General features: G+C 40.5%; 5 protein-coding genes and 1 long non-coding RNA gene across 16 annotated transcripts in view; 3 read left to right on the forward strand and 3 right to left on the reverse strand.

Moving 5' to 3' along the window:
* Positions 1-9,636: 9,636 nt before the first annotated feature.
* On the forward strand, positions 9,637-225,607 carry Trpgamma (Transient receptor potential cation channel gamma). 7 transcript variants are annotated; one of them, XM_076520200.1, is made up of 21 exons: positions 9,637-10,145; positions 54,706-54,759; positions 88,860-88,912; positions 164,571-164,866; positions 179,795-179,925; positions 184,835-185,069; positions 188,087-188,235; positions 189,949-190,144; positions 199,460-199,630; positions 200,938-201,172; positions 207,907-208,027; positions 210,648-210,932; positions 212,208-212,341; positions 212,436-212,565; positions 213,603-213,798; positions 213,893-214,087; positions 214,175-214,192; positions 216,252-216,477; positions 218,733-219,095; positions 219,602-220,003; positions 221,154-225,607. In XM_076520200.1, the coding sequence occupies exons 2-21, from the start codon at positions 54,734-54,736 to the stop codon at positions 221,318-221,320; spliced, it is 3,729 nt and encodes a 1,242-aa protein (XP_076376315.1). In that variant the 5' UTR covers positions 9,637-10,145; positions 54,706-54,733; the 3' UTR covers positions 221,321-225,607. The 7 variants fall into 7 exon arrangements, with proteins under 7 accessions (XP_076376315.1, XP_033334162.1, XP_033334161.1 ...); XM_033478270.2 differs by having other exon boundaries at positions 9,638-10,142; positions 218,760-219,095; XM_033478271.2 differs by lacking the exon at positions 214,175-214,192 and having other exon boundaries at positions 9,637-10,142; positions 216,267-216,477.
* Positions 154,863-163,528, reverse strand: LOC117225003 (uncharacterized). Its single transcript, XR_004491391.2, has 2 exons — positions 163,204-163,528; positions 154,863-159,548 (listed from the first exon to the last, which is right to left on the reverse strand). It is a non-coding gene; the product is annotated as an uncharacterized LOC117225003 (long non-coding RNA).
* A 3,997-nt stretch (positions 225,608-229,604) lies between the features above and the next one.
* Positions 229,605-248,351, reverse strand: fat-spondin (extracellular matrix protein f-spondin). 3 transcript variants are annotated; one of them, XM_033478338.2, is made up of 13 exons: positions 248,195-248,351; positions 247,947-248,029; positions 238,216-238,404; positions 237,830-238,014; positions 236,659-236,850; positions 235,263-235,549; positions 234,060-234,463; positions 233,706-233,877; positions 232,790-233,039; positions 232,506-232,680; positions 231,633-231,796; positions 231,406-231,567; positions 229,605-230,580 (listed from the first exon to the last, which is right to left on the reverse strand). In XM_033478338.2, the coding sequence occupies exons 1-13, from the start codon at positions 248,260-248,262 to the stop codon at positions 230,500-230,502; spliced, it is 2,412 nt and encodes an 803-aa protein (XP_033334229.2). In that variant the 5' UTR covers positions 248,263-248,351; the 3' UTR covers positions 229,605-230,499. The 3 variants fall into 3 exon arrangements, with proteins under 3 accessions (XP_033334229.2, XP_033334228.2, XP_033334230.2); XM_033478337.2 differs by having other exon boundaries at positions 247,947-248,047; positions 248,195-248,343; XM_033478339.2 differs by lacking the exons at positions 247,947-248,029; positions 248,195-248,351 and adding an exon at positions 246,624-246,771.
* Positions 248,352-253,070: 4,719 nt separating this feature from the next.
* LOC117225037 (uncharacterized protein KIAA0930 homolog) lies at positions 253,071-276,862 on the forward strand. Of its 3 annotated transcripts, XM_033478340.2 has the most exons (9): positions 253,071-253,598; positions 263,763-264,082; positions 265,282-265,545; positions 265,647-265,746; positions 267,157-267,462; positions 269,716-269,883; positions 270,986-271,561; positions 275,328-275,477; positions 276,674-276,862. In XM_033478340.2, exons 1-9 carry the CDS (start codon positions 253,478-253,480, stop codon positions 276,712-276,714), a joined length of 2,046 nt encoding a protein of 681 aa, XP_033334231.1. In that variant the 5' UTR covers positions 253,071-253,477; the 3' UTR covers positions 276,715-276,862. The 3 variants fall into 3 exon arrangements, with proteins under 3 accessions (XP_033334231.1, XP_033334232.1, XP_033334233.1); XM_033478341.2 differs by lacking the exons at positions 269,716-269,883; positions 270,986-271,561 and having other exon boundaries at positions 253,076-253,598; XM_033478342.2 differs by lacking the exons at positions 253,071-253,598; positions 263,763-264,082; positions 265,647-265,746 and having other exon boundaries at positions 265,408-265,545.
* Positions 276,863-277,326: 464 nt separating this feature from the next.
* Positions 277,327-281,216, forward strand: LOC117225041 (uncharacterized). The gene is made up of 4 exons (XM_033478346.2): positions 277,327-278,569; positions 279,432-279,708; positions 280,508-280,720; positions 280,810-281,216. Exons 1-4 carry the CDS (start codon positions 278,437-278,439, stop codon positions 280,826-280,828), a joined length of 642 nt encoding a protein of 213 aa, XP_033334237.2. The 5' UTR covers positions 277,327-278,436; the 3' UTR covers positions 280,829-281,216.
* A 150-nt stretch (positions 281,217-281,366) lies between these two features.
* The window catches only part of LOC117225040 (arylsulfatase B), an 8,564-nt gene continuing 1,572 nt past the window's right edge, over positions 281,367-288,358 (reverse strand). Inside the window, exons 2-8 of the mRNA XM_033478345.2 lie at positions 288,240-288,358; positions 285,786-285,998; positions 285,007-285,256; positions 284,092-284,271; positions 283,736-284,008; positions 282,315-282,588; positions 281,367-281,625 (exon numbers count right to left, since the gene is read on the reverse strand). The exon at positions 288,240-288,358 is cut by the window's right edge and continues 55 nt beyond it. Of these exons, the coding sequence (XP_033334236.2) occupies positions 281,448-281,625; positions 282,315-282,588; positions 283,736-284,008; positions 284,092-284,271; positions 285,007-285,256; positions 285,786-285,998; positions 288,240-288,358 (1,487 nt within the window). The 3' untranslated portion in view covers positions 281,367-281,447. The remainder of the gene's footprint in view (positions 281,626-282,314; positions 282,589-283,735; positions 284,009-284,091; positions 284,272-285,006; positions 285,257-285,785; positions 285,999-288,239) is intronic.

Genomic DNA, 288,358 nt, shown 5'->3' on the forward strand with positions numbered 1-288,358 from the left:
GCGAATTCCGGCTTCGTTCTGACTCCCTTTCGGGTCTCTAAAGCAGCAACCTCCTCGCGGTGAGACTCGGGCAATCGGTATCATCCTCGGTTCAGAAAGTCTTGCGAATTGCAATGAATTTCTGGGTCGAGGACGATACCGAGCAAATAGCTGCAAACTTTATATTGTAAAATAGTGTGTATTGTAAAAGTGTGTGAATTTATACTTCAAGTTAGGGCTCGAAATAATGTTTCGTTCGTAAATTGTTGAAATTGGTGTTCCTCCGATCGGAGGTCCCTCAGGGGCTCGCTTGCGGGTGGGGCCCGTGGGCGAGTACGGGGGGTAGCGTCCCCGAGGTACCCGAGGCGCTTGTAGGTTGTTAGGGTTGTTAATTTAAGTTTGCTGAATTTCGTTTCCTCCATTCTCTCAAAATATGCACTCGTGTGCTGGTTTGTGTGGCACTCGTGTGCGGGTTAGCTTGGCACCCCTGTGCTGGTCTTAGGTTTTCTATTTCGACTTGAATTCAGACTAACTTTAATTCAATCTTTTCAGGTTTATTACAGATATTATCATCCACCGTGGGATTATCATCCGCCGTGGGATTATCATCCGCCGTGGGATTATCATCCGTCGTGGGATACGTCTTAATTAATAAGTGCGTGCGACTTAGTTATTAAGTGCGTGCGGCTTAGTTATTAAGTGCGTGCGAGTTAGTTAATAAGTGTATGTGAGTTAGTTTAAGATTCTTAACCTCTTGCCGTACTGTAACGGGTCCAGCTTTTAATAAAGATTTCTCTTTAGAATGAATGTTATTTTGCTCTTACAACTTTATCTAAATTTCTCTTCTTTTCACCACAATATTTAATTGCTCAAGAAGTGTAGTCTCACAGTAAACTCAAATTTTTTTTCTCCTTCTGAGAAATAATTACAATCGAGAAATTTCTAGTCATCATAAATTTAAAGAGAATGGTATGGCAAGGGGTTTAGTTCCCTCAGGGGCCCCCGACCCACGGGAGCGTCCGTGGGAGGCACGGGGGGTAGCGTCCCCGAGATACCCGAGTCGCTAAGTTCGCATATGTCGAGTAGTATTGCCTTAGCATTACTTTTTCGCGTCTCGTTTTTGACTCCGCCACAGCAGAAAGCTGTGGTGGCCTTGCTTGCGCAAACTCTTGGGTAAGTCCGGACACGTCTCGTTGTTCGACGAGTGACCATGCGGCATGGTGATTCGAACGCGGACCCTCCTGCTGGGGAGGCTCTCGCTTCGCGTATTCGCAATGTAAGACGTCCTTAGCTCTCTTTTGGGGGCGGGGCGCAGGGCGATCCGACTCATTGTAGGATGATCCAACTTTGGATCATTATTCCTCATGTGAAAACGGCGAGCATCGAGATCTGCGAGGCTCCTGATTTGTGCGAGCATTGTACGCGTCGCGTCACCCTCGAGCATTGCCTTCTGCACTGACTCGCACTTGTTTCTTACTTTGAAAGAATCACTGCCTTCTGCACTGATTCATTTTGGTCCCCGTGGATCGGAGACTTCTTCTTTGATCCACTTTGGTCCGCGATAGTACTTGACATATGCGAACGAGTGAGTGTGTGGGAATGTGTGATAGCTAGCTAGCGAGCGTATTAGTTTATAAGTCGTCGTTGTTAGAAAGGGAGCCATAGCGAATTCCGTCTTCGTTCTGACTTCCTTTCGGGTCTCTAAAGCAGCAACCTCCACGTGGTGAGACCCGGGCAATCGGTATCATCCTCGGTTCAGGAAATGTTGAGAATTGCAATGAATTTCTGGGTCGAGGATGATACCGAGCAAATAGCTGCAAACTTTATATTGTAGAATAGTGTGTATTGTAAAAGTGTGTGAATTTATACTTCAAGTTAGGGCTCGAAATAATGTTTCGTTCGTAAATTGTTGAAATTGGTGTTCCTCCGATCGGAGGTCCCTCAGGGGCTCGCTTGCGGGTGGGGCCCGTGGGCGAGTACGGGGGGTAGCGTCCCCGAGGTACCCGAGGCGCTTGTAGGTTGTTAGGGTTCTTAATTTAAGTTTGTTAAATTTTGTTTCATCCATTCTCTCAAAAATTGCACTCGTGTGCGGGTTAGTTTGGCACTCGTGTGCTGGTTAGTGTGGCACTCGCGTGCTGGTCAGTGTGGCACTCGTGTGCTGGTTAGCGTGGCACTCGTGTGCTGGTTAGCGTGGCACTCGTGTGCTGGTCTTAGGTTTCCTAATTCAACTTGTCACCTATTTTGTATTCACACTAACTAGAATTGATTTATTTCAGGTTCATTACAGATATTATCATTCGCCGTGGGATGCGTCTTAGTTTCCATAATTTTCACAATATTTGCACTCGTGTGCGGGTTAGCTTGGCACTCGTGTGCTGGTCTTAGCTTTCCTAATTCGACTTGTCACCTATTTTGTATTCACACTAACTAGAATTCAATTATTTCAGGTTCATTACAGATATTATCATCCGCCGTGGGATTTTCATCCGCCGTGGGATTATCATCCGCCGAGGGATTCGTCTTAGTTATTAAGTGCGTGCGAGTTAGTTGATATGTGTATGTGTGGTTAATTTAAGATTCTTAACCTCTTGCCGTACTTTAACGGGACTAGCTTTGAATAAAGATTTTTCTTAAGAATGAACATTATTTTATTCTTTCAATTTCGTCTAAATTTCTCTTGTTTTCACTACAATATTTACTTGTTCAATGAAACGTAGTCTTACAATAATTAGAAATTTTGTTCTCCTTCTGAGAAATAATTACAATCGGGAAACTTCCAGTCATAATAAATTTAGAGAGAATGGTACGGCAAGGGATTAAGTTTCCTCAGGGGCTCCCGACCCACGGGAGCGCCCGTGGGGGGCACGGGGGGTAGCGTTCCCGAGGTACCCGAGTCGCTAATTTCGCATATGTCCAGTAGTATTGCCTTAGCATTACTTTTTCGCGTCTCGTTTTTGACTCCGCCACAGCAGAAAGCTGTGGTGGCCTTGCTTGCGCAAACTCTTGGGTAAGTCCGGACACGTCTCGTTGTTTGACGAGTGACCATGCGGCATGGTGATTCGAACGCGGACCCTCCTGCTGGGGAGGCTCTCGCTTCGCGTATTCGCAATGTAAGACGTCCTTAGCTCTCTTTTGGGGGCGGGGCGCAGGGCGATCCAACTCATTGTGGGATGATCCAACTTTGGATCATTATTCCTCATGTGAAAACGGCGAGCATCGAGATCTGCGAGGCTCCTGATTTGTGCAAGCATTGTACGCGTCGCGTCACCCTCGACTCAGTGTCTTCTGCACTGACTCGCAGTTGTTTCTCACTTTGAAAGAATCACTGCCTTCTGCACTGATTCATTTTGGTCCCCGTGGATCGGAGACTTCTTCTTTGATCCACTTTGGTCCGCGATAGTACTTGACATATGCGAACGAGTGAGTGTGTGGAAATGTGTGATAGCTAGCTAGCGAGCGTATTAGTTTATAAGTCGTCGTTGTTAGAAAGGGAGCCATAGCGAATTCCGGCTTCGTTCTGACTTCCTTTCGGGTCTCTAAAGCAGCAACCTCCACGTGGTGAGACCCGGGCAATCGGTATCATTCTCGGATCAGAAAATCATGCGAATTGCAATGAATTTCTGGATCGAGGATGATACCGAGCTAATAGCTGCAAAGTTTGAATTCTCTTGGGTATTGATATTTTCTAATCATAGATGATGTTATTATGCAACGTTCATTGATAATTAATTTGTAGGAATTTAATTGTCCCCCTTATACTTCTTCTACATCAGTTCACGATAGTTCTTCTACTTAGTCGCCACCTTATAAACCCCAGTATAACTAAACTTGTCAAATGTTTTGTTCTATATTGTCAACATCATGAATTTTGATGCCAAAAAGGTATGGGTTTACAGAGTTATACTTAATTCCCTTAAATCAGCATCTTTTTCGATATTTATTGGTATCATTCGAAAGAAAAGGATTCAGTGCAGTGCGTGGATGTCAGATTTTCATCGACAAAAGTCATTCAATCCTCGCTAGGATGTCTAGCCTCTTAAACTCGCGCTTATATATAATTTAATTTAACTTTGAATATTTCTAATAAATAAATAAATAATTCTCTCTTTTTTACTCTTTGAAGGTTTATTGTGAACTGTTTTTATCGAATGAAATTCGTTGGTTATGTAACATTAAAAAGATGAACTTATATCGTCGCGTTGGCAAAAACTAAATTAATGTAATTTAATAACCGATCAACATTAAATACCGTCGACAAAATAGAAGTTGATAAAAGAGAAAATTGAATAATCCACATCCGAAAATCACTCGAAAATCAACTGTCGGTAGTTTGACCAGCAGCTTGTAAGTTTTGCCACTACACCAATCGGCGCTGTTTCCGATTCGTGCTTCAGTTTTTCTCCACTAGAGGCGCCACGCAGGAGATGCATGCAATTTCAATTACTTTTCTTTTGTATTGCTGCGTGCTTTGCATCGTGTAGAATATTTTCTTGCAGAAAACGAAATCTTATCTCTCAATACTGTCAAGATAACACATTTCAAGTAAAATGGAAGGGCTGAATAGTCACATAAAATGTGAATCTACGGCGGAAATTAACATCGCGCGGAATACTGTAAGTTTGAAGTTCATCTGTTACGTGTTTATCCTTAACCCAGGACCATCGTGAAATGTGTACTTCTGTTTCGCTATTTCTTTCCACCACGGAGCACAAAGAACAATCAAACAAATTGAAACTGTTCCATGCAACTGGACAGATTTCGCGCCGCTTAGTATTCTTTCCAGGCAAACGCAATTAGGAGAGATCTACCATTAGCCTCTCTTTTTAGTAGAGAACATACACTGATCAGTTCATTCGAGGTAGCTGTTTTTTTCTCTTGTTAGAACGTTGCTTGTAGATGATTCGTTTCTATAAGAACGACAACTAGAAAATCAACGAGAGTAAGCAATACTATTGTCCGGTACGTCCTTTTTATTATTTCGTTCTTGTCTTCCTACTAATCTCCAAGAGAGACAAAACTTGGTAACAGGAGCACATGTTTGCGTGCAAAAGACATGTTTTCCTACACGTTTTCCCCAAAAATGCCTCCGCCACTGAAAAACCAGGGTCATCAAAAATTCCATTCACATGGAAGGAAGCTAGAGATGAACATTTCCAAGAAAGGCCAGTTCTTATTCATGCTTGCAGCCAGCGGAAACAGGAAGCAATAGACCATTTTTATTAGTTGCATATACTTCTTTCACATCTCTGCGCGCCTTGTCGCTGCGGCCAGTCGCGGAGAGACCAAACTGGCGCACTGAAAACTTGTCCGAAACACCGTTCTTCCTACCTTCTTTCGGAAAAAACGTCAACAGCGAGTTAGAAAGAGTCGCCTCGGAGACACGAGCGGCAACAAACAAGTTTTTCGAAGTGCCCCGGCCATCGAGAACCAGTCCAGCATCCGAGCATATAGTTTGACTGCCTCAAAGGCAGAGCCGAAAGCATCGGGGGACGATTAAATTCGTCTCGACGAGCGACTACGCGTTTCGGACCGTTCCCGTCTCGAGGAGGGAAGTTCGGAGCTTGAACAAGGAAACTTGGGCGACCCCATCTCGGGGTGATCCGCTACGGTCAACGAGCGTGCACTTCGCCGGGAACTGTGCCGGCGCAATTACCATTTTTGCAAGAACAATTAGTCGCCGCGCAAAGGATAAAGGACGGTCTTAAAAATCGCCGCTTAATATGCATGCGCATAATCTGCTCCGGGCCGATATCGTGGCGAATTTAAATCGAAGCTCGGCGTTCCGACCGCGATTCCTCCTGGTCGAAATGTCCCCAACAGTCAACCCCTGAGTTATTATATTATTATTAACCTTTTGAGCTCTGAATACTCCTGGCCGAAACGGTTCGTAGAGACGGAGCGCGGCTATCGCTGACCATCGCTGGGGGCGGAATACTTTTTTGCCACACTGAAGTGACTATCCAAGGCGCAAACACTAATAAATTATAGTGATTCTTTTGCAGAAGGTTAAATAATTAAAGACTGTTATATTTTAGCATTAAAATTGTGTATTATAAACATTAACAATTTAAAACATTAAATTTTACAATCAACTAAAAAACTTAATTTGATATTTACAACAGGAATTAATAATTTAATTGTGTGTGAAAGATTTCAAAACAATTATCAATACATAGACCGATACGAGTGTCCCTGTATTAATTTTACACGAAAATAACTGCATATTGATTGAAAAAATCGACAAACGCATATATGCGCCCTTAGTCCAGGCCGATGACTTAGAGAAAACACATAAATGCGGCCTTAGGCTACACGGATGACTTTCGCCGAACGCATATATGCGTCCATAGAGCTCTAAGGATTAATAAGCCCACAAGGAATCGGACGATGCAACCGAGGAATTCTTCGTTGATGAAATTGTTGCTGCTTCGCAACAACTTATCAACGCTTTGCCTACAAGTGCTAACTGTTCAACAGTTTTCTTACAATCGAAGATACCTTTGAGAATATTAATTTTGTTCGCATCATTTGGTAATTTCTCCCTAATTGACGCTCAGATTGTGCACAAAAATGGACATTCGAGAAGAAGATTAAGGCTCGAATAATCGTACCTACTCTTCCAAAATTGTCCATTTCTGTCAATTAAGAAGAATTTACCGAATCGGTGTATGTCGAAACAAATTATACATGAAATTATTATATCAAATTGGAATTGTTCGTCATCGAGTGGCATTCTTCATCTAAAAACGGCCAACGACTTACGCCTCCTTATAATACAATCTGAACAAGTTTTCCGTATCTTAAGAAAATTGTTCAGCTCCGTAGGAAAAGTTGCGGACCTTTAAGAACTAAAAAACCATCGCCGTCCCGCCAAGTTCTTAACGATCGATCAATCACGAGCCGGGACCTCGGTTAACAATTCCCGCGAACATTTCCGCGAAGCGTTCGCCGGGCGATCGCCGACGTTTGCATATTTGTCTTATTCATTACTTCCCGATTTTCATTAACGTAAACGATGACGCAGCTGGGACAGATACTCGGAATCGCTTCTAGCCGAGGTTTGCGCAGACACGTAGACAAATAAACGTATGTTTTGGGTCGAGTGGCCAGAAACAAGTAGAACAGAGGCGGAGGGCATCTCGAGGGTTCCCTTTATCGTTAGAAATAACCGGCTCGGCGAAGATCCGTGCCGCGGCGAAAGAATTTCAGCGACGCGAGAGAACAATACGGCGCGTGTTTAATTAGCCCGCGGTAGCTGAGCGAACGGTGCAGAGCTGGAAACAGTTTGCGCTCCGCTGTCGGCGAACTTGCCCGCCGCGATCATCTTCCAATTACTCTCCGCAGTTCATAAGTTTCGCGATGCAACTGCCGGTTTCGCGATTATCTCGATCCGGGTTTCGTCGGTCGATCGAATGCTGCGTCGACCTGTAATTATTTTTCTGCCACGTGTCGCCGGCTAAGTTTCCACGTTCCAGCAATCGCCGATTGAAAGCGCGTCTTTAATTAGCACGGCGGCAGAGCCGACGACGGTGTAATCGAACTCTTTGGGAACACTTTGTGCTCTGCCTCCGCGATCTCTTAATTACTCCTCGGCGATGTCTAAGCTTCGTAAAACGTTTGTCGGCCGCGATCGAAAAGCCTTTATCAAGCGCGAACGACGTAACAGCTGCGGATTCTTATCAGCCGCCGTTAAGGGAATCGTGGGCTATCGTCTTGATCGGGCTTTCACCGAGGAATCGACGGCCGCATCGATTCGCAATTATTTTTCCGAATGTTTCCGCCGTCTTCGCGGTGTTTCGCGAAACACGGTTCCGGCGTTGGCATCGATTTCTATTTTTATCGCGGCCCGATGCCGCTAAAGGGCTTAACGAACCAACGGGCAAGAATAAGCTTCATTAGGAGCCTCGGCGTCTGCTCGGGGAGAATCGAAGGAGACCGTGCGGTGGAACGGGAAATTTCAATACCCCGCGATTCGCGCGGATTGCCCGAGAATTTATATCTGTTAACCAGCAGGTTTGCGGGGATGAATTATAATCTTCCCGCCGGGCCGGAGAGCTGGATCATGCACTGGACTAGCCGGACGTATTTCTAAACAATTGCCTGCTTGAGAGACTCTAGCCGAGTCACTCGAGGATCTCGCTCCACCGCAAATCAGTTCATCCCCTTCTACAATAATTCACCGTTGCTGCACATAATTAACCCTCGGTTAGCGGAGCCCCTCCATTGTAGTCGACCATACTTAGGACCATTATTTGCGAATTTGTTGGCGCGGAGGCTTGGGGCACTTCTTCTAGACACGGTCTCTATTCTTAGTATTCTAATAATTACATATCTCTCTCTCTCTCTCTCTCTCTCTCTATATATATATATATATATATATATATATATATATATATATATATATTTATAATAATTATATATATTCTCTCTCTCTCTCTCTCTCTCTACATATAGAGAGAGATTTAATAATAATTAAATAATAATTAATAAGAGATTTAATAATTATATATATATATATATATTTATATTTATATAATATAATATTATTATATATACTATTACATTACATATATTAATATATGTATATTCTACCTATTCTAATATTAATTCGAGTTAACGTACGAATTGTGCGCAAATTATTTCGCCAACTAACTTTTTTAACAACGAAAAGATTTTTCTTTCATGAAAAAAATGTCGGACTGAAAGCTCCGTATCCAATTCCCTTCGACATCATGTACACGAACTGCAGTAAAAATTTCAGCTCGAAAACTTTACCATTGCTCTAGTTCGATCAATTTTAGTTATAATTATATTGGCATTGCGCAATGTGTAGACCAACGAATACAATTTCATTCCACACCATCGTTTAAACATCCGATCGAATGAAAACTACGAACGGCATTTCTTAAATTTTCGTTATAGACTCGGATAAAAGAAGTTCACTTGTCTCCTTATTTCAATTCACAGCAACATTAAGAACAATATTTTAGTCATTGTCCGGTAGACTAGTCTTATCATCTAAAAAAGAAACTAACTGTTTTAAAACAGTTATACCGTTTCGAAAGATGCCCGAACTGAATCGGACCTGCCGTGCAATAAAAATTCTGATAAAAAATCTGGCGAAAGAGCGATACCGATGAAACGAAATCCGCGGAAAGTCGCGAACTTGCAAAATCTGTCTGCTCACGAACTGTACACGTTTTTCACGACAGCACAATAATCCTCTACCGGAGCGAGCCACCGTTTGGCCGGAACGGGTCCCAACGCGTCGGTCGTTCAGGTGACTGGTTGTAATTAATTCAGCCGGACATTAGCGGAAGACTCGCCTAGTCCTCGGCGAATAGTTGTCGAGCACGCACCGACCAGCTCGCGACAGCATCCGCACGAACCTTGTAAATAACAACAGTGTGGTGTGTAGAGAGACAGAGTCGAACGCGACGCGGGGGCGGCAGCGCGCGAGCCAGAAGTCGAGCACGAACGGGGAGCAACCGAAAAGTGGTATCCGTCGCAGGCTTGCAGGATATGGAGAGAGAGAGAGAGAGGGAGAGCGAGAGAGAGAGCGAGAGAGAGCGAGAGAGAGAGAGAGAAAGAGAGAGAGCGAGAGAGAAAGAGAGAGAGAGAGTGGGTGGGAGAGATGCCGAGCGTCTCGACGCCTCGGTCCGCTCAGTCACCGCCCAGACCGCGCCGCGAGCGAGCGATTCCACCGCCGGGGCTGTCGCCCTCGTCCTTCGGCTCTTGGTCCTTGGTCCTTGTGTCGCGGATGTGTGCCGTGTCCTTCGCGTGGTGGTCCCCGCAGCACCATCGGTCCAGTCCCTCCGCGAGGTGAACAGCCTGGTGAACGGCTCGCAACCCGGTTACACCCTGGTGAACGGTTCCGCGCACGTGTACAGAGAGCCGTCGTCGTCCCGGTGTGCACCCTAACGTGCAGGAACGCTGCGAGCGTGCACCCCCTTTGTGTCTCGGCTCTTTCCGCTGCCCCGTATCGTCCACCCCCGTCTCGTTCGATCGCGATCGTGGCCACGTGAGCAGTAGTCTAGCCAAGTGTCGAGCAGAAGTGCGGAACTGGAGTACGACGGAACGGGTCCTGCGGTAATCCGGCTCCTCTGGAGGCAATCAGAAGGCGGTCCAGGTCCATCGCGGCCAGGAGATGCCGGAAAGTCAAGGTCGTTTTATTTACTCCGGCTACGAGCACCCACGCGTTGCGTCACGCGGTTCGAGCACGGTCTCCGTGCCTCTGCCTCGATCCTCGATCGAATCTCTTTCGGCTTGCCACTCGAGACGCTCCGACGAGGATCTTCGCGAACGAGGCTCTCTTCGATGGAGGCTTCGACGAATTCGGGTGTCTTGTCGCTGCCACGCGACGTGGACGAGAGGATTTTGATTTCGGTTCAGGCTGATTTCGGAGCGAGGCTGCGTCGGCTCTTGGGAGATTGTAGTGCGATGAAAGGGTTCGATCGACGATCTTCGTGAATTTTCGTATTCGTTCAGACCGATCGGGACGGTCCGAGATCGCTCTTCTTTAGTCTGTTGATCGAGTGGTTAGATCGTGCACTTGTTAGTGGGTGGAATGTTAACGCCGTTTGTCAGTGTCGGGATGCAGAATTGCGAATATGATCGCGGACGGTAGACGTACCGAAAATGGCCAGCTGATTTTTCTTTATTCTGCTTGTCCGGGTGCATCGAACGGTGACAAAGATTGATCGAAAACGATGCGGTTGAAATGGTTACGACGGTCGCAAACAGTGCCGAGGATAAATCAAATTTCGACGAGAGAGTACGGTGACTCGATTTTACAGAATATTCTCTCAGAAATACAGGATACTCGGAAGTATACAGAATATTTTCTATTATAATACGGAATATTCTATCTTCGCAAAATAGAAATTGTCCACGCCGGTTTCGAGAAACAGGAGTTGAATAGAAAGTTTGCTGGAAGTCCGTTCATTTCGCGGACAATTCATCAAAATCTAACATATACTCTATCAACCGTAATTGTTTTATATTGACAAATAACCCTAAATGTAACTAATATACGTATATCGTTCTATAACAATGATGAGATTGGATTTATTTAAACTGCCTACAACTTTTATTATAATATCTGCTTCACTGAAGAAGTTCGTATAAAAATTTCGAACAAGAACATTTCCACAACGTCAGGAACTGCAAGAGCAAAAACCGCGAAATTAGGTTGTCAGGTAAACTCAAATGCCATGTTTCAATCTGAAACGAATAGAACAATGTATCGAAATCTATACGTTTCATCACAGTTTTCTTTCTTTCGTCTTCCAAAACTTTTCACCACCAGGACCTGCCGCAACAAAATAAAACCAGAACGATCTTCGATCCGAATGTTCAGGCGAGTGGACCCCGAACGTCCATAGTTCCTAGAGCATTCGTGGAAGTTTTCTCTCGTGGACGATCGTTTAGCATCGCCGAATCCTTGACGGTCCTGTAAGTTTCGAGACAAAGATTCTCCGGGCCCCGTGATGCTCGTGGCGATGCGCTTTGCGGGACACGAGGTCGCGGAAGACAATCCGCAAGGGACGCTGGCATTCGAATCACGTTCCTCGAACCGTGTTCAAGGAAACCAGTTCACGCAGCAGGGACGTAGAACCGTATCTTTTTCGGTCGTAAACTCTGGCGAACGAATTGCTGTCCGCGTTGTTGACCGCCGCTTCCATCGCCTATCATCCGACAGAGGAAATACATATCCTTGGAACAGTCGTCTCGATATTTTCACGCAACCTCGTGACATGCAGAAATTTTTTAATTGCAGGAAGTTTAGAACGACGATGTTTCAATACGTTTTCACGCTGTGGAATTTTGTAGTTTGTGAAATCAGGTTTTTCTTGTTTGGTAGAATGAACCGTGCGAATTCAAGTTTGTGCACAGAATTGCTGCAGTCTCGTTTAAAATGCGCTGCACGAGGTAGAATTTCTGTAGAGAGCTGTTGTATGATTTGTCTTTTAAACGGACCGCGTGAATTAGGATTCGTGTGGAGAGCTGTGGTATGGTTTTTTAAAACATATTTTATAATTTATAAAATGGACTGCGGGAATTAGAATTTGTGTAGAAAGTTGTATTTCTTTTTTTTAATGGACTGTGTGAATTAGAATTTGTGTAATGAGCCCGGTCTGTCTATTATTAGAGTACTATAGTTTCTATATTTATCAGTGAAGATACTGTTTGAATTCTTTAGCAGATTTAGCTAAATCAGTTTAACAAACAGCGTCTACAGAATTTTGAGCTACATTTTAATCTTAATTAATTAAACGAATCGTAATTGAAGAAGGAAACGAGCTTCCTGTTGTACTGGCACCCAAACATATTCCACGAAATAAAAATAATTTTGTTAATGAAATCGAAACTAGACTGCTAAAATTAGCCAGCAAGTCATAATAAAAGAGTCGGTTGATCCGAAGCTCCGTCTAAAATTGTACTCGACGAGAAGCTGCGTTAGAATTTTCTCAAAAATTCCCGACAAAATTCTCGAAGCCTCGTTGCAGCATCTGAACGAAGGCCGCGATCTTCGGAGTTCAATTATCTAACGAGATCGCATCAAAGTTCGCTATGCACGCGAACCGCTATTTCAAGATTAAATCTTCATCTGAACGCCCAAACGAGGAGGTCCTCTGCTCTGTGAAAATCGCTTGAAAAATAAGGAGAACATATCGGTGCACGCTGCAATTTTCCCCGAGTCCCCCTGCATTATCGGAGGGTGTGTTCGATTATTCTTATCGACGTTGTCGTAATGCACCGGGCTGCATCCGAACGCAGCCCACCGAGCCACGATCACTAGAAAATCAGGTTGCACCGTGCGATCCTCACGAAGTTAGCAATAATTCGATCGACTTCGCAAACGAGATCCGCCGATCGCAGGAACACCGGCTCGATTACAAACGATATTTACGTTACAAACGGGGCCGGCCCGACCCGGCCCGGTCGCGATTTAACGCGGAGCCGACACACAGCGGTCCGAAACGCGATTCCAGCCGGGCAAAATGATTTTTCTCGTTACATTTCGCTCTACGCGAATGCAAAATAAAAATGCTGGAATATTTCTTACATTTTGCGATATTCACACATATTTATGATTATATCTCGTTCGTCTGCTCGTGTAAACGAGGCGGCAAAAGTTTCCTGTAAATTTAGGGGACAAATAGAAGTAGTACGAAGTAGTCTAACAATTTCAGTTCTGAAAATTGATTCTATACGCAAATTGTTGTGCAATTTTTGCTAGTTTTTACAAGTTCAATGCAAATGTTTCTTCCGGTAAGAAAATGCTTTTTACATGTAAATTACATATATAATGCATATAGTACAATAAACATCATGATTACAAATGACAAAATACAAATGATTATAATTATAATTGTTACAAATAAGCATAATTATAAATACAGAATACAAACATATACAAAGTGATCTTAACTTTATTGTACTTATACAGACCACGAATTTTATGCATTTATGAGAAAAATGGACAGAACAAATACAAAACCGTAAAGAATTTCAATTTATAAGGATAGATTTGAGGACGCTATTACATTATTTTCAACCTGTTGCAATTATTAAAAGAGGAAATACGTTTTCAACTTACCTGTATCTCTCGTTATTAACTTCTACAATTTTTTATATTGCATATAGATCCGCAGTGTCTAGTTATCATACATACATTTAAAACATATACAGGGTGAGTGATTTAACGCCGATTTAATGCCGATTTAAAAACCTTAATTTCTCTTGTAAACGCATAGAAAAATGTATCGTGTAGAATAATTCGTATAGAAAAAAATAATAATTCGTATAGAAAAATGTATCGCGAGAACAATTAATTTTTTGCTATTATAAAGTTCGTATCGGACAACTTTCGTTCGAAACGATTCTTCCTCGTACGACATGTAGTTCACAAAAAAGACTGGGATTCAAATGACTCACCCTGTACGCGATACATACAATGTACATCGTCGGGACAAAAATCGTTTTGCTCACTCGGCTGTTATCGCGTTTTCGGCCGTTCCGCGACGTTTATTCGCGATCCGACGGTTTAAAACGGCCGCGGCTGCGTCAGCTTGCCTATTAACTCGGATTAACTGGCATTAGGCAGTCGTCTCGGCGATAAATCGTAAATCGAGTGTGTATCTGGCCGCGGCCGAGAACGCTCGACGGGATTTTTCGAATCGCGAGCAGCGCGCGCGTTCCCGCAAATCCGCGCGCGAGGACGTTGCCGCGCGCGATTCGTTAATCATCCCCGATAATACTTCGTCGGCCGAGAGCCATTCCGACCGGTTTCCTGCGCGGATTCGCGGGACATCCATCGATTAGGGGGAAATTGGATTTTTATTCGGACGCGTTGACGACCTTCGCCGGCGCGCTGCGTCGCGCGGAATCACGCGGAAACGAGGCTCCGATAATGGTGTCTTCGTTACGAGGGTCGGTTAATCAGCGAAAAAATTCCGTGGCACAAAGAACTGCTCCTCGATCCGCACGCTGAGTGCTTTCTTAGGAGAAAAGTGGCCGACGAGAACGGGCCGGCGAGGACTACGAGTTCCGAGACGCCGCCTAGTCGATATATCCTGAAAGAGCCTCGCTGATTTCATGAATAATCAGCTCCATCGACTGCCGGATATGCATGGACTGTGATCATCCGTGATCGTCCGTGATCGTCCGTGATCGTCCGTGATCGTCCGTGATCGCCCGTGATCGGGGGAACTTGTGCATAATTCCGGGATTTGGCTCTTCGGAGAAACTTATGGCAGCCTTTGTGTTTCTTCCTTCCAGCTGTTGAGTATTGGAACTCAGAAATGTGGATTTTCTTAATGGATTTTATTAATGTTCGCGCGCAACTTGTGTAGTTTATTTGACGCAGTTTTCAATGATTAGGAGACTGCGGATTTCGTGCATCTGTAGCGAGAAGAAATAAACAAAGTGCAATGCTAGTTCTTTCCTTAATTATTTTGACGAGTTCGAGATACTCTCTTTGTATCGAAATGATCGTTTGATTCATGAATGCATCGAATTAAATAGATAGAAGCATTTATTTTCATTATACTTATTATACTTATTTAGTTTTATTTATATTATACTTATTATACTTATTTAGTTTTATTTATATTATACTTATTATACTTATTTAGTTTTATTTATATTATACTTATTATACTTATTTAGTTTTATTTATATTATACTTATTATACTCTTATTTAGTTTTATTTATATTATACTTACTATACTCTTATTTAGTTTTATTTATATTATACTTACTATACCTATTACACTGTATCGTACTTAGTAAATTATGATTACGTAGTATTTATTTATTCAGAGAAAGAGTACGATTTTCTACAACTTCTCTTTCTTACTTTCGACTTTGTGTAAAGATCAGCAGTGTAATAATAATTTTAAGTGAAAAGTTAGGAAGCTGGCTCGGCGAACTCGAGGAACTTAGTTACAGTAGTCCAGGTTGATAAGTGCTGGAAACATAATTAAATCAGTTCGCGAGGCTCTTAGAACACGATGCTAACGATACAAATATTCATCGTAAACTGAGTTGCGATTGCTCCAGGATGGCAAACGGTCGAATTAATTCGGGAAAGAAAGGATTTTCATAGAAATGTTGTCCAATAGCACCCATGACTGAAAGCTATTTCGTAATTTCAGCACGATTATGCGAATCTCCAATGTCTGAATCATAGTTGAACATTACTCGAATTGTTTCGAAGAAATATTCATTTCAGATAATTATCCAACGTGTTTTATTCGAATAATAATTATTCATTATTCACCATAAAAGATTCCTATCTATTTGTTCGTTTCCGAACACAATTTTTCAAAGTCCGTGCATTTCTTCGAACTTGGCTATTTTCAGTACGACAAACATGCCCTCGCATTTAAAGGGTTACAGCAGTAACTGCGCATCAAACTTAAAATCCAGAAACACTGTCTTAAAGTAGAGACTTCAAGCTTTAATTTGAAAGAGAAGTCATCATCCTACCATGATTTTTCGCGGAGTTATCGCCAATCAAGCTTTGCTAAAATTTATCTAGAAAAGACGCGTCGGTGGACCATCCTGTCTAGTAATAAAGGACATATTTAAATGTCGACTTTTGGTGGACCACCATCCGTGCTAATAAACGAAATAACGCATTTAAATGACTACATTCATGTGAGTTAGTCAGTGTACTAATTATCGAGACGGAAAATTTATGTTCGCTGGTGCAGTTGCAAAACGGAACATCGAAACTTGACCCAGAATATTGGGCGCAGGATTAGCACAGAATCCCAGTTCGTACGCCGAGTATCTCAATGCATGGTCCCCGTATCAGTAAAAAAAAAATGGTAGAATGTAGATAGCCCAGGTAGATAGCCCAAGTGCATCGTCGGCAGTTTCGAAATAATCTCGCAGCTTCGAAAACCGGGATCTGATTTCCGCATGGTTTCGCGTGCGCACGGTAATCTCTGCGCCGGATCTCTCCCGGCCGCTCTGACCCGTCCATTGTCTGATAAAGGGCCCCGAAGACGGCACGCAATGAATAAATTCATCCCGGTAATCGGGGCCATTGTTCCTCCGCCGCGCCGCAAACAAATCGGACGTGCCTCCGCCCCGTTGTCACCACGCGACGTAATTAATTGTCTGCGGATCTTTGTGCGGGTTATGGCATCTGTGGATTTCTGAAAATGCTGGGAAAAAGATTCGACGGCGCGGCAAAAATATTCGTTCTAATTAGATCGGTGGTAAAGTCGGGGACGATTTTACACGAATTTTCTTTCGCTCGAAAAAGGGATCTGAATTCTTGTTAGCATAATTTTTCGCGCGAATTTCCTGGCGTAATTTATGGATCGCTTGACGCATCACGAGAAAACTTACCATTGTTACCGTTGTTACCATTGTCTTCGTATGTGCACGAAATTCTCGGCTCGGTAATCGTATGTAATTTGCACCGTGAAGCATACGCGCGTTTATGCAGATCGTCCGAGTCTCTCTGTTCGATGTAACGTTGTATTGGTCATTCGATAACGACAACGCAAGTGAAGAAAATGTCGCGCGAAAGCGTTGTGAAATAATCGGCGCGATCATGTGCAAAGAGTTGAACGAAACGATGTTGCCATTCAGTTGCCGGTCGTTGTGAATTAACTACAACAATGTTGAATAGAGTAAACCGAGTCTTTTAATTAACGAAATTAATTGGTCTCGCGTTCTAGTTGACTAAATTAATGTACAATGCACTAAATCAGTGCAATTAATCTCACTGGAACCAAGGGCCACCCACTTGGCAACTATCGTAAACGAACAATTACAATACCGACAGAGGTTAACAATATTAAAGGGTGTTAAGTAATAGTAGCGTGAGTCACATTTTGTTCATTTCGAGAAACATGATTTACTGACCAAATTTATTAAGTTGTTAATTTGTTAAAATCGTTCAGAGTTAAGTTAACTCACAGTAATTTCACAATCGATTAATACTTGTCTTTTCAACGTTTTCCCACGCGTAGATTCTATTTTAAGATCTAACTCAAAATTTTCAATAATGTCACTTACGATTCTGGCCCACTCATTTCCTGCGAATCGTTTTTTACCAAGGAAGGCGAACGAACGTTTCCCCAAATTAATTTACAAGCGCGAACGTCGTCGCGAGCAAGAAGATTTTTCGAGGAAATTCGCGAATCGTCGAAAGCGGCGAGAGAGAATTTCGAAAACCGGGGTTGCCGCGTGTCGTACAGGGAACGACAACCCCTTGAATCGAAATGGGATGTACTTGGGATCCATCTTCGGGAAAAGTGGCCATTTACATTCAAAACCCGGTGTACAGCGGGGAGAGGATAGCTTTATGTCTCCGCTGTGTCGTTCAGATGTATTTTTATTTCGCTGGTTCTTCGTCCTTTTTGCTCCTCCTACGCGGCAGAGTGAAATTTCAGGTATTCCTCCAGCTGTCCTTTCTCCCAGAGAGACTACTGAACATTTTACCCACCGGAAGGTTATTAAAACGCCGAGTGCCCGGCCTCTTACGCCGGGCCCGTGATTTTCCGTTTTCGTAACGTCGGTGGCCCGTGTTATCCCTTTTATTATGCATATAAGGTGTTTTGCAACATTCTACGGCTCTGTGAATATTTATCAACGGCCTGGAAACTTCGGAGAGCTTTATTCGAGACCTTTATTCACTTCTTCGTAGGCCAAAGGGTAGTATGGGGTGCCATTTTTTAGGGTAACATTGCTTTCGGTCCATTGGCCAGGGACATTTAGAAAATTTCTGTTGTACGTTGGTTTAGGATGTTGTAATTTATTGTAGATATTAGTTGGACAGTCTAGATCCGTCTAAGATAATGTAGTATGAATAAGCAATGATGCGAATCAAGATATAAAGGGGCAGCGAATAAATTAGTGGAGAAAAAATGTTTCATTTTTAATCGTTCGATGTCGGCGCTTTGTAGACAATAGCTTCTATAATTATAAATAATGTGCGGATTTTTATGCATTTATTAATTTTTATGCATTAATTTTTCAAATGCAATTAAACATAAATTAATTGTGTTACTACTCTGGGTTCACCATCAGGAATTTCACAAAAATGTGAAAATGTAAATGTAATGTAATGAAAACGTAAATTTCCATAAAGATAGTCCGGTCATAATATATAAATTGTTTAAAATTTATTTAAAATATTTAAGATTCTTTAAACATTGGCACAAATTTCCTAAGAAACAATCCCCAGAGCTGATCGATTTTTATGCCAGCTAAAAAAACCAACGAATGTCCAAAGTGTAAAGTTCTCGATAGCCCGAAGCTTTTCTATCCGCGAGGCCGTCTGACCGCGCGAACTTTCCGCTATTCCGGCCGAGCTGTTCCACGCTTAATAATAAAATCGCGTAACAGCTGATCGCGGGAGTGTGTTTGCCGCGTGGAAACTCGCAGGCTGTCCGCGTTTCCGGTTCATTTCGCGTCGGTGCCGAACTTTCGATATTTCACTGGATTTGTACACAGACCTCGATTCGGAAACGCGCGCTCGCTCTGATCGACTGTGACATGTTTACGCCGCGACTCGCCGACATTTCCGAAGAATGTCGGTCCGTTTGCGAAAGCATTCTCGTTTGATCGCGACCTTTCGCCTACGAAACCCGCCGTCCGTTTTAATCGGAGACATCGACGAGCTCGCTGCGAAATCGCCGCGATAAATATTTTGAAAACGCGCAGGAAATTCGACAGCTCTCTCTCTCTCTATTCGTATCAACGTCATTTCGGAGGAGTATTTAGATTCTGCGATATTTAGTCTGCGGTTTCCGTGCGTTTGCGACGAGAAAAATTGAACAGATCAAACACGTAACAGTGGAAACATTGGAAGAATTTAAGGATATTGTTACACCGGTTTTAACTTATTACCAGACCGCTGTCGGAATTATTTACAATTATTTTTCTAGTAATTTCAATCGGTTCGAAATAATCGAAATAATCGTCGAAAAATAATAGAACGACACTCGTCAATAATTTGTCCAATGTTTGCGCCATTTTTCACTCGATCTGTTTCGTCATAAATACATAAATATCGCGCCCTCTTACAGGGGATGATTTCGCCCGCGATTATTTGGCACGATCGCCAGGCCGATAATACTCTGTTTTCCTTCTCGCGGCGAAGAAACGAGCTGCGGACTTCCCTTTCAATGATTGCATAAGAATTCTCGTTAAAATACCATGCTTCAAGGACGTCGCCGCGCGAGAAAGTGGCGGGGAGAGGGTGGCACCCGTCTTCGGCGTCTTCCCGTATCCGGGTACCGGACTCTTATTCTCCTATTTTCATGCTTCTCCATCGGCCGAATCGAGGTTATCGGAGCACTCAATTATTTGGGTCAGCCGGAGGCTCACGTTTTGTGCCTGCGTCGAACACGCTCTCGAGGGCCGCGGAATGTTTTAATAGTTCGGTATGCGATTCGGTATTGCAATAAAACAATGTTGAGGAGAGCTTCGAAAAACCAGATGCTTCTTGCCCGGAAAAAGATTGAGACGAATGGTCGCGTTGCGATCCGATCCACGCTTCGCGGCTATCCCTCGAGAGGGATGATGGAGCATAATTATTTGCCAGCTTCGTTTTTGGTCGCTTTAATATTAGGGCGCGAGGAAACAATCTGCACGTTCATCGTTAAATTATAATCTTCGTGTACAATTCATTCCTAGCTTCGTTTTCGTTCGTCGTATTGCAAGAGTGCAAGTAACTACCCTTTATGTTCATTATGAAATTAGAATGTTTGTTTATAGTTAATTTACAGTTTTGCCTTTTTATTTCGTTTAATGTAAGGGTGTAAGCAATCACTGTTCGCGTTAATCATAGAATTAGAATAGCTGCGTATAATTATATATTATATTATATAATTATATATATTATATTATATAATTATATATATTATATTATATAATTATATATATTATATTATATAATTATCATATTATTATATTTTCGTTGTTTTATCCTGGGTTGCTTCCATCAGATCTCGCAGAATTCCACGATCTTCGAAATTCCGTATAATTTTAGCACGCAATTATCATTTTTATCGCCGCGGCACCGAATTCATAAAATCCCTTCGTACGCATTTGCAATTCAAATTGCGATTCTAGCGACGCTTCTGCCGCGCCAAAAAATCGGGAACCCTTTAAAGCGAAAAATTGCAGGATGTAACACGTTACAATATAATTCAGCTCGACGTATCGAAGCTCGAATTTTCAATATTCTCGAGAAGATTGCGAAGACTTGCCTGTGTCGAATGCCGGTCAACTAAATCTTGTCGTCACACGTTGCCACGCAAATACGTTTCGCATTGATTGCTACGAGAACACCGCGAAAAAAGATATTGCTGGTCGCGAGATCCGTCCGACTTTAATACACTTCCGCGAAACTTTTAATTCGCTGAAAGGCGTTCCCCGCAATTCCCCGTGAACGGCGGACGAGCCGCGAATTTGTCCTGTTCCGCCGCGGGTACAAATGCGATCCCGAAGTTGCCGGCATCGTGTGTAAACGCCGAATAAAAATCCGGCTGTGACGGAAGACGTTCTCGAACATGCCCGATAACGTCGTGCTCCCGGCCCTCCGTAAATGAAATACGTGCGGCGCGGTGTTCCGAAACCGTGCTGGAAAATTCCAGGCTGTGCCAGCCGTGCGACGGCATGATCACCGTGCAGCTCGGATATTATCGCGGCAGGCTCGAACCCGGTAATTGATTAGCTGCCGGAAATAACTGTGTTTTACGGGGCACAATGTTCGGGCACGTAACACCGTCCCGTTTATCACCGGTGGAATGTAATTCCGTGGACGTCCGCGAGACTCCCCTGGACGCAGGATCCGCGGGAAGATCGAGAAAGTGGACGCGTTTCGTCGCGATCTACAGGAATTTCTCCGAGAAATGTTCGGAGGTCGGAATTGAAACCGGCAGATCTGAGAACACTAAGTCGCGATTCTTCGAGCCTCGCGGCTCGTTTTTATAGAAACTCGAGGCAGTCGGCGAAAAAAGGCAGCGGCCTGCGTAAAATTCACAGCAACCCGAGATTCGGCATTTCCGGGAGAAATGTATGAAGTTTATTTGTATAGTTTCAATTTAACTTTTAGGTGACTGAAAGTAATTTTACTAGAATTTCAATAGAAAATTATAATTACAGTGGATAAATTGAATTTGGTCGTCTTTCTGATTTCGTAAAATAATGTACAACAATGCACGGTGCAATTAAAGTAATTCCGAATTGATAGCGAATGATTTTACTGCCAACCGAACTAATGAGTTTCAAAAGAGTCGGCAAAAAAAGGCAGCAGCCTGCGTGAAATTCATAGCAACCCGAGATTCGGCATTTCCGGGAGAAATTACAACGAGTAATAAATTTGCCACCGCGACGAGGAATAAAATGGATTCTAGATCAGATGAAATGTCTGCGTTCCGCGGTTAAGATGTTTGAGTTCTGCGGTTCGAACATCGAGATGTTCTGCGATTTCCAGTCTGTAAAAGATGCAGTCGCAATACAGGAGTCTCCCACGCCCGAGAGCTTCGGAAAGCGATCATTTTCCAACGACTGCGCTCCAGATAGAACCCAGGTCGCTTCGCGTGACGGGCCCTGGAAAATCCGGCGGCGTTCGGAAACCGATAAAAATCGGATAAACGATGAAATTTTATTCATTCGCGGGTTCGCGCCGGCGACGAAACAGCCGGAAGTCGGCGGTTTATATTTCTGGCGGTGGTGATGGCCACACGCGCGCGCGCGCGCCCGCCAATCTGCATACTCGTCGGCTGGTGCATACAAATTGCACGCATGCATATCGCGCCGCGTTGTGCGCACATGTGCCGCGATAGCGTGACATTGAACGCGAGTATTCGAGCACTGTACGCGTCCGCACGCGTGTATTACACGGGTACGTCGGTGCAGCCTCGCCGCCGTTGCAGTTGCATTCAACCTTCGCGCCCCTATTGCAGTTGCATTCGCCCTGACGCGTCGCCATAATCGTCCTCCGCGGGTCATAGATCGCTGCGAAGCTCTTAATCTCACGGAAATCAGGCTGAACGGCGTCTTCGACTCGCACGACGCGATATTTCGTTCGAACTTATTCTCAAAGGGAGAAAAATTCATTGGTTAAATTAATAATCGAATAATCGAGCAAGTGAATAACTATTTAGATGTCCTCCCAGACAGAATTCGGCGAAAATTTTACCGATGAACGATTCAATTATTATTGTTAATTGTTCATCGCAATTAATGATTACATTTGTCTTAAACGTTAATCGCAATTAACGAAAGGACTGATTGGAAGGATATTTTTATGCAGTTCCGTTAAAACGACCGACGATTGCATTCGTCAATCGATTAATTCAAACATCGACTTTTCGACGATTAATTTGTTTAATCGTTCCCCTTTCTTTAACAAGTTTAATAAGTTGTAAACTCCTTGGATTATTTAAATTTTGCTACTATATGAAATTGTGCCTACACGTTTCTCTCGTAAATGCATAAAATCCACAGTCTAATTGTCATCGTACAACGTTCTCATAGAATAAAGTACATCCTGAAGTAATGAAAAAATGCGCCAGCTGAAAGTTCTTGAAACAATGCATGAAAAGTTCGATCATGTTTGTACTATATATCATTACCATTGCATTACGTTGAATATAATATGTTTAACTAACCATATGTTCTCAATCGATAATAGATTGCGCCTTGTTCAACCCTGAATCAACCATACTGATCAAGATCAAAAATAATGTCACAATCTTTTTGAAATTATAAAGACTCTATGGCAGAAAATAATTGAATAAATCTTTTAATTCACGTCTGTATTGCAATAAACTGTTAAGAAGTTACGGTCAATTTAAAACGTTTAAGGTCCACGACACCGAATCATTTCATATTTAATTCGAAATATTGCTTGCTATTTCGCGAATGAATATATTAGAGACGTTGGCGCGCGATGCCTGAACAATTCCCCAGCATTAATTTCGGAGGGTTAATTTCCGAGACAGGTTCCAGCTCCGAGATCGACTCTTTTTCGCCTGGACTTGAAGGATTGCTTAAGCGGGGCTCGATCGAACGCTTCCCCCGGTCCTTTAAATTTCATTCTGCTGAGAAAGGCGATAAGACCTCGTAAGGAATATCGTTCCTGCTGAACTCTGGGCGTGTCTCCGATCGCGAAACCCGGTCGTGAAAGATGAGAAGTTAATTTCGTTCGTCTGTTTGCCTTTTGGGTCGCGAGATAGCGAATCTACTTTTCGAGCAACTTTAATTAATCCGGTCTTAGGGAAATATTTTTTGAAAGAATCATTTTACTGTGGAATCGTTTCGTAAAGAAATTCTCGCAAATATTTTCCATTCAGATTGCAGATTTTTGTGCGAAACGAAAATTGTGACTCGAAAGTAAAACTAAATAGTTAATAATGAATTTAAATAGTTAATCAAATAGTCCTTCGAAAATCGTCTCTGTTTCATATTTTACACACGTATTTTTTGGCGCAACTATTACGACGAATATACTCATCCTATGACGCCAATTAAAATTGTTGTCGTACTTATTCATCTTCGCATTGTATATATAATTAATAATAATAATAATATAATATATTATATGTAATATATAATAATTAATTCTAGAAGAACTTTGCCAAGAGAAATCGCGTAGAGCGTGATCGTTAAAATACATAAAAATTTGGCCGTGACAATTGAACGACACGGCTAAGAGATTAAAATTATTTAGTCGGACTGCACCGCTAGTTTAATTGTGAAATTAATTTGATAGGGTGGCTACAACCGGATGAAACCAATTTAATAGATCCACTTCGTTTCGCAGTGAAACAAGTTCTGCTAATTTTGCTTGGAGCGGATGCCGCGGGCATCGGAACAAGAGAGCCAGAACAAACAAGAGTGAAATACAAATTCGTCGAGATACATGATCCCGGCGAGAGAATTAATTTGCGTGGCGCGGTCGTACGAGCCTTCAATTTTTCTAGTAATTAAAATATTAGCATTCGCCATTATTTTCGAGTGAAATTCTACAACGCGTTCAATATCGTAAATCTGCATTTTTTTAAGGCAAATTCGGTAGCTCGGCAATTAAACAAAATGCTATTTCCCGCGTGAGTGATCGCTGTAAATTGAAAACTCGATTAAACTTCTCATCGTTTGAATTTTTGAAATTTCTCACACCAAATTGCAAATCCCGTGCGATGTTTAGCAGCCTGATAGAAATAAATCCGGGGACCGTATTATCCCGCACGCATGAATATTTAAACGAGATCGAATATTCAAGTATTAATATGAATATTAACACTTTAACTCCTGGGAGCTTGTTAATCGGATTTCCAGCGACCGCGGTGTAATGGAATAATCTCTTTTAACGAAACAATAACGAAAGAACTGTTCAGCTCGCGTTGATTCGATCGCGAAAATGCTTGAAATGTTTTCGGAAACATTGGAACATCTTGTTTTACGTTCGAACAGAAATCGACATATAACTCGAGACATAACCCTGACCTCCATCCAATTAGAGAACTCATTTCGCAGGTATACAGGGCGATTTATAGTCCGTGGGTTAGGGAGGTTCACCGCGCGATGGTTCCTGAAGGGAACTTACTCAGGGCAATTTGCGGGATGTGAAGGGTTTTGTAGGAGGTGCTAGACTGTCAATCAATCGATGCCACGTTGATATTCGTGATTACTCAGCTGGGGCACATAAGACTAATTGCGTATCTGTATTGTACACCGAACGAATCTCTTTCCTCGCGCAGAATCATACGCATAACGTGTACGCTGAACCGGGTAAAGTGTTCATCGAGAACAATGCACATTGTTTCCTTCCTCCCGAATCGTCTCATCAACTCCTACTTGCATACATAATGCCTCTAAGTTGGATTAACCGTTAATTAATTCGGTTATACTCCGAGAGCATAATAGCTTGTTAGTTAAACAGAATGTTATGCATAATATAACGTCGAAGCAAGACGAACTTGTTTCCCTGTAATGAACTTGTTTCCTGATAATAGTGCAAAATGTTTCCGTTCGTTTAACGATATTTTTACTGTTACGTATATTTTTGTTAAATTAATTTCGTGCTCATAAAGCGGGTGATGACATTAAAGTAATAACCGGACAGCGCATCTTTATGCACAACAAAAATTGCCTGCGTCGGTTGTAAGAAACAGGAATCAAATGAAAATGTATTTCTTTTTCTAATGATTTTAAAAAATCGAAGATAACGTTAATAATTATATTCTTCTGATATTTTTATTATTACACAAATGACGTAGGAATGAAATAGTAGGATATGTTAATTGATGCTTTTGCCTTATACATTTTAAGATATGTCAGTGTTGCATTATCCGGATAATAATATTTCGCATGGATTAGTAGAACATCACGCTTTTTTATTTAAATGTCTCAGTATTGAATTAGAACAGCGATCTATCGGAGTCAGTATAATATCAGTATAGTGTCTTTGACGGATTAAAACGCGTTCCAATAATTTCGTGGCCCGCTGTAAGTCCGCAGATCCAAGGATCCATGGATCCAAGGGACAAATGATCCTCGCGATCGGATCCAGATCGCTGACGATTACGCGTATTTCCACGCGGGAGCGAAAATCGTTCGGTAAACCGTGGCCAGTCGATCGCGAGAAATCAACGAAATTAATTCGGGACCCGCGATCCGTGGCCCGTCACGGGATTCTTTATCGCCGAGCGTTCTCGTCGATTACAATACGCTAGCTGCGGTTCCGCTACATTTCGCGGTTGATCGGCCGTTGTTGCCGTTCCTGTACGCGCCGCAATTAATTATATATCGAACTTATGGCCGACGCTTCTATCTGCAGTTCCATCGAATCGAGCGATGTTCTTGCCCAAACGGCCGGCCGAGAGAATTTACGCGCGTTTCGCCGGAGAAACCGAAATTACGGTATAATTGTGCTTTATCCGCGAGTGGCTCGCGGGAATTCAAAGGTGGAGCCGAATCGCGTTCGATTTCAGATAAAGTTCGGTCCTCGTAATTGTATCGACGATTATCTCCTCCTGTTGTGCTTTTAGGCTACGATAGAATTGATTATCGAACGGTTGTACAAACTTAGCCGCAGCTGTACAAATGCATGAACGCGTGCAACAGTTCGTGAGTATATCGCGGATTTTCATGCGAAATAAATATTATCTTCGTCTAATTGGAGCAATAAGGGGTCAGATAGAAATTTCTTTCTTTCTTCGATAATCTCAGTGATTTGTGAACAATACCCTTAAGTTCTTTTAAGAGATGCCCTTAAGTTCTTTTAATATTCTCATTGCTTCTAATTTTAATTACCCATTCTTGTACTAAGTGCATGAATTATATCCAGTAGCGTTAACAATAATAATTATGGTAATAATTGCGATATTAATAATAATGATGTTAGTTAATATAATGCTAGTTGTTAATATAATGCTAGTTAATATATATAATACTGTTAATATAATACTATAATATATATAATATAATACTAATAAATACTTGTTAATATAATACTAGTTTTAATAATATTAATAATAACAATAGCAATTAATGTAATTATAATAATAACAATAACCGTAAAAAAGAGTATATAATAGTAATAATAATAATCGCAAACAAGTAATATTCATGAAAACAAATTTTAACCAAAAATTTGTAAACAATACAAATGTGTAAAATTCAAAATTACGTAATAATAATAATAATAGTAATCATAAAGAAGAAATACAATGAATACATAACAGTTAGTTTTTCAAAAATATTTATGAAAATGGAACGCTCATCTTATCTTCGAGGGCCGTTTTCGACCTGCATGAGAGATGCAGGTCACGTGTCGAAAATAATTGTCTACCGAGTGTATGCAAATTTCATTGAAATTGATGGGCAACGCCGAGGCAACGTTGCTTGTAAGACAAACTGTGTTGTTCCATGGAATCGAGGGGATAACAGATTCGCGATCAGTCGTGACCTCCGCGGCTAGCACCTGTCCGAGAGCCGGGCAGGACCGAGACCGAGTGGCTCGATCGTGGTAATCAAGCCGAGTACTGTTTACATTCTCTCGTTTGCCCGTTGTTTGAAGAGCCGCACGAATCTCGCGAGTAGCCGGCCGTCGCGACGCGTCTACACGCGAGCGTCGACGCCCCAGAGCGACGCCAGTCCCATTGATTCCGCCACGGACGTTCAAAGCCCTCTTCTACTCGTGCTCAAGAGGTTGCTCTACTTTGTCGACTCCGAAAAATCGATTTTTCCTGCGCTGCTCTCGCGATTGTGCACCCTTGGAAATGTTGATATATCGTCCTCCAGAAAATGTCGGCGTACGTTCCGCGAGGAAATGCTGGGGAAACGTTCCGAGTAGGAAATGTTGGTGCACGGCCCTCCAGAAAATCTTGACGAACGTTCGCCCCTGGAAAATCATGGCGATGTTCGAAATTTATGCGACTCGATCGTTTATTCAAGAAACGCGTGCCTTGTAAAATACAGTCGAGACACTGGCATTTTACGCCGAATACGTCGCTGATGTACGACACAAATTTTTCATTTTTTTTAGATCAATTTTTATTCGTCTATTTAGTGTATAATCGTCGGTCACGTACGACACGATCTACTTAGTTTTTTTAAATCAATTTTTATTAGCTTATTTAGTGTATATTATCGGTGATACGAGACACGTTTATTCTTCTAAATCAATTAGTCTGTCGAGTAAGCCAAGCCTCGTTCGAATTTGCACGATCCAAGAAGATCGCGTTGATAATCGCTATAATAAATCTTGTTGCTTTTATTCTGATATTATTAGGCAAATAAATTGTTCCGGTTTAGTACGACTTTTACGAGCGAGCATTAGTATGGCAGTAAACGTGTTGATATTAGAGCCATGGACGACTGCAAGTGGCTTCTTCATTTCAGTTCGCGAATGTAATAAAACTGCATTCATTCAAATTCTCAACGATCGTTGCCATAATACGTGCTGCGCGCTAATTATTCCATATTAAAACGAGACTATATTGCCGGACAGTTTAACTTTTAGAAAAATCGGTAACGTCATACAGTTTCAAAGTGTACGAACTGTGAAAAATTACGGTGAAATAAATTAACAGCACGAGATTCAATAAATTCTTCGTTGTAGACAACAAAAATACGTATCCAATATTTCTCGGCATTTGCATTAATATTCGGACGTATTGTATGTTTTTCTTTTTTGAACAGTTAACAATTATCGCAGAAGATAATTAAATGAAATAATAAATGAACGACGACAAATCATTTTTTAGCCATTGCATAGTAAAGCAGTCTCTCTAACATCTGCAAAAAATTCAGGAAAATGCGTTCTATTTGCAAAAAGATTATTCCGTTTTAAAAGGAGCAGTACTTCGACTATCGATGCGAGTCACTGCATAGATATATCGTTCGCGTCTGCATCGCGCGAAAACTTCGTTAAGATCGTCGTGTTGCGCTGTTAATTAAAATCCGCTGCATGACCGTGCAAATCTATCGACTCGATGCACAACAATCGAACAGCAGGCGAACCGGCGTCATTACGGGACTCGAAGTTTCGTTGTTGGGTAACTGAAGCATTTGTAGATCACAAGAAGCATTCTTCGTCGTGGTGCGCGGCCGTTCTGCAAAGTCGTTCTACCTCGGTCGCAGACTTTACGGTACCATTTCGGGCAAAAAAGCTTCCCGAAGAGGTCCGCGAAGTTTACGGGGTCTCGGAACTTTCTGCGAGCCGTGTTTTGCGCTCCGTTCACACAAACGTCTGAAATACATATAAAGCGTTTAAGAACCGAGTTTCCGGCGGAGTTGCAGTCCTAACGTGGTAGCATGCTCTTAGGGAGAGGGAAGGGGGGTGGGAGATCAAGCCGATGAACTTCCGTAACATGTTTGGCAGGTCGTTTTCAGTCGAAACGATTGAATACACCGAGTCTGGCTTAGTTTGCTGAAATGACGGAGCTAGAATTGGGAACGTGACTCGCGAATGGGGTCATCGAAATTTTGTCCGTACATGCTGTCCGGATGTGTCTAAATAAGTTTGCGAACTTGCATTAAGATGTACAGCTTGATAACAGGAAAAAGAATTACCAAGATGTTTCTTTTATTTCTTTACGTATTGTCGCATCCGATTAATATGGGAACGTCGCCGTAAAAATTGTACGGTGAGTACATGCGGCTTATAAAAATTCATAAACATCGCTTGAATGTCTCTAAACAGGTATACAGAATTTTTATACAAATGCGTTATCTGATGTAACAGAAAAAAAATGCTAAAATGTACGCTGACAATGAGGCAAAAATAAGGCACACTTCGTCAAAATACACTGGAATCGGAAGCGGTCTCCAATCCGCCGATACGACCCACAAAAATTCACGGCCACAGTTCAAACACGTCTGCGTAACTATGCGGAGTGTCATAAAAATTTGCTTTTCCATTTACTAGAAAAAAATTGCTGAATTATACCCTCGAAATGGATCGGACACGATCTCCTCGAAAAATCGGATAGACAGACATACCCTTCTGAATCGTGCATAGCGCGCTCGCACGGCCCACAAAATTCATGAACACAATTCGAATGCATATAAACAACCATAGGAAGTCGCATAAAAATATGCCATTCGGTGTATTAGAAAAAGAATCGCCGAAACGTCCGCTCGAAACGAGCCGCGAAATGGGAACGACCCCCTTAACTGTCTCTATCCCCAGCGACTTCCTGCACCGACAGACGCGGGGATCCCCTACCGAAAGTTGTAACGCGTTTCGAATGGAACATGGGGGTGTAGAAAGTTTTCCGGATTCCGGCGGAACTTTCCCAATTTTCATGATACCTCCGCGCCTCCTGACTTCGTGTCGCTTCGAGTAAACGCTGAGGCAGGGATTAACCCTTCCTGGCTAAACGTCTCTCTCCTCCCTCCACATAATCGAAAAAGTATTTATCCATGCCATAATCCGCGTTGTCCGCTTCCATTCGACTATCGAGAAAAATGTTCGATCGCCTTTGCTAATACGCAGTTTCGGAATCTTTGTGAAACATTCGTCGGGATTGAATGGACGGATGTAGAAACGAAAAATTATATGCGACGATTGTACATTCATTTGGAGCACAACAGACTGAATAATACGTGGTAGAAAGACATTTAGGCAACGACATTATTAATTAAATTTTTATTGTAACACTAAGTGTACTGAGGTATAAAAGTGACTGGTATGTGTTGCTGTATGAAAATTATAAGATTTAGTTTATTTAAATTTTTCACAATTTCTTTAATATCGTTTGGATGGTGATTTCGATAATTATAAAATAAAAAATCGGTCGTTTCACAAATTTTGTATTTAATTTCGAGGTCGGAAAATTTGTTTCTATATGTTTTGTCGGATAAAAATTGACTGTTTTCTACACGGAAAATATTTGCGACACTTCTGATGTACCGTTTTATGAATCAGCATTGACGTAACATTTTATTTCTCGTGGATAGGTGTTGTTTGGGCTAGAATATTTACCTTAGCGAATTGATTTTGACGAAATTCCAATGAAAAACGGAAAAATTCCGTGGAAAATTGTTTGAAAAATATTTGATGAAAGCTTAAAAAAGCTTAGAAAGGTCTCTATTAGCAACACAACGTTCACACAATAACGTCAAGTACGATGAATGAATGAACTGTTCAATGTTTGCTCTGGCTCATCGATTTTCTTCAAAGCAGTTCTAAACCCTATCAGAGCACCGCAAATATTTACCGTTGAAATTCCCCACGTTAAGGCAACCAATTACTAGATTTCGGGTCTCTAGGGACAACACGAAACCGTATAATAACGTTTAGAGGGATACATGAATCGATAAACATTTACCCTGGTCGGCGATTTTCCGGAAAGCCAATCGAACGCAACGAAAGCGTGTGGCACTAACCGCTCGCATCGAGTTCCCACGTTAACTGTAACGAGTCCCTGAATTTTCAAAGATCTTACCCCGGGTTAGCCATAACCGAACGAAGTTACATTCTAATTGCACGCAGGCTTCCGCGAGCGGCGAAACTTGTGTCTTCGAAAGTCCAAAGACCCGTAATCGAGCAGTTTACTATAGGATTACGCCACGTATTGGAACCGTGCTCGACAGAGCGAACAGTTCGGCAACTTCGTTAACAATTTCGTGATCGGCTGAAAGAAGCTCGGGATAACTCGGTCGGAAGTCGTCGGCCGATCTCGCGCTGGAATTTCGTGTATCGAGACAGCAACTATGTATTATAATTAGCGCTTTGGTAGCGCGATATTTCATCCAACCGGGCAAACTATTATCCGTCATTTTCCGCTGTTAATTCCTGTTCACTCCGGCAGATTCTGCAAGGGAGCGTCATCCCCCGTCGCATAGTTTCGCATAATTTTAATTCCGGTCACGCGTCGTCGTGTCCAGGCGAAATTGCCACGAGAAAATTTTCATCGACGACCGCCATCTTGCCGCGGGGGCTTTCCGAATTTCTCGGGGATGAATAATAAGCGGGGCAGGCTGTTGGCGGAACGGCGAGGGGATGATAAATCGTTACTTTTTCTATTACTCTCGCTTTTTTACTTTTAGCATTTCCTGGAAGATCGAGCGAAGACTTTTATGCAGAGATCGAGATTATGTTCTTCGAAGATAAACATTCTGACAAGTTTCTAATTCGATTAGAAACTCTTGTTAAAAGAAATATTTGGAAAACGTTATTCAGCTTTATCGATAAATGAATTATTAATGCGAAGCTCGATATTAATGAAAATGTAAATTGGAAAAATGTAAATGAAATTGTATATCTAATCACTGGCGATGTTCAGTCATCGGGTTTAATTATTCGTTGGGATCTTGGGAAAAAGTTTCGGTGATTCCAGTGGTATTATCATCCTAACGTGCGCATCAGTGAGATTTGCGAGTTCTGAAGGTTTAATGTCCTTAGAGCTTCGAACGCCTTCGCTGAGTTGAGGTTTCGGGTGGAGCGGTGTTTGCCGCGATCGTGAGACTATAGTGATGTAAGTTAAGTTCTGGTTGCGGTTACTGAACCGCAGTTAGAGTTTTGGTCTGGTTTAAAAATCAGCGACACTTTAGGTGGGATCCAGTGGACGGTCCTTTAATTGACGAGTTTGTAAAATACGAGGTTTGAATTTAAATGTTATAAATTCTGAAAATTGTATTTAACGTTGATATCTCCGTGAAAAATATCTCAGGTGACAGAATCAATTTTTTCTTGTTTCAATCTTTACAGAGTAAGCTGGGAAAATTTGAATGTCGTTTGAATCGATTGTAAAATGGAGTTACGATAAAAATGAAATTTTATACTGAATCCTGGATAAAAGGTTCTCGATACGTTCAAATGTTTGCAACTTCGTGATAAAAAATTGGACAATAATCTGGCATGGCTCGTTTTAAAGAGCAAAGCTTCTACTATCACTGTAATAAATTATTTCCTTTTTGCAAGGAATTTTCTCGGAAGGAGTGACTTTTCTTCTTTGTCGAATCCAAGCGGATACTTCAACAAACAAATTTCCATCTTTCACGAAGATCTATAAATTACTTTGTTATTCCGCGAATTAAGAACAACACCGACGTAAAATTTTCAGGGGGAAATTTCGTGGAAACACCGGAAGACAAAGGAAAAATAGATAAGTAATTCTGTAATTGATTCGAAGCTGCTGGAATCTGTTCGGAGACCAGCCCGAGACTTCGGAAGGAGGTTCGCGAAGCTCGGTACTAATTGCGTCACGTGGGGCAATGAAAATATCCGAAATTCTAGAATGGAAGCTGGAATGGTCGAAACGAGCCGGGCACGTTTGCGGCGTCGGGAAATTTCGCGGCCAGGGGCGTAGGCCCGTGGCGGCGGATTTTATCCGGGGCAATTCCGGCCGCAGCTATTCGACCCGAAATAATTTGCATCGCCGAGGGCAGGGACCGTAACCCTGCAAATATGCGAAAAATGTCTCGGTCCCGAAGCTATCAAAGTATATTTCCTGGACCTTAAACGCAGCGAGGTGTGACTGTAAGGCCGAGTTCATAGAAAAGCGCGCTATAGAAGCCTTTCTGTCGCTTCTTCACGTTCTATCTTAATCAAATTCCGCTCTACCTCAGCCGGACCGTGCACAATTTTTTCATTAAACACAACGAGGTTTGATTATAGAATTTAATTCGCGGATAAAAGCGCGCGCGGCGAAAGTTTTTCTACAATCTCTCTTTGCGGGCCGTCTTCATTTTAGAAGCTACGAATGCCAGAAATAAAATTCCGCTCTGCCACGGTCTAGCTGCGCAAAAGCTTTTAATTAAACAACGACATGGTTCGACTACAGAGTTGCATTCCTAAAGACGCGAGCTACGTACAATTGTCGACGCAACGTTAAGAAACTTTTCACACGGATGCGTAAAGTCCTGATGCAGGAAACATTCTTAACGCAGGAGAAATTCCTTAATTTCTAATTTTTAGTTTTTTGTATTTTTCTTATCTTTTTACATTTTAATTTTTCTTTGTATTTGTCGTATGCACTAAACGAAACAATGTGTTACCATGCTTCACTATAATATGTATACTTTTAATTTAATAATTTACTAATTACTAACTTTCGTTAGTAAGTGAATGTAAGTTTTTTTACAATTTCATCGCGTTTTATATTAATACTAGAAGTCACAAATTGCAGAAATAAAACTCAACTTCTTTTTAGTTCTAAGCACATTTCCTCACTGCGTGCATAATCAAAGTACTTCAAAAATGTCATATAATAATAAATAATACTTCATAATTTTTTATAGATGTATTTACATGATAATAATGTTACGCTGATATTAAAAAATATAATGTCACATATGTCGTATCTTTGTATTAATAGATGGATCGATCAAAATCCACTCTGCCTCGGTTGAACCGCGTAAAATCTTTTAATTAAACACATACAAACGACTGCAGGACCGAGTACATTTAAAAGCGTGCCATAAAAGTTTTGACTAACGACTCTGATCGATAAAGAATCGGTTATCAATGAACGGGATTAATTGATCGATGGGACTGTCCGGCGATTCGCCTTCGCTTCGATCACCGAAGACGCGGCAGATCGATGGGCGATCGCAGCATTTACAGCGCGCGCGGGCCGAGCAGCCGGAAAACTCCTCTAATCTCGCGGGAAATATCATATTTCACGGGCGGAATCCAGCGTTGTCCCGTGACACCGATTTTCCCGGGAATTTTCAATACCAGCCGCGTGTCGGATTAAACGTACAAAGTTCCGAATCGCTTTGGATTTGCCCGGGGCCAGGCTCCTCCCGAAATTACGTAGGACAAACTACGCCGTCGACAGAACAAACAGCGAACGGACTGTGCTAGTTTCGCGTGAAAATTAATTTCGTCGTGAATAAGCGCGTGCACAGGCGAGCAAGATGATTTGTCGCTCGAGAAACGATGAACACGGGGAAGATGAAGACGACGTCGACGACGAGAGTTAGAAGACGGAGACGGATCGGCGAAGCGATCGTTTCGGATCGGCCGCTGTCTGATTGCGTATGCACCGATACACTCGTTTGTAGAATCGATATCGCAGCTAATGCCTACCGACGGCCATTTATCTCCGATTATTAGATGAGCTTGATAGACGTCGCCCGCCATTTGCAACCTGTGACGATTAAACTCCATCCGAATCGAATTGCGTTCAACGCGGCCGCGCTGCGTGCGTTTTTCGGGGCTCCTCCCTATGTCCTCTATGACACTCATGGAATGGATTAGAATATATGCAACTGTAATGGCCGCTTGATTATCCGCTGTAATCGCATCGACGCACAAATTGCCCGAAAGTGGTGGCCGCGTTCGTATCTTTGCCGATTTACGCGCGGTATATTCGCTATGCACCGGTCTAATTCTGGGTGCTTTTTGATCGTTCGAGACTGATTCCGGGCGTATTTATTTACCAGGACAGTAAACTACCCTTGTAAAGCTAGTACTGTATGGAATGGTTCGCGTTTCCAAACCGGTAGAACTTTGTCAGCTAAGTTAGCACGTAATTTCGAGCAATTAACGTCTTGCAAATGTACTCTCTACAGTTTAGAGAGTAATTGTCGGAGTACTGTAAATTCTCTTTAATTTTCCTACAGCCTGTAAACAAAAATGGACAATTTGGGAAGTGGAGATACGATTATCCGAGCCTCGCGGCTCATTTTTATCGTCGCCGATTGTCAATAATTATAAAAATCGAGTGCAAGGCTCGAATAATCGTATCTAATCTTCCCAAATTGTCCACTTTTGTTTACAAGCTGAAGAGAAATTAGGGAGAATTTACTGTAATTGTTAGGTTAACTCAATAGTTGGAGTAATTGTTACACCGTAGATTTGTATCTGATATGAAATTTGTCTAAGTCAATTTTAAAAAACACAAGTTGATTGGCAATGTAGTCATTGTTTCAATATCTTGTTCTTTCGGAAATTCTTTTATTCTCTTCCGGATTCTGTGTTACACCCATTCACTTTTCTCGATCGAATTTGCAGGCTGGTTTACGATATCGTAAAAGCCTTTTATCCATTTTGGAAACTTGCTGAAAAAAAGTCCGGGCAACTTTTCACGCAGTTTTTTTGCAGACCTTTGAATACGATCTCGGCGAATTTTATAAGTGAGAAAGGAAACTTTCATGACACGATTTACGGTACACGATACGATCAGTCGCGCATTTGTGCAAAATACAGTTAAACAGATATCCGCAGAATACAATTCGTCACATTCGTATTTCGTTTCGAGCGCAAGGTGTCGCACGATTCAGCAGCAGCAGCAGCAGCAGAAAGTGAAGGTAAAATTGATTCTATTGTTATATCGAACACACGCCGGAATTCTAAATAGAGGAATAAATACATATCAATTCTCGCATATAGGAGAGGAAGGGAACAAAAATCGGAGCTTGCCTAAAAATCGAACCATCGCGAAATCGTAGTTCAGGATGGTTGAATCGAGATAAAATCTGGCGAAGGCGAACCAGGATGGCGGGGTTCCTTCCATTTTCCGAAAACGGCTCCGTTGAAAACGCTGGAATTGGCGGCGTCGCATCGCCATTTCCATAATGCGACTGCCCCCTTTTCTTGCACCCCTGCGCGAGGGAAATTAAGTGGTACGAGTAATCTGCGTCCACGTCGACTTTAACCAAGCCGCTATCCGTGATATCGCACGCGTGCCACGTAATGCAGGATAATTGGAACAACTGTACGGTCGCTATTACGCGCCGTAACAGTCGCCATCGCAGCGAGATGAGAGCCGCGCCGGGAACTGTAAGAGTGTGCACCGGGAACTGCACAAGGGAACTGCACCGGAGTGCACCGGGAATAGGGAACAATCGAAGAACAAGGCTCGCATTACTTTCGCGACGATTATCCGGTGGCGCCCGGGATGAAAGAGCGTAATTACGGGATTTATGGGTTAATAAGAGCGCGAGAAGAATTGCAGCCCGAAAGAAATGGCACCTGCAACCGTTAATTACTAATATCGGACGTGTGCGAGAATTTCAATTCAATTTGCAATACGCGCAGCCCCATTTTTCTTTCAATTTGCAAATAATACAATGATCCTAAAAATACAGGAACATCGGTATACTGTATCACACTTATTAAATATTTATTATATTGTAAAGAGAATATAAATCTCATAGAGAGAGAAATTAACTTTTTAAAAATTAGATTGATTTTGTAATTATCAATTTTATACAAATTTCTCTAATAAGAATATTCATTTTATCATGAATTTTTTTTTACAGGGTAGCTAATACTAGTTTGAACACACATAAATATTGAATATTAGACATTTCATTTCTATACATTTCATCACGAGAAATACGTTATTTTATATAAAATTTCATATAGCATTTTACAAAATTATTAAAATCACCGGCGATTCTTGCAGAACGTTGTTATTTTCCATACAAATTCGCGAACTAACGATTATGTTTCGAGTCCGTTTTCGAGTATCGTTTCAAAACATTTTTCCGCCTGTAGCTGGCCTCCGGGGCAGCCGAAACATTATTCATAATATGAAACGGAGAGTGTATCCAAACATTCTCGAGTCAACAACGCGCGCGGGCATTGAATTGGTCAGCGAGAACAGTCCACAACGAGTATTTGCTCTCAAAATAGAGAGAGAGAGAGAGAGAGAACGTCATTCTTTTTCGAAATCGCTTTCGCTCGGATCTTCGTCGAAATTCATTAGAATGCTGCAACAATCTCGGAATTGAAAACCGGCTTGCCGATCATAATTACGACACGAGCATTTAGGGTCCGGTCTGCGGAGGTTTCCGCGAACTGCATTGCGGTGTCAACCGCATCGTCTGGTCCCCAAAGAACAAAGTACAGTTTTCAGCTGCAGATGCCAAGCGTTTCAGCGACACGTACCGTGTTCCAGGGGCTAACACGAAAACTTCGGAGAGTCTTATGTTCGTTGTGTGGTATGATCAGGTTTCCTTTTTCGCGAGGAAAAACCATACTCGCGGGGGAATCCCTTCGTCCCATCTTCATCGAACTTTTCTTATATCCTTGGGAGATCCCGTCAGTCGCTGGGAAATGAAAATCTGCCGTGTGTTGCGTTTCTTTGACTTCTTTGAACGGGCTCCTAGCTTTTTGCCGATTGCTGACATCCGCCGAATTTTTGCACGACGGGCAATTATATAACATACGCTTAACTTATGAAAGAATTCAAGTAATTCCCTCGAACAACGTTCAATGAGAATGTTAAATAAACCGTCTGTTTTAAAGCATAATTAAATAAATATTTGCAGTGTAATAACGAAAGAGAATCTCTGAGGAAACACTTTTCATTTTATTTCACTTTTCTTATAATTTATTCATACAATCATTAAGGCGAATAGCGCGTTTCTGTGATTATTAGACTGTTTCATGAAATTATACATCGTAGAACATTTCCAAAAGTCGTTTAAGCAAAACACTAATCGATGCAAACAATTTTCCGTTTATCAAAATATCCCAGCATTCGTCCGCAAAATACACAGTCTAGTAACTTGGGCAGTTTAATTACAAGCTCGCATTTCACCGAGCGATCCCCGGAGCTCACTGCCAGAAATACGTGCAACGAATTAACTCTTAACTTTCGGTGTCCTAGTTGCGATCACGATTCACCCGCGGTCGCAACTACATCATAATCAAACGCAAACAGGAAAAGAGAGAACAGAAAAGTGGTAATCCTAATTGTCTAGACAATGGAATCAGATAAAGCTGAAAACTGCCCGAAACAATGGTCTGTTTGCGATGGCGGCGCTGAGACCAGCAGATCCGTGAATACGCGATCAGAGTCGTTGGAAAAATTGATACTCCGCGGAAAATTTGTCGGCCGCGTCAGGACTTTCCCATCGGTCTTTAGGCGGATAATGAAAAGGCTGGGATTAAAGTTTAATGAATGCAGAACCGCACGGTTTTAATCGGGGACCCGGCATATCGGCAGCGGCGGAGAACTCTGCTAGCAAAAGGCTCAGAGAGAGAAGGAGATAGAGCGATAGAGCGATAGAGGGATAGAGAGATAGAGAGATAGAGCGATGGAGCGATAGAAAGATAGAGAGATAGAGAAGAAGTGACAAAGTGGCAGAGTTGGGTATATTTTACTCAAATAGTGAACAACGAATAACATTTTATTTATAGAATTTATTAGACATAGTTTTCGAATAAAATTTCATTTCAAGAATTTATTCGATATATCATTCGAATAAAATTGAATTCGAAGAATTTATTCGTAACGTTATTCGGATACAATTCTATTCGAAACATTAGTCGAAGAAAATTTTATTAAAAAAATGTATTCGAAATATCTTTCGAATAAAATTTTATTCGAATAATGCCTAATTTTAGAAAGTGAGAAGTGAGAAAGAGGAATGTAGAGCAATAGAGCAATAGAGAAATAGAGAAATAGAGAAATAGAGAAATAGAGAAATAGAGTAATGGAGAACTAGACAAATAGAGAAATAGAAATATAGAGAAATGGAGAAATAGAGAAATAGAAATAAAGAGAAATAGAGCAATAAAGAACTAGACAAATAGAGAAATAGAGAAATAGAAATATAGAGAAATAGGGAAATAGAGAAATAGAGAAATAGAGAAATAGAGAAATAGGGAAATAGGGAAATAGAGAAATAGAGAACTAGAGAAATAGAGAAATAGGGAAATAGGGAAATAGAGAAATAAAGAAACAGAGAAACAGAGAAATAGAAATATAGAGAAATAGAGCAATAAAGAACTAGACAAATAGAGAAACAGAGAAATAGAAATATAGAGAAATAGAGGGATAGAGGATAAGCTAAGAGAATGAGAAAACAAACGAGAGCTAGACGAAGAGAGAAAGTTATAAAGTGAGGTATTGAAAAAGGGAGACAGAGGAGGAGAGATTCGAACAAAGGTCAGGCGAAGTGTGAACGTCGGAACCGTTCCTTCGATCGATGATAGTAAACTGGTTCGTCGTTCACGCGTCCCCTGGATACACATTTATCACCACCGCGCTCCGTTTAACGAGTTATGCTACGACAGAAGCCTGTCGCAATATTCGAATATTACTTCTCGACGCCGAGGCGCGCCGAGGCGCGCCGAGGGGCTTCGAAAAGACGATTTCTATATACCGTGCCCGAGTAAAGGGTCTCCGCGATCAACAAATTTTCTAAACAATGCTATGAACTCCGGAAGTTAGTTTTCGGCTGCTTATGAAGTCGTGGATCCAGCGGGAGCGACAGAAGTTTTGCGGAACTTGCGAAGGCAGTTCTCACGCTTGTAAAACGAAACATTGAGAAAATACGTATTTTCACGACATTTAGAAATTAAAAAATGGAACTCGGATGGAGAACAATATGTACAATTTTTTTTTCAAAAGTTGAAATTGGTTCAAATGACGAAAAATCTCATACTTTTTATCTTTTCATTTCAGTGAGTAGTTAAACTTTGAACAATTTTAGAGATCCACAAAGTGCAATGTTCAAAATTTAATTATTCACTCAAATAAAATATGACTTCCTTTTCATCTGAACATTTCAACGAATTATAATTTTTGCAAAAATTCTTGCAACGTTTCAAAAAAATTCAAGTCATTTGGTCAAATGGTTTAAAATGTATTCCATGTTAGAAAGTGTTCGAATATTCTCGCGACCGAAATTCAATTTCACTGATTCCTTTGACTAATGCTGCACTGTTTCGATGTTCGATTTCAATCACAAACACCAGAACACTTCTGATCTCTATAAAATACTGTAACAATGAAGATTGTACAGCGAAGTGTGCATTTATAGATAAATCTTAGCTAACAAATTGCAGTACTCGCCTACGAAGCAAGAAATCGTCGATTAATCATTTTGATACCTGCACGCGGAGCTTCCAGTGTTACGTTGCACCTAAAGCGACTGTTAACGCGATAAATATCGATAGTACAATCGGCGTATCGGTTCCAGGAACGAGAGAACACATTTTTCGAGCGGAATGAAAGCCGCGACGGGGGTCATCCGTCCGGTATCATTCGACGATCCTCCGATCCTCCTCGCGACGGGATCATTCATTCTGACTCGGAGAAATTAGGTTCCCCCCGGTGGATATTAAATGAGCTGCCATGCTGCCCCGGACAAGAAAATAGCCGACGGGGGGTCCCCCATAAGGATTATTACCAGCGTGTTTCATACCGCGTCCGTATTTACAGCGATATTGAATTCTGTTTCTCCGAAGCGTCGAGAGATTCGACGATGGCCGGCTTGATTAAGGTGTACTACTAGTTCGCGGATCGGGAAGAGACGCCTGCGAAAATTCTTGCGGCGAACGAAATCCATGGTGATCAAGATTCCGACTAATTAATCACCGAGATTAAGATAAACGGTAACGGCTCGGACAAATGACCGGGCGGATGCAAGTGCTCGACGAGCAAAAACCGAGCTAGAACGGGAAACATACTTGCGAGAGAGAGAGAGAGAGAGAGAGAGAGAGAGAGAGAGAGGGAGAGAGAGAGAGGGAGAAAGAGAGAGAGAGAGAGAGAGAGGGAGAGAGAGACGCCGTCGAATCTTAATTTTGCGTCCATAAAAAATTAAAATCATTTGTTCATTCCTTGGCGAGTGTACTTTTATAGACGATAAAAGTGTCCGTTGAATTCGAAATGAACATTTTATGGTTTTCTGCTTTCTATGTAAATACTGAAATTATGGAGGCGATTTTGTGGGAAATCATTAGCCAGATTTAACCTATTCATGCGTGATATACTGTAGAGTAATTATGATTATCATATTTTATCAAAATTAGATGTGTTGGTTGAATTCGAATTAACATTTTATGATTTTCTGCTTTACAATGAATCGGGGAAATTACGGAGGCGATTTTGTGGGAAATTACTAGCTAGATTTACTTATTTATGGATACTTTAATGTACAGTCTTTGTTATTATAGTATTTTATGCAGAGTAGAAGTATAGAATGAGGAAAATGACCATTCACGGTTTGCCAATTTGATGTCCTGCTTTGTAATTAATTGCTGAAACTGTGGGGGAGAGTTTGCCGGAAATTATTAGCTAGCTTTACCTATTCGTGCATACTATACTGCAAAGTAATTATTATTACAGTATTTTATCGAGATCAGAAGTATTGAATGAACAAAATTACCAATTTCTGATTTGTCTTCTATTCACTTTACTGCCTAGCGAATAAATCTCATCTGAGATTTGAAAGTTTATAATAAAAAAAAAAAGATTTGTCTTCCTAGTTTATCGTCGCGTCTACTGCCAGGTAATTAACAACGTTGCTACTTGTAGATTTTCTTATACGAACAGAGCATCTTCTATATGGTCGTGCGACGCTAGAGCCACGATAAACGTATGGTTTCTTGCACACCCAATTATAGAAAATGTTCAGATTCCAGCATTGGGAAATGAAGTAGATAAAATTCTGCGGAATCGCCGAAACATCGGTGGCGGGCTGTGATTATTTTGTAAACGTTCGCCGACTTTTTTTCCTCATCGTCAACGAGCAAATGTGATCAACGGAACGCGCGGCGGGCGCGTCGCGCTCGGATGAGTTAATTAAACGGCGTCGTGCAATTGCACAATTATCGACAACGTTTGAATCGAGCCACGCAAATGAACCGACAGCGTTGAAGGGCTGCGGTTGGAATTTACTTTGAACCTTGGCGCGATTAGCACGATGACATCGTCCGTGGCCCATTCTTACGCGCCTGTACATCTGTCACGGCCGCCGGGATTTTGATCGGCTGCCAAGTGTCATCTCCCATAATGCCAGCGAACGTGTACACGCATTGTACACGATCTCTCGATTCATGAAGCTTGTTTTAATTTCTCACGGTTTTCTACAACTTTCACATCTCTAAACAGTTGCAAGTCTCGATGAGTTTGCATCCTCGATTCCAGGCTTGATCTTTATTTTCTGTTTAATTTTATTTTGCTCTCTATTTTCTCAGTGATTTCATTTTGTCTTTTATTTTCTGAATGAATCCATTTTGTTCTGTTTCTCATTCTGTTCTTTATTTTGTGCACATCAATGACAGCGTACTTTTTGATAAAGCTCATTAAAGTCATTAAATGTTATGTCACCAACGAAAGTATCGAGAAATGGCGCCAAAATGATGAAAAAATATTTGGAAAATCGTATTTTGCTTTTATCGCTACCTGGATCAATCTTGTGAACAGTATCGAAATTAAATTTTCTTAAAAAATGAAGCATACCCGCATTTGGCCCTAATTTTCTTAAGAACATATCGTGACCATAAGCCTAGTAAATAGCTGGCTTCTAATTGGAATGGTTCCGCGAGCCTGTTAACGCAGAAACGACCGTTTTCTGGCCTCTGCGACGAGGGCAACGACTCATCGAACGCGAGTCCTTTTACGATTGTCACCTCTAACCCGCCGGAGTCAGGGGATTAGGACGTTTCGCTCGGTTTTATCGCGTCTCTCGGGACACTTGGCAAACAGTAATACACGCTCGGCCGGCTGTTTCCGTGTGCGATGAGGTACACATAAAAGTTGAACGGACCCGTTTAGAACACGTGTCGCACACCGTCTCGTCGGCTTGGAATATTTAGCGTCGATGCGCCGTGTCTACAATGCAGTCGACCATTGTAAAACCATCCGATCCGGCTCCAACTGCATCGAAATCATCGCCGCCGTAACCCGATAGCGCTCTCTAACAGCCAACTAAATTTTTACGAATTTTTAGAGTCGACTTCTTGCCCTCGCGAAACCGAAAAGGTGCAATGAAAGTTCTGTTGCGCGCTGCGCGTGCTCGATGAATACGCATCGGTGCACTTTGGCGATGAAAAGTAAACTTCATTCTTTCAGTGAGGGTAAAGAACAAACAGACGTTTGAGACTCTTCAAGTTGAAGTTGATGCACGAGATCGGGGAGAAATGATGAAAGAATGTTAGAAATGAGAAATCAGCGCTGTGTTTGAATCCTTAAATTGCCATTGTTCGCAAGCGTTTGTCGCGACATAATATTTTTTTCTGTAGGAGTTTCTGGTTTCAACAATGTACCGAAGATCTTCGAGATTTCCGTTCAATTTCTGTTCACAAAGAATTCAATAGCTCTTCAAGGATTGTAGCTAGTGACTGGATTTCGACGCGTCCGTGTTCAGCGTGAAATGCAACAAGATAATAACACGAATAAATAGGAATTCTCTCCTTTGTCTTGAACCAATGAAACAGCTTTTCCGTTTATTATCGGTTGTTTAAAATAATCCATGAAAACGCGAACATTCGCAGCGGTTCACGGCGATATTAATTAAAATCCATGAAAAGGAGTGTTCGATCTAGAATTGAATTTTAGAAAACTCCAAATAAATTGTGCTTAATTGTCAGACTGTGTATGTAGACACATTTAGAGCTTTTTCACTATTTCACCAACACAGACGTTACTTCAAAACTTTGGTATCTCTAACTTCAAAAGATAGTCGAAATAAAAAGTGAAACAATATTTTCAACGTCCATAAAATTCCACCAGAAGCCCCAGCGATTTTTCACGTTTCACATTTCTTTATTTATTCATTTATTTATTTATTCACTTATTCATTTATTCACGCGAAAACCCTTTAGTAGAAAGATAAACAACAACCAAAAGACAAATAAATAAATCTAGAGGAACTGTTCCCAAAAAAATATGCTTCGACGAATTAACGGAAAATATGCTTAACGAATTAAATTATGAAAGCTGAGAATGGTCGCAAAACACACCGGCGATTTCGCAGTCGTGAAAATTGTCCGCCGTTCGATAGTGAATTAATTCAGGACGCCCAGCGTGTAGCAAGGATGGCAAACTTTATCTCACGGTCCTCGGCGTTAACCTGCGTTCGGATTAGGGGAGTGTAACGCGCGGAGTCCTCTCGGTCGAACGACAGCGTTTCCGATGGAAATTACGATTACGCTGGTTAAGCGAAATTAGGTAGCGGTAATTGATTCGGTCCCGACATTCGGGCACGTACAATCGTCAATTCAAACGGGTTCGATCGATCGTATCGTTCCGCCGATCGGCTGCATTCCTCGCGGAATGGTTGGATAAGACTTATCGACGAAACCGATTGGCCGGGATGTACCCAGGAGCTGTTACAAGCTGGATGCTGTTCCCCGATAGCGCGGTTCACTTCAAAGAATCAATTTCACGGAACATCCGTGGTCCGGATCGAAGGATTTAGCGATACTTCCTCGAAACCTTCTCGAATCGATAGCTATTCTCGATTTGCGTTTATCCAAGGAACTTCAAAAATGAAGAAAATCGCGAAGTCGAATCAGTGTTTTAATCGTTTAGAACATTTAAGGATAGGGTGAACGCTTCAAAGTCCGCAAATTTCATGCGAGATAGAAGACACCTTCGTTTAACTCGCCAATGATTATTAAGCGAACGTTCATTTTCGTTATTTATTTTATAAACATTCGAAGGAGAGTGAAATTTCTTACATTGTCTATAAAAAAACTCCTTAATGCAATTAATTTTTCTGAACGCTGTATATATGTATATATTTGTTTTCTTGCATTTTCAAGCGCGCACATCGCATTAATGGAGGAATCGCAGTCTTCCTAAGAATGTTCTTTCGCACGAAACTGCGATAAACTATCGATAAACAATTTCCCTCGATGAACAGACAGGAACGTAAACAGTTTATCGAATCGTCGAGTAGTTTAAGCATTTTTTTCCGTTTATCGCCGCGTGGCTCCGATCGTTTCGATCGGCGATCCACGCGTTCGCCGGATCCCATTTATTATATTCTCGAGTCGTAAAAATGAGTAAATAAAGACGAAAGGAGACGAAGATATGTCGAAGGCTGTACGAAGCAGCGGCACCGGGGGTTTACACTCATCCAATAACACTCGCGGCTCCAACGTGCTTTATTGCCGAGCGGAGATGTTTGCCGAACCGAGAGCCTCCTTTTGGACGCAGCCGGCCAATTTACTTTCGCGGAATCATCGATATGTTGCCTGTAAAACAAGTTTTCTGATGGAACCGTTCAACTATGTACTAAAAATGTCCTCTCCTCCGCGCGCGGGGGCATCTGGCACGCTCTTTTATTGCCTCGCTGAATTCTCTGCATTAAATGCGGACCGTTTAGCGAACTATGTACCGACGCATCGGTCTTTGCAAAGTGGAAGTTCTCCATTGAGTTTCACGATTTTTGACGTGTTAAATACTTTATGGCAGGATTCCGGATCTCTGTGCATTCGTTGGCCATCACTAGATCGCGGATTTGATGCGTTCATTTATTCGTTTATTTGATGAATTTATTCATTTATTTTATACGTTTATTTATTCATTTTATGCCATTTATTTATGTATTTATTTTACGTATTTATCTATTTATTTTATCCATTTATTTTTGTATTTATTTTATGCATTTATCTATTTATTTATTTTTTTTTATAGGAAAATACGTTAGCAGAATATAAAGTATAAATGATATCAATTCATTCTAGCTCAACGGGAGTGTATAAATAATTTAAAATAGCAACAAACGAATTTAATACAAAATCGTAAAGACGCGAGAAGAATTTGAGAACATTATACTATTTCTGACTTGTGTTTAAATTAACAAAGGAAAACGTTTATGATGTATTATCTACGTATTCCTTATAGTGGATTTGGCAAATATTTGTTTTGCATAAAGATCTGCAGTCCAGTTATTAGATAACATTTTTTGTTTATCGACAATTTTACAGTGTCTTTTCACTAATCAAAATAGCTCTCCGTTAATCTCTTCCATTCCTAATTCTCTTCAGGAATTTATCTTTATTACCAGTATGTGGAAATCAATCCTCAAAAAAACATCATAAATTATAGTTTATTGTTGACAATCGGTAACAATAAAAACGAGCCGCAAGGCTCGAATAATCGTATCTCCTGTTCCGAGATTGTCCATTTTAGCGCGCAATCTGAGCGCGAATTAGGGAGAAAAGATGACTGTACTTGTAATTTAGTCCTTGTGCTCGCTAAGCTAGCTGCTCAACATTAATTTCTCCGATTTCTAAAGCTCCACTCAGACACTGTACAAACAATTCCACGAGCTCTCCGTTAAAACGGTGGCGGGGCGTTATTTCAGCTGAAAAATCGACGGAAATGTTAGTACGGTCACGGAATAAGTTGGCACGCGTGACCCGAGGTAAACGAAGAGGAAGAGGCTCGTCTTCCCGTACAAATCCGGAAAGTAATTAGTTCTCCGCGATGGGAATCGAGCAGGGGGTCGCAAGGGGGGCGGAGCGAGGCGCGAACTCGAGCCAAGGAACAGTTTCCCCATTATTCCTCGGCCGGTCGGTTTGCTTCAACGAGCTTAAATTACGAACACCACGACGGGACACTGTTTTCCCGGCGAGCACTTTTTCAACTTCTCCACGGTCTTAACAATGCGCCTCGGAGACGGGGAATGGCGGCTGTTGTTCCTCGAGAGCTCCTCCGAACCTCGATTGCCCCTCCCCCTCCCTCGGCCACATTTCCTAAACGAACATCCAGCTTTTCTTCTTTTCCATCGAATGCACGCCCGCTCTTCGATCCCTGCTCGCGTGCTGAAATCACGATAATTGGACGGACGTTTGCGCGAACTCTATCGTTCCGAGGGGATCTTGAAGGCAAACGATCGAGCTCGATCTTTATTCGTCGAAGCGACAGTTGCGTGGAATTACAATCGAATTAGCGAAGGAATTATAACGATAAAATAATTTAATTACGTTGTAACTCAATCAGATTACGATTCGTAATTCAGGTCTCGATTCAATTAAATTACAATTGAATTCGTAATTGTAGTTGGAGCACAATTAGAAAATACAAAGTAATTAAATTACATTCGTTACGAATTACGATGGAATTGTATTAAAATTGTGAATTAAAATATGATGAATTAATAGGTAAGAGAAGAATATAAGTGCAGTTCTTCAACGTTGTGGGCTGTGATTTCAAGAACTGTACTGTAATTGGTTGTTAGGAACATTAACGGACAATATTCATAGTCTAGAAATTTTATTGTAATTTATTTAATGTAAATTTTATTCAATGTTAGAATGTTATTTTCTCTTTCCATAGTATTTTCTCGAGCTCGCAACGGCTGTTAAAAAAGGGAACGTCGATAAAACCTATCCGAAGCTCGAAAGCAAACTGAAAATCATTTTACGGTACTTTCGACAACTATCAAAGTTGCAAAAAAATTCAGCAACGTACATATTCGTGCAACGGAATACCCGTAAAGTAAAATCCGTAATCTATCAAAAAATGAAAGCACAAATAGATCGATACTTCCACAGCGAAACCAATATCCGCCTTAGGGAAATTTCAAGTAAATTGAAAACTATCAACGTCAAAGATCAGTGGAAGCGAAAAATGACGTTGCATCACGTTCTTGCGACTTTTAATATCATAACTTTATTAATCTGTAATTGCTTCGTAAAATTAGAGATTCGTCAAAAAATTGTCGATCTTTTAACTCTTGTAACTTCGTGTAAAAAAATCGCGCAACAATGTCCTTGTACTCATTTGGAAGGGCAGAATCTCTACTTTAAAGATCGAGAAACTAATTTTTCTCAAAATAATTCTTTTGTCGCGAAAAAGATTGAAAACTGAAGCTGCTACCCCCCACTTGATATTTTACAAACTCGCGGCGGCATAAATTCCGTTCAACGTACAGTAAAATCATATAAAAAAACACAAATCAATATTTGATTACTCATTGCAAAGAGGAAACTTGTCTCTATAAGATCGTACTGAAGAAGATGTAAAAAAAGATTTTTGAACTCCGCAGAGTCGCGTGTCTACTTACTTCGTTTCAAACCAAATACAAAAATCGTCTTCTTAAAAATCGAGTTCCAGTAGATGAAATTAGAGATTTTTTAAAAATAAGAACAGATAGAATTTTTTAATAATTCTTTCCCCCAAGTTACAGCAGTCTATAAATTGACAACTTTCCTGTTACAATTTAACGATCTTTAATTTCGTGTCCTAACGAAATTCACGTGCACAGGAAGCAGAGTTTCAGCTGCCGCCGTACAATCGCTAAATCTAACTGCATAATTTCAGTTTCCCGCAGAAACAAACCCGCTTTTGTAACGAAGTTGTTGCAACGGTGGCGCGTGCGAATTTTGGCCAGATTTCAGCCGATTAATCGGCGAGAATTCCGCTAATCGATTCCGGATTGCATAACTCGATGAAATGCATCGGTTTATTCGGGCACAATCGATCATTGGTGCTCGCTCGATCTCCCGCGTCGATTGCGTCTGGTCCGAAGGCCTCCCGCTTTTGTGTCCCGAACGCTGGAATTCTCTGTTCTACTTTCCGCCTCTCTGCAAGACACTGAATTAACGTGTTGACGGCTAGATCGACCTACAGAACGTCTTTTTTTTCTTAATTTTTTTTTTAAGGGATCGGAAGACTGCAGCATCCCCGTTTCATTAACCTAATTGAATCATGTGGACTCTGCCCGGATCCAGTTTATTTCGTCGATCCACGCGCTAGATATCGAGCCTCGACGATTCCGTAAAACGGAACGGCGCAATCCGTATTCTTCGTTTAATTAATCCATTGTGCCCGTATTTTCAGATTGTTTAGCGAGCTTTGTTATCTGAATTGAACGCTTATCCGTGGATTTGGAACTTCGAATGGAGTTTCAAAATGGATTTTAAAAATATTCTTTATTATCCTGAGTTGAGAAACAAAGAACTCCATAGAATCAGTGATAATTGCACGAAGGATGAATTGTAATATATTTTTAATAGAAATTATAACTATAATTAGATTTAAATGGAGGTAAAATTTAGCTATAATAGATTTTTAATAGAAATTTAAATTATAATAGATTTTTAGTGGAGATTTAAATTACAACAGATTGTGAGTCAATTTTTTAATTATAGAAGATTTTTAATCAGAAGTTTGAACTGTGATATGTTTTTAATAGAAATTGCCATTCAGATTACATTTAAGCAGGGGTAAGATTTCTTAATTTATTTCTACTTCTATTTAATTTATATTTTTTTATATTTATTTATATTTATATTTTTTTATATTTATTTATATTTATATTTTTTTATATTTATTTATATTTATTATTATTTATATTTATTTATATTTATTTTTAAGTAAGATTTTGATTGAGATGATTGGATTGACAGTGTAGAAGGACACAACGGAAAATAGTAATGGCAAGCTGCGAAAGGAGGTTCTGCGCGCGCGAGGATAATTTTTCCCGGTGATTCGTAGCCGACCGATTCCGAGCAGGCCTGTACTTACACGTTCTTGGATGGCCCGCAGCTGTTGTCGGTCCACGTGAAGGCCCCGTGTTGCATTCAACGACTCCGGCTTGAACACGCGTTTACGAGCGCGCCGCGGGCGAAGCCGGTCGTTACGTCCGGCCGCGGTGTTACCGTCTACGAAATTAGCGGCCTCGTTTCGAGCCCCGCGTTTTCAAGTTTGCCCCGAACCGTGTCAATGCCGCGATTCGATTGCCACTCGGGCGCCGAAATTTCGAATTTTAGGGGCGCGTTGATCGTTAAGCCATCGCGCGCCGCGCCGATTCGCTCCCGTTCCCGCTTCTCTAGATTCAAATTCGTGTAACGGGTTTTTCATGGTCATCGTCGTGGCCGCGCTGGAAAAAATCGCGATCCGATTCCGTGGCGGAATAAATTGTTATACTTTTATTGCTGTAGCTTGACTCGCTTTTGACGAGGGCTTTCGGATAGGAATTGTTTTTGAATTTCGGCAGGATTTGTCCTCTCGATGGATTCGATACTCGAATGGACGAATGCAACGAAGAATTTAGTTCTGTGGAAAAACGTTGATTGATTCATTAACACTAAACAGCTACCGCGGTCGAAGTGACCGCTTTCTTATTTTGCAATTCTGCAAAGTTCCGAGAATCTTTCGTGGAACACGCTTGAATAAGTTATATTATTGGAGCAAGTTTTATAATAAAAACTTTACAAATTCCATATAAATTCGGTCTTCTCACTTTTGTGAAGCAGTACATGCCAGTTAGTATTACTGCTTGGTAGGTTTGGTGTTGAATATAAGTGAAATGCGCCAAAGACACACTATAAACGCAACAAGATGACAAGGAAATAATGAAACGATCGTAACACACACACACAACATAATAAAGCAAAATTGAAAAGGAACTCTGACGCTGCCGAGAAAAGTTACATTACCAATCGTTATTTCTTAAAAAAAATCTACTATAATTTTCTATTAAAAAAGCCTACTTCAATTAAAAATTCCATTTAAAATTGATTGTAATTTAAATTTCTATTACAAGTTCGTAGTAATTTAAATTTCGATTACAAGTTCGTAGTAATTTAAATTTCGATTACAAAAATTATTATAATTCGAATTTCTATCAAAAATTTATTGTTTGTTAAATTTCTATTTAAAAAAATCTACCGTAATTAATAATTCTATTTAATGTTCACTGCAACTAAAATTTCTATTAAGAAAATCTATTGTAATCCAAATTTTTATCAAATCTACTATGTATTTCTACCGAATAAGTAATTTCTGTTTTTCTTATTCGTGATCGATGCAGACATCTGGAATTTGTTTATGACTTCGCTTTACACGGTCGAATGTAGAAATCAACAGCAATCGATGCACGATCGATCTGCTGTTTTCAATAATTTCGAAGCAACGCGAGACATTGATTTGCGCGGCTAAAATAGTGAAATTTCGTCCGCTTGTTGATATCACGGAAGAACGAACGCGCAGTCTAGCCGCGACGGTAATAATTCCACATGTTAGAAGAACAAGCAACCACGCACGTATACAATTGGCCGGCTCGTGAAATTTGTTTACCCGAGACCGCAGTGTAATCCAGAACGGGAAAGGTAAAACAGTGCATCAAATGGAATTACAGGCGCCGTTTGAAGCGACCTCCTGCAAACACTCGTTCCGGGCGACTGCGATCTAAAGAAAGTAAGGAAAAGTCGTGTCGGAATGTTTCCGAGGGATAAACAAACTTCGCCGAGTGAAACTTCAACGGCGCGCGGCGCCCTTTTCTTCTTTTTTTCTTTTTTATAGAATACCCAACCCGCCAGGTTGGCCACCTAGAAGCCGACCTATTCTATTTCTGTTCACCGGAGTGTACTCTAAAAATGCTCTTATGGGCAGACGGCATCGACGACGGGACCTCCGCGACGTGAGGCTAAATAGAAAACCCGCCCCCCTCTGCGATACGAACAGAACCAACATTGATAAAACAAACATTATTCGCCGGCTATTTCCTCGCGGCCGTCCGCGAATGATAAACCCGATGATCGAGGCTCGTAATTCGCGAAGGGTTTGTGCCTGCGCGTGTAAACTCGCGGCGTGTACAGCTGTCTTCGATTTCCCCTATGTCGGATGCGCCCATAATCGCGAGCACGCATGCATACATCTATCCGACACCTCGTTCCCGCTTGGCTCTCGCCTCGAAAGCTTTCAAACTTGCGGGACAATGGGGGAACTTCGGGGCTGGCTCCTACTCTAGCAAACTAGAGGAATCTGCCTTTGGAACTCTGGCGACCTGTGCTAGCACAGATAATCTAAACTGGCCTGGGCGCAGCGCATTCTGGGCCGGTGACCCGGATCCGGACCATCGCGACAGTCCTGGAAAAAAACAAAATTGCTTTAATGATCTTGTTAGAATCGAGTACTGCAGGACCTGCCTCGAACAGCCTCTCAATCCTGTACATTTGCAACAATTGTTTAGTTGACGAGCGTAAGCTCATCGGTCTCTCATTGTTCCGTTTGGTTTTCTTTAAAAAATGTAGTATACCTTGGGGTATATTGACGAATAGGATTCGTAGATGTAAGTAGTAAGTAGTTGTAATATTTCATTTCATTTTACTTAATTTTGTTTCATTTTGTTTCATTTCATTATTTCTCATTTTATCTCATTTTCTTGTCTTATTTTATTTTTTTTATTTTCTTATTTGATTTTAGCTATTTCATTTTATTTCATTTTGTTTCATTTTGTTTCATTTTCTTGTTTTATTTTATTTTATATTATTTTATTTTCTTATTTGATTCCATCTATTTTATTTTATTTCATTATTTCATTTTATTTCATTTTCTTCTTTTATTTTATTTTATATTATTTTATTTTCTTATTTGATTCCATCTATTTTATTTTATTTCATTTTGTTTCATTTCATTATTTCATTTTCTTGTCTTATTTTATTTTATATTATTTTATTTTCTTATTTGATTTCATCTATTTTATTTAATTTCATTTTGTTTCATTTCATTATTTCATTTTATTTCATTTTCTTCTTTTATTTTATTTTATATTATCCAATTTTCTTATTTGATTTTATCTATTTAATTTTACTGCATGGAGCACTTGTAATGAAGGAAATCAATAAAATTTATTGGGTAGTTGTAACAGAATTATGTTACAGTTAAATAATAGAGATAGTTTAAGGAAGAACTGAACTATGTTCGTGGAACCTTTCGGTTGTTATGAAATCCTGACGAGACCTTCGTTAAAACATTTGACGCGTTCAAGTAGATGTTGAATAGTGAGTTATTCTTAGCGCGGTCCACCTGGTGGTGGATGCACATTTCTCTACTCTTTCTTTTCGCTGGTAGCCTAACTACTGCCAGCACTCGTACATCAACGCGTTCCTGGAGCGAAGGAAACACGATCGTTCGTTTTTATCCAGCGATTTCTATCAATTTCAATTGTTCAGGAATTTTAGGCATTCTTGTCGTCGTTAATGGAATTTTTATGAAATAGAAGCCGCTTTGAAATTTCTGTTGTTTTCCTAGTCATTTTTGTTAAGTTGACAGTAACGTATCTGTTCGATTTTTAAGTGTTTCATTTTTACTATTTAGTAATGTTTCTATATAAATGTTTTTATTTCATCTAACTGACTGTTTGATATGCAAATATAATACAGTTTCTCTTTTCATTTTCTCTTCATTCGTACATTCATATCAACCTAGAAATTAGCATACATATCAACATCGAAAATTCTTTCTTGTCATTAATGCATACATGAATATTATTATCTGATTATGTAGTTCTAGTTTCCGGCAATAACTTGAAATTTTCGCTTGCCTCATTAAAGCCAAGGCGTCAAAGCCAGGTGTCTAGAAGGAGTACCCGAAGAAATATGCTGCATAACAAATTGCTAAAAAACATTATATACGATTCTAAGTATAGTCGATTATATAATAACATTATTAGTACCCTAATAATATTTATGGTCTCAAATCTAATCGAAGAATAGTGTCGCCATAAAATTCATTTCGAAATTCTAAGAACGTGTCATCAGTAGACCGCCGGATCTTTATGCAAAATAAAAATTTAATGCATCAATTGCAAGACGAATGAGCTAACGAATGAGCTAATTTCAACAAGCTGAAATCAGTATTCCTATTTCGTTCAATCTTCTCACTGTTTTCAATTTCGTCTGTCCATTTTCGCCATAAATGCATAAATTCCGCAGTCGGTAATGAAATTGAACTTCGAACCTATTATGGTACTTTCATACTAGGACAACCGCGGGCTCATCCAAGGTGTTAATGTTGGTTGGCGGGCCGCGAGGGACCCGGCCAGCTTCCGGTACTAGTTCCCGCGGCTTCGATACCGCGATTAGAAGGGCGCCGCGCGAGTCCCGAGTCCGTATTGTGCCCGGTTACTTTAATTCCTTCGGACGGGGATAAAGAGCGCGGTGATAATGTCGACTTTGAAATTGGATATGCTGGAACGCACGACGCCCTCCCTCGCGCTTTCTGTCGCCTCGGCTGCATTCCCTTAATTACTCACGCGGACCGTGTACTAATTAACAGAAACGCCGTTCTCTGTTCTAGGCGAGGCGCGGACGTGAGGGCTGATCCGATGAATGGGGCTCAGCTCTGGCACAGGTATTGTCTAGAAATAATTTCGAAAGGCCGGATAACGAAAGCTGGCTGCCCGATTACCATCACTCGCGACAATCGATCCGCGGATTCACCTTTCGTCGATCGCTAGACCATTCCTCGTAGGTCCTGCGAAATGTTTGCAGCGAATACTGATCCGTTGGGAACTCGGCAAAATTAATCGAACGTTGGACTGTGGATCTTCATGCGAACATTTTTTATACGACGTTATATGAAATATTATTTCAAATGACATGTGTTATTTTATTTCGTAATTATTGCCATTCCTGTGATCACTTTTGAAATAACAGTGTTTGAAATATTATTTTAAGTAACGTGTTATTTGATTTCGTAGTTATTTGAGATAATTATTCGAGATAATTGTGAAAAGCCTCATTGACGTTTCTGCAAGATAAGAGAAACGATCTGACAATGTTAAATGGTTATTCGACGATAGGAAACGTTTTTCTGAGATTGATCGTAAGAAACGGACGATAAATGAATCCGTATTTTTCTTACAGTTCTGTATTTTAGGTAATATACAATTATAATAAATAAATAATGCATAAAATCCAGTAGTTCCATAAAAGATATTACAACAAATTTAACACCGCAATATTAAAGCGCGCGAAAGACCGGATTTTTTCAAACGAGCACAGGCTGAATAATTTCAGATTTTTTCCCTCACAAAATTGGAGAAAGTTCAAAATTCTACAACTTCTCGAGCACGATCCAGTTCTCCAAATTTAGCGGAATACTATATTTTCTAAAAAAAAAATCAGCATGGTACAGTGATCTTTCGCGATCAGAAATCCATTGTGCGAAGTACAAAGGGCCGACGATTCTTTTCTCAAACGAAATTTAGAACAGAACTTTGCTGAATCGATTCCGTCGTATCTCGACAATTTCATTGCCGGCCTCCGGCGGCACTGAGTTAGAGCGATCTTAAAAGGTTCCAGCTACCTTTAATAGGATTCCCGTCGAAGATTCAGGGATTCTCGATCGATCGAGAATCGAGCGCTTTCGTTCACGTAGAATCGTAGACCAATTTTGGAGAGCGTGCCCGGGGTCGAGCGGCCGTCTTCGATGAACTACAAGCGCGAGCTAAGCGTTTTTCCGTAGGTGTCGGTTCGAGTCATAAATAACTTCTACCTGGGCTCAAGGAAATACGTCTTTTTCCAGCGGGGACTTCGTGACACATCCTAGATTTCCTAACACTCCACCTACCGGAAGACTATTATTAGCGTTCGCGATGATTGACGTATCGGAAAGAAACACAGTGATTTCCTCTCGAACGGTATTCCTGGACGGCGCGATCGTGTTACCGTAATTTCGACGATTTATTGCATCCAGACCTGAATTAATTTACTCATCTTTGCGCAAGACAAGCGTTTTCTTGGTCGAAAGTCGGGCAAAATTTTATACGCTCGATAACAGATCAAGAGCAACGAATTTATTCGACGCTATCGAATTTAACCAGTCGAATGAAAGTTTGTCCAGATAAAAATTTAGCCGAATAAGATTAGGTTCGAATAAGATATTATCCGAATAAAAATTCATTCGAACAAGAACTTATTTGTACGTCGAATATATCCTTATAAAATTACGTGAAAACAGGACACAGTTAATTAATCGCCTTATTATCCGTATAATTTTATAATCGATTTAAAAAATAACGATTCACCAAGTAAACTGTCAAAGTAAATTTTAGAATGCGATGACTTATTCGATTTCATCAAAAATTGTTTGTTAACGAATTTAACCCTCTAAACGGTAGAAACCTCAATAATTCACTCAAGAATCAAGAAAAATAAATAAACTGATGCAAGATAGTTCTTAAGATTCTTAGGTCAGTGATTATGGCATTAAGAGGTTTCTACCGATATTAAAACGATTCTAACAACATTTACCATTCTGTAGTCTCTGTTCCGAACGGAATTGACCATACGAAATCCTCCATGGAAATTGTAACGTGGCAACAGCTTCCGAGCGTCTGATTTATTTAGCGAAATATTCATCGGCGCAGAAATGCCGAGTTTAATGACCGTACAACAGATTGCCTGTGACAAAAGTGAATAGGAGAAGACAGTACCATTAAGCGGGGGAAATAAATTTCTGCACGATTCCAGTCCGGTGCAACCGAGGCAGAGGATTTTTGTCCAGCAGAAAGATTCACAGTCTGCTAACAACAATGGATCGTCCGTTGAAACGACCTATAAGCACAGACATTATTAATGCCCGTCCAGAGAGCGGCGCGCGACCATAAATTCTGTCGGAATAATTCAGAGAAGCTGCAGCCGGACGGGAATCTTGTTTATCAAGAATGCTATCGGATTCCGGCCGGATAAAATAGTTTTACGGGATATTTTACTCGGCGTTCCGTGCGCGGCTCCACGGCCGCTCTCGGTCGTCGTGAATGCACGAAACCCGACGTCTATTTACGCGCGAATCCGATACAAATCCCGTCGATAGGGAAACAAAGAGCAGAAGAAGCTATCTTGATGGAGACCGGCGCCAAGTAGGGAGTCAAACTCGTTCGGGAATGCACGGCCGTGCGATGGCCTTTAAACCGTTTCGATTATGCTCGCGATCGATCTCGATGCGGAATCGTTCAAAGAAAGCGGATCTGTTCTTTCGATGGGCTCTCGTCGAGTCTGCGGAGGAGGAGATGATACGTTTCCGCTTGTCCCCTTTGATCCCGTTGAATTCGCCGTTCCGTTAATCCAATCTCCGGCTCGTGGGAAACAAATAGACTGCAACAAAAACGTTCTGTCGCGTTTATCGAGCTGCTGCAGGAGCCGTCGGGGCAAGAAGCTCGAGGACTCGATACTAAATCACCGACGAAACCTCCCTTCCCCCGCCCTCGTGAAATACACAACAACGGGTGAGGTGTGAACTCGAACCTAATTCGCGATACGGCTGCGACTTCTTCTTGCGACTCACGGAGGCGCCGCGCCGGTGATAATTTGTTCAACCGCTGCAAGAAACGATTCGTACAACGATCTATCCAACTATGTTCTTAACGCGATATTTTTACTCGTTCGTAGTAGGTCCTAACACAGTCAATCTTGCATTCATTGATTCGAGAAACTTCAGAAAAAGAAATATAATTGTTACATTTATTCGGCGATCTTATTAATGTTACCTCGTTAGTGGTATTACTATTTTTTACGTTCTTATCGTTGCTAGTAGAATTTTTATTCTGTTAGCTGAAGGAAGTCTAATTACTAGACTAATTACTAGACACTGGATCTTCAGGCAAATTCTCATTTTTATACGTCATTTTACAAAAATTAGCATCAAAGAAAAGTGTCTTTCGTTAACTAGAAAATAACTTGGAGAAAAGAAAATCAAAATCTAAATATATCATAAATATACGAAGATCCACAGTCTATAATATTTTTATTGTTAAATAAAGAAAGGAAAAGACAGAAACTTTCACAGAATTGTCACAGCAGTCGGCTTTCTATTTGCCGAATTTTGAAGAAGAATAAAGTAAAATCTTTCTTTTAGTTTTTTAATTTTTATTCATTGAAAGAGTATCCGCATATATGTGAGGAAAAGGATTCTATTTTACCTCAGCGTTAACTTCATTAAAGAATCACAAGCTAGATAAATTGAAAGCTAACAAAACTAAAAACGAATAACGCTTTCAAAATTTTCTTTGCAGGCAACGATGCACTGATTTGAATTAATGCTGTCTTATATGTTAAATCATTAATTAAACAAAGATTCTTTAAAGAAAATACAAAATTGCAATTTGTTTGAGACAATATCGTCGAGAATTGAGTAGCTAGATAAATTGAAAGCTAACACAAATAATGTTGTCATCTCTTTACAATAGACAATTTAGTAACATCTATATCTTATAGTATGCAGGGATCAGATTTATGGCTGTCAGATGAAGACTGCTCGCAGCGAGCGAATTCGAGATTTTCTACATTCAGCAACGCCGCGCAAAAACGTCACAAACAGAACATTTCCGCAGCTCGGAGCGCGACCAGCACCAATTATGCTCGATTCCACGGTGAATCAAAGTTCGGGACTGTTTCCGGATTCCGTTCGTTTGTCGCGATTTTTCCGAGGGTCACTTGTAAGGTCTGCGTCGAATTGCGTCTCTGTCGAATTAATATTCAGAACGAGGCCGGCCGAAGCGCCGCGCCATTCCGACCGCTTTAACTCGTTGCCCTGCCCTGCCGCCTGAAATGCATTTAAATGCGTTTGAAAGGCGCACTCGGCACTCTCGCCGGTGTTATTAATTCTCACGATTCGATTCCGTCGTTTCCGCGTTGTTCCCGAGAGTCCCCCCCCCCCCGTGTTCTACGGTCCTATTGGTCGCGTGGAAACACCAGCCGGCGATTCTAATCGTAAATTCAATTTTATTAATTGCTCCGACGACATCAAACTCCTTCATATCAAATCGTTTGTCGCTTTGATAAATTCAAAATAAAATATCGACATTTTACAATTCTTTTAATCTTTCTCCCGTCGCAAATTGCAATCACCAAATTTGGTCATAAATTCATAAGATCCGCGTTCTAGCCATAACTGTTGGTCTTTATGCAGAATAAAAATTGTCTTCGTCATTTGCGACAAAACAGAGGTCGGACGGAAACATTTTACTCTAATAATTTCGGCGAATGAAAAATGACGCGTACCTGTTATTAAATTCCTCTTATTTTTCTGCCGTTTCAAATTGCATCTATTACCATAAATGCATAAACACAGTTTAACGATACAGGATCGGAAAAAGTGGAATATGAGATAGAAACCTAATCGGTTTCTGTTTCTTAGTGGCCCGCGTGGCCTGGACAGCTTTATGCGACAGCATCCCAAAGAAACAACCGCGAAATCGGCGAAAAATCGCTGGCCCGTTGCCGAAGCCCGCTCTTTTATCCCGGAACGGTTTAATCCGAATTACGTGCACGTACCCACCGCAACCGAGCCGCAGTAGGTATATTTAATTATAGCAAACTCAAGTGGCGCATTTTCCTATTCGAAAGAAATGCGCCTCGACCGTACGAAGCTTAAAGGGACATCCCGTTTCATACTTTACGACGTTTCACTGCCGTATTCCCGCCAGCTTAGGTCGTTACATCGGATTAGGATGCTTGTCCTGGGAAGAAGATACCGTCAGTCACCTCTCTTGCTTCGTCCGCGGTTAACGTTATGAAGCCGGAGATCCTTGAAATTCGAGGACAAGCTGCGAAATATCCAGTGAAATGCACACCGGAACTGATGTTGCACGAATCGGTGTGGCATCGAGAAGCTGGATATCCGGTTGCGGCGATCGTGTCACGAACTTGGCCGCTTACTATGTTTATCCTCTGGATTTGAGGTCTGAATTCGATTAGAGAACTTATCAGAGAATTCTCAGGGATATTTGAATCAGGTTTGACATTATAATACTTATCGGTATTTTATTATTATGAATAAAATACTTCGAAGACAGTTCAACGTGCTGAAAAGTTCTCACAGTTTCAGGGAATGGATCTTTTCTTCAAGGAAAATAATTTCATTACTTCGTCGATAGTATAGTAATGTTTGGTCAAGTTTGATGGCTTCTTGACACCGAATAAAATAATTTAGGTTTGACTCGACGTATTAAAAAATTCTTCAGACTTTTATAATACGGATTTTCTGGTTCTAAATAATTTCGCAGTGCTCTGCGAATAGCACAGGCAGGTTTGGCGAAGTTCGAAAGCTTCAAAGCATTGAATAGGATACTTCAAATTCAATGTAGATTGTCGAAGAAATTCTCGGTGCTTCAGGAAGTAGATATTCTTCTTTCGCAAAATAATTTCAACAGCATATTCATGGTACAGTTACGTTTGACGAAGTTTGAAGGGGGTCCTGAGCGTCGAATAAAATATTTGAAATTCAACCCAGAGTATCTAAAAGTTCCCAGTGTTTCCGAAAATACGAACTTCGTTTTTTAAACTACATTTAAAAAATAATTTCAGTAGCGTATTTGTACTATAGTTGCGTTTGTGTAAGTTCGAAGGCTTTCCATTATCAAGTCAAATACTCCAAACTGAAGCGTACGTTAAATTCCGCATATGAAAGAATGAATAAATAAATTAAATTCTATTGTTTCGTGTTCAAAGAAATTTAATCTATTTTTGCAGGATGTTTCTTTAACTTCGACACGCACTTTTTCGCACATCTGCTATCGAACTATCGACTACATGATAAAATATTGAATTCCTAAAAAGATTATTTTTTTTCTCATTTATTTTTGTAAACGACGTTGCATATCCTTCGCTTCGTATCGTCGTAGCTCGCGTCAGGACGGATTCAACGACCGTCGCATGACGCAAAAGGGTTAACTTTCAAGTACAAAGGAGCTTCCCTCATTTTGTTCACCGCGTACGGCGTATTACGTCGCGAACGCGAGGAATCTTTACAAAGTGTGCGTGCTTCAAAAGAAAGGATGCTACTGACGGGAATGATAAAAATGATGGTGATCCTCTCAGCCATAGAACATCGGGGACGTTCGTACAAAGGCGACCATCTTGGCCCTGCAGGGATCACAAGACCGTAAAGCGTCGCAATTTCGCGTCTCTCTCGATTAATATCTACTGCGCCGGCTATGGGTGTTACACCGAAAAATAATTTACGAGCGTAACAGAAACGGCGGACTCTGTTTCCCGGAGAAATTCCTGCAGAGTCGCAGTTGGAACCGATACGTATCTCCGATCTTCCGGATATTTTTCGATGCTTCTTGCTTGTTCTACAGCACTCGTTTGTCTACGCAGAGACCGTAAAGATAGCGCTCTCGCTCTCTCTTTCTCACGGAAAACAACTTCGCCGTGTTCCAAGGCTTGGAAACCAAGATCAGAATTTACGGGAACGTCTTCTCCACTCGAAGAATCTTTTTCGACGCCGCGGGAGAAGGAAAAGCAGCCGCAAAGTCTTTGCGGCGCGCCTCTAACGAATTTAAGGGTCCGAGGGACAGGTGCACTCGTTTAACTTCGTTCCACCTGCTCTTTCAGGCGACTCTTCAACGCGGCTACCAGCTTTCGAATAGTTTTATTCTATCCGGCAAGTGGTTTTTATGTAATGCACCATAAAACCGGATCCACCAAGAAAGTATTGAATATAAATTTTTACACAGCCCCGGCCGCATACGAAGTCGAAGAATTCAGCGGAGCGAATCATGCCCCGACTTCGAACACGTCTGAAAATACATTGGCGGAAGATGTTCTCTAAATAAAAGCGAAACGTGGTACCGTCGTACGACATCAAACTCGCGGAAATTAAATATTGACACGGAAGATTGAAAACGGAGCACGACGAGTTTTGCGAAAATATTTCTCGGCGATGTTTTTTTGCGCGAAGGTGACACATACAGCAGCTTTCCTGTCGCGCGACTGCGGAATCGCTGGGAAATATCGTGTACTTCGCTGCGAAATAACCGTCACAAGCGAACGGGACGAGCACCGAATATCAATCTCGGTGTATTTTCTGCAGGATCGAAGTGATTTGATTAACGAAACCGAAAGCAGAAGGCGACGATTTACAGAAGTAGGGGAACGAGTTTTATTGTTTCGGTGAACGTCGATGAAATGCGACGAGAAGAACATTTATGAATCTTGAAATGTCAGAGAATTTGCACTTACTTTAATACTAGAACTACCGATATTTGTTATAACATATGCTTGACTAGAGAAGCTTCTGTAAAAATATTTCGTGGAAACATTTTTATGATGTTAAGAACTGTGAAAGAGAAAATTAAAAATCAGTCATTTGGTTTGGTAGGTCTATTGTTAACGGTTTACTTTATTAATATGATTTCTAAAAATTCCAAACAATTCGATGAATTGTGACAGAAGTTTCTGTCGCTTTCTAAACAATTTTCCAAGAAATTTCCAGCTACGATCTTCGACTTTAATCCTCGCGAACTTTCACCGGGGAGATTACTACCCCTCGCGTTTGTGTTCATAACGCGATACTATCGCTGCTCTGTCAAACGTGTACCATGTACATAATCTCAGTAGTGTTTGTTTACTGTTTATACCTCACAGTAGGTAGACATATTTTATTGCGTGCGAAAAAAGATACGTATATCAGTCTTTCATTTTTCCTAAAATAATTATCTCTAAATTGGGTAGTTGAACTGTTTAACATGAGGTGGCCAATTGCTTTTGATATATTTCCAGATATAATTAACTTTATCGAGTGAAACGCGTTAAATTGTTTTTATTAAAAAGTAAATAAAATAAAAGAATAAAAAAGTGGAATATGTCGGTGAAACGATTGTCGGCGATTCGATACAAACCCAAAGGGACATCATCGAACTAGACAGCGTTTTAGAAGAGAACTCTCTGTTTTTCGCGTCAGTGTGCACCGCGTTTAGGTGGACGACAGGTTGTTTTAGCGACAGACCGTATCCATCCGCAGCAGATTCGCATCCGTTCGATCGCGCCGATTGATGCGTGCCGGCAGCGCGTCCTGTAATTAATCCGGCCCGGGAACGCCTACTTTGGAAATTATCGCCGTAACTGTCATCCGCAAACGCAACTATCGATCCGATACAAGACGTTCGACTATATCAGCCAGATGCGGCGACGGCAGACAATCGGAACAGGACGCGGCCGTAACACATCCTGCGGGATATTCCTCCGGGACAGCCGAGTCGTTACGCAACGCCGCGTCGCTTCTGCGTCAGCGCCGCAGAATTTCGGCAACTTCGATCCTACGGACATACATTATTTATTTACTTGTAAACGGGTCGGAGCCCTTTGGTATAATGGTATACAGATGAAATGATTTTATGCATTTTATGCCGTCAGTCGGGCCATCGGTCGGTCAAAAAGCCAGAAGTCACGCAACTTGCAGTCCTCGAATAACTTTTCGATTAAGAAGCATTAAAACTTCTAAGAAGAAATATCAATGAAAATAGAAAACAAATTTTTATTTCGCTCTGGTTAAATTAACTAAATAAATATCTACATAAGGATTAGTTTTAATGCGAAAACTCTGGAGAAAAATGCGATTTCGAAGTGTTTCGGGACAGTCGAAAATATTTTTTTGTCCGACTCGACGAAGAGTTAATAAATAGACGTGGATTTCGTTGAAGTGTTCCATCGTCATCCTAAAAGTATGGAGACATTTTGGGGGGCCGAGAGAGCCTGCCAGTTTCCGATTCGATTTCCCAGAGGATCACGGCTGCTTTTCGCTTAAATAGCGCTCAACAAGACGGAAGGACGCAATCCGGAGATGCACAATGCCTGCAATCAGTCGCGGACCTTTCCCGGCGTTGTTTATCCGAAAATCGACTTCGATTTGGCCGAGAACGCGCACAGCAATCGCTCGGCGAATCAACATCGATGGAAACGGGGACAGTCGTGACGAGATCGGGTCGCGACAATCGGGAATCTGTCGAAAGAGCGTGCGGGACCGTTTAGATTTCGCTAACGAACCTCCCGCTTCCGAACTGCTCGTCTCGAATATATCTTTCCCGGGAAATTTTCGATCTCTCTTGTCCCGTTTCCCGAAACACGATTTTATTTGTGTTTTTCGAAAGCGAATTATCTCGATGATTGTATCCGTCAATTCTTCCATAGAATTTTGTACTATTTCGGCTTTATTTTAGTTATTTATTTTTACGATCCTCGATGCAATTAGGAAGAGAAGAATTATTTCCATTTTTTTCACAATGAATATAGCCTCGAGAAATGTGTCGGTCGATTACTGTAGAGATTTTCGAACTGGTTCGGATTTATTTTAATTAGCTCTTTCTATCCCCTTGGATGCAATTAGAAAAAGAGGAATTATTTCCATTTTTTCTCAGTGAATAGCCTCGAGAAATGTGTCAGTCGATTACTGTAGCGAATTTCGAATCGTTTCGGGTTTATTTCAATGTAATTAATTTAAACAAAAATAAGTCATTTTGACCCTTCCGGTAGAAGTAGACGCAGGTCAATTGCAGTAGCTCCGGCGTTAATTTTCGAAGAACATTTTTGGTAATTATTTAGAGACGCGCGATGCATCGATTGCACGAACAGCTCGCCAGAAAAATAGAACAAGCGTCGCATTACTTCCCGCCTCTGTGTTCCCCCTACGTTTTCGTATAGAGTAGTCCATTTTTTAGCAGCATGCTTTCTCTTCGAGCTCCTCATGCCTGCAATCTCGCGGTTGCCTTCGACCGGAGTCATCCCGCAGACATCTTTGACTGCGCGCCGTACTTCCTCATTAACTTCTTTCTCGTGGGGGCTTTAGAAAAGACGCTGATGGACCCTCGTGGCTCATAAAAGACCTTCGCCGGGTAGAAAGGGACCGATATGCATAGAAGGAGAATTTGCTCGATGACACCACGCGGGTCATTAGAATGCTATCAACAATGTGAACCGAGAGGCATTGAAACCTCGCGTGTCGTTGGCCGATAAAGATGGCCCATCGGTGTCTCGTTAACTCTTCGACAGTGAAAAGTGTCACGGAACTCGCGATAATCGCTCGCGGATACGTAATTCTATGGTTTTTACCGTGAACTTTGCGAACGTCGCGTTTTGCTTTACGAACGTAACAGTAAATTGCATGAACGTCGCAGTAAATTTCACGAGAATTGCAGCGATTTTCACGAACATCCCAGTGACCACGAACATCAGGATAAATTCCCTGAACATCACGGTAATTTCAGCGTTCACTCGTCACAGTATTAATCCCCGAAGCCTTTCAATTCTCGACAAAGGTTCCAGCAAGACGGTCGCGCAGGCACGACTCAACAAAAGCACATTTCCAAACTGGACAGAGTCCAGACGTCAATAAACACGAGCCCCGAATAACCGGGACTACCACAAAGCATCCGGTTGGCCAGCAAATTTATTTCGCCGTTCATCGCACAATGCTGTAGTTACGAACCTAAGCGCAGACGGTCGAATCACGACCCACAAGTGGCCCGGATCTGGGTTAATCGGTCCTGTCGCGATAAAACGGAGTCGGTTATCAATCGCCACTGCCCCGCGCACCGCGATAAGGAAATTCCATCCACAGTTAGCACATGTTGCCGTCGCAATTAATCCTTCGAGCTCCTCCGCGAGCGTTTTCGTTTCCACGGCGAAGCGGATTCCTTTCGAGAGCTGAAAATAAAGCGGAGCCGGTTATCGGGGCCGTGCCGCGGGGGTGGCTGGCGAAGTATCGCGGTCAGACCGAGAGGGTGCGGGGGAGATGGCGGACGATTTATTAAACCAGCCCCGGAGATTTCCGCGATGTTAACTTTCCGGGTCTGCGCTCGGCCCGCGACGTCGCGTCGCGATCCGCGGCCGAAACTTGCGCCGCAAACTTCCGCGGATGCAGCTGTGCGACTTACGCGAAAGATTTTCCGCGATTTCCCCCAATTTCCCCTGGTTCGCGCGGCTCGGCAAGCCGCTCCGATGCGCGGCTGCTGGCGGCCCGACACGGCAACCAGCAATTTCACTTCGGATTCTTCGCGCGACTTCTCGTCAGCCGAATCGAGGGAAACGGCAACTGTTATTGGTTTTGTTCTTCGCCGGTTTGTGTCGCGAACATGCGCTCTGCCAACTTTTTCCATTTGAAAACACGCTGTCAATCCTGGCGGGGCAGCTCAGGAAAGTGCTGGAACAGTGGCGAATGCTTGGGAGTTAATGGACTGCGGCTTTCTTCGTTCGTGCTCGCGTTTTTCTGCGCGACGAGCATCCTGGATTTCTCTGAAATTCTTCGTTCGGTGTTTTGAGATGCTACTTAATATCGCTTGTCGAGCAGTTTCACTTGCGATTTTTCAATAGAATGTTGTCGTTGCTTCTTTGTACAGAATAAAAAATTCATCGAGAATAATAATAATCTTTATATTCGGAGGTTTAGAGCTTCAAACTTCGGCAAACATAACCGTGCGATATTTCACTTCTTCAGGACGCGAGAAACTTTTTGATATACTAATTTTATTTAATTACTTTTTGATTTGATAATTTTGTTTAATACGGGGAGGCCATCTTTGTACGAACATAACTGTATGCTAGCAGACTATTAAAGAGCTTTTTAGAAGAAGCGAATCCATTTTATAGGGCTTTACGAACTTTTTAATACATCAAGTCGAATGTACATTACTTTATTCAATGTTCAGAATCCTTCGAACTTGGACAAACACCATCAACACTATTGACACACTATTGAAGAGTTTTTTAAAACAAGGAACGCAATGTGACAGCGTTCCAAGAACTTTTTAATATAACAAATCGAATGTAAAGTATTTAAGAATCAATGTTCAGAATACTTCAAACTGGATCAAACATCATCGTATCATTTTAATACAGGGCTGAAATAATTTTTTAAAAGAAAGGTATCTGTTTTCAGAAACACAGTGATTTTGACTATACTTTGGATTCAATCTAAAGTATTTCATGCAATCCTCGAAAGCCTTCAAACAGGATCAAACATGACTATACCATTGACAAACCACTGAAGAACATTTTAAAGGAGGAAACTCTACGTTAGGAAATTCTGGGAATTTTTTAATTCATTAAGTCGAATGTAAACTATTTTATTCGACGTTCAAAGTTCTTCAAACTTGGCGAAACGTGACTTTGCCATCGGTAAACCATTGAGATTATTTCTCTTCCAATAAAACATAAATATACTGAAGCTGTGGGAATACGTCTGAAAAAACTGAATTGCCTTGAAACGACTTTATCCACTTTAGATCGAAAAATCATTTCTGCTGAACAAGAAGACAGACTTGTTTCATTAAAAATATCGCGAGACTATACCGAATAGTAAATGTGAAATGAAAATGGTAATTTTAGTCTACTTGTTGGCGTACGAAAATAATGTACAACGACAGAAAATTGTCGAACAATCGACCTTATTTTTTCAGGTTTGATTCACCTTTTGCTTCACTAACGGTCTTGATATTAATAATAATTTTGTAATGATAATTTCGTGTCATGCTGCGCGCGCAGCCGACTGACTCGAATTTCGCGATTTTCGCAATTGTTATGTAAATCATTCGGAACGAGTCTGCCGGAAAATAATAAAAATCCCGCGTTCCCGAGTGTTTCACCATCGAGAGTATGAAATGCCGCGCGTACAAAGCGGATACGCGTTACAACAAGCGCGATAAATTTTTCGGGCGTTACATCACGCTTAGCGGGAGCGTTAATCATTCCGGGGCTTGATATGAAAATTCGCTCCGCGATCTATTTTGAACGCGTCGAAGCCTGGGCAGCGGGCGAGCGGCCCGTTTTTACGGCCGCTGTAAAGTAGATTAAAAGGAACAATCATTTCGAATCCGCTTAGCCGGGATCTCGCCCGGAGAAATCGAACAACCCCGATGATGAAACGAAACGGGCTCGGCTAAAAATTACAACACCGTAAAACCGCGGAAAATTATTTAATTTCCGGATCTCGCCTCGGTTCGCTTCACCGTGACCGCAATCTCTTTAACGCGTGTAGATTTTCGTCGAATCGCGCGGATCGGAGTAGATTTTTTTCATTTAAACGCAGCTTTTCTCTTCGGACGCTTGCTTGGAACTCCCTCGACCGTTGTTAACCGTTTTCACAGTTATATTGTTTAATCCTTTCTCTTTGTCTTTATCGGGGGGACAGAGTTTAATTGCTGGCACGGTTACTGTTAAGGCTGCGTAATTTACGAAGCAGTTCGTAGAATAGTCCGACAACCTTGTTGCACGATTTTCAACCGTGCTAGTTCTCGTTTTATTAACACTAAACCAACCGACCTGTAATGATGATTAGCGTGCATTGACTCGTAAGAGTGAAAAGATAGAATTCACTTGGATTTTGTAAAGTTTTAATTACGAGACTTGTTTCAATAATATAATTTATTCAATCATTTTCCACGAAGAAGTCCCCAAAGTTTGTAGTATCGTAAAATAAAAAATCGGTCATTTTGACCGTGGTAGGTTTAGTGTTAAGTAAATTTGCATCAGTCTTTAAACCAATTTTATTCGTTTATTCGAAAATAAAATAAAAGGTATATCGAAAGAAAATACATATTATCTCTTCGAAAGGATTGTTCAATTGTATCATTGTATTTGCGTGCACGGAGAGCCAGCACGATTGATCATTCTATTTATACAATTTTGATACACGTACGTTGCGCGATGGTTCGCAGAAGAAAAATAGCGTGCGATTCCGTAAATATTTTTGACGGTGCGTACAACGGAAACAATTGAATAATTGCCGGAGATAAAGTACGACCACCGATTGCGTAACTTGCAAACAAAATCCCGTCTCGTGGGATCTTAGTCAGCGCTGTTTCGGCAGGCAAAGCGTTAACGGAATTAGCAAAGCCGGCGGAAGATTTAATCGGCGCAACCTGTTTCACTCGTTCGCTCGACTGGATCTCGGAAGTTCGATTGAAATTCAGGAAACTTCGTCGTAAATTAACGTAATCGTCGCCGCTGAGAATTCAACGGCGGACAAATGAACGAAAGCCACCTCGTAGCTGTCAAAAACTGTCTTCTGCCCGACGCATTCTCACAGCGTGAACATAATTTATGAGAGTTTCCCGCTCCCCGTTCGTTTCATACTTTTCTTTCTTTGATGAAAGCTCCTTCCATCAAAAAAACTTTCCGATAAATGACGAAAGTTTCGCGTTCTTCGGCATCAACTGCTCGTCCCGGATCCATCGGCGTCGATCACGCGGAGAACGATGTGCCACGTGGCTTTCGAATAAGTGGAGGACGCTGTTGGAACAACGTGAAAATCGGTGTAATTTACTTTCAGTTCTTGTATAGTTCAAGTTTTGCTCAATAAGAATGATCGAGAAGCGCACGATCGCGCTGCTTGGGGCGCAAACGATTAAACGAATTCAATAGAAAGGAAAATCAACTTGAGAATCAAATTCGTCGGAAGGAAAGAGAACTTGAGGAACGAATCCGTTAGAAAGGAGAAGAACTTCAGGGAAAAATTGAAATAATCGTCACAACTTGGAACAAATCCAGTAGGAAGAAGGAACTTGAAGAACCATTTGACAATTGATACAATTTGAATTCGTCAGAGAAATTGAGGTAACGAATAAAATTTAGAACAAATTCGCTAGAACGAGGAACTTGATGATCGAGAGAGAAGAGAAGAGAAAAGAAATTGAGGAGAGATTGAAGTAATCGATGCAGTAAGGAGCAGATTCGTCAGAAGAAGCTCCCGAAGAACAAATCTACCAGATGGAAGAAGAACCCGAGGACTAGATAATTTCTACAACGTGAGCCAAATTCGCCGGCAGAGTAAGGTGCTCGAGAAGCGAATTCATCAGAAGGAGAACACGAGGCATGAATCGATCAAAGGAATAACTTGACGAATGAATTGATCGGAAGAATGACCCGAGGAACGAATTGATCAGCAGAGAAACTTGAGAGATGAATTCATCAGAAGAAGGACCAAGAGAGGGTCCGAATTCGCTGGAAGGAAAAGGTACTCGAGGAGAGATCGAGTCGCTGCATCTGGAAACAAATTCGCGGGAAAGGGAAAAGAGCTCGAGGAAGAATTTAACAATCGCAGCGCACTCCAATCAAATGGCCGAAAAGGGCGAAAGCAGTTCGCTGCAGCGAAAGGGTACTCTGCATCGATCAAGGGGACTCCCGATAGCGAAGAAAGCTCGTTACCGTTAGCATTGCGTCGGGATTGCGGGTGCCCCGGCTTTCAGAGCCAATTAGGCTCGTATTCAGCATCGTCTCCGATCGCATCTCGCAGAAGTCGGAAGTCGACTTCTGCTAGGAGCTCGTAGGAGCTTCTAGGAAGAGCGTAGCGGCACTCGGCTTTGTCTAGCGACGCGGCAGAAGCTTGTCGGACGAAGCTCTTTCAGCCGGTCGACTTCGAGATAAGCCACGCGGGGCGGCTCTCCTCTCCTCTCCTCCCCGTTCTCTCTTCCATTCGAACCTTTCGCCATTCGCCGGACCAGCGCCCGCGCTTTTCCAGCTTCTCCGCGGCGGGGAGGACTGCCCGGCAAGAAACACATCGCGAAAGAGAACGAGGACCCGTCGCGCGTAAAAAGCCCCTTTCTTCTCGCGCTTCTTTAATTTTCCAACAGGATCGGAGAGACGCGAGGGTAGGCGTCGCGAAGAAAGGAACGTCGGATTGGAAACGGTCGAGAGATGCGACGATGCTCGGCTGCCGCGAATGTAAATGCCAAGGGGGACTACAGTCGACGATGGAAGGAAGCTTTCCGGCCTCTAATTCCTCGACCAGCGCAAGAACTGCTTGCTCCCTTTTAGCCAACCTCCAGGGACCGGCGAACGTTCTTTAATTCTGAATAGTGATGTTCCTTGCGTCTTGGGTCAGTTGTTAACCTTTTACGCTTGGACAATTGCAGAATCTGCTGTCGGAAATGGTGGAAGAACGGTCGTCGATTATAGAATATGTTAAAGCTTCGCACTTGGACAATTTCACGATCTATTGACTGCTATTGATTTACTGCTTTGTGGAACGATTGCCAATGATAGATCAATGATACATATCGATTCATTGTACATGGACAATGAGCTGTTGTCGGAAAGCGTTACTTTCAGCTACCTTCCAGGGACCATTTTTCAAGTCCAAAGGATGATATGGTGACGTTCTTTATAGCCGGAAGCAGTTATTAATGCATTACGCATGGACAATTTTATAGTCTTCTACCAGAAGGACCTTCTACTAGAGGAACCATTGTCAATAATGGACAAAAGCTTTCAGGTCACTAATTCCTGGATGCACGAAGACAAAAACTGCTTGTCTGCTTGCTTTTAGCCAACCTCCAGGGACTGGCGAACATTCTTTCATTTTGAATAGTGATATTCTTCGTGGTTTGGGTCACGGTTAGGTCAGGGTTAGGTTCCGATTTGAAATTTGGGCATAACTTTTATCTTTTTTTTTTTTACACGAAATAAAAATTGGTGAACTTCGACTGACGACAACTCCGCGAAAAATCATCGTAGGATAATGATTTTTCTCCTAAATTAAAGCCCGATGTCTCTACTTTAAGACAACGCTTTTCGATTTTACGTTTGATTCACTCTCACCACTGTAACCCTTTAAATGCGTGGCCACGTTTGTCGCACTGAAAACTGCCAAGTTTGACGAAATGCGCAGACTTTGTAAAATTTTGTTCCGCGATGCCGTTTGCAGCTGAATGAAGTTCGACCCTTCTCCTTTAATTTAAAGCAAAAGGAACCTGGCTGCGATTTTTTTTCGCAAAGTTATAGCAGTTACTTTGAAGTAACTCCTGTATTAAAAACTTGGCAATTTTCAATATGACAAACATGCTCTTACATTTGGAGAGTTACAATGGTGACGATGCGTCAAACATAAAATCGAGAAATACTGTCTTAAAGCAGATGTTTCGAGCTTTAATTTAAGAGCAAAGTCATCATCTTACGATGATTTTCCGCGGAGTTATCGTCAGTCGAAGTCGGCCAATCTTTATCCAAAGTTGTTCCATGCTATAATTTTGTCGAGCTGTGTGGTAAGTTCGTTAAAATCGATTCGCACGGGAAGATCGCCGAATAAATCATACGAAACCGATCGCTGAACCAACGATGGCAGCCTCGGCGTTAAATTTCGCGAAGCACAACCGAACGCCCTCAGAATTCCTCGGACGCAACAATAAGACAGTTCCCGTGACCGATAAGCTCTCGCGTCGTGTCGCGTCGCAGCATCGCGCTTGCAAATGTCGCGCACGCCGTACGCATAAATTCCGTGAGAAGATGCAGGGCTCGGTGCATCTCGGGCTAGCTCGTGCTTCCTGCCGGCATGCGCTCGCACGTACGAACCTCGGCGATTCCCTCGCAGAGCGATAAACATTTTCCCTGTTACGCCACGGTCCGTGTAACTTCCGTCGGGAACGCTGAATGTTTAGGGCACGGTTTACGATGCCTTGGTCAAATAAGCCGGCCACGGAGGAGAGTTACACGATCCTCTTTCAGGCGATCCCTCGTTCAGACAATCCTCGATCTCGATCCTAATCCGCGAGCCGGCGAGGCGCAATCGCAATCGCTCCGACGAATGCTGCTCGAAACGACGAGACGATACAATACTCAGCGGGACCTCCGGATAATAAGTCGACTCCAGATAGCTCCTTGTTCACCTTCTCGCCTCCCCGACCCCCCTAATGAAGACTCGCTGCTTGGTTCTACGAGCAAGTTCGTTCGGAGCACGAAATGAGTCGGAAAATGTTATCAATTTTCGAGACCAGAATCAAACGCTGGATCTAACACTGCACTTTAAATGTGCTTTTCTGCATTATGACTATTCTGCTATTTCTGCTATTGTACTATAATATTCTAATCGTTCTAATTCTACTAAAAATGCCGAGTCTAATTCTACTAAAAATCGAGTAATTTCTCCCTAATTCGCGCTCAGATTCTGTACGAAAATGTGAGGGAGAAAATTTGGGAATAGGAGATACGATTATTCGAACCTTGCGGCTCGTTTTTATAGTTACCGATTGTCAACGACTGTAAAAAACGAGCCGCAAGGCTCGAATAATCGTATCTCCTCTTTCCAAATTGTCCATTTTTGTGCGCAATCTGAGCGCGAATTAGAGAGAATTTACCGCCAATGAAAATAAGAGAACAACATTTATCAAAAGCTACACGATCACAGAATGCAGCGGAATAGATAATCACGCCGAGCAATTACCTACAAAAGCATTGTTCGAATCCGAGCGAAGGTAAAACAAAGACTCTGAAATTCGCTTAATCAATCCGGCGAGAACGTTCAGGAAGCAGTATCGCCTGCTTCGAATCACCAACGCCACGAAATCGTTAAAACAATGCCAAACGGTCCATCGAACGGGTAAGCTCTTATCGGCTCGATAAAATAAAGCGCGCCAACAGCACGGGAAGATTGATAAATAAAGAAGATTCACGACTGTAAATGGCTGTTCGCGGCGAATCAGACGTATATTATCCCGCGATATACCGACGTGTATTATTCGCTTCCTCGGCAATGATCACAGAAAGTTCCATTCATACATATGTATTTCGGCGCTGCTCTACGGGGTCAAGAGACATCCAAATGGGGTTAAAAGTCCCGTTTCGTAAGTTCGCTCGAAGTTCAAACGAATAACTGTTCAGATAGTTTATTGAACGTTTCAGTCAAAATGTGGCATAACTTTGCTTCATTTTTACTAAATTTTTAACGCGGCTACGCGATCCGAAAGAATTACATCTGAAAACGGGTAGAATGTAAAATTGTTATACATAGTGATGCTATTTTTTCGTTAATTTATGTAATTGGTATTAATTTTTGTCCATCATTCAATTAAGATCTGTCTAGTAAAATTCAGTGTTCGATTTAGTGTGAGATCTTCCGTGTTAATAAGATCATATATAATCGTAAAGTCAACAACATTTGCTGCAAATTAATTGCTCATTAGTGGTAAATCTATATTTAAGAGTTTCACTCTATAACTATATCCTTATTTTCAAGTATTGTCTAGTAAAATACAGTGTTCGATTTAGTGCGAGATCTTCCGTGTTAATAACATCATATATAATCGTAAAGTCAACAACATTTGTTGCAAATTAATTGCTCATTAGTGGTAAATCTATATTTAAGAGTTTCACTCTATAACTATATTCTTATTTTCAATTATTGTCCAAAGACGAATTCAATTATCTTATTCTGTATTAATAAGAACACAATATATAAAACCTCGTTGCAAAAATAAAAAAATTTGGCGTAAATTGCGACGTTATTCCTATTAAACAAGTATAAACAAGAATAATCGACTGATGCGAAAAGAGTGAGAGTAGCTGTATCGAATTGCTGCATGAGATTTATATTAATTTTTTAATTTTGTATTTAATCCTTAAGCAGTTAGCTGGTTAATATTTAATATTAATTATTTTAATATTAATTATTATTAATTTAATATTAATACATAATTTAACGAGTTTGTTGTTTCAGTAAATACTGCATATTTCCAAATTAAGTTAACCTGCATAAGCCGGTCAATGGTTGGTATTATCAGCGAAGAACAATATCACCGTCAACGTAAATGCGTGATTTCAATCCGAAAACATTTTCCACCGCGTTCGGGTGATTTCTGGCGTACAGCGCGCCGGCCGCAGAGCCCGCTGTCGCAAAGCAGAGCCCGTGGTTTTTAACATTACGGTTATCACCTGTTTCTCGTTTGTTTCACGGCGCCGTTGCCGTTGAAACAAGGAGCCCCGGACGCCCGGACGCTTGTTCAACCGTGGAAATGCTTCCGGCCCGTGTCCATTTTCGGCCCGTATTTCCCGGACGGTCAAGCGTATTTCACGTGTCAGCGCGAAGGCAAAGAAAAATAACCCTTTGTCAACCGCAGAGGGGATCAGCGCCGCAGAAAATGTAGACACCGTTCGGAATCAAACACGGTCGGCCAGCATATTTTTGAATCTCCGGGGACATAATAACGCCCTCCCGATCTGTTCGATGTCAACGCGGACGAAATTGTTTCTCTGAAAATTGGATTTCTTCGTTCGCGGCGTCCACGCGGTTCACCCTTTGTTAGCCAAGTTTTTTCGAGTCTAAACGAACGTGCGAAGGGGCCCGGCAAATGTATTCGCACAGATGCGCACGGTGCAATAATTAATTTTTAAAACCGGACCGACAGAACACGATTATATTGAATAAATTAAGTGGAATAAGATGTTGTTATTTGTCGTTATCGAATAAATATCTAAATTAAGTAAAATAAGATGTTATTCGTCATTATCGAATAAATATACAAATTAAGTAGAATAGAATGTTATTCGTAATTATCGAATAAATATCCAAATTAAGTAGAATAAGATGTTATTCGTCATTATCGAATAAATATACAAATTAAGTAGAATAGAATGTTATTCGCAATTATCGAATAAATATCCAAATTAAGTAGAATAAGATGTTATTCGTCATTATTGAATAAATATCCAAATTAAGTAGAATAAGATGTTATTCGTCTCATTATCGAATAAATATCCAAATTAAGTAGAATAAGATGTTATTCGTCATTATCGAATAAATATCCAAATTAAGTAGAATAAAATGGTATACGTCATTATCGAATAAATATAAAATCTAGATAACGCTTCTCAGTTTATTCGTATAGGGTTATATTCGAGTAATAATTCATTCGAATATGAAGTTATTCTTTATTCGAATGAAGAATTTATTTGTTCCGAAATTAATTCGGAAAATAATCGATTTCGATCAAAGTTATGGGGTATAAATGTTCTTCCATGGTTTATCGTTTAATTTCTTCCATGGTAATTTTTACATTATTCGATAAATTAAACAATTACAATTTCTACAAAGTTTCTTCATCGATAAAAATATATTAAACAATTTGTATACTTATTATGACTCTTTATGTATCAGATGCATCAGATCGTCCCATAAAATTCTCCAAAATCTGTCTCACCTGTTTAATATTCTACAAACGACGGTAGAATAACTTTCCATCAGATTACTTTATCGACGGAATTGCATTTAATGATGCACATTGACAGAACTGTGCTCTTGTATATGGGTCAGATGAATCGATAGGTCGTCTCCTACGAGTTCACAAAGTCAGCTCTCGACAACGATGACCTTAACAGCCACGGTCAGCGAATTCATTAGTCCAGTCCACGGAACAATGCCCCCGTTCCCTCTTATGACATTTTAGTTCTCAACATCCACTGGAACGGACATTTACTGCAGTTGAAACCGAAGCCACAGTGAAACGAAACTCAGAAGTACGGCTGGCAATGAGTTTGCATTCATTAGAGGCAATAATTAAGCCGGCATCACCGCCGTCATCGTCGTCGTCGTCGTCGTCGTTGGGATTGTTAATTATCGTGCGTAATCGCGTTTTGCTCTGTTTATCGAAAGAGAAACGAAGTCGACGAAGTAATAATTCGACGCGATTGAAAATCGATGATCTTAATCGACCAGCTTCCCTTCGATTTTATTTGTTGAAACGATGCTGTTAATGATCATTCGGTATATCGATAAACAGTTCATCATTCGTCTTGAGAAATTATTTAGATTTATTTCTTAAATGATGGCAATCTTTTTAAAATCAGTTGATTGAGTAATATAGGGAATTAGGAAATGAGTTGTGTCACAGCTAAACAACAATAATTTTTGGAACTAAGGTATTTCTGGACTTATTTTAAAAATATGAAAGTATGCATCAGTGTCTTTCTATCGCTGTTAGCACTAAATTAAATCCTCTCGCTATGTAATATACGTTCTGTAAATAAATTACATCGATTACGAATTTATGCGAAAATCTTTAGCAAGCAATTCTTTCGATTTTTACTACATTTTTACACGTACACAATGTAATACTTCTCTGATAAATCCTACATGTGGATAGATAAACGTGAAAGAAAGGGTAGAAATCATTAATTAACATATAAAGCTTTCTTCTTTCTATACGTGTTTCTAATCCGAAGGCACAGACCAAATACTTGAATCATTTCTCAGATAAGTGTTCGCAAAATTGGAGTAACGCTCGATAGTAGTTCAGATAACAGGAGTTCAGCAGTAGTTTACTACGTCGGGGCGTTACCCAAAATTTCGTTCCAATAAATGGAGTTTAGATAAGTGGAGTTCTACTCGAAGCGCGTCGTATCGTCGCCTACAGCAATGCGCCAGTTAATAAAACGAATTCGACGCATCAATGACGCCGCTATAAAAATATAGCAGCAAAATATCATGAGGCCAGAAACGGTAATAAAGACGATCGTTTTTCTTTTTTATTTTGCCAGTTTCGCGAACCGTGCGAATATTTTTTGTGACAGGTAGATTTGCCCGAACGTAAACGGAAAAACCGCGGGCACGGACGAAAACGGGGCGTTCCGTGACAAAAGCGGGAACGAATAAATTATTGGGTTGTCGCGAAAGAAATTTCGGTTCTTTTTGTAAGCTATCTAGTCGGAAAGCCGAAATGACTTTTGCAACAATACGTTTCCACCGGCACGGCGGTGTTCGCGTTCGCGGTATCTTTCGATCTATCGACACATTCTCGCTTTTGAAAAGCCGTGTTCCGATAACAACGGGACGCGAGAAGAAACAATGAGACGAGCGAACCGAAGGACACCATGAGGACACCCTCGGCCCTGATACTCTCTCTTTTTCTCCCTCTCTCTCCCTTTCTCTTTTCCATTTCTCTTTCCCTCTTCCCTCTTCTCTCTCTTTCTCCATCTCTCTCTTCTTCTCCCTTCCCCCTCTCTCTTCTCCATTCTCTCTCTTTCTCCATCCCTCTCTCTTTTTCTCCCTTTCCCTCCCTCTCCCTCTCTCTCTTCTCCCTTCTCTCTCTTTCTCTCTCTCTCTCTTTTTCTCCCTTTCCTTCCCTCTCTCTCTCTCTCTTCTCCCTTCTCTCTCTTTCTCTCTCTCTCTCTTTTTCTCCCTTCTCTCTCTTTCTCCATCTCTCTCTCTTTTTCTCCCTTCCCCCCTCTCTCTCTACCTCTCTCTTCCTCACTCTCTCCGTTTCAATTAAGGATGAACAAGTTATGAGCCGTTGGACAGCGAACAAAAACCGCGAAACGGACAAACAACTGGAGCGATGTCGCGGGTCAACCCGCGAATCCCCTAGCGTTTTTCAAATTATATGGAGCGTGATAGTCGCCATTATTTCAGCGAACGTAACGCATAAATTCCTTTCAGACGTTTGCTCGGCTCGAAATTGATCGCGGGACCCACGTTCGGGGCCGATCGCTCTGTCTTAATTCATTCGGAAACCACGCGTGCAGTAAATAATTCTTTCAGTGGTGTGTCCATTGAGAGGAAATGTTCAATGGCCGGCAAAAACATGTAGAATTATTTCCAATCGATGTTCGATTCATAAGTGAATGTCGTACACGGGGTAGAATGTCTCAAAAAGTGTTTTATACGTTACTGCAATTTTTATCTGTCTGCATTTAGACAATTGTTCTTTGTCTACGTTTAGACAGTTCTTATTTGTCTTTCTTTAGACAATTTTTATTTGTTTGTTCGTATTTAGAGAAATTTGTATTTGTTTGTATTTACGATTTTTTGAATTTGTTTATGTTCGGACAATTTTCATTTGTCTTCACTTAGATAATCTTTATCCAACTTTACTCGGACAATTTTTATTTATTTCTCTTCGGGACATTTTGCATTTGTTTCTACTTAAACAAATTTTTATTTCTCCCTATTCAGACAATTCAGATATTTTTGTGACTCGTTTTATTCTAATCCTTTTTTAAATATCCGTCCATGACGTCGTAAATATTTTGACGAATCGTGAATTTTCTAAGAAATGTTAAAATCACAACATATTTGCGCGATCAGCGAAGAAAATTGATGGACGAAGTTACGCTTTTATTACATCGAAGAGTATTTCCGAAGGGTTTTCGCAGCGAACGCGATAAACTAAAAGAGTTTCCATTCGATAGAGAATGTTAACACTCGGACTAGGTGTCGTCGAGGACGGAATTTATTCGTTCCTAAAGGGGAAGAATCGCGCACAAATCTCGATAGCTCGACACTTCGAGTTACAAGCCCGGGGGACGATTGAACGCTATAAATTCTTTAAAACGCTTTCCACGGCCGTCGGTTTCCCTTCCTTTGTCGTCCTTGCGATATCCTTATCGGCCGCACGTGGATACGTATGCAAATTTCGAGATTTTTCTGCGAGCCCTGGAGGAAGACAGATTTATCTCCTGAAAAAGTTTCCCCCCGCCGTAAAAGCGCGAAGCAGCCATAAATTATATAATCACTTAACTCTTATCCAGATAAATTATTATCGCATCGTTCGAAGTTCCGTTTAATACGAAATTTTACGCATGTTTACGTGAACGCGTAGCTTTCGACGTTAATTCGTACGGAGGAGAACGGTTCTCGTTTCATTTAGTTAACGTCGCGTGCGTGACGGCGAATTTATAATTTTGGAAGGTAATTCGCGAAGAAGAAAAATAGTAATCACGCTCTTGTTTATCGTACGTGATCATTTGATCGCGGATTTTACGCAAATTCGTGGCAAAAATGAATAGATGGAATTCGAAACAGTGAAAAATTTGAACAATTTAAACGCACTATTGTATTATACGTTCGTCACATAAAAGAAATGTTAAGAAAAGGAATAAATGTTAATGTAGTCGCACCTAATTCTTCTACCTCCTTTTATTAATTTCTCTTTCGCATTCTTTTTCTTTTCTTTTGTTCAGCCAACGGCACTGTTTGTACGTTTGAAAAAATCTCTCATCTATTATGTTTTACTATACACTTTTACTACATCCATTTTCCTTTTTACTTTTTATTATATCTCTTTTTTATTGTATTTGTGCGACGGCTATATAAAATTCTTTGTATTTATTTCTTCTTTTCTAAGGGTTTTTTACCTGTACACATAAATAAATAAATGATCATTATTATAATTAAATAAAACTCTCGTGCATGGAAGGTATAAATAACATCTGCCTTCCTGAAGATCTGTCACCGACGGAGAGCTCTCTTTACCACAAAGTAAAAGTCTATTTGCCACTTTGTTCTTTCGACGACGTCTCGTCGAACAGCGCGGAAGGACGGAGCTCCTTTTTCCGTCGGACGTGTTCATCGGAACTGGAAAGAGATCGCCCTCCCGTTTCCGGCGTCAATCGTTAAACAGGAACGAACGGCCATTATCAGGCTCCGGCCTGGTGTCCCATTACGATTCGACGTAGCTTCCTTCCCGCAATTAAGGATAATCGAGCATCGAATCGGCTTCCGGTCCTCGCGCGCGCAATTTCGCGTGCCGGTGGCTCGAGCGGATCGCGGGCCACCCGCGGGCTTTATTAAACGGGTATTTAATTAATCATCGATTCCGTAATACCAGGATAGATAGGCCCCGGTCCGGAAACCGTGCACCCATGCGCCCGTCGTCAATTAAAACAACGACGAGTCTTTAATCGCCGCTTAGCTTATATACACCCGGTTTAATAGTTCGCCCCGGTGTTTTCCTATCCGGCTGGCAATTTTTCACGCTCGTCGACCGCGCTAACGAGAGGAGAAATAATAAACTCGCGGGCCCGCGGGAGCGCCTAATGAAAACCGATTACACGATAATGGAAGCTTATTCGCTAAATTCGCCGCCGTGCTGTCAGCGCGCGGAGTTCCCGAATTTTTAAGGTTCGCGGGATTATCGAGCGGCCTGTAAAACTTCGATAACTCCGCGAAAAATCATCGTGGGTTCGTGATTCTTTTTTCGAATTAAAGCTTGAAATCTCTGCTTTAAGACAACGTTTCCTGATTTTAAGTTTGACATACCCTTTACCATTTAAACCTCACCACTTTAACCAATTAAACGCGAGGCCGTCTTTGTCGTATCGACAATTGCCAAGTCTGACGAAGTGCACGGACTTCGCCAAATTTTCTTCGGAGATGCCGTTTACAGTGGAACGAAGTTCGATTCCTCTGCTTTGATTAAAAAAAAAAGAAACGCGGCTGCGATTTTTTTTCGCGGAGCTACAGCACTTTGACGAAGTGCGTGCGTTTCATCGAACTTGGCAACTTTCAATGTGACAAACATGGCCTCGCAGTTAAAGGGTTGCAGCAGCGAGAGTGCATCAAACTTAAAATCGAGAAATATTATCTCAAAGTAGAGATTTCAGACCTTAATTCAAAAGAAAAATCATTATCCTGCGATGATTTTTCGCGGAGTTATCGCCGGTCGATGACGGGGCGGCTGTTAAAACGAAACTCTCAAATCTCACAACTTAAAAATAGTGAAAAAAGGTTTCGATTAATCGAAGTGAATATTTTAAGCGTGTGAAATTTCGCCGGAATGCTTCAAGAAATCCCAGACGTCGTGGCAGGGTAGTCGACGCGGCGCGGCGACAGTTCAGGATGCAAACGTTTGAACGTTATGCAGTGAATGCTGGATCCCGCGCAATCACGGAGTCCCTTTCGGTTGGTTTCGCAGCAGGGAAAAAGGGGCTGCGAGACTGCGGAACGGTACAAAGGCAGCCTCGTCTTCGTGTTTCCGCGGCTGTGGACCCGAGACAAATACAATGAGCTGGTAAACATCGCGGAATCCGAAGCGTCCTTGCTGAATTGGCTTCGCGCTCTTGCCGCTTCCTCTCGCCCGTCCTCGGAGAGAAACGGCGTAAAGGGATCAGCCCCCTAATCCAGCGAAACGACGCCGCGACGCGAACACTGTTAACGCGCATGGAAACGATTCCTCTTCCCGCGCGCGAGCCGACGAAAAAAAATCACATGGAATCGCTTCCACGTAATGTCCCAGGGAACAGGAACGCAGCGAATCCTTGATGCCGCGTTGCCGGGGATCCTCGGTGCATTTCGTTGGTTATTTATGGACGCCGTCCGTAGGGGTAGCTGATTCTTCCAGAAATCTCTCGTCTCGCTTGTTTCGACGATTCTCGATAGTTGGAGATTCGCGTGCGATAATATTGTAATATATATATATATATATAAACAAAATAACATATATATATATATATATATATATATATATATATTACAATATTATCGCACGCGAATCTCCAACTATCGAGAATCGTATATATATATATATATATATATATATATATATATATATATATTATATAATCAAAATAACATAAACAAATATAACATAATATGCAATAAATCACATAGGCGTAGAACTAGCACAGGGAAATTCACGGCAACCCGAAATTTGGCATTTCCGGGAGAAATTACTGTACTCCACTGTGCACGACGCACAGTTTCCTTGTGCTAGTTGTACGCCTATGTGATTTATTGCTACGTCGATGCTAAGAGTCGACGGCGTCGGTCGAGCCTGCGAAGCGGCACGCGATTTTAACATTGCTTTTGTTTATGTTTTAAAAGTTACTTGGTCAACTAATTTCTTTGATAATAAAGAAATGTTGTTCTTGTGAAGGAAAAAAATTGGATTCAATAATCCGTGCCCGATTCTCTTCGACATCGTGCACGCACGCAACTGCGATACGAATTTCAGTCCGAGAACTGTATTATTGTCCGAGTTATTTCAATTTTGGTACGAAAACAATTAGTTCGCAAAATGATCTGCACGCGATTCGAAGCGACGCGAAAATTGCTATCGAAATGCATTTTATCAAAATTTCGTCCGGAATATCACCGATAGTTGATTTTCGCCCGAACGCTCTCGCTCGATGAAACAAAAATTATTTCGGAGTTTTAACTTTCTACTTTTTAAAACAATTGTTATTTAAATCGGTATCCAGGTTTCTAGATTTTTCGTGGATACTGGAACCTACGGAACTTTATTTACGTTCAATTCGATGTTAATGAAACAAAAATCGTTTCGAATCTTGCACCTTCGACATTCCCATCGTTGTTTAAATCGGTTGTAACAGAGACCTTTGCGGATTTCAGTGGCGCCGTAATCAATAGTAGCGCGTGCAATTAATCGCTTCACAGAGGCCCATCCGCAAACTATTTCTTTCACGAGATAGTTCAACACGTATCCGTCGAAATCACGAGTATCGATTTCGAACATCTGTTGCAGTGTCGCGCGAACGATAGTTAAAGAGTACTTTCAGCTCGTTCCTAAACCGCTCATTCTACCGAAAATATAGTAACCGCTTCGTTGCGATAAATTCACGATCTATTCGCTAATGCGAATTTTATTTACAAACAACGAGACTGCCGATCTTTGTGCGAGATAACAATTTTCTAAGCTAATTGTGAGAAACAGAAATTGTATTAAAATCTGTTTATTCTTTTAGTAATTTTAATAAATTGAGAAAGAATTTAATACATTACATTTTATTTGTGGAAGATAATTTGTTCCAAGTATTGGGTTGGCAACTAAGTAATTGACGATTTCAGTTATAGATGTCTTCCATTTTTATGATATCCGTAAATGTTATATTATAAAATTATTATTATTATTATTATTATTATGTTATTTTTTATTATCCGTGAATGTTAGCAACTGGACAAATTGAATGCAGCGGTCAAGGAAAAGCGACCAGAATTGGTCAATCGTAAAGGTGTCATTTTCCAGCAGGACAATGCTAGGCCGCACACGTCTTTGTCCACTCGGCAAAAATTGATGGATATTGGTTGGGAATTGATGTTACACCCACCATATAGTCCTGATCTCGCGCCATCGGATTACCACTTATTTCGATCCCTCGACAACTTCCTTCGTGGTAAAACTTTTAATGATGATGACGCTGTAAAATCTCACTTAGCTCAGTTTTTGGCCGAAAAGAATCAGACTTTCTACGAGCGTGGAATTTTCAAGAGAGAGAGAGATGGCAAAAGGTCATCGAACAAAATGGAAAATACATACAGATTAAACTTCATTCCAAGTAAAAAAAAATTTTTTATTTCATTGAACAAATCGGCAATTACTTAGTTGCCAACCCAATAGTTTCGTACATTTTCCATTGAATTCATAGGAATTGCATCAATTTCATTACGAATATTTTCTTACAACACCCGAATCTGGTCTCGTAAAAGTAAAATAAAAGAAAATTGAAATTTTTTTGTTCTATTTGAAATTTGTAATTTCGTATTAAAAAAGTCGTCAGATTTCTACATCCTGTATATCGTAATATTTCATGGGGACAACGAAATAATATAGTAACGCAGAATGTTTAACAATTTAACAAAGGCAAGTCCCTCTCGTTCGATTCGTTCAACTTCGCGCAACGATCTAAAGCTTTTGGTCACATTCATACCAATCCGCGCATTCGCTTCGCAGCACTGCTAACGTACGAGTTGCCTGAATTATTGCCTTCATTAAATGGTCTTCCACCGTCGATGCACGTAGCAGCCAAGCATCAGTATTTACGCGGCTCATTTATATTGCATCGGAACGACGACGAACTCTTAATTAAACCTCTGTAGCTCGATGTAATTTCGAATTCACATGCCGACCGATGCTGTGTTTCCAACCCTTTGATTTCCGTGACAGCCGTACGTGGGAGGAATTGGTTGCTCGGACTTGAAGATTTTAATAAATGATATTATAAATAAATTAATAATTAATATTATCAGAATTCGTAATCCGCGAGAATGTAAAAAAATGAAAGCGGCGGTTTACAACTTAACTTTTCAGTTTTCATTTGGCAGTCGAAGCGTTAACCTAATCGCATTCTTAGTCACAATGCGACTAGAGCATTCAGCTCTACTGTTTCCTCTTCTTAACCCTCGCGAGGCGGTGGCTAGGTCAGTTTTGACCCGGAGTATTTACATCGTCCATTTCGTTATTCAAATTTTCGACAATTAAATAAAATAAATTGTTGTTACGTTAGGAACTAATATATAGTTACATTAGGCTAACAAGCCTGCAAGAAATATCTTGAAAAATATGTTTTGAAAAATTGCTGAATAAAGCCCAGAATTGTTACGAACATCGTCAATTTTACAGTTGCGAAAATGGTCGACGAAGGAAAATTGTGCACCGTGATTTTTAATCGCTAGTTCACGCGTCAGAGTATATTTAATTTCTTCTAAAATTGTAAATTCATTGTTAATTTATATGCAGACATTGATATTCCCTGGTTTCGCGGTCTGTAAATCTTTTACGATCATTAAAAAACAAAAACTCGAATCGTAGAAAGATAACTACACCTGTTTTACGTTTTATATTTTTTCCACGTTCTCGATACCTTATCACGTACTCGCGACTAGTTCTGAGATGCATCGGTATCGTTTCCGCGGGACTCTCCCTCGGCAATTTAACGATTCGCAAAGAGAGTGGGAGAGAGAGAGAGAGAGAGAGAGAGAGAGAGAGAGAGAGAGAAAGGGAGACGGAGTTCGACACGTTCTTGAGACACGTTCGCGGCGCGAAGGAACTCGGCTCGGAAAAGACGCAGACGAAATTCAGGAAACTGCTCGGCGAACACACGCGAAAATGCACTCTGCCGATGGACTTTTTGCACGCGCGAAAATTGTATTCGCGAGCGTCGGTGCGAAAATATTCGCAAAGACGGGACCACCGGAATTACGATACGCTGGGCTGAGCCGCGCGCCGCGCCGGTGAAACTCGACACCTGTCTTTGTGACCAGATCACGGATTTTGTGGAATAAATCTTTTCTAACGAAATATTTCTCGATCCCTCATGCGGATCAAATTTCTTCTATTTCGTACATTCTGCGAATTCGACGAGAATCTAGAAATACACTGTTCGAAAATGTGACAGCATGGAAAACAATTTTGGACAAAAATTTGTCAACTTTGACCGACGATAGCTCTGCGAAAAATCATCGCAGGATGATGCTCTTTATTTCAAATTAAAGCGTAAAACCTTCACTTTGAGATAGTATTTCTCGATTTTAAGTTTGACGCATCCCCGCCACTGTAACCCTTTAAATGCGAGGCCATGTTTGTCATGTCGAAAGTTGCCAAGTTTTATTGCAAGGGTTACTTCAAAGCACGGCATCTTCGCGAGAAAAAATCACAGCCGAGTTTCTCTTTTTTTCAAATAAAGGGGAAGGATGAAACTTCGTTCAGCTGCGAACGGCATCTCCGAAAAAAATTTTTACAAAGTCCGTGCATTTCGTCAAAACTTGGCAATTTCCAGTATGACAAACAGGGTCTCATATTTAAAGGGTTACAGTGGCGACAATGTGTCAAAGTTAAAATCCAAAAATATTATTTTAAAGTAGATGTTTCAAGCTTTAATATGAATCATCGTCATCGACATTTTTCTATGCCATGATTTTTTTGAGCAGTGAATTTATATTGAAACCGCATTCTGTTTTGCAAATATTTCTCTCTTTGACATCGCATATTTTGGATTCTGTCACAGTTTCGTGCGGTAAGAAATAATTCCAAAATATTTCCCGTAAAATTAAAGTCATAAATCCGGATACATTTACCGTGAGCTGCCATTATTCATTCTATGCATGGTCTGTTTTATTTGTTACTATTTTTGGTTTACGTTGCATCACATTGTAGCCATTATTCGTGCCAATAAAAAGTACTACAAGATTTTGAGTAATTATTTATTGCTAGGACTCTTTATGAAAAATAATTCTGTTAACCCTTAACTATTGACACGAATAGAATGCTTTTTATAATTAATTTTTATGTTATAACTACATCACTATAACATTCGTCAGAATCACTATTTTTGTTTGTCATATCTCCTCTTTCCAAATTGTCCATTTTTGTTTACAAGTTTGAAGGAAGATTGGGGAGAATTTACTGTATTTTTTCGCCACGTACAGATCTCTCCACACACGTTTCATTTTTTACTGCATGCAAGGAAGGAGCTATAATACCGAACGCAATCCGAAAACTTCCGCTGCAAAACTGCAAAACTGCACGAGCGATTTAATCAGAATCCGAGGTCGATCGAACGCGCGGCCCACCCATAGGATCCATCGATCCTCTTCTCCTGTTTCTCACCTTCCCGAGGAACAGCTCTCTTTACGAGGAATCTCGCGTCAAGAGGAACGACTGTGAAATTCCCTCTTTTTTACACTCTTCGCTATTTCCCGAGGAAAGCGCCCGAATAAACTCGGTTTACTTTCGGAAACGGAGGAGGGATCCTCTCAGAGAAACGTTAGCCGACCGAGAAAGAATCCTAGAAAGACCTCGTGGAAATGTACCATGGGTCGCGCCGTGTTAATGACGTATGAAATAAAATAATGATACCCCGGCAGAACGGAGCGTTTTGCCGAACCGCTGAAACGTGTTTTCGTTGGTTTACGATATAGTGACGAAAGCAAGATGACAGATTCCGAATTTTGACAAAAATGACTCGATCGAAAAGAAAACTGTAAAGACATTGGAAGAGGTTTTTTTTTTATACGACTTACGTTTCTTACAATTAACTTCGCCCATAAGATATCTTTTAGACGTCCATAACACGCCTTTTAAACGTCCATAAGACGACGTTTAGACGTCCGTAAGATTTCTTTTAAATGTCCATAAGATAACTTTTAGACGTCCATAAGACATCTTAAAGACGTCCATTTTAGGGCGTACGACGTTCAGATCTAAAATGAACGTAAAATGGACGTAAAATAGACGTCTTTAAGACGTTCAGTGTTTATTAGGAATGAATATGTCGAACACAAAACCAAAAAGATATTAGGAGAGAATTTAACGTTATCGTTATATATTATCTTCAACTGATTACGATTGTCAGAAGATTTTAGAATCTTCATCTAATTTATGTTTCTTACAATTGACTTAGATGATTTTTATCTGATTTATATTTCTTACAATTGACTTGGATGATTTTTATCGAATTTATATTTCTTACAATTGACTTGGATGATTTTTATCTGATTTATATTTCTTACAATTGACTTGGATGATTTTTATCAAATTTATATTTCTTACAATTGACTTGGATGATTTTTATCTGATTTATATTTCTTACAATTGACTTAGATGATTTTTATCGAATTTATATTTCTTACAATTGACTTGGATAATTTTTATCTGATTCATATTTCTTACAATTGACTTGGATGATGATTTTTATCTGATTTATATTTCTTACAATTGACTTGGATGATTTTTATCGAATTTATATTTCTTACAATTGACTTGGATAATTTTTATCTGATTCATATTTCTTACAATTGACTTGGATGATGATTTTTATCTGATTTATATTTCTTACAATTGACTTGGATGATTTGTATCGAATTTATATTTCTTACAATTGATTTAGATTATTTTTATCGAAATTATATCTCTTACAATTAACGCAGATATAATTTTCATCCAAACATCTTACTATCACTTAGGCAATTTCTATTTCGCGCAGAGATCCGCAGTCTATTAATTACGTTCCCGGCAGAAAAATCGAAGTGCCGCTCTTCGAGCCCCGCAGAAAACACCTGTGCAGTTGAGTCGTTCGTGTAAAACGTTGTTGCCTCGGGCGAAACACCGCAACGACAATACTTTATTACGGAGAATCACTCTCTCCGTCGTGGCACCGATAAATTCACCTTCCCCGGCAGAATTCTATCCCATGCTAAAAGCTTTCGGCCCAATCCATTTGGCTCCTTCGCGATACGGCAGCCTATCGAATGCGCCCCGCCGACCATTAACGGGGAAAATGTATCTCTGCATGGAAATAAAGGATCTTCGCGTAGAGCCGATCGCTGTGTACACGATAGAATCGCTCGAGGCCGGCGGACGCGTGTCGTAGGAAATTTAAGCCCCGATCGATGACGATATTTACGGCCGCTGCGATCATTAACCTGTGACCATGATGATTCGTTTTCTGTTTCAGTTTACCACCGAGGGAAATCATGACAGGAACATACCGAAGATCGGTGAGTACAGGTAGAGACTCGAACGCTTTTCATTTTTCTCACGACCCAGTTAACGCTGCACCGATCGCGAACGTTTCTGCGCGCGACGTGTTTATTTGCACGCTATCGGGGGACGGCAAATTTCTTCCCGGAATCTTCCGCTATAAATAACTGCGTCGGATGTCTTGCCGAAATGGCGAAAAGGCTCCGCGGCGACGGAAAATTCGCTTTCCAACGATCTTTCTGCTCGTAAGTAATTAATAGACTGCAGAATACTGACCCGGATATTGTGGCGGCACCGTGTTATTCAGGGAATTTCGTTGACAAAACGTTGCAACAGATGATTTTGATAAGGAAATTTTCAACTCAATTTTACCGATTTGTCGTGCTTATCATTTGTCAAGCATATTCTACTAAATACGAGGATACGCTTTATGCATTATCATTAGCACCATCGTCAATTTGTTTAAAGCTGCTGGATAGTTTAAAAATAGTTTTTATTTTACAATAATTGTTTTTAATGTTTGAGGGTGTGGTCGTCTTGTTCGCGGTCGAATGAAATTCTTCGCGACGAGCGTAAATCATTAAATAATTTCGATCTTTAAAGAAGCGACTTCAATCGTTTTAATGTAAATAAAGAGCAATTGTTTTCTAATTTTGTTTCCGCCGGTGCGGTTTTACACAGATTTTCCACCGCATTTCTCAGTGCCTCGCAAAGTATTCAAAAAACTGTTCGTTAGCGATTTTGCTATTTAATTGTAAAACGGTACGAATTTATCCTATAAAATAAAATAATTGATGTCTTACGCGTGAAATTAGTAGGAATTAGTAGCGATGATAAGAACATAGCGCGCTGATTAAACTGTCGATTCTAGCAGCGCGATATATTGCGACAGCGCGAGGACTGCACGAAATGCACAGCATTAGGATGAGAATGTGTTCAGACAGAGGCTGATATTCGATCAACTGTCGCTGCAAAATTAATTGATGCTACCGGAACCATCGGAGCTTCGGAGGGGATGGAATACTCATTAAACGTGCCATGGGGATTGTCATACGCAATCATCTTAATTGATATACCGTTTTATTCGCTGATTTTGACGACATACTAGTGTTTTTGGATTTATCTCCGTGCGAGGCGTTAGCATTGTGACGTTAAGTAATATCCGGTTTATTTATTATAGCTTGTAAACCATTAATTATTATTATTATTGTTTATTAGCACGTAATGTGCCGCGCCGATTACAGAATTGATGAGTCGATCGTGTGCATTAGTTTCCCCGGTAAATTGTGCGCTTTACATTATGCGGTATCGTATAATTATAAACAAACACGTAATTCCTTACTAATGAACATTTGTTTAGATACACGTGCCCTAACAGCGAAACTATGAAACATTCAAAGCGATTGGGTCTTCTATGTTATATTTCGTTAACATCGTTGTATTTATTCAGACTCGATTGCAAATCGAACAATTTGAAACTCATTAGTTCGGTTGGCACTAAAATCATTCGCTATCAATTCGGAATTACTTTAATTGCACCGTGGATTGTTGTACATTATTTTACGAAATCAGAAAGACGACCAAATTCAATTTATCGACTGTAATTATAATTTTCTATTGAAATTCTAGTAAAATTATTTTCAGTCACCTGAAGGTTATATTGAAACTATAAAAATAAACTTCATACATTTCTCCCGGAAATGCCGAATCTCGGGTTGCTGTGAATTTCACGCAGGCCGCTACGTTTTTTCGCCGACTCTTTTGAAACTCATTAGTTCGGTTGGCACTAAAATCATTCACTATCAATACGGAATTACTTTAATTGCACCGTGGATTGTTGTACATTATTTTACGAAATCAGAAAGGCGACCAAATTCAATTTATCGACTGTAATTATAATTTTCCATTTGAATTTTAGTAAAATTATTTTCAGTCACCTAAAAGTTATATTGAAACTATAAAAATAAACTTCATACATTTCTCCCGGAAATGCCGAATCTCGGGTTGCTGTGAATTTCACGCAGGCCGCTACGTTTTTTCGCCGACTGCCCCGAGTTTCTATAAAAACGAGCCGCGAGGCTCGAAGAATCAATTCCGATCTCCGAACATTTCTGCGAGAAATTCCTGTAGATCGCGATTTAGAAGCTCGTCCATTGTCTCGATCTTTCCGCGGGTTCTGTGTCCAGGGGATCTCGCGGATGTCCACGGAATTACATTCCTCCGGTAATAAACGGCACGGTGTTACGTGCTCGAACATTGTGCCCCGTAAAACACAGTTATTTCCGGCAGCTAATAAATTACCGGATTCGAGGCTCCTGCAATAATATCCGAGCTGCACGGTGATCATGTCTCAAAATCTGCGAACACCGTCAAATTCTGAAGATCCTCAGTCCGCTTGCAATTACCTTTGTTGCTCTAATCAGTGTTTGACCCAGTCTTACGCTAAAAAGCATGTAAATTTACAATTTTCACGCTCCAATTGGATAAATAAGAAATCGAGCTTGTTGCTTGCCAGAAGCAGATTTCTGCTCGTATTTTGAAGACAACTGTTCAAGATGCAGGGAGACTCGACAAAGAACAAGCACTGTAATTTCTTTGCTTGTCGAGGAACAAGAATTCCGCTTCGTTCGCTCGGCAAAGAAGAAGTTTCCTAATTTCTTTGCTCGGCAAAGAACAAATCTCTGCCGACTCTAATCTAACGATGTAAAAATCGATCGCACTGCCCGCCGAAGCTACTCACCATATTTTCCAAGGCAGCGAGCAGTTCAAGATGAATCGAGGCCTGGCGAAGAACAGGGGCTCTATAGTTCGCGTGCCGGCCGCATAGATTTTTTTTCCTCGGCCGTAGACCCCTGCGGTCGGCGATGCTAATAAATTTGCACGATGCACCGGGAACGCCCACTCACGGAGTCGTCGGACCTTTTATCAGCGAAGGAGCCTTTCCGAATATTACTCGGCGGTTCGTGTCATTCAATCTCCATAAATTTGATCGCGGTCAGGCCGGGCCGGGTCGGGCCCTGCCCTCGCCGGAAGATTTCACGCCTCCGCGGCTCCTTGTCGCCCCCTTAAATTCGCGGGGACGGGCGTCGATTCGCGTGGCCCGCTCGCAGAAATTATCGATGGAAATTCGCACCCGCGACTGTGTTAAGAGCCGTTCGCAAATTACCCGCTAACACGAATCGGCCGGGCCATCGTGTGGAACGAAAAGTATCCGAAAGCGGTGAGAAAACTATTCTCTGACCGAATTTTGTACATCTGTGTCGAACTGTTTGATTTTTTGCAATATTTGCGCGTGGTCTTGTTAACGCGAAATAAGTTGCGGAACATATTTTTTAACAATATTTATCAGCGAAAATATAATTATAATTATATTTATATTATATTATATTATAATATTATATATTATATGATATTATAAATTAATATTATAATTAAAAATATAATATTAATATTATATTATTATGTGTATTAATAATATAATATCGTGTATAGCGAGAATAAAAATATTATACCACCCTGCGATTCAAATATTCGATTTGTATAGTTGTTTTCCTCATTTCGATGACACTTATGAAACGTGACTTTTTTTTTCGTTTCCGGATTCCTCTCGTTTCATAGCGGTGGCCGTGGAAGTTGCGAAATATTCGCAGGCCTTCGCTATTTGCTAAATTTCGACACTCTCGGGAATTTTTCGTTTCTTCGGTCCGATGGCACGGCGCCATGTTTGCGCGTTCCAGAAATGTTCTTCTTCTTGTTGCACCCCGAACCAGGCCTTTTAATTAGCGGAACACCGGCGGGGGACTTGAAAAAGACGCCGTAAGAGATACCGACGGTTTTTACGGAAGTTTTAATTGAACTGAACGCGTACGGTTTTCGGGGAGAGAGTGGGGTGGTAATTAGACTGCGGGCCGTTGTGCATTTATGGCTGCCGCAGAGTCGGACGATGCAGGGAAATGTGCTTGCGTTAACGGAGGAAGCTGAGGATTGTTTTAATTTCCATTCGATTAGGCGCAGGATTCCAATGGCGAAAACTAGTTTTTCTCTCATTTTTGCACCCTTACGGCAATTGCGGAGTTTCGTCAACACGGGGAAAGTGTTGCATCGCCAGAGACATTTACATTTACAGAGATCAACGCATTTGTTATCGTCGCATGCGTGCGATGTTCACGATTATAAAAATATGATAAAAATATAGATTATAAAAATAGCCGAATTAATTTTATGCACGTTAGTATTTATGGTCGTAGCGTGAACGTAATGCGCAACCCTTCTTTGCTAAGTTGGTATAGTAGGCAGATTGTATTTCACAAAAAGCGACTCGTTTTTAAAAAAATTAGAACATCGCGTTTATTCAGGCTTTTAGTAATTTTCATTATAATATACGCCCGAATACAAAAATGTAGTCAATCATTTTCCGTAGAAGCATCGTTGCCATCTCAATTATCCTAAAATTACAAATTGAAAACCGGTCGCATGATCGGCGACAACAATGGAGACAAGCAGCGAAATTATTGTTAGTTTCGAACGTATTAAAGGCAGTTTCTACTGAAATTTTTCTTTCTTTTATAGCGCGCACGTACCGAAGACATGATTGTTAAGACTGTGAAATGAAAGATGTTTATTTTTGTAAGCTGCCTTGCGAAGATGACGAAGAACGATTGCTGTTCTTGATGAAAAATATTCAACACCTTCTGAGCATCGCTCCTCCTCGCCACTATTTTATCGCTCCGCTATTTTCTGCTTTCATTTCAGTGTTACGTTGCAACATTGTACATGCAGATTTAGAAGATTGGATCTCGAGAAACAACGCATTCAAAGTGTTGTCTGCGTACAGTTGGCCGAAATAGAATGAAACTCTAAACTAATTTTCTCTTTCAATAATTTTAATAAGTCGATCATACTGTATCGAAATTCCTAAATTCTTCCGACGCCCCCATACCTTTATCATTCACGCATTTATCTTTGTTATAAGTCCATAAAATCCGCAGTTTAACAATACACTGACACAATCCTAAGGAACAGTAATTACATAAAAATTCGTTCTTCTCTTGAATAAGTTGCGAAAAACATAAGAATAATTTTTATTCCTCTGTTTCTCATCGCTTGGTATTTTATTTAGCAGTTATGCATAAAATCCACAGTTTAATGAGCAGACACGTCAAATACACAACAGCGAAAACTATAAACGAATTTAAAGATGCTTTGCAGCTTTTTGAAACGAATACCGAAATAAATAAATCTCTGCGCAATAATAACTTCTTGCGATCGATGCGGACGATTTTCATTTCGCACAAAAATCATCAGACCACCGATGAGTATACTCACGATTCCAATTGATATTTTTCATATAAACAATTTTTCCATATTCGTAAGATTTATGTCTCTGAGAACGATGGCAGAAGAACTTGCTGGAAGAGATTGCGGACGATCTGGTCGATGAAATATGCACGGATATCGCCTTGAAAATTGCGAGAGGAACCCGGCGGTTCAACTTCGCGGAAGGAGATCGATTTTTCTAATCGGTTAGGCGGGAATTCCGAGTGAACTGAACCGGTAGTGGACGCCGGGATCCATTAAAAGTTAGCGGCTGGCATTCGGCGGGGTTGATCCCGTCTCCGGTTCGGTATCGGGCTCGCGTTCGGAACGCGCGCGCTGGCGAAAAACTTCTCGGCGGGATGGAAGGGTGACGAGCCGCATGAATATTTGAAAGGTTTCGCGAGAAATTCGTTGGGCACAGCGTCGTATGAATTTTCAGCGGTGAAAAACGTTGCATATTCGATTCGAGTGGCGCGGCCGATCGATAGCCGCGCTCGCGTTCGCGGGCCACGTAACGTCGTCGTCTTCGTCGACGTCCTCGGCTCCGCAACCACGCGTTTCGTACACGCCGTTGATCATAATGAACGATCGTTTCGAGAAGGGAAACGGCCGTCTTGCGATAATATTTACGACGCCTGGTATCGAACGGTCTGGCCCGAAGAATCTCGGCGAGAAATATTTCGCAATCAATTTGCGGAGCCCGAGACGAATGCCTGCGAAAACAATCGGCTCCGTTCCCTTCGTCGGCTGCACGATTTTCTATTATTAACGGACCCTTGGCTATACTCGATAACGGAAACTTTCCCCGCCGCGGAATATTCACCGGGAAATGGCGAACCTCGTTTCAATATCGTATCGCGTTTCAGTAGCGCGAGTTTACGCGCGAATGGCTACGTCCGGATGTTCGAGAAAAAATTGTTTTCTTATACGTTCCGCCGATGCCGTGCCGTTCCTCAAAGATGAATGGGACATATCCGATAAACGAGGATATTTTCTCGGAGACTTTAGAAATCGTGGATGCAGATCTCTCGCGCTTATATTTTGCTGGAAGCGTTTCTTTGCGCTGTCGTTGTGATTTTTTTCGTCGGAATTGTTCGCCAAGCAGAAGAAAGGTGCAACGCTAACCGTGAAGATAACAATAATAATAACGATTAAACAGTGTCGAGCAAGGACGGATAAAATATAAAAATTTGAAACTAAAAAAAAGGAAATACAGAATAGTTGAAATTAATTGCGTGTGGCGCGAATGGGATCGCGATTAAAACTGCGCTTAAATCGCGAAAACCACGAGATTTCTAGAAACAGTTATAAATAGACTGCGGATTTTGTGCATTTATGATAAAAACTGTACAAGTGACAGTGAATACGAAGCAGTGAAGAAAGAAAAATAATGTAAGAATATATTTTTACGTTATTTTCAATTTGCTCGAATCATTAAAAGAACAAATACATTCTTATCTATCTCCTCGTGTATTGCAACTGACGATGAAACTTTTTATTTTGCATGAAGACCCGGAGTCTGGCTATAAAGTGCCCACTTGAGTCGAGATTGATCGAGCCCGTGGCTCGTAAAAATTGATTTTAACGTTCCAATTTCTGTCTAGGAAGTTTAATCGCTTGTTCGGACGATGTCTCGAGTGTCGTCTTCTTTTGGGTTAAGAAGTTCCGAGTAATAACGCGACACGAATCGTAAACCAGCGCCGGACCGTCATTAATTTCAACGGGAATCACGGGAGTGCCGTCGCGATTCAATCTGGCCCCGGAACAGCGCTCAGATTTTGGGTCAACAAACCGAAAGATAACGCGCTAATGAATGCCTGCCGGAGTCTGTTTATCCAATCTCGCGTAGACCGTCGGTTCGTGCACTTGGTGGTTCATTTAGTAAATCACTGTTCCGCGATATTCGTGGACGCACACGTGCGTGCATGCTGTCGACTAGGAAACTAGGAACGCGTGGCTATCGCGCGACCTAATCATTCGGCGCTAACGAACGTTATCGATTTCGTTGACTCGTCGTACTCGCATCATCTGCGTTGGATTTCTTTTTGCGACTGCGTTCGGGACCACAGCGACGACAGTCTTCGATTGAGTTCTCCTCGTTTGTACGAGGATCCTGAGATCGATGTCTATGGTAATGTATTTAACAAATCAAACTGTCTTAGTATAGTATCAAGTAAATTGCTGTGCTGAAGTATTAATTAGTAATATTAATTTCTAAGCAATTTGGTAGAAACGTTCGTTAAAGAACAGAATGCGTTTCGTCAAATTTCTGATAAAATTCGGTTTTGTATTGAAAATAATATACATAGAAAAATAGATTACGATATATTTTATATAATATAATATATTTATGTTATTATAAAATAACGTTGACAGTAATAAAGTAAAAAAAAACTGTATTTAGAAGAAATGTCTACATTTTTATATCATCTTTATGACTTTATACTACGTTTCTGCTTTATGACTGCTATTCAGATTATATCTTTTGTACTTACATTACATTTATAGTATAAATTATGTAAATACCACAAGTTAAACAATGTGAACACATTGAGAGTCAACCCTCCGACTCGATTTTCGAGATACAAAAGAATCGCGTAATGGAAACATCGAGCAAAAGGAGCGCGTTTGCACTGAAATATTTGCTATTAAAAAACCGAACTGCAGCTGCAGCCAGCACTAGATTCATTTCGAAAAATAGGTTCATAAAAGTCTGGCCCAACTCTCCAGCAGCAAATGGTTCCAATAAATTTGGAAATTCGTTTGCCGGAGCAGCGTGGCGCCTGTAATCCACGAGGACGTCTGATTAAATGACGAAGAGGGTTGTTCCGCAAGCCTGCCAACCAGCAGGATCCGCTCCCTCGAAAACAAGCACCTGCTCGATACAGACTCGCGCAATCTGTTTCAATGAAAATGCATTTCGCCGGCTCCGGGGAAGGATCCCGAGGAATTCTTCTCGAGTTAGGCGAACGTTCTGCGATCCCAAAGATGAGCGCAATTCGAACAAGGTGTCATTCGAATGACGTTTCGAGTAATTCCTCCGAATACGTTTTTATTCGAATAATATTTCGAATCATTCTTTCGAATAATCTGTTCTGATAATTCTTTCGAACGCATTTCTATTCGAATGACATTTCGAATAATTTCTTCGAATACATTTTTATTCGAATAACATTTCGAATAATTCGTTTGGATAATTCTTTCGAATACATCTTTATTCGAATAACATTTCGAATAACATTTCGAATAATTCTTTCAAACATATTTTTATTCGAATAACATTTCGAACAATTTTTTCCAATCCATTCTTATTCGAGCAACATTTCGAATACATTTTAATTCGAGTAACATTTCGAGCAATTTTTTCGAATACATTTTTATTCGAATAAAATTTCGAATGATTTTCCGGAATAATTATTTGAATAAAATCTGCGAATAAGCGAGAACAATTCATACGAATAAAAATTGATTTGATTAGATCTTGAAATAAGTCCTCCGCGGAATCGCCCGCGCTTGTTTAGATTATGTATTCCTGACGTCATGTTTATTCATCGCGTAACTTCGAATAACGAATGAAATCGCATTCGAATAACGCTTCAGATTTATTCGCAAATATCGAACAATTTGTCTTCGAATAAAATCGTTATTCGTTATTTACGAATGAATCTGGAGGTTGTATCAATTATTCGTTATTCGAATAAAATTTGCCCAACTCCGTCGATCCTTTCTGGAGTCTAGCGAGTAGACCGACCCCGGTGGATCGAAGCCCGTAAGGAAGTGCCTCGATATTGGCCACTAAGAGACGAACGAAATTCCCCGGGAACCAACTAGATTATGCCGCGCCACCCCCCCATATTCTCCTTCGGTCTTCTTTCTCACCCCCGCGTCTCGGTTTCCGACGCGCCGGGTCGGCTCGGGCCGGGCCGGGCCGCGCCGCGCCGGCGGGCAAATTAAATAAGCGCTGAAAGTTTCGCTGACGGACACCACTTCCGCGTCCCTAACCCGCCCTCGATCTACCAGCGAGCCATGTCGTGTCCCTAAATATTTATCCGCCGCGGCTTTCAGGCAACCCCTAACTAACCCCACGCGATTCCTCGGACTTCTGCCAGCCTCCCTTGTGTCTTCGACCCGCTTCCTCCCGGCTTTTATTAGCTGCGGGCGCCGAGGGAAAATTGGGAATCGAAGAGGATGCCGGAAATTAATAGATTGGGGGCTCAGCTTTTTTTTTCTTTCTTCCTGCGGGACGGGCTGATTGGAAAATTTCTAATTTCTTGAAATTGCCAGCGCGAATCCGTCGGTGAAACTCTGGAGGTCTCTAGTTCTGGACGCCATGTGCGAAACATTGCTTCGGGTGCCATTGGGTGCCATTTACGACGGTTCATGTGTTTCTCCTTCTTTCAAACATTATGTGCGTACAGATTAAATTTTTACTAGAGGTCTGTAATAATTTAAATTTTTATCCGTACTTTAATACAATTGTATTTAAAATTTTCTTTGAAAATATATTAGATATTCTATTTCTATTAAAAATTCTTATATAATTCAAATTTATATTAAAATATACTATATGTAATCGAAATTTTGATCATATATCTGTTATGATTTAAATCTCTACTCCCTCTAATAATCTTTTACAAATTAAACTTCTATTAAAAATCTATTATAATTCAATTTTCAAAATCCACGCTAATTAAAATTTTTATAAAAATTTATTATAACTTAGGTTTACGTTAAAAACATGTTATTATTATAATATTATTATAATATTATAAATTAATAATATTATTATATGTATTATAATATTATAATATTATAAAATTTTACAGACTTGAAAAATGCAAATGATGAATGTGCAACTGCAGGTATCTGCAACGGTGTGCAAGGTTTTCTAATCGTTTAGTAGTCTTGCAAGGGGTTAAATGGCAACTTCGGTACTCGAGCAAAGGTGAAACGGCCGAACGAACGAAAAGGAGCCATCGCGGGCACGGTGTCCGTTTCATCCGTAATGGATGCCGCAATAATCCGCTATAGCACGCGGCAACGAACGTAGCAATCGTAAGTCGCACGACAGCTGCGAACCTGCCCATAGGCTTATTAGTTAATTGCCGAGTGATTATCGCCTAGCGAGCTACGCCACGTAATGGCGTTCGCGCTCGATTAATCCTGCTTAACGGTAACAGCCTGTGTGGAACACGTATTCCAGCGATTCCTCGGAAATTTCGCGCCGTTTTTTTTTGCGCAGCGACAGACGTTTTTTCCTTTCAGATTGTTCTGTTCATCGCGCTGATATAATCATTTCATTGTATTTCTCCGTCCACGGTTCTTCGTCTCGAAAACTTAGAAATGCATTAAAACTGCATTCAAAAGTTCCATTAAAAGTTTCATTCAAAAATTACATTCGAAAGCAGTACTTAAAAGTCGCATTCAAAAGTTTCGTTAAAAAAATTGCGTTTAAAAGTTGCATGCAAACTTTTCATTCGAAAATTGCATTTGTACATTGTAATCAATACGAAAAATCGAAAAAAAATGTTCAAAAGACAAGTGAAATAAATTATGAAGTTACTACAGATTAACTTACGTCAAAATTGTCTTAACAATAAATTTGGCCAGGGAACAGTACACGTGTTAATAAACAATAACCCTCCTTGTTGTTGTCTAACCGTCCATTGTTCTCACAATAAGGAAATACCGAATGCTACATGTGCTGAATTTATTTCGCCATCCTAATTAGAAAGTAAATTATTGAAAAGAAGTTTATCCGATCACGATTCCAACAATTTGAAGATAAAATATCGATCGACACGACAAGCAACTCGGCTTCGACTGTGTCGCGAATGATCCCGATCCTGGCAAGAGATTTCGCCAAGACGACACGTCTACGTCTACGACAAAATTTGCAGTGATCACCGTAATTGCGGCATCGGCAAATTTCGCGAAAACCGCGCGTGAAGTTCCGAATCGAATTATGGAAGTTCAAGTCTCCGAAGGAAAAGCGACCCGGTAAATTCCATTGAAGTCGTGGACGAACGGATCCGAAGTACAGCTCGTCGGCAAAGCTCGTCCACCGTTCTCGCCGGGACACGTCTCAGTAATTAAACTTCCATCCTAACTGGTCGGGGCCGCGAGGTTTGCGTGTCATCGACACCGAGCGCGCTAATTGTTAATGAGTTGGCTGCGATCGAATCGACGTCCGTGCGAAAATAACAGTGCCGGCCGGAAGTTCCTTGGTCGGAGCGATAACGAGACGGGGACGCGCGAAACTAATTAATGCCTGGCCTTCGTTAGCAAGAAGCTAGCCCCCGTTAGCCGGCGAGGGCGCTTCTTCTTTGAACTGTCCAGGTGCGCGACGGCGAACGGTGGTTGTCCCGCGCCAACGTTCGAGTATTTTCATTCGGACCCTCCAACGGCAATTTAATTCTCTTTGTTTTCCACGCCCACGCCCTTTAAATACCATTGCGTTCGCTGTAGCTAACTCTTTTCTTTTTTCTTTCCTGGCAGGAGAAGTTTAGCCTTATAAGTGGATTGCAAACTGCAAAGTGGATTGCGCTATCCGCGGCCGGGAGAACGGTCGTAGTATGAGATCGTTTGCCAGGGAGATTAGAGTTTATTTTTGGAAGTGTTTAAAGGTGACGGCGAATGAAGCTTCGCGAGTTTCGGAAGTGTAGCCGTCAAATATTTTCGACATACACTTACGTATTGCTGCGCGTGTACAATAAATAATCTTGGCTGTGCTAAATCTTCTTAACATAGGATAAAGATTTGTATTGCGAAATATTCATTTTGTTTCTATACAATTTTAGTGCTTCTTATTCTATTTTTCTTATGTTCCTTTATTTTTGTTTTATTTTTAGTCATTTTTGTAATCATGAATAAAATAATGTTGCATTATATGCAACATGTTCTATGCATCAGTGTAATATGTGCCTTTAATTCAATAAACGTATATTTGTTAAAATATCAAATTATACTCAAATATTAACGATATGTAACTTTTTTAAAAGTGGACGAAATGACCGGAATTTTTTTTTTAGATGTTAGATGGACTAGTTTATTAATCAACGTCTGAACAAACTTTTGCAGCTAGTGGAATGACAAAAAATTGAAAAGCTGATGTCTCTTAAGTTTACGACAATGCGCTTTTGTAGGTCAAAGTAACTATGCTTGCTGAGAATTTCATCAGAGCAATGGATGCAGATGTTATTATGCATATCGATACAATTCGATCGTTATTACGGAGCTCAGAATCCAATTCAGCTGGGTTTTATTTTATCATGCGGATTTTTATGCGGTATACAAATTTTTTAAACTCAATTGCAAGAAACCGAAATGAAATAAAAATGTATTTCTTTGTTCAATCTTTTTTTCTTAAGTCGAGGACAAGACAGGAATGTTCCTGAACGTTTCGAACGTGTTTACGCTTTCGGATATGATGTAATCATTTTTATCGTAAATGCTTAAAGACCGCAGTCTAACGATGACGAAGCTGAGAAAAAATGACTGGGAGGGCTACCATGTTACTGTCACTTTGCACATCCAGGCGTGACGATCTATCTTCATTTTCTTCAGAGACTCATCCGTCTTCCGAATAAATTGAGAAGGTAGATCGGTGAAGTGAAGATCGTAATTAAATGAAAGTAAAATGATATCGAACAATCCTTGGACATAGAGGAGGTTCGAATCATTCTAAATCCATAGGAAATGCTTCTAAATAAAGAGCATTAAAATGCAAACATCAACAAGGTTTGAATGATAGAATAATTTTAATATACTTGTCAAGAATGTTTCTAATTTTTATGAAAATCAATTATTTTCTGTAATAAATTTTTTTCTGTAAAAAAACGGAATAAATCCTCATTCGAATAAGATTTTATTGGGATCAATTTTTACTCAGATAAATTTCTCTTCGATCGAATATTTATTCGATAGCGTCGAATAAAGTTTGTCTCATTAGTCTTAATCATTTATCCGTCATATGAACAAAATTTTGCCTAACTCCGGTCAAGTGGAATTCGATCGTTTTCTTCAAAAATTGTAATTGGTTGAAATTAGTATATCCATTCACCGATTGAAATATTACTTATTAATTTATTATTAAAATATATTAAAATAAGCATTACTTATTACACGTGTTATTTTTCCCATAAATGGGCATGAAATCCGCGGCCTAATAATATCGCGTCCGACTAAATCCCAGCAGAATAAAAATCTCATCCGTCGGTCCCGAAATGCCCACACACACGGCAGCCACAAAAATCCCACGCGACCGCACTCCTCGAGCAGGAAGAACGCATCAATCCGGGACCTCTTTCTGCACTCAAACCGCATCGTTTCGCGAGATGATCGCCGCCCATCGGTGTCTTCGGCAAACTACGCGACTTTCCCATTAGCCCGGCGATTCCGAGCTCGGGTTTCAAGGTGTATTTTCATCGGCCGGCCTACCGATCCACGCGTCCCGTTTTTCCTCCCGGCGTCAGACGCGAACCGAGCAGCCGATTCCTTGCCCCTCGGCAATCTCCGTAACAGCCGCGAGCTTGCGGGGACAATTTCGACGTGCTTGGCCGCTGGGTCCCCGGCAATTCGACGGACATAATTCCGGACGCCGTTATGTCACGTTCGCGCGGCGCCGATAAATCCGCGGGCTACTAATAAACGCGCGACGAAGGCTGCTCGAGCGGGTTCGCGCTTGCTCGCCGAACAGGAAACAATACTGATTAGCTGGAAGAGCCCCTGGAACAACGTTGGGACTCGGTTCCAACTCGGGCTACGCGGAAATACTGTCTGCTGCCGGGAATTACGCTTCGGGAACATCTGCAATCACCATCCGCGTCGCGAGACAACGTCGCGCAGCGGTACTATTTCCCATAAAGTTCGCCACGATAAATAACCTCGGATGATTTTCATGAAAATCGGTGTTCTTGCGTTTTCTATCTTATTTTTTACGAATAATTTTCCGATATTTTGGCTATAATTGCGTGTACAATTGAAATATAGAATTTAATACGATGATCTTAGTCTTGAAGCGTTTTTGTAATCAATTATGATAAAAATGTTTATTCTCTCGATACCTTTGACGAAAGATTAATATAGAGTATAATATAACGGTCTTAATTTTTTAAACTTTTTTCTAATTAGTTATAATAAAGACGTTTATTTTCTCGATTTTTTTTTTAAAGATTTTTAGTGTAATATACATATGTCCAATGAAACAAATTCATTGGACAAATTCCCTACAAACGTATAAATTCTCTATAAATTGTATTGCGGCCATGAAGATGCCAATTTCATCTTGTTACTTTCATTTTATTATTCTATTTTATTATTCAATATTACATTATATTATATTATTATTTTATTATATAATTATATATTATATTATATTATTATTTTATTATATAATTATATATTATATTATATTATTATTTTATTATATAATTATATATTACATTATATTATTATTTTATTATATAATATTATACATTATATTTTATTATTTTATTATTCTATAAAACAATATTGCAAAGTAAACAACATGTTACATGCTTCACTATAATATCTAGTTTTACTTCTAATAAAACGTGTATTTATTAAAGTATCAAATTTTGTATTCAAACATCAGCGTATCTTAACAGCTAATTAAAAAATCTGACCTCTAACCTCGACAGTGGTTAGAAGTCATCGAAAGGGAGATTAGAAAGAATCGGTGAAATCTCTGTACGTAACACGCGCGCAGCTTGCACCCGCTCGCAGATTGTCGTCTCGCCTTGCGGAACCTGTTTCGGAAAACAATCGCCTCCGCCCTGGCGAAACTTGTTTCCTCTTTTGTCGGTTCACGCTCGTGTCGAGGCGAGATCGAGTTTCGCGGCGTCGACGACGATTTTCCACGGGACAAAGGGCCTTTAAAAGACGGTGCCGCGCGACCGAGTGGAGTCGCAATCGGCTTCCCTCCGCGCTTTTATCCTGCGTTTCTTTCGCTCGATGAACAGTCTTGTAAGCTTCTCCGACTTCTGTTTGCCTCGCGCTTATAATGCCTCGTACGTGAACATTGATGCAGCTTTGCAAATAGGTCTGGGAAAACAGAGTTCGCTATCCGATGCCCGCAGCGGATTGTATTCTTCTCGGGTCGTTCTTCTGGAACAGTTGAATCATTTCTGCGCGGTGACTCATTGTTGGCGAGATTAGGGTAACTGCTTCCAGGATTAACCGGACAAAAAATGTCACTGCGTTTACAAGGGACGAATTTATTCAATGCATTTGCTTCAATTAATCGCAATGGATACGCGAATTTATGGTAGGAATTAGGAGAAATAAAAAAGACGCTGGAAATTCGTCGACTTTGGACGCGCGTAACTTTGTAACAAATGAATTGAGGACTTGTTTTAATTAGATTTCTAGATTCAGGACTTCGATTTTTGCACTGTTCTCGACAAAATCCTTTGGAATGTACACTGGAAAGTCAACAAAAAATAGGAACCCCCAAAGAAAGGCTTAACCCAGGAAAGTATTTGCCGCAGCGAATCTTCAAATCGGCGAAAGAAATTTTCCTCGCTATCTAATCCTTTTTCAAAAATTCTACGAAAGTATAAAATACAACCGTACATTAAATAAGATACATTATTGAGTTTGTTTCAATTTATAAAGTTCTTTTCCTTCTTTTTTCTCAGGACTCTCTTTTGTCAGGGACTAAACTCGTGACGAATTCTTTTCAGAAAATCAAATTATTTATTGAATATAATTAGACGCAAAATTAAAAGTGGTTATAATTTTAGTCCTCGTGAAATCGTGCCAATTCAAATGTGCCTAAAGTCTAAACACAAACTCGATCGAATTGGTTAAATAAAAATACATCCATATCGGAATATTATTTTCGTGAGTCGTTTATACGAATTATTACTTAACTTTCGCGAGTTTCGGGTCACAATATTTCATGTAATTTAATATAACGTAATTTCGACTTTCGAGGGATTTCCGTCACCTATCCCCACCACTTCGAAATCAGATCTGACTTATATCCCCGCGAACGGAGCGCAGGAGGGACGAAGGCGGCAAAAAGAGAGTTTCCCAATCCAATTCCTGATTTCTTCGGGTCGATTTACGCGTTCCTTCCGTGCGCCGCGGAACGGCGTTCCATAAATCCGCCCCATCGGTTTCGAATAGTCGAATGTATCGTCGTTATATTTCTCCCACGGCGTTGGGACGTGTAAACAAATGGAACGGTCGTAAAACTGTACGACGATCGATTCGTCTTGTTGTCTTGCTTGTGTGCCCGCAACCGGCGCGGGTAAAAAGGACACGGCCGGGGCCAATCGACGGAATGAAAAGGTGTGCGCTCGTTCCGGTACGTTTCCGAAGGACAATCGATATAGGCTGCGTGCGATACGGCGAGCCTTAAATTAAACGCAAAATGAGACACGCCGAGGCGAATCCGCCCCAACGCGTTGATAATTGGCCGGCTTATTGGCCGGGCCGTGCGCTCGCATTTAATTAGAAAAGTTCGACAGACGCGAATTCCCCGACGCCTTTCAGCATCGAGCTTAACCTGATTCCGAAACAGGCTTGTTACTTCGCCCGTTCGCGTTTTATTAAATTTCGTACTCCTCCGCTGCGCTCTTCTCTTTGGCGAAGGGGGCGACGATCGGTGTGCACGCACCTGATAACATTCTAATATGTAGACGTTGATTTTAAGAAACGAGAATCTAATAAAAGCTCCATTGTTTGTTTAAATTGTTATAATGAGCTTAGAATTGTACAATAAAGCCTCGATTATCCATATAAACAACGAAAACTGAGTAATGAAACTGGATAATGAGACATTTATTCAGATACAGATGCTAAATTAAATTCCTACAAATTTTGCAATAAATAGTATCGCTTTTTTTGTATAATAACGAATTCAAATACTAGTAGTTAGTATAATAGAGGTTCTATCACCTTTTTTACCAAATTATTTTTCTAATCGTCACGGAAAATATCGAAGAAAACAATTTAAAATTGAAATTTTCAAATTAACTTTTCGCTTTTTGTAAAAGTAACGTTTCTCGCGTACTCGTTTCCGTAACGGACGCATAGAATTTGTAAACCATTACGATCGTACAAAATCGACAGAGAAATAATAGTAACAGCAGTCACGCAATATGCAATGCAATGAAACGTAATGTTCGTTTCATCCTGGTGTACCTACGATATGTCCAGATGTGGCCATTCGATATATTATTGGGGAGACCGTACCCCATTGGACAAGCGTTGTTTAACGAACGATATTGGATTCGCGGCGAATTAAATCGAAGGCATCATACGTCTAAATTAAATGAAACACTTCCACGAGTTTCGCGAATTTGTACACATTTGCACGCAAATCAGTGCAACGACTTGACTGCGGATCTTTATGCAAAATAACAATTTTCTTTAGTATTGTATTACAACTTTCTCGCCGAGTAAGCAAGAGCCCTGTAGGAGTTCCTTTCTTCCTGAAATCATTTTAGTACGTTGAAAATAATAACAATGTTAAATTTTTAGAATTTTTCTGATGTTTTGAACTTCATTTATCAATTTTTATAACTGAAATCCGCGATCGAATAATGATTCGTTTCTTCGAGGTCTGCCTTGATATTCATTATCGAGTTCGGCGAACGAACCTTGAAATGAACAAATATATAAATACGTGCATTAATGCATAACAAATCGAGGGAACCGTGTTCGAAGACTCCCTTAATTCTGCACAGTTTCCTTTCGCGTTGATTACCCGCCACTTGTCGCATCCATTGTCTAACAACCGACGTGCCTATTGTCTGACACTTGTCGCGCCCATTGTCTGCACCTGTCCGACACGCAACGACTTTTTCTCCTCCGTTTCGACTATTCCGTGTCAGCGGATCATTCTCGCCTCAAACGACTTTCATTCACACCTTCTCGCACACAATTGTATCAAAAAACGCTTACAATCCTAACAAACATCTCGCGACATTCTCACGTCTTTAGAATCCGGTTGCAAGTTCGCCGCTCCTTGTTCTCGGAGATAATTCCCGGAATCAGAGGAATTACCCGACAATCAGAGGAACAGAATTTCCAGAGCTGTTACAGAGCGTTACAGAGTCGCCCAATTCATCGCTCGTCGTGTCCGGACTGGGTCCCCCGGCGACACAAGAGCCAGTCGAACGAGCCTCCTGAGCAGAATATTTCCTGTTTCCGCGGGAGAACGTTTTTAATTGGGACACCGGGCGCGTGTTACAAATTCGGCGGATACCCCGGATCTCATACAGGCGGCGACGCGTACCGCCGCGGAAAAATGTGTTCGGGTGTTAAACGCGCAATTTGTCCGGCGCTAACGAAGTCCCTCCGTTCATTTGCACGCGGCCGGCGTGACAGGAAGGCCGCGCGCGTTAAACTAGACACCGGCGCCGTTGAAAGATTTAATCAATCCGAAAATTAATTACACCGTGGTCCGGGTGTAACGCGTTTCCTGTCGCGAGAGCACACGGCCACGGTTATAATTATGATAGCGTCATAAACGTCGATGCCGCTGGTCAAAGGGGACGATCAAGCGGAACGGAATTATTGACTTCCGCGGCCATAAATTGCCGGCTAGAGCTGGCTCGATTTTCGTTCGTTCCGAATTGAATCCCGCGTTTCGACATCTTCCGCGAGCACGAATGAATGTACAGAGCCGGCTTCAAATATGCATTTCTGGTTCTGGTTATAGAACGTACGTTTCTGTTCGCAATTTCGTCGACATGAATTTCTTATGTAACTTCAAGAGCATCGAGGATCTCGAAGGTCAAAGGTTTCGTTCAAGCAGTTAACTTCTCTAAGTGTATTTTAACCCTAGAAAGATAACCATATGACAACGTACGTAAAAGATAACCATACGCTTCAGAGGCGCATGCTTTTCTAAGGCGTCAATTTTATACTAACAATGGATATTTATTTAAGTTAATCTAGTCATTTTAAAGGTTTGGCATTATTGTAAAAATAAAATGCATTTATATTATATTTTTTTATATTTTAAGTAATTTTAAACTTAAATCACTAGACCTCTATGAAAAATTAACAAAAATCAACAGTCTTCGCAGGCGCCTCTGCGACGTAGGTTATCTTTCTCGGGTTAATAGTGAACACTGTGTATCGAGGAACGATGTGCGTGTTTTTTTTAATGTCGATAGTAGACTGCGGATTTTGTGCGTTTACGATAAAAACGATAAAATACTATGGTGTAAACACACTGCAAAAATTACTTACCTTCTGCTCACTTATTGAAATTATTTAGCGGAGAAATGCATTTTTATTTCATTTCTGTTCTTTATAATTGAAATAGACTATTTCTATTTTGCGGAAAGGTAATTTGTAATAAAATTAATAGAACTCAGTGTAGTTGGATTTTTGGATCGTTTCGATTTAAAGTAAAAAAAAACCATAACAATTGCAGTTTTAACCGTCAAATTTTGGGACACCCGGTAAATATTAGAACAACGCTCGTTAAAAATCCGAATAAATGTCTTATTATTACTTTTATAAACTAACTCTTTGCAATCGGAGCCATTTTAACTCGAAATAGTATATCCATTTTATACGTCTGAAATTGAATTTTGTGACTCGTGCAACAATCACACTTGCAATAGTTTTCAAAAAAATATAAACAAATTGGACAATGTTAAAATTATCTTGAAGTTTGATATGACAATTTTTAGCGATGCCTTGGAGTCGCCACTCGACCTCAAAGGGTCAATTTTCTCGAAGCGAATCGTACGAGTGCATCGCTTTTAATTGCTGCATTTTTCGACATTTCGAGTTACACAAACGGACTAGCATTTTTGTCCTCGCCCTGTATCTCCGTAGCGATTCGAATCGTCGCTGTCCCATCGTTATCGCGTCGGAGTGCTCGGAGCTGGTATAGTGTTTCGCACGAGAATCCAGTGTATCGGAGGTATGTGCGCCACGATGTAAACGTTCCGCGGCACGTTTCGCGTGCCAATGATGATTCACGTCCGGAGCTATAAATTTCGCGGTCGGCACGGCGTGGTCAGAATTCGTTTGAAGGTCGGAAGAGGCCGATTTCTCTCTCTCTGGAAAATGGAAAATGGACCGTAACACGAGCCGCATTTCTCTCGGTTTGGACGTTGCGCGAAGGTGTGTCGCCGAAACGATCGGAAAGGAAGCGGCAAAAGTCGCGTTCGACGAGAAATTTTCTCGTTTCTCGAGACGTTCATCGGTGGATCGAATGCGACGCGGATGCTTTCAAGAGCGACCGAAGAACCAGGAAAACAAGCTGCGAATCTAACACAGAACCGTTCCTACTCTCCTCGAGCTGTTTTCGCGACGTCGACCAACGTTTACAAGCTCCCGACGCTCTCTGTAACCGGGTGTAACTGAATTAGCTCGCTCACGTTCACGCCACCATCGTTACAGAATTCTTTGCCCCGTCTTCCCATTGTCGGCTCCCTTTTTATTTTCATTTCTTTAGCTTTCGAATTTCTGGTCGAGAGAATTCTTCCGGTTTATCTTCCTCTTGCAGATCAGTTTCATTTCATTTTGGCTCTTCTAAATTTCGAGTTTCAAGTACGTGATCTTTTTTTTTGTTTTGGCAGAATTTTCTCCTTCAGCTTTCCGCTTTCTTTCAGCTATTTTCGATGTAGATTTCTTTAGATGTTCAGTCGAATTTCCAGAAGATTTTTGGCAACAGAATTTTGATCTCTTTCATCCTATTTTGATTTTATCAGTTTCTGAATTTCGAGTGGACGACTTTGATAGAATTTTCTGCTTCACCTTCCTGCTTTCTTTCAGCTATTTTCGAAATTGATTCCTTCAGCTGTTCAGTCGAATTTTCAGAAGATTTTTGGCAACAGAATTTTGATCAGTTTCATTCTATTTTGATTTCATCGGCTTCTGAATTTCGAGTGGACGATTTTGATAGAATTTTCTGCTCCACCTTTCTGCTTTCTTTCAGCTATTTTCGATGTAGATTTCTTCAGCTTTTTAGTCGAATTTCCAAAAGATTTTTGGCAACAGAATTTTGATCTCTTTCATCCTATTTTGATTTCATCGGCTTCTGAATTTCGAGTGGACGACTTTAATAGAATTTTCTGCTCCACCTTTCTGCTTTCTTTCAGCTATTTTCGATGTAGATTTCTTTAGATGTTCAGTCGAATTTCCAGAAGATTTTTGACAACAGAATTTTGATCTGTTTCATCTTATTTTGATTTCATCTGGTTTTAAATTTCGAGTGGACGACTTTAATAGAATTTTCTGCTCCACCTTTCTGCTTTCTTTCAGCTATTTTCGAAATTGATTCCTTCAGCTGTTCAGTCGAATTTCCAGAAGATTTTTGGCAACAGAATTTTGATCAGTTTCATCTTATTTTAACTTCATCGGCTTTTGAATTTCGAGTGACCGATTTTGACAGAATTTTCTGCTTCACCTTCCTGCTTTCTCTCAGTTATTTTCGATGTAGATTTCTTCAGCTTTTTAGTCGAATTTCCAAAGAATTCATTGCTCTACCTTCATTCTATCTACTTTTTTCTATTTCGTCGTTTTCAGCTTGTGAGTCTCGAGTAGACCATTCAGAGCGACTGCTTCTGCTTCATCTTTCTTCTCTGGTTCGTTTCACAATTCCAAAGGCGACGACGTTTACAAGAGAATTGCCCGTTTCACCTTCCCGCCCCCATCTGGCTTATTTTTATTCGTATTTGTTTATTTCCTCGGTCGAACTTCGAGTAAACAGTCATCACGTAATTCTTCGTTCTACCCTTCTGTTTTCGTTCCGTTCATTTATATTTTTCTTCCTGCATTTCCACTGGCTGCATCTCCCGAATAACAGATCGCCGTATTTCATCTACCTGCATTTTCTTCGAAGTCTAAACAACAGTCCCAAAATTCCCCGTTCTACCGTCCCACGCACTCGCGGTTCTCTTTCCGTTCGTAACCTTTTTCCTCTGTACTCGTCCGTTCGCCGGCTCTTTCATCTTTCACGAGAATTTCTAGTAGACAGCCTCGAGGGAATTCCTCGTCTGATCTGTTTATGCGATCCTCAATTTTCCGGAAGAAACTTCGGCAGAAAATCGCTAGGAAATTCCGCGTTGCGGCCAAGAGGCAAGAGTATCGTATTCCTCCACGTTTGTTTTGAGTAGAATTACGAGCGGACAATTGCAATAGTGATCGCTGCACTATCCGCGCTGGGCGTCTTCCCGTTTGTTTTCGTTTGGCATTCGGGCCGAATTTCGATCCGGACGTCTCTCCGCCGGGGATGCAGTTTCACGGGGACGGCGCACGGCAACGAAGCAATTTTTGTTGGCTCGAAGGATCATGGTAGATCGTGTTGGACAACGTGATCGGACGGCCGCGTGACGTAAGCCTAATTGCAGGCGAGGTAAGCCTAATTGCGCTACTTTGTATCCCCTTAACTAAAGACGATCAACTGATCGACCCAGTTTCGACGAGACATTACCATACCACCCGGCCTCGTCTTGCCGAGGCGTCCCAAAGCCTTCGTTCTACGGTTCCGTTGTTTGGCGAACGTGACAAGCCCGTCGACGGCGCACCAGAGATCAGTCAGCCACGCGGAGTCATTAGATCCCATTAAACCCTTCCACTGGAACAGCTAGTCAGACTCGCGACGAAAAATTTGTACTTCAGCTATTAGCTGTAAATTAGATCTCTCGGCTTTCTTTTCTTAGCACGAGCGTTTGTTCAATAAATAAGTTACTTTTGAATCAGCGAAATAATCTCCATCAGCATAGATACGTTTCTGAGATTGTTTAGGCAGTTGACGAATTTCCTGTCTTATTGTTTTGTTTTAATAAATTTGGCGATACTTGTCAGAATATTTGACGTATACTTTGTCAGTATATTTCATATATACTTTATCAGTACATTTAATATATTCTTTGTCCTATATTTAATATATACTTTGTCTTACATTTAATATTATATATTTAATATATATATTTAATATTATATATTTAATATATATATTTAATATTATATATTTAATATATATATTTAATATTATATATTTAATATATATATTTAATATTATATATTTAATATATATATTTAAATTATATATTTAATATATACATCGTCTGTATAATTAATGTGTACTGTATCAGTATGTTTAATGTATACTTTGTCTGTAAGTAAAATAATTTCTACGAAATGCAATTATATAATATATTTTAGAACAACTAGAAAAAATTGTTACAAAATAATTAGAAAGAATAATTATAAAATAATTAGAAAAAAGTGCTTAGAAAATAATTACAAGAAATAAATTAGAAAATGATTAGAAAACGATTATAAAAAATAATTATATAAAAATAATTGTAAAATAATGACAAAAAACAACTATTTGTATCATAATAATGCAAAGCAAACAGAATAATAGTCCCATTTAAAATGGACACGTCGCACCGCAAATAAAAGCACTTCATCCCCTTTATTCGAAAACAAAAGCTCGATGGTAAAGCTTGAAGTGAGTCGGTTAGATCCGCAGTTCCGGCGACCAGACCGATATTTACGAATGCGAAGAGCAAACAGCCTGTACAGAGAAGAGAAGCTGGAAATGTCGGCGCTTGTACGGTCCGGCTGAAGCTCGCAAAGCTGGGTTAAGCGAGCCTCTTGACGGCGAGTGTACCGAAGACGTTTAGCCCGTCCGTTTGGTCGGCAGTTCGGCCGCATCAAAAATGCAACTAGCCCCCAGCCCAATTAGCATACGCCGCAATCTCCATCTTTTATCGTCGCCGCGAGGCTGTAGGCACGTGCTGGGAGCCACGTCAGCCGACGTGATAAGCGGTTTCCCCGAGTCACGTCTTCCTCGCATTTGCTCGCACCCACGCGCCAGGCCGGCTAATTCCCGGGGAAAGCCGTGTGAGAGGGAAACGCGCGGCAGACAGCATCCCTTTGAGCGGCGCATCCGCGGGCCTTCTAATTTCCAAAATGAATCCGGCACGGTTCAACCTACCCCATTCATCCCCGTCGTGTGCACCCTTGTCTCCTGCATCGGGAACACCGGATCCCGAAGACTCGTTTCCATCTGTTCCATCGGATTTTTTTGGCAGCGGTTTGTTGTCTTTCGGGGAGCAATGATTCATCTCTAAGATGAGTAATTCATTGTCTGTTAATCCTGTGAGGAGCCACTGAAAATTGTTACATCACGTTTTGAAGTAATTTGTTTATACACTGCTGAAAAATATTGTAGCGTAGATAAATGGAAAAAGATTGGCCAAATTCGACTGACGATAACTCCGCGAAAAATCATCGCAAGACGATGATCTTTCTTTCAAATTAAAGCTCGAAACCTTTGTTTTAAGATAGTCTTTCTGGATTTTAAGTTCGACGCACTCTCGTCGCTGCAACCCTTTAAATATGAGGTCTTGTTTGTCATATTGAAAATTATCAAGTTCTACGAAACATGGACGAAGCATGGACGTTGTAAAATTTTGTTCGGCGATGCCATTTGCAGCTGAATGAAGTATGATCCTTCCTCTTTAATTTAAAAAAAAAGAGACTCGACTGCGATTTTTTTTCGCAAAGTTACAGCACTTTAAAGTAACCCTAAATTTAGAAAACAATTTTTCGTAAAAATAATTGTATTGAAAGAACCATTTAGGATACGATAGCTCCGTTCGAAAATGCTAAATTTTTCAACGGGGAAATTTGGTTACCGAACTCGTGCAATATTTTTTGTAGGACATTGCGTTAAAGCAAACTTTTCTCGACTTTTTTAACGAGAGATTGAAATCGAGTCTCCGAGCATTCTGATTAAACTTCCACGGAGGCGATAAAAGCGAAGAACGTGTACTACTTTCGCGGGTGTCCGGATCAACTTCCGGAATATCGTCCACTATTTAGCGACCTGTGTACATCTGCGCTTCTTTAAACGAGTACCGCCGCGCCGCACGTGGTTAAACGCAACACGTACGCGATATGTTCTTGCCGGACCGCGGGAGTTTTCATATTTATAGCATCCGCGTTTCACGCCCGCGACCAAATCCAACAGCATAAAGATTCCAATAACGCTTAGCAGCGTGTAATATTCTAACGAGCGGATCGAGTCTGTCTCGGTGACGAGTCCAACTTCATTCTCCCCGGCGCGAATTAGCGGCTAAAATCGCGGGTCTGCGCAAACATCGGCTGTCTAATTATTACACTTGGCTTCGAGTCATTTTTCCTGCAAGTCGTGGGAAACTTTGTGCCAAAATAAACAATTCGCCAATTCGATTGCAGGCCGTTTTGCGTCGAACGCTCAGCGAACAGCCGAAGTTTCTAATAATATAATAATTAGTAGGCCGAATGTATCAGACTTTTCCGACTTTCATGGGTCAGCATCGCTGAGATTTTATTGTTTGTATCTCTCGGTGTAAGTGATCTACCTTTTGTAATTACCAGATCTTACGTATTTATGGCAGAAACGAGTGGGTGCAATGTGAAACAGTGAGAAGGTTAGAGGAAACTAAAAATGTCCACGTGTTCATTTGAACTGGCTAAAAATTGTTGAGAAGAAAACGACGATATTGTGCTCGACTCTCGTGTCTTGCAATTAATTTAGAGTACGTATCGTAGACAATTTGTTATTTTGCACAAAGATTCGCAGTCTAGTAATTACTGAACTGTTGACTTCCGTGCAAAATATTGCAACTGAATAGTCAAAAAAAAACCGGAAGATCTATCATCGAAAAATGTACTTCTTCGTTTAACAATTTTTATGAAATGGTATAGTGTATTCTTAAATTCGTCTAATACTCGCAGATTTGTATTCCACGTACTCGTTACCGCGATGTAATTCGTAAAATCCGCCTTCTAGTAATTAATTTTCCAGGCATAAATAATTTCACGGGACCGCAACTTGCACTCGGATATCTGAGCCGTAAAAATTGTGAAACTGTAAAAATAGCGAAACAGTCGCGGAACCCATATTTCCCAGCGAACTAAATCTTCCGTAAGACGGTTGTAAAAACGCTCGGTTACGTAAAATATTATATATCAAGCGTCACACCCTCCGCGGAGCGTGCGTTCTTACGCCGGCGACCGGACGAACGCATTTTTACACGATTAATGCTACTCCGGCTTTTATTTCGCTTTTATTTCGCCGGCGCGAATGCATATGCAACCGTGGCCGCGGAGAACAAATAAACAGAAAAACCGGCGCGCGTTCTGCCGGCGATGCACCACTTAAAATTTCAAATGCGCGCGCCGCAACGGAAACGCAACGGAAACGCGGCGGAAATGGGAACGGGTCCGGCGATTTCAGTTAGAAAAGAGTCGCGGCTGATTAGATTAACTGCGCTAGACTCGCGGTGGACGATTTTATAACGTACGCTGAGCCTTTTGTCAATTTTTGCCTTCGCGTTTTTTAATGAGCTGCTCGCAGGTCTTGGCGATATGTGCGATGCAGCGAGAAAGTTTTACAATTAAATGTTGCATTTTAGAATTTATGCGTGACCTGTGACACCTTTCGATGTCTGAAGTATGATAGTTTTCGTAGGCAATGAGTCGTTTAGTACAAATTCGCGAGAAAACGTCAGAAATGTTTACCGATGGCATTTTTCAGATCTGCGGAATGTTGCACTACGTCGACGCAATTTATAAATTTTTTTGCTATACAATTTAATATCTAGTAATATCATTGTAAGAACATATTATAATAATAAAATTATTATGAATTAGATATTATTAGGAAATAGATATTGAAATGCATAGGAGAAAATAATAATATTATTATTATAATATATATTGTAATATAATTATATCCTTCTTCTTTTTCTTCTCTCTTTATTATTACATTTTTATATTTATATATTTTATATTCTTCTTCTTCTTATTATTATTATAGACATAGTATATGTTATATACTATAACTAGTTTTCTAGACAACGAATAAGAAACAATGTCGCAAAAAAATTGCAACATGTTGGAACAATTAAAGACAGACTTTCAACCTATGATTGTTCCAATCAACGTTTTTCAATATTGCAGCACTTTTCGATCTGTTTCGAATTTCTGAAAACGTTCACATTTTTTCTATAGGCTCAGATAAAAAAGCGCAGGGAGTGTCATTTGTTAACTTTCCCATCGTACCAACAAATAGCAATTTAAAAAATATTTCGAACAAAAATCATGCCCAGCGAAATGAAATCACAGACGTTCCAAGCAACACGATTACACGTCCGTGCCAACGAAACATTAATGCAGCCTGTAGAAAATCACAGATGGGCAAATGGAAGGTAGTCGACCAGAAAAATGACTATCGTCGACCGACGTCCGAATGCGTGGCGGTATTGAAATTACAAGGCCGTCGACCCTGGCGCGATTCTGGCGAGGCCGTCGTGCCTCGAGCGGATCGCGTCGACGGAGCATTGAGCGTGAATGGTCGCGAGGAATTCCGCAGCCGCCGCTTATCATCGGGCGGATTGGAGGCGCGAACACACCTGGACCGTTCTCCCGGGAGGGCTGTTCATCGGCGCGTTATCGTGACCAGGAAATGTGTCCCGGCATCGATTAGTCCCTCGCATCCTGCCGGACACCGCAGCACCCTTCCTTCCGACTGTCCCGTTATGCGGATTCACCGAGCCGCAGGACCACAGAGACCTGTGCGGAGATGTCCCCGGTCTCCGCGCGTGCGTTCCCGCACGCGTTCTCGACTCTTCTTGGCAGCGTCGCGTGACCGGCCCGAACGTAGAAACACGGAGCCGTCGGCTGGCGATCAGCCAATTCCGCGAAAACGCCCTTTTCGACCCGTCGCGAAGCTTTGCTTTTGACCCATATGCCGTTTTTTTTCACGGCGGTTTCTCATACTTTCCTTCGCGCGGCTTCTCCCGCGGCAAACGCTTTTGGCGAGGAAAAAAGAATTTGCTTGCTAGGATGGCGGCGAGATATAGTCTCTGTCGCGTTTAATGCGAGAATGTTCGTTTGCTGCCTGACCGGAAGATTGAGTTGTTCTACTTGGCTGACAGTGGATCGCTTGTTTTACTTGTCCGATCGTAGGTCGTAACTGCTCGACTTGTTTTTTATGAGTGGTACAGGGATGTCTCCCTTACTGACGCTCAGATTGTCCACTAAAATGGATAATTTGGGAAGAGGAGATACGATTATTCGAGCCTTGCGTCTTTTCATTTTTCACTTTTTTTCATTTTTATAATTGTGGACAATTTATAACTATAAAAATAAACCGCAAGGCTCGAATAATCGTATCTCCTCTTCCCAAATTGTCCATTTTTGTGATCGATCTGGGCGTCAATTAGAGAGACATTATTGTATATTGTAGTGGATCGAGTGTGCATAACTTTTGGTTTCTCTGTACGATTACTTGTAATTCCTGTTTCGCTTGTTTGACCATAAATGATTCTTGTTTCACTTGTATCATCGCGGAAAATTTCTGCTCCGCTTGTCTGACCATGCATAGTTTGTATTCCTTTCGCGTTGAACCACGCAATTCACTCATTCTACTTGTCTGGTTGTTTCGCTGTTTTAGTTGTCTGATCGTTAGACGGCGGATTTGATGCATTTGTTGATGCATTTAAAAATTGATCAGGGAAAAACAGAATTGTCAAAATGTTGGAAGAATTTGTGGACACTGTTATATTATTTTCAATCGATTATAACTATTATAGCAGTTTGTTCGTTTGTTGGATTATTATAATTATACAGTTCTTTCTGTGTCTGATCGTAGAATTTCCCCATTTCACTTGTCTGGATTAAGATCATCCCTATTCCACTTGTCTGTGGAAAAACAGAATAGTCAGAATGTTGGAAAAATTTAAGAACACTGTTATATTATTTTCAATCGATTATAACTATTATAAGAACAGTTTGTTCGTTTGTTGGATTATTATAATTATATAGTTCTTTCTGTGTCTGATCGTAGATTTTCCTCATTTCACTTGTCTGGATTAAGATCGTCCCTATTCCACTTGTCTGTGGAAAAACAGAATAGTCAAAATGTTGGAAAAATTTAAGAACACTCTTATATTATTTTCAATCGATTATGACTATTATAAGAACAGTTTGTTCGTTTGTCGGATTATTATAATTATACAGTTCTTTCTTTGTCTGATCGTAGAATTTCCCCATTTCACTTGTCTGGATTAAGATCATCCCTATTCCACTTGTCTGTGGAAAAACAGAATAGTCAAAATGTTGGAAAAATTTAAGAACACTGTTACATTATATTCAATCGATTATAACTATTATAACAGTTCGTTCGTTTGTTGAATTATTATAATTATATAGTTCTTTCTGTGTCTGATCGTAGATTTTCCCCATTTCACTCGTCTGGATTAAGATCATCCCTATTCCACTTGTCTGACCATTGGCCAACCTTATTCTGCTTATCTCTTCACACATCGTTCTCATTCTCATTGCCTGATCGTAAGTCGCCAACCATTTCACTTGTCTGGTTACATATCGTCCCTATTCTACTTATCTGGCCGCAGTCCAACAATGTTCTACTTATCGCACCACAGGCCCGCCCTGTTCTACTTATCTAACCGTACTTGGTTCGTATTCTTCCTCTCTGGCTATAGATTCTCTCTGACCATAGGTAGCTTCCATTACATTTGCCTGACTGTATAGCTAACCAATTCTACTTATCCGATCGTGCGCCGTTCTATCTTATGATCTGAATAGTTCGTTCAACGGTGTACAGATCTGTGTGACTTCGGAGACTGATAAGATTCTTAGTTGAACAAATTTTTTACTGGTTGTATTATAATCTCTACTGAAGAAAATTGCTATTACTTGAATTAATTTCTACCTCAAGAAAATTGTTATTACTTGAATTCATTTCTACCTCAACAAAATTGTTATCACTTGAATTAATCTCCTCCTCAACAAAATTGTTATCAATTGAATTAATCTCTATCTCAATGAAATTGTTATCACTTGTATTAATCTCTATCTCAACGAAATTGTTATCGCTTGAATTGATATCTACTTGAACAAAATTGTTATTAATTGAATTAATCTCTACCTCAACAAAATTGTTACCAATTGAATTAATTTTTACTGAACAAAATTTTTATCATTTGAATTAATCTCTATCTCAACAAAATTGTTATCACTTGAAGTAATCTCTAGCCCAACAGAATTGTTATCAATTGAATTAATTTGTTTAAAAATCGAACGTTTTTTAAAATAAATTACGTTTCATCACACAACAAGATGATATAATGTATGGATTTGCAATCAATTGAAGACTAAAGTTCTGCAACCTACTTTTCAATAGAAACGAAGATCAGGCTGGTAACGCAATTTGCAAGACCCACGTGAAAAAATAGATAGAAATGTGGGACAACATTTTCGACGAAATGCTTCACTTTGGATAGCAAGAACGGTGAAACACTATCTGATGCGCACGTTTCTAATTTCATTTGCAATTCAGCTTTTCGTGTGCAGCCGTAGCTTTTTGTTTCGCTGACATCGTGTACACGAATATACGTAGACTGTCTGGTAATTAAGAGTGTGACACAATTCCGAGGGTACATCCTTCTTAACATTTATTCAATTAGACCGTGGACTTTAATAAAAATAAAAGATAAAAGTCACTTCTTCTCGCGTAGATCATTCTTCAGACATAATAATTTAATCCGCGAATGAACCACTTTCTTCGAATTTCATAATTATTCCTTCGATTTGCATATTTGATGGACGTATCTGTAATCATTTTTAATAATAAACAGGCTTCGTTGAATCAAATATCTCTTTATTTTTGTTCACCGTAATGTTTCCACTTGTCAAATATCAAATAATATATAGCAATCTAGTTAAAAAATTTAAATGTCGCGAAATTTGAAAGCAACACTCAAAAATGAACACCCTTTACAAATTTCGCTGCGAGATTTAAACTGGAAGCGACAGATTTGTGTAGGCGATGACGTATTAAAAATTCAGAAAAAGATCCAATCACACATCACAATGGACAAAGCAGAATTTCCCGTCCTCTAGAACCTTTTCAATTTAATTCGAATAGAAAATCATCTCTCTATCTCGTTTCTGTCAAACTTGATCATTTCTCCCGGGTGTGCGGCGCTGCGGCCGCCATAAGAGCGAGCGCATTAACACCCAGTCTCGTCACAGCAAACAGCAATTGTCCCGGCTAGAATGACGGGTCGGTCGGCCTTAATTAATTAACGGAATCGCGTCGCGACAGACGCATCGGTGCGCGGCGGCGATTGCGAAAAAATCCCCGGCCCATTGCGGACGGCCGTTCCCGTCGAACGGTTTTCGAGGACGCCGGTGGAGAGCGAGAGGCTCCCGCCGTTGTTTGGAGAGGCGAAACGAAATGGTCCTTGAAGTAATAACGAGGCCTCGTCGAGGCGATCACAATGAAACGCAATGTTCCGTGGTCGGATCGATGCCAGCGGCCGACGAGACGCCGCGCGTATTTCTGCGCTTTGATCGGACACCGATGCTCCCGGTGATAATGGGCTTTCCGATATCGTAGCGCTGATAAATGATCGACAGAGGAGAGAGCGAGAGAGAGAGAGAGAGCAGAAGAGGGAGGACCCATCTCACCCGTTTCCAAGGCGTTTCCCCGAAACACGGTCCTGTCTTTCGGCGAGACGCTCGGTCCCCTATACGTCTTCATTGTCGTGTTCCATGAATTGTCGCCGGTTACGCGTGCTGCTGCCGAAACCACGGGGACCGTGACAGCACAATGCAGTCGTAAAGATGAATTTATAGTTTCAAGGCGACTCCAGCGGCGGCTCGGCACTCCGCCGATCTTGTTGCGCGATAAACGCGAAATTCGCGATGCGTCTTCATTCCGGTGCCCATGAATTGTTTGCGATCGCGGACGTAAAGCGAACTTGGATGCTAGATCGCAGATGCTGTTACCTTAGTTCGAACGAATTCCGACTGTTTCCGGCGCACTTAGACGGGAGATGCGCGAGCCAATTTATTGTCCGGAATGTAGGACGGGGCTGGATGCAGATGGGCTGGAAACTGGTGCCGATCGTACCGAATCGGGGATGTCGGTTTGACGAAGATCGATCGAGAAACATTCGCCAATTTGATCGTCGGTGAGAACATCTGGATGCTCGTATTTTTATTTAGGAGTTTCATAATTTTATATATGTATTTTTCATATTTTTATTTTTACTTGTGTATTCATTTTTTTATATTCATATTTTTATATTTACATTTTTATTTCTATATTTATTCTTTTTATATTCATATCTTTATATTTATGTTTATATATTTTTATTTCTATATTTATATTTTTATGTATAAATATATTATTCATTGCAAAATTCTTGGTACTGTGGAAATGCTTTTATAGGAAATGATTTTGTAAGAATTTCTCAAGCTGAGCGTAACGAAAATAGCAACAGGTTTAAATAAATTCTGTACTGTTATTCTTGTAAAACATCACATGTTAATTAGCGTAGATTCAGCGTTGGCTCTCCAGTCCGTGGATAGTTCGTAGCATGAACAGGTATAACAATAATATAACTCAGAAGCAACGAATATTAATCTCTGGATCTAAATTAACTATGAACGCGCAATTTGTAGAGAGAATTGGATTTATTCTGACGTTTCAAGTATAATACAATAATATAGCTCGGAAGCAATGAATATTAATCTCTGGATCTAAATTAAGTATGAACGCGCGATGCATCGCGTACTGGATTTCGAAGGAGAAGCAACAGAATAAAATACTTTTGCCACGTTGTGACTAAAAATTAAGCAGGATGAAACAGTGCGTGATTTTAAAATTATACTGATCTTTAAAGGGTCACGATTTTTTAGGACAAGGTTAGCTTCATTTTTAGAAGGGTTGAAATAGATACAGCTGATTAAATATTCTAGCATCTTGTTCCTTCATTAAAATCTTTCCATTCTAATTGTTCTATTATTACTTGTTGTTAAAATTTCCAAATGGACACAGTTGATAAAATATCTCAACTTCGTGTTTCTTTTCTAAGATCGTTCCATTTTAATTGCTCTATTACTATTTGTCTTTAAAATCTGTAAATGGATAAAGCTGATTAAATATTTTAATATCTTGTTTCTTGTTTGAAATCGTTCCACTTCGATTTATATTTTTGTAATAGTATCATTATTCATTATTAGAATCTATAAAATTCGATGAAATAGTCGATGAAATATTTTAGCTCTTTATCTCTTTCTAAAATCGTTCCGTTTACGTTGCTTCTTATTAGAATAACTACTCAATTTCAGAGTCTGTAAGCAGATAGAACTGACGAAGTATTACAGCTTCCTATTTCCTCTTTAAAATCGTTGCTTTTCAATTACACCCTGTGCAGTATTACTCTATTATTACAGGCTGCAGCTTCTTTTCTCCTCTCTCTCTCTAAAACTGTTTCACTTCCATTTCTTCCTGTGTACCACTACCACCGAGAATCTCGGGAGTAAATATCGATCGGTGAAATACTTCAGCCTGCAGCAGCTTCCTTCCCGAAAACCCTCGGTATGTATTTCCTATCGGACAGGTTTCCGCGGCACAATGGTTCCCAGGCTAGCGCCGGGTTTTCGAAGCCGCACGTCGATCGAGTCCTCGCCACGCAGCATCGCTTTTCTCTTTCAAAGCGTCCGCCAACTTGTCGAAACTACCCGATCGGATTCGAAGCCACTTTCGACACGCCCCGCACTCCCGCTCCGTTGATTAGCCGAGTTAACAAGTTGCCAGCGAAAAACGATCGATCATCTTCACCTGGATATACCGCGGCTGCTATCGCCGTGAATCACGGTGCTCGCTAAACGCTACGGCGATTAGCGAATCGCCGGGTGATAGATGCGGGACTAAACCAGGACGATCCCCCGAAGCCGGGACTTTTATTCGCCGGGCTAAGATCCCTGCCCCTTATTTTCGCCTCGCTTTCTCTTCATTTGTTACGGCCGCGGACCGACCGACCATCATTCTTCACGGACGTGGACAATAATGGATATACACGCTGATCCGTGGCATTTTTGTCTGTCGCTGAACCGGAAACCACATTTCTCGGATCGTTAACGGGGGAGGTCCTCGAGTGAAACATTGAAATAACGATGATTTTCGGCTATTTTTCGGTAACGCGAAACATCCATGAAACCTCTCGTCACTTTTCGCGTATGTATATTCTCTGATATTTCGAGATAGATACAGTTTTTGGCGTTGTATTTTACCGACGACTACTGAAATAGTGAATCTTGTTCTCTACGAACCCTCTGACAGAGTTTAGTATTACTCGAATATGATTTTATTCGAGCAACGTTTTTCGAATATATTCATCGAATCAAATTTTATTCGGATAATGTTTCGAAGAAATTTATCGAATACACATTTTATTCGGATGATACGTCGAATAAATTCTTCGAATAAGATTTTATTCGTGATAATAATTATTCAAGCTATTGTTTACATACAAATCGTAATAATATGTCGAATAAGATTTTATTCGTGATATTAATTATTCAAGCTATTGTTTACATACAAATCGTAATAATATGTGGAATAAGATTTTATTCGTGATATTAATTATTCGAACTATTGTTTACGTATAAATTGTATCTTTGTTTTTAGAATTATATATTATTTTATTGACAGAAATAAGAGTCAACATAAAAGTATAAAAGGAAGTTTCCTAATTTTTATATTATTTCATATAAATTATACCTATATGAACACCTACGAGAACATAACACAGGCCCAGACAATTATTCTCTTGACTATTAAAATAACAAAATAAACTACAAACATTTAACCAATAGAAATGAACATTTTATAACGCTTGACATACATTGCAATTACCATAATCAATGAATCATTCACATTCCACGATCTACCGTTTCTCCGAGTCCAAGCTTTACCACCCTTCAATTAGCATTCACACCGAGCCGCCAATTCTCGATAAAATAATCCCGCGCGAAATCATCTTTTTAAAAGAACGGAGAAGCTTAAGATCAGTCGCAGAAACTCTCTCCGCGTTCTCCATATTTTAATCCGCTCGTCGCAAACGATCCGGAGCCGTCAGACTGATACTTAATCAACCGCAGTCCCCTTGTCGAAACTCATGCGAAATTCAGCCGCGACAGCGTTAATTAACGCAGGCCGCTGTAATGCCTGCGACGACGAAAAAAATCTGCTCTGGATTCCGCGAGTCGCATCGCGGGTCTCGCACAAAGGCCGGCAGCGGCTCAAAGCGGAACAGCCGCGTTTGTGTACAGAACAACACGCTTGTAAACGCCTCAAAGGAATGCTTAATTAACGCGCAATTGCGACGAACGCCGAGGAAGTACGCAGCCGTTCCATGATTAATGATCCGGCGCTACGGTTACGTTCCCAATGATTGATCCGCTTCCGGATCGCTTCCGGAACGCTCCGGCCGTCTCCGCGAAAGCTTTCGGAAAGGGAAAGGCCGTATATATATCGGCCCCGGCTAGGCATTAGGATGATCTCGAAATGTCCGGGAGCACGGAAGATGGATCGCGTTGGTTACGACAGACCGACGAAACCGCACGACAGCCTTTAACGACCGAGATTAGGCTGGGGGAAAAGCCTGTTCTCCTTTTTCCCTCCGGTTACTTTCTTCCTCCCGGGAAACTCGAGACATTAAATTCTCATTCCGACGGCTCGCGGCGGCGTAGCCGTGGTCCTTTGTTCTTAGGACCTTCTTCCCCGGCTACGTTCACCTGGCCCCGGATAAAGGAAATCGATCCCGTGGAATGTACAGCGGCGGCCATACACTTAAGACTGGAGACGGGAACAGGTCCAGTAGGATAATGGAACCGGTTACTGTCGGCTGACCAATTACCGTGGCTTTGGTTCATTTTCAAGCATCGTTGACTTTGTATTTGTCGAACGAGACGTGTTCATTTTTCGATCCAAACTCAACTAATTATTTATTTGTTACAACTAATATATATTTATTGTAATTATTATTAATATTCAATTGATATATTATTATGTATATTGAAAAATTTTTATAATACCGTCTTCTGCTTATATCATTTCGATGAATTTAAATTATATTCGTATGAAATATAATACGAATATCATTTTGATGAATTTAAATTATATTCGTATTATATTTAATACGAATGATATGATCGAAATGATATAAGCAGAAGACGGTGTTATTAAAATTGTTCATTTTAATTAGCGCTTAAAGCGCTGTTAAAAATTATATCCTGCAGGAATCTTGATCTCAAAAAGCGCTTAAATTCAGATGGCTCTGAATAAGTGCATACTTAAACTCTTGCACTGTGGTGAAAATTTCGTGCACGGTCTACTGAATATTGTAATAATGTATCAAATAATCCGGCACATCTGAATAATCTATGAATATCGTTCGTTTCTTCTAAATCGAAACAAAATTTGGAAAAATTTTGGGAATGAAAAAAGTAAAGCAAGGAATGAATTTAGAGAAAAAAAATTTCTATATCGACACAAGATAAGGAACTTTATAACTTGATATGCTAATAAATATCCGCGTGATTAAATTAAGTGTACAAATTACAGTAAGGCATATAACATTGTCTATATTGCAATATCGTTATATTAGTGAAAAGATAAAAGGATAAGATACGATAAAAGTGAAAACCTAAAACGAGTGAAAGATGAACGAAAGAAGCGAGAAATAAAATAGAAACGAAAATTTGGAAATCGTATAAAGATAAAATTAATATTTCGACGCGACAGAAATTTACGTCCTGTCAACATCGAGATTCAGTCGCGGCGTTGGTTTCCCTTCGGAACGCATCGACCCGAAGGTGTTAAAACCGCCCTGGAGAACAAAGGCTCGCGAGACTCGTCGAAGATAATGGAGCAGACTGTCTACGGTCGTAACTCGGCGGCATTATCGACGGCGTGGTCGTCTGAAAATTTCGCTTGGAAATAATAAATTCCGCCGGGGCGGAGAGCCGGCGGGCGCTTTCTCCCGGAAAGAGAAAATGGAACGGAGTAAACAGGGAACGGTGTCCGAAGCCGGCGAGCTTCCGCCATAAAGCTCGGTAGCGCGATCGAGCCAATAAAATTTAACGGCCGGTGTCCTTAGCGCCTTTTCTCCTCGCCGATTTCCGCCGGGTCTATCTCCCAGAGCGAACCGGGGAACCGTTCCTGCGCGAGGAATTCCGCGCCATTTTCTCGGATCGTTTCTTTTCACCGTGATCGCGCCAGCGCCGCCTCGAGGACGTTCTCCGATCGCTGCTCGATCGAGTTTTACAGCGACGACGCTACGGAGCTTTCGAGTTAACCATAACCATTATTTGCATCCTTCGAGATCGCGTTCTTTTCTTCGAATTTTTAGACGTCGTTTCGGAAGTTCGCCGATTGGCGAGTTTTTAATCATTGCGAGTTTAATCATTTGTTACGTGTGCTGGACTTTTATTTGGATGTTTTTTTTTTATTTATAGGGTACACGATAGTTCATTCAGCCAGTTCGTGCGTTGATTTAATTAGAAATTATAACATCTTGTTCATTTATATTAATGAAGTGCAGTTCAGTTTCGATTATGACAACAAGCTGTATCTTGTGATTCATATCAAAGTTAACAAACGCGGGACTTTATCCGTTATCCAAATCAAATACAAATCTGCGAAGACATTAATATAAATAATTAGTAAGTAATATAAGTAATGTCTTCGTAGATTTGTATTTGATTTGGATAACAAATAAAATCCCGTGTTTGTTAACAAAATGAATAATACAAATAATATAAGTAAATAAATAATATAAATAATTAGTAAGTAATATAAGTATTTATTTATACTTATATATTATTTGTATTATTCATTTGTTTTTATTATTTATATTTATTATTCATGTCATTTATATTATCGAGAGAGCATATTCATTTGGAAAATGTTTATGCTCGTTATAAAAGAATCGAACTCATACAAAAGCATGCGTACGATTTACAAAATGTCGAAGCGATTTATTAAACAACACCAGCTGTCAGGCGTGTCAAGAGGAAACGCTCGAAATTCCCCGGTTTCACGATGATTAAAAACGCATAAAAATTCTTCTGCGGGTATCCATTATGTAGATTCATTTATTCGTACCTCGGCTACAACGAAAGTCAATTGGAAACTGAGTAAACGCACTTTGCAATTGATTTCATTTCATTATATGATAAAATCGAATCCGGTCACTTTGTTCAGGTCCAATACTTTCAGCGCCGATGAGATCAGAGCTCGAATTCATTATAGTGAATGCTCTTTCATCTTCGCGGCGCCTCGCGGAAAAAATAATTCCGCCGAACAATGACATGACGCGCCCCGAGAGAATCAATCATTCTTTTATTAAGACGATTGTTCACGGCTTAGAAAACGATTCAATGAAACTCTTTGTCACGCCGACCGAACGAATTTCTTCATCACGCCGCTCGAACGAATCTCTTTATTAGAACGTACCGAACGAATTTCTTCGCCGCGTTGATTACATAAATTTCTCTGCCGCGCCGATTAAACCGATTTCTTTATCGCGCTGCATAATTCGCGTCGTAAATTGTCGCACAAGTACGGAGATAAACTTCGGGTAGCGCGTATCATTCAACGCGGCGCGGTCGACCCAACGAAAAAAAGGCGGGCGAGCCTGCACGAAAAAACCGTTCCGAAAAAAACGCGGAATAAATTTTGTTCGCGCAAGATAACCGAATTTGAAAGTTCGTCGGCCTCGTCGCTAATGAACGAGGCAGCCAGGTCTGACTATGACGCACCGTTTCCACTTGATGTAAATACCACAAGCGCGCATCGCGCGAACTTTCGAATACAATTATTCCGGGAAACGAGTGGCTCCCTATGAAAAACATTTGCCCCGCGTTTCGGGCAGATTTTTTTTCCCCGTGCAGAATTCCCCGTGTTTCTCTACCTATAAACCAGTTTAACGTTGTTATCTAATTCCGTGTAACATCACGGTTTCAATTTTCCGCGCGGGACGATGGAATATTCGGCGAGTTGCGAACGGCGCTGGAAATTTCGCCCGTGAAACGACGAAGCCTGGTGCTCGAAGGATGTTCGACAGAGGTGCCCGCGCTCGGAACAGTTCGCTAAACCACAGCCGAATCGCAGACATGTGTGACGATCAGATATTTATCTTGATGGATCTTTGTGGAAAGTTAATGTACGAAATATGCAAAAATACATATGAAATATTTACGGATTATATGCAAAGACATATCGAAAAGCTATGCAAAATAAGGTACCCAATTATACAATATATTGTATATTATTATTTAGTATTATTAGTATAACTAAGTAGTTATAAGTATTATTAGTATATTATTATTAATATACATATAATATACTTATATCTATATTATTATACATATAATTATATATATTATTACACATATATTATATATATAATTATACAGTATATTATTGTTTAATGTAATTTTCATTACAATCTCTAATTATGATTTTTTTTCCATATGAATCGTAACAATTACGAACACAGGTGAAGTTCGTCAATTTTTCTCCATAAAACTATGAACAGTATCCGAATAAACTTATCGGAGGCGTATAGATACATCCTCAAGCTACAAGAACATATTTTTTAAACTTGCAATTGTTCATTTACTTATTGGTCAGTTGATTTTATAACGAAGCCACCTAATTTTCAAGTATTAACCTAAGTTAGAACGAATGCATTTTATGGTTGTTCCGTGGCTTAGAAAAATTTTGATCCTCGGAACAGATACATGTAAAAGCTCGGCCAACATTTTCCAAACTATTTTTTCGTCCGTACTCAGCCCCGTATTTTTTTATGGAGATTGAAGCACCCCGCCTTCGGTTCTAACCGTTCCAAATCTAAACAAAACTTCCGCATCTCGTAGCGGATTCTGCGCAAGCTCGGTAAGTGCAGACAGCGTTAACAATTCTGGCATAGCATGCGGCACTATGAACACGTACTATCGTAAAGAATCTAACGAAGTTTAACAACCCCGCGACCCTAATGAATCGCCGTGGCACGATGAAAATCTGAAAGTCTCGTCAACGTGCAAAGTTCTGAAAGTTTTCGAACTCTCAAGGAGCCAATCCTGTCACGAAATACTCGCATTAGCCAGCGCTCGCATAAATCATGAGATTGGCGCCTTCGTGGCTGTAGCACCTATTGAAAGGACTATGTTTCGTCATAAAATACTACAATCTGATATTAACCCAAGCATGTGAAGATTTATGTAATTTAAAATTAATATATAGAATATATTATTTTATATATACTTTAGATTATATAAATTGTAGATTACATATATTATAGATTGAATAAATTATAGATTACATATATTACAGATCACATATATCATAGATTGAATAAAATATAGATTACATATATTACAGATTATATATACTATAGATTATATAAATTATAGGTTATATATATTATAGATTGAATAAATTATAGATTACATATATTATAGATTGTATAAAATATAGATTACATATATAACAGATTATATATAATATAGATTACATATATTATGGATTAGTACTTATCCATATTATCGATTAATAATAATTAAATATTATAATAATAATACATTAAATATAATAAAATATAAATATAATAATAATATATAATATAATAAAAAATATTATGGATTAATATCAACGTTAATTTTGTTATGCACTCTTCGTTTGCACTCTTAAAAATAATTAAAAATAAAGCAAGTGATCGTAGTAGCGACTCATCGACGCTATGCATTATTACATCAAAACCTCTGATCATTTGAATGTTCCGAACTAGAATGAAATAAGTCATTTAGCATTTTTCTTACCTTGTCTTAAGTGAAAGTGCCCCATTCATGGCAGTGGTCCCTCTCTATAGTTTCCAAAAGCGGTGCTAATTTATATCCGCGGGCAATTCCGGTTTCCTAAACGTGAACATAATTGAAAAGAGTCTCGCCACGCCGCTTCGATTATTCCGGATAGCTATCCGCCGTTTTAAATCTGGCCGCGGCTAGAGGCGACGCTCGATTCCCAGCGAAATTGTCCGGCAACCGCGGCCCACAACGACAGGCTCTTTACATTCGGATTTCGCATTAAGTCCCCCGGGAAAACGTTCGGGCTAATTTCGCGGCGGAGTCGCGGCAACGTTAAATTTATTGCACGGGGACGCTCGTCGGAGTGACTCGGATAAGAACGGAACGGCTTCAAGGAACTACTTCCGGCGACTTAATTCTGATGGCTGAAAGAACTCGGCGGTGGAACGGCGCGCTGAAAACTCTGAACGGGGACGCCGATAAAACCGGAACCGTGGAAAATGGAAAAAAATCGCTGGGAGACGCGATACGGAATGCTGATTCGAAACGAGTCCAGTTGAGCGGCTTTCCCGAATAAAGCGCGTCCCGCGAGAGATAAATAAAATATTTATGTTACACTCGTGGACCGAAATACGATTCGAATTAATGCAACTTCGAGGAATATTGCTAGAGTATTCATGAACGTTAAATATGTAATACTTGTTACCATCTGTTTTTGTCATCGATCATTTAGTATACGTTAAAAATTATACATTATATAATATTATATTTATATTATATATTATATAATATTTTGCCTTAATCCTAGTGTTCTCCTTATGCCTCGAATCCTTTCGGGTCATAGTGACCCGACGAACAAATCTTGTATATTTTATTTGCATTTTTGGATTTATTTCTTTAATATTATATTCCATATGTGATTTTTATATGATTATATGATCATTATATGAAGTATATAAATAGACGAAATATTTAGAAACATGCCATCTTTACAAACATAAATTTCATTTCGGATCATGCAGATCCAAGGAGAACAGCAGGATTAAAAAATATAAGAAGTGTTATATAGCAGATCGATTCCTTTAAGCGGCAATTATTTGATCAAATTTGGCTATCCAGAATAATACAATTAATCTATTAAAAAACGTATCTTATCTCTCTTTTTACTTCGAGATAAATACAAAACTCAAATAGCAAATTTCTTTCCAAATGAAGCTAAATTAGCGACAGAGCCCGATTTTTATAGAATTTCTCGTACACCCCGACGGAAAGTATCAATAACTAATTTACGTAGCCGCAAATCTTGCCCCGAAGAATTTTCATAATAATCCGAGTCTCTCGTGGCACAGCTCCGCTTTCAGAAAATCCTGTTTCATTTAAAACCATTGCGTGCACATCCCGAGTCTTTGTAGAACGGCGAGATGGTGTTTAAATGCCCCGTAAAGGTCGAACAGAGGGATATTAAAATTTCCGCAGCTATCGGGAGAAATTTTCATGCAAATGGGATCTAATGGGATCGCCGCGGCCGCCGGCTAGTCCGCAAAGGAGAGCCGGCGTCGGGACCACGTATAGGTGCATTACGGAAATGCAGTTTCGCGAGCGCGTGCAGCCGTCGGACGCACCTCGCGGAAACGCTTTCGTGTGCCTTTGCCAAAGGCACGGCGATATTAAACTGTCCGGACAAGGATTATTACCGCGATGACTACTCCTAGTCTCTCATCTCCGTTCTCGTTTCCTTCGTTTTGTTTTGTTCAAGTATTCCGTACAAGTCCGCTGTCTTTGTTTTCCATTAATTACTCCGACCTGTTCCTTTTTTCTTCTGTCCGACCGTAGGCGCACCAGAATTTCGTCGAAATTTTCGTCGTGTTAATTTCTTCGATCTTTATACGGTCGCATTAAATTAGTGCTGAATTCTCGACGAATATGTAAAATTGTAAAATATGTGAAATTATAAATCAGTTTCTTCATTAGAATTTCTTCATGTCAAATAGAACGTTCTGTTAGTTTACTATTAATTTATTTTTGTTCTTAATTTATAGCTAGTTTATTAGTAATATTGTTTATTATTTACGAGTTAAGAAACCTATTAGTGACGCAATAATATATATAATGATAGCATAAAAATGCATAAATTACTGAATCTGTCTGAATTGGAAAAAAGTTAATAGAGGTGAGCTTGATCTTTATTAATTAATTCACCAGGATTAGAAATGCAATGAAGATTTGTCCACTTAAAAATTTGCTTCTCGAGCCTTATAAAAATATATGTGTTACAGAAAGTATTCTGCGTAAATTCTTCTTAACTTATAAAATGCAAGAAACTGCACAGAATAAGCTTTCTAATGTAAACGAATCGTGTTTCCTTATTCCGATTTTTTAAAATGAACTCTCGGGGATAAGGATCGTTAAGAATACTCAATAAAATTATGCTTGCATCCATCTTCTTCATTCCCGAACAGACGAGTGAATGATTCATCGCACCAGATACATTGAATTTATCAAGCTCGCGTATAATCGTCGGAATTGCGACCGCAATGGGACTACAAAATCATAAGTTGCTGGCAGAGGCGACGAGTTACGATAACGACATGCAACAGCAAGTTGCAGGGACAAGTTCCCGTTGGAAAGTTGCACGTGCACAGGTATTTGCATTTGCGCCGCGAAGACGTACACGCAGTCGCACCCGCTGAATGCACCGAAATTCGTTGCACCATGGATTTACGTTCGTCACCCTACGTACGACCCAGCGAGCGCAGATTTTTCCGATTCAAATTCCGCGGTAACTGCGGTTCGTTTATGAAGTTAACGCTGCAACTACCCGTTTCAGATCTTTCCTTCCGCGATGTGAATTTTGGCGGAGAATGCCGTGGCAAATCGAGGGTTATTTTAAAGTGCTATAACTTTGCGAAAAGAAATCGCAAACGAGTTTCTCTTTTTTTAAATTGAAGAGAAAGAATCGAACTTTATTTTACCTTAAACGGTATCTCTGAAAAAAATTTTTCGAAGTCCTCGCATTTCGTTAAACTTGGCAATTATCAATATGACACGCATGGTCTCATATTTAAAGGATTACGGTGGTGAGAGTGAATCAAACTTAAGATCGAGAGATATTGCCTAGAAGTAGAGATTTCAAGCTTCAATTTAAAAAAGGAGTCATCATTCTACGATGATTTCTCGCGGTGTTATCGTCGATCGAAGTTGGCCAATTATTATCCAAAATTGTTTTATGCTATGATTTCATGTTTAAATCGTTTAAATGCTTCCACTTTTCCGAATTTATTTATTTTGGTAAAAAGCGTCCAGTTTAAAATCAAATAATATTAAACCCTGTATTGAACTTTACATCGTTGCATTCCTAAAAAAAAGTACTGTAAATGCACGAAGATCCGCGGTCCAATTATAATGCGGCAAGAATATTTGGCCAGAGCCTTTATCTCCTTTCCAATAAACTGGAACAAACGAAAGATTAGATTGTTCGTAAGACATTTATACCGTCAGGAATATGTTCTCACAATTTCGCCTAAATTGGACGCGATAAGCGGCTCGAGTTTCGCGGAATTCAAATGCCGGTTCAGCGCGGTCTTGTTAAAGAAGATCGCGGACGCGTTACATCGCTAATAGAGCTGCGTCGCTTTTCCCGAGAATTTTTCCCCCTGCGTCACGATTAAACTGTCAGAGATAAAATGATAGCCGCACGAAATTCTTCGCGCATTTATCCGCGAACGCCTCTCTGTCGAGATCTCCTCATTCCGTTATCCGGCGGCGTCGAATCGCTAATCCTTCGATTCGCGCGAGCATTATTCGCACGGCAGACTTCGATAAATGAAGAAAGAAACTGGAAGGTCGAGTGCCGGTCGGGTAGTTCCCTCCCAGAGAGTTCACGATGCACCGAGAACGAGGCCGGGTTGACATTCGTCGCACGATGGAAAAACAAATAATGTCGGCCGGGCCGAGGGAAAATCCCAGCGTTCGATTCGATGGACAGTTTCGTTTGCTTGTTTGCTTGTTTGGTCCGTGAGGATCTGTTCTGGATCGCTTCATCCGTTAGGGCGGCCTTGTCCCCGTGGATTCAGCGAATGCACATTTGTTCAGCGCTAGTCTTTGACCTTTTCGATAAACGGTGAACGTCACTGCCAGCACGGCTCGCTTTACAAGTGCATCAACAGCTTGCGCATTAAGGTAATGACGTTAATTAATGGTCCACACACTGTCTTCGTTCATTTTGTTCATTTATTTATTCTGTGTTTATAAAAATAACTTGCGCGTTAACTCCAGATTTTTTTCTTCTGGAGAATCTTCGTTCTACGAGAGTCTAAAATTTTGCATTGAATAATCGTCGATTTTGAAACATTTTACAGGAAAGTTGTGCGTTCACTTTGCGAACAAATTTTGGAGTAACGATGAATAAATAAATAAATGAAATAAAGAATTATATCACTCGCAAGCGGCGGGCGTGGTAGGAAACGCGTGAGCGCGCAAACCACGTTGCAGTTTGCATCGCCTGATGGCATCTCGCCGCTGTGATTCGGATCGTTCGAAACCGTCAAAAATTAGGTCCACGTGGTCATGTCGTTCCGACGAGACGCGTCGATCGGCTCGTCACGATTTTCTATCCGTTCGGAGGCTGGATTCCGCTCGTCGTTCGCCGATCCGCTCGATCGAGCCCTGTTTCCCATCGAGCGCTGACCCATTTCCGCAGGATCGCGAAAAACCAGCGGCGAAAAGCCGGCTCCGAGCGGAATCGAATTAACCCGTCCACGGTTGCGCGAACCGCGGCTCGTAATAAAAATACAGAAATGGTTTTAAATTGCCGATCGCCGGCCGATCGAATTAAAACGCTGTCCGGCCACTGGAAAGACCGCTCTGCATCCCGTTGCATCTCGTTGCATCCTGTTGCATGCGGTCAACCGTGTGTAAGGAAACCCTTAGACCATCGTAATCGTCGTTTGCGATTTTTGAATCAGCGTTTTACGATCCGCCGCGATTTTACATAATTATTGGAATGCGGACGTTTATGCAAGGAAGATTTGTCGGAATATGCGACAAATGTGCAAGAAACGTGCAAGATATGCACGAATGATGGAAAATATTTTTACTTTCTATCAACTTGTTATCGATTATAAATTGATGACGCTTGTCAATTAGAAAGGGAACACCATCTTAACAATAAAGAAAATTGACTGAAGCTAAAGTTCAAAAAATCAGAAAGAAAAGTTCACTTAAAACTTCTTTTATGCTTTCCTGGAAACTACATTTCACAATCTAGCCGTCGCGAAATCTCCGGAACTATACATCCGACTTTAAATTTGATGAAGATATTCTGCTTTTAGTATCCATTAGCATTCTTCTTATCAATTGTTCAACGATCTTTTTTTCTATTAACTGTCCCAGCTCGGAATATTCCAAGGAACTTGAAATTTCCGTATTCGCGTCTCCAGGAAGAAGGAACTTGTTTTCTAGATTTATTGTAACCAGTCTCTGGAATTTAAACGAGGTCTGGAATTTCATAGGCATCTTGTAGGATTCTGGAGGATACGTAGAATAATTCACGGTGGCGGATTCTCCGTGAAAAACTGGGCCCACAATGCGGAATAGTAATTTTTCATCCGAGGCTTCGTTCGCGAGATAATCAAGATGGAAAATCGGTGCGGCGCGTCTGACCATGGTCGGCCGTTTCTACTTCGCGCGTTTCGATATTAAATTATCTCGAAAACGGAGGCCCAAATGAAAAATCGTTATTCTACAATTCCCGTGCGTTTTTTCGCGCGCAATCCGCCCATGGCGGGTTCCACGGCCTATCGCAATTCGTACACCTTACAATCGGTCTCGAATGGAAATCGAATTACAGAGGAAACTGGACCGAAATTATATTCACGATTCTACTCGACAAACGGCTTTTTGCGCAAATGATACGATCTTACCATTTCATCTTATCCCGTCGTGTGAATCGTGCGAACCGAACAGAGAGAGAGAGATAGAGATAGAGAGAGAGAGAGAGAGAGAGAGAGAGAGAGAGAGAGAGAGAGTGTGATCATACTTAATACTAAATCCACTGAGAATTAAAAGTGACGGACGTGTGGTGTTTCCGGAAATAACAAGATTTATGTACACTTTTCGCCTCTTTTATCATAAAGAAAACATCGATGGCTACCTTGTTGGAACTTGGCTGGCGTGATCGGGTCATGTTTGACCCAATGAAACCACTGCACGGTCACTTCACGGATGATCTCAGGTATTATCCTAATGAAGCTCTTCGTATATTGTTCTAACTGCGCAGCAATTGTTTAAAACAAAAGCGATGCAAGTCAATTTTTTGCTAAGTTGATTTCATGTTATCAAATCATATTTAATTTAATGGTCTATTTGATTTTTTTCTATTATTTTACGTTGAAGCTTGAAAGTGGCTTACGTAAAAGAGTTGCAACAATTTTTTATGTTACTGTATTTCACAGAACCTTTAACTAATCCTTCATTATCCTCGAATTAACTTTTTCGACTTACACCATTTCTGTTTTCAACGGTAAAATAAATAAATAATTAATTTGATGGACTACAGATGGGCTTATTAAAGTTTCTGACCAATTTTTTAAAAAGTCTCTTCGATTTTAAAGAAAAATTCCGATAGATGAAACGTGAGGAAATTGTACGTGTCTACGGTAATTCCTAGGACAGCCTCGATTTTTATGGATTTCCTGCGACCGACACGGAAAACCAGCGAAGCAGATCATGGCTTCGAATATTCGACTATATATTCTACAGACTTTTGAAGAACGACGGGGAGACGTGCCTGGCGAAATAGTGCGGAATAAATTCGCGGGATCCCGTGGCTTTTTGCCGCGCCCGGCGTCGGCACAAAGAAGCGAGTTTATCTTTTTCGAGGGCTTTCCCGCGGCCCGTGGAATCCGGGCAGCGCGAAAAAGCTGTTTAAGATAAAAGGGACATGAATCACCGGCCTAGCCGGCCGTTCCCGGAGTTTTCGGATACCTCTATACCGTGATAAGAGCCGCCACAATGGACCGGAGGACGTTCCGGTTAACGAAGCGCCTCTCGAACTTTCACGCTTCCGTGGCTACCAACGCGGAATACTTCGACGCGGTGATTTTCCGCGAGGATGCAACGTTCTTTGGTTGCGACGCCGGGAGATCGAAGGCGTCCAAGATAAATGCTCGACGACGGGACGATCTAACGACCCCTTCCGGTTGATTGACGCGCGACGCGCCACCCCAGAGCGCATCCCTTCGATCCTGAACTTCGCTCGTTGCTGGGGATTACAGACTGGAGATGTTGAACTTTTAATTTTTCCGATCGTCTCTGATTGCTGCGGCAAGAACGATGATCCGAGAATTTTTCCGGTTTGTTTTGGGTGTATTGCAGAGTCGAGCATTATTCGCATTGTTTCGGAGAAATATTTATATAAAAATAGAAAATAAAATATTTCGGAGAAATATTTTATAATTATCCGAACGAATTCCTTTCAATCAAATATGTTATTCGAATAGAGATTGTAAAATTATTCGAATAGTAATGCGAATAATTTTGTTGGCCGAATCGGAATTTCAAGTATTTATAGAATTATAAGATCGACTAAAGAGATTATTTTAAAATTTATTCTAAAGATTATTTTGTTATGCAGCGATGATAGATCTATATCCAAAAGTAACAAACGACAGTTCGAAAAAGTTAATCGTAAAGGGGTATACGAAAGAAATAGATTACAAGACTATGAAAAAATCATGTTATCGTTTTATCAAATATTCTAACATTTTTACTCGAATCGATAATATTTTCCGCATGAATTTCTGTGCGAATAAATTCTTATTCGAATGAATTCTTATTTATAATGATAACTAAATTGTTATTCCGTGCGGTGTTAACTAAATTATGATTCAATGCGGTGACAACTAAATTGTGATTCTATACGAAGATAACTAAATTGTCGAAATCTGGAAACAAAAAATTTTGTTCGTCGATCCAATTTATCCAGTCGAGTCCCTTAGCGCTGCCAATGATCATCGATTACGACCATTATTTTGTTCATCCCTGATAAATAATTGCAATTTGTCGACTTTAACGATCCTTGTTGGACCAATTAGTTTTAACGAACGATTAACACGAAGTCATTTACTTATATATTCTACCCTGCGAAATTAACAATCTGTGCTTTGAACTCTTCGCTGATTAACGCCACTCTAATGCAGAGCTGTCCAACACGCCTCGCGACGGGCAAGGGCAACGGGCTGCGGGCCAAGGGCAAAGCGACAGGGCAAAGTTACGGGTCAAAGCTGCAAGCGTCTTAGCGGAGTGGGGATGCGAAAAAAGAAAGAGCGAAGTGTTTACATTTCCGTGCCGTTCTTCTCTCTCACTCGCACTCATTACCGTTGTATGCCGATCGTGCGATGCTCATTCCATTTCACTGAATCTCGACGTGAACCACAGTCGATCTCTGTCACCTTCTTCCAAATGACGTGTTGCTACTGGTTGGGAGGTCCACGAGGAGCTAAGGAGGGGGTAAGACCGTTGCCCTGGGGAGCGGGGCCCAGATTCCGTCGATCGTTGTTCACCCTGGACCCAAAATCGCCGGCCGTAAGGGCAAGCTGTTGAACAGCTCCTCTCTAATGTCTTCAAATTTACAGTCCACAATTTAATAATTTCGATAACAAACGATCTGACTTCTTCTTTGCTTTCATTATTTCACATCGCGATCGCACGATGTAATTCCGCAGGCGAAAAATGTTCGCAACGTTTCAAAAGATCCTCGTCTTGGAAAGTTATATTTAATTGCACAGGCAAATGGAAGCTAATCGTCGGTATTACAAAGACGTTCCGAATGAATGGACCCCGCCTGCATTGCACAATGCTTGCGCATAAACGCCGCGCGTTTTGTGTGACACGATACAATTACGGAGACAGTTAGCCGGATAATGAACGTGATAATTCCGCGGCTCTAAAAGTACCTGGACAAACGGATTCGTTTACGGACACGGTCGTTCGTTGCCGTGTGTTTCTTCGAGTGACAAAAATGTTTGCACAATTATCCCGGCAATTTCGCTTCTTTCTCTAGGCGACGGAACATATTTTCGTTCACCGGACAGACACAATTACGGACAGCAATTTCACGGTTTTATTCTCCGCGAATCGAATTGCTGATTCGGTGACGCTATCGCGCACTCAATTATGATTAATCCTCGAGGTGTCCGTTCCTCTCGTTCGCGAGACGAATGAGCCACGTTTCCGGAAGCTGTTCCCCGCCGTTCCTTCGTTCCGTGCCCGATATCCGCGTTCTTCGACGGAACGGTGGAATATCGCCCGTCAGAGGACGACAAAACGGTCCCCATTAAATCCAACGTTGCCGATAAAGTTGTCTCATTAACCCTGAAAAGAATGTCGGCCGATAATTGACCGGAACGAATCCGACTCGCGGGTTTTACGACTCCGGGGACACGGAGTGCGTTGAAAAACGCTTCGGGACTTAGGGGGAGGAGGGGGGATCCATAAAATCAGGCGTTCGATGAATTGTTATCGGTCACGGGAAACTGAAGCTTTATTGTTTCCTCGGGCCCAGCCCGTTTAGCGCCAGCCTCCGCCATTGTTTCGGCGTTTATAGCGCTGCCTCTGCGAGCAGCGAGCGAAGCTGCTGCTGGGAGACAAAAACGCTTTTGTTGCCGATATCTTCGCTGCGAAGGTGCAGCGAATTGCACGGTGCACGATAGTTTCGCTAATCGTATTAGGAACTTTTGCAAATTTTTAGCGGATTCATTGCAGTAAGATTATACTGGAATTGTCAGTGTAATAATTAAATCATCGATTTTCATTTTTCAATCTTTTCTCAACTGCACGACGATTTTTGTACTAATTCTAGAGTTAAATGTTTCTATAATTTTTATAATTTCTATAGTCCCTATAATTCCTATAATTTCTATAATTTCTATAATTTCTATAATTTCTATAGTTCCTATAATCCCTATAATTTCTATAATTTCTGTAGTTTCTATAATTCCTATAATTTCTATAATCCTATAGTTCTTATAATTTTTATAATTTCTGTAATTTCTATAATTTCTGTAATTTCTATAATTTCTATAATTTCTATAATCCCTATAATTTCTATAATTTCTATAGTTTCTATAGTTTCTATAATTCCCATAATTTCTATAGTTTCTATAGTTTCTATAATTCCTATAATTTCTATAATCCTATAGTACCTATAATTTTTATAATTTTTATAATTTTTATAATTTTTATAATTTCTATAATTTCTATGATTTCTATAATTTCTATACTTTCTATAATTTCTATACTTTCTATAATTTCTATAATTTCTATAATTTCTATGATTTCTACAATTTCTATAATTCTATAATTTGTGATAGAAAGCAGTTTTACATTAAAAAATTCTACTACAATCGAATGAACTGCCACAAGCACAATCTCAAGAGAGCTCCTCTCGCCAGTTTTAGAATCGTGTGCAATGAATTGCACGCTTTAATTTCGAAAATATACTGGAATAATGAAAAATATGCTGGAATAGTGAAACATATACTGGACTAACGAAAAATATGCTGGAATAACGAAAAATATGCTGGAATAATGAAAAATGTGCCGAGACAACGAAAAATATGCTGATACAATGAAAAATAAGTTAAAATAATGAAAATGGTCATTTCGGTGCAAAAGGCGAGCGAGCTTCGCAGAATAAATAAGCGACGAAACATTTTATTTTGCGAGACGGGTGGTTCCTTGCGGAGGAAAAACTAAATTAGCCTGAGAGCGTCAGGTAAGAGGATTTTCGGAAAGGACTTTGACGCAAGGAAATTAGGTGGCGCGGGACAGATGGGGGCGGAAAACGAGGACACCGAAAAAAAGAGGAATATCCCGTTGCCGGGGGTTAGTGCCTGGCGGGATTTCAATCCGCCCGAGCGGACGTTTATTGACTACTGACCATCGCGAGCGATCGCGATGATACCGTTCGTGACAACGACAGTGTGTCTCGGCGGAAAGTGAATCGTATCGAGCGATCGTTCTATCAGCGATCCGCTACTTAAACGACTTCCCTGGCCATCCATTTGTCAGCTTTCTAGTGGCAGAACAGTTGTCCGAGGTAAAAACTTGCGCGTCCAGACTCGCGACTCCGGAGACCGGAGTCGAGCGTAATTTTGTTCGGATGACGGATAAGAGATAAAGACTGACGAATAAAATTTTATTCGACGCGATACCGAATGAATGTTCAATCGTATCAAAAATTTATCCGGCTAGAAATTTATCCGGATAAAATTTTATTCGAATAAATATTCATTTCAAAAAGTTTATTTACTCGTACAGGAATTCATATGGAAAATAATCGATTTGATTAAGATTGATAGAGTGTAAAGTGTATTTTTTTTCATAGTTCATCGATCTAAATTCTCCGTTTTGCAATTAATCTTTTTTTCAAATGTTGCATCGGAGAGATTGTTATTTTTGTGTAAATTGATAAATGATGCATAACTGAGGCGTCGGCAATTTTATTATATAAAATGTATTTGTGTAAATATGTTCTTATAAAATTACGTAAAAACAAGCACGGATAATTCTTTGCTCAAATAATTCATTATTCGTCATATACTAATCTATCTGTTATTCGAATAAATTATTTGGATAATAGATGGAACAGGAACAATTATTTTTCGAAAAAATTATCAAATAAATAATTTATAAATAAATCGTTAGAATAATAGATAGAATAATTTATGATGAATAACAAATAGATAGAATAATTTATGATGAATAACAAATAGATAGAATAATTTATGATGAATAACAAATATTATTCGAATAAATTACCCGACTAAAAAGTATTCGTCGGACAATTACCCGAGATAAATATTTATTCGAAACAATTCGTATAATGCCGAACTCTGCCAGTGACTTCGCTATCATCGAACGCAGGGATACGTTCAGCTTAAACTGCGCCCTAATCAGTTTCACGACTCCGTTTACTTAGCCGCGCGGGGGATGATTGGGAATTTGCATTTTTCAGGAGCATTCGCTCGCGGGATTAGAGATTCTGTCGAGCTAGATTCCGGATACACGGTAATCACTTTTGACTTATTAAATCATTAATATTTCAGCCGATCCCGGTACGAATGCACCGGCGAGCGATGAATACTTAATGCTTTCGCTGGCTCGGATCAAACGCTTAGCACATCCGCCGGGTTCGGCCTCTTCTTTTAAGAAAATGAAACTACCTTAATTCAACGGGTGTCCTCGTAAATTTGTCACCGCTTGCGAGAAGAAGTTCCCTATTCTTTTACGGATGTTAACGCGCTGCAGTGGATCGGGCATTTATTATTCCTGCGTGGCTAATACCGCAGAGAAAGTGTCATAGCAAAGACAAAATTCCGGGTTCTTTCTTTGTCAAACAATTTACGAAGTTCATCGAAACGTGCACAAAAAGGAACATGCATGTCTTACGGGAAAATAATTTGTTGGCTCTCAGTGAGAAATTCTCAAAGTTCTTTGTCAACAAAATTCAGAAGCTCGCGCAAAATTCAGCTATCGACGCGTTGAGAGCCGAAACGTTTGTATCCCCGAAGACGGGATTTCTGCAAAAATGTGACGTGGCAGCTCAATGGGGTTCGACAAAACTGGAAGGCAGGAGAACCGGGGGAGGTAAAAAGTAAGCAAACACATCGCGTTCTCCGACCGGCGAGCTTTTTCAGCGCGCGAGCATCGAAAGGGGACAAGAATGAGCAGCGAAAGCGTAGCGGAGCTGAGGATTCGAATCGTTTGGCAAGAGACGATTCTTTTGTTCGGCGTTCACGTGTAATTTCCGACGTCTCCTCGTCGCGATTCCTCGGCGATATCTCGTCGGCTCGCGCGTTCCAAGAAACGACGGAAATTACGTTCGGTTGACACTAGCCGAATTGTAATCCGTCGACGAGGATTCGCGTTCGAACAATTCCGCGTCGGAAGCCAGCGAGGAATTACATTAATTTCGAAGGGTACACGTTCACGTTGAAGCTGCGATTACAGCTAACGAGAGCATCGATCATAGCAGCGACAGACCTTGCCAGAATTATCTTTTTTGGCTTGCTTGTAACGAAGCTGCGCCAATTATCCAATTCGGACATTTAAGATTTCATAAAGTAAGCTGTTTTAGAGACATTTTACTGTCCTCTTCGACGTCAATTTTTCCATATAAAACTGTAACAGTTTTAGGCTAGGCAGTAAATTATTTCTTCTTAGGGAAAAATAAACATTTATTACGTGCACAAATGTTCGTTAACGGTCGTCATAAAACAATATGATAATAATAATACAACAGCGCGAATCCTTGATATAAGAAAATATGGAATGATATAAGTGAACAATTAAACACGCGAGGCTTCTGCTTTCTAATTTTTAATTAGGTTTCGAAATCAATTTTTGTTCTAATATATAGAACGAACTGATTGTTACTAGGATAAAAGATTTTAGAATAAAAAGTAGTTAAACCACACAATGTTTCGAAATGTAAATTTTAACTTTTTAATTTCGGTTTCATTAATTCAATTATTTCGATATCGTGTGAATTTTTCAAGTTAATATTTAGTATTTAACCTGTCAAGGTTCCTCAGATGTGAGCAATTTTCGAGAATAATAGTTATTGTCGCGAAATTCGACCGTGTAATATATCGAGAAATATGAATCTGTATCGACGCTGTTATCGTTGATCGCTGCTCGTACATGAACGCATCTTAACCCGATTAAAAAAATGCTTTATGTTCCGCCACGGCGCGGAAAATTCAGAGCATCCGGTACGCACAGACGGCGGTTTCCGGCTTCTGAGAAATTTCATTTGCATGCAAATACGGGGCCGTATTAAGTATTCCACTTTACCGTGCCAATGAAGCGCGAGCTCTGGCTGTTCGGAGCTTACCCCTGTTTCTGACTGTTACCAGAGTTTATGTGTGTTCTTACAATACGGTTTAGCTGCTGCGATGATCGAGAGAGATACTAGATGGTAAATCTTGATACTGAGAATGCCGAATCAGCCGCGACACTGTTGGCTTGACAAATTTTCAAGATTTCAGGCAATCCTCGTCCACGAATTATGGCAATTATTTGCGGATTCATATGCTCGAGGGCTGACAGATCTGAGTATTCCAGAATTGAAGTATTAAAAGGTTTATATATTTAGAAACCTGAAAATTTGAATATTTAAACATTTGAATATATAAATATGTAAAGAGTTGAATATATAAAGATGCGAAGATTTAAATATGTGAAGATGTGAAGATTTATGAAATATTGAATATTTAATTTGAAAGTTTTAATATTTAAATATTTGAATATCGGAAAATTGGAACATTCGAGTATTTAAAAATGAGGAAATTTGACATTCGAATGTTTAAAAATTTGAATATTTGAAGATTAGGACATTTAAATATTTACAAACTAGAAAATTAGAAAATTAGAAATTTGAATATGTACAAATTTGAACATTTAAAAATATAAATACTGAAAATCTGTAATATTTGATTTTTCATAATCTTGTATATTTGATGGTCCGAGTGTCACAAAATTTGGACCGCCCAGTCTCCAAGTCCAAAACTGTGTGACCTCCGACTTGGGAAGTTTGAATCATTGCACCTTGAAAAATGCGAAGCCACGAAGCCTCCAAGCCAAAGGAAGTTAAGAAACTTCGAAAACTCGCGCCCCTAAAATATCGTAAATCAGAAATTTGAAGCTCCATAAAACCCGCAATTTAGGGACTGGAAATCTCGTAAACTTGAAAGTTTCGAGGCCCTGTGCATTAAAAACGTGCACACTCGAGAACCGAACGGCTGCACGTATCCTTTAATAGTAGCGCTCATTGGCAGGAGAGCGGCGTCGCGACGCTCCGAAAATGAAGTTAGCCTGAAGTAGCCTTTACTCGTCGGGTGCTCGTCAGTACGACGCTCCCGTCCAGAGTAATTTCGTTTACGCGAGGACGGCTCTGCTTCTTCTCCGTTCCCAGACCGTTCCAGCTTTTTTCTCTCCTCTTCTCTGCTCGGTTCGACCGACGTTTAAGCGGACCAGGCCACAAGAACTTTTTCGGTAAACAGAAGCGAACCTGATAAATCTCTCGGTCCTCGTTCAAACCTCTGGCACGTTTCTCGCTGTTCCATCATTACCACGGTAACCGACGTTAACCCTTTCCACTCGAACGATGACTATGAAGCGCCACCAAAAATTGCTGTATCATTTTTTAAAAGAAGTTCTACCGATCCTTCGCAAGTCGTTGCCCATGTCTCAAGCATTTTTTGGGAATGTTTTTTTAAAAAGAACTATTATACTTTCCGCGTTAAGTAAAAGTAATCAAAATTACGCGAATTATGTCCTCTTTCATCGGGAGTGTTTTACAAAAATTGTGCTGACTGTTCTCACGATTTCATTGTTTCTTTTTCTGAACGGTAGTTGTAACTCCATTATTTTCACTGACTCAAACAAATCATTTCGCATACGTATGATAGAATGCTGGTGCTCTAAGGAAGCGAGAGAAGACTCACTTTTCCAAGGTTCAAAATTTCACCGTGACTTCCTTAAGAAGCTGAAATAGTTGAGCGTCCACTTTGACACGAGTTATTCTGTCGTGAAAGGCGGTCTCGAATACCGTCGCACGCTATATCCAGCCAAGTTACCATGAATTTCGTTTGGGGACGATCCCCGTGCGACGAGCACATGTTGATTTACGGGAATATCTTTGGTTTATCGGCGCCGTTCGCGGTACGGGTTCCGTTTCAAGGGGACCATAAAACGAAAGCAACGCGGTTAACTGCGCCGCGGTCTGCTTCTTCGCGCTGGCTTTGGGAATAAAATTGTTTCGTTGTTCGCATCGGCGACGGTAGGAAGCGAACGATGGTGCGAAACGCGCGTGCTAGACGTTTACGAGCAAACGAGCTCGAAATTTCCCGGCCGAAAGAAAAGGACACCGCCCTCAACGCCGCCTTTGTTCGGCTCGAACGACCGACGACTGCTCTTGGGATCCTTGGAATACCGAAATCAGCCTCCGAGAGTGGCTCGTCTGGAATTCACCCGGTGCATCATCCATTTTCCAGTGTGTATTGTCGGATGGATTCATATGCCCTGGAATGATCCCGTTCTTAGCTGTGCTCGTCCTCTTTCCAAATATCCTTCCGTCGAGACCGTGGAACATTTGCGAACTTTACCGAACAACTTACTCTTCTCTGTTCGGAAGTTGACCGATAGGATAGAAGAGCCAATTACTGTGCCCCGTTCACGGACTTTGGGAGAGTTCGCTACTAAAAACAACTTTAGTCATTCTTTCTTTTCTCTTTTTCATCCAATTTATTTATACGATCTGTCTAGTGACAACTAGTGACAAATTTATGTCATTTATGTCATTCTTCCCCTATGGTTAGTACATATTTTTTAATACGCTGCAGAAATTAAATAATACAATGTAAATATAAACTATATAACAATGCTAGTTAGGAGTCAGTGGTTGCCTGCCGTGCGATTAAATGTTTTATTTTTTATTAGTAGAAGGTTTTATATTTCTTGCTTGTTGGGGTGGTTCGACAGCCTGTCCTTGCACCTATTGTAAAATAGTAGCATTTCTCCTGCCACTGTTAGTATATTTAAGTCATTTCTAATTTGATCGATTTTAGCAATTCAATTGACATTTCCTAAGAACTTAAAGATATATTTCAAAATGTCTTTTATCGATAAAGTCTCAGGGCTCACTTCAAAGTACTGCAACTTTGTTCTTGCACCTATTGTAAAATAGTAGCATTTCTCCTGCCACTGTTAGTATATTTAAGTCATTTCTAATTTGATCGATTTTAGCAATTCAATTGACATTTTCTAAGAACTTAAAGATATATTTCAAAATGTCTTTTATCGATAAAGTCTCAGGGCTCACTTCAAAGTACTGCAACTTCGCGGGAAAAAATCGCAGCCAAGTTTCTTTTCCTTTAAATTCAAGAGGAAGGATCAAACTACATTCGACTATAAACGCCACCTCCGAACAAAATTTTACAAACTCTTTGCATTTCGTCGAACTTCACAATTTTCAATATAACAAACACGATCTCGCATTTAAATGCTCATAGTGGTGAGAATGAGAGAAACATAAAATCGAGGAACAGTATCTCAAAGTAAATGTTTCAAGCTTTAATTTAAAAATAAAATCATAATCCTTCGATGATTTGTCGCGGAGTTATCGTCAGTCAAAGTTGGCCAATTTCTATTCCAAATTTTTCTGTGCTACAATTTTAGCTACAGCGGAACAGGTTACCCCACGGTAACTGGCTCCATTGCCCTAAAGCACAGTGCACAGTCGAACGGGCACAAAATCATAGAAAAAACATGCCGCGCGGCTGCCGCGTTTGAAAGCGCATCACGGTTGCACTCGGCGAGCGAAAAATCAAAGCCGCGTTCAGAGCGAAATGAGGCCGGAAGGCTGGGTTCGCTTCGCCGCGTGAATTCGGCGATCGCTAGATCACGGCTCGAGCGACGAATCGTCGAAAAATCAGCCGAATTATCGTAATCAAGCCAGCCGCGGCGCGGTCGCGACGCATCGCGCGATTACGCCGGTTTCGTGCGCTCGCGGTCCGCTCGCGTGCCTCTGCGGCCCTCATTTTCCGCATGCGGTCTCGTGCGGCCGGCCGCTCACGCACACGATCGCATAATTACAGGCGAATTCAGCCCGGGGAATCGCGCACGAACGAGTATGCTCGCCGCGCCAATTTTCTCGCATGCAACTGCGAGCGTCGTTCCAGTATTGTACGTGTCCGCGAATTATCAAACGAGTTTCCAGCCCCGTGAAGATGACGGAGAGCGAGCCGACCGCCTCTTCCTCGTTTCGACGTCCGCGTTTCTGGATCGGCCCGACAGCAACACGCGTCGGCCCATCAAAGATTCCGTCGGTCTGACGGAACTTTATTGTCGGCCGTGCAGATGCTGGCTCATTTGCAACTTTGGAAGTTGAGACCGTGCTCGCGGAATAATAATTCCTTTCGGCGAACCGCCGACTATGTAGCTTCTCTGGCATGCGTGCGGTAGAATAAATTATAACTGTGTGCAATCGGGACACGTGCATTTCAAGCATTTCTATATTTGGGGTCGTTTGGGATTAAATGATCGAAACCAATGTGAAGTCAATTTTGATGGATAGATGTGTATAGACGATTGAAATATTTGAGTCGGAAGAAAAATTGTTCTTGGAGTTGTTCGAGGGATAATTTTCTCTTTCTAAATTAGCACCTGGAATCTCGAGTGAGATTCGTATCGGCTTACAAGAGAATATAATGTATAAAATATTTTTAACAATATAATGCATACGAATGCAGCGTGCACACCATATGATATATTGCATTAAGCATATCACATTATATTACGTTAAATAAAGCAAAACAAATAGCTAAATCTTTAGACTATACGTTTTATGAACAATGAACATTTCCATAACTCAAGAGCATGTAAATTTTTTGTTTCCGTAACTGCTCATTGAGGGTTAATTTTTCGTTGATATTGGGCTGTGAATCTCTTGGAAAAGAGATTTTCTGACACTTTATTTATTTTTAGTTTCTCCTGAGGACAATCTGATAATGTTCTTTAATTGCAATTGACACTGCTTCTTTATGCACTCGTCTTTGTTATATTTTTATGAGATCTGCACAATCATCGTCATTATTAAGGTCGCGAGTCTTCGAACAGATTCAGTATGGCGCAGAGTTCAATATGAATTACTTTGAGTTTTATATTTCCATGGGAAGCTAGATAGAATTTTTGATATGATAAAAAGAACCACGTTTGAGTGATTATTAAATTACGTAAAATATAAAAATCATTGGTTATATAGGTATCGATTAAGACTGACTAGACTAATTATTATACTTCGTAGATATTACTCCAGTCTGACACTAGCAATTTGTATCGCGTATGACGCCAGATTATGCAATAATAATTATTTCTTTACAGATTCTTTCAAAGAGCCAAGTTAACTGGAACCGCCTCAAGAGAATTCTTAATGTAGTTCTTATTATGTTTCTTGTCTGTAGCAATCTCTTATCAGCGTAATCTCTAAATTATGCAATTGAGGTGAATTATTCCCTGCATCCTTTACTTTCGATAAATTCTTAATGGATTCCTTCAAAGGGCCACGTTAATTAAAACTGCCTCAAAAGAATTCTTCTTCTTCTATTTTTTTTAAGAATTTCTCCATAAATTCTTTCAAACAGCCAAGCTAATTGAAACTGCCGCAAAAGAATTCTTTATGCAGTTCTTATCATGTTTTTTGTCTGTAGCAATCTGCTAACTGTATAATGCCTAGATTATGCAATTAAAGCGAACTATCTCTTATATCCTTTTCTTTCAATAATTTCTTAATTCATCCTTTCAAAGGGTGTCGCGTTAATTGAAACTGCCTCTAAAGAATTCTTTATGTAGCCAACATTATGTATCTTGTCTCTAGCAACCTGCTACTCGTGCGAGGTCCAAATTATGCAATTGAAGTGACCTATCTCTACGTCCATGTCAATTAAAACTGCCTCAAAGAAATCTTTTATGTTGTCATTATTAACCCCATTGCCGTACCGTTTTCTTTACAATTACAATGATCAGAACTTTCTCGATCGCAATAGTTTCTTCGAAGAAGGAGAAACTTTATATTTATTGTGTATTTACATCTACTTGAATGTTTCAATATCGCAAAGAAAATTTCGCACATCCGGTATAAAAGAAATTTAAATAATTTTTATGGTATTTTAAGAACTTCCGTTCTTTACATCCTTAATTTTAATAAATAAATAATTAATTGAAATTTATAAGTAATTGGCGCAGTAATTGGCTACCCCACAGTAACTGACTCCGCAACCCGATCCAATTTCCGTCGCATCCATCTCTTGTTCCACAATTTCGCAACAGTTTCTTCGCAAAAATCACGTTAATTAAAGGGCGCAGTATGCAAGAACGTTGCACAAAAGCGAACCAGGCGTTCCAAGGAAGCGCGTTGCACGTACGCGAGTTTCTGGGAAACGATCCGGCGCGCCTCGGCGCACAGGCACACCCCGCGTCGATGCAACGCGATGCAACAGGTGCAACGTAGGCTCGACTGCCGCATAAGCCGACCTGCAGTTCCGTCCTGACTCCCGATCGCCGATTAAACGACAGATTTTCCTCGGTCCCGATGCGACCCGGCTCCATTACCCTCTGCTACTCGGAATCGGTCGATCTATCGATCTCTACCCTCGGCGAAATTGCCGGCAGTAACGTCTTCCACTTGCCGGCGGGATCGTAACCGAGATTTAATGGAGGCGTAAAGGAGGTTATTAAAATGACCATCGCCGGGCGAACGCATCCACGATTGTTATGCTCTCGGTAACGATCGGCGGCTTTATAATCGAACGATCTGTATATCCTTCGCGATACGCTCGCTGTTTGTTAGTCTTTTGGAAAACTGTTGTTGTGTTTCATGCCGATCGATGCTTGAAATACGATCGACGTTTTAACAAACGATTGGCGGTTCGATTATTATTAGTTCGATACTTCGCGAACATTGTTCTGGATTTTCGCATTTCGATAGCATCTCGATTCGCCTTACGAAATCATTTTTCAACGTCGATGTCGAAGAAATTTAGACGACGTTTCAATTTTTATTTTTTTATCGATCTTATTTTTACTAGCTCGAATGTTCGTTGCGTTAATAAATTTATTAGATAGATTTATTCTTGGAGACAATGATCCTATAAATACATAGAAGGTTATGATTAGTTTAATTATTATTAATTATAATTATTATTAGACTAATTATCATGCTTAGACTAGTTTCGAATTATTATTAGACTAGATTATTATCATAATCATAATTGTATGCACTTGTTGCAAGATACAGCAGCTGCAGCGATATGTATTTATTTTCTTGAATTAATTTAATAAATACCTCATTAAGTTATATAAACGTTTTCACTGTTTTGAATATGATGTACTAATTTTTATTGTAAATACGAAGAATCTGCGGACCAATTATAACACTCTTTCATCCTACTATATTTAGTTGGCTCGCTTTATCTTCTAATTACGTCAGAAAGTATTATGCTCTCATTGTACAGAGTCGTTGGAATTACAGATAGGGATTCGAAGATGCAGCAACGTTTCATTCGCAACGGTCCACTAAAACTGCATCGCTTCATAAAAATGCAATTATCCAGATATTTACGCAGATTTCAAATACAACGGCTACACCGAGCCGTAATTTTTCGCCGGATCCGCGCAACTCGGCGATATTGCAGCTCGCGCGATAATTAAATCGAAAACATTCATATAATGTTTCGAAGCGGAGCGTATAGCGGAGCGATACGAATCGGTCGCCGGAACATTTAATCATCGCGAATTTTACATTATAACAACCGTAACGGTAACGACGACGTTAACAGCGACGTTAATAGCGACGACATCGGGCTCGTCTCTATTCATTCGCAACATTTCTGCCCGAATTTCGCAAGTTATTCCCAGTGCATTATCGGAGGAGATCGTTCACCGATACCGCACCCCATCCCCGAAGATTATGCTCGCCCCTAGCCTTACGTAACCGCGAAATTGAAAGACTTATGGGATTTCTCTGCCCCTCGACGGAACATTTTGCCGTCGACGTAGCCGTTGATTATGTTATGGTGTCTGTACGGGAATGGAGAAAAATGATTGAAATGTGATTGGAAAATTATTGAAACATTATTATGAAATGATTGAAAAATTATTGGGAAGTAATGAGAAGTTATTGAAAAATCGTTGTTACTATCCAGATAGCACGAAGACGTTCGTAGGCCGTTCGCAGACCATTTGTAGGAAATGTAAGAATAGTGATTACGTGTAGGATCGTGTTTTTGGGAATTAACTATTAATAAAATAGTTATAGTACACATGCATGTGTAATAAAAACGAAAAACTTTACTAAAAATATACATGTAAAATTAAAATTGAGAGAAAGAGAGAGAGAGAGAGAGAGAGGGAGGGGGGGAGAGGGAAAGGGAGAGGGAGTGGGAGAGAGAGAGAGAGAAATTACAATTAAGTTACAATCGAAATTAAAATTTTAATTTAAAAAACTGGGCTTCGCGCGCTGGTTGGCTGGGCCGCCTCGCGTCAGCCGTACTCGATTCTTATTGGTCACTGTTTTTCGTTAATAACTCGTTAACGATGACTCGAAGACAATTTTTGTAAAGGAAGAAGTTGCTTCAAATGATCTGAGAAACCCGCCATTTCCGGATTGCGAGATATTTTTGGGACATCCTGTATATGCATGCTAAAGGTACTAAAATACTCCGATTTAAATTGGAGTAATTGGGTAAATTTCCATACCACCTAAATGAGGTATTACCCTGGCACGTTACTATTTTTTTTAGAACGTGGGTTGTTCGCCGGTAGCCCTATTATCCCACGATTTTACTGGCTTTACATATGATACATTACAATTGGCTAGAACAGATGTAATTATTATATGTGCGTGCTAAAAGTGCTGTACTATATCCCGTATATTCTTATGAAAAACGATGCAATAATTGGAAAACGATAACTTCACCTTGAATTTCTGATTTAAGCTTCGCGGTTTTCTATTAAAATCTAATGCCATGCACTTTGCTAGAGAAATTAAGAAATTTCGATGTACTTGAAAACTGCAAGCGTGAAATTTTTGTGGATAGTTTGCCACAACACCATAAATTTAGATGTAATTTTTGTATCACGCCCAAACAAATCAAGCGCACGTGATCAAACAGAGAAAAAACGATCATATTAATACCCGGAATATTTTGCAAAATGGATATATTAACGTGATGGTCATCGTCAACTTTTTGATATTGTTTATAGTAGAAATGTGCTTCAATGCACGAAAATAGAATACTTTTAAAATAACTAAAACTTTCTAGGAAAACAGTATCTCACTGTCACTGATCACAAATGGGACTTGAAGAAAAGGAAGAATTAACAATAATCGATGTGATATTTCAAAAAAAATCCCTAAAAATTCTTTTTATGGATCATTGTGCAAAATGAAAATTGTCTGCATAAGTTGCAAATAATAAAAATAGTATTTTTAAATTCTCCTAAAGCTTTGACTATTACTGTATATTTGTTGAACAAAGCCCAGAATTATTATAAACACCGTCGATAGTGCAATTGTGAAAGTGGTCAAAGGGTAAAAATGTGTGTGAGATAACTGTTGAAAAGACTACTTATTATAACAAATAATAAATAACAAATAACAAATAATAAATAATAGACAATAAACAATGAACAATAAATAATAAATAATAAATTCTACTACATAATACCCACTATAAATAAATAATAAATATAATAAACATAAATAAAAATAATAAAGTAATAAACAAAATTGTTGAAAAGAATATTTGCTCGAGGTTTCAACCATGCGTGCTCCCTGTTATCCTCGGTTCATACGTAAATTCCAGGCGACCGAAACTATGGAGATGACAATTGCTCCTCAACTTGAACGATGTTAATACATCAATCACATTCACGCATTCAAAGAATATCTTCATTACAATCTTCCTGATTAATATTCTATGACCGAGTTCTTCTACATCCGATATTCACATTACTGCGAAGAATACTTATTACCGATCTGAAATATTTCAGTAACATGAATGCTCTAACAGAATAATACCAAACATAATCAAATCATTCACCACATGACGTGCATACTGCACAGCAGGATATTAATCAGACGCACTCCGGGATATTCAATAACAAAAGATATCTTTGACGTTACCGAATTCGATAATTGGCCAACTACTAGGTCTAGGTGATTCTCAATTTTTTCGAAGCGATTTTCTAATATTTTGAAACGCTTTTTGGATAACCGATATTAACGCCATTAAATAAATTCATTACCTTTAAATAAATTGGCGATTCTCGTATACATCAATTATCGATAATTAGTCCTTCTTTCGAGCCCCAAATAAATAGATAAATAAATATACCAATCTAATCTCAATGTTTATATGCAACATCTCGTGGCCTATACTTGGCATCTACCACGAAAATAAATATGTGCCAGGCAGGATCGATTGAATCCTGTTAGCGCGTACCCTGGGTCGGTGGCTGCGTCAACTTTGACCCGGAGTATTTAGATCGTTCATTGGATTACTCAATTATTGGCAATTTAAATGGGTATCGCACAAAGATTTGTTTCTATTTGTATCAACTTTAATAAGTTGCAACGAATATAATAGCATATTTAAATACTGTTTTGACTATTAACACATATCCGAGGTCGGTGGCTGTGTCAACTTTGACCCGAAGTATTTAGATCGTTCATTGGATTACTCAATTATTGGCAATTTAAATGGGTATCGCACAAAGATTTGTTTCTATTTGTATCAACTTTAATAAGTTGCAACGAATATAATAGCATATTTAAATACTGTTTTGACTATTAACACATATCCGAGGTCGGTGGCTGTGTCAACTTTGACCCGAAGTATTTAGATCGTTCATTGGATTATTCAATTATTGGCAATTTAAATGGGTATCGCACAAAGATTTGTTTCTATTTGTATCAACTTTAATAAGTTGCAACGAATATAATAGCATATTTAAATACTGTTTTGACTATTAACACATATCCGAGGTCGGTGGCTGTGTCAACTTTGACCCGAAGTATTTAGATCGTTCATTGGATTACTCAATTATTGGCAATTTAAATAGGTATCGTACACACAGATTTGTTTCTCCTGTTATTAACTTCAATAAGTTGCAAAGGATATAATAGCATCTTTAAATTCCTCTAAAGTTTTGATTATGTCCATATTGTCCATTCTCGTCATAAATGCATTTTTATTAAAATATCTAAAAATATCAGTCTGCAAGAAATATTTTCAATGATATGTTTGTGGAAAAAATGATTGAATAAAGAATGAAGAATTGTTATAAGTATCGTCAATAGTGCAATGATCCCTAGTAGTAGACCAATTAACGAATCCAGTATCGTCAAAGATTTCTTTCATTAAAAAATATCCGGGAGTACGAGTGACAAATATCCTGCTGTACAGACTGTGCACATCAAGTCGAAAATGATTTTGATTATATTTTTGGTTCATTCGAATAGATTTACTCATGACACCGAAATCTTTCAGATCCACTAGCAGATATACTATATATATATATAGTAGATATACTATACTATACTACATCAACTAGCAGATACTGAAATAGACCCGGCCTTAGAACATTAATCTAGAAGATTGCAATGAACATATTTTCTGAAGTCGCAAATGTGATTTACGCATCAAAACCGTTCAAGTCGCAAAGTGACTGTCATCTCCGTAGTTTCAACCGTATGGAATTTACATATGAAACGAGGATAAGAAAAAAAGCACTCATTATTGAATCCTCGAGCAAACATTCTTTTCAACATTTTACGAATACTATTGACGATATAATATAATACTGTACTATCGACGATATTCAGAGCAATTCGACATCGCAGACTTATCAATAGACCGCGGAGATTTTTATTATTATTTTCTTTAATTATTATTATTTTATTTTATCTTATTTTTATTATTCTTAAAACTTATTTCTTGAAACAGCAATTCGTTCGATCGTGATTGCCGACACTCGTGGTTAATTAAATGAACGATCTAAACACCATGGGCCAAACTGACCCGGTGCGATCGTCTTGCGACGATCAAAATAGATGTGTAACGTCTATATGTAATAGATTCGATTGACTCGCATGATCAACCGTTCGTATTCGGCTCGATCCCGTCCGCGATAGTCGCGGTTATTCGAGCATCGATTCAGGACGCCGAATTCGATTCTCGGCGAGAGATTCTTATTGTTTGGGAGCGGGGGCGGGGGCAGCCTGCACGCGCGAGGCAATAAAGAGCATCCAGGATTATTTTTGCAACGGTAGGTCCCGGTGCACACGCTGCCGGGTTCACGAAACTCGTCTATTTAGCGAGTCGGTGTGTGCTCATTCACACACGACTTTATCGATCTAAAGCTCCGCTTCGGGACACGCGATTCGCAGCAAGCTCAACGACCCGTGCCGGGTCGAAGTTCCGATGCCCAGGGAACCACGAAGATAAGCGTTCCACCCTTCCTCCCCCCTCCCACCCGAGCGACCGCGGCCCTCCAACGTTTCGTTGTTTTCTGCAGCCCGCTGTCTTGCCGGTTTTAACGTAATCCGACCAGCTTAAAAATGATTCTGTCAAGGTTATATTTGATAGTCAGGTTATAGATTTCTAGATCTGATCTTAGGGTCAGATTTATAGTGTCAATTGTTCTTTTCGCTGGTATGCAATTCAGTATAGATCGTCTGCGAATTGTCTTCCTTTATCATCATTGAAATCTCGAATCAGGTTTGTTGACACTTCCACCACAGAGAAATATTTACAATGTAATTTCACAACTGTCATTCCGGTTTCAACGTAATCCGTCGAGCTAAAAATTATTCTGTTCACCGTAAAGTCCCCGTAGTCGCGTCAATGTTGAGATTTATGACGTCATCTGTTCCTACGTTTTGTATGTAATCTACTGTAGATTGTTTGTGAATCAATTTTTATTATTATTACTGAAACGTCAAACGTGCAGAAGAAACTTGTTGTATTGACAAAATAACAGATGCTGATAAAAGGCCAATATATTGTTGTAAATTGAAAAATAATATTTCTCGTTTGGAACAACTTTATTGGCCGGCAGTGCAATATGAAAAGTTTGATTATGAAGATTTGTAGAAATTTTGTGGCTTCTGTTTGCTATCGCTTTCTTTCAGTCTTTTTCGATTTATTTGATTCATATTTTTCTTATTTCAATCATCGAGAGGGAAAGACTTTCATATGAAATCCAGTACGGATTATAGCATAAATATATTTTTATGAAACAACGTGAACGAACGAGAAAATGCATATGAAATTCCAATGAAACGAAGGATAATACTCTTCGCTATGGAGGATTTCATCACAGTGAAAATATAACAAAAGACTTTATTATCTTCGAATCCTTTTTCTTTGTCACTGCAAATATTCCGAGTGCATTAAACACATCGTATTAAATAAAACGGTTTTCAATTAATGAGACGGAAAGTTAAAGCTTTATTACCTGAACGGATGGAGAAATGTACGGTGCGGATGGCAGAATAAATATTTCTCAGGAAAAAGCGAGAACGAAATGAAATTCCGATGTAATGGAGAATGACATTTCTTCGTTATGGAGGATTTTATCAGAACAATGTAGTATTATTTTGTCTCTTTACACCGTCGCGTATATTCTTAATGTATTTAGTGCACTTAATGTACTTCTCTCTTCTCGTAATTAAATAATTTCCTTAATTGCAAGCCTTTTCAGCTTCGATACAATTTCATTCAGGACACGGCGTGCTATTTTGTCGCAATGTCCATTTATATTGATATCATTTATATTAACACAATGGAAGAGAGAATTATGTGAAGTATATTTATCGTTCTGGGCTGTCCGTGAATTTCTCGCCTAAATGCCTTCATGCAAATATTATATAAATAAAAATTTTTGGGACAATGCAAATAAAAGTTCTACCAATTGTTCTTAATACACACGTCTCCTAGTATTTTAACGTTAATTCTCCTGTTAATTATACACATCTTCTAGCATTTGGTAATTTTCTGAAGAGAATAATTACTTGAAAATCAACAATCCAAATCAACAATCTAAATCTACAATCTAGTTGCTATCTAATCTAACTATCATTTTTATTATTTAATTATTTACAGTATTTAAGTTCCTTAAAAATAATAGTGCGAGTTTCATCAGAATATTTTTCTAAAGACCCCCTGAACAATTTTGAAGACCGTTTAGTAATTCTCCAATTCTCAGGAGTGGGCGATACTTTTGTCCCGAAGTGTACCATACACGAATCCGACACGGAACGGGGAATCCAAAGAATCGGAAGAAGACGACTACACGTTCGCTGCAAAAGCTGTCAAGCTTTACACCCGAGAAGCACGCTTCGCGGACAGCAGGGTTCCGCAAAAATTGCATCGCGGGGGCGCACGGTTTCGAGGGTATTTAGAAAGTTCTTGTTAAGGAGTTGCTGGCAGGTCTGCCGCCGAATGGCGCAAACACCTCGTACACAAGTTCGCCGACCTGCACTTTGTTCGAGGGCATTAAGACCTCTAACCCAGAACTTTTTCTAGATACTTAAGGAGTCTGTCTGCACTCGCTGAAGGTACATAGACATCGAACGACTTCCGGTGTTCTTATGTTTCCTGCGCCGTTGGGGAATCGGGGACTCTGCCAGAATTTTCAAAGGCTGCCCGAACTGTTCGAATGGAGTCTTTAGTTTAATATTCTTCGGTTCTCCTAGGAAACTGATTAAAATATTTATGAAAATACTCGGGTTTTTGAAGCGGATGCGAACCAGCTTCCGAATATCATGCGTTTTGATCCCGATGCCACAAGGAAAATAAACATATTATTATCGTACAACATATCATTAATTAATTATTAAATCAATTATGAACTACTTATTAATTAAATATTGAAAGACTTCTTTTACCACAGAAATTTGACTAGATTAACGGGGATTGACTAGATTAATGGGGACTCTATACCCATTTTCTCGTTCGTTCACGTTTATCCTTCACGTTTTTAGTGTTTCAGAGGCGCAAGATGAATTATAAAATATTGTTACAATGTTCTGACTGTCAATGTATCAACATCTGAAAATTCTGCGGAGTCGAAGTAATTCATTGAACGACACGAAAATTGGAAAATTAAAAGGGTCAACTAGCATACGTGCCAAATAGTCGATAGTAAACTGAATGGATTGTTCGTTGAATAAAAATTGTTCTTCAGATTCGATAAAAAAGATATTAGGTCACCGTTGTACAATCTAAACGACAGTCAAAGTGTCAACTCCTGGTTTAACATTCGTACCTTCGGGATCAAATTGCATCATGATCTCGAAAACGATTCCTTGACAACTGAAATTTGATACTCGCGTGCGACACGCCGAGAAATTGATTTGAAATTATAATCGTAAACAAAGGGCTATTTCGGGTGAAATTTCTGATCTATTTTTGTGAGGGTCCCAACGTCTGAGAGTTTCATACTCGTGCATTTTTCCATCGTTGCGCAGCGTCTGCCAGGACGCGCCTGAATACGTAGCCCGGCGCTCGTATTCGAAGAAAACTTTCGTTCCTGGCTGCGGGGCAGATCCGCGTGAAATGTGGTACACGTACATGCAACACCTTGTGTAAATCATCGCGATCCAACGATCTCGTTACCTAACCCTGTCACGATGGCGCGGCGCTCGATAAGCTAATGATGGAACGTAGCCGTTCTCTTCCCCTCTATTTCTCTCCCCTTCTGTCCCGGTATGCGCACACTTACGGCTGTGATTAATGGTTGCCAGAAAAAAGCGCCGTTCGATCTTCCCGTATCTCCTTTCTTCGTTGAAAAAATCGAGAGCTCGGAAAGGTACGAAAGAACGCAGATATTCGGGGATGCGCAGAAGAAAGTCGATCGAACGACGTAGGAATGGAAATAAGAACAGTACCAATGAAAGAAGGTCTAAACTCTGAGGAGCTGGGGGAGGCCGAGAATAGCGAGGTGCAAGGGAAGGTAGGTACGAATGCTGAAGAAAGTTGAAAGAAGATCGCATCGTTGTGCAGCGCGGCTTTGCACAGGGCCACCGTTCCTGAAACATCAAGAAAGTTTCTTAAACAGTGCTAGTTTGGAACTTCTTCGAAAAATTAATTGGCTGGATTCTGTCTATGGAAACTGGGATAGGAGATGGCTCCACGAAGTAGCCACCATCTGGCGAGCGGTTACCATTTACGGTGACGTTCTTAGTAGATTGTCTAGGTAGAACTTTCCTTAGGCACCATTTCCGGACTGGAGTTCAGATGAAATGCGCCGTGACTAGATTTAAACGCGATTGGATAATCTCGAAGATTTTTAGAAGTCCAAAAAGAAGGAAATAGCATGGATTTTGAAGTTTTGATCAGAAAAAATCGATTCACTTGTGCGAAATTTCAGGATAAATGGAACATTCGTAGACGATTGTTTTTGATCGTTTTTGTTACCGTTAAATGATTTTCGACGATACTGTGAGTGACAATGCTTGGATTTATTTAACAAACTGTTGAATAATCACCACACTGCGGTTCTTTATGCAACATACAAATTTTCTATCTCAACTGCAAGAAACAGAGATTAAATAAGAATGTATTTCTTCTTTTAATAATATTGATAACTTGAAGAGGACATAGCGATATACCTATATTTTTCTAAAGCGTTCACGTTGCTATTTTATCCACTCATTTTTATCATAAATGCATAAAATCCGCTGTCGATTAATCACCAAATCGAAACGAATCTAATTAAGATCTCAATCGCAGTTCAACTAACATTTTCGCATGATCCAGAACTTATCAAAAACCGCAGAACGTACAGAATGTATCTTTCAAAATTAACAGAAGCAATATAAATTAAGCGACTGGTAAAAAAAGTGACTGATAGAAAATAACCTCGCATAACCAAGTATAATTTCTCCAATACAATATAGGATCTCGCTGCGCGACCTCGCACTCGGAGCAAAAGATTCCGAGAAAACGAAGTAAAAGAAAATGTCGGGACTGCGCGAAACATTGAAAAAAAATTCCTCATCGTTTTCGGGTGGCGAACAGCCGGCCGAGCCACCGATGACACGAAAGTCGGGGGGTCGATGAACGACCGAGCCTCTCTACTTTTTTCTCCTATAACGGTTTCAACTTTCTTCGAATGGAAACCCATCGAAGTATCGGAAAGAGAGGAGAGCCCGGAACCGTTCGGCGAGAATCGAAAGAAAGATTATTCGTTTCCGCTTTTTAAAAGCGGACAATCGAACAGGCGGCGCGCTCTCCGGCGTCGAGTCGACGGCTGATGGATTGGAAGAATTAAAGGATCGGTAGTTAATCGATCGTTCCATGGGAGATGCTAAAAACAGAACGTGTATTCCGAACGCTTTGGACCGGCTCGATCCGATGCGCGCAAAACAAAACGTAATTCCCGCGGACGACGTGGCCGTGAAAGGGGAACGGAGCTGGAACGTTTATGCCGAATGAAATAAACCCTCGCTCTCGGCTTATAATACTTGACAGAGCGGGAGGAAATGCCGGGGATATTCTTCTCTGGAACGGGAGACGTTCCATTTCGAGTCGGGAGGAGCGTGCCAGTAATTATTGGGGCGTCTTGGGAAGTTGACTTTAGTGCTCCTTCGGCGAGTCGTTTTGGTAAGATATGGATCTTTCGCGAGACATTTTATGGTGAACGGCCACGGTTGAAATTGTCAACTGTTAGCCAAAATGTTGGACACGGAGCTTACGATTGCTCCGACTGGGTTAGATCAGGATCAAATATTTTGCTAATTTTGCAAACGATCTTCTTGGAATTTAGTTGTTAAAGAATGGTGATATTAATAAGCGCTTATATACGCTTTATCAAACGTAAACGAAATTACAAAATTAATTATTTTAGGAACTTTGCCTTTCAAATTTTCATCCACGACAACCAGACTGTGGATTTTATGCATTCACGGCAGAATTGGATAGTTGCAATTTTATTATAAATAGTAGGCACATCGGGAGAATTTCAAAATGTCGGTGCATCATTTTCAACCTATTGAAGTTATTGACGAAAGAAAGAACTCGCTAATTAGTTCATATTTCTTGCAATTTTTATTTTGCATAAAAATCCGCAATGTGATCCGCAAATTTTCAATGATATCGCGATTTTTACGATTTCGTCTAGCAACATTGTTTTGCGAGAAATTTTACTTTCGTTTATTTTATCAAAAATTAACACAGAGAATAATGTAATTGAAGGTGCTCGGTATTTTCCACGTGGAACATTTTCGTGTATATTTTTGTTAACGTCACAGATAATTGAGTCTAGATTACAACCGAGTCAATACTATTTTTCAAATGCAATTGATTGGCCAATCATGCCAGAATGGGAGGATATTATAGCGAAGGATTGGATGTCCTCGAAATTCCAAAGATTACGTCGCAACGAGTCGCCGAATGTCGCGAACGCGTTTATGTTTGCGCATTAGCAATAAGGGAGAGTGTGCCTCGCGATCCATCATCCCTTTGGATTACCAACGGGGTGTGTATCCAGTTTCGAACTACGCTTCGTCGTTCCACTTTCTAGCTAAGAAAAACTTCAACGCTCTTGCGAATATTTTTCGACTTCATTTTTCGGATCAGATGATCCGACGACCATAAAATATTCACAAAATATTAAACTGTATATTTTCTTTCTTTTTCTGCATGTATCTTCATTCTATACATTAATGTATCTTCTCTGTCATTTGAAACAATTTAATACAGGCAGAGTCATTAATGTAAAGACTGTTGCGTCCAGAGACAAGAGCCATAAAAAGGTCCCACCATTGGGGAAACCCTCTCAGGCCCCAACAAGGGTCAAGGCAGACACCCCCCTCCAAGGGGTGATTCGTGCCTTGACCAATAATAAACAATCTACCTCCATCCACGGGTGCTCTTCCACGACTTTCCAGCGATGGAAGAGCATTCTTCCACCAGCGCTCGCAGAGAGTACAACACAAAAAATAAAGTTCTCTAAGACCACTAGAGACCCTTCCACGTCATTAATTTGCCGTAGGAAGCGCGAATCGAGCGTACAATAGTTCGGTCGCGCATGTACGTTAGGCGACTAACCGAACGTACGGACAAAACAAAGACTGTTTCGAGAAAGTGGCAATATTTAATCGTCATTAGAGTGCAAATGGTTAAACATTTAACATTAATGCGATCAGTGCCAAAATTAATCTATAATATTGCCAGGAGCTCGAAGTAATTTAATTAATAAAACTACAAGTAAAAAGTTATGTCAAGAATTAGTATAATCCACATGTGACGCGATACTTAACGCGTTAATAAAAATAATATTTCAAAATCCTCACGAAATGTGCGAGGACGATAAAAATAAAACCTATGACATTTTGCTCCGATTAAAAAATGAATTGTGGACCTTTTTGCAAGTTAAAAATATTTTATAGGAATAACAAGAATCTAGAGCCATCCTATCCTTAAATTCGTTCCTTAAATTTATTCACCTCGTATTGTCATTATTAGTGTTAGAAAGCGGTTTGAAAAGTTTGCGTTCGAATTTGGATCGATGAGCTCACGCTAGAAGCTGTAGCAGACATTAATGTCACGTTGCTCGATAGAGAACGTTGCGCGCCGCGCTTTATAGACTCCCGCCAAATCTCGTCGGAAACGATTCCAAACAACGTGTATAATAATACCATGCGAACGATATAAAAGTTACAGTGTTTTATTTCCACTTACCCTCGGATGAATGTGATTAGGTGCGCCGCACGTGGTACGCATCTAGATCTGTCGCGGCAAAGAGGTTAATCCCACTATTTAAATTCACTAATTCGCTTATGCAATTAAGGCAGACAATTCGCAGACTACTAACGATAATATTAACAAACGAACAACCAACTTTCCCGGCGCGTTCCCTAGACAAATTACTTTATTCATAAGATTCGTACAAGTAGAACTTATTCGCGACTCTGTCGTTAACGAAACCTAGGCCGCGACTGGCGTTAGGGAAACCTAATCTGTGCGACTGGTGTTTACGAAACCTAATTCGCGACTGTGGCGTTAATCGCTGGAAACCAATCCACGACACTGTCGTTAATCGCCGGAAACCAATTCGCGACCCTGGTGCTGGTAACCCGAAGCATAATCACTTGGTTGCGGGTACGATGAATTTATGACAAAAACGAACGTGCGAAACCGTTGGAAGAATTAAAAAATTTTGATACAGTACTTTTTGATTTGTTGTACTTATTAAAAAGTAATGTTACATTTCGTTTCTGCTTTCGGCAATTCGTGTAATTATCTGAAAAGAAAGTAAGCTTACATTTCGTTTTTGTTTTTGACAATTGATATAATTATTGAAAAAGAAAAGAGGTTTTCATGCTGTTTCTCTTTTTGACAATTGATATAATTATTGAAACAGAAAATAAGCTTTCATGCGGATTCTCCTTTGGCAATTAATACAATTGTTGAAAAAGAAAATAAGCTTTCATTCTGTTTCTGTTTTTGATAATTGATATAATCATTGAAACAGAAAATAAGCTTTCATGCTGTTTCTCTTTTTGACAATTAATACAATTATTGAAAAAGAAAATAAGCTTTCATTCTGTTTCTGTTTTTGATAATTGATATAATTATTGAAACAGAAAAGTAGTTTTCATGCGGATTCTCTTTTTGACAATTAATACAATTATTGAAAAACAAAATAAGCTTTCGTTCTGTTTCTGTTTTCAACAATTGATACAATTATTGAACAATAGAACAAGCTCTCATTTTGTTCCTGTATTTGAGAATTGATATAATTATTGCAAAACAAAATAAGCATTCATATTGTTTCTCTTTTTGACAATAGACATAGCTATTGAAAAAGAAAACAAGTGAACCTCCCGTTTCTGTTTTTCAATGTTCGCAATCTAATGATCACGTTTACCGAAGGGGCTAATCGAAATGGCTGTCGAACGCGAAACGTTGCTCACCGAGTTCGAGTGAGCAGCCGATACAAGTTTCTCACGGTTGACTTTCCACCCCCGCGATGTTTGGCCCCGATCGCGTGCCAAGGCATTCCTCGAATACTAATCAAAGTTCCCGGGGTCCCTGGGCTGTTTCAGAAAGCGCGTACGAAGATGAGGAGCAAGTCGCCAGGGGCGCGAGATCCCCCGGTGAAACGACCGGAGCCGACGACGAAATTGCTGGTGCTCACGGCGAGGGTTACAAGAACTTCACCGTGAGGATGGGCACGAACGCGACGAGGGCCTGGAATTCGAGCCTCGGGGCCGGCTTTCTGCGCGGCGCCGGTCACCGGGTCACGTTCGACCCCGAGGCACCGCCGCTGCCGCCCGAGACTATGCAGCAGCAGCATACTATGAATCTTCTCGAGAAGCCGAAGGAGGACTACAAGGTCAAGGTGAGCACCACGATGCTGTAACTGCAACCATAACTGCTGGCCGTGCCTCTCAAAAAAAGTTATCTTTTCGATAATGCTTCTCTGAACAAATGTATGCAACAAATGGATGCATTATTAAGAGGATTAATTACTAAACGATCATTATAACGTGCCCAAATTAAAAAGAATCTGTCCGATACTTCATTTAACCCTAGAAAGATAACCATATGACAACGTACGTAAAAGATAACCATATGCTTCAAAGGCGCATGCTTTTCTAAGGCGTCAATTTTATACTAACAATGGATATTTATTTAAGTTAATCTAGTCATTTTAAAGGTTTGGCATTATTGTAAAAATAAAATGCATTTATATTATATTTTTTTATATTTTAAGTAATTTTAAACTTAAATCACTAGACCTCTATGAAAAATTAACAAAAATCAACAGTCTTCGCAGGCGCCTCTGCGACGTAGGTTATCTTTCTCGGGTTAATGTTCCGTCAGAATAGTTTGTTATTAGATATCTAGTAAAACTTCATTTTTTGAATTTCTTATTTGGCAGAACAGGAAAACGAGCGTGATTTTTGAATATTGGAAGGACTAGACAGCATCGAACATTCGTTACATCCCTAAAAAAAACGGTGCTGCACAGGAGACAATTGAAAATAGGTAACGGATTTGATATTAGTATTATTTGAAGGATGACACAGGCGACAAGTACATCGTGACGTTTTATAAACATGTTGCCGTTTTGTGTATATTATTGCCCCGTTGTCGGCTGAGCGCGATTCCGTGTGCAAAAACTAGCGAACGTTCTTAAACATCGGCCGGGGTGACACGAGCAAGAAATGGTTTAGTGAGATTTTTACTTTGCAGAAAAATGATTTCATTGTAATTTTGAATAAATGTAATATTTCTAAATTGGGAAGAATCTGTCTGATACTGTATTTAATGCATGGTCAAAATATTAGTATTACTAGATAGAGTGACTGTGTATGTACTATAGTCTCTATAGTCGCTAAGTTGCAAGGAATTCATATAATACTCTACTTAATGCACTGATAAAATAATTTGTCATTAGATTTGTATCATAATGTGTTTAAATCGAACAGAATATGTTTCTCACATTATTTCAACGAACTATAGATTAAAGGGTGCCTCAGGCTCTCTGACATTGATACACATTCCTTTCAGTGATATTGGAGCAGTTCACCAAATACTTACTACAGATTAAATCCAATGTAAGAGGCAGTTTAAATTTCAATTTCAAAAAGTATTTTCCACTTTATATCGTTTCTTTTCTCTTTCGAAATATTATCTTTTCCCATTTTATAATGCTATGGAATATAAATTCAATCTATAAACAAAAATCTATGAAAAAATCAATCTAAGAGCCAATACTTCAATATTAATTTTAAAGAATATTTTCTTTGTTATTTTATAACACTCTGTATCAAATCAAATCCAATCTAAAAGTTAATATTTAAATTTCCAGTTCAAAGAATATGTTCCTTCTTGTATTTTATTTCTTTTTATTCGATTTCGTTATTTTACAATACTCTGTATGATGATTAAAGATTCTGTACTATAATCGTTCAAAATTATAGCGAATAGTTTTTCTAAGTCCCCGCAAAACCATTTCTTGCTCGTGTCACCTAGGGCCTGTGTATAAGAACGCTCGCGCGACGCTATAGTTTTTGTACACGACAACGAGCTCAGCTGATCGAGCTCGATGCCTGCTTAGGTGAACAACCGGCAAAAATATACAAAAACGGCCACATGTTTAAACTGTCACTTTAAACCGTCAACCGTGCACTTGTCGCCTGGGTCATCCATCCGATAATTCTAATATCAAATCTGTTACCCATTTTCCATTGTGTCACTCCCGTGCAGCACCGTTCGGTGCTGCCTAGTCCTTCCGATATTAAAAAATCCCACTCCATTTCTTATCCTACCCGGATGGCCTACGACGCACAGTGCGTCGTTTATATGAGCATCCTGGACAAAGATCATAAATTGTCGACCAAAATAATTTGTCAAAGAAAATACAGAGATGCATCGCGTGCATTTTTATGCATTTGCATAAAAAAATTACATGATCTCTTAAAAGAAATTCTTGTCACCTTTATTTTTTAACGAATAAACACTTTTACGCAGATTTACAATAACACAATTTATTATCCTTTCTATCACATCGTTACTATCAAATCAACAGCTTCAGTTTTCAACAATAATTAAAGATTCAATTTAGAAGTCAGTATAAATTTCAATTTCAAAAGGTATTTTCTTTCTTGCGCCTCTTTCATATCTTCATATTTTGCGACCGTTCGTTATCATTCCGCAACCAGCACAGGAGAAAATGCATCTCTCTAGATTTGCCTGCTGGTCCTGTCGATTGTGAGAGACTCTGCACCTCTGTGGACACCAGATAGAACTTAGAAGGGACCTAGTCTTAACAAATGATGCGTACTTGAAGATAAGGGGACACTGGGAGGTAGTAAACCAAGCTTGTCGTTATAGAGGGGTTTGGGCCGTTGGTCAACAAAGGGAATCGCGATAATAAGGAGCCAGGAGACCTCCGCCAGTGTGGTGTGAAGCATTCTACTTGCAAATCCAATACCCTCTCGCACTAGTTTTGGAAATTATCTTCCTCGAACTAGAAGTACCCTAAATTCCAGGATCTTATCGAACTGCAGATAATTATGCGAAATCTTCCTGGAATTTCTATAAAAAGAGGAATAAGGGAAGAATTTCTTTCACTGATGATTCCTTCACTGGTGATTCTTTCATTATTGATATCTTCATTGATGATTCTTTTATTGGTGATTTTTCTATTGATGATTCTTTCATTGAACATTTCTCTGTTGATTATTCTTTCATTGGCAGTTCCTTCACTGGTGATTCTTTTCTTAATTATTCTTCTATTGGCAATTCTTTAATTGGCGACTCCTTCACTGATGATTCCTTTATTTGCGATGACTTAAGATAATTCCATGATCTATCACGAACCTTCGCAGAGCACAATACCCAAATTGCAGATCTTTCTGAAAATTTCATGATTAATTTTACCTCCTCCTTCCTTCGCTCTGAATTTTTCGCAATAAAACGCCGAAGTTCCACCGCGAGAAATTAAACCTCGTGAATCTCGAGGCGCGACACGTCCAAACGAATCGCGCGGTTCAGATCGGTTGTACTAGGCCGCGATACGCGAAAAATTCCGCGAGAAGAATGCCGAAGAAGGTCGAACGATAACCGCGTTACGACGTCGATCCAATTTGCGGAAGTTCCCATAGCCGGGCACCGCTAGCGGAACTTTTTCCCAACGTTCGTCCACGGTGTCCGCCCTTTTATTGCTTTCTCGAAACTTCTTTCCCAGCCCCCGATTATCCAGCGATTCAGGGGATCCTGGAGGATGAAGCGAACTGCGAGCAGACGATCTCCCTGCCGCAGGACTGGCTTAACGCCATTTCGATAATCGTGGGTAATCTGATTCGAGCAACCAATGACTGCGATTTAAGAGAATCAACGGCGGGTTAGGAAGGCGGGACGAGCTTTGGGAGTTTTTAGCGAGGCAATGACTGAGATTCGTTCTCGAACGATTATCTTATCTGATAGTGCATACATTGGACCACGTGTTGTAATCGTTTTGTTGCGAAATTCCGAGAATTACCTCATACACACGCGCGCATATGTAACGTTTAGTAAACGTTAAAACACACGTACATAATATGATAATAATCGTCAACAAAAATAATCGCCGTTAACTATTAGCACACTATAGACAAAGTAACGTGTTTGAAAAAATTAATGACAACTTGTTGTTGCAAAAATACGAATTTTCCAACGTTTGCATTTTTCGCCTTCTTTGCAAAACAGCTCTTAGAAATGTACCCATCGCTCAGCCATTTTCGACAATTTTGACAGAAAAGTATTTCTACAAATTGTGCCATACATCTACTACTAAATACGATATTTAAAAAAAAAAAGCTTCATTGATTTCCTCAGAAAAAATTTCAAAAACTCACGTTTCCAGCAGATTGCTGACCAGTTATGCTGCTTCAATCGTCGATCTTTTTATCGGGCATAGCATATTGTCCGAGACGACAGTCCCTCGGGATGGCTATAGCAAATTGTTTTTCTTTGATTTGCTTGTCGGTCCTGGCAAAGCCCGGTATCAAGGTGAAGAGAACGCTTTTTTTTTACGAGCTCGCAGCGAAGCTTCCATTTTTACTGCACCGTAAAAGCCAGCTGGATCGATCTCTCGGCACGTGGAACGACAGAACTCGTGTCCCGGTTAGGCGAACGCCGAAGAACAGATTTCCTCTGGACGCATTCCTGCCGGTATAATCAACAACCGTTTTTTTTTCGTCTTCCTATAAGCTGTTTCCCAACGTTGCGACCGCGTTCGGCGATATCCTGTTTCGGAAGCAATCTAGAAGCGGATGCAATTTCAAGCGCGTCTCTGAACGTCTGTAAAATGTCTAAAAAGTTGCAATTCGCTGCTAAGCAGATTGCAAATTTAACAGGACACACTGCAAAGTGTCCAATCAAGATTATAGAGGAGATTCAAAGAGAACGTGATGACAGACATATCAAAGTAAATTGCGGAAAATACTGAACGCAGAAACGCTGAAATGTTAATTCTTTGTTAGGTCGCTGCTATGCTTTGTTAGGCGCAATCGAACAATAGCTCTGCTGGTTCTTTGCTCATTTAGAATATGTTATTTGTGGAAAAATTTGAATTTTGGATCGTGATGATTTTGATCTGTTTAAAACTTTGCGAAGAACAGTTCAATCTTCTTTTCTTTATTTTTCCAACGGTTTTCATTATTTTATACCATTCTAAAATACAGCGTAAAATCTCAACTTCTCGATCTAAATCTCATACTTTGTAATTCTAATCCTTACAAGTTTTTGCTCTTATGGTGCCGAAGCACGATACAATATCGTTGCTGTGGCTACATTTCAGAAAAGTTTATTGTCGGAATATTTTAACAAATGAAACTTTGATTTCCTACTGTGATCCTTTGTGAACTTCGCAATCATTATTTCTCGCAATGTATATATATATATATACCTTACGTTTCAAATCTTATCAGATTGCATCGACTTGGCTCATTATTTATCGCTTAGGTACAACATAGTAATAATATTATATAAATATATATTTTATTTTGTTGCATAGACCTTGAATTCATTGTAATTATCAATGTTCTCTTATCTATCGTTGCACTGTTACTGCTGACACGCGTAAAGGCCAGCATGCGCGCTAAAATAAATAAGCATGAATAATAAAAATAATAATAATAAAAATAATAATAATAATAATAATAATAAAAATAATAATAATAATATCGACATTAGGGTTATCATTGTGACATTAGGGTAATATTGATACAAAAGAGTCAAAGCGAAGTTTCTTAAAGCTTGCGATTTTCTCGTGACCAGCGAAATTTCAACGAGACATTTTGATTAATTCTCAGAGGATAAAAAAAGTGAGCAACAAATAAAAAAAAATCGATTTTCGAGATTCCGGATCGGTGGTAGCTCATTCAGGAAGTATCCCCCGAAGATCATAGACGGACGCAGTGGCTGATCGGCGATCCGTACGCTGAAATCCGCTCGCGGATGAAAAGCGGCGAGATCCGTCCCGTTTATTGCCTCGTAAACGTCCTCGACGGAACGCTGCGATCCGGCTGTCAACTGCAGCCGCGACACCGCGGTTTCATTCAGTACGATTCAATCTTTCTGCCGGGATCGCGGATCCGCGTCGAGCCCGAGCCCGACCGAGCCCGCGCGGCGTTCCCTTTTGTTTCGCGGGACAGTTTGATTCACGGGACTCATCAAAATCTCGCGGTCGCCCGTGACTGCGTATAAGGTCCCGTTCCGATGTATACGAAACCGCTGGTCGAGCTTAAACTATCAGGTTTTGCATCAGAGCTGGGCAGTAATTCATTGTTTTCTGATTAGTTTTTAGTGATTGCGAGAGGCAATCATGGCAATTTCAGTCGTTAATCAATTAATCGTTAGTAGAACAAATCAATAATCGCGGTTACATTTGGCAATTTGTAATCATCAATTAGTAATCTGTAATTGCTGGCGAATGATTAATTTATCTTTTGCCATCCCTTGTTATTAGCTTCGGATTTGTTCAGTTGAGTTATGTGAGATACGTGCACGTAATTATTGATTGACTGTGTTAATCGTGATCAACGATCACGTTCGCTTTGGTTATTTAAGTTATTCATTAATCGCGATTATTTGATTACATAGTAATCGTAAGAATTAATCATGAACATGATTTCACGTTGGTCATTATTGTTTATCACTATTCGGATTACTTTTTGCGTAATCTTCTGTTTTACATTATTTGCGCTATTGGTTTTTGGCGTGTTGACCGAGCCATAAGTCGGGGTTTTTGGAAAATCGAGGCATCGTGTTGTTTTTGGCTTGTGCGGTGTATTAGGTATAGAATTCTGAATCGAGTTTACTTCAGGGTTTCTCTGTTTTATTTGCCTATGACGTAAGAACTGTTCACTGGTACGTCTATTGTTGTTGATGTTTGTAAAAATGCTAAATTTATTCACTGTGATTATTTTTAGTTAAATGTGATTATTATACCCTTTTATACACTGCTCAAGAAAATTGTAATATAAAAATGTTTCGGATAAAAATTGACCAACTTTGACTGATCATAACTCCGCGAAAAATCATCGCAGGATGATGACTTTTCTTTTAAATTAAAGTTTGAAACCTCTACTTTAAGATAATGTTACTGGATTTAAAATCCGGACTTAAAATATAATGTGTTATACGATGTTCATATTATATTATATACTATTGTTCCCTTAAAATACGTATGTACCGATTAGGGTAACACGAATGATCAGAAATATGTATATTCTTCAGATTTTTGATATTTTTTGAAAGTTATTGATAATCGGGATTTTTATCACGATGCTCACTTGCTGTAACAAAAATTCCTCGTCGAACATACTGTCCCCGAGTTGTTATCATAAAAAGTACGATTCGTGATCATTCAGGCAGCTCTACACATTTCGACGATCCCCTAATTTGGTTGTTAGTTCATCATCGATTTGAAACGTTTACACAATGTTTAACAACGACTCGTTCTCAAGAATCGAAGGCTACATCGGCGAAACTATTTTTACACAGTCGATCACTATTTGCCTTTCCAAAGTCAGCCTCAGTCGATCGTCCCAAAAGCCAGTTAGCCAATTTCCGCGGGCGATCCAATGTGCATTAGCCTGGTTGGAGCGTTTATCGCGATCATATTCCTGTCATAACTTTCTCCCGATGATCGATGAATCAATCACGCGCTGGTCGTTGATCAAGTCACGACGAAACCGGAATGCAATCTCATCACCAGTTGAGCGTGCCAACCTATGTGTATGTATACGAATGTTGCGACGTACTTGGAGAACGCTAGAGAAAGATTTTGATCAAAGATCCCATGAAATCGTGATTCTAAAGAAAATTCTCTTCGCAACAGAATCTGAAATCTCTGGCTGATATCGAAAGTCATTCCTTGTGGCGGCGTTATCTGTGAAATAATTTATCAAACCCTTCTTTTTTTATTATATAGAATCTCATTTGATTCGAGTTGGAAATCGTTTCTTCATCTGCTCCTAATTTTTCATAGTTCTTTATAGTTCGATATAGTTTTTTGTAGTTATTTGTAGTTCCTCATAATTTTTTGCAGTTCTTTATGGTATTTTGTACTTCTTTGTGGTTCTTTGTAGTATTTTGTACTTCTTTTTTGCTTCTTGTAGTTCTTTGTAGTTTTTTGTAATTCTTTGCAGTTCTTTGTAATTCTTTGTAGTTCTCTGTAATTCTTTGTAGTTCTTTGTAATTCTTTGTAGTTTATTATAGTTCATTGTAGTTCTTTGTAGTCCTTTGTGATTCTTTGTAATTCTTTGTAGTTCTTTTTAATTCTTTGTGGTACTTTGCAGTTCATTGTAGTTCTTTGTAGTTCTTTTTAATTCTTTGTGGTACTTTGCAGTTCATTGTAGTTCTTTGTAGTTCTTTTTAATTCTCTGTGGTACTTTGTAGTTCATTGTAGTTCTTTGTAGTTCTTTGTAATCCTTTGTGGTACTTTGTAGTTCATTTTAGTTCTTTGTAGTTCTTTGTAATCCTTTGTAGTTCTTCGCAGCACTTCATAGCGTTTTATAGTTCCTAATACAAAATGCGCTTAGCATTACATCTCCCCCTCTTAACTTTCTTTTTAAGTCTCACTACTACAAACGCCATAAAAATTCATCAAAACATTTACAATCATTTGGAAAAAATACTGAACACACTGCTATATTCCTCACCAAAGTATGAATACGTTGCAACAAAAATTGCACTAAAATTCTGTATAAACAGTCATCGTTATAAATTCATCAGCCACGTTTGGTGTTTCCCCAGTTAGAAGTAGAAACGCGAGTCTATCGTTTCCAATACGACGGCATTCTGCAAACGACGGCAAACTGCTTCGAGCAATCGAAATCCAAGCTGAGAGAACGAAGCTGAAAACAAAGCCCGTGGATCGATGAGAGTTACGACCGCGCATTCGTCTGGACCCGGAGACGATCTCGAAGAGGATCCAGAAGAAAACTGTTGAAAGCCCGCGAAGATGCTAGAAACTAATAAGAGCAGGGGTCGGCAGGGGTGGAAGTGTCGTCGGCGACGATGCTCGAGAACTCGAGGTACACTCGCGAGCCCGTGGAATACGTGCGAGCCCGCGATTACCCCTCTCGGCGTTCAAGAAGATGACATACTGTGCCAAGGGCCGGCACTGACAGCGAACGAGTGTTTGCTTGGGCGCACCCTAATTGTCGAGCCGCCACACCCTCCGCAAACACTGTCCATCATCTGCCGCTTGCCTATACGTACCCCCACCCCCTCTTTCTCTCTTTCATTCTCTGTAACGTTCTCTTTCTTTCTTTCTTTCTTTTTCTCTCTCTCTCTCTCTCTCTCTCTCTCGCAACGATCTATTCCTCCCCCAGTTTCTATTACCCCCACGAAACCTCTCTTTTCCACCGGGACCAGATATACGCTCGCATACGTCCTTGCGCCGAAAGGACATGGATAATTCTATGATTAGAGTCGGAGGGTCGCTTAATTGCTGGAGACAGGCTTCGACGAACTAAGAGTATCTGCTCTTTCGTCGCGAGAAATCTTCTGGACGCCTGCTGAGTTCGGGGTGCTCAAGATGGGAGGGACAGGAGGGAGCGGAGATCATCTAGCAATAATTTTCTGGACAGAATTTTCAAAAGGAAAGGATGTTGGTAGCATTTTTTACGCTGATTCGAATGATCAGAAAATTATTTTGTCAACTAATTTATGCTGATGACAAAACATTCTTATTCGCGAGATGAAAGTCGGATCGAAGAAGCCGTGCCCATGTCTCTTCAGCATCGCGTACACAAATCGCAGTAAAAATTTCCACCCGAGAACTTTATTATTGCTCGAGTTGTTTAAATTTTATTCGACTGACGGACAACAGACGAGAACGATCGAATTTCATTCGACCGAAGTGAGTATCCAATCGAATCGAAATTTATCGAGATCGTAGCGCATGAAACGGCGACTGGAAGAGTTCGTCTCGAGTTCCAAGGTCAGCTCGCGGAAAGTTCCGCGGTCCGATGGATCGATTCGCGGAACGATCGCGGGATTTCCTTGCGTCCGTCCGGCGGAGTTCCGCGAGGCTGGGCGTGGGCGTGCACGGAGCGGGATCGAAGCCTCGGCTGAAATTGGGACGACCGTGGGAGGGAAAACGAGGCGAGCAATTAACGATTCGGATAGCCGTCCATTGTTCGACGTGGAAAGCGGTCGTTGCGAAGTTCTCGTTACGCTTGCTATCAGGGCCGCCGGAGGGGAAAAAGAAAGAGAAGAAGAGACGGAGATAGCCGTCGGAACGCGGTGGCCGTAGAAGCGCAACACGTAAAGATCGGGCGTAAAGGGAAACAATGAGAAGTCCGGTATTCAAAGGCGGTATTAACCTTTATGCCGCCGCGTGCTTATCCCGGCTAAAGGGATATAGGCGTTCCCTTCCGTGCCGGGCATCCTCGAACAAGAGATATCCGCGCGGACGGCTTTGCGCGATGCTGCCGGCGTCTATTCAATTATCCTGTTCGAGTCGCGAGACCACGAGCCCACGGTTCGCTGGTAATTCGCCGTTTGACTTGCTCCCGACTCTGGTTGCCAGTGCAAATACGATGTACAAATACGATCTACTTGGTTCGCCAACGGAGCCCGATGGCCGCTTCCAGAATGCGTTCGGTTGTTGGCCCTACCAATTAGCCACCGCGCGACACGATACTTCTCTTAGATCCGATCTTATCGCGAGGATATTGGCTTCCGAGGATCTCGGCAAGTTTGATGGCCGACTTCGCGATGATGTATGACTTGTGCGTGCAGCGTTTCCGAGCAGCGACCGAGATTAAGCGCGCCCGAGCAATCGTAGTTTGAACGATGAATCGATATTCGAAGTTTTCAATCTCGTTAATTAGTTAAGATGTGGTCGTAGATCTTCGGGACCGAAGTCAACAAATCGGATAGCAGGTACAGGTGGATCTCTGGGGTGCTGGATAGCTGAGCAAAGGATGATGTATGAATTGTGCTGACACGATTTTAGGGCAGCGTCAAAATTCATTTTTCAAACAATCATACTTTTTACGACTATTGGAGGTGATGTATCATCACTTGTGTATGCAGCATTTTTGGGGCACCCTGAAGTACCTAAACAATCATACTTTGAGCGATGAATTAATGCTCGAATTTTTTGACGCTGCTTTCGAACGAGCTTGCCACTGGGATATTGGCTACAGGACGATCTTTTAAGGCGCTTGGTAGCTGACCAGAGGATGACGCATGACCTGTGTATGTAGCAATTCAGCCCAGTGTGAAGAATAAGTCTTTAAGTAATCATACTTCGAACGATAAATCGATATTCGACATTTTTGACGTCTTCCATTAAACCAGAAACGATCGTACGAACAGCTCTTCAGATCCGATGTTCTCATTTAAATACCGTGTAATGGAGGATCTTCAGATGCAAGATAGCTAATTGGATAAAAAAAAAGCTACGTAGCAATCGTCGGAACTCCGCCGTGGACTTTTCATTTCGAAATTACTCTGAGACAATTTGCGAACTTCGAAAAATACGGGGCGATTAAATTCGAATTTGATCTCGCGAAGTCCGAGCCGGCAATCGGCGCAAGGTTGCAGTTCTCGTTTCATCGTCGATCAATTTTGTCGAGTGTCCACCGAGATCGACCATAACCGTTCGATCTAAGCTTAACGCCGATCTAAGCCGCGCGTTGCTCGAATTCCCGCGCGTCGAAATAGGCCGCGTTGTTTATCGGCCGGCCGTAATTGCCTTAAAGTTATTTGAATAACGCCGATGGGAGCGAGAACGATAGGCGATTCCGAGAACAGGGCCGTTAAAGCTTGTTATTGGCTTCTCGCTGAAAGGAACCGCGAGCGAGCGAGCTAGCGATCGATCGATCTTCACAGACCGCTTCCCGTCGAGTCGATCGCTTCTTCGTTTTTCGCAGACCGACGGAATGCCATCGAGGGAAATTGTGATCAATCGGCGAACTGTAGAAATAGCTTCGGTAGGCTCTCCCTTCCCTCTGGTCTCGAGATGGAAAAATTATCGGCTGCGGTGCTGCTCGATTTGATCCCTTCACCTCTGTATTAACACGTTTCTGTTGACACCGATGCCTTCACTTCGATAACAGTCTGCAATCGCAAGTTGAAATAATGGCGAACATGGAATTGATTGCAGGCTCTTCTTCTGTTATATTTTACTTTCTTCTTCTTCTTTGAAATCGATGTTGAAGATATTATTGTTTACAATAGACGGTTGTGCAAATATTTTCTATGCTTAACTGCGAGCACATTGATAAGCAAAATTGAATTTCTTAAATGATGTTAGACAATTATTCGTAATAAATTGATTCCATTAAAAGAAGAATTTCATTAAACTTTCTTGTCATGTAAGGAAACACATCGATAAAAGTTTGTATTTAGTTACATCTTATTTTTATGAACTTATAAAATTTTCAGTCACCAACGATCCTGTTGAATCGTTTCAGAGGATATCTAAATCATTAACCCCTTCAGTTCAACTAAAATGAAAAAAACATACAGAAAGAAATACCTACTTTTCATATTACATAGTATCTTTATTGTTATTTATACATATCAAAGGGTGAACCTACGTGTAAATAAAAATATAGATAAAAAGTTGGTAAACAAAAATTTTTATAAATGCCACAAATTAACACGTTCCGTGCCACGTGTACCATCGATGGTACACGCTTGCATGTTTACTTAGTGAACTGAACAAATTGTTTACAAGAAATTTAGAACCGAAGAATCAATTTCCACCGCAAGAATGGGCGTTGATAAGTTTTTGTTACGTTGTTATGTGTACGAGAATTAATAATTGCACGTAATACATCAAGTTTTAGTAAAATATCAAAGTGTGAAGATTCGAGTAAAAAAAGCTCGGCACGGAACGTGTTAATAACGTACGAACAAAGCACGAAGAGCCGAAATGAACTTTCAACATTATTTTCGCAAAAAAGATCGAACTTTCTGCAACATGTCACGAATCCTTGCTAATCCAAGCTTTCCACCCTCTCATCGTGATCGAAGATCATGCAGAATTTCGACACCGGAGTGACGCTGAGCCTCGACCACCCCCTTCATCCCCTTTTTCCTGACCGTTACAGGAGCTTTCGCCGCTGCTGATGAAAGGGATCGCCGCGGCACATTTATCATCCTAATTCCGGCCATCTTTCACCGAAGTTTCATCCCCGAACGATACCCGTCCGCAACAAAGGGATTGTTTTGAGAAATCGAAAATTCCGTCGGAACCCGACAAGACGCTGCTACGACGCGACAATGTCCTCGCATTAATTCAGTTGTCGAACTCGACAGCTATACTCCGCGTCCTTCGGAGACCACCTGGTCACATTCAATAGCCACTATCGATGGCACACAGCGTTCTATAACTGTCCAATGTCCTTCAGACCCTTTGAACGGTCTCCGGAGGCTAGCCGGGACCCCCCCGAAGTCAATTACTCCCCTTTATTTCCTTCGAGAAACTGCCTCCGAGTACGGGCCGAGTCATTATAAACCTATCTTCTGACCCTCGACTCCTTTAGGGTCGATACACATCGACGTGCTGGGCTCGGGTCGTGCTGGCAGCGTGCTCGATTGAGAATATTCACATTAGACGTGCGAGCATGATGCCAGGCAGGACCGATGACCTCGAGATTGAAGTGCCTTAGACCGAGATTCGGAGTTCAACTTTAGCTTTTTCGGATTTGCCGATGCAATTTTAAGCTTTTTCTGATTAAAATAAGACCGAACACGATATAATTTTAAAATGAAATCAAATAGATAAAGTAAAACAAGAAAATCAAATCAAATAGAACAGAATAAAATACAATAAAAATAAATTTGTTGAGAAAAGATTTCGATTCGATTTCCTGAAGTAAAATCTTTTCGTTGCGATGAGGATCGTTATTTTCTTGTGATATTTGAAACAAAAAAAATGACAAAACAATTCTAAATCATTATAAATATAATGAATTATGTGAAATAGGTATTTCTTATTTTCGTCTGAAATAAAATTGGCCCAGGCATGCTCCAAAGTCCGTCTAAATCATCTTAAAGCATCCGCAGTGTCATTTAAATCCTTTTTTAAATCAATGACTCGCTATCGTGTCGTCTCGAGGATCTCCAGGATCTACGACATCGTGGAGGTCTCGAGGTACTTGAACCTCCTCGGTGATCATAGTGCCCATGAAAAAGGGTCGAGGAGGGCAGAAGTGCGATGATAAGTCAAATAAGGAGCAGAGGTGATCCGAGATGGCCTAAGGGTTCGGCGATGTACCTATCGAGCGACTGAAGCCGGATCAGTGGGGCTAGGATGTTTGAAAATAGCTGTGTAGATAGTGAAAGACGACTTGGAGGAGTAGAGTTGGTCCTGGAGGTTAACAGACTTTCCTCAATAGACTTTCTGCAATCCGAAGATTCGAGATCTCTTTTTCTTTCTATTTCGTACATTCACGTTCTTTCATTAAATCGAAATGGTACTCTCCTCTCCATACGTAATCCATTTTGTAGGTATATTCACGTTAAATATGAAATATTGACAATAGTGAACTGGTGCTTCTTTCCAATCTAGCAGAAATACGAACCTCGAATGTTCGAGTCTTCGATGTCTGAACTCGCTGTGAACGAATCATGTTTCACATGGAAATGGCTCAATCTAGAACAACCTTTTTTATTTTAAAAACAGTGCGACACCCTGACGTAGAGATCAGTAAGAAATTAGACTGGTATCTTATCTAAACAAATGTTCGGTTAATTGTGTCAGACAGCTTGACAATTTGGTCAACTTTCTCCTTTGTGAACAATATCCTTCTGCCTTCGTTCTCCAAAACGATTTTCAGAATACCTTGAACGTTGCAGTATAGATTAGGTCTGGTTAGGTCTCGGTCAGGTGTCCAGGACAATTTTTACAAAGAAACAAATTGTTCGAAATATCGAACTGTACAAGAAATTCAAATTTATCGAAATCGGAGAGCAGAACCTTTTTCTAAATAATTATGAAGATAAATGAATACCGAATGTTCTGTTATCTGGACGTTCACGTTTTTACAATTAATTTGTATAATCGAGATTCTATGGTAAATTCAAAGTGCACATTTAACGAGTAGATTGCATATCAATAAACAATATCCCAACATAAATAACGTTCTTGTCTGTCAGACTCTATTTAAAACGTTTTCTACAGTTATTCCGGTTTGATGCTTCCAGGAATAATTTTCTGGAGATTAGAGCAATATATTGATCGACGTAAAGGCAATAGAGCTGCCAGATTGAAGCAACGTTTAACGAGGAATTATTATGGTTTCAGAGGCACAGCATCCACGGGATGAACGAGGAGGAGAACGTTGTGAGGCCGCACCAGGAGATGGCCAGCCTGTCCTGCCATGAGAAGAAGTATCTTCTCGCGGTGGAACGCGGTGACGTGGCCTCTGTCAGACGGTGAGTTTTCCAACCCAATAACCATAAAAGTACCATCAAATCGAAGAAATTTTAAGGAGCATTTCTGCTCAAAGAATACTCGTAAAATAGGGGGTTTATGCCCGTGGCAAAATGAACTTTACGTGGCGCGGAACGCGATCTTGACTTATCTAGTTCGCTGAGAGTCGTAGGAACAAACACCGGGAACTCGGAATTGCGTTCCTGCATGTCCTAGAGCTCGTTTAAACTAAGAACAAATTTTAGCTGTTAATAATAATAATAATGGTAATAGTAATAATAGTTCTAATAATAATTATCTAGGTAAAATGCAATGATTCTTTATTAGTCTGCGACTTCGACAAAACCGAGCATCACTCATAAACAATGAAAACAACAACTACTGTCGCAACGTGACGATACACAGACACGATTTTTAAGCAAGGATGACCAGTCTCTACAAATAGGATAATAATTCATTGTTGCAAATAGGCAAACAATTAACACTAGCTTTACGTTTCAAATTTCTTGATTTACGATTTATGAGATCGTAAAAATACATATACGAGCAATTTATTAATTAAATATTTAATACGAAATATTTGAATAGTTAATATAAGATATTTAAATGTTTAATTAAATAAATTTGGTACTCCAGACAAACATTATAATAAAAGTCGTTGCAAATGCGAATAACATTCAAGTTCACGTAAACACACGATAAAGATGAAGTTTCTTTTTCTTCTCAGATATTATTGCGAACGAAAAACTTCTAATCATTGTAATTGTAAAGAAAATGGTACGGCAAGGACTTAATCGTTCGAAAACGGGACGCGCGTGCACCCGTCGCGACGCGTCGCGTCGACCGTCTCCCTCGTTAGCGTCATTTGCGGACGAGCACGTGCCCGCCGAAAACTGCGGACGTGACGCGTCACAAAAACGGGTCCCTCAAAAACGGATATGAAGCAACATATTTCTTTGTCTAGCTGGTACAGCTAAAACCTTTTAACCCAACCCTTCCACCTCTGCATGCACGCGTTTCCTCGGAATCCAAGCTCTGTGTAATGCGACAGTCTTCGTTCTACATCTTCGGCCATCCTTCCGTCCGAAGATCATTCCATTCGCACATTTTCGTGATATGTGTCCTCCGTTCTCGAATAATCGATTTTTTTTGTTCTGCGTGTACAATTAAGAATGACACATTGCAGTGACATATTCTCGGTGGACCGTGACTGCTTTAGCATCATCGGTATACAAGATCCAGGTAATGAGTTTCTTGCACAGTGATGACCATTTCAAAGTTCCAAGGACATTGAAGTGGAAAGTTCCAAGCAAAATGTAAAATTACTTTCGGAAAAGGTTTGAGTAACGAGGTCGAAGCGCAATGAAGACTGCATATTTCAAATTTCGAAGAAGATTTAAGCAACGAGCTGGATGCACAAATGAGGACTACAGATTTTTAATCTGCAAGAATATTCAAATAAATAATATATATATATATATATATATATAATATATAATATATAATATAATAATATTATATAATAATATATAATATAATATACATATAATAATATTATTATAATATAATATATATATTCAAATAAATAGAGACCACGCATTTTCGATTTCCAAGAAATTCGAGTACAGCATTGCAACAAAAAAATGAAGACTACAATAATTTCTCCCTAAATCGCGCTCAGATGGCGCATGAAAATGAACGATTTGAGAGCTATAAAAACGAGCCGCAAGGCTCGAACAATCGTATCTCCTAATACCAAAAGAAAAACAATGAGCACACATATAAAAATAGCACGAATACTATACTCAACCATGTAGACATTTATGATTAATTTATCGCAAAGTGGTGAGACACTTTTAACAGTGGTCTCTTGAGTGATAAAGCGGTCCACAATTCTTTGCGCCAAGAGTACAATCATTTTCCAGCGACTTTCGAGTCGTTATTTTAAAAATATCCAGAAGACCATGCCCCCGGGAATTTCGCAGTTTTCCCATAAATTCGAAGTCGGACATCAAGACAGAGGCGCATTAACCCTCATCCGATTGAATTTACGACGTCACGTCGTCGCAGGAAACAGGGGAAAGTCAGCGCGAGATGATAAACTGTCGGCGAAGTATGTCGCTTATCCGAGGCGTTCCGTGTTACAGGTCCTCGTAAATGGGCTTTTACTGTACCGCGGGTTCCGTAGAGTGTAAATTTCCATCCGGCGAAAAGTACCGAAAATTAGAGTACCGTTTTCATTGCTTTCATTGCCGGTGCCCGAGGACAAAGGGCGGGAAGCGGGCGCGCGCGGTATCGTTGTTTCTATGCAAACGAATGCGGGGAGAGAGCACGTGAGAGTGAGAGAGCGAGAGAGAGAGAATACAAGAGAGAAATAGAGAGAGAGAGAGAGAGAGAGAAGCGAATATATCGGCGGGATGTATGTAGGTCTCGCGAGTTAAAGAGGACGAGAAATCCCTCGGGAGAAGGTCAAAGGCGCGGCGGATGTCCCAGTAGCGCGTCGACAAAGGATCTAATTATCCAACGAGCGATCCGAGCGGTCCCGAAACTTCCAGGAATTCTTGCCGGAGCGCGTCGAGTGCTCCTGACGCAATTAATACCGATTGCGATGCACGAGAAAGTTTCAGGCGGCCGTGGAATTCTCATTTGGCGAGGGTTCTCGGGCTCCGAAATACGTTTGCCAAGCCGATCCGCCGCGCCGGCCTCGACCATAATGCCGGGACCAGTGTTGAAAGGGCATGGAAAAATCCGAGCAGACCGATCGCGAACCAATAAGCTCGCAGATTACCGGACGAGACCTGTATTCTTCGAGATTGGAAGCCTTCGGCTGGCCCGAATTTCCCTCGCGAAAATAAATCTCCATTTTTTTTTTACGATTTTTTGTCTTCGTAGAAGCTCCGAGAGACCGTGAACGACAGGCGTTTGCAATTAGCGGGATAAGAAATTATTGGTAGAAAATTATTTTGTCTATTCAAAATTTTTGCACGACAAAATTTTTAACGATCGCGAAGGAACTCAACTATTAGTACACTTTTTTTTCTTTTTCGACATATTCAAATCTCTCAGAGATAACTGTTTCGGAAATTATCACTCAAAAGACAATTATCGAGCTTCTTTTACATGCAGCTCAAACATTGACAATCCTGATAATAAACTTTCGGTAAATAAAGTGTTAAGATGTTCTAAAAATAATTCTCGATGCAATCAGAGAAGAAATTATGATAAATTTTGCACTTATTTACTCATTTATTTATTTATTAATGCTTTAAGCCAGATTAGTTTATTCAGAAAATACATCTTACGTCAAATGTTACACGAACATTAGTTGAAATTTTTAGATCCGTTCATCCATTAATTTATAGCTCGTGCGAGCTTGGATAATAAAAAATCGATAAAAATCCGGGCCCAAGAAATATCAACTTCACTATTTTTCTCACCATTTTTCAACTGCTTCATGGCAGCCCGTTGACAGCATTTGGCTCCCATGTCTGACCGTTGCTGGTCATTTCTACTTGCATCGGGTATCACAAGCAATTCCCTTTATCGATTTGCGAACCGATAGTTCGAATGGATTTAATCTTGATAGAAAAGTAGCGCGGCGCTGTTACGCGTACAATTTCCAGCTGTCGAATTAGTCGGCGTTAGTCGGGCACACTAACTGTGCCAGTAATAGAGTGTCCTACATTTCCATTTAGGTTTGTTCGCGGAATCGCATCTCCCCTGGTTCCACTACTAATTACTGAGCAGTCCATATAACACCATATGCTCGTCTTTCAGAATGTTGCATGCTTCTCGGCATCCTGAATACCGTGTATACAGAAAACCGGTAAAAATACGCGGCGATCACGGACATTATCGACGCTAGTTTATTTGAAGAGTGTATCGCTGACGGATCCTGTAAAACGCGATAGAATGAAGCGTTTTATGAAGTTTAATGGGATTTTTATCTTGTTTGGTGGCTGATAGAATCCGTAATAGGAGGAAAACGTTTTTCCTCGATTCCAATTTCGATAAGCCTGCCTGTGACGGTCCCACAAACATCCGCTATCTAATTATTGCTTCGTGAATCCATTCTTGCGGTTTCTACTAGGAAATAAATACAAATTGATACAATGAACAAAGTAGTATACGTTTTTCATCGGTTCTAAGCATCCGCTTTTTCTTTCTAATATTTTTTGATAGGATTATTATATTCTGACGTTACGAACAACAGTAATTTTTTCAATAACGAAATCGATATCAATTTAATCAATTTACATATTGATTACCTACACTAGAAACGAACAGATAAATATATTGTTATTTATTAGAAAATAGGACGCTGTATCACGACTGTTCCATAAGCTAAAAATAAATTATATTGTCATATTACATACCATTCTGTAACAATGTATTACACAAGTAATTGCGTTATTGCCAGAATTATCTAGTATAAAAATATAATAAATCTAGAGTTATGTCAATATATTGAGATAGGCGATTATCCTCGTATAAACCTATTAATTAATTTCTGTTGAATGCCATGCGTTAGATTTACTAACGCAAAGCGTAAAAGGCTTACTGGAATTTACTCCAGTTCCACGTTTAATTGACCTACTAGCCTAATTTACCTCCTCTAATTCACTTCGATTCTGTGTCACTTGATTCTGTCTTACACACTATCAGCGTATGTTACAGTGTGCGTATGTGTCCATAAATTGCAGCGTCCGACAGCAATAAAATATGAAAGAAAATTGGGCTGGAAATATTCGATGCAACCATAATCGCAGAAGATGAATCGATCTCATTTCGCAAAGCGGTTATAGTTGCTAGTTAGGCCGAAGCGTTTAGAGCGTGCCAGGCCTTCGAGGACCGATTAGCTGGCCGCTAACGAAACGACGATGATCAGTGACCGTGTCCCGGTTGTTTCAGGATGCTGCAGGGCGCGCTGGAGACCGAGATGAACATCAATTGCGTGGATCCTCTGGGACGGTCGGCGCTTCTGATGGCGATCGATAACGAAAACCTGGAGATGCTGGAGCTCCTGCTGGAGCACAAGGTCGACACCAAGGACGCGCTTCTCCACGCCATCTCCGAGCAGTTCGTCGAGGCGGTGGAAGTCCTCCTGGAGCACGAGGAGACCCTTCACAGGAACGGGGAGCGTCACGTTAGTCGCATTCGCAAATACCACGGCTGTCTGCCGCGATTCCTCTTGTTCTGCTCTGGAACCGCTACCATTCGCGACTCTTCGGCATCTATTATTCGCCTTCATTGACGCCTCGATTTACCGACGGACGTGTCTCGTAATCGCGCCACGATTGCCTCCGCTCCAATCACTTTTCGCTCATCGAAACTCCCGTCCCGATCGGATAATTAGAAAATTATGAAACTTTGGAAGAACGTCGGATATACAGTTACACAATTTTTATCGCCTCGTAAAATCGCTGGGAAGGGTTGGCATTAATTCTTGAAGATGAGGATGGTTCTCAAGCTTTTTGTTCGACGTGTGAATTGACAGAGAACTTTGAAGAGATCTTGATTTTACTTAGAACTGTTCGATTGAAAGAATTGTGCAATTTTTAAAGACTTGCTTCAATCACGTACAGCGAATTTTGTTAATTCTTGACGTATAATGAATTAAATTAGTCATTTGGGCAGGATTGCACGTGATTATCGCAGACGAATTTCGGCAATAGCACGGTGTTGTAACTTTTAATTAATTTATTGCTTATTAATTAAGCGGGCAAAGTGCCCTTTAGATTGCAGAATATAATATATGCAGTAATTTGATTCGAAAATACGTGGCGTATATTGCGTGGTGCAAATAATAAGAGGAACACGTAATTAAGAATACATAATAATAACGACAAGTGTCGCTACACGCAATTTGCAATACAGAATAGAATGGCTGGTTCACATGAATAACTTATGGTCAACATTTAACTCCTGTGCACGTGTATCCATAATTTGATATTCCGTTCATAATTTTCCGAGGGATTTTTCCTTCAACATAACAAATGTCGGGAAGATCATAGATCTAGTTACAGGTTGATATTTATTTTCGTAAAATTTTTCTCCTAGCATCCCAAAAATGTTTCCTGTGCATTAAATTCTTGTGCTAAAAGTTGCGTTTGCAAAATCAGCGACGAAAATATCTAAAACACTACTACAAGAAGCTAGTCCAAAATTTACGATTTTTAATAGACACCGTTGATTGCACATTTTCTCAAACACGAAAATTCGAACAAACCGTGTACCATCAGCAAAATTCGCTGCTGAATTCGTCCGAAAAAAAGGATCTCTTGTAAAATCACCGTACCTCCGACAATTCTACACATTTGATACCAAAGAAATTGAAGAACTTTCTCGAAGGCAGATTCGTCGAAACGCGAGAAGTTAGATCGTAAACGGTTGGCTACATTTTAAACAAAAAAAATTCGAGAAGTTGGGTCTCCTTCTGGCCGAGTGTAACTTCTTAATCGGGGGAACCGGGGAAAAAAAGTTGGAGGCATTCGAGAAAAGCGGACCGAACCCGGGTTGGCGAGCCGGTTTCATCTTCGGCAAAGCTCGGCAGCGTGTCCGAGCTTTGGCATTCAGAGTGAACGCGGGGAACGGAATAAAAAAAGTAAAGAACGAAGGCGCAAAGCGACGGGGAATCCGATGGGTTTAATTTAATCGGCTTTCGCAGGAGAATCAGCTTACGTGAAACTTCGGGAATAATTGTTGGACCGACCCCCGGTCCGACGAGATGTTTGTTGCGTTCGGTCCGCGAAAAATAAAGCTTCTCGTTAACGACGTTCCCGCTTTCCCCGTGTTGTCTTGTGATTTGGAACGCTCTGGGGACCCTTTGCACGCGAAACATTTCGTTCGCCTGCGTCCGTCATCCTTTTTTCCGATATTCGTGTCCCACTTTCATGTTAATAGCGCACTGCCTACGGTTTGTCGGTCGTTACTTGACCAACAGACGAAATCCTTAATTTAGTATTTGTGGTCATTTTTCGATCGTTCAGTTATTTACCATGGCACATTGTTTCTGATATTTCAAGTTTGCTCAAACATGAGCCGTTTGCCAGCTGATATAGTCTCGATATCAATGATCAGATACAAAAGAAAATTTGGGAACAACCTGATGGCAACAGTAAATTATTTATCACTCCACATTGTTTCTATCATTTCGAGTTTGCACAAACATCAGCAATTTGCTCGTTAAAATCCTTTCAATGCCAATGTTCAGATAAAAAAGAAAATTTGGAAACAACTCGATAGCAAAAGTAGATTATATATTACTCCACATTGTTTCCAATATTTCTTGTTTGCACAAACACCAGCAATTTGCTCGTTAAAATCCTTTCAATACCAATGTTCAGATAAAAAAGAAAATTTGGAAACAACTCGATAGCAAAAGTAGATTATATATTACTCCACATTGTTTCTAATATTTCTTGTTTGCACAAACACCAGCAATTTGCTCGTTAAAATCCTTTCAATACCAATGTTCAGATAAAAAAGAAAATTTGGAAACAACTCGATAGCAAAAGTTGATTATATATTACTCCACATTGTTTCCGTCATTTCAAGTTTGCACAAACATCGGCAATTTGCTCGCTAAAATCCTGTCGATATCAACGTTCAGACAAAAACGAAAATTTGTAAGCAACCCGATAGCAACAGTGGATTATTTATCGCTGCACGTTGGTTCTAAAATTTTTTGTTTGCACGAACATGAGCAGTTCGTTCGTTAAAATCCGCCGTGAAAATTGGCACCGTGAAAGCGGCAAAGCGAATAATTTATCTCGGCAATGAATTGGAGCAAAAGGTGGATTAGTTTCACGTGGAGTCAATGACCATCGTTGTAGAAGCTCGTACGGTGTTTCGATTCGAAATAATTATCGAGTGTCGTCCCGTCGAACGGCGCAACGGATAAATTTTAATCCTTTGTGCCGGGAGAGCGTGCCGGGTCGGGCCCGAATGGTAGCGTTCCGCTTCACGTGCCAATTCATTTGGCACCGACAACTAGACCGTGCCGCATCGTATTTTAATAGGCCGTCTAACAATTATTCGGCCGTCTCTGAGGGAGAAAATCCTGCGCGCGGTTTGCCCGGGATTGCCGGGATAGGAAATTATTTCAGGGGCAACGTATCGCCGGCAATTTTAGTAAAAGGAAATTACACTTGCCCCTTTCAGAGTTGGGAAGCCGTGCCGCCAGACACAGCCACCTTCACGCCCGACATCACGCCCCTAATTTTGTCCGCTCATAGGGACAATTACGAGATTATTAAGATCCTCCTGGATCGCGGATCCACGCTGCCCATGCCTCACGATGTCCGTTGTGGGTGAGCGATCTTTATCTACGGAAATTTATAACGCGTCCCTTATCTTTGTCCTGAATATTTTCCAGTCATCGCCCTCTCTCTCTCTCTCTTTCTTCCTGTATAATAATTTCTAGTATCAGTACCATTAATTTCGTGACCCTTTTCACGTGACCCTGAATTTTTATACCGATAAAATCTCTGTAGAAACGCAACTTTCTTTAATTCTGCGCTTTAATTCAACGAAGCGCTTTCGATCTATTTCTTTTACTTTATTTCGTTTAAACAGAAACATTAATTTAGGAGAATTGAGATCGCGATACTATGACAAATTGTTTGACTTTTCACTTTTCGTTACCTCGAGTAAATCATTTCAATTATAGCTGCACAGTGGTAACGTTTAGTGCATTAATCGATGTGTAAAACTAAAAATCAAGGCGAAGCGTAAACAGTAAAGTATTTTTAATTATGGAATTCTAAACTGGAGCTGTTCCGCTTTAATTACCGTTAAAAAATGAGACAGGAAAAATGCTTGAAAGCTTAATGCAGAGAGAAGGGAGCTAGAAAGGTCCAGAGGATTGCAATGGAAAGCTAAATGAAAAAATCGTGACAGTGTTGGAGAAATGTCCACGCTCGTTTTTTCCCTCTGCGCAGCTACGGGGACAGGCAGATAAATTTTGGACTTTTAACTACGTATTTTACGAACGACGGAATTATAGCTATAAATAAAGCAGGGGAAGCGTAGGCGTGGTGGGCTACAATCGCTCGTTAGATATACCATTTCAGTCCGATTAATTCCCTCGACCTGGTTTAGCACCTTGCCCTTGCAATCTTCGAGCATACCCCGCGTAAACTAATTAAGTCGGGGTAGATGCACTGCGAGCTACCCTATCACGGTGAAATTTCACCCCGCGAATTAAATTATAGGATTTGTCGCATGCGATAAACCTATACCAGGCGACGAGATTGGATTGTTCATTATTATTATGATCATTCCTTATCAAGCAACGCAGAGCTGGCAGAAATCAACGGAACACGCGGCGTAAAAGGGAAAATAGTCTCCATTAAAGAATCTTCATAAATAGTCATCATTGACGATCTTTAAATAATAGTCTTTATTAAAATTAATCCAAACTATATATACTAAGTCATATAAATATGTTCCAAATAATTCTGGATAGAACATACAATTGCTAAATCATTGTTGTGGTAATAATGCAATCTCTTATCAACAACCCCTATTATATTACATCCATTTTATTTCTGTTTTGAATAATATATTACTCTACCACGAAATAAATTTTCCTCTTGTTTAAATCTTGACAAGGTAACCTACGAAAATAAGGACTTGTGAAATGCTTCACGGTCTAATAATTAATGAATTAGCGACATAAACGAGCTTCTATAAAACTGAAGCAACAAAATCTAAAATAAATAAAACGTAGAGTGTAAAATATAAAGTTAGGCACAGGATGTGAAACATAAAACATGGAATAAAATATAAAATAAAGTTGAAAGTATATAAATACGAAATATAAAATGGTGAAGTATAAAATAGGTACGAAACGTGAAATATGAAATATGAAATATGGAATGTCGTGGAATTTGGTGAGTTAAAATAGAACAAAGCGAGAGAGAGAGAGAGAGAAAGAGGAGTGTCCGATAACTTTGACACGAAGTTATTGGAAGGAAAGTGGCGACTGTCCCGAAGTTTATTTTTGTTTCTGGCATTGACAGGTGCGACGAATGCGTGACGTCCCGAAAGGACGATTCCCTGAAGCATTCCAGAAGCCGGATCAACGCCTACAGGGCGCTGGCTTCGCCGTCCTTGATCGCCCTCTCCTCAAAGGACCCCATTCTGACTGCCTTTGAACTGTCCTGGGAACTTCGAAGGCTTTCGTTCCTCGAGCACGAGTTCAAATGCGAGTACCAGGTGAGTTGGAAAGAAAACTCTTTGTCTGAACCCAGCCTTTTTTTACTAGAAAAAAAACTAGTACCGTGCAGCCACCAAAAATACACCGTCTCTTATCTCCATTGTTTCCTGCAGCACTAGAGTTTACGCGAAAAATGATTTCGGAATTCTTATAGCAAGAGGCGAATGTCGTTAAGAAAATATTTCTATGCAGTCTAGAATTTTTTTATTGTAAGAAAACTATATGTAGCCTAGCAAAAGCAAACCATTTCTTGTTTCAATTGTTTTTGAAAGTACTAGAGTTTATGCAGAAAAATTGGTCTTAGAATTTTTGTAGGAAGAGCAAGATATAAAGCAAAATATATAAAATATATAAAATATATAAAATATATAAAATATATAAAATAATATTTAATAAAAAAAGATATATAATAAAATAATAAATATATAAAATAAAATATACGTATTTAAGAATCTGATTTATAATAATATTCAGGAGAGTAGAAGATACAATATAGTTTATCGTATATTTATCAAGAAATAATAAGGAATTAGAGTAATTAAATACGAATTATACTTCATCTCATTCAGCGACTTTCTTCAAGAGTGAATATTTCAAAAGCGGGCTTGTCGAGTATAATAGTGTTTTCCGAATTTTTCAAATGAGCTCAACAAAACCGTTCATTGAGTCATTAAAAATGGACGAACCCTAAGTAAGGGTACAATTCATGCGATCCGAGTTTAAGAGTTCTATTTCACACACTGCGGCGGCGCACGCGAGCATTGTTATACGGTTATTGTGCGAAGCCGTACTCTCATAAAATTTTATCTGCCTCTGTGAATCGTGGATAAAACGAAACCGAACGAAATTTCATTACACTTTGCATTTTATGCGCTATAAATGCATGAAGATCTACTAAAGAGCCTTATCGTTCTTCTTCCCGTTCCATCAGCGTCGTTCCGTCTGAAAAATAATTATGAACAGGTGAGCGTGCGGCAGGATGGCGAAAAGTTATCGCAACGAGCCGGAGAAAAACCCATAGTTTGATAAGGTTTAATTAAACGGAGCGACGCTCCTCCTTGAAACTGTTTAAACAAGGCGAGAAAAGTTTCTGGCCGAGCCACCGGCTCCATAAATATTTCGAGAGACACAACTCTTCCGTTATTCCAGTTGGGAAGTTCATTTCCTCGAAGAAACCGTTTCGAATATTAAGTTTCACCTCCGACGATCAGATTCCGGCTGTTCACCTGGTCGACGGTCCAGCATAACTTCTGATTTATACAGGAATATATTATCGTGACATGCTCGCCTAAACTCCCCTATTTTCTGTCTTACCTCGTCAGACGCTGTCTGGCAAAAATCCAAAAAATTATTGACCTATCCTCTGCGATCGTTGCTCGCATACGAACTTCGCGATTACTGAAGTAGGGTGACATTTTAAAAAGTGGACGAGATGACTTTCGAACAACCAAGCAATGTGTACAAAACTTGTTTCAAAAATGGTAATTGCTTGCAACGACAAAAGGAGGCAGTCACCTCGATATTTAAACGACAATAACTTCGTTAAGAAAAATCGCGCGACGTTACAACGGGTCTCATTTTAAACCTTGAAGCCGCTACTTTCGCATGCCATAATTCAGTTTTCACCGAAAATATTTTGCATCGCATAATTTTGCACGATAGCAAGTGAGAAACTGAAGACATACATCTTCCAAATACTCGATCTTAAAACGCTTGTAAAAATATTAACAAATTTTGTTTCGTGACTAAACAAACCACAGATTTCAAGATTGAAGCTTCCTTTTTCCAACGAGTCCAATAAATTTGTTCTACGATTTTTTCTTACCGTTTCATAACGCTAAAACGAGGTACAAGTTCAGTCACGATGTACTTTACACTATTTCGAAAACGATGGCACGCTTTTCGTTCGAACCTCGACGAAACAGCAGAAAAAAATCGTACATCGATATTCGAGGTCTTACTCCCAAGGGCAAGCTTCAATCTTGAAGTTCGCGGTAGATTCGATTGCGGACAAAATTCTGCAGTTCCGAAGAGTTCAACGAAGAAGTCGTGTGTTCGACGCGCGAGCTGGTTTGAGCGACTGAGAACATCTTCGGTCAATTAGGGTAGTATCTCGAATTTCGGATGGATCCAAGCCCACGTTCCGGTGGGTAACGATAACTCTGCCGGAAGTAATCCCGGGTGATGCCGAGAAACATACCGCGAAATTCAATTTGCTCGGAGGAACGTGATCTCGGTCCGAAAAAGTGTCCGCGAACCCGTCGGAGGAAAATATAAAACAACCCCTGAACTTCGAAGTCTCCGTTCCCCGGTGCTCGTCCTACTTTTCTCTCGGTCCGATTGCTTTTTCCGTGATCCACTGTAGATCCTCGAAAATGGCGGCGGATTCCGTAGAGCGGAGATGTTCGCAGGCACCGTGGTAACGAAATTTTCAATTATTCATTCGCTTTCGTTCGCATTCTTTCGTTCCTTTTATTCGCGGATCTGATAAATAATTTCGCTTCCTATTTTACTTCGCCGTTTTGTCAACACGATCTTTCATGGAACGACCAAACAGACAGAATGAATATTCATTAAATATTTATTATTCATTAAATGAATAGTCACTGTAATTACGTAGGACGGAGGAAATAATTAATTATGTTTTTATTCTATTCTTTCTCGATTTTAATCTTTGTCTTTGATCTTTTTATAGCCTCGCAATATGTTAGATTCTTGTGAAAGATAATTTTGAACGATTTCAAGAATGTTTTTTCGTGTTTCAAGTATGAACAATATTTTTTTTTTTAGTATGAACGATGTGGTTCTTAATAATAATTACCGATGCACGTATGTCTTCTTAGTCTCTTTTGAACGCAGATTTTTAGGAGAATTAAAAATTGTCAGCATTAACTACAAAATATAGGAGCAACGTAGATACTGATTTCGTTGTTTAATAAGTTCGATTGGATGAAAATAGCGCAACGGTATTTTTATATTTTTCAAATGTCTTCGTTATAAACGTGCGATCGTTTTGTGTATATTCTTGCCGATTGTTTACTTGTTCTAGCATCGAGCATGATCAGCTGAGTTCGATGCCGTGTACAAAAACTAGCGTCGCTCGTGCGTTCTTATACGTCGCCCGAGGTGACACGAGCAAGAAATGTTTTTGCGGAGATTTCGAGTTCGGAGAAGAACGATCGGAATTGGAACAATTGGAATCGCATCCAAACGAGAAATATATTTCTCTTGAATTTCCGTTCCTCGAGATCGATGCAAATCATTTTTATCTCGCAGAGAAATCCTCGCAGAGACATTTTTCCTCTCGCTCTCTCTCTCGTCAACTTCTTCCGGCAGTGAATCATTTTTATAAGCAATGATAAAGATGTTATATTGCATATTCGTTTCCTGCCCTCGGGCACAAAAGTTCGTTTCCTCATGACAAAGAATCGAAGACGGTTTCGCGGTTCAAGTAGAAAAAGAATTCAGTTTCCTGCGAGCCGCATTGGAAATGTATCGCGATGATTCACCGGGAAAAGCCGGAGCGTTTTCCGCGACGCATCGTTTCTCGGAGGTATTAAAAGTATAAAAGAAAAATGGAAAGACCGACAGAGAAAGAGAGTGAGAGAGAGGAGAGAGAGCGAGAGAGACGAGTCGCGTCTTTGAGAAACCCCGGAAGAACGAGCCATAAAAACGGCGTAGGCTTTTCTTCCGTCTTTGCAAACGTATTCGTGATTTATTTTGCGCTCTCGCCGGAGAAAGACGCATTCTTCTTGCCACTCGGATACTTTCCAGACATCCTGCAGGAACCTCGCGGAGCTTTGAAAAATCGGTCACCGTGTGCAACTGGGGAGTTTCGGGTGCTCCTTTTATTCGTTATTTAAAGTACCATCGACTCGGCCGTCTGCGTTCGACTGTCTAGACTTATGATTTCTGCAATCGACCGTGCGTGTCTCTTGTCCGAAGCTCTCTTTTCTCCTATATTCCTTTTCTCTCGTGAAAATCGATATGCCCGAGACTGTTTTATTAAAATTTTGGGGTGCAGCTTGTCCGAAGATTCCAATGCGAACCTAATGTACCCTGAAGAAATTCTAGTTCGATGTTACTTTCTTTGGAAGAGTTCGCGGTAACCAACTTTGGTAATACTGTTAAGGAGATTTCCCGCGAAACTTCATTTTTCTCAATAAAATTGATTGCCTCGATGACTGATCGTTTACTTGAAACATCCTCTCCACGGGTAATCAATCTTTGTTCCCTTTCTACTCGAGTATCGTACGTCGATGGTCTACTTTCTTTATTGAAAATGTTCGTTCTGCTCGAGAGATTGTTGCAATTACTATGACAGAGAATTTTGCTTGAAACTCAGAGCCAATGATGTCAGAATGTTAATCGTGTATCGATTTTGCTTGAAATTGAAGAGCAGTGATATGTGCTTTCTTTATGGAGAATACACGTTGTGCATCAAAAATTGTTGCAGCGATATCAACGACAATTTTCCTTAAAACTGATACGATCTAATACCTTTTATTCTTTATAGAAATTGTTTATCGTGTACCATAAATTGTTGCAGCGATATTAAAAACAATTTCATTTGCAACACGGAGCAACTATGACTAGTACAAATAAAAAAAAATCATTGCTTTCAAAATCTGTGTGTCGAAAAATTTTGCAATACAATATTTTGTAAATTTTGTAACAATAAAGACAATTTTCTCTGAAACTGAATGGAATTAACACTTTCTGTTCCTTATAGAAAATGTTCATTCTGCATAAGAAATTGTTGCAGTAACATTAAAGACAATTTTGCTGGAAACCTAAAGCATCTAACACATAAATGCACTAAAAGAAACTGCGATATGATCTTACCAAGGAACTGTACAAAAAACTCAAGAGGTGTGACAAGGGTGCATATCAATATCTATTTTTTTTCTTCTCCACACTGTGCGGAGAGCAGCGACCATCACAAGATACAGTAACGTCTCCCTAATTGACGCACAGATTGTGCAGAAAAATGGACAATTTGGGAAGAGGAGATACGATTATTAGAGCCTTGCGGCTCGTTTTTATAGCAGTTGACAATCGATAACCATAAAAAACGAGCCGCAAGACTGGAACAATCGTATCTCCTCTTCCAAAATTGTCCATTTTTGTGGACTATCTGAGCGTCAATTAGAGAGACATTACTGTATTTCGAAGAACGAAAAAAAATATCGAACGCCCTAAATCTTATCAAAGATCGAAACCCACTGATTTCCATATCGGCAGAAACGGGCCGGGTCGATTTTCAGGTGCGAAAGGGGCCGCTTGACGGATGAGAACGAGGCCGTGGCTCGCACGGCCGCGCGCCGGGTGCCAAATCAAATATTTACTACATCAAAGCGATACACGTAACGACCGGGATGTTTTCCTAATATCACCGAGTGGCCGCGGTACTTCGCGATCACACCAAAGCATAACGAGACGTTAAATATCGCGGCGACCGTGAAACCGCCGCGCCGGGCACAGCGTGTCTTTCTCTGTTCGCGTTCGACGGACCCCGTCCCGCCCCGGTCTGTTCAAGACAATCGTTCCCGGGTATTTCGAGAGACGTTTTCTCGATCCCGCGCCACGTGTTCCCTGGTGTTTACGCGGGATTAACAACGGGCGCGTTCGCGCCGCGGGAAAACGCGACGCCTTGCGTCAACAAAGTCGTCCGTGAGAAATAAGCCGATTCGAAATCCACGAGATATCGGTCTCGGCGAGCTGCTTTTTCTGCGGACACCGCATCCCATTTTTTATGTGTTTTTAATCTTCATTTTTGTGAAATATTAATCTTCAATTTTCTAAACATTGATCTTCATCTTTTTTTAAATACTTCATTTTTCCTTGAAATGTTAATCTTCATTTCTTCATGAAATTGTACTCTTTATGTTCTCTGGAAATTTGTAATTCTTCTGGAAATTTTACCCTTTTTCTCGAAATTTTAATCTTCATTCTTTCTGGAAACTTTAATCTTCATTTTTTCATGAAACGATGCTCGATAGAAAGTGAGAATTTCTTTATTTTGTATCGCAGACCCTGTTCAAGAGTTTTCAAAGATACAGGCATTTTTTCGAGTCTTTTTGGCGAAATTGATTGAAAAATAGAATAATTGTTCTGCTCGCAAAATGTTTAAAAATCTTACAAATCTTTCACGATAAATCCGTTAGCATTCTCCTACTTTATTAATGATCCGCAATTGATCGAATTCAATAATAAGAAAAACCATAGGAGAATCATTTCAATGACCATTTTCGAGTGCAGTACATTTTCCAGCAATTCCGTTTTCATTTCCTTCCGAAAAAACGAGTCGACAAAACGACCGAAGGTAATTAAACTCGCAAACATTTCCAATTTTCTCTGTGTCAGAGTATAATGCTAAATCCCCAAGAGTCCCGCGGTGAAAGTTGCTGATGGAAAAATGGCTCCCTTAAAGGTTAATATTTGTATTTGATCTCGAGCTTGAAAACCTCTCGGTTTATCGCCCGTATTACAAAGAAGTCCACTTGCTTCGAAAGGCATCGCTCAGCCCATCGATCGTCTCCCAACGAATTCTCACAGAAAATTGCAAATATAACTGGTATTCTCGATTTCCTTTCTCCTCGGGGATAAACAATGGCCGAGGCTGCAGCCGGTTCTCGATCCCTCGACCGGCGGGTAATCCTTTCAGAGTCGCTCTCGGAGCAGAAAATCATCGATCGTGGCTCCGCACAGAAATTAAAGGGAGCGGGATCCCAATCGAGGGAGCCTTTAAAATTCCACTCGTCATCGTGGAGCTACGAAGACGGACAAGGATCGCGATGATCCTCGATTCTCATTCAGACCGGCTCTTCTAGAAAATCGTCCCACTTTATCCTCGCTCTGTACACGAATTTATCAACAAAGGAGGGAGAAGGAGGAGAAAAGGATGGGGAGGGAAAGGGAGAGGAAGAGAGAGAGGACGAGAGTGATAGAGAAAGATAGATACAGGAAGAGAGAGATAGAGAGAGATGGAGAGAGGAAGAGAGAAATTGAGGGAGATGGAGAGAGGAAGAGAGAGATTGAGGGAGATGGAGAGAGGAAGAGAGAAATAGATGGAGATGGAGAGAGGAAGAGAAAAGAAGAGAGAAATAGAGAGAGCTGGAGAGAGGAAGATATATATATATATATATATATATATAGAGAGAGAGAGAGAGAGAGAGAGATGGAGAGAGGTAGAAAGAGATAAAGGGAGATGAAGAGAGGAAGAGAGAGATATACAGAGATAGAGAGAGAAAGAGAGAGAGAGAAAGAGAGAGAGAGAGAGAGGAAGATAGAGAGATAGAGAGAGGAAGAGAGAGAGAGTTTGGAGGAAGTTTCGACCATCAGGCAACTATGACATCGAAGATCAAATCGGTTGAACACGATGTCTGGGTTAGGTAAAATAAATCATCCCCGATAGCAAATTGATTAAGCCTGTCGGGGGATCGGTAAACGATTAACGAGAATAGATTACAGGAGGCTGAACGTCGTCCGTCTTCTACTTTTAACGGGGAAAAAACCACCCCTGGCTTCGTCCCTGTTTTTCCGGAACGACGATCTGACGTCTTCATAAAACCGACATTTTGTTGGGCGCACGTCTCCAGAAATATTGGAATAGAATTCAATGCGGTTCCTCGTTGACTCGCCAGCGTTCCGTTGCACGTCCTCAATGGTCTCCATGTTAATACAATAAAGGCTGAAACACGTCTTTTAGACAAATTAAAATATAGTTCGTAAAATTCCTGTCCTGCAAACTTCAATTTTTCGAGGTAAATCGAAAAATATCCGAGAAAATCACTGCAACGACAGTGTTCACTTCAAAAATTTAACAAACTTGTCGGAACGTATCGAAGGCTATTAAAAACACACCGTTGCATCCGGGAGAGTCTGCGGATTCGTCTCGTGCAAGAATCATTCGCATGCTTTTTATAGTTAATGAACAAAAAATGTCCAAAGTTGTAGAGATAGAGAGTTTAATTTCTATGAAAAAAATCTCTAATTTTTATGAAAAAATGATCTCTATGAAAAAAAGAATGTTTCTTATGTCAACCATAGGAAACACGAGTTAAAAATTTAATAATTTGATACCGAATTCATTTAATAATCAAAAATAATATAATAGTATCCTTAAATTCTTTCAAAGTCTTTACAAATTTGCATTTCACCTACTCATTTATGTCATGGATGCATACAATTCGCGGTGTATTAATCTCGCTGGTTAACACCAAAAACAGGATTTATTCATTGTCTTTCACCCATTATTATTTATTCATATTTTTAAAAAGGAAATGCCGTCATTTAGATCAGATTTCTCCAAAATAGGCTCGCGTTAATGGAACTTCGGATATCGTTTAACGAGCGATTTAGTTAAATTTCCACATATATTTGTAAAAACGCTTTCGATAAAGGGCCAAGAGATTCGGAAGGGCCCTCGAAGCCCTGCAATTCCCTACGAACCTTCGATCCAATAAATCTCAAGGCAACAAATGGCCAGGATCGTAAACCTTCCAGGTGATCGGCCAGCACCAAAGGGGAATAAATCATCGCGTCTTCGCATCCAAGATACAATTTTCCCGGGATCTCCATTTTTTCTCTTCCCTTGCGTCGTTTATGTTCGATCGACCTATTCGCCGAACTGTTCGAGACCCGTGGCAAAATAAGATGACGCGTTTTCCGGATCGAGGAGAAAGAAGTTTCGGAAATCGGTCGAGCAACAGGGACGGTAACTTGGATCGGACCCGAGGGAACGACACGGGTAACTTACCTGTGTTACAACGGGAAGTATCGAGACACTATCGCAGCTGCTCTCCTCGAGTATAGAAGTTTCGAAACTCATCGCATAAAGCGATTCAAATACAGTAAAGTGCGCTGCTGAAAAAGTTTATAAGATAGAAAAAAGTGGTCACATTTGATTGACGATAACTCCGCGAAGAATCATCGCAGGATGGTGACTTTTCTTTCAAATTAAAGCTTGAAACCTCTACTTTAAGACGCCGCTTTCCGTTTCGAAATTTGACGCACATTCGCTATCGTAACCCTTTAAATATGACGCCATGTTTATCGCATTGAAAATCGCCAAGTTCGACGAATAATTGCGCGGACTTTGTAAAATTTCGTTCGCAGATGCCGTTTGCAGCTGAACGTAGTTTGTTTCTTCCCCTTTAATTTAAGGGGAACAGGAATCCGGCTGCAATTTTTTTTCGCAAAGTTACGACACTTTGGAATATCCCTTGCATCGACTTCGCGTTGTCGCTGAGCGACGAGACACTATTTGCAAGCGACTGATTCCTCGATACGACGACGGGTCCTGTTTGCAGGAGCTTAGGAGACAGTGCCAGGATTTCGCTACTGCCTTGCTAGATCACACCAGAAGCTCCAAAGAGCTGGAGATCCTTCTGAATCATGATCCAACCGGACCCGCGTTCGAACACGGCGAAAGGATGCACCTGAACCGGCTGAAGCTCGCCATCAAGTTTCGGCAGAAGAAGGTGAGTCAGAAATGTTTATTTTTATATATTATTCGTATTTATATATTATTGACGATGCTTCAATTGGTACCATCGAATTTCAACGAAGTTTTCGACACCTTTTGTTTACCTTCTCCACGATTTCCCGACACGTTTTGTTTACCTTCTCACGTTTCTTTGACACCTTTGATTTATCCCCCACACGATTTTTCGACATGTTTTATTTACTTTCGCCGAATCCTTTGACACATTTGATTTACTTTTGCACGATCCTTGTAATACGACTCATTTTCCTTTTTTCGCACAATTTCTGCACCCGCTTGCTCTCGCGCCCTTTATTTACAATCCGACTATTTTTACGTTTCCCGCCGAGTAAACGAGATGCAAGTATTACACCATTTTCGTGGGAATATTTAGATAAAGGTGAAATTAGAAAGAATTATATTTTTCGTGGAGCTAAGTTCCATGGAATAAATTGACCCGATTTTATATCTTTAATTTCACCTTTTCGCTGTTTATCGTGTGCAGTTTATGAGAGACGAAGTTAAAAAGAATTTCATCATTCGTACCGTTGATTTTTGCCGAATAAATTAACTCGAAATTGTAGAGAATTTTATTAAATTGAGAGGCGACGATGTTTCTAAAAATTCTTTTACTTTTTTTCATTTTTACTTTCATTTCTTCTTCTCTTTACAATCTACGATACAATTTAGTAATTGTTATTATTTTATGTAATACATTTACAATAATTCGAATAGCACGAAAAGGATAAACTTCCCTCCATCGCATCTAAAAAAAAATGCATCCTCACAAACATCCCCCGAAAAGTCCTGTCAATCGTCGAGCCCAATCTTCCATAAAAAGTACAAGCATGAAAAAGTTCCAGAAATAAACCGTTTCAAAGAACGGCCACCAAGAGAATCTCCGCTAAAAAAGAAAGCGAGAAGAAGACCTGCATCCAATCTCACAAAGCGCGGTGTTCTTTCCATCCATGCCCAAGCGTTTCGTTGCTTATCGCCTAAATGCTTGTCAATCTTCGCAGAAATACAGGCTTCCGGTCCCGGCCATCCCTCGTAAATATTTGATTTCGCTCGCGTAAACTCGCTTCCGAAAGTTCAATCGCATCGTTCCCAATGGAATCGCGAGGCTCTCCTCTGCTGCAGCAAAGTCGAGAGATGGCATCGCCGTAATCGCGTTAGCCAACCTTGAAGGTATCGCCCCGCGACCGGTCCGAAACTCTCCGGGATTAGACCCGTGTAATAAGTCGAATTTCCCGGCGACATGACCGGAAACTGTCGACCGATATTAGATTACCCGGGAATTTCCAGTTCGTGGCACATCCTAACGTGCAGCAGCTCCTCGCATCGATTTGGTACGAGGGCCTGCCCGGTTTCCGCCGGAAAAACATGGTCCTCCAGGCGGTGGATATCGTCAGGATCGGTGTCCTTTTCCCGTTCTACAGCGCGGCGTACATCATCGCGCCGCACAGCGTCGTCGGCCAGACCATGAGGAAACCGTTCATCAAGTTCATCTGTCACTCGGCATCCTACTTCACTTTTCTCTGTGAGTATCCGACCTCGAATACCACCGTCTCTCCATTCGTTTCTTTCTCTAATATCTCTGCAGTAGATTCTCCCTAATTGACAATTCGGGAAGGGGAGGTACGATCGTTCGAGCCTTGCGGCTCGTTTTTACAGTTACCGATTGTCGACAACATCTCCTTTCCTCAAATTGTCCACTTTTGTGTACAATCTTAGCGTCGATTAGGGAGAGTTCACTGTATTAGGTCTACCGGAAAGTTCTGTCCGATAGTGTCACTTCAAGTTTCAATCCATATGCACATGTTGATTCGAGACGTATATGACAATCTCTCTTTATCATTGCATTTACACACATGTACTCTCCTAAATAAACTGAAACAAAGATGTCTCGTGTCATTATTAAGTGAGACGCGATCGTGAAAACATGGCTACCGATGATAATGCCAGACCACATGCTGCTTTGGCGACTCGTCAGAAAATCGCAGAGCTAGGCTGGGAAATTCTGTCGCATCCACCATGCTCCCCAGACCTAGCACCCTCCGATTATCACTTGTTTCTCTCTTTGCAAAACTTTTTACAGGAAAAAATATTCAAAACTGAAGCTGACGTCAACCAAACACTGGTTGAGTTCTTCGCCTCTGAAAATGAATCATTTTTTAAAAATGGCATTTACAAGTTGCCATCACGCTGGCAAGAAGTCATAAGTAACGATGGAAAGTATATTCTACAATAAATATTATTAAATGTATGAAAATTGTGTTATATTTCAATTCAAACACGGACAGAACTTTCCGGTAGACTTAATATTTCTAACTACAGTAATGTCTCTCTAATTGACGCTCAGATTGTCCACAAAAATGGACAATTTAGAGCGAGGAGATACGATTATTCGATCCTTGCGGTTCATATTTATAGTCACGAATTGTCAACAACTATAAAAACGAGCTGCAAAAGCTCGAACAATCGTATTTCCTCTTCCCAAATTGTCCATTTTTCTGCACAATCTGAGCGTCAGTTAGGGAGACATTACTGTATCTACTGTATTTTCAACTATCATGAACTTAGATAAAGACGTTTAAAATATTGTAGTAGAAAATGTAGTACAAAAGGTCCTAAAAAATTTGTACAAACGTCATGGACTTCGTTCAAGTGTTTAAAACATTGTACCAATATAATACAGAAAAGAGTTTAAAACATTGTAAAATGTTGTATGCACTGCAAGAAAGTGTTGAAAACATTGTACAAATGCCATGAGCCATAGAAAACTGTTTAAAACGTTGTACGAATTATAATGCTCCGCAGAAAATTGTTTAAAACATCGTACAAATGTGATGCAGTACAAAAAAGTGTTTGGAACATTGCACAAATTGCATGCACTTCAAAGAAAAATTGTTCAGAAAATCGTGCAAATATCATGGGCTGTATAAAAGTGTTTTTAAAACATCCTACGAATATATTGCACTGCGAGAAGGTGTTTAAAACATTCACCACCGAAGACAAATATTTTTCCGCGCCATAAAATCTTCTTCGCCCATTAACGCTAAATCTGCCGAGATCTGAAAGTGAGCGCGAGACGAGCTTCATAAAAATAAGTAAACTGAACCTCATTAAGACCCCTCGTTATTTTTATCATAGGGTGCGCTTGAATTAAGAAGTTTATCCAATCATTTTCTACGAAAGGAAATGTTCATAATCTCAGCAATTTAAAAAATCAAACATGCGAGATGTTCAGCGACGAAGACGGAAATCTTTCCGCAGATTTTGATCCGCCGCAATTGTACCGGCCAGCGCGAGGACGCGCGAACACAGAATCCGCTGGATTAAAATCGCCAGGCATCCGTGCTCGGTGTTCCATTACACGATTATGTAGATCGCATAACGACAGATGTCCAGAACGAACGGCAGAGCAAAGAATATAATGCATGCGCGAGCAGGTCTCGACGCGGTTTCGGAAAATCTCTAGATCTAGGGCTCCCGCGGACCGCAGGAATGGTTTTTGGGCAATCTCCAGGCAGATTAGCGCCGTCAAATCATGGCAAGGTCGACGATCGCTGCCGTAAAACGTGGTTCCCGACGTCTACACGAGCGCGCGGCCGCGTTCCAGAGCCTCCGGGATTAACCAGGCTTGTTCCCGAATAATCTCCTGAAATTCTGCGCGTCCTCGAGGAGCGCATTACCTCCGCGAGTCGCGTAACTCGCTGCCTCAAAATATCGTTAGTCTAACTTCCGGGTCAATTACGCTTTTCGAGAATGTCGTGAGCCGCGGGGGTTTCGCTGCCTCTTCCTTTCAGAGATGCTCGCGCGAGACAGTTTTCGAGCGACTACAGAGCCGCTGTCGGTGTTGCTTCGGAGACTAATAAACGTCGTCTCTGGGAATTTTCTTTTCGGGAACTACCGTAGCCTTTGCGACGAGACTTTTCGTGGCTGAAAGAGCGAATCTTCTAGTAGTACTCAGAATTTTTTCTCATTGAGAAACGTTAATACTCCTAAAAAATATATTCGTATTTATAAAGATCCTTTTTTGGAAAAGTCGGAAGCTGTGTAATTTGTCGATCATATGGTAAGATGAACGGATACTTTGGGAATTATTTTCGGAAAAAGTAACGAAGACTTTTGGATGAGACTTTTTTCATCGGAAAGGGTAGATCTTTGAGTAACACTCGGAATTTTATCAATGAGAAACGTCAACGGGCGTCGAAGGTACAGCGATTTTTCCGGAGATCCTTTTTTGAGAAAAGTCTCGTAAAAATCTATTGCCGATGAAAAAGTGGAATGAGTGCTATGTTCGCGAATTTGCCGTGCAGAAACTAGCAAATTTTTCAGGACGAAACCTTTTTTAACTAAAAGACTGTACTTTCAAGCGAGTCTCTTTCAATTTTTCCGATGAAGGATATGTACACACAGGGAAACATTACACATCGTTAACGTTTGAGTAAAATTTGATCTTTTAACAAATATACGCGTCATTAAATTAAAAGTACATATTATAGCGAAGCATGTAATTTTAATTTTATTGTTTCTATTTCGATATTGTTTCAATCGGTGCGCTCGGCAAATAAAAAACGTAATGAAACTAAAACAATGGAAGAATAAAGTAAAACTAAGAAATTATAAAAGAATAAAAAATGGATCCTTTATTTTTATAGTTTACTACAAGCAAGTATAATTCGTCAATTCTGTCCGAATATATGAGCCGTTTATTTTGAAAGTGGCATAAGTCACTTTGTTTTTAAGTCGATATATTTAAGGGTTTGCGTTTTAACACGTTTAAAAATATGGATGCTAACTTTCGAGAAGATTTACTTGTATTTGTTATCTCAGGATACTGATATTTTTCTCAGTATAAACATTAAAAAATCACCACTTTTCATTACGGTAAAGCGACTTATGCCACTTTCAAGATAAACGGCTCATATGTATCAGCTGGAAGCTTTTAGAACATAGTTTCGTGATCACAGACTCGAGCAAGAACGGATGTTCGGGCGGCGGATAATTCTTCAAAGTCGTTCAAGCACCGCTGGGACTGTCCCTCGGCGTTCGTGTAAACGGTCGTCGAATCGAGACGATAAAAAATGAAAAAGTGCAACGATAGGATGTAATAGGGATCGCGGGACGCATCCGGGAAGCCGGGGGAATTCCGATCACGGGATTCCATCGGCCAGACCGATAAAGGGTACCGGTGTTCCGGAGGACGTTTCCGCTTGGGCCTTGTCTGACATGTTTATCGTCCCGCCGCGCCGGTAATGCCGGCTGATGACTCAAATTTAGAGCATTACCGCGGCCAGCTATTATTGGTGGCGAGAGAAAGGTATTCGTAAACCCCGCCACCACTGAGAGGTATTTGTAAACTGTTTAGAGCCGGGCCCGCGATGTTTGACTCGCCGACGTGCCGAAAGGTAAAATACGTCGCGGGAAACGAGGTCGGGCGAATCCGATAAACTTGCCGGCGAAATGCGGCATGGAATGTAAACGCGGATTTTTTCTGTGTATCGTTCATCTGTTGGGGCAGGCCCGCCTTGTTCCGTCGACGCTCTCAATACCGCTTTTCCCCGGCCACCAACGTTTTTTGTGTTCCGGTCGAACGACGAAACGGAGCCGGCAACATTTTGGACGAATCGACAAAGGAAACCGCTGCACGGACTCGTGCTGAACAATTTTAGACGGACATCTTTTGATTCGGACACCGGTTCGTTGAACAGGGAGAACGCAATTACAAAGGTGCCTTTTTTAGACCAAGGAAATTTTAGACGTTGAAGAAGTATCGTGAACAGAGGCAACAATTGAGAGGGAAGAATTTTTTGGGATATTCTCGTGCAGAAAAATTATACTTCGGAATTTTTGAACGTACATAGCGGGTCGCATGAACGGAATAGTCGCGCGCGAGAACGTTATTTTCACCTACGAACATTCTGCCAACCGAGAGAAGCAACATTAACGTAGAATTTTACAAAACCGGAGAGTCGGAACAATATTTACAAAAAAAGACGTTTTAGAATGGATGATGCGATATATAATTGGCTAATTCTAATAAAAATTGTTAGTGAATTTTTACAAAAACGTAGCAGACAAATCAATTTTCTCAAAGAAATTCGTCTAAAATCATCGTACAAAAAAGTAACAAAAACGGAAACGTATTTACTAAACCGAAATTTTCCTGTTTAACTCTAATTTAACGTTAATTCAGTTGATTCAATTTAATTTTAATAATCTTATTTTCGAGATCATAGAAAAGAGACAGATCAATGTCGAAAACACCGCGGAGAAGTAACAAAAGCAGAAATAGATTTACTAAAAAATTCACTTTATCCCAGAATATAGAAAACAAACGAATGTTTCAGAAAACATTCACGTGTAATCAGAAGACTAAGAAATACAGAAGAATAACAAAAATAATACCTGATTTAGCGAGTAATAAAATTACTAAATAAAACAGACGAATTATCGAATCTTTCCTAAAATGTAGAAAACGGATAAGAAGACGTGAAAAGAGGTGTTAACATTCGTATCTTGATCCATGAAACTGTCCGAAGAAAAAGGCCAGGCAGCAAGAACTGCGTCTGTCGAACATCAAAGTTGAATACTGAGCACAAGACCGAAAAAGAAATGGAAGAAAGTTCGGCCACATTCGAGAATTATTATCCCCTCGCGACAGCTGCTTTGGAAGTTGCACGGTTCCTGACGGTCATAGTCGGCGTGGAAGCTTAATTGGATTTATTCGGATTCCATTGGTGCTTTGAAAGTCAAAGATCGTGACAGATGTCGCGCGAGAAAAATAGCGAAGAAGTTGCGACGAAGAACGTGTCTCGCGAGGGGTTGCGCAGTTCGATGCCTCCGGGAAACTACCTTTCGAGGTCACTGAAACGGAACAGCGTATATCAACATGCAGCGCGAGGCGCATTCTGCCTGATGCACTTTGGCGAACAGTAACGGACACTATCGTCAGCTTGAGAAGCTCCGTGCTTCTTCGTTTCGGTCCCCTGTCATTTCGCACTCTCTCGGTCTCTTCGAGTTTTCTGAGACAAATTGGGGGCGCATTCGCAAAATGGTCAGTGCGTTTGTTAGAGAATTCGTTCGAACCGGTCGAAACTGTGAAATTATTGTTTCAATTTTACTACTCTAAATTCTCAAATTGGTGGTTGAAGGTCAAAAGTCGAAATTGCGAAACATTTCATTTTCGAAATTGAAAATCTTAAACGTTAAATGAATGATTCAATAAAATTGGGAGACTTAATTTCTAAAATTTCATTTCTCAGATTTCAGATAAAAGATTAATTAATAATTGTGGAACATTGTTTCATTCGTAAAATTTAAGTTCTAGAATGACAAATAAAAGATTTATTAAAATTGGAAGAGATTGCGGCCTCTCCGAGATTTGAATTCTCAGATTCACAGCAATTTAATGTAATGAAACCTTCTTATTACTTTAATAGGTTGCAGTCACTGGAAACTTCTGTAATATTCATGATTAATATCGAAAGTTAAAAGTCGCTATTCGTCGTTGCGTGTACACATTGGCAAGCTAAAGTTTCCGGCTAGGTATTTTTTAATATAAATTCTCTGCCCTGCTGCACCCTTATGCCGAATATGTATTAGCTAAAATTCTCCAGAAATTGCTTTTGGCACAGAAGGTGGGGTATTCCTTTGACAAGAAACATTTGGGTGCTACCATTTCCCCAAAATTTCGTCAACCTGGCAAACACTTGTATATCCACATATTTAAATAACTCTATCAATTATATAGATATTATATAATATCTTTCTGTTATATAGATATTCGCAACATGCTGCACAAGTATCGACAGTAATAATAATATTATTTTCAATCATATTACTATGAATAAAAAGCAAGTGAATAAATGAATTCGTAATTAAATAAGTTCAACATTTTCAGTGCTGGTACAATATTTTCAGCCGAACAAAAAATGCTAAACACAATTTTTTCAGGATCCTTTTAGAGATCATTCTCATCGGGAATCATGTTAATGCATCTCAGTGACTATACTCGACTCCAGTTTTGTCAAACATTCTCGAGTTTGCGATACTTTCGCGATCACTGTCACCGCATTAAATATCTGAGCTTCGGCCGATCCGCTTAATTGCTTTCCTACGGATCTTTCGCGCCGAAAACAGGGCTAATCAGTTCGGAAACGAGCTCGGAAAGAGTCAATATTAATAGCTATTAACACAGCTCGGTTAATGAGCAAGATATAGCAGCGGCTGCCGACGAGAGCTAACGGTGACGCGTTCTGTCCACAGTCATGTTGATTCTAGCTAGTCAAAGGATAGAGAGCGTGATTGGCAACTGGATGGGCCACGACGTCGTGGAGCATGAGCCGGCGCCGACAAAAAGGGGTGCAGCGCCCACGATCGTCGAGTGGTAAGACAATACTATAATAATCGGAACTGTCGCTCGGACTTCATTTACAATCTAGTACTATCAAATACAAAATAATAATAATAATAAAATGCCAGCGTAGATATTGGCACTTCAGATTCTTTTTACAAAAAAAATCGAAATAAACAGCTCGATCAGACGAAATATTTGGGAATTTTTTTCTCAGAAAGTAGCAAATCTATTTGGATAAAACGTTTCGGATCGAAAAGAGTAGACCTCCGAGCAACGCTCAGAATTTTTTCATTGAGAAACGTCGACAGTTTGTCGCAAATGCATTCATTTTTATAAAGGTCTTCCGTTCGGACTTCATTTACGATAACGTACGATTTAGTACAAAAGAATAAAATATAGACACTGACACAGCTGCAGACTGCGGATAAAATGCCGTCGCTCGCAAAAGAAAAACTAATACATAAATGCGGAAGGATTAAGTGGTAGAACTGGATATTTCTGATAAATGCATGAAATTCGCAGTCTACTTATTACAGTAATGTCTCCCTAACCGACGCTCAGATTGTGCAGAAAAATGGACAATTTTGGAACAGGAGATAAGATTATTGGAGCCTTATACCTTCTTTTTTTATAGTTGTTGACAATTCGTAACTATAAAGACGAACCGCGAGGCTCGAACAATCGTATTTCCCCTTCCCAAATTGTACATTTTTGTGGACAATCTGAGCGTCGATTAGAGAGACACTACTGTAGTCGCCGCGAGATCTTCGCCCTGCGTCCATCTCGTCGTCGACACGGTGATCGATATTCTTTCTCGAACGCAGAATATTTCCCACATCGGCGCAAAGGTAATGTTGAAAGATTCGCCGCGGAAAGCCGCGCCAGAGGATCGGTTCAGACGATCGGAGGCGATCGCGAAGACCGATAGGGCGGCAGCAAACATGTTTGCGGAGGAGCGACGGAAGACGATTGAAAAGTAGTCGGTCGCCGAAACTTTCGCCGAGCCCGATAAATCTTTGTTCCTATTGTGCCGCCGCGGAAGAGCAGCCGATAAGTAAAAATAAACCGGGCCGCAGCACGGCGGAGCGTTTTTGACGTATGGTCGGCTCGCGTTCGCCGCGTTGTAGGCCGCCTGAAGTTCGATGTGCCGTGGCAAGTTTAATAGAGTTTGATGGAGAGTTTATCTTGTTTTGCGCCCGATAGAACTTTTAATGGGCTCAACGAATTTCTGCTTGATTACCGCGGCAAATTAGCCCGGCGAAAACCGTTCATACGCTCTTGCGAAATTCTCCTGCAATTTGCCGCTTGCCGATGTTTAATGGAATATTGTTTCCGCGTTTAGAGTATCTCCTCCTCATTAGGCAGGTCGATGAATTTCCCGTCGGCTCGAGGGTCCCTGACTTTCCAGCTGTAGCTGTGCTCGCGCGGATTACGGTCGGTTACTGTCGAGTGACAATAACGATTCCGATTCGACGTATCGATGAAATCATTCGCGGGCAAACCTGTTCGCAAACGAATCGCTCGCGGATAAACCTGTTCGCAAACAAATCGTTCGCCGGCAAACTGTTCGCAAATAAATCGTTCGCGGTTCGATAAACTATCCGCGAATAAATTATTCGCGCGCGATCTGTGTGCGTTCGCGGATAATTTATTCGCGAACAAGGCAACAGCGACTTATTCGCAGAAGCAAATTATTCCGGAATGAGATTATTAAATTTCTTATTCGTCCGAATAATTGTCCAGATAAAAAGTTATTCGAACGATGCCCGAACTATGCTCATTAACTCTGGACGGTGGATTTTATGCGTTTACGACGGAAATGTGCAGGTCGAAACTGTAAACACGTTAGAGAAGGATTTAACCCAGTTCAGTGCGAAGTTTTTTGTACGGATGTAAAATTACCGTGGAACCAGTAAATATCATCCCCTAGATATAATTAACAATTCATTCGCAGTCTAAAGAGAGAAAATGTAATTCTTTTTATAACGAAGGAAAAAGACGTTTTTATCGAATTGTAGCAAACAATTAAATTAGATTCAAAAAAGCATGACAAATCAGAGAGTCGCTACGAAGGCACGATAAAAGCGAGTTAAAAGTTTCAAGTTAGCTTTTGCTAAAGTAAACGATTATCGCTGGACCAACGCTAAAGATTAAAAATATTCGGAGAATTTAAAAACACCGTCGCATTGTTTTCGATTCGTTGAAATTATTGCGAAAATAAGTTCGCCCCTGTACCTTGCAATAAATGCAGTATTCGCTTTGCATCAAATATACCGCAGTACAATTGTCGCTGATAAAGATCCGCAGTCTAATGATCAGCTTCGTCGGACGAGAGTAAAGCCGATTTGCAAAACGCCCGTCCCAGTCGAACAGAGCGTTCCGTCCTCGGAAAAGTGAAAACTTCATCCGATTCCTTGATGTCTCCATTCGCGGTGATATGCTCGAGATCTCCTCGACTCGAATCGATGATGGTATAGGAAGCGTGCTCGGATCGAAATTGCATTTCTCGAGGACGTTCGCGTCGCGGGACGCGATTTCACGATGTTGAGAACGAAACGTCGAGTTCTACCAATCGAACGTACGATGTCTCGGCCAGCGCTGCTCCTCTCTCTCTCTCTCTCTCTCTCTCTCTCTCTCTTCTGTACCGCAGGTTCATCCTCGCCTGGGTGTCCGGTCTGATTTGGTCCGAGGTGAAGCAGTTGTGGGACGTGGGACTCGAGGAGTACGTGAACGACATGTGGAACGTGATCGACTTCGTTACGAACTCGTTGTACGTAGCGACGGTCGCGCTTAGGGTGGTGGCCTATCACAGGGTGCAGAAGGAGATCGAAGGGCAGAAAGCCGGGACCGTGATCGAGCTGCAGAGGGAGCAATGGGACACCTGGGACCCCATGCTCATCTCAGAGGGCCTGTTCTCTGCGGCCAATATCTTCAGGTCACTTATTCATATTATTCCAGAGCCTTTCCTGCGAATTTTAGATCACCGGGAAACGATTCCCAACCTTTTGGAGCAGATTTGGCCACTACAGTGGCCACCTGAAAACTGGGAAATTTTACAAACTTCTACACTGAATGTGAAAATTTTCTTGAAGTATTTAATTTTCGAACGAGCAACGATTGAAAAATCAATTTTATTCTTAAAGAGTTTGACTGGCCACTATAGTGGCCGTCTGAAATCTGGCCAATTTTGCAGACCTATAAAATGTACGTGTGCAAAACTTTCTCTAGGAAGCATTAAAATAAAAAGCAACAATTTAGAAATGATTTTTAGAGTTGAAGGGTTGGCTTGGCCACTATAGTGGCCATGTAAAAACTGGGATATTTTACAGACCTGTAGCTTGCATCCATGCAGAAACTTTCAGTAAGAAATATTAAAGTTTTCAACGAGGAAATACTGATCCTCTAAACAAGAATGCTGGACTAAAATAAGATACTGTTCTTCATTAGTGGTCAAGATAACTTATTGGTTGGCCACGAGAGTCTGACTTATGCTTCCTTGATTTATGAAAGACTATCACTATTAATATAATAATATATATTATCTTATAATATGTATATATATATAATAATATAATTTATATTATATATATATATATATATATATAATATAAATTATATTATTATTATTATATTATATATATATATATATATATATATATTAATAATTAAAGGACTGTCACTATCACTATTAATTAACTTTCTTGACCCATCTGATCACGAAATAACAGTTTCCCAATAAAAAGAATTGCCTCCCAAACAGAAATCACCACCTCTACCTATTTGTCTTCTCTCCATGTTAATTTCCTAAAATTCAATTCAGACAATAAGACAGAGAGGAGGATTAATTATTACATTAATTATCCAGTGAGCACTGTAGCAAGTAGTTATCTGGTCTCGAAAGTCCTCGACGAAAGACACTCGCATGATTTTCGTTCGAGCAGACCTCGTCGCAGAATCTTGCGAGTGGCTGGTTTTCATTAGAAGAATAATTAAGTACGAATTTCTCTGTTCGGAAACGCAGTTAGCACCGCGCGAACTCCTCCCGCGGATAATTAAGGGTTTCCCCTTTCAGCGCGAATTTCGGAGCCGGCAGCGCGCCTGTCTCTCCTCCCTCGCACAAACACACGCAGAGGACAAACGCACGGACGGTCGTACTCGATTTAACCGTAATTGAACAGAGACCATGAAGTCGTCTCTCGTCTGCTTGCAGCTCATTGAAGCTCGTCTACATTTTCTCCGTGAACCCTCACCTCGGACCTCTTCAGGTCTCCCTGTCCAGGATGGTTATGGACATTATGAAATTCTTCTTCCTCTACGTGCTGGTGCTGTTCGCATTCTCCTGCGGTAAACCGATCAGAATACTAAATCCGCGCTAGCAACGATTTCGGCGACGTTCAATGTAACACGATTCGGTTGACGATACGGTGTCTGTTGACAGGCCTGAACCAGCTGCTGTGGTATTACGCCGACATGGAGAAGAAACGGTGCCCGACTGCCATGTCCTACGCCCCCTCGAATTCCAGTGCGCCCGATTCAAATGCCTGCATCGTCTGGCGACGTTTTGCCAAGTATGTGAACATTTCACTGCGGTAGAGGTGCCTACGGAACTTCATTTTCCGACGTCGCGTCGTTCACGGTTCCAGCGAATTCGCAATCAGATACTGCTTTGTATTCTGTACAAGATTCTTCAGAAGTTTATTGTCATGTTCGGTCAAGATGTAACTGAGTACAAATCGTCACGTCCAGTGATTAAAAGTAATTAGCACATTGTTACGATTCGTACGTTAAAATAGACATTTCAGTTCATGATGAAACATTCATGTTCGCAATAAGATATGCTGGAGATGATAAATAATAAAGATGTGTTCTTAGGGTGTAATTTTCACCAAGATTGAAAGATATCATTTCAGACATTGTTTCGATTAAAAGTGTTCTTCTGACGAATACAGAAGTACAGTCTCTCCGACGGAATGCAGTATAATTGTAAATTATAAATTGAATGACAAAGTATAAATGTTGTCTACTACTTTCATAAAATGATCCTTCAAAAGGTCTAACAGAATCGAGAAATAAAATTAATAACTGAATAATAAAATATATATTGTCATACAGTCTCTTTGACAGAACCTAGGCCAAAATTATAGATTGATTAACAAAATATATACTGATTATTATTCTCATGAAAATTAAGTATGTCCTTCTAAAAGATAAGGATAAGATATTTTCTTCCTAACGTGATCAAGCAATAAAATTATGAATTGAATAGTAAAATAGATATTCTCTTGTACAACCATTTCAATTAAGAATATCACATCAATGAATGAAGGAGTACATTCTCTCTGACAGAACCCAGTCGAAAATTATAAATCAAATAACAATGGTCGACTAATTAAGTACGTTCCAGATGGTGAACGAATATATTCTGTCAGCTAAAATAAAACAATTCAATCAAGAACCATCATGTATTTCTTTTCATTTCGGTGATAGTGGAAGCCGATGTTTAGTTTGTCATTCGACACTCGTTTTATTATAGAAACAGACTTACACATTTACTTTAATTCTGGTAAGTCTCGTGGGTAAAAACGACCTTAAATTCGGACTCCAGCCTGTTCGAGACGGCTCAGACGCTGTTCTGGGCGGTGTTCGGTCTGGTAGACCTCGAGAGCTTCGAGCTGGACGGGATCAAGCCGTTCACGAGGTTCTGGGGCATGCTGATGTTCGGCACCTACTCCGTGATCAACATCGTAGTCCTACTGAACCTTCTGATCGCGATGATGAATCACTCGTATCAGCTGATCTCCGTGAGTGGTGATTCTTCTTCATTTCCACGAAAGCGGCGGGGCGGGCCGGGTCGGCGTTTGTTCCGGTAACGATCTGTTTTCTGATACGAATCAGGAACGCGCGGACGTCGAGTGGAAGTTCGCCAGGAGCAAATTGTGGATCAGCTATTTCGAGGAGGGCGGAACGGTGCCGCCGCCGTTCAACATAATCCCGACGCCGAAGAGCGTCTGGTACATGGGCCAATGGATGTACCGGAAGCTTTGCGGCCACAGCCGGGCTGCCAAGAAAGAGCACATGCGAACCATCAGGGTGAGATTACTTCTAATTGGTCGTCTGTGTCGCGCGAACATATTGAATTCTCTTGAATAGATCTCTTTCTCCTTTCTCGAATACCAGAAGATTATTAAGAATTCGGTAGGTATTAGCTACTATCTTCTAGATACCTTTCTTAGAGAGCTACCTACCTAGACTGGCTGCCCTATTAGAGATTAGACACCCTTTCTTTGGCTTTGACTCTCTAGGGCTTAGAAAGCTGGTACGAAATAGTTAGACGCCTTTTGTAGAGTGTAGATACCGGCACTACATAGATACTAAAGCTATTTTTCTAGGTACTATTGTAGAAACTCGACACCGATCTAGCCATTGTCCTAGGTCCTTGTTAAACGAAGATTAAAAATTCTAGAGAGTACGAATTGGCACTCTGGCTACCTCGATAGAATCTCAAGCTATTTTTCTAGGTACTAGCGTAAAAGTTGGACACTGATCTAGCTATTGTCTTAGGAATTAGATTAGATCCTTTATTAATGAATATACTTTATAGCAAAATTAAAAAATTTGTCTTGCAAGTGTCTTACTAGATACTCGTCCTTGTTACCCTTCTAATCATTAGAAATTCTTGTTCTAGCTAGCCTCCAAAAAAGTATTGTTTTAAGTCTTTAATGTCCTTATATATATTTTTTTTTTCTTAATTGTCTCAACTAGAAATTCTAACTAAACTCCTATCTTTTTAACTAACCCCTTAGAGCCAGGAAATAATTCTTCTAGAATCTTGGAGTCTGTTGTAGAGTTTCAAAAGTTTTCTCAAATGTTCAGGAATGCCAGCTAGTCCTTTAGAACCTTTTAGCTACCCATCTACAAATTGAAAGTTCTTTCTCTTGATACCCTTCTACGAGTTATAAAAAGTCTTTTATCTACCCTCGTAGGAATCAAGGCTTCTTCTCCTCGTTGCTCTTCGAACATCTAATTAAGTCATACAATAGACTTGGATCTTTTAACTTGTTACTATTTGTTTGTAATAAAAAAAGAACATTTGGCTATGATCAGCCATTGTATTGCTCAGTCAACTATTACTAGGTATTACAGTAGATCGTGATCTATCAACTTGCTAAAGTTTGTTTGAAATAAAAAGAACATTTGGCTATTGTCTGCTACAGTATCGCCATATTGCTAGGTGCTGCAGCCGGCCTTTATTTAAAAAGAACAATCTAATTTTGAAAAAAGAACATTTGGCTATGATCAGCCACTGTATTGTTCAGTCACTTATTACTAGGTATTACAGTAGATCATGATCTATCAACTTGCTAAAATTTGTTTGAAATAAAGAGTACATTTTGCTATTGTCAGCTACAGTATCGCTATATTGCTAGGTGCTGCAGCCGGCCTTTATTTAAAAAGAACGATCTAATTTTGAAAAAAGAACATTTGGCTATGATCAGCCACCGTATTGCTCTACCACTTATTACTAGGTATTACAGTAGATCGTGATCTATCAACTTGCTAAAATTTGTTTGAAATAAAAAGAACATTTGGCTATTGTCTGCTACAGTATCGCTATATCGCTAGGTGCTGCAGCCGGCCTTTATTTAAAAAGAACAATCTAATTTTGGAAAAAGAACATTTGGCTATGATCAGCCACCGTATTGCTCTGCCACTTATTACTAGGTATTACAGTAGATCGTGATCTATCAACTTGCTAAAATTTGTTTGAAATAAAAAGAACATTTGGCTATTGTCTGCTACAGTATCGCTATATCGCTAGGTGCTGCAGCCGGCCTTTATTTAAAAAGAACAATCTAATTTTGGAAAAAGAACATTTGGCTATGATCAGCCACCGTATTGCTCTGCCACTTATTACTAGGTATTACAGTAGATCGTGATCTATCAACTTGCTAAAATTTGTTTGAAATAAAAAGAACATTTGGCTATTGTCTGCTACAGTATCGCTATATTGCTAAGTACCGCAGCCGGCCTTTATTTAAAAAGAACAATCTAATTTTGAAAAAAGAACATCTGGCTACGATCAGTTATTGTATGACTATCTCGCTAGGTATTAGCTAGGTCTAGTATAGTGAAAATAAGAGGATGCACAGCGCCAGAGTTCAGAAGGCAGAAGAGGCTCCTGCTGCTGGGGATCTATAATAATATCCAGCCCCTGAAGTAACAACAGACACGCCTTTATGATCCCTGCTTGCAGAGGAAGGCGAAACAGGCGTCGGAGAGGGACTACCGTTATCAAAGCATCATGAGAAACCTAGTGAGAAGATACGTCACCGTGGAGCAGAGGAAAGCAGAGAGCGAAGGTGTGACGGAGGACGACGTGAACGAAATCAAACAGGACATCAGCGCGTTTCGGTACGAGCTGATCGAGATCCTGAAGAACTCCGGGATGAACACGTCGACAGCTAGCGGAACGGGTACCGGTGAGATGATTATCTAGTGGAAAATGATTAGAGTTCATTTAGATGGACGAGCACTGTTTTGTTCTCAGTTCCTCCGTAGTGTTCTTCGTGCTTCTTACTTCGACGCGCGGTAGTTGTGCAATTGTTCGCAATCGTTCGCAATCGTTCGCAATCGTTCCCTGCACCCTCCTCCGCCGAACACTGGGTCCAGATCCATGGGTCTGATCCATCTGTACATGTGCTCCGGAAACGACGTAATTGTTCTTTGTCGTCATTTTAGAAATTCGAAAGTGAAAGAATAATATTTATTCTTGCGAGGCAACTTGCAATCGGATTGGACCTAACGAGCGTGTTAAATATTTTAATTGTTTTGACACAGATAAAGGAAATATCTTTTTTTTTAGATACAAAATAAATTCCACTTCTATCGAGCTATCTAGAATGAAATAATTTTTTCCAGAACACAAAGCGAAGATCCAATAATTATTCAAAAAATAATGAACTTGATCCTGTCAGAAGTATCTAGCAGAAAATAAAAGTAGAAAATCATTAAATATTTTAATTACTAGGCGTATTAACCATCATGTATTACTGCATAACGATGAAAAGACTGTTTCTATTTAGACCTTTCACTATTTTTATTACAACGTGTACTTGCATTAAAAACATATTTCGCTGTGTCAAAATATATCACGCGTGTCATACAATTTAAAAAACACAACAGGCACTCGAAAACCAGCAATGCTATCGAGACCGAAAAATTTGAGGATATTACTTGAACGTTCTAAAATAGAATATCTCTCACTTCGAAGTATATTAAATTAATTATTAATTTCACTTTTATGGGAAATAAAATGTGGGTCATTTTGATCCAGTGTGACAGTATTGAAACGAACAAGAAAATGTGAAACCAACTATGTATCTCGGTAGGTGTAGCATTAAACAAGGCAGAAATCTTCGGCACAACCATGAACGGACGAGAATGGACCCCGTAAGTCACCGGTTGCCAAATGGTCCATCGAACAAGGGTCCATCGAACATCCCCCGAAGCCGAACGTGCACGCGACGCGAATACAAAGTGTTGTGGGTGGATCTATGCGGGCTCGATCCACGTAAATGAAAGTTCCGAAGTTCCGTACACCCGGCTGCGCTATTAATCATCCGGCGAGCAACGGGGGGCTAATTAATGCAATTAAGGGATCGTCTGGCCCGGATATTACGTAGTCGTTAACGGGTTCAACTGGGAATTAAGAAGTCCGCGCAACTTCTCGCCCCGAAAACCAACCACCCCCGCGTGATCGGGTTACAGAGGGTGGTCTAATTTCACCTGTTGGTTGGACCGAGCACGATTAACAACGCGTCATCGCCACGCTTTATTCCCGTGACACACGTTCACTGCCGAACAATCCTCCGTGCAGTCAAAGCAGTTCAATCGATGAAACAAAATATTTGCTGCCGCGATTACTAGAATCCGGGATTTTTATGCATTTATAGGAAAACACGGCCGTATTTGTACACGTATTAACAACAATTGATGATACTTTGCTTTTTTAATACTGCCAGATTAAAGTTGTTCTGATTTTCTCTTTCGCTCACATTGAATTCTGATGAAGTTTCGTTAATGTCTCCAGTGAATAAGTGGAAGAGTATACCTTTTTAAGAGTATGAATAATAGTTTTTTTCTAGAAAATTATGGAGCTATAGACTGTTACGGATTTTATGCGTTTGTGATAAAAACGCGTTGTCAGAATGTAGGAAGAATTTAAGAACGCTAACATATCAGATTTAGCTTATTAAAACGTTTGAAACAAGACGAATATATTTTTTCCGCTTTTGTTGCTTGGAATCTATGCAGACAATTTTTATGGAGCATAAAAATCTGCATAACGGTCTAGCTAATTGTATGAATGTATAACATACGAACATATACAAACTATTATTATATTATGACCAGACCGCGGATACTTATGTAAAATAAAAATCTTTATTAATTCTTCATTAATGCAAAGATACAGAAACTACATAGACATTTATTTCCTCTTTTCATTCACTCTTTCACAGTAATACAATAATATTTTCAAATTGTTTAAATGTTTTTGTGTCGTTTCGCATTTGATCTACACATTTTTTTACCGCAATCATTTCGTTCAGCTGGAATGTGCAACGTGTCAACGTGCAATGTGCAATGTGTCAACGTGTCGAGTTTTCCTGCACCCACTTTTTTTTTTAGTAGCCGCTTGAGCATAGTCCTTGGTTTTTCTGTCTTCCCCATACAGACGGTAGCCTTAAAGAGCTGTCCATAGGTGCGGGCGGTAAGAAGAACCGTCAGAAGGAGCGACGATTAATGAAGGGCTTCAATATCGCCCCTCAACCAGGCGGAAGCGGAAGCTTGCCACCAGTCGACGAGTTCGTCGCGTTCCAGCAGCAGGTGCAGCACGAGAACTCGCAGGACTTCGGCTCGACGTTGAGCGGACTGTTCGGGCCTGGTACCACGCCTAAGAAGAGTCCTCACAGCACCAGCACCAACAGCGTGCCTGGGTTGTCGTGTCAGCAGGCGAGAATGAGGAACGGCTCGAGGAAGAAGGGCTGGGGAAACATCATCGAGTCTGCTAGGAGCAGCAAGGTCTCCAGGCTGATCAGTAAGTTGCATCGGGACGCATCAGATTTCGGATAATCGAAGCAGCGAATCCGATTAATCGAGTCGATTGTCGGACACAAAAATGAAATTGACACTAAGTTCATGAGTCTCGTCGACGCGACAGGTTCAAAATTTTCGATTTACCGATTTGATTGCTAATTTTACTTCGAGTTCTTTCTTCCAATTTTATTTACTCGTCGTATGCACTTTTACTTTAACAAGACGTACATTTATTAAAATCTCAAACCTTGCTCAAATGTTAATGATAAAGTAATGGTGAAGTTTCTCAACCCTTTTTCATTTATTTATTCAATACTCTACCCGCTTAACGGCAATTAGCGTCTTAACTCGCGTCGGTGAGAGCGTACGCGGTTAAAAAATCAATTGTTCAAGCTGACAATTATTCTCCACGCTATCCAAGACACCGCCCAAAGGCAGCGAAAGTTTCTCAAATTTCTATTCGTCGTTTTGAACACCGAAAATTCTTAAAGAGGCCTGCTCCCCCAGGCAGATCTCGCTCGGAGGACTCTGTGTACTCTCCAGGCTCTGAAGACGGCGGTTCAAGGTCGGAGGGATCGACGGACTCGAAGTCCTCGTTGGAGACCGGTGGCCACGACGTTCAGCCCCATCACGCCCGGTCTCAGCAAACGCATCATCACGATGCCCGTCACATGCTGGCCCACGGTCTAGGCGCGTTGGCGACCCTCAGGAAGAAACCGGTGCACACGATCGCCTCGTCCTTCGCGTCCAAGGTCGGCAAGCGGCAGCCGCTGTACAGGGCGAGCAGCGTGCCCACCAGAGGCCCGGAACTGAACCAGCAGATCATCGCGCCGAGGAGACACGAGGGCACGCAGAGCCAGCAGCCCAGCCTCGACAATCCCGATGGTGCCAGCGTCAGCGAGCAACCTGGTAAGTTAGTTTACGTGGTGCAATCACACTGTCTTAGCTCTTTTCGTAATATCTTTCAGCTTACCATTGAGGATCAAGGTATGGTAGAGCTAGCTTAGAGCTTTAGCATCGCTTATTATCGTTGTAGTGTTTTGGATAGACCTTTGATTTGAGTTTCACTGGACGGCTGGGAGACGTTGGATAGGTACCGAAGACGTTGAGTAGACACTGTAGACGTTCAGTAGTTACTGTAGACCGTCGTCGGTAGTTACTGAAGGCGTTGACCCGATGCTGAAGACGTTGACTAGATGCTGAAGACATTCTGACTAGATGCTGAAGATGGTTGAGTAGATGCCGAGGACGTCGACTAGATGCTGAAGGCGCCGAGTATATGCCGGTGACGTTGATTAGATACTAAAATCATTGATTAAATACTGAACACGTTGATTGTAATACCAAAGACGTTGATTAAACACTGAAGACGTTGATTAGATACGTACAGTTTGTATCGAAGGAGTTAATTCGAGACACTGAAAAGATCGATTAGATACTCAGATGCTTGATTAGACATTGAAAGGGTTGATGGTTAATGCTGGAACTCTTCAGGTGCAGGGATTGGACCCTGAGGGGTTTGAAAATTTTCATCAGACTTCCCTTGCAATTGATTCTTGCACATTTATTCATATATACTTCGAGCTTGTTTCCAAAATCGTTGTGCATATTTTTGTTTATTGCTTCGTATAGCTGCCATTAAAATACAGTCAGAGATGACGTTCGAACAGCCTTTGGACCTTGACATAAACAACCTTGATTTCAAGGTCTCGTTGTATTTTGCATCATATTCGTCTCTCGATACCGGTTCAATTCTCCGCGCAATATTGTTCGTAGCATCACGCTTGGGGGGAGACACTTAGGTGGCAACGTTTAGGTGGACCACCCTCTAGAACAGTTTCGACACCGGTTACTTTCGGAACGTTTTTAAACCCGGGTTCTCCTAGTCCCGGCGCCTATCGATGTTCCAGGGTTAGTCCCGGCGACCCTGCGAAAAAAGAAAGAGGGCAACCGAGTCGATGGTTTTTCTATTCCGCGAATGAACGTCTCGCGTGATAAATGGCCTCGGGAAATAAATCACGTTGGTACTGACGAGAGTGTCCGCTTGGTTTTTGTCCAGCAGTGGTGACCGCAGCCCCGCTGACTCCGTCTACCACCGAGGAGAGCGTGGTCGCCAGCGGTTCCCTGTCGGTGACGCTGAAGAGAAACGGTTCGGCGACGCAGCTGCAACGGCTTCCGGGGATCGAGCCGATATCCGGTCACGACGTGACAGGCGGCTGGCTCTGAGACGATCCTCGGGTCGCCATGGCGCGACGTGTCAGCTAGCGAACTGTTCATGCTAAACACCGGCGGAGGTCAGACCCGAGCAGTGTTCGACCCCGTTCGGTTAGATCACTCGAAGATGCAGCCGCGGACAGGCTGCGGACGACGACATCGATCGAGCTACGGAACGCGGCCTATCATCGATCCGAAAAGATCGACGATCCGAGTCGTCGTCGTCGTCGGCACACGCACAACGATGCCTTTCTCGCGACGACGCACCTCGCCAAGACTAAACACAGAAAGAAACTATATTATATTATACATATAGGTATATATACGTTATATACTGTACGTAAGCGACCGTCGACCGTCGAACACGATCTGGCTCGTCGACCCGACCGATAGGCGCGGCGGGCCCTCTTCATTTTTTTACCGGGACGTCGCGACGGTCCCACGATCGACGCCATTTTCTCGCTTCGCGATCTCCGTTGGCGCACGCTGGACTGGAAAATCCCGTTTCCCTGGCCGGAATTGTTTCGGCGTTGTTTCGAGGCTCGAGGTTTTAGGTCGTTGAACTCGCATTGACACCAGCTGGGATATTGTCGCGTTAAAAATATGTATTAACATTTAAAAAGACGAATACTGTGTTCGACGATTTCAGACAATTTTTTGAAACACTTCGCAAAGTTTAGATTGTTACAAATAGACTTTTATGACAAAAGTAATGCATCCGAGGAAATGCAGGGTGAAGATTTCGCATTGTTGTTCGATGATTTTCAATTGATTACAAATGTTGAGAATGAAAGTCAATTTTTATTTAACTCCTGTTTGCTGCGATAGAGCTAGACAATTTTTATTTCGCATAATGATCTGTAATTTATTTGTAAATATTATACGTCCAATTATTAGTATTGCACGTCTAATGAAAATACGTTTAATAATATGTACGTGCTACATAATGAGTTCATAATGACTGAAATTATGGATTTTGAAGCGTGGAAGGGTTATCAAGTAATGTATGCAACAATTTTTCAAAACGTGAAACTTAGAAATTGTATTCTGGCTGCGAGAAATGGGTTTCCAGTCCATTGTACACGCGAGATTTTGAGGTCGTAAAACAGGCCGGTATGTAAAATAATAACGCTTCTGTAAAACGAGACAATGGACTTTGATTTTGGTTCAAGATTTCTTTGTGAAAGTCCATTGTTCCAACTTCTGAAGCCGATTAGTTTATGGTCCGGTCGATTTGGCAACCTCAGAATATCGTGTCCGCGATCGTAATAACGTTTCAATTATTCTGATGCTTAAGTATCGTTGACGAGAGAACAGAATTTTCAGTAACAATAACAGTAACAAGCTGTTATCGAAAATATCTATCATGAGACAGGCCCGTCAAAGTGCGGCAAAAGATTAATCGTCCTTCGATCTCTTACCGTGAAGAATGAAAACATTCTTTCTCCTGGGACTCACTTTTGTAATTGTTACTGTGGTCGTCACGCTTTTTAATCGGTCGACTTTTAATCACTATACTGGATTTTTTTCATTCTCTTAGATTTAATAGAGTGTTTTAATTGCTTTAAAAGCATCGGTGATTTTAAGAATTGTTTTTGGATAGAGGTTACATCGTAACAACTATTTTGATCGATTTTTCACTATCGGTGCATTCTGCATTTGACGAGGAGGTGCAATCAAATCGTACAATTTTTTATCGGTTCTCATTGTATCACAGTTTCAGATTTTAAAAAAAAAACAAGCTTTTCCTTGGATTTTTCACCGTAAGTGCATTTACCAAATGACCCTGTGGTGCAACGTTGCAACACAGAAAAGCGATCAAAAAGCATGTTTGACGATTAGGTAATTTATTTTAAAAAGAGGTGAAATCGAATCGCAAAAAATCTCATCGTCTTTTATTATATTACCATTTAAGCTAGTGAAACAAATAATTTCTTTCGCGTTTCGCTGCCCATACAGTTTTAAAATAAGTGCTCTCTGCAAAGAGAAGTGACGATCCATTGCAGGAAAAAACGAAGCTCTCTATTTTTCCTTTAATATTTCACATCACACTGCACACGTTAAATCGTTCAACACTCTAAGAATTGCCAAGAACCACGAAAAGACCAATTCTCTCGTCGAACGAGAACAATTCCAATCGCAAAGCGACGGGAAGCACGCTCAATTGTATCAATTTTCGCGCGCAGAAAGATCAGCAACGGTAACAGAAAATATCAATCACGTAGTCGAGCAAGAAAAATGAAAATCAAGAGGCGGCAGAAAAATGGCGGTCGACGGGTGTGGAACCTTCGCGACACTGACACACGTTCCTCGATCACAATCTTCCCTATTTTTCATCAGAGATCGACTTTCGTTCTCGAACGTTCTCTTGTAACGACGTCGGTGTTCCTTGACGGCGCCCGACGCGAGACGAATTCTTCTTCGTTCGAGGAGATCAAGATCCGAGGCAGCGTGTGTCGAGATATCCAAACTTCCGGGCAGGAGATCATCGATTTCCTATGCCTCCGGCGGCGTTCATTTTCACCGTCGACAAGCCGCCATTCTCCCGGGACCCCTGGACCGTTAAAGTCAATCCTCGTCTGCAAGGAAAACGTCGTTCGCAAGGGAACGCGGCGTAGAACGATCGGGAGCAGGGCCGAAACGTTTTCCCATTCGGCCAGGTGTCGAGGAACGGTGATCGCCGGTGGAAAACGATTTTTATCTATTCCCTGACATCCTACGATCTACTACTGCTACTACTGCCAGAATGGAACGGGCGAGTGGATCGGCGATCGCTAGCCTAGTCAGCACTAGTCGAACGATCTCGTACCGATGGGAACGCGAACGGTTGTGGTCGGCTTGGACTCGGCGTTTTAGATTACCGAGAGAGAGAGAGAGTAATTTTATCGATAACAGCTCGCGACGCTACGGTTTCGGTAGGCAATTAAGGGAAATGACATTTATGGGGATGATATTTATTAGGAATGGTATTTAGTGAGATGATTATTTATTTAGCTGAGGATTTGTTTGTTTGCCTGAAAATTTATTTAATTAGCTAAAAATTTATCTATTCAGCTGAGAATTTATTTGTTCGGCTAAGAATTTATCTATTCAGCTAAGAATTTATTTATTCGGCTGAGAATTTATTTAGTTAGCTAAAAATTTATCTATTCTAGTGAGAATTTATTTGTTCGGCTAAGAATTTATTTATTCAGCTGAGAATTTATTTATTCAGCTGAGAATTTATTTAGTTAGCTAAAAATTTATCTATTCTACTGAGAATTTATTCGTTCAGCTAAGAATTTATCTATTCAGCCAAGAATTAATTTATTCAGCTGAGAATTTATTTAGTTAGAGCTAAAAATTTATCTATTCTGATGAGAATTTATTTATTCAGCTGAGAATTTATTTGTTCACTTAAGAATTTATCTATTTTGCTGAGAATTTATTTGCTCAGCTAAGAATTTATTTATTCGGCTAAAAATTGCTTTATTCAGCCAGGAGGAAAGTTTTCGGTTTTGTATTATTGCAATGTATCTTTCTCAAAGATATATTGTATATATTTCGATGAGAATTTTAATGAACAGCGAACATAGTATATCGCAAAAAAAACATAAATGCTAGTATAAATAAATAAATCTTATCCTTTTGAACATTATTTTCGATTATGTGATTTATGATGTAGCACAGTCTTCGTAGGATAGCGCGAGAATTTCTTTGAAAGACGTACGAACTAAAACGTTGTTTTATCTTCATTGTGTTTCTATATCCGTGAAATATTCTCGCTGTAACGAGACACTTACTGAACGGAGCCTATTCGTTTCATGTTTATTGCAATTTAAGGAATATAAATCTGCAGGCGCCTCCCGAGTGTATTACTCATGCGGGTCGGCTAGTTAGGAATAAATCAGAGCGATGGGGGTGGTTACGAAGCGGGCCATTTTCAGGCCATTCTCAGCGGGATCTGTTTGAACTCGTAGATCATGCATCTTATGCGTTTATAAGTCGTATCTTGAAGATGATATAGCGCGAACTTAAAAGAGGTTGCTCAATTCTTTTCATAGCGATTGCCGCTAGATAAAAATCCTCGGCGAAGAATATCAGAAATATGAATGAATCTATCATTCGATTCACGATTAAACGAATGCGTGCATAATACGATACAAATTAGTTCCCATAAGAGTGCCATCAAAATTTCTACGGGAACAGGCGAAGACATAAAACTGGATTATCTGTTAATTTGTATTATACAAAAGTTCGATCAGTTCTTCAATCTACTCACGACTACGTAAAAATGTGTATAATAGAAAAGCGTAAACTCTAATTTTTCTATGCTAGTCAATTTCAATATATCTAGATTCTTACAAAATTGACGGTCCACGACACAAATCCAGTCTGTTCAGATCTTACCAGTCCAGTACAAAAAGAGCAGATAAAACAATGAAAACGTAAACGTCTCTTCTATATTTTACGTATTAGTAAGTTTCACGAATGCATACAAATCACCATACTAGCGGAAATTTATCAGACAAAAATAATTTTTAAATCAAACATCAAATTACGAAACGTAGCAATTCGACCAAAAAAGATAACTAAAATATCCGCTGACGCGCGAATCGGCAAGTGCGACAGAACCTACGAAAATCCATACGGAGCTGTTCGAAAGAACGCGAATAATATAATCGCACAGATCCAAGAGCACGAAGGATGCACAATAAAAAGAGCAGCCAGATTTCAGCAAGATCGCCCCGCGAACGGTTTCAATGAACGTGCGTCCAGTCCGACCACAATTCCGTTCACCCAGCAGCTCGTAAGAGTCATCGACTACTATAAATAAAACCGAAGGATTGTTATCGTCGTTTTAGCGGAGTCGCATACACACACGAGTCGAATTTATCCTAGTCGCTTCAGAAAGCTGGTCTACTGAAGATATCGGAGCTTTTCTATCGGCGTTGCAGCCTGAGGCTCGACGAAGCGTTTCGTACTTTTTTATTTGCCCGCTGAGACGAGGTCTAGTCAAAAACACAAAGAATCACACACACACACACATACATACACACACACACTGGCCGAGCGTTTCTTTCTCCGGTGCATCGGCGGCGGTTGTCTCTGATTTATCCGCGGGCCCAGTCGAACCTGGATCCATCGATCCGATCGCGGATGATCTCCGAATTAGTTGGTAGATCCCGGCGCATTTGTTGACTGAGAAGAAGCAGAAAAAAATAGGGAGTTCTCGTGCTCGAAAATCAGGCCGGTCGATTGTGCTCGCTCGTGAAAAAACTGCCGTCCTCGGATCTGCCGACGAGACCGCCACGGCGATCGCGCGGCGCGGACGAAGGATCGCGGCGAATCTCGGCGCACCGTCTTGATTTTCGAGGAACTCCCGCGTAGGACGGAGCTTCCAGGTTACTTTGGTTCGAGCGAAAGAAGTACTTCTCTCCGTTTAGTTCGGTTCTTTTCGCGGAGACTTTTCTCTGGTGGACAGGGAGGCGCGGGTGTCACGACCAAAGAACGAGAGCCGAGTAGCTTAGCGTAGAGGCCTACAAGAGACAAAGATCCGTACTACTTCCTAGACATTACGTGTACGTATGATAATAACAAGTACCATTAATGTTAACGCGTCGCCGGGCCCGCGAAAACGTCCGCGGCCAACTCGAAGCGGCGTCGTTTCCGTCTTCGGCCATCTTTGCGCCGCAGCTGCCGTAAACGCTCCAACAGCGCGACGCAAGAACTACGGCAATGTCTCCGTAATTGACGCTCAGATTGTCCATAAAAATGGACAATTTGCGAAGAGGAGCCTTGCGAATTCGAGCCTTGCGACTCGTTTTTATGGTTACCGATTGTCAACGATTATAAAAACATAGTACAAAGCCGGAATAATCGTATCTTCTGTTCCCAAATTGTCCATTTTTCTGCACAATCTAAGCGTCAGTTAGGGAGACATTACTGTATTTTCTAAGAGGACGTATTCGTCACGGCAGAACAATTGCAGTCGTGACAACTTGTCCGCGCGTCCGTTGCTGCGATTTTCGTCGTCGTTTAGTTCCTTTGGTTAAACGTTTCGCTGAATGCATTGTACATTCTTTGTAAGATAATCTAGCGTACGATAGTTATGGGCTTCCCGATTGTTAGATTTTGTACTGTAACTTTAAGTGTCTTCTATTGTCTATCTTTTTCTTTTATATACGTGCTATTGCAGCGTCCGTAAAATTATTTCGACGACTCTCGTATCGAGTGCAATTTAATCTTGACGTATTCGAGTAGGATGCAGTTTTTTAGGATTGTTAGAATGCAAAAGATTCGGAGGAGCTTCCACTAGAATCAATTGTTAACTATCCTTCCCCGGTTTCATTGTTCCAACTGCATTGATTTTCTGGGAATTTTTTAATCTTTAATGTATTTATAATGGAGCTGTCATGACAGGACGATTTTCAGTTGTCGAACATAGCGAGTGCCATATCCTTTGACCAGCTGTAGAAGTCAATATCTATTGTGACGTATTCGCATAAGTTGAACTATGCTGTTTAGAATGCAAACGAATCAGAATTCTGTTTCGATCGTGCTAATAGAGTAACTTTGATCTTGTAGGAATTTTCGAGGTTTCCTTCGAGCTCCTGACACGTTCGAATCTGTTGGGGATCATTTATTTGATTAGTATGAATTTCTTATAGTACAGTTTACGACAGCTCCGGCACGAAGATAGTCCGGACCGACTGTCATTCGTTCGTGCGATCGTTATCGCGGGCCCAGCAGATCACACTAGTCACAGCGTACCGCCTACGTGTATTATTTATGAGATTATTATTGTAAATGTAAAGTTAGCTGTCCACTTGGCAAACGTCGTAGTGAATGTTACATTGTGAGCGGTCATTATTGTGAGATTAACGAAACAATGTGGACGCGGTATGCGTGAGAGGTGTGAGGGGGGTGGGGGATGGGGGTGGATGGGGGAAGGATCAACGATGAAACCAAACGATACCAAATGAACGGAACAAAAAATACAAAACCACGGAACCAACTGTTTTATTAACGAGATAAGCCGGCGAACCGTAATTATAGATCGTACCGTTCGAAAGGTGAATTATAATAGTTGTACGAACGTAGCGGAATTTTTTCACGAGATCGAAAATTTCATATTATCGTTTCTGACTGCATACTTCACGAGCGCGCGCACCGACGTATCGCGGGAAATGGGATCACGCCTGTCTGAGACAGGATCCTGTGTCGAGGGTGATTATTTAGAGGAAATCATCGGGTGTTGATCAATTATATCGCTTTCCTTGATTGGGGATCAGTTTGCGCGAAGCGTTCGACGCTAGAGGTATCGAGGAAGGATGCTGGCTTGCGTTCTAGATTAGAGAAATTGAATTTGTTATTGTTGGACTGTGGAGCTTTAGGCAATTTTAATATTTGCAACTTTTGTAATGTGCAAGGAAATCGTTTATATTGCAGTACGATAACGGCATTTCGAACGTCTTGCTTAGCGAGACATATTTTTCCTTTATTCGGATGTTCGTAGAATAAACGGTAAACATAGAAATTTGCGTAAAGATCCACAGACTGATTGTAGTGTACGCTCGAATAAGGAAATTTATTTCATAATGTGTCATGAAAATGTTTTACAATTTTAAGTACTGTACAATGGAAGATCTGGAACGATAGACGAACAATTAGGGCGACTTTCGAGATGAAATATAAAAGAGCCGGGAAATTGGAAATCTGTAATGGGGAATGAGAAGAGAAGAAGTTCGAAAATACTCAAATTAATAGTTCGAGATCGATGAGAATCAGTGAAGATTAGAAAATGTTTAAATCGTAAGTTCGAAATGAAAAGAAAACGAAGGCACGTTCGATAATTGAATTGAACAAATTAAAAGAAATAGTAAAATGAGAACGTGAATATCGGAAAGTTAGAACATTGTAAAATTAAGAAATCTGACATTATCCGAAAAATTGAAATCTCTAAAAAAATGTCAGGAACTTCGAAAATTGTAAAATCGGAAATCCACGAGGACTAACGAGTATCGTCGAGGTCTCGGGTACTTCTAGTGTTAATCCTCCTGCAATTAGCGTAACAGACAGAGAAATGTTCTACGATTATCGTACAGTGATCAGGGTAACACACTTCCAGCATCGATTGCAACTCGAATTGTTTAACGATTTACCTTTCTGTCAGCCTAATTCCCTGGGTTCAGGAGCACTCGCTTGGCGGACTATGTTACGGCGCGAGATTCGAACGCAATAAGGCAGAACAAGCTCGGTTATGTTCGTTTGCCACGTGTTTTCGATTATTCGACCGGGAGTAGGAAGATCACGATTGACCATTAATAAAATACCATTTATTCTGATACATCGGTTTATTTCATACCCATCATGTTATTCGTAGAAGAAAGAAAGAACTCGCGTAATCTCTTCGCACTCGAGGCGGATAATGTAAAACGGCTGACGATTCTCTCTGTCGGTTTTTAACACTTTGATTGTCGCGTCGTTCACACATGCGTACGAGTGACGGAACTGTTTGCCGCGATTCAGAAATTAATTCTTACGCTGATCTATTATATCTTTTTATTTTTTATTTTTTTAGCGTTAATTTTTAATTCTAATTCGATTAACACTAGCTTTTCGTGCCAGCAAAAGCAGCTATTTCATATTCCTTTATAAAAATAAAGAGCACGTATTTGTTTGTATTTTTAAACATTTTCATCATCAAATATGATATTTTAAAAGTACATATTATAGCTAGGCGTACAACAAATTGTTTACATTGCAATATCGTTTTATCCAGTGCGTACGAGAAATAAAAAAGATAGTAGAGATAAAAAGAACAAAAAATAAGAACTAGAAAAATAAAATAAAACTTCAAAATTATAAAGCCATGGAAAATTAAAATTGTTCCACATTAAGATGTAACATGTTTCTTAACCTTCGTCGGTAAATTCATGTCCAATGAAACCAATTTGTTGATTAACTTCCCCGCAAAATGTATTTTTTACGATTTCGGAAGTTCGAATTTTCGGATCGCGCCATCTTGACGCTCGTAAACCTGTCGCGTTAAATAAAATACTTGTATTTATAAAACGTTTAAGATTGCTGGCATCACGGTCAAAGCGTTAACGTGTTCCACGGCACCCGCCTAAACGCGATCATGGTCCCTGTCTCTTCTGTTTGCTGTTCCAGCTCCGCCGGTCCCGGATCGAGTTTATTTTCGAGTGCTACTCGCAAGGCGCGAGCAGGCACCGCGAGCGACGCTGCAGCTTCTTCGGGCAAGGACGGCCACCGTTCTGCGGCTGTTGCTGAAAATTCACAGACTTTGATAGATAGTGCATACAGCACCCGTGGGGAATCGTTCCCGGTGCTATGACTTATTAATGAGCCGCCGACAGAGCGTAGCACTCGAAGAGCTCGACGCGCCCGCGCGGTTTGCAAATTAATTGTCTCCATTCTGGATTTGCTTGTAACGTGTGGACGGTGTAACTGCACTGCTTTTTTAATACTTTCAGTCATTACGCGATTGTTAGTCGATCAAATCTTGAGAGATTCGACGTGGTTTTAATCAGAACTGTGAATTATTCTGTCTATTCTGAAGCAACAGTATTTTAATAATTAGCAAACCTAAGTACACACTCGAAATGTTCCGAAGCGACATCATTTTAATAAGTTGAGAATATAACTGTATTTCTGAAAATTCTTTCGTAATTCCCACTGTCCCCTATTTCAAGCATCGCTTTATTGCCTCCGGTGCATGAAACCTGCAGTGCAGTTTCCACGTCAATTGACGCACGAAGCCTCCAAGCGATATTCCCACCTATTTTCAGTCATTTTTTTAGTCATAATTTCATACTTCATAGAAACATGCGAGAAAGCGATACCGGCGCTGTTGTATTTCGCTTAGCAAGTACACAGCTACCTTTCAACCTGTAATTGCTCGTTTACAGCGAATTATAGCTTGCTGTTCGAGCAACTTTTCGATCAGATAGATCAGTGTTCCAAATTCATCGCGATTTCTATTCTTCTTCGTTTCATTTACTCCATAAAATCGTGAAAAGCACGGCGAAAACAAAGATTCTCTGCTATTTAATGTTACCATGAAGATGTCACCGGTTGTCAGATCATCTTACCTTAATGGTCCGGAAGCTGGTGACGCGTCCAGTGCCGCAAGAAGCGCTGCAAGTGGTCCAAGGTGACCAGCTGGACACGAGGCAATCAACCGGAGCGGCGGACTCAGGCGACTGTTGAGGACTGGTAAAGTTCACCGAGTCTCCGCTGAGGATCGCTCTCACCTGAAGAAATGTCCTCGTTGTACCGTGGCTTGCGATAATTAAGATAATGAGAGAGGTGTACTAACGACGCTGCAAGTGTTGTTGCACTCCTCGGCAGTCAAGAAGTTGTTCCTGTTGCCACGGCACCCACCGTAACCGAACGGCACGCACATCAGTTTCTGAGGAATGAAGCTCCATCTTTGGAAGTAGCCTCTGCAGGGACCTGGATCGGGTTCCTCCATGCAGACCACTGGAAACATAGGCACGCTTGCATCGCTTCCGACTTTTCCATAGGAACAGCAATTTTAAGCTCGAAGAAATAAATCTTGGACTAATATATAATCCAAACCTTTGTCAATTATTAATTGAACCTTTTCGGGGAATTATTGTTTGAAAGGTTTCGTTGCTCTGTTCGAGAGCCTATCAGCCCTACGATAGCAATTTTTTCGGATGTCAAAATCCTCGTGCAATTGTTTCATGTGTTAATGTGTAATATGCTGTTCTACCGGAGACAATAAGGAGATTGACAGATCTACAAGAAGCATCTTCGAGAACGCGTTCAAGGAAATCGCTAATTAAAGAGGCGAGTGATCTTCAGCATCGTCAAATGTGCTGCCATCGGCGACTCTGCGAATAGCGTCTCCGAAACATGCTGAAATATTTGCTAACTGAATCTGTCGATCATTTTCAGCATCGTCGATCGTATTGTCAACGATGGTACTGAAAGAAGAGTCCTCCGAACATATTTTAAAAAAAACTGCTAACCAAATCCGTGAACGATCCACGACATCGTCAAATGTATTTTCACCTAGTCTCCGACAAAACATATTTAAAAAGTTGCTAACTAAATCTGTGAGCGATCTTCACCATCGTCGACGAATCCCCGGTACCTAATCCATTGGCCTCGACGAGTCACGATCTCAAAGAAGACGTTCAACAATCCCAAAAGACCGATTTACCTTTCGCAGTGGCCATGTCGAAGGTGCAGTCAGCCTGCTCCAAGCAAGATTGTCGATCAGTCAACCGGATATCGTAGCACTCGGGACGATCCGGAGTGAGGAGCAGTCTACTTCTCAACGTTGTCCCTTTGCCACAGGAGACGCTACAGGGCGACCAGTTCGACCACTCTGTTACCTTGAAGAAGACAAGATGTCTCGTGACGATATCGATCGAGAAGTCGAACGAATCGGCGAGGTAAAAGCTGAACGAGCGATCGGAAGATCGGCTGAATCATGCGAGATACCTGGCACGCGGCATCAACTTGTTCCTCGCCCTCGCCGTCTTCACACGCTGGCATCATGCACTTCATCTTATCGACAATGGAGACGTGCGGACATCGCTTGCGACCCATGCGATCCTTGAATCTTCTAGTTCGCATCGACACCCCGACCCCGCAGCTCGAGGAACATGGACTCCATTTGCTCCATTCCGTGGTCATGCAGAGCGCATCGTCTACGGCAACTACCCCCTCTTCGATCGACTCCTCTTCCCCTCTGCACAGAGGTCGTTAAGAACTTACCTCGGTGATCTTGTGCTAGACAGTAGCTAAATCATTGTCTCTTGCCACCTCGACATTCGATTTAATCTACTGGGTCTTTGAGGTGACGAGATGCAAGCTGTTTCATTAGAATACAACGAATGCATCTACGTGATCTTGTTCGCGAAGTACAGTAGTGTCTCCCTAATTGACGCTAAGATTGCGCAGGAAAATGGACAATTCGGGAAGAGGAGACACGATCATTCGAGCCTCGCAGCTCGTTTTTATAATCGTTGAGAATTCGTGACCATAAAAACAAACAGCAAAGCTCGGAATAATTGCATCTCCTCTTCCTAAATTGTCCATTTTTGTGTACAATCTAAGCGTAGATTAGAGAGACATTACTGTAAATGGTGTATCAATCTCTGGGTATGCAACAAATTTTCGTGAAACAACTACTGCGATCAGTTTACCGTTTACTTTCTTTGGTGAAACGTTTCGTAGCGGTTCGAACGCAAAAATAACGAAGCTCACTGTCAACTAATGATCTTGAGTGTCTGCAAGGATCGTTAAAATACGTCTACGGAAAGCTGTCCGGATGGAGTCAAACAGTGTCACCGGTGCAATCGTCCATCGTCTAGACGTTTTCCACTGTCAAACGAATCAGATTTGGGACACTCACGAGCATTCTGGTATGGAGGCGACGCACATCTCCTTCGAGACCAGTTGCATGTTGCACTGGAACATCGCTGCCTTCTCCGGCATCAGATAGGACCTGGTCCTCATCCTCAGTCCCTTGCCGCAGGTCACCGAGCAGGTTGACCAGTCCGAGTACTTCGTGGTCCCACATTCAGCTTCATTGGACAAAGATGGACATTGTTAGGAAGACAATCCGAAGAAGAACATCGTTAGGAAGACGTTTCAAAAGAGAACATTGCTGGGAAGACATTCCAGAAGAGAACATCGTCGCCAAAGCATTCCAAAGATGACGTGAAATTTCTGCATAGAGGAACTGAAAAATGCTGAGGTGTCTTACGCCTGGCGGTGTCCTCGGTGTTCTCAGCGACCTCCAATTGCGACACCTGTTGCTGAAGGATCTCCTCGCTGCAGCTCCTGGAAACCAGCTTCTCCCTGTTCAAGTACAGCCTGGCCAACGGCATCATCGGTCTACCAGTCGGATCGTAGAACGGTGATCTAGGATCTTCGGGGTACAGGGTGGTTATCGGCTTCATCTTCTCCCGGGGCTTCGTTTCGGAATTGGGAGACATGTAAGAGATGCCGTTGTCGGTGCCCGCGTCCCAGGGGTAGAGGTCGATTATCTCGCTTTTCGTCCAGGTGCAGTCCTTTCTGCAGAGGTTCCATTTGCTGACGCCGACCACCCAGTCCGGAGACGGTCCCAGCATCGAGGCCACCGACAGCAGCGGGTGGTTTCTGTCTACTCTGGAGAAGAATCGATTTTAATGTGAGAAAGTGCATTCATTTAGTTATAAATATATAATATAACGCAGTTGCGGATCGGCGCATCCTTCGACGTCTATCATCTTCGGTTCAAGTTGTTCTCAGTTTTAATTCATCGTCTATAACAGAGAGTAGCCTAATATGGATCTCTACCTATCCTGGTCAGGAAAAATAGTTGCTGTATTATTGTACATGATTCGAGATTGCTTCTAGTTTTAGTCCATTGTCTGTAAAAGAGAGTAGCCTAATAGAGATCGTCTAACTCGAGCAAGAAAAATATTAGCTGTATTATTAACCGCGTAAGTTGATAAGGATTATTCTTTGGATATAGTCTTGCTAAGTATCATAAACTAAGTATCATAATACAACTATGTCTACAATCTTGAATTCGCGTTATTTTTAGCACTTAGGTCTCGAATTCTTTATCTTCTCTATTGTCTATCATTGATTGTTTCGAGGCAAAACAAATATTTACAGTGTTTCTAATGATACTATCTGACCATGAATTATAAAAATGAGTTTCATTTTAGAAGCTGATCCTTCCTCGTAGCTGCTCTTCTCTAACTGTACTCCTACGATCTAATGTCTATATCTCATTGTTCCAAGTGCAGCAATAATGGATTAAACCGAAAGAAAAGGATCCTAAAATTCTAGTTTCTAAAAGGGACACCAAATTGGATTTAGGCTGATGACAACGACTTCGATGGACAAAATGTGCAAATCCTGTTCTGGACCAACGTTTCGAGGCGTTTCGAACGGAGGATGATGGTGAAAGATTTACCTGAAGCTGGTGGTAGTGTTGGTGTTTACGTTGGGATACCAAAGGCCGGCGGACTTGATCAGGGTCCTCAGCTTGTTGGAGTTAGCCCTGAGCTCTGCCTCCACCCCGGATGCTGATCCCCATTCGGCCAGCTGCCGAAACCCATCAGTCGCGATGTGGTCTTTGCCCCAGAAGGAGAACCCGGGGACGTGGGTCGCGCCGATCACGTCGCTGAAGTGGGTCAGCCACAAGGAGAACGGGAAGTCCTTCGGATGGGTCACGTTCGACCAGATGCCCTCCATAGTTAGCTGCGACAGGCACAGCCGCTCGAAATCATTGAAATACCGCCGGCAACTTCGCGTATTAGATTAAACGGAGCACCCTGTTTGCATGACAATGCTGGAGCCGCGGGCGACCGCGGCTTTCCAAAGGTGTTGCCGGTGACTTCCATTTTCTGGAATTGTTTGCTTTCACACGGACCGAATTCCTTGATTGCAAATCGTGCACTTGCAAGTCCGAATTAGCGACTGTGAATTAGACGATTCTTTGAATAAACTTGTCGAATCGGACGTGCGAAAGGAGTATTATCGTCTGAGAAAATCGTTGACGATTTTATTTGGCTAAATTTTCTTGGAGCCACGGATGTATGGACGTATATCTGGATCGATCATTTTATGCATTTATGGAATGCATCGCGGTAAATATTGTATAATTTTCTACGTACTCAGACATTCGATTCGATGAACTGTCTTTATGGATTATTAGTCTGTGAACTCAATTTTAAGATGAAAGTAGACGATTATATTAACCATTCGTCAAGAGATATTTCATAATATATAAATATAATATAATTTGCTAAGTAGCTGTTCAAGATACGGAGTTTGTCATACTAATTGCAAGTTACAGATACTGTAAAATATTCTTCAAAATTGTCCAGAAAATAACCCACTGGTTCTCAATGGTCCACTGGCCAATTTGATGATAATATGTTAAAACACAGAATCAAAACATTTAAAATCAGTAAAAAGGCCCATCAAAATTTTCCAAGAAATGTTCCTCTATTTTTTAATAGTCTGTTCACCATATCCATTTTCTTAATTATTTTTGTTTTAAACAGAGCATAATGATGTACCATGCTAAGTTCAAAAAATGTTCAGAATCAGTAAGAATGTCCTTCAAAATTTTGTCTGAATATACCCACCGTTTCCAATGGTCTGCTCGTCATATCACATTTGCTAAAAAATATATTAAGATAGAGGATCATGATGCACGATACAAACTTCAGAAAATGTTCGAAGTCAGTAAGAACGTCCCTAAAAATTTTCCAAAAAATATCCCTCAATATCTGACTTGTTCCTCTAAGAGACCCGTGTGCCAAATAATTTTTTTTTAAACAGAGGATAACGATTAGGCGTACCGAATACTTGGCCTCGTCGCAGGCGCAGCACCTGTCGACGTCGAGGACCTCCACATCCTTAGGGCCGACCTCGCAGAAGGTTTTGGTCAGAGCATCGTCCTCGGCGTACCATCGCACGTTATTCTCCAGAATCATGGCCGTGAAGATAACGCATCCCGATCCGTTCGTCGGTGCCCTCCACATCACTTGGACCTGCGCCAGCGGTAAGAAACGTTTTACTGTCTTGTTGCGGAAGCCCACGAATCCTGGCCACGATAATGCCGAGGCATCAGGCACCATCGACGCTTGGACAGTGGCCAGGTCCGCGGGATCTATCCGAGATCGGCCTCCCTCGATTTTTATTGTAGACGGCGAGGTCGGTACATACGAGGCTCGAGGGAAGACAAACCTGTGAGAAATTGGTCAGCTCGCGATTTTTCCGATTATCCTTTTCCGTGACAGCGACCGAGATCAATTTTCCGACGTTGTATTTTGTTGCAGTCTCCATTCGGCGATTTTCAGATGAGACTTTTTATTTGGTATATGCAGAATGTTTGAAACATTTAATTTCCCGCGGGTTGCTTTTGCGACAAATCGTTTCTTAAATGTTACGCAGAGCGCTATAATCCGCGTAGCAACAAATAAATCTACCAAAACTTGCATGCACAATTAATCGACGCGTTTAAACGTTGTTAAACGACAAGGCAGCGAGAAAGTCCTCGCAAATTCTCGCAGAAGCCAACCTCATGCGTCAACATATTATTATTTCCTATAAGATTCGCAGTTTACAATATGTTAGGTCGAGTCATAAATAACTTCCGTTTTTTTATTCGACATTTATTTTGTTCTCCTTTTTTATTTATTCTTTTGTTTCCTTTTTTATTTCATTTATTTCGAACCATTATCAGATACGAACAATAGATTCTACCTAGCTGCATCGGAAGTTATTATATGACTCGACCTAATACAGTAATGTCCACAAAAAAGTTGTGCACAAAAATGGACAATTTTGGAAGAGGAGATACGATTATTCGAGCCTCGCAGCTCGTTTTTATAATCGTGGACAATTTATAACCATAAAAATAAACCGCAAGGATCGAATAATCGTATCTGCTCTCCCTAAATTGTCCATTTTTGTGGACAATCTGAGCGTCAATTAGAAAAACATTACTGTAATATCGCGGATTTGTACCTCGGTTTTCGGATAATCCGACGCCTCGGAGATGGTGTTGACGCAATCCTCGTTGAAGGTGGTCAACGAGTCCGGGAATAATTGGAAGTAACCGATCCGAGCAGCGGGGTTGTTGGGTGCATGCTGCGAGTGCGCGGACAGGGTGAATCTCGTGAACTGCTGCAATCTTTCGTGCGTCCTCGAGCCTGAAATCACCGGTTCAATTTTAATTCGTGCACGTTACATCGACGGCTCGGCGCAGCAGACACCCCATCAAAATTCATGGACGCTGCCGGCGTTGAAGTCGGAGAACGTTTTCACGCTGGATCGAGCGCGGAGCGCCCGTGATCCTCGAATGGGACCATGTTTGCGAAGGCGGCCGGTAAACAGGAAATGTAGGACGTTACCTTGTAGTCTGATTGTGTAGACTGCGTGCGGGATGTACTTGTCCGATTCCCCGCTAATGAGAATCCTGTAACCACCGTCGCCGGAGGTCCTGTTACTGGAAGATTGTTGTGCGGTGGGCCTCATAGGACATCCGGCCTGCACCGTGATGAAAAGGCATGCCGCCACCGTCAGCAACAACATCCTGCTGCCTGGAATCAAAGTTGCTCTTTGGAATCAATTGTTCGCCGCTGCGAATCGCTAAATCGTTGGGCTTGTGTGGGGCAGATGCGTCCGAGGGTTAGGCCAGTTGTTTGAGTTCGGCTATCGAGGCTCTGATAGCTGGACTTGGAATCTTGTTTCAAGATTCGGGAAAAGGTCCGATAAGAATTCTGTCAATAACAGGAACAGATTTTAAGCGTCTGTATGGCATTGGAAGAATTTAAAGCCATTGTTACGTTTTTTTTTTTACTTATTACAAGTATCGACGCATTTTCATCTAACTTGTGATTCTTACAATTATTTTTGACAATTTATAAATATATATATTATATTATATTATATTATATTATATTATATTATATTATATTATATTATATTATATTATATTATATTATATTATATTATATTATATTATATTATATTATATTATATTATATTATATTATATTATATTATATTATATATTGAGAAATATATAAATATTTCAAAGCACTAGTTTTTATTTATTGTCATCCATTTTAATGCGACAGTCGATTGATTCTGGCTATAATGATTGTAGTAGCTGCAGCATCTTCCAAAATTCATGGGAAGTGTCCATAAAGTTTAAATTCTGGAAAAAGTGACGCAAATAATTTTTAATAACAGAGGAAAAGTATTTCTAGTCGAAGGTTTTCATTTAGTTTCATTTATTTTGATATTACAATTGTTTGATTCAAGGTTATGAAGTCTCTAATAGTTGCAGCTTCTTCTAAATTTCAATGGAGGTTTCTAAAAGAAACTATCCCAAAAATTTTTAAATAATAGAAGAAAGCTATTTTTATCATAAATAATATTTTTATTTTAATATTATATCATGTTCTCGTGGCTACGAAATTACAGGAATTATTCCTGTGCATAAAAAATTACGATCAGACGTCGCCCAGTCCAAAAAGTATTTCCTCTTCGTATGAAATGTCGGGATAACATTGTAGAACATTGGACAACAATATTTAATCACTAGGATTGTGAGCATGAAAGACGTCTGACATTAAGAGATCTTCTTCCAGACTCGAGCAGCGAGATTTCTTAAGAAATTTCTATCCGGGTCTTCGCGTACCCGAAAAGTTTTATCAGTCTCAACTACTTAATAAAATTATTCCAAGTTTTGGCTACGGCAGCTGTTACAAAAGTTGTCTACCAAAATTGATTAAAATACAGGAAAGTCGATTACTCCCGTAACACTTTAACAAACTCCTAAAATCTCTGACAACTTTGAAGATGTTCCTTCCAGAACAGATTAGACAGAATGAATAATAAACTTATCCGACAGCGTATTCCTCTATTACGCGAGGATTTCCGGAAAATTAGTAAGACCTCCGCTCTGCCGACATCAAAAGATCCACATAAAGAATTTCTTTCTGTCTCAAGAATTCGACTTCGATGTACCTGCAGACATTTTCTACGAAATCGTAGCTTATTTCCGCGTAAAGATCGACTCTCGCGATTCTCAACTACTTAGAGTTTCCACGGTGAAAAGACCATTCCAAAGCCCAACAAATTACGCAACGAGAAGGAAAGCCCCAACATTCGCAAGTTTTATAAATTGAAATACTTCCGGGAGCCAAGGAATGGCTACTGAAAAGTAGCTTGGAACTTCGGGGATAAGTTTGCTCGGAGTTATGATCTGAAAGAGGAGCGCCAGAAACGAGTTTCCACGCTTTTCCCGACTGAAACGCGGAACGTAAAGCGGAAACACCCAATGGAATCGCAGGCTGACATAACCGCGGTCCTTGGACCTGCGTGTCGGCTGCTATGATCACAAAAAGTTGCGTTAATTGCCCATGTCGCGATCTAAAGCCATTCATCCCCGTAGCGTTCGTCAAACAAATTTTCTTCATTTATTCGACGGTCTTTCAGCCATTTTACTGCGCTTGCATAATCTTTCAGCCATTTATTTCTCTGCGCTTCTATCATTTTTCATCGCCCAAAGACCTTGAGAGATGAGAAATATAATTTCTTAATTAATTAAAATTCACGCTTTGTAGAATTAGGAGAATATGTTTGCAACATCGTCGAGTAATTCGTTTCTATTTAATCATGAAGCATAAAACCCCTTTCGAAGAGAAACACAAATTAGCATAAAGACCATTCGGGGAATGCAAATAGAAAATCTAGAAGAATCGTAAATAACAATATCAATAACAACAGAAATTACTGAAAGAAAAATAAGGGTAGAACATTGAACCCTTTTCAAAATAAAATCCGAATTCTTACAGTATCATCTTCCTCGCGAATGTTTAAAAAACCAGGTAAAAATCCTGCAAGAAATACCTACTAAAAGGTAATACCAGTACACCGGGTGTCCGAGAAATCACACTGTACAAGTAACGATCCAAGGTACTTAAATAGTTGAATACAAGTTCTGCCGCGAGTCTAATCGATTATATCCACCGAATGTATCGATCAAGGTGCGCCATTTCGGAGCACTTTCGACAGTAACAAGCGTCAAGTTTCCGAAATTAGTATCGAGATGTAACGCCGCCGGCAGTTGCAACATGGCCCGCAGAAATCTCGAATAGGAATCGTTACATTTCGACGATCTTTAGGTTGATTAATGGGGAAAACGCGAGTGAAGTCGTGATCCAGCGGTCCGATCGCGGGCTTCCGATCCAACGAGGCGGTCCAACTTCGATCCCGAGGCGATCACGTTTGATGGAAGTTTCTCCGATGGTCTCCATCGATCAAAGCGAGCCGCGTTGCGACATCGGCCGCGTCTCGCGCATTTCCATGGAATATGATGTAACACAGACGAAGTTACGAGGCGATGTAACTGGCCGTGACGAGCCCCGAGAAACCTCAACGGCCGCGCCGATTAACGGGCTGACGCGTAAGCGTGCCCATTGATAAATGGGCCCGATTCTGATCCCGATTTATATCGGCCGGCGAAACCTGTTGACGATCTCGCCGACGAAGCTTGGGAACGGCGTTGATCCGATCGTAAGTCTCCCTTCGTTATCGTTGATTGCCGTTGATCTGGGATTCCGGGAATTGCCGGCTGTTTTGATCGGGGATTGCTGGAAGTGCAGTCAACTCTCCCCAATTTTCGCGGTTCGTTTTTTATGGTTGTTAACAAGCGGCGACTATAAAAACGAGCCTCGAGGCTCGAATAATCGTGTCTCCTCTTCCCAGATTTTCCATTTCTGTTTACAAGCTGAGGGAGACAATTGGAAAGAATTTAGTATTTAGACGAGAATTTTCTTCCACACGAATGAAGAAGATATTTTAACGCTTTAATGTGCTAATTATTTCTACAATAATTGCCGTTCAGACAACAGTTTTTGGTCACAAAAATAAACGTGATATTTTACCATTCTAATGTAAATTATTATTAGCAAGAATTACTGTTTAGACAACGATTTTCTTTCACAAAAATGAAGAAGATATTTCACCATTCTGTTGTCAATTATTCTTTAGTGAGAATTAGACAACAATTTAAACAAAAATTTCTGCTTTCAAAAATAAGGACGAAATGATGCCATTCTGATATAAATTATTGTCAACAATTACCAATTAGGCAATGAGTTTCTACTACACAAAATTCTTTTTTGCATTCTATCGTAAATTACTATTAGCAGTTACCATCATTTACAGAATAATTTTTGTTCACAAATCCGAACGAAATATTTCACCATTCTAACGTGAATTATGTTTCTAAAGCCTGTTGCGATTTAGCCAAGAATTTTCATTCATAAAAATGACGATAACAATGCACGGTCACGTTACAAATGGTTCGCCAACAAATCCGAGGAACTTTATCAGACCGCTGACTAGAAATTCAAGGTTCCTCGCTGGTCAAGAAACCTACACGCAGGTTCAATCAGAACGTTTTACACCTACCGATACTATCGCGAAAGTAATTTGCTCGAAGATTGGCTTAAGTTACAGCTCTTGAATCATGATGTCGGTGTCAAGATACGAGATAGCTTTGCGAAGAACAAGGTTGAAAGTATTTAATCGATCCTGAAAGGAGGTTGATGCTACTCGCCGGAACATTTTCATAATTACAGTGGATGTCGTAAGCAATATACGTGGATATCATTCTGCTGATTGGATCGGTTCAATGTAACCAGCGCTGTAAAGATATTATGATACCAGCTTGCACGAAACTTCTTATTTCCTTGAGTAGAGGAGCAACGTTCGGTGAATGTTCGATCGATAATTAATGAAGATGAAAAATTGTCTTAATATTATTCCTCTCAAATTACTAAATCGAACTGTATACAAGATACTCTGTTATCTCTGTATTAATTAGCATATTGCTTCAGCGTCATTCTGCAACATTATTCTGTGACGTTATTTGGCAACATTGTTCTGTGACGCTATCCTTCAACATTAATCTGCTACATTGTTCTACAAATCAGTTTTTACGGTACATAGAAGAAGATCCTAGAGTGTACTTTTGCACAGATTCTTTTCAAGATCGCATCGTCGCAGCTGCAAAGTGCAATTGCACTTCTCTTCGAACTACAGCGTTAGAATTTTCATTACATCATCCGATTCCGTGTACGAATTCGAGCAAAACGGTACCGGAACACAATGCAGCAAAAATTCATGCAACATCCGAGAAGAAAAGTTCAATTGCATTTCACAATCAACGACGACGCGGCTCTCGAAAAGACTGAACGGCCGAACAAATAGGCCCCGATAATCGTTGCCGTCTCGAATAAAACCACGATTACAACTCAGCCGAGTTGCTACGTCACCCCCGTAACAGCCGCAGAAAACGCATCGATAAAAATGAAATAAACTATATAGAGAGCGATGGCATGCACGGCCAGCGACGGTTCGGGGAGGCAGTTTCCCAACAACAGGGTCGCAGCAACGAGAGAAATCAATCTTCGGCGGAGCATCTCGCGGCGAGATCGACTCGCGCGAATAATAAACGTGGCCGAGCGTGGCTAATAATCGAGGATAACTAGCGATGCATCGGGTTACGCGTATCCAGCAAGTGGGTCGGGATCACGAACCGGCTCTCGAGAATCGCCGCTCTCGGCATGTAGGTGTAGGTTTCTGGAACGCCGGTCTCGGCGGAGATCGTCGGAATCAGGGGCACAGAGTGCATCTATCCTCGCCGCGCAGGCCGCGACGTCGAGGGCCGGAAATTGCACGGATTCGAATCAATTTTCCCGGAGGAAAACGCCGGACCCTTCGGCCGGCCGTGTCCACGCCGCAGTCCCTTCGAACGGCCGCGCGGAGATGAAACTCGAGTGCAACGGAGAGCAATCGAGAAGGAGGAGTTCGCTCGAACTCCGACGCGATCCGACGCTCGAAAGTTCGTCGGCAGATCTGTAGGCGAACGCCGATTTTCACGGAGGCATTTGCATGCGCGGCCACTGGATTCGAATCCCTCGTAACGGGAAAATATTCGCCCCGATTTCGGACGGAACAACAATGGAGCTCTTGTTGTTACCGCGCCGATTTTTATCTTCATGCCGCGAAAACGCGTTATCTGCTGTCTGTTTGTCCGAATTTTTTCGTACTGTTCTCGACGGTGTTTCATCGAGCGGATTGCTCTGTCGACCGGCTAGTGCAGGAAAGTCGAAGTGGACCCGATCGCGGAACAGATCTATTTTGTGTGAGCCGTGAGAGATAATTATTATTTAAAAGGTACTTGAAAAGAGACTCAAAGTCGTTGAATAAGATAATGCGAGTATTCAGTTCGATTTGAGAAGATTGCATCCTTTGCATCTCGTTGTCAAGGAACATATTAGCATTAGATTTACGGAACCCGTCAAAATGGCGGGTCATTAATTTTTCTAATTTACGATTATTCAGATCACATTACATTTATATTTATGAGTTATTTATTCAATTTATACGTTACTTACGGCAAATGTTACGATAACACTTGCTAAAAATCAGAATAAATGTCTTATTGTTACTTTTATAAACTGATGTAAAACTGCTGTTTTTTGTGCTCCGTAAATCTAGTGTTAATGAATACGTTGGGTAGTTTTATTGAATGCGTGGATCTTGATGCAACAATGGTGTACACGAATGCGAAAGAACTATGCGAAAGAATGTAGAGTGGGCTAGAATCATAGTGGCGCAACTGACATTTTCCTTATCATGAAGAAGAAGGAATATCATTGTATTTTACTGACCGAAATGTGTTGCTAACATAATTTAGAATGAAGCTGATCAACAGTAACTTGAGAGTTAAGTTAATTAGCAATAACTTTATAAATTATTTCACTTGTCTTCGTAACATTTTGGTACGTATAGATTACATTTTAAAGACGGAAGTCAAAATTTCCGAACACGTGACCTTACGCCACTATAATCATGCTTTGTGTAGAAATGCTTGTCTTTTTTATATGGTAAAATAGTTTTATAAAAAAATGTTATATGGCAAAATTAAAATCTTATACAACTTAGTATCAATACTCAAATTAAATAGAGTACGTTTATTCGAACAAACATAGATTTTCGATTAAAATTGCAGACAGGTGCCTGGACAGAGCTCGTTTCGCTTTCAGTTTTCAATCGCGTTCCCAGGGCATGCAATTAGTATGGGAATAATAAATAGCCAAACTCGTGTCCACCATCGAGCCCTCGCGATTTCACGCCCCCGACTGTTTTCACGTGAGTCACCAACGGCGCTCGTTGATTGCCAGCAATTAAAAGTAATGACGCGTCGACTTCACGGGGAATATTCATGAAACAAAGTTTGAACGACTTTCGTCGCATCGGCGCGTATAGTCGGCCGAGGATCGAGGGAACTATCCTAAGAGCGATCGTCTCATCGATTGTGTTTGCTAATTTAGCTGCTAATTAAATTCCGACGAGAAGCTTTCTTTTCCAAGATAAAGAAACTAAGCATTCTCCTCTGCTCCGCCATGAATATTTATCGAGATTTTGTTAGAAGGAGAGATTTCGTTAGCTGTCTTCGACGAGAAGTTACTTCTCATTAAATCGATCTGATCGATATCAGATGATATCAAGATGATAAGATGTTTAGAATGCGTAGTATTTTATGATCGCGAATGTGAGCGTAAGCAAAATCATGCGTATCATATATTTTTTATCTGACGGGTCATCAATCAAGGTTCTCGATATCTATCTTCTGATGTTTTGTTAACAAATCGTATCCTTTGATGCGTTTCAACCTTTATTGTTCAGGCAGCGATATAGAAATTGCAGAAAGCAACTCTTTTTTCAATTCTTTGTCAATTCTTTCTCACGAAAGTAATACAGAAATTGTACTATTCAGACAATAATTTTTGTCCACGAAAATTAAGAAGACATTTTACCATTGTAGGGTCGATTATTTTCAGTATGAGTTACTATTTAAACAACAATTGTTGTTAATAAAGAAGATATTTCACCACTGTGATATAAATTATTTTTAGTAAAAAATACCATTTGGAGAACAGATTTTGGTCACAAAAATTAAGAAGACATTGCACCATTCTGATATCAATTATTTTCGGTAAGAACGAAAATTTAGACAATTTTTGCCCGCAAGAATGAAGAAGATATTTCAACATTCTGCTGTCAATTATTTTTAGCAGAGGATTACTATTTGTACAACAATTATCTCTCGCAAAACTAAAGAAGATATTGTACCATTTTGCTGTCAATTATTTCTTGCCAAGAATTACTATTCGGAGAACAATTTTCATTCATCGAAACGAATCAAGTATCCTCGTCAGATATTAATAACTCTCTTTCGTAAAAGAGAAAGAACTCTCACCACTGAGACAATATTTACATTCAGAAAATTGAAAAAGTCACGGTCGAATCACTCGAATCACGGTCCTCTTCCCAAAAACAGGAAAAATTGCAGCGTTCGAGCATCAAACGCATCCCTGGCCGCAATTTTTTTTTCTTTTTTTCGAAATCACCACGTATTCCGGTACAGTGAAAGCCATAAACAATACAAATTCCCTTCCGCAGAATCCAAAGAAAAATTACGCACCCCGCCCGCCGAAACAGCCGTAAATAAATTCTCTCCCGAGAATCGGCCATAAAACGTGATGTACTGCCGCGGAAATTGAGAGGCTAAGATAGAAAATTTCGCAGGCGATTCTCGGAAGAGAAACGGCACACTGTCGGCTACGGGAGCGATCGAGATGCACACCACGGGTTCGTAACAAGCTTCGTAACAACGAACGATCCATCGGATTCGCGAAAAGAGATCCAACAGCCGCGACGAACGCCTCAATTACCGTCTTCCCTCGCGTCGACGATCCACACAAGACGTTCTGGAACGGTCTCGCACTTTCCTCCGTTTGCACGCGCACGGTTCCCGCGATCTGTTTCGAGATGATCCGGAGCGTTAATTAAGAGGGATGCCCGACGATCGCGCGGACTGTCCGCGCTCCGCCGCGACCGGCTTCTTTTATGAGAATCGGCGCCCTTTCACGCGCTCGCGACTACGCCGCTTCGGGGTGTTCCGCTCGCGGCCAAATTCGAAGCGGTTTACATTTCCCCGAGAGCCGATTACTTAACCGCGAATCACGTGAAAAATCGCGCATCTCGCCGGGAAACTTGCGCAATCACGCTCCCGGGCCTCGCGCCCTCGAATGACGGAAATCGTGCTAATCGGTTAATCATTCCGCCGCGCAACAACTCTTCCCAACGGTCGCGAAAAAAAAATCGGCGGAACCTGTTCGAGGCTCTGCAACCTGTCCCGGAGCAATTAGAATCGCGCATCGGGGATTTGACGGCGTTTTCGCGCGGCTCTCGGTTCACGGAAATTCGAATGCAACTCCAGATTGCCAATTTACGGTTTTCGAGAGTATTTGCAATTCGTTCAGCGATTATCGTAACATCGTAACAGCGATTATCTTGTTGATTTAACCCTTTGCACTCGGATGTCTATGCTTCCACGTTAAAGCGGCATTTTTTTATTATTATTATATTTCTTCATATTTTCAGGCAATCGTGTACAAAATCTTTGATTTATTAATTCCAGCAGATTCTTCTTCCAATTCGACTTTCTGTAGCAAAATCGTAACTTTCGCATAATTCAGCAGAAAAATCTTCCGAGTGCCGAGGGTTAAAGTTTGTTACCCTAAAATTAATATTTAGGTTCACTTGTAATTCGGTAGACTCTGGCTGTTTCAGAGAAACATTTACAATGGATAACGTTAATATTCCGACACCGTTTTAAACGCAATAACGTTTTTACATTTGAACCATATGATTTGATTTTTTTGAGACGCGATGATTAGACCGGCCAGTTTACTAGACAATGTCTGAAACGATTTTTGAGGAAATCGTAATTGCTTGGTATATATAACAAAATCTATTTAAAAAGTATATATTTATTTCCTTTTTTATTTATGCTAGCTTCTCGTCGTTCCAACCAATCCAATTTTTTCACTCTTTCTTCTCTCTTTCAACAATCTTTTCACTGATTGGTCAGTGAACTGGACAGTCGAACGACCTCAAGAAAACCTCAGATCGTTTGGTCCAACGTGAAAAAGTTATCGCGTTTGAAATTGTGTCCGAATATTAAATGTTCGGACAAATGAAAAGTTACTCACTGTAAATCGACTTTCCTTCTTCGGGACGCATCCGAGTGAACGAAGATGCTGTTCTTCGTGCCTTGTCACGATTAAACGGTGCCCTAAAGAAGCAAAACCGGCTGCATAATTGGAAACGAGAGATTTATGGATTATGTTTCTGAAGAGACGAGCGAACGATGAATAATTTTCCAGCGATATATCTCTGAATTCGTGTCACTGGAATATGGTCCCGAATTAATTATAGACTGCGAGTCACGGGCACTTACTGTGACACGATCACGCCGGTTTCTTTCGCGAGCACTGCCACCGGAATCGCTGGCAGTGAGCTAAACATCAGTCGGGATGCTGAGCAAGACGAGAGAACGATAGTCAACGACTAAACGAGATGACGAACCGGACGGCCGATATCGGGACAGCCTGCCCCGGCGATTCGGAGGCGACAGCGAGACTTTCTCGCACACTTCCGGGGAACGCGTGGTAGTCGTCTCCGTTAACACGTTCCGTGCCGAGCTTTTTTTACTCGAATCTTCACACTTTGATATTTTACTAAAACTTGATGTATTACGTGCAATTATTAATTCTCGTACACATAACAACGTAACAAAAACTTATCAACGCCCATTCTTGCGGTGGAAATTGATTCTTCGGTTCTAAATTTCTTGTAAACAATTTGTTCAGTTCACTAAGTAAACATGCAAGCGTGTACCATGGATGGTACACGTGGCACGGAACGTGTTAATTAATTCGGCTTTTCACAATGATTATCAGCGTAATTTTCCGTCGTAAATATTCGTTTTGCGCGTGAATGCACAGGAACGTAGTTCTTTGTTTCGTTTGCTTCCATTCTGAGATTTAGGCGATGAACTCGCCGATTTTTTAGAAATATCATAATATTTAATATAAAAATAATATTATTATATATTATTATATTTAGAAATATTTTAACTTGCTATTTGAAAAGTTAGAACTTAGATTTTATTGGACACCTGTATATATTGATGGAACTATTTCATTTGACGAGGACACAGTAAATGATTAAAAGTATAAAAATTGAACAATTTTACTATTTATTATTAAAGAAACGAAGACGTGACCTGGTTGGAAATAGTATTATTTTCGTAACAACGAAGTATTAGTCAAAATTCTAGGATTTAGGTTGAACTCAATTTAACTGTCAATTAATTTTGCAAAAAAGATCAAATACAATCTGGAAATGGAAATCTGTGAATACACATGAAAATGATTATACGCAAATGTCGGCAAACAGTGTCAATTTTTCAAGGAAATAAAATCTCCGGAACAAACGAAAACAAATGAAAATGATTCTGCGGAAATTTCAGCGAACAGTGTCGAATATGTCAGCGAATTTTCCGAGGAAATAAAAACTCCGAACAAATGAGAACAAATGAAAATGATTCTGCGGAAATTTCAGCGAACAGTGTCAGATGTGTCGGCGAATTTTCCAAGGGAATAAAATCTCCAGAAATAAAAGCCAGCATTTTCGATACAAATGAAAATGGTTGAGCGCGAATTTCAGCGAACAGCGTTAAAAGTGTCGATCGATTTCGCGCGCGGAAGGATCAAATCTGTGAAAATAAAATCCAGTAAATCCGAGTGAAAATGATCGTGCGCAAATTTCAACAAACATCGTCGAACAACATGTTTTACACGGAGTGTAATTAAAAACGCGCGAAGTTCGGAGAGCAAGGCTGCGAATTTTGTTTGGCAGCGAAGCAAGAAGCCGTATGCAGTCCCGTGTCAAGTCGGCCAACCATACTCCGGAATGATTATCTAGTGTCACGAGGTCAGTTTCGGGTCATCCTATCTCCCTGGAAGCAGCTCCTCCGTCTTCCAAGATAACGCGGACGCGATAAACACCCACGTCCGCGTTTACCGATGCTCTCGTAGAAACGAGGCAATTACGTGTCAACTTCAAAAACGCAACCCGCGGATATGGGTCAGGAGAATTTCAACTTTGCAATTATGAACCCGGAGAAAGGCTTGTCGGATGGGAACTGCGATTCTATGTCGAGCCTTTGGTATCAGAGTTCTCTCAATACTAGATTCACGGAGCGGTAGAAGCTGCTGTTTTATTTCTCGTTGTAAAACTGACAATAACATATTCATTTTTAACGATTTTTATTGCAGTATCTGTCCTGGGTAACAAATTAATTTAATAAATTCCTCAGAATTATTATGTGAGTATCAACTATTATAATTAGTAACAGTGTGCGAGTATGGATTATTTTAATTAGTAACAGTGTGCGAGTATGAATTATTTTAATTAGTAATAGTGTGCGAGTATGAATTATTTTAATTAGTAATAGTGTGCAAGTATAAATTATTTTAATTAGTGACAGTGTGTGAGTATGAATTATTTTGATTAGTGACAGTGTGTGAGTATGAGTTATTTTAATTAGTAACAGTGGGCAAGTATGAATTATTTTAATTAATAACAGTGTGTGAGTATGAATTATTTTAATTAGCAACAGTGTGTGACTATGAATTATTTTAATTAGCAACAGTGTGTGAATATGAATGACTTTTATTAGTTACAGTGTGTGAGTATGAACTATTTTTATTAATTACAGTGTGTGAGTATGAATTATTTTTATTAGTAACAGTGTGTGTACATGAATGATTTTTATTATTACCAGTGTGTGAGTATGAATTATTTTTATTAGTAACAGTGTGTGTACATGAATGATTTTTATTATTACCAGTGTGTGAGTATGAATTATTTTTATTAGTAACAGTGTGTGTACATGAATGATTTTTATTATTACCAGTGTGTGAGTATGAATTATTTTTATTATATTGAAGTTTTTGAGTATGAGATAATTGTAAATAAAATTCGATAAAAACAAAGAAGGTATAATTGAATAATGAATAAACATGCGAAAAGGGATTCAACGTATTAAATGATCGAATGATGAATGAGAATTAAAGGATATACAACGAGATTTGTGTTAATATTTTAATTTTGTGTTTAACAATTGGATAAAATATCATTATTAACAATGTTCGTAAATTAAAAAGTTTGGAGCCGGTCGACATGACGTAAACCTAATGCTAAAATCATTCAGAACTACTCGATTTGAGAAGTGATTGTCTTAAATGTTCGAAGTGAAGCAAGAAATCCCGAAATGTCACAATAACATGCAATGACTTGTTCATTCTTTCCAAGATGTAAACATTATTACGTTACCATTAAAGTTTGCTTATTGGCTTCTTCCAGGTGTCGCAACCAATAATTATCTCATTGGCAGTGTTCGTGAGTCACTGTGTTCTGGATGACCTCATTCAATTTCCATAAATTACTATTTCATAACAGAAGGTTCCAATCGGACGATAAGTCTATTCCAATTGCCTCGCAATTAGGGATCTTCGCGATGAAAGGATCGATCTATGCATGTTTATTAAAGTGCTCGATAGTTCCTGCTTAACACTCTGCATAGATTATAAAAATAGATATACGACTATTGTGTAGTAACAACTGCGTGGAAGTTTCGCGTTACTATACTCGCAGCTTAACCCTTAAATGCACGATTTTTTGTTTTGAATTTTAAAAAATCGTTTTTTATAGGAATGTAGTCATAGGTTACGTAAAAAATAAATAAAAAAATCTAGGTAATAATATTGAGTATTTATTTTGAAAAAAAGTTGTATGTAGACTTTTGGCAACAATATGCGTTTATTACTAAAATTATTGTAGACGTAAACGAATGGTCATGTATTTATATTATCTATTAGTATAGGAATTTTCACATTATTTATAAATGAAATGCAGCAAAGCAATTGCGATTTTTGTTGTGACACAAAGCAACCTTGCATTTGATGCACTCAGTCCGTGAAAATCCTTTGCAACCTGGAAGTTATCACCCACCACATTCAAATGTCAAAAAACATGTAACTTACTCGCCAAAATTAATGTCAAGTCTTTTATTTCACACATGGTCTATTGTCTATTGTTATCAATGTGTGTTCGGAAACGCACATACTCAGGTTTTTGAATAAAATTAAGTGGAACTGGAATATTGACAATTGGCAACAATATGCATTTAAGGGTTAAACGAGTTTAGTCACCCTCGGTTCGATAAGCTATGTAAACAAGGAACGTCGCTTTTGCCAACAAGGGTGACTTTATACATTTACAATTGTTGCGTGTTCTTTTTCAAACACACACAAACGCAGAGAGAAAGAAAGAGAGAGAGAATGTGTACTAAAAAATTAAAGAGAAATCCTTGACAAATAGGGGACAGCTAACCTTCTTACAATTACCTGTCCCAGATTTCGTCATTTCAAGCGATTTGTTATGGTTGCGAAGCTGCCTTTAAGAGAAAAGTAAATAAATTCAATCATCTTGGGAGAGGATATTACACTGCAAAAGAAATCTTCAAGGACTGCGACGCGCGGCCCAGTTTTCAAAACAGATTCCTACTTTTCTACAACAAACTTTGTTAGGGATTCCCCATCTGGGCTTCACGGCGGGGGCCAGGCACATAGGTCCTTAATGGCTAGGGTGTGGGCCTGTCACCCCAGTGACGGAAACGTTAGTTTTCGACCATGGTAAAACTCATGGGCCCCGTCGACCGTTTTATGGTGGTCCTCCGTAAAGGACTTATCCTTGATTTACGACCAGGCCGTTAGCTGGGTTGGGACTTAGACCACTCGGCGTAATTGCTTCCAGATGGGGTAGATTTCCAAATTTTCCCTTGAGGAGGAAACTCATCTGGAGGCGTTTGCAGTACCCTTCCCAAAGGTCCCAACCATCTTCATTTTAACCAATTAGCGCTCGGTTTTGGGCCTGCCGTGATTGGGCAGTTTTTCCTCGCCGCCCACCCTTAAGTAAAGGTAGGGATAACCGAGGTGACCTAGTGGATGTCACACGGTTATTCGACAGTCCTGATCCGTCCTGAGCCGTCAGTGGATGCAAAGTGGACTAAAAATCGTGAAAACCGTCAACAACAAACAACTCGAGGACGTGGACAGAAGCGGTCGGCGTGGCCGGCGTTGTCAGGTGTTATCAGAAGCTGGTGGATTCGAAAACTGCGCCTGTGGCGCGAGCAGATCTCGGTGCCGTTCCGCATGCGCGTATTTATCGAGCGGCGTAGCCTCGGCGAGGCAGTCGCCGTGCGGAGTCGAGTGATCGCATCGGGTCCCGGTGACTACTCCGTTCGCCGTGGTAACGTAGACTGGCCAGTGCTAGAGAAGATAGTGAGCGTGAACGCGTCGTTATGGCCGCCTCGGTAGCGGTCCGATAAAACCGCCATTCATTTGCGTCCGATCATCCTGCGAAAGGAGCCCAGCGGGTGACGTAGCGGCTAGACGGAAGAGAGTAGGATGCCGGCGGATAGCCCGCGATGACCCATCGTCGTCTCGGCTCGATCAGCTACTCGCTCTTTGTCGGGTTCGCCCGAGCGTGATTCTGGCAGAGTGCTGGTGCGTCGTGAGTGGTGGTTGCGCGGCGACAGGCAGGCCCAGCGAGGATCGGGGCCTAGACCGGCAGCGGCCGACCAGCAACGACACCTTCCTTGGGCCAGCCGGGCATGGCTACTCTCGCGGGCAGCTCGACCTCGGGCCTCGTCAGGCCGCCGACCATGCTCGAGCAGCTCCTAGAAGAGATCAACTTCCAGAGAACCAAGGAGCTCAGGCAGATGCTCAAGGATGGTGAGTTGCGAACCCTCTACAGCCCTCTACAGCTCTCTGCAGCAGGTTCGATGGAAGCTCGACTGGTTCCTGGAGCGGTGTTTTAGGTGCTCGTGCGTCGGTTGGTTAGAGGCGTCGGCTCTAGAATCGTAGCACGCGAACCTCTTTTAGGTCTTCGTTTCTCATCTGGTTTCTTCCCTCTGCGTTCTCGAGTTTCAATTCATCTCGCAGGATTATTTGGACGCCCAGTGCTGGGACATCTCGATTCTAGAGGAGTGTACCGTGCGGTTGTGTACCGAGGGAACTAGAGTGGGGAGTTTAGGGTACGCGAATCTTTCGTAACTCTGCGTTTGATGGTTAGTCCCTTCGTCCTCCGTCCTCGAGCTTCAACTCGATAATAATCGGTGATAGTTCTTTAATAAGCTTCGATAATCTAATCACAGGTTTATCGTAGCTTTCCATTGCTGAGAGATTTCGATACTGGAAGAGCGTTGAGATTAGGGTGGAGAGTTTTAGGGTATACGAATCTCCTTGGAAGCTCTTCATGTTTCGCGAGTTTCCTGCTGTTCTAGAGAACAGCTTCGAGCAGTTGCTCCTGGAAGGGTTTAATCCTGGAAGAATTCATTTCACAGTGGTACTTGGATGGTTTTTGCAGCGATGAAGTTGGAGGGTAGCGTTTAAAGTGCACGAATTCTTTGTTGTTCTTAGATTCTGATTGGAGTTGTTCGATCCTGGTACGTATTCTTAATTTAGTTTCAGAAGGTTTTTATCTTGGAAGAATTGATGACAAAAAGGTCCAAGATACTTATTGCTTCTAGTGAAGTTTTAGGGTACTCGATTTAGAGTATGCTAATTCGTCTCTGGTCCTTTTTAAGAGGTTTAAGTTTATTATGGAGGACTGTTTAGATAGGGTGGGAAAATTTGTTTTGTAAAGCACATGGTGATTGTAACGCTGCCGCCCTCGATAAAGCTAGGGTGCAGCATTAGCGGCGTATGAATCTCTAAATTTTTAATAGGCTTCGTTTTATCCTGGCGGAGAGCTTCGAGAGGGTGGATATTTAATGCTGGAAGGTTCTAACCCTAGGAAGATTTTGTTAGCGAGAGCTGCAGGGTGTACTGATAGGGTCGGGGAGTAGTGTTTAGGGTGTCTGTCATCCATTGATCTTCGATTTTGACAGGCTTCGTTTGATCCTGCTGGAATCTTTCATGAAATTATACGGAACTTTAAACTATAAGTAGCTCATAAATTATAAGTTGAATAAAAGTAAAAGTGTAAATAGTAAGCAAAGATAAAACTAAAATTAGTAGATTTAAATTCTTTCTAAGTTTGTGGTCATTTGGATTTATGCATTTATGATCAATATTGGGCATCTGTAGTTTGAAGACAGATTATAAAAGAAAGATTATAAACATTTAATATAATATCGATATATTTACTTTCGACCTACTGAATAATTAAAGACAGAGTACAACTTCTAAGTTACTCCGATTTTTTGCGACGAATATTCAAAATATTCTTTATTTTGCAATTAAGATCCGCAGTCTAATGATTAACCATTTACTGAATATTTATCTGCATCCAGATTCAAATCCCTCAAAATTTATTATAGCTTTGACTATAGCTTCGATTATATATATAGCTATTAAGCTTGACATAGACTGAATTTAAGATCCTAATTCTTGATAAATCCTTTTTTATCCAACGGAAGCATCAAACAGATCAATGGTAGAGCATTCAAACGCAGAATTTCGCCTGCTGATATTAGACGCCTAATACAATGTCTTCGTCGAATGCCTTAGCAGGAATATTCGATCAAAAGATGCGATCAATTTGATCGGCATCCTCGATATTGCTGCGAATTCTTTAAATTCCCGAATGGCAGGGGGGAGGGGGAGGAAGGAATATGGCCGAGAGGATACGGTGGTACTCCATTGATCGGCTGCATGCTTGATTGCTCGCACATAGAGGAACGCTAAACGTATACCGATTCAGACTAAATTAAACGAGTTCTCACATGGTCGCTAACTTTGGCGTGTACAGTCATTGTTTACGATCTCCTTCCTACCAAAATGAGAAACAGTATTTGTTATCATTCATATAGACATTACGTACCGACATAAAGTATCACAAAATTGCTTACGCAATACATTATTGTGGTCGACCTTCAATGTACACGATAAAAACGCGACGAGCATGCATAATATTTATACTAAGTTGACTTTCGAATCTCGACGTGTTTTGTAGACCATAGCCTCTCTCTCTCCCTCTCTCTCTCTCTCTCTCTCTCTCTCTCTCTCTCTCTCTTTCCCTCTCTCTCGCTCCCTCTCTTTCCCCCTCTCTCTCTCTCTCTCTCTCTCTTTCCCTCTCTCTCGCTCCCTCTCTCTTTCCCTCTCTCTCGCTCCCTCTCTTTCCCTCTCTCTCTCTCTTTCTCTCTCTCTCTCTCTCTCTGTCGCTCTCTTTCTCTTTTCCCTCCCCATCTCTCTTTCTCTTTTCCCTCCCCATCTCTCTTTCCCCTATCTCTTCTCTCTCTCTCTCTCTCTCTCTCTCACTCTCTCTCACAATTCATATTTTAATTAAAATTTCTATCAACACCAGAGTTAAGTCTAACCCTCTGAAAGCTAATCTACATAATCTCTTTAATATTAATCGCCAACCCCAGACGCAGAGAACAATCTCTCTCCTAATCAACACGCATACTCCATACGCATATATTATCCATCATTCGCATGAAAATTTCCGATAAGCCCGCGGGGAAGGCTGATTTAAAGGAAACTTCACAGAAAAATTAATCCTTACAACTCGAATGGTGACTGTGGGACAACGAACATTTTTATATCGTGTTCCAAAATAATTTTCATATTATCAATTTTGTTTAATATACTAAATACTATATAATATGCTATATGTATTATACTACATATATTATACTATTATATATCATTATAACAGTATCAATTATTTATTATAATACTAATAGTATATATTATAATAGTATTAATTATTATTACGAGAATTATTTTATATGTATTATACTATATTATGCCATACCTAATGCGTATAGCACAGTATAAGACATACACAGCGACAAACTGAAGTTCTCGTTCACCTCTTAAAATGCAAAAAACGTTTTCAAAATTAGACTAAATGACTTGAATCTTTCTTCAATCTTAGAGGCACTAGTTGATTGTACAATGATACAGTACTTTTTTTAAGTACCTTTTTCTTTAATTTTGCTGCTACTTGGAATAACAGAAAACATGAAAGTTTTAAAAAATTGATTGCATTTTAAAAGATGTTTGAATACTTCAGTCCGTCACTGTAATATAGTATACGTACTATGTTAATACTGATTTATACCTGAGTCACATAAAATAGAAATGCTGCAAGTCGTAGAAACTATTTTAAAAATTAAAATAGTTCCGACCGCATCGATTAATTCCGAATTTGACTGGGACATTGAGCCGTCCAGAAAGAAGTCGTTCAGACGATGACTCGTCGACGAAATCCTCGAGAGCGAGGCATCGAGTCCGCTTAGACCGAAAACAGTACGTGCTTCTCGCAGAAGGATTTAAGCGCGGTTAAGTCCGCTTCCCGCTTTCGGGGGAGTTTGCGAGCGTGCTCGAGCGGAGAGGGTGTGTTCCTGGGGGGGAGTGAGGCTTTTGTTTGGGAGACGCGAGGGTGATTTCGCGATCGATGAGCCGAGGGCGAAATGAGCGACGATCGGTTTGTATGCGAGTCCCTTTTTTACACGTGTATTCCCCCCCGTTTCACTTTGCCGCAAACCCTCCGCTAAATAATTCGACGCTGCGCTGCTCCGTCGGGCTCGTAAATTGGTTAGGACACGTCGTCGTCTGGGAGCCTCGGAAAAATTGTAGCCCACGGAAACGCGCCGGTTGCGCCTCGGAATTGCAAAACCGATGCTAATTTTCGATATCGTGTATCGCCGCAGGTCAATCTCATTTGTAACGGGTCAACGAATACGGGAATTTGCAGGTCGTGGAGACCAGACGTTTGCTGATCCTTAGCAAACGTGAACATTTTTAAATTGTTAGCGAACATGATAACTTGTAAATTGTTGACGGGCATAAAAATTTGCAAATTGTTGGCAGACATAAAAATTTGTAAATTGTTGGCAGACGTAAAAATCTTTAAATTGTTGGCAGACATACAAATTTGTAAATTGTTGGCTGACATAAAAGATTGTAAATTTTTGGCAGGCATAAAACTTTGTAAATTGTTGGCAAACATCAAAATCTTTAAATTGTTGGCAGACATAAAAATTTGTAAATTGTTGGCAAACTTGAAAATCTTTTAACTGTTGGCAAACATGAAAATTTGTAGACTGAACGAATTGTACAATTTCAATTATAGAGATCAGTTAATTTTCTAAAATAAAATATAGCAGAAAGATCTCGTGGTAATAGATTTTCAAGCCGGTCGAGGAGTAAGTAGGAATTATGAAGGAGTGAGGAGTGGTGGATGATGAGGAATTATCAGAAGGGTGCTTAGGGCGCCAATTAAAATATGATGCCTGCAGCGAAATTGAAAAATTAATACAAATTGCAATCTGCACGAAATTAGAGTAACACTGAATATATAATTATCCATCATTAGCATCTAAAAGAGGGCGAATAAAAATATTATATATATTTGCAAGTACAAAATCAAGATTATGTCACATAATAGTCTGTCATGTGATAACTGCGATCATAAACGAACGAAGTATCTGCCACAAAATTGGAAAACGAGTACAACGTTAATATCTCAACACTTACTAAACCACAAAAACTTCTATAAAATTGCACCAAACGATTTGAATTTTTATGAGACGTTAACCTGACGAATTTACTAGACACCGATTAAAAAATTTGCTTTTGTTTAAATTTTATATAAATAAGTAAAGAAAACATTTCTTAAATATTTTGACGTTATTCCAACCAATTTTTTTACAAAAATCATTTTGGACACAGTCCGGTGAAGCGACCGATTTAAAAGGAATTCAAAAACCGATTTAAAAGGAATTCAAATCGTTTGACCAAATTATAAAAAAGTTGTCGCATTTTTGAACGTGTCAGAATATTAACGTAACTCACTGTAAATTTGAAGCTGTAGAAAATCGGATAATAAAAGAATACCGATGTCCTCGGGCCATAAATCGTGAAAGGGTGAGTTGGCTGGTGGAATCGGGGGGAAAAGTGCTCGAGGCCGCGAGTAGATGATCCAGCCCTGGCCGATATTCTCGTCAGCTGATCGGGAACCATCCGTGTTTACCAACACGGCGGGCTTTTCGCCGCGACCGCAGTGATTAGTAAGAATACATTTCCATCGATTTGCGTCTTTAATTAGGCGCCGCGAGGTCGAACACATTCGAACCGTCTTAACGACTACGTCGAAGTCTAATAACCGGGCGACGACGCCGCCGCCCCGCGCCCCCTTCGTAATCCTTTTGTTTTCTGTTCGTAGTGATTTTCCAGGTCAACACTTCTCCTTCGAGTATCGCGGATCGCGGATGCCTGATATTCCGCCGAGCATGAAATTTCCGGACCCGGTGTTTCGCTGTCTCGAAATCGAAAGTCACCCCTGTGACCGGGATTTCACGAAATCGATCACGTTTTCCGTCCTCGGCCGACCCTTAAAAAATAGACACCGCAGGATGATCCTATATAGGCGAAGTAATTTCGTTGATGAGGTCGAGACCGCGCTGTCAAAGTTTGCCCTAGTTAGACTATGGATCTTTTTTTATACGAATTCTCGTACTCAATTTCCATACTCATTTTCGCGAAGATTAGCATAAGGGTGTTTCGTTCTTCGTCGCTTCGTCCAAAAGATTCCTTCCGTGAAAGGTGAAATGTTATTAGTTATTGTTAATCTGTAAGCTTTCTTCTACTGCAGAAATCAATATTTATTTATTCGAAGGCGAATGATACAAGAGAATGCAGTAGCAATGTAACAATCATTTTTGTAGATATAACGTAAATAGTGGGGTGGCCCACGAAAGTGTTCGTACACCTTTTAAAATGCAATAACTTTTTGAAAATTTAACTAAATTACTTGAATTCTTTTTAGATGACAGAGTGACTTGTCTACTAGACGATGGCTAAAAAGCTTTTTTAATTTTGCTATTACTTGGAATGAAAAAAAAAATTAAAAACATATTGATATTAATATATTGATATTAATAGCGAAGAAGTCAATTATAGTATTTAACACAAGTAGAATAGAAAGAAAGCCAGAAGAGGAAGCGAAGGATTGTTATTCTGGAAGGAGCATTGAAATAAATGCATGAGTTGGATTATTCACTAGACCGTGAGTCGATTTGTATAAGAATAAGTCAACCATAAGTCAACATCAGTTCTTCTTAGTAGTATAGAGTTAACTTCATGTCTATAACTGCGTAGAGATCTGCAGTCTAGTCACAGCAATTACTTCTTTAATCTTTCAAGATCGTATATACAGATCGCTATTGAAATATCTTCGAAGCAAACGCAGTATCTCCGATTTTTTATACTTGAGAGATATACATCGATTTACAGATAATTATAGTTTTCTAGATAATGATCGTACAATGATAAACCCAGACTCTTTTTACAGCTTGAAATCTCTACTTTTCTAAGCCATTGTTCATATTCTACTGAGATTGTTTTATAAGACTAGAAAATATATAATATATATAATATAATATAATATAATATAATATATATAATATAATATAATATAATATAATATAATATAATATAATATATAATATAATATATAATATATATAATATAATATATATAATATAATATAATATAATACATATAATTTTTTTTAGAAAACTAGAAATACATTTTTTCTAAAAAGAATGATACAGATCGCAATGTCCCCAAATGCATAAAAAAATTTTCTTCGCGACTGAATCTGCCGCAGATTCGATGATACTGTTTTCCTGTTTTCCAGTAACTGCTTCAGACGTAATGTGCAATTTTTTTTTAGCGAGATAGCAACATTGTAAAATATAACGACCGGTATAATGACCAGATGTTCCGCTAGATAAAATGGAACGTCTGCTGCGAAATAAAACTTGGAACCAAAAAAAAAATCAGCGTGGCAAACTTGGCATCTCGGACCGCGAAAGGCGCGTGACCCGCATTGTTTATGCTCACTACAGGTGTGTTCCTATATCGCGCGGCTTCTTTAACCACGGATTCGCCGGGCCGAGCTCCCGTGATTGCACCTATGCAAACGAACAGCGTTGATGATAAATCCAACGACGAATCACCGTAAACACGTTCGTTCTATAAAAGCAACGTGACGTAACTCTCCTCGTGTCGGCCGCACAATTAGGCGAGCCACGCTTCAATACCAGCAGCGTGTGTCGTCGCGTGTGTCCGCAATTGTCTGTCACACTGAAACGCAGCAAGGTTTCCGTGCCGATGACTAATATCCCCGAGTGACCATTATTATGCTCGCACAGAACATGTTTCCTGCTCTCCTTCGTTTTCCACGGTAAAATTCTTTTTCCCGGTTCGTTAAAAAATTTGCCGCAATTATACACCGTGACATAACAGTTCTATTCACGTTCTGAAAGGAATGTTATTCTTACCGATACGCGTTTACACGAACGGAATTTGATTAGGATCCGTAGAATCTGACACAGTTACAACTAATTTAATATGTGCAATTTAATTTCAATCTCGTTTCATTTCACGATCGATTTCTGCAGTTTCAGCCGCGCTAGTTAATCCATCCGATTTCGCGTGGCACTTCTGTGGCGCACCGTTCGGAGTACGATCATTTCTCCCTAATTCGCGCACGGATAGCGCACGAAAATAGGCAATTTGGGAAGATAAGGCACGATTGTTCGATCCTTGCGGTTCATTTTTGTAGTTATAAATCGTCGACGACTGTAAAAACGAGCTGCAAAGCTCGAATATTCGTGTCTTCTATTCCCAAATTGTCCATTTTTGTGCACAATCTGAGCGTGAATTAGAGAGACATTACTGTACAATCATTTCTCCCTAATTCGCGCACGGATAGCGCACGAAAATAGGCAATTTGGGAAGATAAGGCATGATTGTTCGATCCTTGCGGTTCATTTGTATAGTTATAAATCGTCGACAACTGTAAAAACGAGCTGCAAGGCTCGAATAATCGTGTCTTCTATTCCCAAATTGTCCGTTTTTGTGCACAATCTGAGCGTGAATTAGAGAGACATTACTGTACAATCATTTCTCCCTAATTCGCGCACGGATAGCTCACGAAAATAGGCAATTTGGGAAGATAAGGCACGATTGTTCGATCCTTGCGGTTCATTTTTATAGTTATAAATCGTCGACAACTGTAAAAACGAGCTGCAAAGCTCGAATAATCGTGTCTTCTATTCCCAAATTGTCCATTTTTGTGCACAATCTGAGCGTGAATTAGAGAGACATTACTGTACAATCATTTCTCCCTAATTCGCGCACGGATAGCGCACGAAAATAGGCAATTTGGGAAGATAAGGCACGATTGTTCGATCCTCGCGGTTCATTTTTATAGTTATAAATCGTCGACAACTGTAAAAACGAGTTGCAAGGCTCGAATATTCGTGTCTTCTATTCCCAAATTGTCCATTTTTGTGCACAATCAATCTGTGCATCAATTAGGCAGACATTACTGTAGAATCATTTCTCCCTAATTCGCGCACAGATTGCAGACAAAAATAGGGAGATACGATTATTGGAGCCTTGTGGCTCGTTTTTATAGTTACCTACTATAGTCAACGACTATAAAAACGAGTCGCAAGGCTCGATTAATCGCATCTTCTTTTCCCAAACAAATCCGTTTTTGTGCGCAATCTGAGCGCGAATTCGGGAGAAATCACTGCATTTATATGTAGAGAATTGAACTCGGCGTGCAGAAGCAATTGACATTAGATTAGTTTCCCTGTTCCAGTGAGAAAAATTGCAATTAAGCCCGCAAAATCCGTTTGCCGCGGTACTTCTGAACAGTTCGGTGGCATCGGTCGCCAAAGCCCGCCGTGGCAGGCGTAACAATTAATCTCCCGCGTCCATTGTTCTCTGGAAGATCGATAGTCCGGAAACTATCCTTTTTTCCTTTTTTTTTTTTTACAAAGCCGGAGCGGGTCCGTCGTTAGCAGAGGCAGCAATTAAGTCGCAGGACCGTCGTCCGCGAATATTGCTATCGATTTATCGGCCCCTACCCGAGATTCGGTCGTCGCCAGCCTCTCCCAGAAGCATCTTGTTTCGCTCTCGGACACAGATGATATCCGCTGGAACGCGGCGACAATTCTCGGAATCGCGCGGACGATCCTTTCCGAAGCGAAACGGGAATTCGTATTTTTATCGGCGACCTTCGTACCTGTGACGCGACTCTCTATTTTCTCGTTCGCTTTTGATGAAAGGAGAGAGTGAGAGGTGACTGTATGTACGCGGATGCATCGCTATCTCTTGTTGAATTGGACGTTTCCCCCGAAGGAAATCGATAGTTCATCTTGCAATGCTCCGGTTGCTCTTTGCCATTATTAAAACGGGAAAGGGCGCCGAGGCATTTAAGGGTTGATCGCCATATGGTGCTCATTAAAATTAGAATACTCCCTAAGGAATGTCTAATATCGTTGTTCTTTAAAAAGAATGGAAAGAATGACGAAGGAAGCGTTTTTATCGAATCGTTTGAACAGAGATCGTTAACTTCCTGTGCTTAGAATAAAAATATAAAAAGAAGATAAATAATGAAGTTCTTTGTGAACTTGTTGCATCGCATATGCCACATTGGTTCAACATTCATCGTACGAAACGATTCATTAGGATCTCGATGCAGTCTATTTGAAACCTGAAGACGATTTTAAGTAGCGCTGCACTTGCAATTATTTTCTGAGGATTCGTCTCGGGTGCCTATCGATAAATTTCCAAAAAGATAAATAAAAAAATAAATTTCCAAAAAAATAATAAATCAGTGCAAAAGATTAATAACCATAATTATATTAATAACCATAAGTAACCATATTTATGCAGTACTAACTCAGGCCTAAATTTACTCGAATTCTTAAAAAATATTGATGACAAGAGATCAGAATTTTGTTTCAATTTAAAAAGACAGAATAACATCTACGCTGAATAAGTTATTACTAGAAATTTTCATGACGAGTCGGCCTCGTCAAAGCATGACAAGGGGTTAATGACGATGTGGAAACGTTGTTGCAGACTCCGGGTTCGTGGTACTACAGGGTACAACCTACTGGACGGACCTGTTCGTGCGACATTTCCTTTTCCAAGCGGAGCACACGATCGACGGCGACGATCTGCTCTTCTTCGTCCGGAAGAAGCATGTGAAGACCTCGTCGAGGTACTTGCCGAAGTTCGAGACCGAGGTGGACGTGTTCCGCAAGGACAGCAAGAAACTGCCGATCGGCGATCCCGACATCGATTGGGAGGAAACCGTGTACCTGAACCTGGTCGTACATCAGTTCGACTACACGCTCACGCTGGCGATCTGCACAAGAACGAGCCCCAAGGAATTGCAGGTGAGAATCGCCTGACCTGGGTCAACCCCTTTTCTTCACAAATTTTTTTCACCGTCGTGATAAATTTACAATGATCTCCTGATTTACGATTACGATAATTCACAATGATTTTCTGATTTGCAGTGATTTTTTGATTTGCAGTGATTTTTTGATTTGCAGTGATTTTTTGATTTACAATGATTTTCTGATTTACAATCACAATAATTGGCAATGATTTTCTGATTTACATAATTCTGATTAACCGCGTTGATTTACAATGATTCTCTGATTTGCAATTGCAACGAAGAACATTTTCGGTTGCAATAATTTCTTAGAAGAAAAAGAAAGTTTATAATTATTTCTTCGTCTAGACTTTGACTTTTATTAGATGGATTTAGCTCGTGGCTCGTGGCGAAAAATCTGTAGGTGACACATCCAACATCAGAAAGATCAACGGAATTGAATAATAACGGCGAAGCTATTGAAGCCAATAAGAGCTCTCAGGTTCACGCGTGTAATATTTCGGTCGATCTGCTTTAAGTCTCGCTTTGGCACTACAGACCCAATATAACTCAGATTACCACTTTTGCCAATAATTATGAAATGTCTAGATCGAGACTATAAATCAGAATTGGGCATGTTTTATTCGAATAACGAATACAATTTTATATTCGTAGAATTTATTCGAGGTATTATTCGATATATTATTCTAAAAAAAATTTGTTCGAAACATTAGCCAAATAAAATTTTATCCGAAACTTTAATTAAATAAAATTTTATTCGAAACATTAGCCAAATAAAATTTTATTCGAAACATTAGCCGAATAAAATTTCATTCGAAAAATTGAATCGAAATGTGCGAATGAAATTTTATTCGGCTAATGTTTCGAATAAAATTTTATTTGGCTAATGTTTCGAACAAATTTTTTTATAAATTACTAAATAGTTACTCGAATAATGCCCGACTATAAATATTGTAATTTAACTATCTAGTTTCTGACAAATTAACTTAAATGTTCGCATACTCCATTAAGGTCTATTTTAAGACCGACGTGTCTGGAAAGAGAGTACGTGTAAAAACATGCTGAACAAAATCGATAAATAAGATTATAGATGATCATAAGCATAGTCAACGATATTTTCGTCAAACTGATCCACTGTTCATATTTGTATCAATCATCCGAATTCCATGATTGCTAAAAAGTGAACGTTGTTGGCAGGTCCTCCGAAGACACTCGCAGAAGGTGTACGCCAGCCCGAGTCGTCGCCGCATGGACGCGAAGGGGGACCTCGAAGAGATGACGTACCCGCACATCTGCTTCATGGTGGACAATTTCGACGAAGTTTTCTGTGATATTCTAGTCAGGGACGGTGAGATGGTATGCGTGGAGCTGGTTGCCTCCGACAGAGAGGGCGCGATTCAGGGTGTGATTTTCCTCGGTTCTATCAGATACGACGCGCTCAAGAAAGTCTACGACGCTAGGGTACGTTCGCCGATTATTCTGATCCGCCGACACTTCCGTTCGCTTACAAGAAAACGCGTTTTTGGTGAACGAAAACGTAACGCTGTCGCTTCGTTTTGCAGTCCAGCTTGAGTACCAAGATGGCGCAGCGCATGACCTTCGGCCTGTTTTCCGGCGCAGCTTCGCAGAGAATAGAGTTTGTTCGGATGAAAGGACCTCGTGGTACGATTAACGATTCTTCCACTTTACTTCGATCTTACCTGCTTAGAAACACACGCGGTAGACACGGTTCAAATATTCAGACACAATTTAAGAAGGAATAACTTGATTCGAAATTAATTAATATAACTTACAAGTTATATTAATATTTTATAATATTATTTATAATAATATTTTATATTATATATAATATTATATATTATATATAATTTATATTATATATAATATATATAATATTTTATTTATAATAATATTAATTTTTAATATTATAATAATAACTTGAATTTCCCTTTGAGATATTAGAGAAACTAGTTCGCTGCACATTGACTGATAAAGCTGCAATTGCAACTTTTGCAAAATTTTTTGTCCTCGTTGTGTAATGATCTAGTCCCTCTAACATGTCAAAAAAGGTCAAAACATTAGGCTCGATTCTTTCTTAAGTTTTTGGAAGATGTCCGAATATTTCATTGAGCAACTGTGTAATTGAGAAAATATGTAACAATGTGCACTGGCTTCTCGGCTTACTGCTTCTCGGCGTACAAAATTTATGCTCCACTGTAACAATTCTTAGACTCACGATTTTATTCGTTGCTGTCCACTGGAAATACACTATGACATTTTTATTACTCCATAGAAATTGTAGTTACTTGTGTCGACACTAGCAACTCTATCGTTCTCCTAGGAGTAAAGATGCATTAAACTTTGACGAATCTCAAGCCACCCAAAGTACACTCTGACATTTTTAGCAATGTAACTACGAGCCATTGAATCAGTAATGTCTACAATTCCCTAGCTTCATTAGCTCATCGGTTTAGCTAATTTGCTCTGTTTAATTATTGAACAGCTACTCTTTGTTTTTTTTTAATGTTCTAATTGTTCATATTTAATTATCAGAGAGCTATTCTGTATTTCCCACAATTTCTAATTGTCTTTATTCAATGATCTAGTCTTCATTTCCTTAAAATTTTAATTTAGCTATTTTATACACCCTGTAGACTTTAATTGCCTCTAGTTAATCATTTGAGAGCTACACGATATTTCCAAAAATTTTAGACGTGTCTCTATTTGATCATCTGAAAGTTACTTTATATTAAAAATCGTAATTGTCTCTAATTAATCATCAGCTCTTCTATATTTTTCTGAAATACCTAATTCCATTTATTTAGTCACCCCGAGAGCTACTCTATATTTCCCATAATTTCTAATTTGTCTCTATTTATTATCTAAATTTTTATTTGTCACTATTTGATCATCTACGAATTCCACCATACTTCCCCCATATTCCAATAATCCCTAATTAAACATCTGGCAACCACTACAATCTACTTCAGATTTCCTCGTCGTAGTCTACAACTTTTTAGCATAAAAGAATATGAAATCCAGGCTCTATCAAGATAACAATGGTTCTTCTAGGTAAAGGCCACGCGGAGATGGCTGTGACAAAGCCGAAAGGCTCGGGCGCCGAGACTCCCACCTCGGAACCAGGCTACTGCGCCACCGATTCGCTCTGGGACGCTGATTGGGACGATGCCGAAGAACTGTTCATGTATCGACATCAACGAAGACTATCGGATCCCAGTGCAAACCTGAACAATTTCGTTCGCGGCGGATGGAGGACGAAACCGGACACCGCCGCGACCAAGGCTAGGTCCGAGAACGAGGGGCTGGACTCGATGGCGAATGGCTTGAGCGAGATTGAAGCTGGGGATGTTCGAGACGGTAACTAGAGCACCTGTACACCCGTCTCAGAGGGAGGAGCCTTGATCAGCTGAAACAGGAACGGGGGCTAAGACACTCTACACGTTGTAGAGGATGGAGGCGGTAGCAACTGTCTGAAAAAAATAGTCAGAAAAGTCCTCGAAAATTGTCCTCGTAGAGGTCACATTCATTTTATTCGAAAGGATAACGGTACGACTCTTTCTGTTACGAAGATAGGTTTATTATTAGGTAGTTTGCCCGATTAAATTCAATGTGCAAGAACTGATCAAATTCAATTGTCTGGGAAGGGAAGCTAGGGTGCGTTGTGAACTGTTTGATCATCTAGAAGTGAACATCTTTAATCGAATCTTTCTGGTTGTGATAAAGATGGAAAGTAGATAAAAGTTTATTGTGGTTAATCTGTGAATCTTTCTGAATAAATAACTAGACTGCGGATTTTTATGCAAAATAACAGCTGTCTGCATAAATTGCTTGAAATAGAAACTAAATAGTATGTTCATTCTTTCTTTAATTATTTCAATAGATTAAAAATGGTACATTGACATTTTCCAATTCATTTCATCTTTCTAGTATTTTAAATTGCAACTACTCAATTTTGCTATGAATGCATAAAATTTGTAGTCTACTAACAACAATATCTGCGTGGGATTTATTATGGTGTTACGTTAAATTCAATTGAATTTATTGTAGCTTATTATTGTTCGTTCATGTGAACATCTAGAATTGAACATCTTCAAACAAATATTACTTGTGACAACAACATACAGTAAAACTAAATACAGATTTATTGTAGCTAAGCTTTAAAGGGTCTCAGACATCATATGAATCTTTCTGAACTAATAACGATGTATTTCTCTTTGCGACACCGTATTATGTTACCACGTTAAATTCAATTAAACTGTTCTTTCGAAGAAAGTGTAAAAAATCATAGTACATCTAGAAAATTAGGGAGCATTTACGTTCAAGTGGAAACAATATTTGATTTGATTTCATTAAATTACATCGAACGTTTCTTTGAAAGAAAATATTAAAAATCAATCTATATCTAGAAAATTAGACAACATTCACTTTCAAATAAAAACAATATGCGATTTGTAGTCTATTCGTACCCTTTGCATTCTTGTTGCACACATCTGAAACGAATCCATAAAAATGCTCGCTCTAACAATACTTACAAATTTAAATATTTCCGAAAAAGAAAAATGTTAAATACCAAATACCTAACGAACAGAAAGAGAATTCGTTTTCCTATTTAAAAAGCCGAATACCACGGTAACGCAGAGTCTCGTTAGAATCCATAATCTCTGTATACGATCCGGAAAAAATTTCTTGGCAGTTGCTACCGTCTCATCAGGTACACTCACTGGTCCTCATCCTATATTTTCTCTGCCTGCGCCCTTCAGGATCGATCGTGCATGCGGTTGTGTTACGTATCTGTGTCTACTGCACATTTCTTTCTCTTCGATAGAGCGTAGCCGTGTACCACGTACAAACTAGACCGGAATCGGAGAAATAATACCGAACTATTTGTTCCTCAGACGAGCCCGAGGACGAGATATCGTGCTCGCGAGGTCCCCGAGATCGGCCGAACACAAGACCATATATAAATAAAAATACTATATATAATAATAACTTGCATGCTTCCGACTCGAGGTTATAATGAACTAAAAGAAACTGCATTTACCTTGTTTACGCCACGGCAATGCGAGATCCGTATCCCCGGATCGTCGAGTTCTTACAGTCCAGAGAGTTCGCTATCGATCGAAAAATGCTCTCGTCAAGGAATCGATGCTCGCCCGCGAATATATCCGATCGTTCGGACCGGTTTGGTATCGCCGATGGGGATACAGAGAGAACAAAGTCGAGAGAGAGAGAGAGAGAGAGGGAGAGAGAGAGAGAGGGAGAGAGCGAGAGAGAGAGAGAGAGAGAGAGAGAGAGAAGGATACAGTTTTGCGCCACCACCGACACCGCCACACGCGTTCTATGATCGAATACGTATTTAGACGTCACGAGTATACGAAATACGAGGGGAAAAAAAGAACACCGGAGTGGACGTTGTTGTGCGATCGAGATAAAGAATGATCGCGATGTTGTTACGATCGAGAGAAAAAGATAACGAACATAAAAAAAACAAATCGAACGAACAAACAAAAAAAACACACAAATCGAAACAGACAGAAACGCGAGAAGATGTAAAAATGCCTTTGTCTCTAATCAGTGGCATCCGTGCCATGCCGGCTCTTTCCTTTGTAGCCGACCCACAGGATAGCAGCTGGGGCGGCGGGGGCTCACCAGGAAATCGCAGGCATCTACCCGGCAAGCAACAACAACAACGTCCCAAGCAAAAGCAACGTAACTCGTGGGAACGCGCCGGCAACGAGAACTCGCCCAATCGCAAGGAGGCCTATCACGAAACACACGGTGAGCGTGCGCCTGTGTGTCGTCGTCGGGATGATCGTTCTTTGTCTCTTGAAACCACGGAATCACCGACCTTCGAATCGACGCATCCTGTCCGAAGTTGCAGGCGAGACATCATCGAGGTCTCGGACATCACTCCGAGCCTTCGGTGTTCCCTCGCCTGCAGCATCCGGTCGGGCGAAAGTTTGCGATCTACGAGCGTGATCTTGAAAATGACCTTGATCTTCGATCGCGGAGAGGATTCGCTCGTTCTTTATAGACTCGTTCGATCGTCCCGCGTTTAGCGTCGTCTCGTATCGGGAAAGGGAACTTTAAACGCTTTTCTTGCAAGCTTCATTTTTATTTGGAGCGTTTCTACTCTCCTCGAGGTCAAGGTCGTGAACGAGATATCCTCGAGTAAATAATCGTCGAATGAAAGGCAAAAAGCCTCGAGCAGTCTGAGATACCGAATCGGTTATTCTAAAGACGATCCCTTAACAAGGATCGCTGTTTAACCGATGACAAAATCGCAGCGATTTTTGGTTGCGGATCGGAAGTGTACGCTAAATGTAAATTAAACGAAAATGTAAATTAAAAGTGCTACCAAAGCCTAGTCCGATCTCGAGAGATCGACGAAGGAAAAGGGAAAGACAAGGGTGCTAACTTTTGTTTAGAGTTCAGTTTCGTTTTTGCTGATTTTTATGGAATATTATCTATTATATATCTCTGTTAGATAAATTAGATTATATCTATTATATTATCCCTCTGTTAATTATTATTTATCGTCGTTGATTAATTTATGATCGACTCGCGTTCTACGATTTAATTTCATGTCAAGATTATTTCGTGTAAACGGTTCGTCGTTCTCTTGCACTCGCTCTCCTTTCCTTCTTTGTTAACCTCTCAAGGTCAGACCAGACTTAGTAGCACATTTAATTGTCATGTTTCTGATCTTCCTAGCACATACTTTCGATCTTTATAAAAGGATCGTTGCGACATTGTCGTCGATTAAACAGCGTTCCCCGTAAGGGTCTAAAGGTCGGTGAGCCTGCGGGCCGAAAGAGACGAAGAGACGAGGTATAGCGATGGCAGGGGCGTAGATTCGAACCGAGTTGTTTGGTGGCAGGCCTCCAGAACCACCAGCACAACCATATCGAGGTCGGTAGCGAGATACTGGTGCCGGCGGCGGCGTGCCTCACGGACGACAACGTGAGGCAGAAGCTGGACGCGGGCGCCATTATGGTGCACGGCAAGGAGGAACTGCCGTTGGGTTACGAGGAGGAGCAGGACAATAACCGGAAGCGGCGCCCGTACAGCACCGGGCAGATCACGAACGAGCGGATCAACAATCTCGAGAACGACGAGGAGCAACGGCGTCTCAGCGACGACGAGGTGTTCCGGTCCCGCCGGCCGGACAGCCGTCGCAGGCTGAGGTCGGCCGGCTCCGACCACGAAGAGTACTACAACACCAGCCGTAACCGGAACAAAAACGACGACCAGTTGAAAGACAAAAACGCGAACTCACGTATCACTCGGGGCAACCTGACCACGCACAGGCAGAGCGCCACGCTGCCCAGGCGGAGGCGAAGACGAGCCCTGTCCGGAAGCTTCGCTGGCAACCCTCTACCACCGCACAGAGTCACGCCAGACGGCACAGCCATCTACTATTGGTGCGAGCTCCCGCGCCGCCCCGGCTCACAGGGTAAAGTCTTCTTCCACCCTGCTCGACACCACCTCCACCAACCCCCCATATAACCGATCACAAAGCGCCTCACCGTCTAACTTGGCCGCAGGCTGCTCCCTCGGCGACCGCTCATCGAGATTCGGGACTCGCACTCTGTACAGGCTGGGAGGATATTGTACAGTGGGTCCCGTCCAGACCTGGGCCGGTTTCATTTCAAGTCAAGACGAGAAGGAACTACGGTAGGCTCCCGTATCGCGCGAATTTTTGTAACCAGCCGAAGATCTTGCGACCATTCTTTTCGCATGACACGATTTCTCGCACGTCCCGCCGAATAATAAAATATCTTTGCTCGCGTAAAGATACTTATAAGTGAAACGAATAGAGAGTGAAAAATCTGGTTTAGTTGAGCATTGCATTGTTTTCTTCGTGGATATCGGCTTCTTCTGTTTCATCGTTGTTTTGTTGCTTGATGCAGGCGTATTGTTTTACAATAACGACAGGACTCGATTTATTTAATCTTCGTACGATTTTTATTATAGTATGTGCTTGAATAATTGTCTCAAAATATCTTGTAGAAACATTTTTATGGTATCAGGAATTTTGAGTCAGGCATTTGGACCGCTTCGGTAGTCATAGTTGATTAATTGATATAGCGTTTCATATATTAACCGATTTATACGGGAGTCTACTGTATTTGAAAGAATTCATTTCAAACTGTTATCTTGAACGGTGTTATTTGAACATAGAAGTAACATCGATCTATTTGAAATAATACCGATTAATTTGAAAATGGAAATAATATCGATCGATTTAAAAATAGAATTAACATCGATCAATTTGAGAATAAAAATAATATCGATCAATTTGAGAATAAAAATAATATCGATCGATTTGGATATAGAAATAATATCGATCGATTTAAAAAATGGAAATAATATCGATCCATTTGCAAACAGAAATAATATCGATCCATTTGAAAATAGAAATAGCATCGAAAGAAATGTTCTACTTAAACAGCACTTGTTTCGCATTCGCTTTTAATGCCAGCAATATCGCAATTTCGTCACGTTTCGAGAATCTTCGACCACCATGCATCGCTTGCATTCGAGGTCGTCCAAATCTACGCCACTTTAGGCTTCTGTGCGTGACTTAGAAAATTATCATCTCGATGCTCCCCTAATTCCTCGAACTCTTTCTATGACACCAAAATCTGAATCAACGGAACCAGTCGACCAAAAAATGCCCATCCGAGCAAATCTTTGTCGTTTCAACCATCCGGCCGCAAGCTCATTTTTACCGAACATCGCCAGCACGCTGGATGGTCCACGAAATCTTACGTTACACTTTCATGCTTCAACTTCGAAAATTCGATCCTCGACGTCGTGTGAACGTACGGTACCAAAATCGCGAACAATCGAACCAGTCGAACGAAACGATGATCCTACTCATTCGACCCTGTTTCTAGTACATTCTTCCGAACCTAGCGTTAAATTAGATGCATGACCCGCGAACGAGATCCCGAGAAGTAGACCTTTTGCTTGAAAGATGCAGTCAGAGATGGGCTAGCACGTGGAACGAGTAATTCGAGAGACAAATCCCATGCGACGAGGCCGCACACGAAAAGCCAACGTTGCTCACCGAAAGACCGTAATAGCGGCCATCTCTGAACAAATTCTGCCATACATTTATACGAATACTTTAGTCACAGATAGAGACGTTATAGTAGCTTTAGCCGAGAGTATTGGTAGAAGGACACAGATACACACTGAACACTGAGAGACAGCGTCGAGTCGCCGAACAGCAGCACAAAAACCAAAACAACGAACCGACATAAATCCACAAAACTTGCTACTCACTAGGATATACAGCTTAGGCGACCGCAGCTTAGAAACAGGGTTCAATCGGCGCCCGAAAATTAACGCAAGCTAGAGGAAGACACGTCCTGTACAGACTCCGAAACGAAGCCAGTCTCGAAGACCGAAAGCGATCGTTTATCGAGCAGCCTGCCGGACACCGGACCTGCAGCAGTCATATATTCCGTCCATTGTACTCGGTCCGTGGTAAATATAGTTAGGCCGGCCCAAACGGTTTCTCTGTGTCACCGTTTGTACGACCCAGGCTCGACCCAATGACTGTGTTTATGAGGATGGTGAAATTAGAACGGCGACGGGGAAGTACGACCGCCGTTGCGATTGAGATCGGGATCGGTCCGCTGGACACGCAATTCTCTTTGGCTTGGTTGATCAATTATTGATTATGTTGTGACGGTGTCTCGCGCTGGTGGTGGTTCGTAACGAGAGCAATCGACGCTGCGATCGGGCTAAATCGACTCCGCGAGTTTCACCTCCGGTATAAACATAGTCATCAGCAGCGAGACGCGACCGCGACGCGGCTGGAGCTCGTGGAGCAGGCATGACAAGCCGTTGGCCCTCGGAGCGGATCAGCTGCTCCAAGGAGCGAATCTCAAAACGCGATCTCCGACGTCGACGACGCGACCGTATCAATTTTTCCGCGACACCGGCGAAGACCATTTATTGTTCTCGCGGAGTGTCCTCTGAACCTATCTATCGCCGGTCATATGATCGGTCTCACATTTTTTCATTTTCAAATTGTTGAAACTGTGAAGATCCTTCCTTAAGAAACGATCGAATCAATTTTAAATGAATTAATTTAATTATTATTGAAAGGGGCGATTCCTGAGGTCATTTGAAGTAACTTTTTCCTTAGCGAAAATGCGATCCGCGGCTTTGTTTACGAGTTATTAACGGAAAACACTGGCCAATGAGAAGCGAGCACGGCTGATGTGTAAGCAGTCGAAGCCCAGTTCCACTGATTGGCTCGGACGTCTAATTCCAGCCGAGCTCGTCTCTCATTGGTCAGTGTTTTTCGTTAATAACTCGTGAACAAAGCCGCGGATCGCATTTTCGCTAAGGAAAAAGTTACTTCAAATGACCTCAGGAATCACCCTTTTCCGGGTATTAACATAATTATAGAACACCTTGTATATTAGGAATAACAGAATCTAGAAATATGCAAATATGACGCTTTGTTAAGTTTTCGTTCAGATATCAGTGACAATGTAAAAGTTACTTCGAGTCTACGATAATGCACCTTTTTATAATTATTAGGTACCTTTGATTATCATTACCTTGATTGAATTATTATGACCTTGATCTTCGATATCCATTGAAAGAAGACAATAATAATAATAACTATTTATCGACAGGATAAACCCTTTGTCAATGACGATTTATCTCGTCTTTTCTCTCTATGATGCCCCAAGTGGGCGTGGTTTAAACGCTCCGGGAGTGGCCGACGCCGCTCCGCCGGCCATTTCTGCTCATGCCTGCAACAGAGCTGAGTGTCAAGGTCAATTCGCGTCGGTGACCGGTAACGATTCATCCCCCACATCCGTAGCGTTCGATCTCTCCGCACGATCCGACGGAAATCGATCAGAGTGATCGGAGAAAACGAGCGAGGCTTAGTGCATCCCCCTCTGTACACCTCTGTTCTGCGCACCTGTAGCTGAGATGTTGTATTGTTGTATAACACGTTCTTGACCGTGCTAGTATTCGTTGGGAAGGTCGGCCGCCGATCGTCCGGCAACGATCGAACCTGTAATAATCGATCCGATCTCCGTTGCACCTCGATGTCCGATGCGTGATTCACATACCAACGAAGTCATTTTCCAGGATCATAGCTGCACACACACCGACAATGAGTGTCCCTGGGGGATCAATGGCTGTCAATGGTGATCGGTGCGTGTGTGTTTCTCTGTCGACAGAGCTGGACGACGGAGCTTACAACCCCCTCTGGACCATGAGGGGATTCACCCAGACCTTCCACTTCTGGAAGGAGACCAGGCGGGCCCAGTCCGTTCCCCTGAACGCGTTTCTCACCTACATCACGCTGCCCTGGTGGAGCATTGCCAAAGGTAAACGATCCGAGCGTTGCTTCGAAACTACACGGTGCGGAGAAAATTCTGTCTCTGTATCCGTGGATTTACAGGGTGTCCCAAAATTTTTGTATAAGCGGGAAATGAGAGGTTCCCAAGGTTTTTTGAAGCAACTTTTTCCTTAGCGAAAATGCAATCCGCGGCTTCGTTTACGAGTTATTAACGAAAAACAGTGACCAATGAGAGGCGAGCTTGGCTGGCGCAAGGCGGCGAACGGTGAACGAGCGCGCGGAGCCCAGTTTCGCTGATTGGCTCGGCCACGTAGCGCTAGGCGAGCTCGCCTCTCATTGGTCACTGTTTTTCGTTAATAACTCGTAAACGAAGCCACGGATTGCATTTTCGCTAAGGAAAAAGTTACTTCAAATAACCTCAGGAATTAGTCCTTTTCGGGTGTTACTATCATTATGGGACACCCTGTATACTTAGTTGTTTTGGGAATGAGGACACTTCAATTTAATATTCTATATATTTTACCAATTTAGCAAACATATTACTGCCAAACCTGTTTTGAAGAAATCTATTTTAAACGCCAATATTTCTGGATTTTAAATAAATAATAATCAGTGAAAAGTAATGATGAATAAAAAAATAATTAATAAATCCTTCTGTTTGTTACTAATGAACGGACGCGTCGCGGTGGGCGTCTACCACGAGATATCCTGTAGTTGACAGTGAATAGGTTAATCACAAAAATTGAACGATAAAATTTACATTAAGTGATCAAAATTTCCACCTTCTGTTTTAATAGATTTTTGACGCCTTTCTTGTAAATTATTATTGACTGTCGCATACTCATTTAAGTAGAGGGGCGAAACGCTTAACTTTCGCATGAAATAATAAAAATTTAAAAGGCAAACGCAGCCTGGCAACTATTGATACTTTTGCACTATGGCACTACGACTATGAGGAAATGAATCTCTATGTAGGAAAAATGAGGTTTCCCGCAAGTGATAAAATATTCGCATCGCTGAAGTGATAGAGTAAACCGGAACATGCACTTGTATAGAAACTGAAAAATTTTTGTTCCTATAAACTATTAATCTGTACAGAAAGAAATTAGTTACATGCGTTTAATTGTTCGAAGTTTAAAGTCGGTTTTTGTTAGAGAATTTTTGATCGACTTTTAACGATTTCTTAACGATTCGGGAGTGGTGAAGATGATTGTCTGGTTGCAGATATTCTTGATCATCGAGAAGGACCTATCCTGACGTTCTAGCCAAGGTGAGGCAGCTCTCTTTTCATTTCCATGGAGATCCCCATTTGCCATATGATTTCCCACTTTGTACGCGCTTGGACAGAAAACTGTGGTCCAATGAAATCGACGATATGTATAGACGAAGAAATAAACAAGATACTATTTACAATCCCATGGCGTTCTATTTTTGCTTTCAAACTTTTAAACGGTTTTTACAGATCTCCAGTGTTGTTAGACACGGTGGGAGGGTGCACCTTGCAGGCGCAGAGGGTGGCATCGAGAGGGGACTGAGAGACTACCTTCCTAACGTACGATACTTAGCAATCACCTGATCTACGAATACCTACGAACACGCCCATTACTGCATTTCGTTATTACAGACATACTTCACAACAATAATCACATATATTTTATCCAAGTTTTAAATACACTGCCCAAAGAAATTATAGGATAGAAAAATTTTGGATAAAAATTGGCAAATTTTAACTGACGATAACTAAACGAAAAATCATCGTAGGATGATGATCTTCTTTTTAAATTAAAGCTTGGAACCTCTACTTTAAGATGCTGTTTCCCAATTTTAAGTTCGATGCACCCTCATCATTGTAACTCTTTAAATGCAAGGTCATGTTCGTTATACTGAAATTTGCAAAGTTTGACGAAATGCAAGGACTTTGTAAAATTTTTGTCGAGGATACCGTTTGCAGTTATCTCAAATTTGATCCTTCCCCTTTAATATAAAAAAAACTATAAACGCTGCTGCGATTTTTTTTTCGCGACGTTACAGCACTTTGAAGTAGACCTTCCATGTTTGTCATCTATCGCCGGCATTGGCATTTCAAATATTATGAACGATTGATGGGGCATTGAAAAACATCGTTATGTAAATAAACATCGTTATATGTAATTTCCGCAATTATTGAATGTTGCCAGTGACCAGAAAATATTTAGAAACATTCCATTGAGTACCGCGTTGTAACTCTTCGGTTTTTCCGTGGTGAACTTCCTTCCTTCAGATACTGTTGATGTTGCATGTTCTGCGCCGACTAGTTACTTCGAAGGAGCACCTCTTCACAGAACACTGACATATAAGATTGACAAGCGAAAGAAATCGCAGCCAAGTTTCGTTTTTTGTTTTTTAATTAGGGGAGAAAGATCGAACTTCGTGTTACTGCAAACGGCAATATGACAAACATGGGCTCGTATTTAAAGGGTTACACTGATGAGGATACGTCAAACGTCAAATCGAGAAACAGAATCTTAAAGTAGAAGTTTCAAGCTTTAATGTAAAAAAAATATCATCGTCCTGCGTTGATTCTTCATTTAGTCGTCGTCGGTCAAAGTTGGCCAATTTTTATGAACATCTCGAACCTCACTGAGACGCCATTTTATGCTGCTTACTCTTAGAAGTCATGTTATGCGACTGCTAGCCTCCTGTATTTTGCTCTGTAATTTTACCTCTACATTTCATTATACCACAGGATTTAAAACCGTTTATAAACCGATAAACTAATAAACTTTACCCACGATTCTTATTTAACCTCCAATTGGTGGCGCACGCCATTTTGTCGTCTTGTAACTTTGCAAAACGAGCTCTACAAAATTTGGTCACCTCTAGAATGTTAATGGATTACGGTCGCGTGATACTCTGGAAACCACAATGTTCGGTTATAAAAAGGCATAGCAGGAAATAGCTACCACAGTGTATGGTATCGTTTTCCGTTGTGCATATCCAGCAGCAGTATGGCTCTGTCTAGTGCGATGAAATTAATACAGTTATTTATTGTGCATTTACTACTTGTATATTCAGTATTGGGGCGGTTTGAGAATAAACTGAGGATAGCAAAAACGGAGACTACTGAGCTAACTTACAAAGGTACGCGAGATGTACCATTATTCTTTACCATTGTTCTTTATCATTATTCTACGAACAGAGTTAGAAACACACTTTGAATTTAGTGAAGATTAGTAAGAGTTTAACCCTTTGCACTATGATTTCTTCTACGTTGACCTTAATCATTTTCCTGATAGAACGAGACAGTTTTTGTTTTTTGTACGTCTTCAATTACTTTCATTCCTAGATTTTGATAGCAGGAGAATCAAATTTTATTTCTATTTAGAAGAAATGTAAATGAAATCTTTATCACGAATGTAATTCGTTGTCATATATAGTACAAGTGGTCAAATATTTAGCTAGAAATTTATTTTTGCTATTAGAACATATTCCATCGTAATTACTGAGTCAATTGAATTTTTGGAATATCGAAACAGGGAGGAACAATTCTTCCTTCTTTTTGTCAGCGATGCTTCGCCACAAGAATTAAATTAAGAGAACTTAAAAGTGAGAAAGAATTAAATGCAAAGAATTAAAGTGTTCGTTCGAATTGTCTGATTTGTTAACCAATTAGCTGTTCTAATCTCTTTGAAAAGTTCAGTTATTAGATAGTTTAATTAGTTATTCTAATTATACTGCATATGTCTGATTTTCTTCATATTTCGTTAATAATATAAAATATATAACTTAATAAAAATTATCATAGTATATTATTTTCTTACGCAACTACCAGTTTTTGATACTCGTATACTCATCATACTATAAAATGTAGGCACTTCATGCAAAACAGCTAACTGGTTACACAGTCAGAAACAAGAGCAAATACAAATAGCCTGCGCCCTAATAGGATTAATATGTAAATAATAGTGATTCGAGGAAAATGATCGAACGGTTTGTTGAGTAGAAAGGGTAATAGATCGCGAGAAGTGCCACGACATCCAATGGCACGAAACAGACTGCATGCCGCGGGATACTTTCGTGAAGCTGAAACCAAAACTGGGATTCTCCTATCATCCCGACATCGTAAAAACGAAGGTATGCACCGGTTTCTGCGATACCAGAGTTACCTGCATAGCAACGGAAACGAAAACCAGGGAGGTCCCGATTTTGGCGGTTAATCACGGTATGTCTGGCGATGACTACTGTTACAACATCACCATCGAGGAACACACGATGTGCAAGTAAGCGTCGCATTATGTTTATTAAGACGGTATAATCGAATCATGCGAGAGAAATTCTTATATGTCATAATACCTATTATGACATATTAATACCGTTCATCTGTCACGTAAATACATTTTGCCTGTAATCAGCTCAATCGATACAAAATCGGCATCATATACAAGAAATAAAAAAAATAAAAATATAATTAATTTCTCATAATAGGTATTATGACAGATTAATACCCTTCATCTATTACGTAAATACATTTTACCTGTAATCAGCTCAATCAATACAAAATCGGCATCATATACAAGAAATAAAAGAAATAAAAATATTATTAATTTCTCATAATAGGTATTATGACAGATTAATACCCTTCATCTATTACGTAAATACATTTTACCTGTAATCAGCTCAATCAAAACAAAATCGGCATCATATACAAGAAATAAAAAAAATAAAAATATTATTAATTTCTCATAATAGGTATTATGACAGATTAATACCCTTCATCTATTACGTAAATACATTTTACCTGTAATCAGCTCAATCAATACAAAATCGGCATCATATACAAGAAATAAAAAAAAAATAAAAATAAAAAAGTAAAGGCGCCATCCGGCGCTTCAACTAAGCAACTGTCCCATAAATAAACATTAAACCTTTGCGTCATTCTGCTTAGCCCAAATAATCGAGTTTCTACTATAGCTAATAACAAAATCGGAAGCATGAATCGAGGTGTTTAGAACCAGATCATTCTAATAACAACGTAACAACGAAAACGTAATCGAGACTTTACGAATGCGTTCATTCCAGATGCTTGTGCACCATGATGGAACATCACTGCAACAAGGACCAAACGTACGACGAAGATAATTGTAGTTGCGAATGCAACGCGAATAAGTCGGACAGATGGAAATGCGAGAGACAGGAGAACATGATGTGGGACGATGAGAAGTGCATGTGCAGTTGCAATAAGGTGACGGAGGAATGCTCCAGCGGCTACTACTGGGTCCCGTCTGAGTGCAGGCAAGTTCTAGGCCACGAGTCGTCGCGAGTCGCCGCGAGAACGTTTAAAAATGTACAATGCGTTTAAAAATGTTTTTCTTATGTTTTAGGTGCATGAAGCTCATGTAGAATGGCATCTTCTGACGTCCACCCCTGCCTGGATCTCGAAAAAAACGATTGGAAATGCGTACCTAATTCTTAACAGCTTATGAAAATGCAGTAAATTCTCTCCAATTGTCCCTCAGTTTGTAAACAAAAATGGACGATTTGGGAACGGGCGACACGATTCCAAATTTTGCATCTTTTTTTACAAGCTGAGGGACAATTGGAGAGAATTTACTGTATTTCGAAAGCGTTCAAAAGAATGACACCACCGAATGAAAAGTTCTAGAATGAATCTATAATGAAGCATAAAGACAAAGTCTGTAGATTATTAATAAGTTCGGTGAAAGATGCTCCGGGATGTAAAATAAAAAGATAATTTTAGGTGTCGAATAAAAAATATATAACAATTGTACGTTGATTGCTTGTTGCCTTCACCTAGTACGAAAGGATCTGCCTGCCAAATTACTGTCAAATTATCGACTCATTAGTGTCAACTGTTATATCGTAATGATTTTGATTACGCCCCTGCGACTATTCGTCTTGGATAAAATTTCTCTATGGCTTTGTGTATGTCAGAAATTTATTTATTAGTGTGTCGTACAATTTGATTACGATCTATCGCGAATTGTCCATAAACGTGGCCTCACATGGCTCCGACAGACGTGGTCTCGGAAATCTGCGAATAATCCCCAAAATTGACCCAAACGTGGTCCCAGAGCTCGGGATTCGCTTTGTCGTCCCATGGCAGGTTCCCAGGTTCTACGGCAGTCGCATTTAATGCTGCCAGCTCAGTTTGTATAGCACTGATAATTGAAGGGTTCCTGGAACATCGTTCAGAAAAAATTTGTTGATCCTGCATTCCTTTTCTTAATTGAATAATACACTATTCAACGTAATTATAACACAGACGATAAAAATTGGACAATTCCGACTGACGATAACTAAGCGAAAAATCATCGTAGAATGACGATCTTAATTTCAAATTAAAGCTCGAAACCTCTAGTTTAAGATACTGTTTCTCGATTTTAAGTTCGATGCACCCTCATCACTCTAACCCTTTAAATGCGAAGCCATGTTTGAAATAGCCATCTTAAAAATTGCGAAGTTTAACGAAATGCACGGAGCGTGTAAAATTTTTCTCGGACATGCCATTTAGAGCGGAATGAAGTATAATCCTTCCTCTTTAATTTAGAGCAAACGAAACAAGGCTGCGATTTTTTTTCGAAAAGTTACAGTACTTCGAAGTGACTGTTGCATTAAAACTTGACAATTTTCAATATGACAAACATGACCTTACGTTTAAAGGGTTACAGTGACGAGGTCGCGACAAACTTAAAATCGAGGAACAGTGCCTTAAATTAGAGATTTCAAGCTTTAATTTAAGATCAAAGTCATTATTGTACGATGATTTTTCACTGAGTTATAGGCAGTCAAAGCCGGCCAATTTATATCCAAAATTTTTCTATGCGTTTTTTTGAGCAGCATATAAATTCGATCGATGCCCACTTACTTGCTAGCCACATTAATTATCTCGCATGGATCCGCTTCAATGTCGAAGAGACAGGGACCCTCGAGGGGCTTGCAACGATACGTCGTATCATTCGATGGGAAACAATCGATCTTCACCTTTAATTGAAGACTGCGAACCTTATCCGCTTTCAAGGTGAAGCCAATGCTGGCTATTGCTCTCGCCGCTGTGCTGCCTATCACTCCTCCCACGTCGTAAACGAAGTCTCTTCCTGACGGACCGTACCACCCATCCCACTGCCCACCATAGGTGGTCCCTGTTGGCAATCTTCGTTAGTGCGATGAACCCTGCGAAGTCTTCAACTTCTTGCCAGTATTTAAATATTAAAGAAAAGTTTCACCGAGACGAAACTCGTAAAAACACTACGATTTCTGATATATCTTTAATTGTTATTGGCTCATAGCAACGTTAATCGATCTCGACGAAATTTTCAGAGATGCAGAAAGAATCTGAGAAAATGCCTGTGAAGTCTTTAGCGATCGAAGATGATCCTTCAACTTCTTGTCAATATTTAAATATTAAAGAAAAGTTTCACCGAAACGAAACTCGTAAAAACACTACGATGTTTGATATATCTTTAATCGTTGTTGGCTCATAGCAACGTTAATCGATCTCGACGAAATTTTCAGAAATGCAGAAAGAATCTGAGAAAATGCCTGTGAAGTCTTTAGCGATCGAAGATGATCCTTCAACTTCTTGTCAATATTTAAATATTAAAGAAAAGTTTCACCAAGACGAAACTCGTAAAAACACTACGATCTTTGATATATCTTTAATCGTTGTTGGCTCATAGCAACGTTAATCGATCTCGACGAAATTTTCAGAGATGCAGAAAGAATCTGAAAAAATGCCGCTGAAGTCTTCAGCGATCGAAGATGATCCTAGATCTCTCCCATCTTCAGCTTGAATATTGTTTCATCGAAGATCAATCGAAGTCGTTTCGACTATTTGGGATAAAAGATGAACAGATCTCCGACAGGTAAACGCCATTTTTCAAAAAATATAGTGCTCGGGAAGATGTTCATGCGTATGCAATCGGCCATTTTAAAGGGGTGCAAATGCACCTTGAGGTTTAGGATAGATATCGAAACCAAAAAAAAAAAAACGTGATAAATAGGGAAAATTAAAATCTTTTAAACGAGGCGTTCTTAATGTCCGGCACACTAATTTGCAATATTCCAGAAAGCAACAAGACTAATAGCTTCGGCGTACGATTTAATCCTTTAACCAAATGATCTTCCAATTGTTTATAAAAATGCATCATGAGACGAATTGACGTATAAGGCAAATAAAATTGGCGAAATGAGACGAAGAAAATTGGCGCAACGAAAGACAGATCGTTCTAACAAGAATTCCAAAGCCAACAAAAACCATCAATTAGACGCAAGAACGCGGTTGCCTACCTTTCACCAGCTTCCACTTCCCAACAGTGATCCCAGCATTGCCGTAGATGTCATCGATGTTGTGCAAGACAGCTTTTCTAGGTCCCTTGGAATTCTTTTTAAGAGATTCCCACATATTATAGCCGTCGATGTCTCGCAAATCCGACGGATTGCCGCCGGCAGCGGACAGCAATGTCGGTAGCCAATCGGTGACATGGAAGTACGAGCTGCTGATCACCCCATGATGGTTCAACCACCTGGCTGACCATACCAGGCCGACTCCTCTCACACCACCTAACCGAGATACGAAATTAGCGGAACGCTTCCGGCCAGGGTCACGATTGATCGACGCGTCGAACGTTGTCGGAGCTTGGTACCTTCCCAAAGGGTGTTTTTCCCACCCCTGAGCGGCCAATTAGAGGCCGCGTTCAGGTTGAAACCGGCGGGAGCACCGCCGTTGTCCGTGGAGAACACGATTATAGTGTCTTGGAGCATGCCCTTCGCGCGCAGCGCGTCTACCACGCGGCCTACCGAATCGTCCAGCTTCGTTAGCATACCTAAAATTACCAATTTCTGATAGAGATTGTGTTTGACAGAGATCATGTTTAATTGAGATCGTGTCTAATAGCGATCGTGTATAATAAAGATCATGTTTCAACCTTTGCGTTCGAATGACGACTCTAAACCGCTGTTAAAAATTGCTGTATCACGTTTCTATATAATTTTTATGTTATCTAGCCGATTAAGATGATCAAAATTGCCCTTAGAGGTTTTTTAATTAGCATTATATCGTTCGATAGCTGAGCAAGAAAAATCTATCTGTGTAAAATTTCAACCCTGTAACTTGTCTGTGAGTTAATAGGTCACTAGGTCACTAGGTCAGTTGACCTCACAAAAAAGTTACATACATGCACAAATGAGTTTTTCTTGGTCAACTATCGAACAGGATAATGCTCATTAAAAAACCTCTGAGGGCAATTTTGACCATCTTAATCTGCTGGGCCCTTTATTTATATCTGAAAAATCATGTCTAATAAATATCATCTCTAATAAAGATTATGTTTAATAAAGAGGATGTCTACTAAAAACTGTACACGTGTTTTAATCCGTGTCCTTCTCAGTTCAGCAAAAAGAAATCGTCTTCTGCCGGACAACGCAAATACATTAATTTCTTTGCCCAAGACAGCAAGTTAATTGAAATATATTAATAAATATTAATAGAAAATATATTAACATAAAATAGAAGTATATTAAAGCTGCTCGATAAATCTCTGAAATTACAGTTTGCTAACCGGCAAAGCGTCTTCGACTGAAATTAGTGATTTCATAGAACTTGGCGACATCTTGATCGGGTGCTGGCAGAGGATTGTAAGGATTCCCAGAGTGCACTGCAGCGTGTGCAAGATAGAGGAACATGGGCCGGCTTGTATTGTGAGCGTTGATTAGTTGTTCAGCTTCCGTGGTGAACACGTCCGTCGAGTAATGCCCGTGAAGATCCCAAGCTGGGTCCATGCCTCGTCTCATGTCCAGGCCCCAGTAAGGCTGCGTTTATCACCACAGAAACACCAATGAAAAAGAGTAATCATTAAACTACGAAGAAACACTATATCTAGGTAACAATTTATCAGAATAAGAATTTATTTGGAAAGCATTCGATTTGAATAAAAAGTAATAGAATATAACGTTTATGTTATAATTTAATGATTAATTTTTATTCGGCAACGTCGAATAAAATTTGATTCCAAAATTAGCAACCAAAGTGCTCTCATTCGATAGACTGCTACTCAGTTATCCTTTAGAATTATGCGGCAAGAAAATTAGTATAAATTGAACAATATCGGTACTTTTAAATTAAATACTTGGTTTAAAAAATATTGCACTAATTTTTTGTAAAAAAAATTCTTGAAAGCCTCGTTATTTTCAATATCAATTTTCGGTATCAATTGCGTACGACTCCTTGATCCTAAAACTGTGAATCAGGACTGTAGATTCGGAGATCTCCCGGATCAAGAAATCCGCGAGTTCCAATCTGTAGATCGGTTCGATCAGTCGGATTAAATTGCTGGCTCACAGTTTCAACCGCGGAGTGGTCGTAGTAGTCCTGATGACCGCTCCAAAAGCCAAGGTGAGAGTCGAACCCTCTGTAAGTTGGGGTGAACTCCTTCGTGTAGAAGCCCAGGTGCCATTTTCCGACGATGTGGGTGCTGTAACCGAGTCCCTTCAAGTACTGCGGAAGTAGCTTCTCGCGAAGCGGAAGTCCCCTAGGCTCGGCGCACTTCAGGACCTGTGTTAGCAAAATTGGCGTAATCGCGTTAGCGAAATTAGCATTACAGAGTACGGGTGGCATGAAAGGAACGCTTATGCTTCCAACACGATATAAAAAATGACTATTTTATCTCTACCTGGTATCATTGGAAAAGTCAACTATCCGACTAAAAATCAATGAGTTAGTATTAGGGGGGCCGGAAAGTAATGTCGTTTCTGCGCGTGTCAGTGTTCCTTCTTTTTTGCATACTAATTTAAGGTTGTTGATAATGAGAGTGATTACATCATTGTGATTGAAAATAAAAACTAGTTAAAAATTTATCTGTTTGAATTTAATGTAAACAAACGACATAACTTTCCGGTCCCCCTAATATTATAGCGGCGTGAGCGACATTTTCGAAAATTTCGACTTATGTCTTAAAATCGAATCGTGGTAATCGAATTCGATTCGCAATCATTCGCTGGCACGAAACAGTGAAGAAAATATCTGTGTACTCTATGGAGCAGAAACGAAATTAACGACCGTGTAAATCGGTCGACCGATGAAACTTTTGTACGGTAAATGGCCAGACAAAGGCCACGAGCTATCAGGATCAGTTAATCGCCCCACGCGATCCACGTCGCCCACAGAAGCCGATAACAAAAGAGCAATCGACGATGCCGGTGTTCGCGTTCGCTAGTGGCACTGTCGGTGGACCTTCTAATTTCATATCGCGTTCTCAGAGCAATCACTATCATTTTAGATCAACCCTCCGCTGCCATACTTCCTATGCGAGTCACGTATATATCATGCTGGGGCGTTCGGTCCCAGTTCAGATTTCGAACAACTGTCACTCGAAAATTAGCGATACTATTGGGACCCAAAAATTTGTGAATATAATTTGAACATTCTAGAACATCGTTTTCTTTATTGGAACTCGATATCTCGCTTCCAAGTGTATTGAATTAATTCTTAATTGCATCTTTCTGATAGAAGTATCACTTTTTCGAAAAAAGAAATGTGGGACATTTTGACTCAGTGTGGGAATTAAACGAATGAGGCATAAAAAAGTGGAGACTAGGTGCGAAAAACCTAGCTCAAAGAGAAGGTTATGACTCATAGAGGATAGGTATGGGAAACGTTCTTATCGGTAGAAAAATTGAAGAAATGTGTATAGACACCGCCTGAGTAAACTCTCGTTTATCTTCTCAGGAAGGTCTGTTCGACAATCTTTGCAGCGGGGTTGGGCATCGTTCGAACTGGTTCGAAGAAATATTTATTCGAATGAATTCATTTTAATTCAAAATTGTCCTCGAATGAGTTCTTTCGATCCAACTTCTTGTTCGAATGAATTTTTATTTGTACAAAATCTGATTCGAATGAATTTTTATTGAAACGAAATCTTAATCGAATGAATTTTTATTGAAACAAACTCTTATTCGAGTAAATCCTTATTCGGATGAATCTTTACGTGGATAAATTTCTATTGGATATTTATGCGACAGCGTGGAATAAAAATGTATTCGTCAGTCTTCATCTCTTCCTCGTTGTCCGAATAAAATTTTGCCCAACTCTGCTTGACTTTACAATCCTTGAAGATCATTAGCATAGACATATACGTTTATTTCCTCACAACGACCATAATTTCATCGTCACATTCGACATTATACAAATTTCGGATATATGGAAACGGATGATCTTTGGATACTTCGAATTAGAGAACCCCTTAAGAAAATGTCAGTCTTGCAGTATTAACACTTTATCGACCGCTAGCCTATTTATCGGCTTTTCGATTGCCAATGTTTATCGATCGCTAGCCTATCAATCGGCTTTTCGATTGCCAATGCTTATCGACCGATAGCCTATTAATCGACTTTTAGCTATCGACGGTTTTCGCTTCTTTACTGTTTTGTTAGTAGCTGACCTCCTGTATGCTGACCTCCCCATATCCTTATGAATTATAATTATAATAATTATTATTATTTATTATTATTTTTAAAGGAATAAGCACAACACAATGAATAGCGAAAATTTAGCCGGTACTGGGAGCAAATGCGCGCGCGACTAAGCCAGTCCTTACTGAGTGGCAGCCTCAACCACGACCGGACGATAAAGTGTTAAGAATATAAAAATGAATTTTTAAATATAAAATTGAATTTTCCAATTTATAAAATCTCCTAAGACAGCATTGCTTGACTAATATATGCAGCGATTAATCGCAACAGCATCCATTGGCGTATACTCTCCTAAATTTCCCAGGTTTTAAGGACATTTACATACCCCATGTTGCATTCCGGTATGAATAGGATGTTTCCCAGTCATTATAGCGCTCCGCGACGGTGTGCAGATCGGGCTGACATAATACCGGTCTAGGATGACGCCTGAATAAGCTAAAGCGT

This window comes from Megalopta genalis, chromosome 3 (assembly GCF_051020955.1).
Source record: "Megalopta genalis isolate 19385.01 chromosome 3, iyMegGena1_principal, whole genome shotgun sequence".
Classification (NCBI taxonomy): domain Eukaryota; kingdom Metazoa; phylum Arthropoda; class Insecta; order Hymenoptera; family Halictidae; genus Megalopta; species Megalopta genalis.

Excerpts from the sequence above, each read along its gene's own strand:
- Trpgamma (XM_076520200.1), top strand. The coding sequence starts at position 54,734 with ATGAATGGGGCTCAGCTCTGGCACAG. Across the intron at positions 199,631-200,937 it reads TCAAGTTTCGGCAGAAGAAG|TTCGTGGCACATCCTAACGT; the intron begins GTGAGTCAGAAA and ends GGGAATTTCCAG. Across the intron at positions 210,933-212,207 it reads TCTGCGGCCAATATCTTCAG|CTCATTGAAGCTCGTCTACA; the intron begins GTCACTTATTCA and ends GTCTGCTTGCAG.
- fat-spondin (XM_033478337.2), bottom strand. The coding sequence starts at position 248,262 with ATGTTTAGCTCACTGCCAGCGATTCCGGTGGCAGTGCTCGCGAAAGAA. Across the intron at positions 238,405-247,946 it reads AGAAGGAAAGTCGATTTACA|GCAGCAGGATGTTGTTGCTG; the intron begins GTGAGTAACTTT and ends CTTTGATTCCAG. Across the intron at positions 230,581-231,405 it reads CCAGCTTCCGGACCATTAAG|CAACAGCCGCAGAACGGTGG; the intron begins GTAAGATGATCT and ends GTGAATTTTCAG.
- LOC117225037 (XM_033478340.2), top strand. The coding sequence starts at position 253,478 with ATGGCTACTCTCGCGGGCAGCTCGACCTCGGGCCTCGTCAGGCCGCCG. Across the intron at positions 267,463-269,715 it reads AGCTGGGGATGTTCGAGACG|CCGACCCACAGGATAGCAGC; the intron begins GTAACTAGAGCA and ends TTTCCTTTGTAG. Across the intron at positions 275,478-276,673 it reads CTGGTGGAGCATTGCCAAAG|ATATTCTTGATCATCGAGAA; the intron begins GTAAACGATCCG and ends GTCTGGTTGCAG.
- LOC117225041 (XM_033478346.2), top strand. The coding sequence starts at position 278,437 with ATGGCTCTGTCTAGTGCGATGAAATTAATACAGTTATTTATTGTGCAT. Across the intron at positions 278,570-279,431 it reads TACTGAGCTAACTTACAAAG|AAAGGGTAATAGATCGCGAG; the intron begins GTACGCGAGATG and ends TTTGTTGAGTAG. Across the intron at positions 279,709-280,507 it reads GAGGAACACACGATGTGCAA|ATGCTTGTGCACCATGATGG; the intron begins GTAAGCGTCGCA and ends CGTTCATTCCAG.